At 39.0% G+C, this 231,091-nt stretch overlaps 10 protein-coding genes, 1 long non-coding RNA gene and 2 pseudogenes across 24 annotated transcripts; 6 read left to right on the top strand and 7 right to left on the bottom strand.

Moving 5' to 3' along the window:
• Positions 1–14,342: 14,342 nt before the first annotated feature.
• On the bottom strand, positions 14,343–18,577 carry LOC122659987 (probable E3 ubiquitin-protein ligase BAH1-like 1). Of its 2 annotated transcripts, none has more exons than XM_043855153.1 (6): positions 18,062–18,565; positions 16,478–16,710; positions 16,085–16,339; positions 15,411–15,548; positions 14,934–14,992; positions 14,343–14,709 (listed from the first exon to the last, which is right to left on the bottom strand). In XM_043855153.1, the coding sequence occupies exons 1-6, from the start codon at positions 18,231–18,233 to the stop codon at positions 14,604–14,606; spliced, it is 963 nt and encodes a 320-aa protein (XP_043711088.1). In that variant the 5' UTR covers positions 18,234–18,565; the 3' UTR covers positions 14,343–14,603. The 2 variants fall into 2 exon arrangements, with proteins under 2 accessions (XP_043711088.1, XP_043711087.1); XM_043855152.1 differs by lacking the exon at positions 14,343–14,709 and adding an exon at positions 15,071–15,172 and having other exon boundaries at positions 14,928–15,037; positions 15,371–15,548; positions 18,062–18,577.
• A 14,373-nt stretch (positions 18,578–32,950) lies between these two features.
• On the top strand, positions 32,951–36,926 carry LOC122659992 (universal stress protein PHOS34-like). The gene is made up of 4 exons (XM_043855166.1): positions 32,951–33,173; positions 33,347–33,441; positions 34,076–34,197; positions 36,675–36,926. The coding sequence occupies exons 1-4, from the start codon at positions 32,975–32,977 to the stop codon at positions 36,760–36,762; spliced, it is 504 nt and encodes a 167-aa protein (XP_043711101.1). The 5' UTR covers positions 32,951–32,974; the 3' UTR covers positions 36,763–36,926.
• Positions 36,927–42,186: 5,260 nt separating this feature from the next.
• LOC122659989 (translationally-controlled tumor protein homolog) lies at positions 42,187–81,059 on the bottom strand. Of its 9 annotated transcripts, XM_043855160.1 has the most exons (9): positions 80,924–80,992; positions 77,557–77,630; positions 76,957–77,085; positions 76,709–76,866; positions 76,199–76,315; positions 54,184–54,196; positions 49,087–49,096; positions 44,716–44,720; positions 42,187–42,198 (listed from the first exon to the last, which is right to left on the bottom strand). In XM_043855160.1, coding segments are annotated over exons 1-6 (507 nt in total). In that variant the 5' UTR covers positions 80,952–80,992; the 3' UTR covers positions 42,187–42,198; positions 44,716–44,720; positions 49,087–49,096; positions 54,184–54,195. The 9 variants fall into 9 exon arrangements, with proteins under 9 accessions (XP_043711095.1, XP_043711097.1, XP_043711092.1 ...); XM_043855162.1 differs by lacking the exons at positions 42,187–42,198; positions 44,716–44,720; positions 49,087–49,096 and adding exons at positions 49,286–49,300; positions 50,287–50,289; XM_043855161.1 differs by lacking the exons at positions 42,187–42,198; positions 44,716–44,720; positions 49,087–49,096; positions 54,184–54,196 and adding exons at positions 66,412–66,424; positions 73,264–73,268.
• Positions 46,690–57,776, top strand: LOC122659991 (universal stress protein PHOS32-like). Its single transcript, XM_043855165.1, has 5 exons — positions 46,690–46,909; positions 47,087–47,181; positions 47,828–47,949; positions 50,386–50,612; positions 57,735–57,776. The coding sequence occupies exons 1-4, from the start codon at positions 46,708–46,710 to the stop codon at positions 50,471–50,473; spliced, it is 507 nt and encodes a 168-aa protein (XP_043711100.1). The 5' UTR covers positions 46,690–46,707; the 3' UTR covers positions 50,474–50,612; positions 57,735–57,776.
• LOC122659994 (universal stress protein PHOS34-like) lies at positions 53,909–57,637 on the top strand. Its single transcript, XM_043855169.1, has 4 exons — positions 53,909–54,124; positions 54,317–54,411; positions 54,974–55,095; positions 57,507–57,637. Exons 1-4 carry the CDS (start codon positions 53,944–53,946, stop codon positions 57,592–57,594), a joined length of 486 nt encoding a protein of 161 aa, XP_043711104.1. The 5' UTR covers positions 53,909–53,943; the 3' UTR covers positions 57,595–57,637.
• LOC122659993 (universal stress protein Slr1101-like) lies at positions 65,815–69,168 on the top strand. Of its 2 annotated transcripts, none has more exons than XM_043855168.1 (4): positions 65,815–66,038; positions 66,212–66,306; positions 66,582–66,703; positions 69,043–69,168. In XM_043855168.1, exons 1-4 carry the CDS (start codon positions 65,852–65,854, stop codon positions 69,128–69,130), a joined length of 492 nt encoding a protein of 163 aa, XP_043711103.1. In that variant the 5' UTR covers positions 65,815–65,851; the 3' UTR covers positions 69,131–69,168. The 2 variants fall into 2 exon arrangements, with proteins under 2 accessions (XP_043711103.1, XP_043711102.1); XM_043855167.1 differs by having other exon boundaries at positions 65,815–66,041.
• Positions 81,060–88,535: 7,476 nt separating the features above from the next.
• LOC122659995 lies at positions 88,536–93,155 on the top strand. The gene is made up of 2 exons (XR_006332594.1): positions 88,536–88,570; positions 92,999–93,155. It is a non-coding gene; the product is annotated as an uncharacterized LOC122659995 (long non-coding RNA).
• A 73-nt stretch (positions 93,156–93,228) lies between these two features.
• On the bottom strand, positions 93,229–109,967 carry LOC122659988 (protein PALE CRESS, chloroplastic). The gene is made up of 7 exons (XM_043855154.1): positions 109,787–109,967; positions 109,614–109,681; positions 107,515–107,709; positions 96,454–96,540; positions 95,262–95,312; positions 94,661–94,840; positions 93,229–93,540 (listed from the first exon to the last, which is right to left on the bottom strand). The coding sequence occupies exons 1-7, from the start codon at positions 109,911–109,913 to the stop codon at positions 93,307–93,309; spliced, it is 942 nt and encodes a 313-aa protein (XP_043711089.1). The 5' UTR covers positions 109,914–109,967; the 3' UTR covers positions 93,229–93,306.
• Positions 109,968–114,090: 4,123 nt separating this feature from the next.
• Positions 114,091–162,563, top strand: LOC122657783 (E3 ubiquitin-protein ligase RFI2-like). Of its 2 annotated transcripts, XM_043852577.1 has the most exons (7): positions 114,091–114,563; positions 138,782–138,951; positions 153,159–153,217; positions 161,191–161,216; positions 161,309–161,699; positions 161,791–161,924; positions 162,048–162,563. In XM_043852577.1, the coding sequence occupies exons 1-7, from the start codon at positions 114,407–114,409 to the stop codon at positions 162,326–162,328; spliced, it is 1,218 nt and encodes a 405-aa protein (XP_043708512.1). In that variant the 5' UTR covers positions 114,091–114,406; the 3' UTR covers positions 162,329–162,563. The 2 variants fall into 2 exon arrangements, with proteins under 2 accessions (XP_043708512.1, XP_043708511.1); XM_043852576.1 differs by having other exon boundaries at positions 161,791–162,563.
• LOC122657784 lies at positions 148,391–167,429 on the bottom strand (annotated as a pseudogene).
• Positions 167,430–174,961: 7,532 nt separating this feature from the next.
• LOC122657785 (cyanidin 3-O-glucoside 7-O-glucosyltransferase (acyl-glucose)-like) lies at positions 174,962–179,908 on the bottom strand. Its single transcript, XM_043852578.1, has 12 exons — positions 179,753–179,908; positions 179,584–179,647; positions 179,232–179,290; positions 177,900–177,975; positions 177,586–177,657; positions 177,068–177,155; positions 176,724–176,982; positions 176,522–176,637; positions 176,183–176,403; positions 175,944–176,069; positions 175,374–175,464; positions 174,962–175,290 (listed from the first exon to the last, which is right to left on the bottom strand). Exons 3-12 carry the CDS (start codon positions 179,283–179,285, stop codon positions 175,068–175,070), a joined length of 1,326 nt encoding a protein of 441 aa, XP_043708513.1. The 5' UTR covers positions 179,286–179,290; positions 179,584–179,647; positions 179,753–179,908; the 3' UTR covers positions 174,962–175,067.
• A 5,673-nt stretch (positions 179,909–185,581) lies between these two features.
• Positions 185,582–203,662, bottom strand: LOC122657782 (beta-glucosidase 22-like). Of its 3 annotated transcripts, none has more exons than XM_043852573.1 (13): positions 193,014–193,173; positions 192,867–192,930; positions 190,961–191,019; positions 190,461–190,536; positions 190,062–190,133; positions 189,867–189,954; positions 189,076–189,334; positions 188,638–188,755; positions 188,074–188,292; positions 187,814–187,845; positions 186,282–186,369; positions 185,912–186,002; positions 185,582–185,796 (listed from the first exon to the last, which is right to left on the bottom strand). In XM_043852573.1, exons 1-13 carry the CDS (start codon positions 193,164–193,166, stop codon positions 185,604–185,606), a joined length of 1,512 nt encoding a protein of 503 aa, XP_043708508.1. In that variant the 5' UTR covers positions 193,167–193,173; the 3' UTR covers positions 185,582–185,603. The 3 variants fall into 3 exon arrangements, with proteins under 3 accessions (XP_043708508.1, XP_043708509.1, XP_043708510.1); XM_043852574.1 differs by having other exon boundaries at positions 185,912–185,988; positions 186,274–186,369; positions 188,074–188,294; positions 188,640–188,755; positions 193,014–193,165; XM_043852575.1 differs by lacking the exons at positions 190,062–190,133; positions 190,461–190,536; positions 190,961–191,019; positions 192,867–192,930; positions 193,014–193,173 and adding exons at positions 202,827–202,898; positions 203,193–203,268; positions 203,376–203,434; positions 203,603–203,662 and having other exon boundaries at positions 188,074–188,294; positions 188,640–188,755.
• A 6,843-nt stretch (positions 203,663–210,505) lies between these two features.
• On the bottom strand, positions 210,506–216,631 carry LOC122657786 (annotated as a pseudogene).
• Between the last annotated feature and the right edge of the window lie 14,460 nt (positions 216,632–231,091).

Genomic DNA, 231,091 nt, shown 5'->3' with positions numbered 1-231,091 from the left:
GGTTGGAGGATAATAATCCAAATCAAATTGGACCGCTTCTTCTTCAATTCCCAATATTCTCCAAGTCTCCAATACATTGGTGGCTCCAATTTCTCTCTACTTTTTCTTTTCCTTTTTCAATTATTTAATTGAAAATTTGTATATGAAATTTAAACCCTAAGTCAAAACATGAGATTAGTATAACCTCAACCCCAACATGAAACCCTAGAGAAAATGTGAAGAATTAGTGAAAGACTTTAGAGAGAACAAGATCCACCACCTCTATCTGCTTCACATTCAATTTACTTATAGCTCTCTGTTTATGAAAAGAAAAATAACTACCAGGAAAAGAAAGCAAGAACATTATCTTCTACATGCATCATAAGCTTTTTCATTCTAGTCCTTGTAGCTAGATGGTGAGCTACCAAAATATAATTATGTTCTTGTTTTAACAAAAGTTACAAACTCAAACTTGTTCATAATATACTTAGGGAGAGGGTTGGGTCTGCCTCCAGCTTTCAGTAAAATAGAGACATACACCAATCACAGGACTAGGGCTGTCAATGGGTCAGTTCGGTCTGATTTCGGTTCGGGTTTTTCGATTTCGGTGTGGTTTTTAGAGAAACCGAGACCAATCCAATAAGAACTTTTTGGTTTCGTGTCGGTTTCGGTTTTGCTGTGGTTTGGTTTCATGTCGGTTTCGGTTTATGATAACAGGTTGATATCGGTTTGGATTCGATTCGGTACCGGGTTATTTTAAACAAGTTGGGTTCAGTTTGTGCCTATTTTCTTCTCTTTCTCTTACATAAAATATTTCATTAGCTCCACACTTAAAAAGGAGATCAATGGAACAAACATTGTTACAAATCATTTTCCCTATTTTCATAACCTCATACTCATTGATTTGTAACAATTTATCTTACAACCATAAATTTGCTCAATAATATTGAAATCAATTCAATGATTCATAACCTTGTACTCATTATTTTCTTATCGGTTTTGTTGAAATAGGCTGCTTACCGCTTACCGAATGGGGTAAGCGTCCTAGTTCCACTAGGATTGGTCCTACTGTCCTAGCTTACTAGGATTAGTCCTAGTCGAGTTAGGGTGGTTAGTCCCACTTTATTTATGTTTCTTTTTCTTTATTTTTTATTTCCTTTTATTGTTTTTCCCAAATTGAGTCCTAGTTTGGGATTCCTAGTTGTATTAGGAATTCCTAGTAGGACTAGGACCGAGTTAAGTTTCTATTTTCGGTTGTAATTACATTTCTCTATATAAACAGGGCTCGAATGATCGAATTTATCATTCAAGCATTCTCTACATCTCTCTTTAACATGGTATCGAGCTAGTCTCTCAAATCTAGCCTGGTTCCTAGCCCACCACCCTCCTTCCATTATCACTCGATCTCCATCTTCCCCCCACTCAACTCTCTTCACTTTTTCTGGTTTTTCTCCACTTAGGCGGATCTAATGAGGTGATTTGTAGATGTTGCCCTAATTTTTCACCTCAACAATTGATTTAAGAAGTTCTTTGATCGATAGCTGCTGCCCACACTACGCAAATTTTTTTGGAGTTCTCCTTATTGAAGATCGATTCTCTTACAATTACGGGTTGGTTTTCTTGGGATCCAACAACTGCAGGTTTTTCCGGACAGCGCTATCTCTGTTTCTCTTCCTACCATTGAGGCATATATCCATATCACTCTCCAGGTTTTTTGAACAAATATTCAAGACTGCTTGCTTCTCAATATGGTTTATTTCTCCTCTCTGCGTGGGCGGTGTGTTGCAGATCTGCATCAACTTTGAAGACAGTTCGCAATTTTTTACAACTTGAAGACCCCGAATCTCAATCGACTTCTCTTCTAGGGTTTCCTCAAAACCCTAACTATCAATTTTTATTTAGGGCTGGTTCTTGTTGCTGAAGGGACTCATCTTTCGGTTTTATACTGTTTTGTCTGCAATATGGGGGACTCGGATGTAACCACGGCCAACTCGAGTTGATTCTCACCGCGGACAGAATTTCTCCCTTATCTGCAGCTATTAAACTTGAGGGATCAAATTACCTCATCGGGCCGATCTATCTCCTTGATGTGGTGGTAGGGGACTCATCCATCTTACGGCACCACCACACACCCTCTTTGAAGAAGGTGTTGCCGTACTAAATGGGTTGCCAATGATGCTATGGTGATGTCCTTTATTACGAATTCTATGACCACTGACCTCTCCATCAATATCTACTCCTTGACACTGCTACTCGATTTGGACTGCTATCAAGGGAACTTATGGTCTTCGGTAATGATGCTCGGTGTATGACATTAGGAAGACACTCCAACATACCACTCGGCAGAGCTATCTGTCACTAAATACTATGCTGCCCTCAAGTGTTTATGGCGGCAATTGGATCACTATGCTAGGTTTTCACCTACTACTACTACTGACACCACGCCTATCATTCCTATGTTGAAAAGTTTCGGTCTATGATTTCTTGGCTGGCCTCAATGATGATTATGATCCTATCCGGTACAAGTCCTTGGTGGATTCCTTTCCCTACTTTAGAGGAAACTTTTTTTATGTTCACGGTGAAGAGACAAGAAGGGCTGCCATGATGATTACTCCCAAAGTTGAGCGATCAGCATCGATCTGCCTCCACTCCCGTTACTTCTTTTGACAGTGTTGGTGCTACCACTACTAAAGAGCCTCGTGAAATGTGAGCATTGTCACAAACCATATCACACAAAGCTCGTGTTGGAAATTACATGGCAAGCTGCTGATTTTGAGGCCGACGAGGACGTGCTAAGTCTAAAAGCAAAGCCAATCACACTTGAAAGTGTAGCCCCAACTCCTACACGCCGACATCGGTTTCTCTGGGAAGAACTCCGGCTCTCGTCGTATATTGAACACATCCATTGCCTCTACTACGTCTGCACGCCAATTCAGGTTCCTTCTTTGCCCGTACAGTATTTCTTTTGCTAGTCATTGGGCATCGGTAGTATCCACTCCATGGATCATAGACGGTGCTACGATCACATGATAGGTTCTTCTAGCCTTTTTAATACATATTCTCCTGCTTCTGGTAAGGATAAAGTCAAAATTATTGATGGGTCCTTCTCCTCCATCTCAGGGAAAGGATCCATTGGTTATTCTCCTTCCCTTATCCTGCCATCGTGTTGCATATTCCCAAATTTACAACTAACCTTCTTTCCATTAGCAGTATCACTAAATCCCTAAATTATAAAGTGACTTTTTTCCAACTCACCGTGTTTTTCGAGGACTCGGGAAGACGATTGGATCGAGTAAAGTGCATGGCGGATTATACCGCTTGATGGAGATCCTACACCTACTCGCTTTACCTTCGGCATCTTTCTCTTAAATACATAAATGGCACTCTAGACTAGGCCATTCCCCTTAGGAACTTTATCAAATTTATTTCAGCATTAGTTAAGGATTGTAATAAGGAATATTTTTTTTGTGAATCTTGTATCTTGGCTAAACAAACATGTTCAACTTATCCTATTTCTAATAAGAGATCCTCTTCTTTGTTTCATACTGTTCATCGATGTATGGGGGCCTAGTAGGAAAGCTTCCTGATCGGCCATCGGTGGTATGTCACTTTTATTGATTGCTATTCTAGGTTCACTTGGGCATACCTTATGCACACAAAAATGAAGTTTTTCTTGCTTTCAAGACTTTCATCAATTAATTAAGACCCAATTTACTGCCACTCTTAAAATTTTGAGGAGTGACAATGGGAAAGAGTATACGAAGGTCGATTCAAAAATACCTTGCTGCCCATGGAATCCTCCATCGGACCATGTGTTGACACTCCACCCAAAATGGTGTGGCTGAGAGGAAAATCGCCATCTCTTGGAGGTGGCTAGAGCTCTTATGTTTGCTCGCAATGTCCCTTCCCTTTATTAGGGAGATGCGGTTCTTACTATAGCCTATTTAATTAATAGGCTGCCCGATCGGGTTCTTCTTTCCAAGACCCCTATTGAGCTATTACTTGGCTCTTCTTCCTTCATAGTCCCACCTAAGGTGTTTGGATGCGTTTGTTATGCCAGGGATACAAGGTCCCTGGTAAACTTGACCCACGTAGTCTCCGCGCATTTTCTTGGGTTACTCGCTACCCGGAAGGGGGTGCAGTGTTACCCTCCTTCCCGCCGACTTTTGTTAGCATGAATGTTGTTTTTCATGAACATCTTTCATATTATGTGTCCCCACCTCTTCGGGGGAGAGTGTTAGTGAAGATGTGCGACTATTGACTCTCCACCTCCATTTCGATCTGTTTACCACGAGTCCGAACCGATTCGGCTGTCCCTAGTACTTCCCCGACTCGGGGGAGAGTTCCTATACGGGGGAGACTATCTCTATTCAAGAGGAGCAACCTACCCGGTCCGACTCCTATCCAAAGGACTATTAGTGAATTTCGAGAGGAGGATTGATGACCGTCTGTGAAGACCTATGGAAGAAAACATAAGCGGGTTCAATCAACTGTTGCTCTAGTACCCATCCAATTGCCGAACCCGGATCTAGAACCCTCTCCACCTGGTAATATTCCTTCTCCCGAATTACCTATTGCTCTTCGCAAAGGTGTCGGGACTTACGCAAGATCCCATATCTCATGTTGTTTCTTATAACTCACTTTCCCCATCCTTTCATGCTTTTGTTTCCTCTCTTTCTTCGTTCGTATTCCTAGCCATTGGCGAGAAGCTCTATCAAACGGAAAGTGGAAGGCAGCTATGATGGAAGAAATGGAGGCCTTGAAGAAAAATAACACATAGGAGCTTGTGGTTCTTCCACCTGGGAAGAAAATCGTTGGATGCAAATGGGTGTTTGTGGTGAAATAGAAGGTTGATGGCACTGTGGATAGGTATAAGGCACGGCTCGTGGCCAAGGGGTTTACTCAGACATACGGCATTGATTACCGTGAAACTTTTGCACTGTTGCAAAGTTGAATCTGTTCGTGTGTTATTATCTTGTGCGATCAACCTTGGATGGGATTTGCGGCTAGATGTAAAAAATGTCTTTCTAAATGGAGCATGGATGAGGAGGTGTATATGGACGTCCCACCAGGGTTCTCTTGTGACGAAAAACCAAGGAAAAGTGTGTAAATCAAGCGTGCACTTTATGGGCTGAAGCAATCACCTCGAGCATGGTTTGGCCGGTTCCACAAAGCCATGATTTCGTGGGCTATAAGCGAGTAATGTTGATCACACACTCTTTATAAAGAGGACTGGTGAAAAACTTGCTTTCTTGTAGTCTACGTCGATGATATAGTAGTTCTGTAATGATGGTGATGAGATCAAACGATCAAGACCTTCCTTAGACAAGAATTTGAGATTAAAGATCTAGGAAAATTACGATACTTTCTTGGGATTGAAGTGGCCGATCTTCTAAAGGCATTTTTCTCTCCTAGAGGAAGTATGTCCTAGACTTATTAGTCGAAACGGGTTGCTAGGCTGCCATCCTTCTTATACTCCTATGGACCCTCTGCTCGACTCAAGGAGAAAGAAGGGGAGCCTGTTGATAAAGGCCGGTACCAAAGACTTGTAGGGAAGTTGATTTATCTCTCACACACTTGTCCCGACATTGCTTGTCGCGAGTATTGTAAGCCGCTTTATGCATGATCCCTATTCTTCTCATATGGAGGTTGTTCTTCGTATCTTACACTATTTGAAGTCGCTCTGGAAAAGGAATTCTTTTGTCTACGCATGGTCATCTACGGATAGAAGCATACACCGATTCTCGATTGGGCTGGTTCTGCAGATCGCAAGTCTATTTCAGGTATTGCTCCTTTGTAGGTGGAAATCTTGTCACGTGGCGTAGCAAGAAGCAAAATGTTGTTGCCGTTCTAGTGCCGGAGCCGAGTTTCGAGCTATGGCACATGGTATTTGTGAGTTACTCCGGCTTAAAGGGTTGTTACAAGATCTTGGTATTCCTATTCGTCTTCCTATGATGTTGTACTATGACAACAAGGCCGCAATCGATAGCACACAATCCTGTCTGGCATGATCGTACCAAGCATGTTGAGGTGGATAGGCATTTCATCAAAGAGAAGTTAGAAGATGGGTTGATTTGTATTCCTTTTGTGACATCTGCGGATCAACTTGCTGGTATCTTCACCAAAGGATTGTCTGAAAAATTGTTTCATCCCAATTTAGTCAAGTTGGGCATGATCGACATCTTTGCTCCAACTTGAGGGGAGTGTTGAAATAGGTCATGCTTGCTTACCCCAATCGGGTAAGCGGTCCTAGTTCCACTAGGATTGGTCCTACTGTCCTAGCTTACTAGGATTAGTCCTAGTCGAGTTAGGGTGGTTAGTCCCACTTTATTTATGTTTCTTTTTCTTTATTTTTTATTTCCTTTTATTGTTTTTCCCCAACCGAGTCCTAGTTTGGGATTCCTAGTTGTATTAGGAATTCCTAGTAGGACTAGGACTGAGTTAAGTTTCTATTTTCAGTTGTAATTCTGTTCTCTATATAAACAGGGCCTGAATGATCGAATTTATCATTCAAGCATTCTCTACATCTCTCTTTTAACAGGTTTCATTCGGTTCGGTTTTCAGTTTGTTATCGGTCGATCCGGTGCAATCCGATTTTCAACCGATCCCGTCATACCCCAGTCCGAAACCAATCCAATAAGGATCGATTCTGTTCGGTCTTGGGTTTTTTTGGTCGGTTTCCATCGATCTTAACAGTTTGGGCTAGGTTTTGACACCCTTACACAGGACTGGACACAGGAGGGCAAGGGGGTCTTTTCGAAAGGTGAGGAGAGAGGATGACACATGCTGGGCATGAGGACGACACATGCTGGGCATCCTGGTGATGTGCCCACCCTTCTCCCATATGCCAAATATCCAACAAAAAGTAAAGACCTCCAAGGTCATCGATCCATTTCCCCTTTCAGCAAATTTACCATACTGTAACAGTTAGTCGAAATGGTGGTGATAGTGGCTCCTAATTATCTTGTTTTTTGCAGTCCCTCAAGCACACCCCTTCCCTCCGAATCTTATGTAGTCCTTGCATATCCAAAGTTGAAAGTGACACTAACAATTTTTTTTATCAATCACAACCATTAAAGCCCATCTTGCTTCACTATTATTTGCCACAAAACTCTCATCACGTATTATGGTGTATGAAGAAAGAGAACCCTTATAGTATGATAATAGTGTTAAAAAACTTGGGCAATGAGATAAAGGATTAGCCGGTAATGTCGATCCACTGGTAGGACTCAAGGGTTAAAAATAATAAAAACCGAATTTTATTAAAACGTAGGGACAATTTTATCTGATCCAACTGATTCAATGTGATCTAGATCGGTATTGAATCGATATCAGTCGAGATCAATCTTGATCTGATTACCGATACCCAAAGCCATGCTTCCAAGTTCCAACTAAGGGCATATCGAGCCCGGACCAGGATCCTCTGAAGTACTGGCAAGGCAACAGTGCACATTCGATGGCACAGTAGAGGCCAGGTGGCACACATGGCACACATGGTCTCTGCTATGCCGTTGGATGTGCACTGTCGCCCCGTCGGTACTACAGAGGATTTTAATACCATCAAGCCCTCAAATTTTTATTTTTTTTGTTTAGGACGAGTTATAGTGATAAGATAGTAATAATGGACAAGTGGGAAGTTAAAAAAAGAAAAAAAGAAAAAAACATTTAATTGGTTGTTTAGCATGGCCATGGGTCTTCGGGTTGATCGTATCATCGGCCGATCATATCGCTGTCGGCTGGATCGATTTGCAAGGTAAAAATGGAAAAATACAACAAAATCTTAGGGGTAAAATCGTCCGATAAAGCCTGATACGGTCAAGAGCAGTCTATTTTGGGCCTTTTGTCACGGACATGTGTTTTAATTACCATATTACCCCTATGAAGTGTACTGTGTTCTGTGTATGTGCCTGCCCACAATCCAGTACGCCTTGTTTTCAAATCCCATCTCCCTCAAATTAAGGAAGTTAGCCAAGTACGTCTAGACGTCACAGTGGCTGGTGACAATATGCATGACACAGGGTGGCATCCCCTCGATTCTACCTTTTGAGTTAGGGGGCCAATTTGGGATTAAAATCAAGAACTAACTTGGAAGTTGGAACCCATATATCCAATTATTAAATGGGATAATGGGATAACTCTAGTAGGCTAGTAGCCGATTTTGGGACCGGTTATTAATTGGGATGAGTGGGATCATTCTGGGACGAGTTTTCAACCGTTTATGGGATCATTCTGTGGACCCAAACACTCAAATAGTTATAACTTATAAGGGTTATGTCATAATTATTACGAAAAAAAAAAAGGGGTTAATATTTGATTATTTGTATATTTAGGACTATATGAGAAAAGAAAATTGCCCGGTCGAGTGGCCCATGTGTTTAGACACAGTCTCTTGAAATGATTAATCCTACCTTATAAAAATAAAAATCCCCCTTATTTATTTTAGGAAGGAAAATGATGTCTGATTGCGTGGTCTCTATGCTAGCTCGGGGCCAAATGGGCATGAGAAGTTATATATAAATTTATAATTTTTTGACTTATTTGAATGTTTGAGTGCCCAAAACTGTATAAGGAATCAAAAAACCCCATTATTAAATGGACTGGATCCTGATTTTGAAACTCTTAAATAAAAAAGATGGTATGTGAATGGCTCAATTCGGATCCTTGGATTAGGGAGATGTGTTCGTCTTCCATCCAAGTGTAATTCACATTGATTATGAATAAGATTTTGTCTTCTATATATAAAAAAGGGAGAATGTTCTTTGTGCGCAACGCAGGCTACGCCCAGGCATATGGGCAACTTGTGCAGGGGGGCAGAGTGGTCATTATGTCCACCTCCATGTGCCTAGGCGCAGCCTGCATTGCTGCACAGAGAACAACACCCTATAAAAAAAAAATACAATTATGAGATTGGGTCACCTTTATGGAGTCATGCATCAATTTAAAATTGGGATTAGAATTTGTAGATACAAATATACCCTCACGGCAAGGTTGGCCGGGCAAAAGGCGACCGGTGAGAATTTAAATTGCCACGAGTGTTGTGATGGTTATAAAATGCTTTAGATTAAATAAACAAAATGTTCAACTGAAAAAGCAAAACCAATAGATTATTTTGAAAACCCCAAAACCTGTGTCTCTGTGACCCGTTTGGCCAAACCAACCAACCAACCATAACAGCATATGATCCAGGTTTTAGGGACCAGGCAGGCCCATTATGCAAGTGAAATGTACCCAGTTTTCGTGCAGTTCCCGTGTCAATGGGACCCAATTTGCATTCACCAGTAATGTATCACCAGTAATGTAGTTTATTTGAGGCTGTGTTTGGTATGCATTCTAGGTAAATGTTTTTATCATCAGAGAGTGCAAAATTGACCTAGAATGCATATCAAACACAGCCTTAGTCTCTATCTCAAACTTCAAGTGATTTCCTAACAAGAGAGGGGCCATGGCCACAACGAACACTGATCCCTTGTTGAGTTAATAATTGTAATTTCATGGAAGTCCAAGGTTGGAGTAATTTAGGTACAAGAATGATGATAACAACTAAGCTAATATGTAATTTTCAAGGTACCTTATGTGTATTATATTCATTTAGAACCATCCCATTTTCTTTTTCTCCCTAAACTTTATATATTTAAGATTTTGTCATCCCACTCATTGTTTAATTGTAAGTTGGAAAGTTTTGGACCTGATAAAGTCTTTCACTTTTTTTTTTTTTGGGGAGAGAGGGAGGGGGGTTGAAGGGGGAGGGGAATAGAACGTTACCCGGTCATGCGCTAGGCATGGTGACCACACCTAGACACATAATCGCCTTGGGGAGCTTGGAATTCTGCCTTTACACAGGGGCAAGGTGGTCATTTCCAGACTACCCAAGGCGGTTATGTGTCTAGGCGTGGTCGCCATGCCTAGCACATGACCGGGTTGCATTTTTTCTTCCTTTTTTTTTTTTTTTTTTTTGGTATGAAAAAGGATCTTTGAGCAGGCAGGGCACATTACTATATGTGTCTATCTCTCTTCTCCTCATATGATATATCCTCATTGCCCTCCTTCAAATGATATTGTTTTGTCATACCTCATTGATGTGCTCCATTATGCCATTTACTCAGAGACCCTTTTCCTTCTTTTTCTTTTAATAAATTAAGTTTTTCTTCACCTAAGGTGAGAGGAGAATCTCTTCACCAACTCTCACCTCTTAGTTGTTTATGGTCCAAACTATCCTATTCAAGGACAAGAGATATCGATCGATACGGCCATGGTGAGGGATAAAAATCTTCTGTTGTTCTTAATCTTATGGTAAAAATCTTCTGTTGTTCTTAATCTTATGGTAAAAATCCTCTGTTGTTCTTAATCTTATGGTGTATTTGCAGTTCAGGTCTACGGGCTCAACATGTGAAAGATACTTCATCCAACGGTTCGAGCTCGAGCAGACCTAGTTATTATTATTTATTTTTTTCTATTCAAGCTCGCACCGTTGGATGTATTTTTTTTCCTTCCCCCAAGATATGTTGTCATGTTGATTGTGGGGCCATGATTTGGACCATAATACCTTATTATATTACCTTCTACTACACTTCTTTTGAATAATGTTTGCTTTAACGGAAAGCATGTAGGTTGACACCCAACAGATTTGAGTGTAAATTTGAATAATGAATCATTACTTTGGTTGTTCTTAGATTTTCAAACAGTTTTTGTTTAGGTAAACAAACGTAAACACCTATTTATAGTTTTGCAATCTGCTAGCCAGAATAAGTCTAAGCTAATTATAAGCCAATTGATAAGACTTGATACTTACAAATAATGAAAGGGAGAGGATTCCCTACGATGTGAGTGTGGGAAGGAATCTGCATATGACACCAAACATGGTGCAGAGAATCGTATCATCCACATAGAGTTTACTTGGGTTAGAATGAGAGAGTTTTAACATGGGTCTTACGACTCATTACGTGAGAGGATGTATGATAGAATTTGCACTCTAGCGTTGTATGCTGCTTCTTCCCTTAATAGAAAGAGAGTATCATTTATTGTCTAGTGATGCAACAAAGTCTATCTGAAACGGTTCGAAATACTTGCTTGATCAGCAATGCATGATTTGTCTCAAGTGTCCCGTTAGAGAAGTTCCTAAGGACATCCCTAATACCTAATTGCTATACTCGTATAATGTAATTTCATGAAAATACAAATGAAAAAGGATAAGAATAAGAAAAGTTCAAAGGTTTCTCACGATGCTAGAGTGGGAGACCACACCAATGAGATAGCCGGAGATGCAATTGTTTAGTAGAAACCCACATTTTGTTTAAAGAAAGAAAGTGTTAGTGTAATCCCATGGCTATTTTTTTTTTTTTTTTTGGGTAAAATGTAATCCCATGGCTCATTATGTGAGAATTGTGTGAAGGAATCCCAGTATGACATCATAGGTATCTTTTTCCTATAAAGAAAATAGGAAAAAAAAAAAAAAAGAGCATTGATTGATTTAAATCATTAAGATCATTTGTTGGATACAGACCAAAAATCTCTCAGTAAGAGTCCTATTAATCTATTATTGAAAAAAAAAATCATGATAAAAGCCCTCATCACCTTTTTAATCATGGAGCACTATGAGGAATTTAAAATTTGCCCTTACAGATCACTTTAGAACCAGGGCGGCCAGACGGGGTGAGAACACTATGATTGGATTCTGGGGTCATCATTAATTCTTCACATGCAATGCTCTCGATCCAAAATACTTTCTCTAATCCAATTAGAAGGTTAAATGGGGTGGATGAAGAGATTCTCTCTCACCCTGAGTGGAGAAAATATGAGCCCTTTTTTGGGGGTAGATTTGGTGGATCAGGATCGTCTCCAAGGAGGCATGCGCCCAGGGTGTTGCCAGGGGGCATTCATGCATCCAGCGTCTGAGCTATACCGCACACATTTCAGCACACACCTAGGGATATGTGCGGCACAACTCAACGGCTGGCAGCACCCTGGGCGTGTTGGGCTCCCTAGAGACGAGCTAAATTCAGATTTGGTGGCCTTGAATGAAAAGATTCTCTCCACTTTGAATGTTCTTAAATAAAACAGCTTTTTTTTTCTTTCAATGTTTGAGAAATGAGATTTTTCTTTTGAAAAAACAAAAGTTATTTTGGATCCACCATTGGTATGAGATATGATAAAAAAGTAAACTCTTATATGGGGCCCATGAATTAAGTGGTAATACAAATGAAAAATAGGTGGGAGCCACCATACAAAAGGCATGAGATCCCTCTTTATTCAGAATGTCTACTGAAATTAAATCTTGGATGGAATTCATCATTCAAACAATCCACAAGTAAACTCATACATGTGAATGGGACCAACAGTTTTACATTTAGAAAGTACACTTCTGCACATACCTGATCAGCCATTAAAATTAGATAATCCAAATACTTAAGTTGTGTTTGGTATGCATTCTGAGATGATGATCCAAAAATGCATTATCGACTTAGAATGTATTTTAGGAATGCATTTCAAACGGAACATTAGACATTTATTAGCAAGGTTTAAAAACTCGGAATTGGGTATGGGATTAGTCTCCACTGAGTATTTTGATTTTCAGTAATCAAAGTCATGCTTTGAAGTCAATCAGCCTAATTACATATTAAAGAGATAAAAAGGGCATACCCAGTGCATGAGGCTCCCGTCACTGCAGGGTCTGGGGAGGGTCCTAATGTACGCATTGTTACCCCTGTTTTCATAGAGAAGTTGTTCCAGACTCGAACCCGTAACCACTTGATCACAATGGAGCAATGTGATTTGGCTATGGTATATTAAGGAGATAAGTTTGAAAATTTAAAATGACTTCAAAAAGCTGCATCCCTGGCACACTAGTCACCATTGCAATGTTCCAATCTACTGTATATGGCTTAGTTGTTGCAATTCACACTAAAGATGAAGAAGGAAGTACCATCCCATGAACTGTAGTAGTAGTAGTTTGCCAAATAATATGGCAAAAAAAAATAAAAATAGAGAACGATAGGAAAAAAGGCAGTGGGAGTGTAATCCGCTCTTCTTAAATAAATCTCTTTCCTACTAAAAAAAAAAAAAAAAGGAAAAGAGGCAGTATACTTATATTCATATAAATTGAGGAATTATTATCTGAAAACTTGCATCTAATGCTCAAAACAACTATAACATCCAACATTAATGCATATATATTCCACAACCCATTATAAGTTCCAAGACATATCATCCAACATCAATTCCAAATTCATACACCATGACAAAAAACATGTCCAAAGTCTTGTTGAGCAATGTGGTTTGGCTATGGTATTGTTCATTGTTGTCAATATAACTAACATTCTTGGAATGATGTACGTTCAATTTGAGTTAGGAGTCATCACTTTAGAAACCCTTTTCACCAGATGCATCAGTTTGTAGTTCAATTTCCTAGTTTGTGCATTGAACTTAAGTTGAAGGTGATATAATGAAAATTGTATCATTTCAAGTCAACTTTATGTCGGCAAAAGAATCAGGTCAATCGGAGTTTGGGAGACAAAGATATGGTCAATTAAATAAGCCATTGTGTTCAACAAGCAAAGATCTTAAAAAAAGGGCAAAAAAATGGAAATATGTTTTAAACACGTTTTAAAAGTGTTTAAAATAGATTGTTGACCGTTTGCCCTTTTTCCCCATATTATTGGGAAACAAACGGTAAAAAAAAAGAATGCCATTTTAAACAGATTTTTGTGAACAGTGCTCCTGATTAATTGCCTTACATGAGGAATGTAACTCATCTTGGGAAAATAGGAAATGTAGGTTTGTCATCTAGAGCTACAAGTTTTAATAACAAAAATGAAGTCCCAAGCAGAAGTGCAGAACACAACCCATATTTGAAAGTCTTAGACCCAAATCAGTTTCAAATTAAGAAGAGGTTGTGCCAGTCCAAAATAATAAAAAGTCCTTCATTCCAATTGCAGATGATTTCTCAACAGATCCAAATCAAGTTCATGACAACTGCAGTCCTCCTTGATCTAAATATTGTTATGGTATAAGATTACACAATCTGCCATATGCCCTACTAGAATTTGTTTTCCATGCTTGATCAATTGAAATGGCTGGTCCAGCTTTTAGTAAGGTACAGGGTAGTAGCATAAGCTCCTACTAGCCCATTTAAGGATGATATGAAGCAAATTCAAATTTCTAAAGTATCTCAGTTTCCTTACTGCTATAAGATCTATCATCTACTTAAACTTGGAAGATTAACAAGTGTACCTCAAATTTGTCTTGAACCTTTGGTTGCTGCCTTTAATTTGTTCAGTTTAATTTCACTCACTTGCCTGTCATAGTTTTACCATTACTCTGATTTGACCCAAAAAAACAAAAAAGAAGATGATCCAGAAACACAGACAGACCGAATCTCCAAGATTTCTTATTTCTTCATCAGAGTCGGAGCCAAACATGCATAATTATATGTACAAAGACAAAATCCAGAAAAAGATATGAACAAACTACATTTAGGGACAACAAATGCTGAAGAAGAAAGGAAGCAGAAAATTTCAAATAAATCCTAAGGACCTAACTCTGCTCACGACTCGTCACAAGACTGAGAGATGCTAGAAAAGACAGTGGCAATATGGAACTGAGGTTGTATTTGACATCTCAAATCTCAATCAGACTCCAATGAAAGCTCGACATTGGGATTCCCAGTGCTCCTTTGCCTGCTTCACCCGCTCTTTTCTTTCTGTTTGAAGCCGTTCTTCCCAATATTCATGGCAACTGTTGAAAGATGCAAAACAAGGAAAAAGGGTCAGATTATATTTCTTGTTGAAAGCAACAGGGATGAAACTTAACCACAATACACATTATTTCTTGTTTTGGTTTAGCAATGCTGCCTAAATATTTAATATTTTGTGTGTTTTTAACAGAGGCGTCTTGAGATGACAAAAGCAGATAAGTAACCACACATGCAGTGTAGAATTCAGTGTTTGACCGAAATATACCTTCGACTTAATAAAATGTTCAGCTCCTCCAAAAATACAAAACCTTCAAAAACTCCTGCCTGAAATCCATTTCAGAAGTTAATTCACAAAACACAAACATGCTACATTTTACCTTATGCAGCTTACAAATAAATTTAGGATTCGAAAGATATCTAAAATGAGGCACACCAACTGGTGATTCCTGACTTGCATATGCACAAGGACAAGGAAGACAGCTTCTATTGCTGTCACATAAGGATTTAATAAAGAAGGGTGTACCTAGTGCATGAGGCTCCAGCCACTGCGGGGTCTGGGGAGGGTCATAATGTATGCAGCCTTACCTATGCGAAACCCCTGCTTTCACAGAGAGGCTGTTTCCAGACTGGAACCCGTGACCACTTGGTCGCAATGGAGCAACCTTACAGTTGCACCAAGGCCCACCCTCTTCACACTACGATTTAATAAAGAAAATAAATAGAACATAGAACAGATACTTACCTCTCGACATAGAGGGCATTTTGCTTTATGGTCTGTCGACTTTAGGCCATCCACGATGCTCACTGATGCTGCAGAGCATGCACACTTATAGCAGAAGATATGACCACATGTGAGAGACACTGGATCAAACACTGTGTCCTGTCAATGTTAGGAACCACAGAAGAATCAGGAGATTTAATAAAAATGATAAACACCATTTATTCAGGTGCTCACAATTATCCAAGTTAGAACAAGGTAACCATTGTTAAACTACAACGATTGTCTATAAACTTATTGGCAGGTCTGGTCGGGGGACGTCAAGTTTACAGTTCTTATCTAGGAGATCCATTATGATACCAAATTTAATCAAAAGATAGTACATAGCTGTCCTTTTAACATTAGAAGTTTTCATAATCGTGACAGTATCCAAAAGAATCTGAGACAGTGGTACCACATTCCAGAAGGATGGAAATTGACAATAAAACATTTAGGAAATATTATGGCAATACAACACTAATCCTGATCAGAAGATTATGGCCATCATCCTTCAGAAATTCTTTAGGCTGATTGTCACGACGTGACACTTTCCAAGAAAATTTTGCTCAACAGATGTTTATGATCATTTATTAGGACTGAATTCAGGTGCAGTTGTTCAAACACCCCCTTCACTGACAAAACCAAATAGACAAACTCACCAAGCATATAGAACATGTAAGATCAATATCGAGCTTCACTGAATCAAAGATTGCACAAGAGAGTGATGGCTTGCCATCATTAAACACAAGCGAGCAGCCTTCAAAAAATCCTGAGACTGACTTTATCTTGACCTTGGTTTCCCTTAAGTTAATGTGGAAAGCCATTAACTCACAAAGCCATGGAGATTGAAGGATTTCAATATGCATACTTTGAGCTTGTGATCTGAAAGCCTGGCCTTGTTTAGAGTAATGGATCTGTGCCCATGAAAAAAGTTAGAAAAAAAAAGACCAAAGTATACTTTTCTATATTAATTTCTCTAGAAAAAGCAGCATTGTATTTTTAATTTAGGACTCACTTTGTGAGTACCACAAAAAAAAAGGGTAATTAAATACCTTGTCATACTTCTTTAAAATTTTTCGGATGGCAATGGCATTGATCATTGCATAGGTGACCAGGTCCTTGCCTTCCTGAATTAAAGTAACATGGTTCCTTCCTTTCCACATAAAGCACTTTCGGAAGCCTGACGCCAAGTGTAGCTCGAGCAACTTTTGTGCTCGCTCATTGAAGCAGCCCACAACTGTGGACATCTCCTTGAGGAGAGAGGGGAAAAAGGTTCCATCGCACACTACACATCAATTAGCATAAAAAAATCAAAACTTGAAATAAATGGAAATGGAGACAGTGAGACCATGAATAAACAGTATGCATAAGTATGATTTATGAGAATCTAATTGCCTTGAGAATGAATCAACAGATCCATAAATTGGCATGCCTTGAAACAAATGGGTTTTTGAAGAGTCTAAACAAGGGTAGTGCTACAACAGATTCCCAGTACTCCATGAATTCAACTTTGACAACTAATTTCTTCTTCATTTTATTTTACATACCGAATCTGATTATAACATGTAGGAACGCTTGGTATTCGAAAATTCTCCCCCATTTAACACAAAGCTTGAAACAAAACTCAACTCCACTAAGCATTTTCCCAACTAAAATGGGATCCGCTACATGAATCCCATTTCACCATTCAACCTTGTTCAAAGCCATATTTACTGTTAAACCAAAGGGATCCAGATCTTTTGTCACTGCTTCTTCCAGGTAATCTTCATCCTTATCCTTCTTTTAGCCCATCTAATCTGCAAACTATCACTTCTCCTTGAAAGGATAAGAGAAAAGAAGGGGGGCGCGGGGGGGGGGGGGGGAATAGGCCAAAGAAAAAGAAACTATATAAATGGGGAGAGAGATGACAGTATAGATGCTCTTCACATATAATTGTGAAACTTCATGACAATTCATTAAGAAACACACACAATTTGTCTTTCTGAGTATGTGCAAGCTGGGAAGCAAAGCTGATAGTGGATATTTGGAGATATTTTTTTTAGGTTTTATTATCTATAATTTTTGAAGGAGTTGAGAATACAAAGGAGAGAAAAAAGGAGGAAAAGAAAAGAAGATCAAACCAATTTCTGTAAGCACTAGAAGTAGCCAAATTTCTTTTCCCAGCAAGAACATGCAAAACTAAAAGGTTAAAATCACCACACAAAAATGGGCAGAAGTTAATCTACAAGGCTCATGCAGCTCACACAATCTGTGATAGTATTTTTCTAAAAAGTCCTGTCACTTCCATAAATTTAGTCTCCATGCAAGGAAACAAGAGAATGAATGCAGCTACAGAAGAGCAAATAATAAATTGAAACTCTGTAACTTGGTATCAGCCAATTTATGCTAATTTTCATCAGATAACTAACACTGTAACAGATTTATAAGACAAAATGAAAAGGGAAAACGAGATTTCTAAACATAAATCGGCCGCTTAAGAGATTTTACCTTCATTTGAAACAGGATTAAGATAATGGTGTCAGCATAGGAATTTGAAAATGGGGGTGAAGGAAGAGCTAGGAAGAAACAAACAGGAGTTTAATTGAGGTGAAAATTTTCGATATTAACAAATCAAAGAAATTCATTCTTCTAATCACCTGGGCATTGGTGGGGACATGTGGAGGGGTTAAGTACCCCATTGATGTCTCTCTGCAATTGAACCTCTTCCCTACAGTGTTTCAGGATCTTCTTCAGCTTCTTCAATCCAACCCCTGGTAATGGCTGCTTCTGTCCTTGCATGTATTCCTGATAAGTCTTGCAGAACTTCATCTCTACTCCACCAAAATGAAAACAGACAAATACCCTTTTCTAAACGAAATCGATTAAGATTTCTGGCAAATGGGTTAATGAAATTCGATGGTTTTGTATCTTTAAATGCTAATGTTCTTAAGCTGAGAACGAAGAGTTACGAGAGGGAAGATTTTTTTCAGAAATTTCTCTACGTTTTATAACGATACAGACTCTCCCTCCACACTAGGCTTTAAAAATAGGATCGAAATCCTCTCCCGTGTCCGTTTCTTTCTTTGACTCCCTCAAAATCTTACAACGAATTGGGCTCCTGACACGAATACAGAAATTTACACGTATCACGGATAAGTTTCCAATCTGGATGGCATCTTTATACTTTATAGGAGAAATTTCACGGGATGATCACGCAGAAACGCACTGAGAAAAAAAAAAAAAAAAGGGTCAATAAAAGATCAAAAAACAGAACTTTCTTTCTTTCTTTCTTTTTTTATTTTATGGATTTTAATGGATCACCCTCGATTCTAGTGAGCCGTTGAAGGTTGCTTCCCCATTCAATTATATTGGAGAATGAGTTCAACAAAAAAAATGGAAAAGAAAAAGGAGAAAACGATGGATATCATGACAAGGGTATACGTCTTTGACGAGTAACTCGTATCTCAGGCCATGTAGATTTACTCCATAACTCCGAAGGTTTAGCTGGAGGGGTTACACAGCAGTGTATGAAAACTTTCTTTTTAATTTTTGCGGGGTAAAATTTTCCCCTTCAATTTACAACCATTGAGTTCAATTACCCCCTCATCGGTCTGAATTGGGTATCGTGTTGGTTCAATTTAGAATTGATATTCAAACAGGATCTGCTTGCTCGGTCTTACAGTGTGGTTATGATTCCTACACTCAATTCATATATTATAAATATGGGCAAGAGATCTCCATTTGGTCGCATGGTCTCTACACAAGAGTTTGGGCCAATGGGGGAGCACGTTTGGGTATCTACCCAGGGGGCAGAGACGTCATTTCATGGTGCCTTGTGAGAGGGCATAGGGAAACACCACCAAATAGAGATCTTTTACCAATATAATATTTTTTTTTAGTAGAATTTTTCCCTTATAATTTAGTAGTATTATTAAATCTACTATTACTATTAGTGAGCAAGAAATCACAGCTTGGCTTTGTAGCGCTTGCACCAACATGGGGGACAAATGAAAACACATGTAGGGGCACCAACATGGATGAGACTTATGATTTCAAGAGGGGTAGGGTGATAATTTTTGCGCACTCTTGTGTTTGGACACACAAGAGCCATGCGACCAAGCAACGTTCTTTTTCCCTATATTGGTATTATAATGTATTAATATGAGTATATTAGTATCCAAATTTAGTTTGGTTTCGATTCCAACCGACGGTTCCTATGCTGGAATCGAAACCGAATCGAATTTGATTCCTACATTTTAGATCCGGATTGTAACCAAATTTTATTTGCTTCAGTTTGGTTTAGCTTATTCGGCCTAGTTTTGGTTTTCGGTTTTCGTTTCCTGTTCCAGTTTGACACCCTTAATTCACAATGGTTTGTAAAAGTATTAAGCTTTTGATATTTTTCATAAACTTCATTTCTCCATTTGGTTGTACATGTTTGGGTACAAAATAAATACATTTTTGGAGGTTAACATACACTTAAATAAATTTTATATTTTACTAAAAAAAAAAAATAATAAATTTATGTGACAAAATCTAAATGCATAGTTTGTGAAAGATGTCCTTGTATTGGGGTAAAGAGGAATACTTATAGCTAAATTTTGCTTGTGTTATGAGAGCAGGGTTTTAAAACGTGGAAGTCAATGCCAATTGGATGAATTGGTCCCGAAGAATCCTAGAGTCAATCATCAGATCCAAAACAAAGAATTTATAGGTTTTTTGGGTGTGAACAGGTCGTAACGAATCGATTGCAATTGAGATCATTCACAGTCAATGACGATCCAAAACGGCCAATTCCCAATTCTTGAAACAAAGCTTAGTTTAGTGAGCATTATGACCCTATGATCAACACGTCTTGGGCAATCACTTGGTCACAACTAATATTAATCATGGGGTTAGAGAAATACATGTTATATTTTAGACAGTTGCTTGATATTGTCATAATGCCCTTCAATCAAAATTCCTGCAATGCTAGGGTTTCTAATACAACTGCCTATCCCAAGTCAGAGCATAGAGGAGGATTGGTATTGAGAATTTTTATCGAATGACACATTTATAGGTGTGTTTAGAAGTTGTGACATCTGCTTTTAATTACCTATTGTCGTATTTTCAAAAGTTATTTAATACAGTATTTAATGCAAAGATTAAAAAAGTTGTCTAAAAATTGTAATCATTCTAATGCACGGTTTTATGTGAAATGATAGTTTTTACTCTTATTAAAAAAAATATATTATACTAAAAAGAAAAAAAAAATAAGATTACAATTTTTTTTACACCATAAAAATGGGGTTTCAATTAGAAAATTCCTTTACCTAATGATATCTCTAATGCCACATTCATTGAAAGGTGAAAACAAGTAGAAGTGTAGGATTGGTGTATTCCTATTATTTCATAAAAACTCTCACGATTATCTCATCTTCTGAGTCACTTTCAAATCGAATCGAAACTGATTGTTTAAAACTGAACCAAATTGAACCGTAAATAATCAGTTCGATAATAATGGTTTGGTTTTGGTTTTGGTTTTAACAAGAAATTGTTGCTTGTAAACTAAGAAACTAATTAAATATTACAATATTCCATTCCCAAAAAAAGCTTCAATACAAAGGGAAAGAGAGCGTTTACGAAAAGAAAATAAAAGGGAGAGAGAGGGAGAGTTTAGACTCTATTGCTTTCTATTGCTTGTTCCATTGCTTGTTCCCTCTTTCTTTCTCATCTCTTGTTGCCGTTTTGTTTCTGTCGAATTTGATGGACTTAAACTGTTCCACACTCTTTCAATGCCGGAATTTACGGGGTGTGAATGATTGAATGTCACCTATTTACATGTTTGGCACCAAATAATAATTGGTTCGGTTTGATCCGATTCTATTCGATTCATGTTCATTATATCTTGACCCGAACTGAAATCAAACCGATTTACGCCCTTACAAAATTACTTCCTCCAACCTAATCTGAAGGGCATAAAATCTTGTGGATTTTCTGTTAAAAATGGATTAAGAGAGTCTGGCTCTAAAGGTTTATTTCCAATCGACATCCTCTACTTCAGTCTGTCCCTATTTTCGTGTGTATCTTACATATATCGAGGCATGCAAAGACCGCCTTACCCTCACTCAGACAAGATACTCAGGTAGAGATAAGACGGTCTTTGTATGTCTTGATGTGTATAGCACGCACACAAAAATAGGGACAGGCAGAAGTAGAGGATGTGAACTCGTTTATTCCCATTACCATATATACATGAATATTGAAATTTTGAAGTGATTGCAAGCATGATCCAGCTTTAAAGTTTTTAAAACACTTGTTGTTTACGCAACTTGATTTATGGCCTCTCTTACCACCCAACCAAACAACACCATCCTACCCCACACCTCCACTCAACTAAATAATGACATCATTTCCTCGTACCTTAGAATTAATTAACAAGAATTTTTCTGGTGGAAAACATGCGAAAAAGGTGAGAATGAAATTGTTATGTAGTATTTGTTTACCATCCTTAATTGGATTTACGTGTTTTTTTTTTTTTTTTTTTTTTGATAAGAAGATTTATTAATGTTGGAACAAAGTTTCAAAAGAGTCAGTATACAATAACAGATTAATACAAAGGGGAGAGGACTGAAGCCAGATTAGAGAATCTTGAATAGAGGAGCCTAAAGAGGCCAAGCAATCAGCGGCAGCATTGCCTTCCCTTAAGGTTTGCTAGTATTGAACGTCTTCAAACAATAATGCTACTTGTGAACAATCGTTGAGAATAAGAGCAACCTTCCATGGGGAGGCGACATATACCTTGTTCAAGATGTTGACCATTAACAAATTATCACTTTCGATGATCACTTCAGAAAGATTTGGGATTAGTGTGAAGAGGTGGGGAAAGAGAGATAGATATATAGAGTCCAGCTTACGTTCATGTACGATAACAACTCCCAACTGTACAGATGGAATCCACTTTGTAGGACCCACATGGATGGACGTACGCTCACGTACATGAATGTGAGCCCAACTCTAGATGTAAAGGTGTCAATCGGACGGTTTATTGGTTCGGTTTTTTTTGGTTTCGGTGTGGGTTTTAGGGAAACCGAAACCTAATCAATAAGGACTTTTTGGTTCCATTTCGTTTCATGCTGGTTGTGGATAGGGATTAGGTAGAGTTTTTAAGGTTTCAGGGTTGGTTTTAGTGTTCGGTTCAGGTTCGATCTTGTCGGGTGGGCCAATCGGTTTAGCCCAAACCGAAACAAAATCGACTTGTGCTCTAACCCATAAACCAAACCCGAACCGATAAAGTTGCAGTTCATTTTGGATCAGGCTCAAATGGGTCAATCCAGACCGGTTTTATCAGTTCGTTTTAGGTTTTGACACCCTTAGATAGATACTATGTGAAGTGTAAACTCTATGGTAAAGATATTCCTAAGCTGTGCTAACACTAAAAAGAGATAAGGTCGACATTAATAAGGGAAAGGGTGGAGCCAATGAGAGATACACATAAAAGAACGTCTAGATCGGGAAGATTGACCCAAAAGGGTATTGACTAGGACAATAAGAGAGAGAGAGAGACTTCAAGTTCATTTCTTCTTCCTCAAGTATTGCAGTAACCTGCACGGACTAAACTTGCTGGTTTGGTTTCAAAAGAGTCATGTATACATAGTGCAGGGAATGTTCACGTACGTGAGTATACGTGAACAACTCATAATCATTCAGATGGAATTTATTATGTGAGAATGTTCCATCTGAACGACTATGAATCGTTCACGTACACTCACGTATGTGAACATTCAGGGAAGTCTCTTATGTCCTACGTCGAGATAGGAAAAGTAAGTGTTCTAGGCTTTCCCATTACAAAACCAGAAGCATGAGTGGGTTTGTGTTAAGATGCCTTGTTGTTTACGAAAACATATAGATGGGATCGATCCAAAGAATGATCCAAGAAGAAGAAGATGATGATGATGATGATAGACATAAATTAAGATAAGATTACGACGTTGACAGCCGATCTTCATTTATAAGTCAAGTTTTGTACTTTAGAAATAGTTTACGTCTTATACCTCTAGGCTTAATAGGAGTGAATGAGAAATACTGTTTCGTCTTGTCCGTAAGGTTTCCTTTTTTGGATGGGTTAGCATAGTTACCTTTTTTTTATTTTTTAAAATCGCATTAATAAGTATTGATTGTTGTACAGTTGGCTAGTTCAGTCTAATAATGGAAAGTGAGCATATATATAATATTAGACTAAGATTATATACACCTTAATTGGATTGCAGGTCGGATCTCGCCACAACAGTAACCAATATGAAATCAACCTGATAAGGTGATCAATTTTTATCCTCTCCTGTTACAGCACGGTGCTGTAATGCATCGTGCGACGGTTACAGATAGGGGTGTAAATAAATAGCCAAAATCTGTTTCCGTATCCGTTTAGCACTATCCGAATATGTCCGAAAGCTAAACGGATGCAGATACGGATAGGCTATAGCTATCCGAAAAGCTATATTTACATGTAAACGAATAAAATATCCGATCCATATCCGTGTCCGTATCCGTTTAGCACTATCTGAATCCATCTAATAGCTAATCGGATGCGGATGCGGATATAACACTATCCGAGCCGAATCCGATCCGTTTACAACCCTAGCTGCAAAGATCATGTGTACCATGTGAAGCCCACTATACCACATGGCTTCTGCAGCACAGTACGATGCGTTACAACATCGTTCTGTAACAGAAGAGGATAACGATTCTAAGATGATATGGGATTGTAACAAACCCATTCAGAGTTTCAAACCAAAACGCTCATCCATGTGGAAAAGACAGAGTGTCCCCATTAAGTAATAGTCCATCCTACTCACAAGGGTGGAAACTATTTCCCATGTAATTAATATGTCTTTAGAAATTGTTTAATTATTTCGATTATAAAAGGGTTTTTTTTCCACTGGATCAAGAATATTTATGATTGCGACTTAGAATTTTATGTAGAATACATAAAAAATGATTTGGAGATAGATAAATTGTTTTTCGTGGTCCCAGTTTACACTGACTTGGGCCGTTGAGAGTGGAACATCCACCACGCATTGTTACAAATCGTGACTACATTCAATGAATTAATAAATAAACCAGTGGTGGGAGAAGACGACGGACATGGAAAAGTGCTGGAGTGGATTAATCAAAGACGACGAAGCAGTACATTCAATATGGGAGGGTGGATGCATGGGTTGGTGATTTATGATTATATTATGCCATGCATGCATAGTGATACAATCCCATGGTCTTTAGATATATACAGGCAACCACGTTAATGTTTAATTTATGGGAAAGGTTGTCTAAGACGTACGTCAAAGGAGGGGTGAAATAAATCTTCTACAGTATCTTAATCTAGTGGTGCACTGTAGTGCAGGTCTGAGAGCTCCAACGATGCCGAGCTCAAGAAGAAGAAGAAAAAAAAAAGGTTTTGCATCGAGCTTGCACCATTGGATGAAGCTTCTTCCACATGTCAAGCTCCCAAGGCCGCACTGTAGACACCACCAGATACCCACACTGCAGAGAAAATTAATCCAAGAGAGGATAGGCTAGCACTTAGGGTGTAACTTGAAAGGTGTGGTTTTTTAAAACCCCAATCCAACCCTAGGTTCTTCTTAGTTCAATGCAGCCCAACCCAGCCCGAGATAAGGTTGGGATATCATAGTGTAGGCCCAACTTTATCGAGCTCAACCTCATTTTTGATTGACCTTGATTGGATTGGCTGAGCTGAGCCAGGTTGGTTTTGATTGATAAAAATATATAATATAAAAAGGGGAGAGATTCTCTGATCTGACGGACCATGTTGGTCTATGGACATGGGTAGTTTGGACACTTCCTCTAGTGGGGTTTTATTCCATATTCAGTGTCTGGAGCACCAGACCTGAGACCTTGTTTCCCATCTCTATTCCGCTGACTAGAGAACTATTCTCCATATGATACGGGTGAAAATCCCATTGGGGACATGTGATTAGACACTTGGATCATCATTACATTCTCACCCCTTATTGATAACGCAAAACTATCCTTCCCTATTGTAATCCCAATCACCAATACTCATGGTGGGTAAAGGAAAATTCGATCTATATAAAAATAATCGGAATAGGTTCTCAAAGCTGCCCGGGGAGGGTTCTCTCTCTCTCTCTCTCTCTCTCTCATGAAATAATCTCATTGCCCTCTTATGTACTAATTTGTTCCAGCACATTTCATTGGTGCGTTTCTCTATGCCACTTTTCAATTTATTTTCCTATACGATCAAATTTAAAAAAGAATCTTCTTAACTAAGGCATCTAGTTTTGTCACCGGAATAAATGATTTGGCAAATCTAACAACTGGATTTCTAGGCAAGGCCTAGAATAGGATGTATCAAATTTCAGCCACAAATTTAAATTGTTTACTCTCCCATCTAATGACATAACTTTTTGTGTAGGTCCATAAGCACGTATAAGTACTCTAACTATTACTGGATTTCTCCTAATTTTTTAATATTTTGCTCTATCATTTGGCAAATTTTTGTTTGGGCTGCAACTTGACATGTGAGAAGGAGACCTTGTGGTCTACTTGTCCACAATATTTCAGTTCGATCCAACTTATCATATGACTGATCTAGGAGCCCCTTAAGGAGATTCTTTCCTTAATCTTTGTGTTATAAGACTATGTCCATAAAAAGGGAAACATATCACTGCCTGAGCCTCTACAGCCTGCACGCACGTGCTGACCAATGGGCGTGCACACTCAAGCATCACTCTTGGCGGAATTTTTGGCTTTTTTCATGTGGGCACCGCAATTTTTTCGTGCACTTCTATGTCTAGGTGTAGCAACCACGTGGGCCACTCGACCAAGTAGCTTTCTTTTCCCCTCATAAAAAATAGCTAAAGTACTAAACTAGCTTTCAGCACTAAACACAAGCATTATAACCAGCACTTTTCTTATTGGATAGAACACGTCATCACATTATCTTTAAAGATATTCCAATTTATCAAGTGAAAGAGATACAATGTACAAGAAAAAAAAAGGATATACAAACACATGTACAAGCGCCTGTTAAGGAAATCCCTTAATGTCCATGTTATAAAAACAAGGTATATAAAAAATAGCTAACGTAATACACCTTAAGCATTAAACACAAGCATTATAACTAGCACTTTTCTTATTGGTAGATCTATGTGCCCATTAAGGAGATTCATTCATTCCTTAATGTCTGTGTTATAAAGATTATGTCCATAAAAAATAGCTAAAGTAGTAAGCTTTCTGCACTAAACACAAACATTATAACTAACACTTTTTTTTTTTTATGAATTGGAGGTATCCGGCCTTTGGCCAACTAATTCCCTTAGGGATCATACACGACCCCGCAACACACATGAACTCGGAGATACTAGGGCAATGGGGCCTTCATGTTCACTAGGGAGTTTTCTCTCAGGCGGGTGGCCCCAAAGGGAGAGGTGGAGTCGAACTCAGGACCTTCAACTTCCTTAGGCCTTGTCCCTTGCCAACTACGCTGCCCCTTGGGGTTAACTAACACTTTTCTTATTGGATAAACACATCATCACAATATATTTAAAGATATGTCAATTTAATAGTACAAGAAAAAGAAACTCTAGACTCCTCCACACGGTTTCCCCAAACTAAACTGTGATGCATCGTTATTGGCCAATAGAACTTCTGCAGGTATTGGTTTTGTCATCAGAAACTCTGCTGGCATTCCTTCTCAATCCGTTTCTGAGCCCATCCACTTCGCCAATATTCTGCAAGGGGAGGCTATCGCGGTTCGGTCAGGCATCCTTCAGGCAATCGCCGACTGTGTTGATGATCTTCTAGTTGAAACAAATTACCAAGACCTGATTAACTACATAACCAGCCCAAGCTCTCATGCACCAGTGGACGTTCGCCCTTTAGTCCAAGACATACAACAACTAACCACTCACTTTCATAGTTGCAGTCTGACTCAGATCCCAAGGTCCGCCAACAATGTAGTTGACGCCTTGGCCCAGAAAACCTTGTCATTAGTGTGTATGACAACATGACCTGTTTCCTCTCCATGAATTGTCCAATTTTGTAATTGTGATACCATGCGCCCCACGCACAATCACCAATAAATTTTCTTTTACCAAAAAAAATAATTTAATAGTACAAACAAAAGAAAGGATTTACAAACACATGTATAGGTGCCCGTTAAGGAGATTCTGCTTCCTTAATTTTATAAAAACTAGGTCTATAAAAAATAGCTAAAGTAGTAAACTATAAGCACTAAGCACAAGCATTATAACTAACACTTTTCTTATTGGATAAACACATCATCACAATATCTTTTGAAGATATTCCAATTTAGCAACCTAGTGATGGTGATATATAAATGGAACAAGAAAAGCAAAGAATGTACAAACACATGCATCACAAATTTTTTTTTTTGCCTTAGCTTCCTACATGTTTCATATTGGAAGGCCTTTCTATATATAGCCTTATATCAAAGAGCAGCAACTCGAACTCAAATTTTTGTAAATAGCAAGACAAGGGTCTCTACTAACATGTCAAATCTAAACCTTGATAAGTTTTTCACGGGTGAGATAAAAAAAAAAAAAGACAAATTTTTATGCATGGTCGTGTGCGTACATCAATTTGGATCCTCTATTGTCGAGTTGCCCGGCAGGGCCCTAATGCCAAGACACAACAAGGCGGGGAATGATTGCCTTACCCCTGTCCGAACGCCTTGCCCGAGTGGGGGTAAGGCGGTCATTTATCGCCTTGCTGTGTCTTAGCAATATAGTCCTACCGGGCAGCTCGGCAGTAGAGGATCAGGGTCCATGTGTACGTGGACGTGCCTTCAATCCTGGGATGATTACAGTTTGCAACAAAATTTCACAAATATATATATATATATATAGCAATAAAATCTGACAAGAGATCAATCTAGATTGGATCCTACCTGCCCAACCATTAGAACTGCCGCATCCCCTATTCATAGGGAAAAAACTAGGAGACCGTCTAGGAAGCTCTTCCGATACCTTGGTCTACTTGTACATGAACGCTTCACGTATGATTTCATGATGTTCATGAAAAGTTTGGTGATGACACTTGTCTTTTTACTTTCATAATTGCCCTTCCATATTGTCACTAAGAGTGCTTAGAAGGACATTTATGAAAGCAAAAAGACATGTGTCATCATAAAACAATACGTGAACGCTTCACATAGTGATAGGGGATCTAGGTTTGACATCACTTGGTTGATAACTATGGCTGCATGTACACCATGATAGCCTGATTTTGGGATCTTTATCACCTCCAGTTTGCTGACCGGCCCAGTTCCCCAGTTCCTCTAACAAAGGGGGGCTGAAATGACCTCTCTACCCATGCCCAAACACCCTACCCGGGTGGGGTCCATCATCCCCCTATTAGAGGAACTGAGGAACTGGGCCGGTCAGCAAACTGGAGGTGATAATTTTCCCTGATTTTGGGCTTATTTTTATTGACCCCAATGTTTTAGGAGGCTGGCCTCAACCCAAGTCTATTTTAAGGTCACATTTGGGTTTCGATTTGGATTGCCTCTGATGATATTTTATTTCATCATATGATGGAGAATCACTTTGCTTGTTCAACTCAATGGTCTGATTTTAATTCATATTAGGGCTGCAACAAGGTTGGGTTGGGTCGGGCTTTTTAAAACCTCAGTCCAACCCTAAGTCTCTTTAATTGGTTCAGGTCCGGTCCGGTCTGACTCGAGGCTTGAAAAATCCAACCTTGATCCTAAGTTAGAGTCAGGCTGGGCTGGGCTTAGCTTGCGGCCTCAACCCTAGCCCGATCTGACCTTGACTTAAGGCCAGAAAAATTTCCAACCTTGATCTGCCCATAGGGTCAAAATATATGTCTCAACCTAGTCATTGTTTAGGCTTTTATTTAATATGATAAGTGAATAAAAGATGAATTTGAAGTTCTATACAAAATGGAAAATGATCTATAAGCTACGGGTATCATGGATCTTCTCACACTCTCTCTCCTCCATGACATGAATCTCCTTCTGTGCTCCCAATTGATTTAACGTGAAAGATTCCATCTCATATTGAGAACATTTCAATTTACTATCTTTCATAAAATTACAAAACTATCATTTCATATTAATGGAATTTGATAGTGTTATTGTAAAATTTTCTCAATTTGGCCACCTTGTTTAAGGGATCTAAATCATGGTTTTAAATATCAGATATTGATATTTGACTGAAACCATATCGGTGAAACGGTTTGGTATAATGGGAAAGTTGTCTAAAAATCAAAATTTTCTGATATAAGTAAAGGCAAAATCATTCAATACGGCTCAATACGATCAATATGTATCAATATACCGATCCCAATATTTAAAACCATCATAAGAATCATGTTTTTTTTAATAAACAGTATCGAGATCAGTAGCAATCTCGATCAATACCAATACCCATATCAAGTCAAATCGGAACAAATTTTCCTTCAATTAGAATTATTCCTCCGACACATAATCAAACAGGTATTCAATATCGGGCAAGGCTGATACCGATACGGATAAGCCCCATAGATCCATTTTAATACCCATTTTTAAAACCATGGTGTGGACTCCATCACCAGCAATAACCACAAGATTAGACTATAGATCTTGATTGTCATGAATCAAAATGATACCAAGTCCCCGACACAGGTCTGACAACCTCCTTCTTGCTGCCTAGTTAATCATTGGTAACCACCCTCGATTTTTTTTTTTTTGCTAAAGGTCAGCAATTATATATTAAGAATAAAAGATATGAAGATATGTACAAAGCCAGCAAGCTGTTGAGCCACTAAAACTCAACAAGCCTGAATCAAGATTCAAAACAAAAGTTAGCAGAACCGATAGTGGGGTCCGCCCGATGCTTCCCAACTAATGGAATGTGCAATGAATCCTGGAGCTTCATTCCACTTCTCAGAGTTGCGACATCTTGCTGCCCTGTTGGCAAGGGCATCCGCCGGGGTATTGCCTTCTCTGTAACAATGGGTGATACGCCATTGAATAGAAGAGAGATAATCTCCTATATTCCACCAATTTTGCAGGAAAGACCAAGGAAACTTTGTAGATAGTACACATGTGACTACTGAAGCCGAATCGCATTCAATCCAAAGCTGCTCCACCTGAAGATCATTTGCTTCTTTAACGCCTATGAAGAAGGCTGCCATCTCAGCTTGGAAGTTGGTGCCAATACCTTAGAAAGAAGAGAAGCATCTTCGAGTAATCCCCAAATGGTTTCTAAGAACTTCCCCTGCCACTGTGAAACCAGGATTACCAAACGAGGAACCGTCGATGTTCAGCTTCAGCCATCCCATTGGTGGTGGGGTCCAAAGTACCTGAAAAATCCTTTTAGGAGTTGGAGCTGCAATGGCTACCTTGAAAAGCTTGGCTTTCATTAGATCATTGACTGAAGAAACTTGGATTTCTTTGATGGTTGAACAGTCCTTTATTTTCATGATGCATCTCTGCACAATGTGTTCAGGAGAGAGGCAGCGGTTATCAAACTTTCTTCTATTTCGTTCTCCCCAAATCTGTTCGCAGACGATAACCACTAGAGGTTTCCAAATGTCCACCACATTAACCGCTTTTGCCTTTCGTTCAAGAACACAACTAAACAAATAATAGAGAATCAGAGATAGAACCACTAATCTTGTTTCGAATCCATAGTGATGATAATTGCAGCGGAAAATAAAGATCAAAGACCAAGGTGCTTTCCTTTTATTCCCAAAGATAACTGGCTTGATGAGAATACCTTATGCACAGGGATGATGAACACTGAATATCTCCCTCTCTTTTCAGAATGCATTCTTCAACAGAGATTGAGAATATTTAATTGTACTGGGCTAGAGGGGGGACCTAGCTCTTTTTATATAGTAATTTCTATAGGATCTCACTCATCATAATCCCAATAAGAATCTAAATGCCCACACCAAAACCAGTACACATAAGACTCCTAAAACCACTCAATGACCATCTTTATTAGACCACAACTCTAATTAGCCTGACTTAGGGATTTAATTAGGTCCACATAGAATTATATTAGAAATAAAATTCCAACACAACTTTCTTTTCCTCGATCTTGGTTGGAGAAGCAATAGCAATCGGTACAGCTCTTCTTCACTCTATTGTTGATTGCATAGATAACATCCAAGTGGAATCAGACAACAGAGATCTCATCAAATATGCATTAACAATCCAAACAGGATGGTTCATATGGACATTTCGAGCCTCATACTTGATATCAGGCAGTTGATGTCGACCTTTGCCGCTGTCTCTTTTTCTCGTGTTAATAGGGAATGAAACATTGTAGCTAATTCCCTATCCCGGAAGGCCTTGTTGGTGTTGTACACGATAGTTTGGCCACTCCTTGGCTTCATGACATGTGTCACTTGGATGCTTTGGCTTTGACACACAATAATCTTCAATAAAACTTCCTTTTACCCAAAACAAAAACAAAAAAAGTTCCCTATCACAAGTTCTGCCTTCTTCCGAGTAGTTCTATCTCTATCTCTCACACTATGTCCATCACTGTACACGTCATCCATCCAAATCCAATCCAAATACATTACGGATCAGGATCGTCTCCAGGGAACCCAACACCCAAGGTGCTGCCAGGGGGCATCCAACGGCTGACCTATGCCGCACACATCTCGGCGTATGTCTAGGGATGTCTATGGCACAACCCAATGGCTGGCAACACCTTGGGCGTGGAATCCGGATCAGCTACCCACATGGGGACGAGTGGGGACAGATCTGACCCCTCCATGGGTAGTGGGTCCTGCACCCTAGAGGTGGGTCCCACACCCCCATGGAAGGTTCAGATCTGTTCCCACCCGTCCCCATGTGGGCAGTAGATCCAAACTCCTGGGCGTGTTGGGCTCCCTGGAGACTAACAAAATTCCATAAAATGACATAAAAGCTCCCAATTTTTTTTTTGTTTTTTGTGCAAACACCCCCAACTGGACCTTTATCCCCTGAGGTTTGCTGACCAGTATGGTTGTGCGATTCCTCTCATAGGGGGCTGAAATAACCATTCCACCCCCTGACCGAACACACTGCCTCGGTGGGATCCACCCCCCTTTTATTAGAGTCACTAGGAAACCGTACCGGGCAGGGGAACCGCAGGTGATAAAAATTCCCCCTCGGTGAAAAGAAATAAAAATTCATCGTTTATCCCCTGAGGTTCACTGACCAGTACGGTTGTGCAGTTTCTCTCATAGGGGGGGCTGAAATGGCCATTCCACCCCCTGACCGAACACACTGCCCGGGTGGGGTCCACCCCCCTTTTCTTGGAGGCAAAAATTCATCATAAGGGCATTTTGGTATCTTTAAACTTTTTTTTAAATTTTTTGTGCGCCTTTGACCAATACAACCCAACGGCGCGGTTTGTAACTGGCTCCCAGGATCGACGCCTGTCCACAGAAACGAACCACGTTAGCTTCAATAATGGTCGTATTCGAGTTTCTCGTCTCTCGGTCAGATTCTCTTCTCTTCACTTCGTTTCTGTAAATTCTTTCTTCTTTCTCTTCAAATTAGAGGAGACAGACGGTGATTCAATAATTCAATGGCGACGGCGGCGGCGGCGGCGGTGGCAGAGAAATCGGTAATTGTGGTGGGAATCGACGATAGCGAGCATAGCTTCTACGCTCTCCACTGGGCTCTCGATCACTTCTTCGCTCCCTCCGCTTTCAATTCTCCTTATAACCTAGTTGTTGTTCACGCCAAGCCCATTCCTAGTTCCGTTGTCGGATTCGCTGGACTTGGTAGCGTAACCATCTCTGAAACTCTCACATTTTTTTTAAAATTTTCCAACTTCTCTCGATTTGATGGCAAACTAGGACTTTTCTTCTTCCTTAATAACTGGAGAATTTTACCTTAAGTTCCTGTTTCCATGAGGAGTGAGGTTGCTCCCTAATTTGCCTTGGAATATTTGCAGGAGCTGCCGATGTTTTGCCCATCGTGGAGACGGATCTCAAGATGATAGCAGCTAGAGTTATTGAGAAGGTGAAGGAGATCTGCAGCAGTAAATCGGTGAGAATCACTTTGATAATGATATGGTCTTACTACTATGAAGGAAAAAGGAAGAATTAGGAGAAATTAGGTTTTGGTACTTGGGAATTACTCTCTCTCTCTCTGTGGAAGATTTCAGAATTAATCGTATAGTTTTTAAATTTCCAAAACAGTCATTTTAATTCCTATGTGATTTCACACGCTTGATCTGGGAATTGCAGAATAAACAAATAATTTGTAGTAATAAGAATCCTATGCTCTTGAAGATCTCTAGTGGATCACCTTTTTTGTTTATCCACATAAATCGATTCATGTTGTGGCTTTTCCATTGGATCAGTACAATCATTGCCTGTATGAATTTGACTTTAAACTCAACACTGCTACACCATTAACCAAAGTATCTTCCGGTGCCCTGATCTTTGGACATAAGAAGTAGTGGCCACCCACCAGTTTGTTGTTCCCAACTGAAATCTGCAAGGTTGATGTTTGACTTGATTTAGTTGGATTATTCTATCTATTTAAATCTGTTTTTACGGTGGAAAAATTTTATACCGAAAACAGGTCATCTGTCCCAGGAGACAATGATCTAAATTGACAGTGGAGTGGCCACTTTGCTCTTATGGTATCTTCGCTTAACATTTTGAGCAATGTGCAGGTTAATGATCTGCTAGTGGAAATGGTGGAAGGAGATGCTAGGAATGTTCTCTGTGAGGCCGTGCAGAAACACCACGCATCCATATTGGTGGTGGGCAGTCATGGTTATGGAGCTATAAAAAGGTGAAGATATGACCCTAATTGCATTAATTGATAGATGGTAATGGCATAGTTGCAGATTTAGGGAATAATTTGTGGGTTATTTATTCATTCAATTTCTGTTATTATTAGTTGACTATATCTTAGTATGTAATAGATTTATCCAACCAAAAGGTGAACTAACCTGATATATCTATACTGACTAACCAAAGAATGGGTCTTCATGGACTCAAGTTCCACCCACCAACTAACAAACAGATTGAACCCATCAAATATCATTTCTTCGCAGTTTACACTGGGAATGCAATCGTTTCTTGTGGTTCCTCAAGTGTTAGTTCCAGTGTTACTTTCTTCAAAGTATGTGAAGTTCCAAAAATTTTCAAAACTATATAGGGTTTAAGACCCCTAAACCCTATGAAGTGTTGTACTCTGTTTAGAGAAAAAGGTTGGGAAAAAGAAATAGCAAATCTACTTTTGGAGGCTTACGTTTTGAACAGTTACTTCTTTCATTTGTGGATGGTTTCATTCAAATGTATTTGTGACCTTTGTTAAGGATTTGTAGACACTCTAGAAGACTGTTTCTTGGAGAACTACTAAGATCACTCCCTTTAGCTTTGTCCCTAGCACTTCTATATGAGGATCACATTCAGGGGGCTTTCTAGCATTCATACCTTCGGCCTTTATCCACTCCATTTCTCTGCCATATTTTCTCTCCTTCGAGTATCTTTGGGGGTGTGTATGTGGTTTTAAGCTGGGTTGAAGCAGATTTTGCCTACCCCATTGGAGTTGTGATTACATACGTCAAAGGTGCTGGTTTTTGAATCTGGAAATCAGGTGCTCACCAACTTTTTTTGCTCTGGTGATAGACATCCTATAGGGAGTGAAACTGACTTGAAAACCACAATCATCTCTTACAGCCAATCAGTTTTCTCTCTCTGTATGACTTCATTTTATAAATAGCAATCTATTTCCCAAAGTCCGAATAAATATTCTTTTTGCTGATTAATTGATGGGTACTACAGAACCCATCAAAAAAGTATTTTTTTTCTTCATATTCTATTATATGTATCATATGGGTCAAATTTTGCTCGTTATAATATAACTTCGGACAAATCATAATGTATGCAATAGCAAATAACAACTTATATGGGCTGTTAGGACTGAATGAAACCTCTGAGCAGCAAAAAGTGTGTTCCATTCTAAAGGTAACCATACCAGATATAATGAGAATTATTAGAGTTTCCATCCAAAACGATACCTAGCAAACACTTGGGCAGAGGAAATGCGTGGCGGTTTTGCAGCCAAATGTAAACCATCTATGGTGCATATATAGAAATTCAAGGGGTATAAATGCTGCTAAAAATGCTAGAAATGACTTAACAAAGTCTAGAAATCGCAGCTCAAATCTGGCAACATTCCTGTCAACTCCTAGACCTGTTGGCAGGTGCAAAGGAGAAGATAATAAGACAATAATGCAGGATGTTTCTGTTGATTCTACTGGCACTGTTTCCTATCAGAGAACAGTGGCTCAGCCCCTTGTTGGATTTCTTATGGTGAGCATTGTCACTTGGAGAAATAACAGTAAGAGAGGCCTTTTCAAAAGAAAGGGGAGACTAAGACTTTGGACTTAAGCAGGTGGTTTTTTTGGGATACGTTATGGAAGGATTAGGGAAAATAAGTTTCATGGGTTCAGGTGATATTCTGTAAGGTTATGACAGTAGATTTTCTAACACAAGGGCAATCAAAAGAGGGGAAAGTGGAAGAAGGGTGTAGCATACAGAAGAGTAGAAGATGTCATTTGGGTATATATACTTCATCTCTGTCTAAGCAACATATTAGTTAGCTTTTTTCATTATCTGGTTAATGTGAAATTCTTCTTTTTCCCCATGAATTGATCTGAAGATCATATTGACTCAAGGGAATTACCCACTGGTTAATGTTTGCTGTTGATGAAAATTTGAAAATGTGATTTTGAATTTTGCTGGTTCGGATTTTGATGCTAGGGTCTTATATAAATCAAGTTGTCACAAACTACTGTTCCTCTTACCCAAAAAAAAAAAAAAAAAAAACTGCTGTTCCTCAATTAGAACCTTTTTGTGGCCTTATTGCCATGATTATTTTGCAACTCCTAATAAGAGTTGTACCTTGTGCACCCATGCGGTACATGTGCAGTTCTCTATCAGCTCCTCCACTTTAATCTACATCCCCAGATTATCACATAAATATTTTCTTTCCTCAACCACCACTTATGACTCTTTTCCATTTCCATAGAGATACAGTTGATGGTTTATCATCCCATGGATAGTACATTTTCCCTCCATTGTGATCTCGTAGGTCAAAGTTAGTGAGTTGTCTATCTCAATTACGCATGCCCAGCCACATACATCGCATACGTGGTGGACAACCTCACTAGTCTTCCCTTCCTCGAACAAGTAATCGTCCTTTAGTTTGTCTATATTACTGCATACACACTAACAGATAAATTGCTTGATGCCTTGCAGGGCTGTTTTGGGCAGTGTAAGTGACTACTGTGCTCACCATGCTCACTGTTCTGTGATGATTGTGAAAAAGCCCAAGATCAAGCATTAAGCTCTCCCGATGAGTGCGTGGACCGGTGCACATCCATTCAATTCTTGAAAGTAATCATCCTATGGCATTGACAATGTTGTATCCAAGTTTTTCCTCTGAAGTGAGTTTCAATTGTCATGACTTGTGAATATGCATAAAAGTAGCATGTTTGAGACTTAAATAAATATATCACTTCAGTTATTCATTCTTCCTTTAGACTCTATTTTTAGGTCGATGAGAATCAGAGAAAGGGCGGCAGGGCTATTCCTTTTGTGTTCTTCTAACTCTATGATTTTGGACATTATACATCTCCATTATATTGTTGTTGGAGGATTCTTTCTATTTCCTCCAATATAAAAAATGGAGGCCAGGTTAAGCTGCTGGCCTGAATTGATCCTCATAAGCATTTGCTCGAGCAACCCGCTGTTTCGAGGATTCATTATGGCTGTGAATACTGTCCGAGATAAAACTTATCACTCAAAAATCTATCAAGAGACAGGCCCTCGCCAATAATAATCATTTACCCTCCCATGTAATGACATATCCTTTCGTGTAGGTCCATAAACACTTATTGGTACTCTAACCATCACTGGATTTCTCCTAATTTTTCATTATTTTGATCTTCCACTTGGTAATTTTGTTTGGGCTGAAACTTGACATGTGAGTAGGAGACATTGCAGTCTTCTTGTCCACAATATTTCAGTCCGATCCAACCTGTCATATGTCAGATCTAGGAGCCCCTTAAGTGGATGCTTTCTTTAATCTTTGTGTTATAAGACTAGGTCCATGAAAGGGGAAAGATATCATTGTCTCGGCCTCTAGAATCTGCATGCATGTGCTGACCAATGGGAGTGCACACACAAGCATCGTTTAGGCAGAATTTTCAGCTTTTTTCATGTGGGCACCATGATATTTTCGTGCACTTCTATGTCTAAGAATAGGAACCACATAGGCCATTTGACCAGATTTTTCACCTCTTAGGTTCCCTCATCTGTAGGTTCCTGTAAGTACCTTTCTAGAATCGTGACATGTGGCATTAGTTGATCTAAAGGTCACAATTTTAAAATAAATTTTTTAAGTTGTTATCTAACCCTAGTTAACCAAACCCATACCCTGACCTTGGTTAACCTAATCACACCCCTAACCTAACCCTGGTTTACAAAATCATTTTACTAACGATGGTAAAAAAAGGATTTGAAACTTGAATCGTTTTTTGATTTTTACCCTTCCCTAATTGCTTCTTGCATGGCCGTTGTCGGAGAGGTGAAGCAGCGGTGTTGAAGCATGGGGTTGAAGCAAGGCGTCTCTCTGTGCCCTGCCCTAACCTTGGTTCTCTCTCTCAAAATCAAAATTGTTTTTTTATTTTTATCATGAATGATCGCCCTAACCCTGGTTCTCGCATGGCCGTTGCCGGAGAAGCGATTATTGCTTACATCCCCACTAATCGGTTGCATAAATAAGTTACTACGATTTAATGGTCTTTTCCTTCAACTATAGGACAATCTTGGTCACGGTGCAATGCCTTTACTTTGTGAGGAAGAATCCAGATACATCTAGCAAATCCTTGTGGGAATACATTTGGAAAGTTTTCTGGTTTGGCTATTTATATTATCTTAATGAATTCTCTCAAAAGAAGAATCTGATCAGGCCCAAGGAAAAAAAAATAGTTCCATTTTCTCCACTCTGATTGTGCAAACAAAAAAAATTACATTTATCAAATCCTTCTCATAGTACTCTTTTTTTTCTGAGAACTGCTTCGATGAGTTTTCACCAAAAGTGGGTTCCACAACTCTTGGTTGATATCCATCCAAACAGTAGTAACTTTGTGGATTGCAGTGACTCTGCTGCAATGAAAAACTAAATTCAGAGTTTCCCCCAAACTGTGACTCTGTGTGTACCTTCTCATGTCTCAAACGAGTTGTTCTTATTGTTATTCTGTTTCACGAAAACATTGGAAACTGGAGGGGACAAACCAATTTAAAATCTCAACTCTTGAGCTTTAATGGAAAATTCGCATCTCTGCTATGTTCACATCGGCATTGGTTGATGAATAAATGAATAAACCTCAGAATCTCAAACACATAAAAATCAAATATTTATTCAAGTTTCAGCTTCAATGGATAACCAATACATAATAATAATAATAAAATATTTTTAAAAAAAAAAAACCCTATCTTACCATGAACGAACAAACAGGGGAAGTTGCCATAAAAATCCGAGTTCACGAAAGCCCAGATCTCAAAACAGAGTGCACGCCAGAGTTGTGCTTCAACCTCTTTTTCCCGTGTTTCAACTTCGATGCTTCACCTTCCTTCTCTCTGACAACGGCAAGAAGCGCTACTTTGCCTTCCTCCTCTTCAGCAATGCTAAAGTGTTTCAGACCCCGCCTTCCTCCTCTCCAGCCAGGATCCAGACGTTCTACGGCTTAGGCATAGCGGCGATCTTTCCGGCGCTTGAATATATGGTTGACACCTGTAAAACCATAGATCTAACGGTAAGTTTTTAAAACTTTGAAAACTTTGAGTTTCAAAAAGGTTTCACGCATTCAACCAAGCTGGACCGGTCTGGGTTTGCCAAACCGGATCGGTTTACAACTAAAACAAAACAAACGAAACCAACCCCATCGTCCCATTTTCAAATCTGAAAAACCCTCGATTTCCTTTCTTCTTCCCAGCGAACTCCGAGCTTTCTCTTGACCCTCCTCTGAATCCCTTCGAACCCACCCTGATCTTCTTTCTCCTCTAGCTCATTTGTGAAGAACTCATTTCTCTTACCTCCGGTCTGGCGAAGCTCGAAGGTGGGAAAGAAAAATCCAGATCTGGATATGGGAAAGAGTCTGTAGCTCCAAACGTCCTTGTTCAAGCTTTTGGGTGGAAAAACGACAATGTAAGTCTCTCTCTGGCTGGCGAACCTCGAAGGTGGGAACTCAAACTAGTAAAAGATTTTTAGGGCTTGGAAGCTCCAAACCGCTGTGGGAAAACTCGGAAAGGCTCTTAAACGACCTTCTTCATCCTCTGGCTGGCGAACTTCGAAGGTGGGAACTCAAACTTTTCAACTGGATTTGGTATAGATTTGAAGGGCTTGGAAAGGACCTGAAACATGATTGTAAGGTCCCTCGTCCCTCTCTGTTATATCTCTCTATCTCTCTGCTGAATCTAATTGTTAGAATGTAATTGTCTAAACTGCTGAAGCTATATACTGTCTAAGCTATATACTTGTCTCTATTTCTGTCCTAAAGTTCCTGATCCACCTCTGATCCTGCCCAATAAACCCAGAACTCTGTTTCTGTGTAGTTGCAGAGTTGTTAATCTCTGTTATCCTTTTTTCTTTTTTGTTTGTTCTCCATATTTTGTAGCCTTCCCTTCTCACAAACAGAGATAGAGAGCGAATAGCAGGGGGTGGGTCGACATTGGAGGGAATAACAGAGGGAGGGATAGCGGCGGAGTTGCAGATGATGGGGTTGGGTCGGTGGTTTGGATGAAGAACAGGGGTGTGGGTAGGGTTGGGACTGGGTTGCAAGGTTGGGTCTGTTATCATTTTTTATTTTTTGTTCGTTCTCTCGGTTAGTTATACCTCACTGTATAGGTAAATGATAAAACCAGTTTGAAAAAAAATTGGTTTGGCATAGCTTGGAAGTTTTGCCAAGAGAGGGAAGGTGTAGGTGTACTTACTGGTTGATACTTGAAACAATGCTCAGAAGCTATACTTTGGGGTGTTAAGGGGTGGAGGGGACAAGAGAGGGGAGGATGAAATCGGAACTTGATCCCAGGTCTTGGCTACAACATGCCAAATGACATTACCAACTTGAGCTAGCTGACACCTTCATTAAATTGCTCTTATTTAGAATTTACTTGATATAATTCAGAGGGCATGCTGTACTTAGCAAAGAATGTTAGAGGTTTAGAGGTATAATTATGATTCCAAATGTAATAATTCTCTTTGCTGTTCTAGATCTAAAGACTATAACAGGGCCTTGGGAGCCTATCAGTACTCAGGGTGTTTGGTTCTTTCTATTGTTTTGTGGATCTCTTTGTTGTTCTAGATCTAAAGACTATAATAGGGCTTTGGGAACCTATGAGTACTCAGTTTTTTTGGATCTTTCTATTGTTTTGTGGATCCCTTTGTTGTTCTAGATCTAAAGACTATAATAGGGCCTTGGGAACCTATGAGTTCTCAGGTTTTTTGGATCTTTCTATTGTTTTGTGGAGCGTGAGCTAGGTTTTCAAGTACTCAAACTTATCCCACACATTTGTTTGGAATTTTTTTATTTCCCCTTTGTGTGTGTGTAAATATGAGGGTTTGTGTTTGTTTTTTGCATAGTTCTAGAGTTTTATTGTGATAAGTGAACCAACAGAAGCTAGCAGTTCTCAGTATTTTCTGGGTACTTTCCACTAGAAATTGGGCTGTTTTGGCTATGATTACCCCATTATATGGTAATGATTCATAATTCACTATTATGAAGATGAACCTGGCTCATTGGGTAGGTTTAGAAAATTCAGTTCTGTATGCACTTGGTGTTCCTAGATGAATTCAAGCTAACTATTAACTTCTCTTTTCCAAGGTGAGTATTTAGCTCAAAAAGGAAGAGCACCTGGGTTTGTTCCCAGGAGATGATGGTTCGAGTCCATCAAGACTCTCATGTATTCATCAGTAGGTTCTTTATTAATTTTTTATCTTGAAGTAATATAGCTTATATTAATTTTATGGTATCATTGGGTAGTGAAGATGATGGATGACATCTTTGTGAACCATGGTTTTTTTTTTGCCATAATTTAAGATCTTGGTTCCATTTGCCATGCTACTGTTTTGAAGACCTTGTTTTCACTTATTTTTCTGATTTTAAATTCAAATCTCCTTAGCCCATTGCTCTGATCTGATTCAAATCTGAATTCTGAGTTGGTGTTCTTATTTTCTATGGAATTCTGTGAACAGGCCTTTACAAAATTCTGCAGGATTGTTCCTCTTTTAGGAAAGACAGTCATTTTGTTGTAATACTCTGCTTTTTAGAAAATGCAGCATAGAAACCAAACATTAGATGAATTAACCAGCAAGGATATGTAGAGTATTTGACATGAAGAAAGGACAACAAAACAGACTATAAAGGCTAAAGAAAGAAACCTCCAGGCAAAGCGTACACACCAAGGGCATTATCTAGATATTTTCTTTATTTCCACCAGCATCACAAGGAATCCATCAAAGAAACAAAAACAGAAGAGTTGACCAAAGCAATTGCAATGGACTAAGTGGTATAACAGCCTACCTTACCAGTTGAAGCTCCGTAACCAGAATAGTTATATTTGCAGTAGAACATGACAAAGGTAAACAAAACAAAGAAAATTGCTGAGATACATCTATAGCTATAGAACCTCTATAGAAAAACAAATTCAAGGCATAGCAACTTTACGGATAACTTGCAACTGTTATACAGCTGAACATTTTAAACTTGCAACTACACTTCTAGTGTTCAGCCTTCAATGCATCCTCTATTGTAGGATCATATAAAGGTAAATATAAACATTATTGTATCCCCTCGTAAAGAAATTAGGAGCCCTGGTGGAGTCGAACCACCATCTACTGGGTGTAACCCCAGTTGCTCTTCCGTTTTGAGCTAAAGACTCACCTACCTCCATAAATCATGTTAGTTTAATCCAATATTCTGAAGAAAGGTTACCCATGTTCAATAAGATGGTAAAGAAGGGTTACCCATGTTCTGAACTCACATATGGAACAATAATCTCCCAAAAATGTAACACAAAATGTGGGAACAATAATGGAAGCGAAGGGCAAATGTAAGCCAAAACCTATTTCAGTAACAAGAGAAATCTCCCAGAAATGTAACACAAAATGGATGGTGACAATTAAATGAGTCTTTGTACATACAGAGAAATCTCTCCAGAAAACCTAATGCAGTAACAAGATAAATCTCCCAGAACTACAGAGGAAGCTCCAACAAAGAAGATATAAAGGCACCATCCTTTCAATATATATAATACAACCATGCCTAATTAGCTCCAACATACTACAGAGGAAGCTAGTTAGAAATTATCCATCAATTCAAATCGACTTAGAAATTGCTCTCACCAATCCTCTGCTAGGCTGATCGATGCCCAAATTGGATTTTTTTGTGACAAAAATCCAAGTAAGAAAGAACAGAAATCCCTCAAAGAGATGAAATCTTTAATATAATTCTAAGTGAGATTTAGTGCAGCTAGCAAACCTGTTATAATCTCCATTTTGAACGCATGAGGGAAGCTCATGGTTTTACCTTTGAAAATTCCCCTGCAGAACCAACTAATAGATGACTGTCTTTACTGAGATAGGTCACTTGTAGAATCTCTGTATTCTAGATGACATTTCCAAGGGTTGAACGGGGAACCAGAGAAGCTCAAAACTACCGTTAGGCAAGAAGTCGTAGTGGGATAAGACAAGGAGATTCTAGAATTGGATCTCTTATTTTAGGGTGCCAAGTCCCCACATTTCTCGAAACAAATTACCTAAGGAGAAAAAAATGGAAAACCGAGTTCTTACATTGCCTTGTTTATTGGGCGATAAACCCAAGGCAGATCGAGTTTGTGAGAGAGGGAGAGAGAGATAACAGAGAACCGACAAAGTTTGTGAGAGAGAGAGACTTAAATTGTCGTTTCTCCACCCAGAAGCTTGAGCAAGGTCGTTTAGAGCTCCCAAATCTTTAAAAGATCCAGATCTGGATTTTTGTAATTCTTGTTCCCACCTTCGAGCTTCGCCAGACTAGAGGAGGTAACAGAAATGAGTTCTTCACAAATGAGCGAGAGGAGGAAGAAGATCAGGGTGGGTTCGAAGGGATTCAGAGAAGGGTCAAGAGAAAGCTCGGAGTTCGCTGGGAAGAAGAAAGGAAATCGAGGGTTTTTCAGATTTGAAAATGGGACGATAAGGTTGGTTTCGTTTGTTTTGTTTTAGTTGTAAACCGATCCGGTTTGGCAAACCCAGACCGGTCCAGCTTTGTTGAATGCCTGAAACTTTTTTAAAACTCAAAGTTTTCAAAGTTTTAAAAACTTACCGTTACATCCATGGTATTACAGGTGTCAACCATATATTCAAGCGCCGGAAAGATCGCCGCTATGCCTAAGCCGTAGAAGATCTGGATCCCTCCAGCAACGGCATTAGCGAGAAACTTTACCAAATGAAAAACCCCTTTTTTGAATCGAAAAGTATGGGATTGGTAACATATACCGCTTCATGGTATCGCAGGTTAGAGTTATGCTTCAATTTCAGGCTTTCAACGTCGTGCTTCAACAACCTCTTCTCCGGCAACGGCCATGTGAAAACCAGGGTTAGGGCAGTCGTTCATGGTAAAAATCAAAAACGATTTTGATTTTGAGAGAGAGAGAGAGAACCAGGGTTAGGGAAACGGCACAGAGAGACGCCGTGCTTCAACCCCCGTGCCTCAAGGCCGCTGCTTCATTTCTCCGGCCACGGCCATGCAAGAACCAGGCTAGAGAAGGAGAACCCCTTCTTTACCTTCGTCAGGTAAAATGATTTGGTAAACCAGAGTTAGGTTAGGGTTGTGATTAGGTTAACCAGGGTCAAGGTATGGGTCTGGTTAACTAGGGTTAGATAATAACTTAAAAAATTTATTTTAAATTGTGATCGTTAGATCAACTAATGCCACGTGTCACGATTCTAGATGGATACTTACAGAACCTACAAATGAAGGAACCTGAGAGGAGAAAAATCCCACTTGACCTGGAAAATTATCACCTCCAGTTTGCTAACCAGCCCAGTTCCCCAGTTCTTCTAATAGGGGATGGTGGACCCCACTCGGATAGGGTGTTTGAGCATGGGTAGAGAGGTCATTTCAGTCCCTCTTTGTTAGAGGAACTGGGGAACTGAGACGGGCAGCCAAATTGGCCTGGTAGTGTTCTTTTCCCGGAAGATCCCCTCATAAAAAAATAGCTAAAGTAGTAAACTTTTAGCACTAAACACAAGCATTATAACCAATGCTTTTCTTATTGAATAAAACACGTCATCACAATATCTTTAATGATATTCCAATTTATCAAGTGAAAGGTGATAAAATGAACAAGAAAAGGAAAGGATATACAAACACATGTACAAGCGCCTGTTAAGGGAATCCCTTAATATTCATGTTATAATAACTAGGTCTATAAAAAAATAGTTAAAGCAATAAACTTTTAGCACTAAACACAAGCATTATAACTAGCACTTTTCTTATTGGTAGATCTATTTGCCCATTAAGGAGATTCATTCATTCATTCATTCATTCATTCCTTAATATCTGGGTTTCGATTGGGATCGTTTTGGCCCAACTATACTTGGGCTGCCCTGAAATTTGACAAAATCTAGATGCCACCAAGTGTTGTAAGATGTTTAGCAAAGATCCTACTGATATTTAGCCTCTGATGATGTTTTATTTAATCAGATGATGGAGTATCACTTTTCTTGTTCAACTCAATGTTCTGATTTTAATTCGGTGCAACAAGTTTGGGTTTGGCTGGGCTTTTTAAAACCCAACTCAACCCAGAGTCCCTTCTGACTCGAGACTTGAAAAATCCAACCTTGATCCTAAGTTAGAGTCAGATGCAGCCTCAACCCTAGTCCGATCTAACCTTGACTTAAGGCCAGAAATTTCCAACCTTGATTTGCCCTCAGGGTCAAGATGTCTCAACCTAGTCACTGGTTGGGCTTTATCTAATATCATAAGTGACTAAAAGATGAATTTGAAGTTCTATACAAAATGGAAAATGATCTCTAAGCTACGGGTATCATGCATGTTTTCACACTCTCTCTCCTCCATGACATGAATCTCCTTCTCTGCTCCCAATTGATTTAACGTGAAAGATTCCATCAATTATCAACAACCTGTCAATTCACTATCTTTCATAAAATTACAAAACTATCTTTTCATATTAATGGAATTTGATAGTGTTCTTGTAAAATTTTCTCACTTTGGCCACCTTGTTTAAGGGATCTGAATCATGGTTTTAAATATCGGATATCGATATTTGGCCGAAACCATATTGGTGCAATGGTTCGTTATAAGGGGAATGTTGTCTAAAAATCAAAATTTTCTGATATAAGTAAAGGCAAAATGATTCAATACGACTCAATACGATCGATATGTATCGGTATTCCGATCTCAATATTTAAAACCCATCATATGAACCATGGTTTTTTTTTATTTTTTTTATAAACAGTATCTTGATCAGTATCAATCTCGATCAGTGTCAATCTCGATCAATACCAATACCCATATCGGGTCAAACCGGAACAGATTTTCCTTTAATTAGAATTATTCCTCCGACACACAATCAAACAGGTATCAAAATCAGGCAAGGCTGATACCGATACGGATAAGCCCCATAGATCCAGTTTAATACCGGTTTTTAAAACCATGGTCCGGACTCCATCACCAGCATTAACCACAAGATTAGACTATAGATCTTGATTGTCATGAATCAAAAAATGGTACCAGGCATGGTTCCTAATCTTGGTATCGGACCGGATCGCCCAAACTCGGACCAAATATGACATTTTTTGTGCGCTCTGCCTGTGTGAGGCCGCCAAAATGGCCGCTCGACTGCCCGGCGGTGAGGGAATCAAATTGTCAGCAGTTCTGCCTTCCTCCGACAGCTCTATCTCACACTGTCTACATCACTGTACACGTCATCCATCCAAATCCAATCTAAATACATAGAATTACATATAAAAGCTCCACATGAAAAGACACAAAAGTAGGAACGAAAAGGAGCGAAAAGAAATGAAAATTCATCGATCATAAGGGCATTTTGGTATCTTTGAACTCTTTTTTTCTTAATTTTTTATGCGCCTTTGACCAATTCAAACCAGCGGCGCTGTCTGTAATTGCCCACAGAAACGGACCACGTCGACTTCGAGTTTCTGTCACCAGTCACCAGTGGAGTCCTCACTCGATCAGATTCTCTCTCTTCACAGTGATTCAATAATTCAATGGCGACGGCGACGGCGACGGCGACGGAGGCAGAGAAATCGGTAATTGTGGTGGGAGTCGACGATAGCGTGCATAGCTTCTACGCTCTCCACTGGGCTCTCGATCACTTCTTCGCCCCCTTCGCTTCCAATTCTCCTTATAACCTAGTTGTTGTTCACGCCAAGCCCAGTCCTACTTCCGTTGTCGGATTCGCTGGACCTGGTAGCGTAACCATCTCTGAAACTCTCACTTTTTTGTTTTTTTGACTTTTCCAACTTCTCTTGATTTGATGGCAAACTAGGGCTTTTCTTCTTCCTTAATAACTGGAGAATTTTACCGTAAGTTCCTGTTTCCATGAGGAGTGAGGTTTCTCCCTAATTTGTCTTAGAATATTTGCAGGAGCTGCCGATGTTTTGCCCTTCGTGGAGAAGGATCTCAAAACGATAGCAGCTAGAGTTATTGAGAAGGCGAAGGAGATCTGCATCAGTAAATCGGTGAGAATCACTTTGATAATAATAGGGTCTTACTACTATCCATGAAGGAAAAGGAAGAATTAGGAGAAATTAGGTTTTGGTACTTGGGAATTACTCTCTCCCTCTCTCTGGAAGATTTCAGAATTAATCGTATAGTTTTTAGATTTCCAAAACAGTCATTTGGCTTCCTATGTGATTTCACACGCTTGATCTGGAAATTGCAGAATAAACAAATAATTTGTAGTAATAAGAATCCTAAGCTCTTTATTTCGTGGCTATCTTTGAAGATCTCTAGTGGATCACCTTTTTTGTTTATCCGACATTAATCGATTCATGTAGTTGCTTTTCCATTGGATCAGCACAATCATTGCCTGTATGGGACTTTAAGTTCAACACTGCCACACCATTAACCAGAGTAACCGGTGCCCTGACCTTTGGACATAAGTAGTGGCCACCCACCAGTTTGTTGTTCCCAACTGAAATCTGCAAGGCTGATTTTTGACTTGATTCAGTTGGATTATTCTATCTATTTAAACATGTTTTTACCGTGGAAAAATTTTATACCGAAATCAGGTCATCTGTCCCAGAAGAAAATGATCTAAATTGACAGTGGAGTGGCCACTTTGCTCTTATGGTATCTTCGCTTAACATTTTGAACAATGTGCAGGTTAATGATCTGCTAGTGAAAATGGTGGAAGGAGATGCTAGGAATGTTCTCTGTGAGGCCGTGGAGAAACACCACGCATCCATATTGGTGGTGGGCAGTCATGGTTATGGAGCTATAAAAAGGTGAAGATATGACCCTAATTGCATTAATTGATAGATGGTAATGGCATAGTTGCAGATTTAGGGAATAATTTGTGGGTTATTTATTCATTCAATTTCTGTTATTATTAGTTGACTATATCTTAGTATGTAATAGATTTATCCAACCAAAAGGTGAACTAACCTGATATATCTACACTGACTAACCAAAGAATGGGTCTTCATGGACTCAAGTTCCACCCACCAACTAACAAACAGATTGAACCCATCAAATATCATTTCTTCGCAGTTTACACTGGGAATGCAATCGTTTCTTGTGGTTACTCAAGTCTTAGTTCCAGTGTTACTTTCTTCAAAGTATGTGAAGTTCCAAAAAATTTCAAAACTATATAGGGTTTAAGACCCCTAAACCCAATGAAGTGTTGTACTCTGTTTTGAGAAAAAGGTTGGGAAAAAGAAAAAGCAAATCTACTTTTGGAGGCTTACGTTTTGAACAGTTACTTCTTTCATTTGTGGATGGTTTCATTCAAATGTATTTGTGACCTTTGTTAAGGATTTGTAGACACTCTAGAAGACTGTTTGTTGGAGAACTACTAAGATCACTCCCTTTAGCTTTGTCCCTATCACTTCTATATGAGGATCACATTCAGGGGGCTTTCTAGCATTCATACCTTTGGCCTTTATCCACTCCATTTCTCTGCCATATTTTCTCTCCTTCGAGCATCTTTGGGGGTGTGTATGTGGTTTTAAGCTGGGTTGAAGCAGATTTTACCTACCCCATTGGAGTTGTGAGTACATACGTCAAAGGTGCTGGTTTTTTAATCTGGAAATCAGGTGCTCACCAACTTTTTTTGCTCTGGTGATAGACATCCTATAGGGAGTGAAACTGACTTGAAAACCACAATCATCTCTTACAGCCAATCAGTTTTCTCTCTCTGTATGACTTCATTTTATAAATAGCACTCTATTTCCCAGAGTCCGAAAAAATATTCTTTTTGCTGATTAATTGATGGGTACTACAGAACCCATCAAAAAAGTATTTTTTTTCTTCATATTCTATTATATGTGTCATATGGGTCAAATTTTGCTCGTTATAATATAACTTCAGACAAATCATAATGTATGCAATAGCAAATAACAACTTATATGGGCTGTTAGGACTGAATGAAACCTCTGAGCAGCAAAAAGTGTGTTCCATTCTAAAGGTAACCATACCAGATATAATGAGAATTATTAGAGTTTCCATCCAAAACGATGCCTAGCAAACACTTGGGCAGAGGAAATGCGTGGCGGTTTTGCATCCAAATGTAAACCATCTATGGTGCATATATAGAAATTCAAGGAGTATAAATGCTGCTAAAAATGCTAGAGATGACTAACAAAATCTAGAAATCGCAGCTCAAATCTGGCAACATTCCTGTCAACTCCTAGACCTGTTGGCAGGTGCAAAGGAGAAGATAATAAGAGAATAATGCAGGATGTTTCTGTTGATTCTACTGGCAGTGTTTCCAATCAGAGAACAGTGGCTCAGCCCCTTGTTGGATTTCTTATGGTGAGCATTGTCACTTGGAGAAATAACAGTAAGAGGCCTTTCAAAAGAAAGGGGAGACTAAGACTTTGGACTTAAGCAGCTGGTTGTTTTGGGATATGTTATGGAAGGATTAGGGAAAATAAGTTTCATGGATTCAGGTGATATTCTGTAAGGTTATGACAAGTAGATTTTCTAACACAATGGCAATCAAAAGAGGGGAAAGTGGAAGAAGAGTGTGGCATACAGAAGAGTAGGAGATGTCATCCGGGTGTATATACTTCATCTCTGTCTAAGCAAGATGTTAGTTAGCTTTTTTCATTATCTGGTTAATGTGAAATTCTTATTTTTCCCCATGATTTGATCTGAAGATCATATTGAGTCAAGGGAATTACCCACTGGTTAATGTTTGCTGTTGATGAAAATTTGAAAATGTGATCTTGAATTTTGCTGGTTGGGACTTTGATGCTAGGGTCTCATATAAATCAAGTTGTCACAAACTACTGTTCCTCAATTAGAACCTTTTTGTGGCCTTATTGCCATGCTTATTTTGCAACTCCTAATAAGAGTTGTACCTTGTGCACCCATGCGGTACATGTGCAGTTCTTTATCAGCTCCTCCACTTTAATCTACATCCACAGATTATCACATAAATATTTTCTTTCCTCAACCACCACTTATGACTGTTTTCCATTTCCATAGAGATACAGTTGATGGTTTATCATCCCATGGATAGTACATTTTCCCTCCAATGTGATCTCGTAGGTCAAAGCCAGTGAGTTGTCTATCTCAATTACACATGCCCAGCCACATACATCGCATACGTGGTGGACAACCTCACTAGTCATCCCTTCCTCGAACAAGTTATCCTCCTTTAGTTTGTCTATATTACTGCATACAAACTAACAGATAAATTGCTTGATGCCTTGCAGGGCTGTTTTGGGCAGTGTAAGTGACTACTGTGCTCACCATGCTCACTGTTCTGTGATGATTGTGAAAAAGCCCAAGATCAAGCATTAAGCTCTCCAGATGAGTGCGTGGACCGGTGCACATCCATTCAATTCTTGAAAGTAATCACCCAATGGCATTGACAACGTTGTATCCAAGTTTTTCCTCTGAAGTGAGTTTCAATTGTCCTGACTTGTGAATATGCATAAAAGTAGCATGTTTGAGACCTGAATAAATATATCACATCAGTTATTCATTCTTCCTTTAGACTCTATTTTTAGGTCGATGAGAATCAAAGAAAGGGCGGCAGGGCTATTCCTTTCGTGTTCTTGTAACTCTATGATTTTGGACATTATACATCTCCATTATATTGATCTTGGAGGATTCTTTCTATTTCCTCCAATATAAAAAATGGAGGCCAGGTTAAGCTGCTAGCCTGAATTGATCCTCTTAAGCATTTGTTTGAGCAACCCGCTGTTTCGAGGATTCATTATGGCTGTGAATACCGTCCAAGTTAAAACTTATCACTCACAAACCTATCAAGAGACAGGCCCTCGCCAATAATAATCATTTACCATCCCATGTAATGACATATCCTTCGGGTATGCCCATAAACAATTATTGGTAGTCTAACCATTATTGGATTTCTCCCAATTTTTCATTATTTTATTCTGCCATGTGACAACTTTGTTTGGGCTGAAACTTGATATGTCAGAAGGAGACATTGCAGTCTACTTGTCCATAATATTTCAGTCCGATCCAACTTGTCATATGTCAGATCTAGGAGCCCCTTAAGAGGATGCTTTCTTTAATCTTTGTGTTGTAAGATTAGGTCCATGAAAAGGGTAAGATATCACTATTGGGAGTGAACACACAAGCATCGTCTGGGTGGAATTTCCAGCTTTTTTTCATGTGGGGACCACAATATTTAAGTACGCTTTTATGTCTAAGTGTAGAAACCACATGGGCCACTTGACCAGGGGTGGTTCTTTTCCCCTCATAAAAAAAGAGCTAAAATACTAATCTTTCAGCACTAAACACAAGCATTATAACCAACACTTTTCTTATTGGATAAAACACGTCATAACAATATCTTTAAAGATATTCTAATTTATCAAGTGAAAGGTGATACAATGACCAAGAAAAAGAAAGGATATACAAACACATGTACAAGCGCCTGTTAAGGGAATCCCTTAATATTCTTGTTATAATAACTAGGTCTATAAAAAAATAGCAAAAGTAATAAACTTTTAGCACTAAACACAAGCATTATAACTAGTAGATCTATTTGCCCATTAAGGAGATTCATTCATTCCTCAATGTCTGGGTTTCGATTGGGATCGTTTTGGCCCAATTATACTTGGGCTGCCCTGGAATTGACAAAATCTAGATGCCACCAAGTGTTGTAAGATGTTTGGCAAAGATCCTGGTGACATTTAGCCTCTGATGATGTTTTATTTAATCAGATGATGGAATATCACTTTTCATGTTCAACTTAGTGGTCTGATTTTAATTCATATTAGGGGTGCAACAAGTTTGGGTTTGGCTGGGCTTTTTAAAATCCATTTCAACCCTGAGTCCCTTTAACTGGTTCAATCTCGGTCCAGTCTGACTCTAGGCTTGAAAAATCCAACCCTGATCCTAAGTTAGAGTCGGGCACGGTAGGGATGTAAACAGATCGGATTCGGCTCGGATAGTGCTATATCTGCATACCCATCCGATTAGCTCTCGGACGGATTCGGATAGTGCTAAATAGATATAGATCAGATATTTTATCCGTTTACATGTAAATATAGTTTTTTGGATAGCTATAGCCTATCTGTATCCGTATCCATTTAGCTTTCGGACAGATTCGAATAGTGCTATACGGAAACGGATTTCGCCTATTCATTTACACCCCTATCGGGCAGGCCTCAACCCTAGCCCGGTCTGACCTTGACTTAAGGCCAGAAATTTCCAACGTTGATCTGCTCTCAGGGTCAAGATGTCTCAACCTAGTCACTGTTTGGGCTTTATCTAATATGATAAGTGAATAAAAGATGAATTTGAAGTTCTATACAAAATGGAAAATGATCTCTAAGCTATGGGTATCAAGCATCTTTTCATACTCTCTCTCCTCCATGACATGAATCTCCTTCTATGCTCCCAATTGATTTAGCATGAAAGATTCCATCTCATATCGACAACATGTCAATTCAATATCTTTCGTAAAATTACAAAATTATAAAATTATATTTTCATATTAATGGAATTTGATAGTGTTCTTGTAAAATTCTCTCACTTTGGCCACCTTGTTTAAGGGATCTGAATCATGGTTTTAAATATCGGATATCGATATTTGGCCCCGAAACCATATTGGTGCAATGCTTCGTTATAAGGGGAATGTTATCTAAAAATCAAAATTTTCTGATATAAGTAAAGGCAAAATCATTCAATACAGCTCGATATGATCGATATGTATCGGTATTCCGATCCCAATATTTAAAACCCATCATTTGAACCATGGTTTTTGTTTTTTTTTATAAACAATATCGAGATCAGTATCAATCTTGATCAATACCAATACCCATATCGGGTCAAACCGGAACAAATTTTCCTTCAATTAGAATCATTCTTCCGACACACAGTCAAACACGTATCAATATCAGCCAAGTCTGACACCGATACGGATAAGCCCTACAGATCCATTTTAATACCAATTTTTAAAACCATGGTCCGGAGTCCATCACCAGCATTAACCACAAGATTAGACTATAGATCTTGATTGTCATTAATCAAAATGGTACCACGCATGGTTCCTAATCTTGGTATCGGACCGGATCGCCCAAATTCGGACCAAATATGACATTTGTTGCGCACTCTACCTGTGTGAAGCCGCAAAATGGCTGCTCAACTGTCCGGCGATAGGAACCAAATTGGGATTGAGCTCCTCTCCCTCGTGGGACGATGTCCAGTGCACATCGTCCGGCTGGGGATACCTCGATTCACACACCACTGCACCGGGATATGTGCGGTGGTGTGGATCGGAGCCCCCAGCCGCACGATGTGCGCTGGAGAGGAGCCAGATCCACCAAATTGTCACCAGTTCTGCCTTCCTCCGACAGCTCTATCTCACACTGTGTACATCCCTGTACACGTCATCCATCCAAATCCAATCTAAATACATAAAATTACATATAAAAGCTCTACATGAAAAGACCCAAAAGTAGGAACGAAAAGGAGCGAAAAGAAATGAAAATTCATCGATCATAAGGGCATTTTGGTATCTTTGAACTCTTTTTTTTTTAAATTTTTTGTGCGCCTTTGACCAATACAAACCAACGGCGCTGTCTGTAATTGTCCACAGCAACGAACCACGTCAGGTTCAATAATGGTCGTATTCGAGTTTCTGTCACCAGTCAACTGTGAGTCCTCTTTTAACGAAAAAAAAAGTCAACTGTGAATCCTCACTCGATCAGATTCTCTTCTCTTCACTTCGTTTCTTTAAATTCTTTCTTCTTTCTCTTCAAATTAGAAGAGACAGACAGTGATTCAATAATTCAATGGCGACGGCAGAGAAATCGGTAATTGTGGTGGGAATCGACGATAGCGAGCATAGCTTCTACGCACTCAACTGGGCTATCGATCACTTCTGCGCTCCCTTCGCTTCCAATCCTCCTTATAACCTAGTTGTTGTTCACGCCAAGCCCAGTCCCATTTCCGTTGTCGGATTGGCTGGACCTGGTAGCGTAACCAACTCTGAAACTCTCACTTTTTTTTTTCTTTTTTTTTTTTTTTGTGACTTTTCCAACTTCTCTTGATTTGATGGCAAACTAGGACTTTTCTTCTTCCTTAATAACTGGAGGATTTCACCTTTAAGTTCCTGTTTCCATGAGGAGTGAGGTTCCTCCCTAATTTGTCTTAGAATATTTGCAGGAGCTGCCGATGTTTTGCCCTTCGTGGAGACAGATCTCAAAACGATAGCAACTAGAGTTATTGAGAAGGCGAAGAAGATCTGCATCAGTAAATCAGTGAGAATCACTTTGATAATGATATGGTCTTATCAGAATTAATCGTATAGTTTTTAGATTTCCAAAACCGTCATTTTGCTTCCTATGTGATTTCATCTGGGAATTGCAGAATAAAGAAATAATTTGTAGTAATAAGAATCCTAAGCTCTTTATTTCGTGACTATCTTTGAAGATCTCTAGTGGATCACCTCTTTTGTTTATCCGACATAAATCGATTCATGTAGTTGCTTTTCCATTGGATCTGCACAATCATTGCCTGTATGAATTTGACTTTAAGTTCAACACTGCTACACCATTAACCAGAGTAACTTCCGGTGCCCTGACCTTTGGACATAAGAAGTAGTGGCCACCCACCAGTTTGTTGTTCCCAACTGAAATCTGCAAGGCTGATTTTTGACTTGATTCAGTTGGATTATTCTATCTATTTAAACATGTTTTTACCGTGGAAAAATTTTAAACCGAAATCAGGTCATCTGTCCCAGAAGAAAATTATCTAAATTGACAGTGCAGTGGCCACTTTGCTCTTATGGTATCTTCTCTTAACATTTTGAACAATGTGCAGGTTAATGATCTGCTAGTGGAAATGGTGGAAGGAGATGCTAGGAATGTTCTCTGTGAGGCCGTGGAGAAACACCACGCATCCATATTGGTGGTGGGCAGTCATGGTTATGGAGCCATAAAAAGGTGAAGATATGACCCTAATTGCATTAATTGATAGATAGTAATGGCATAGTTGCAGATTTAGGTAATAATTTGTGGGTTATTTATTCATTCAATTTCTGTTATTATTAGTTGACTATATCTTAGTATGTAATAGATGTATCCAACCAAAAGGTGAACTAACCTGATATATCTACACTGACTAACCACAGAATGGGTCTTCGTGAACTCAAGTTCCACCCACCAACTAACAAACGATTGAACCCATCAAATATCATTCCTTCGCAGTTTACACTGGGAATGCAATCGTTTTTTGTGGTTCCTCAAGTCTTAGTTCCAGTGTTACTTTCTTCGAAGTATGTGAAGTTCCAAAAATTTTCAAAACTATATAGGGTTTAAGACCCCTAAACCCAGTGAAGTGTTGTACTCTGTTTTGAGAAAAAGGTTGGGAAAAAGAAAAAGAAAATCTACTTTTGGAAGCTTACGTTTTGAACAGTTATTTCTTTCATTTGTGGATGATTTCATTCAAGTGTATTTGTGACCTTTGTTAAGGTTTTGTAGACACTCTAGAAGACTTTTTGTTGGAGAACTACTACGATCGCTCCCTTTAGCTTTGTCCCCATCACTTCTATATGAGGATCACATTCAGCGGGTTTTCTAGCATTCATACCTTTGGCCTTTATCCACTCCATTCCTCTGCCATATTTTCTCTCCTTCAGGTATCTTTGGGGGTGTGTATGTGGTTTTAAGCTGGGTTGAAGCAGATTTTGCCTATCCCATTGGAGTTGTGAGTACATACGTCAAAGGTGCTGGTTTTTGAATCTTGAAATCAGGTGCTCACCAACTTTTTTTTGCTCTGGTGATAGACATCCTATAGGGAGTGAAACAGACTTGAAAACCCCAATCATCTCCTACAGCCAATCAGTTTTCTCTCTGTGTATGTCTTCATTTTATAAATAGCACTCTATTTCCCAGAGTCTGAAAAAGTATTCTTTTTGCTAATTAATTGATGGGTACTACAGAACCCATCACAAAAGTATTTTTTTTTCTTCATATTCTCTTATATGTATCATATGGGTCAAATTTTGCTCGTTATAATATAACTTTGGATAAATCATAATGTATGCAATAGCAAATAACAACTTATATGGGATGTTAGGACTGAATGAAACCTCTGAGCAGCAAAGAGTGTGTTCCATTCTAAAGTTAACCATACCAGATATAATGAGAATTATTAGAGTTTCCATCCACAACGATGCCTAGCAAACACTTGGGCAGAGGAAATGCGTGGCGGTTTTGCAGCCAAATGTAAACCATCTATGGTGCATATATAGAAATTCAATGAGTATAAATGCTGCTAAAAGTGCTGGAGATGACTAACAAAATCTAGAAATTGCAGATCAAATCTGGCAACATTCCTGTCAACTCCTAGACCTGTTGGCAGGTGCAAAGGAGAAGATAATAAGAGAATAATGCAGGATGTTTCTGTTGATTCTATTGGCAGTGTTTCCTATCAGAGAACAGTGGCTCAGCCCCTTGTTGGATTTCTTATGGTGAGCATTGTCACTTGGAAAAATAACAGTAAGAGGCCTTTTGGACTTAAGCAGCTGGTTGTTTTGGGATACGTTATGGAAGGATTAGGGAAAATAAGTTTCATGGATTCAGGTGATATTCTGTAAGGTTATGACAGTAGATTTTCTAACACAAGGGCAATCAAAAGAGGGGAAAGTGGAAGAAGGGTGTAGCATACAGAAGAGTAGAAGATGTCATCTGGGTGTATATACTTCATCTCTGTCCAAGCAACATATTAGTTTGCATTTTTCATTATCTGGTTAATGTGAAATTCTTCTTTTTCCCCATGAATTGATCTGAAGATCATATTGACTCGAGGGAATCACCCACTGGTTAATGTTTGCTGTTGATGAAAATTTGAAAATGTGATCTTGAATTTTGCTAGTTGGGACTTTGATGCTAGGGTCTTGTATAAATCAAGTTGTCACAAACTACTGTTCCTCAATTAGAACTTTTTTGTGGTCTTATTGCCATGATTATTTTGCAACTCCTAATAAGAGTTGTACCTTGTGCACCCATGCGGTACATGTGCAGTTCTCTATCAGCTCCTCCACTTTAATCTACATCCACAGATTATCACATAAATATTTTCTTTCCTCAACCACCACTTATGACTGTTTTCCATTTCCATAGAGATACAGTTGATGGTTTATCATCCCATGGATAGTACATTTTCCCTCCATTGTGATCTCGTTGGTCAAAGACAGTGAGTTGTCTATCTCAATTACGCATGCCCAGCCACGTACATCGCATACGTGGTGAACAACCTCACTAGTCATCCCTTCCTCGAACAAGTTATCCTCCTTTAGTTTGTCTATATTACTGCATACAAACTAACAGATAAATTGCTTGATGCCTTGCAGGGCTGTTTTGGGCAGTGTAAGTGACTACTGTGCTCACCATGCTCACTGTTCTGTGATGATTGTGAAAAAGCCCAAGATCAAGCATTAAGCTCTCCAGATGAGTGCGTGGACCGGTGCACATCCATTCAATTCTTGAAAGTAATCACTAAATGGTATTGACAATGTTGTATTCAAGTTTTTACTCTGAAGTGAGTTTCGTTTGTCATGACTTATGAATATGCATAAAAGTAGCATGTTTGAGACTGAAATAAATATTTCACTTCAGCTTTCCATTAACTTGCATCACCCTTTTTCCCTGGGGGAAGGATAAGTGTGTGTCTGTGTGTGCACATGAGAGAGAGAGAGAGAGAGAGAGAGAGAGCTTACATGAACTTAATCTGTTGAATGCTTTTTAAAGTCTGAGCTTCCCTTTTAATAATTTAGTAGTATATCCCACTGTTAATGGTCTCATTTCTGCTAGATTAATCCTGTTCAACTGGTACACTTTATGGAGGGTCGTGCCTTAAATTAGATGCATGCCATTTTTCGTTAAAGATATTTTATTCATTCTTCCTTTAGATTCTATTTGATGAGAATCAAAGAAAGGGCGGCAGGGCTATTCCTTTTGTGTTCTTGTAATTCTAAGATTTAGGACATTATACATCTCCATTATACTGATCTTGGAGGATTCTTTCTGTTTCCTCCAACATAAAAAATTGGAGGCCAAGTTAAGCTGCTGGCCTGAATTGATCCTCTTAAGCATTTGTTCTAGCAACCGGCTGTTTTGAAGATTCATTATGGCTGTGAATACTGTCCGAGTTAAAACTTATCACTCAAAAATCTATCAAGAGGCAGGCCTTCGCTGATAATTGAGCCACAAACTATGTCCCAGTATTCGAACCATTGAAGACAAACTTCCCCGATGATGATCTCTTGTTTGTCATTGCCGAAGAGCCAAATAACAGTTATGAACACTCCCCTCCACCCCCCTCTTCCCCCTTTTTGAATGGATCCCTGAAGTCCATTGATAAGGATGAATAGAATAGACAACTGAAAAACCCAAGCTACAGTTAGTCTAGGGAAACTTGGATGATGATGAGTTTCAGTCTATAGTTTCCACAGTTTGTGGTTTAAAGTTTGATGGAGTTCTTGGTTTTTCATTAATGTCTTGTCATTTCATGTGATGCATGGTTATGTTTCACCCTGTGTGTACTAAAATGGATCATACCGGCAGCATTTCCACAGGCCATCAGATGGTGATTGTTTCAACCCACTGTTGAAACCATACTTTTTGGGCTTAAACGATAAAGTCATGTTGCTACTGTTCTTAACCAAATTGGTGGTCCGTGGATCGTCCGGCAAACACAAAGTGTTCACCAGATTGTTAGACTACCAGGTGTTTTCATCTTGTGTAAAATTCCATAGTGGTATTTTGGTTAGTTCATCACTAGTTCCGAATCTAGGCTGTGTTTGGTATGCATACGAAGAATCTGGATTGCTAACACATTTGGGAATGTTAAGAATGCTGTTTATAATACATTCAGACATTCTCGTTCCCAAATCCTAGATCACGTCCAAGAATGAGGCCCATCCTGGAATACACTTTAATTTTAATCTATGCCAACTCCATATTCTGTGGAACGGAATCCTCTATAATGAGGGCATCCAACGGGTGGGCTGCCATGCTGACTGGGCGTGCGTCGGGACTTGTGCCAGCCAGCCCAGCCATTGGATACCTCATTGGACAATCTCCTCATTGGAGAAGATCCAGATCAATATTCTGTAGGCAGATTATCAGTTCGCAAAACAGCAGCTACCATCGTGAGCAACCCCCCCTCTTTTTTTTTTCTCCCCACCAAGCTATGACAGCATATATGGATCTCTCTCTCTCTCTCTCTCTCTCTCTCTCTCTCTCTCTCTCTCTCTATCTCTCACATCCGACGTGTGCTGAACACCGTCGGGGTCCTCTACTACCGAGCTGCCCGTACTGCCGTGTGCGCCCCAGACACAGCAAGGCGGTCTTTTTGTCGCCTTGTTGTGTCTGGGGCACAGGGAAGTAGGGGCAGGTCAAAAGTAGAGAATCCAGATCCGTGCTGAACAACAATCCTCCTTTTTCTAGTCTTCCCAGTAGGAACTTACTATGTTTGGATGCCAAAATCCGTTGAAGCATCTCCGGAGAGATGCAAGAAGAGCGCCACCATGCTTACGCTACATGCATGTGGTCTATTATGAGAAAAATATAAGGGCACTGTGTGACATGGTTGGCAACTTATTTAAGAGTATCAAACATTCATCCACCATGACTGTCACATTGCTAGACTCTATCTAGAGACCAAATAGAACTGATAATAGAAAGAATAGGTCAAAGAACCACTCGAGGATGGGGCATTAGTTAGAGATCGGTTGGTCATTGTGAGAATAGTACATTCTGATCTCAAGATCATCCTCATCCATTTGGGAGGGAGAGAGAAAATAAGTAGGGATGTCAATGGGCCGGGCTTGCCCTAAACCTTAGCCCAACCCTAAGGTTGTTTAACTCAGCCTAGGCCCAGCCCGACCTTGTCAGTGCCTAACAAATCCTTGACCCGGTCCGGCTTTGATTGACCTTGATTGACCCTAAATATTGTATATAATATGGGAAAAGAAATGCTATCCGATCGTGTGATTACTGCACCTAGACACAAGAGCTAGCGCATGAAAAGACCGTTCAACCTCCAATGACATCGAAAATCTCATCCAAACCAATGCCTCCTTACGCACTCTATAAAGGGTCCCCTCCCCATTTTTTGGAAGAGCCCTTGAGCATCGGAAAGTGTGTTTTTGTCCCCATTTTTCCGCTTTTGAGAGTGTAAGAGCCTTGTTTCAACCCACCTTGGCATTCTATTGAACCCCTAGAGTGACCTGAATCCACCATTTACCCTTCAAAGCCTTGTTTTCCCACCAACCCCCTTTCAGGTAACCTCCATTAGTCCCTTGTGACGTTGCTACTCTATCCAAGGTGCAAGTATTAGACTCCTTTAGCCCCTTGTGATGCCATTACTTTACCTGAAGTCCGAGTAACAAAACCCCTTTTGGGATGTAAACTTAACATTGAATATTCCATTAATCAATGCTAGTGAACCCTCTCCCTAAAAAACCATATAACAATAACCAATTCAATCCAATATTAAGTTTACATCCTAAAAGTTGGTTAACCTTTGATTTGTCTGATGCTACTGTGTAATATTCCATTACACAATGCTAGTGTATAAATCCCCTCCCAAAAAAAAAAGAAAGAAAAAGAATGCTGCTCGACAATGCTCCCTACACCCTCACACATGGGGCAGTGAAATGGGCATCTCACCCCTCCTTTGAATGCCCTTTCGTGCAGTCCTATTGATCCCCGTATTGGCACAAGCACACGCAGCCTAGCAACAAACCTTTTCCTCGAAAAATGCTAGGTTCCACCCAAGTCTACTTTTTTTTATCATGCTTGGGTTTCGATTGGGATCATTTTGGCCCAGTTGTATTCGGTTTTCTTTAGAATTGACAAAATCGTCATCGAGTTTTGTAAGATTCTGAGTAAAGATCTTAGTGCATTCAACCTGTGATGATGGAATTTAGCTTGTCTTCAGGAGCCCAGCACACCCAAGGTGCTGCCAACCATTAGACTGTGCCGCACACATCCTTAGGTGTCACGCCCCCATCCCAACAAGGGATAAAATACATTATAAGGGGTGACTAGGACAACGCTTGTCATCCTACCAAGCCGCCAGATCATCGACACGGTGTCCCAACGCACGATCATAACTAATATTAAAACAATATAATATCAGAGTGCGGAAAGGGAAATATTACATTCCAAATGATCGTAGTTTTGCGGAAGCGTATAAAATCAATAGTTACAAGATGATCAAAGCCTAGATGATAAATACCGTAGTTAATCCATTTTTCATTACCATCTAATAATGATTAACAAGGGTATAACAAAATGTTTTTACATGGGCCTACGCTCTAAAATAAACAAAAGGGGAATAAGTCCCTAGAATTCCCACGGCCCGTAGGCGCAATCGTCACAAGGACACCCGTTGCCATGTTCCTCTAACACGACTTCCGCCCTCCGTACCGCATCATAATCTAAAAATTGTGTACACGAGGGGTTAGCTCCACCGAGCCAGCGAGGGGATGGGGATGCACAAACACACAATTCACATAGTCCAATGATGCATGCATATGTTAAGTAAATTTTCCACCTAACATCACAACTAAGTCGAGGTATATGCTATCGTGACAACTCTGAGACACTGTGGGTCACTTAACTTATCGCCACAATGAAACCTCAATTGTCACGTGGGACCTACGCCGATCGAAGCCTCCAAGACCACTCGGGCGACCGATAACCAATACTACCATGATCGGCCTCTCCCACCTCCACGTAATCCGTGTATGATTACCCAACACCTAAACCCCGTTGGTAAGGGTCGTAGCATAAGGGTGTAAAATCCTAGCCACGCTACATGCAAGTCCTATCGTCCGTAGAGAGGTAATCCGGGCGCATCAACTTTTCATCCGGTTTAGTGCCCGACACAAGACGGCGGCGCATACAATTCAACATGACATTCAACATAATTTCTTCATAAATGTATATAGTGTTCGGGTTCCAACCGGTACCCACCGCACCGAGACCCATCAAGGTACAACATTACCAATCAACATGATAACAATTATATATAAAAGTATGCAATATGCAAACATGCTTATTAATTATAATGATTACATAATATATAATGCAATAATAATAACAAGCCCAACCAACCAAACCCACTCATAACGTATACGCAAGCACCAAGATTATCGGTTGTGCCTCGATCAAGCAATAAGCCACAAGATGAATATATTAACCTAAACAAATAGTGAAATAAGGTTAAACGAGCGAAGGGAAAGGATCCCCAAAAGGTCTCCCATAATCACTTAAGTATAAGGTTTCGAAACAAAGTGGTTGCAGGAGTGGTTTCATGCCCAAATTCTGCAACCACATGTAAATCCTAGGAAACCAGGGGTTCGGACGCTTTAGTCAAGGTCGGTTGCAGATGTGGTCTCGTAAAACGAAACCGAGTGTAAATCCGAGCTTCACAGGGGCCTTCTCGGGAAGGTAATTTCGGGTGGTTTCCTGCAGTGCGAAACCACATATAAATCCTAGCTAACTAGGGGCTTAGGAAGGTCTCGCAAGGGTGGTTGCAGTGTGTGGTTTCTCGTGTCCGAAACCACATGTAAATCCTAGCTAACCAGGGGCTTAGGAAGGTCTCTGCCAAGGGTGGTTGCGGTGTAGTTTCTCGTGCGAAACCACATGTAAAACCACATACCGCGTAATCGAAAATTGAAGGGTTTCTTGCTAGGGATTCATTTTTCAAGGGGTTTAAAGGTAGGGAGGCTTCAAGAAAGCTTCCTCCTAGGTCCATTAGGGTTCTAAGACCTCATTAGGTCCATGTAATCCCATGGATTTAAGAGGAAAAACAAAGATAATCTAATTTATAACATAATAGGGTAGAAACTTTAAATTTCTCAAATGGAAAGAGATTGCCTAGGCTTAGAGGTTGTAATGGAGTGAAATAACTCCACTATAGTGTAGGTTTAGAGGTTCCATCGATTCCTTCGGTTCCAAGAGAACCCTAGGTCGAATTTCTCCCATTTCCCAAACCTCAAAACTCAAAATAGATGAAGAGATGTGGGTTTCAATGGCTTACCTCCCCAATGTAGAAAAGCTCCACGTAGAGGACTCCACAAGGTGAGGTTCCAAGCCTTCAACCAAGCTTTTCCATTCCTCCTTCTCCTTTTCTCCTTCCTTCTTTCTTCTTTTCCTTCTTTCTTCTTTCTTCTTTCTCCTTTCTCTCCTCTTTCTCTCCTCCACGATTTAGGTTAGATGGGAGAATAAAGAGAAAGAAAGCTTCTCCCCCCCCTTTGTCTTATTTAAAGAAAATGGACCTTGGGTCCTCTAAGTTAAATGGGTCAAATAGCTAAATGGGTACTTTAAGTTAAATGGGTCAAGAGTTAAATGGGTGGATCCAAGATAAATGGGTCATTAGGCCAAATGGATAGTTTAAGTTAAATGGGTCAAGAGGGCTTAATGGGTTGACCCATGGTCTTATTTAGGGTAAAGGAATGGGTTAACCCATCTTTGGGTCAAATAGAGTTAGATGGACCCTCAGGTTAAATTGTCACTTAAGCCCAATGGGCCTCTTAAGCTAATGGGCCTGCCCACTAGTTATAATTAGGAAAGAACCTAATTAAAAGATGAGCCCACATGATATGGGTATAATTGCTCTTCACGCGTTTCCCCAGGGCAAGTGGGACCCACAAATAGAATATTCCCAACTCAACTAAAATAGCCCGGGCGGTCCAAATCTTGACCCGCACTTCGAGGGCATCGAGGGAAAGGGTAAATAAATAAACTTAAGGGCTAGAACTTACTATTTCCTTGTCATGGTTTGTCCCCCATGACCCGAATAGTTTCCTCCACGGTAAACCCGCACTGTGGTCAATAATTTTGTAGCTGGGTTTGACCACCAAGTGAGAACAGCTCACCAAAGATATCGTGGCGTGATAACCACACGTCACGGGGAAAAACAAAAATTAATTATGATCCGGGGTGCGGGTATAACATTAGGTGTGCACCGAGATGTGTGCGACACAGTTCAACCGCTGGATGCCCCCTAGCAACACCTTGGGCGCACGCCTCGCTGGAGACAATCCTAATTCGTGATGATGTTATACTTTCATCACAGGCATAGGTGGATCCATATGATAGAGAATCGCTTTGCTTGCCCAATTCAATGATCTATTTTTTGCTCATATTGAACATGACAAGTGATTAAAAGATGAGTTTGAAGTTTCATTAAAGAAAAAAAAAAAAAAAAAAAAACACCTTCTTGCACTCTTTCTTCTCCATGACATTGAATCCCCTTTCGTGCATTCATTGGTTTGACATAGAAGATTTCATTCCACACGATAGCATATAAAATTACAAAATAACATTTCTTATTAATGGAATCTGATGGTTTTCTTGCAAATTTTGGAAAAATATCACCTCAATTTGCTTGTTTAATAGAGGGAGGTGGACTCCACCCGGGGCAGTGTATTCGGATAGGGGGTAAGGTGGTCATTTCCGCACCTATTAGATGAAATTGAGAAAATTGAAAAGCAGGCAAATTGAGGGGATAAAGATCTGCAAATTTTTGTCTATGTGGCCACCTTGGTAAAGAATGCCTTGAGGGATCTGAACCATAGTTTGTTTTTTTTTTTTAATGCCATTGATGCGTTATGGATTGGTCATATTGGGCTACATCGAATGTTTTTTTTTCTCAACTGTGATGAAGAAAATTAAGACAAATTTACCCACTAGAACTGTTCCACTGTTTGATACCTCCAATCAAATATCTATGGTAAATTTGACTTTGTTTTACATTTACTTTGTCTTGTAGGCTTACTTGCTTTATAATTATGTTTCTTTTTTCTCATAGATGTAAGAAATTGCCTCTTTTTAAAACCATGAATTGGTGACTCCATCACCAGTATTAACCACAAAATTAGACCCAAAAAAAAAACAAAGATTTAGATTTTAGATTTTTTTTTTGGGGTAAGATTTAGACTTTAGAATTGACAACAGGGTTTTAGTAATTGGTATTGATATTGGTCTCTATTGATTCTGATCTGATACTACTCCGGATCAGATTGTATCGGTCTGGATCAATCAGGTTTACCTATATTTTTTTTTTACACTTTTACCCTTGTCCATGTCCAATCCATCAACACATAATGGACCAGGTATCGATATCGATCTCCATCGATACCAATACGAATCGACCGATCCGATACCGATTCCTGAAACCATGGTTGACACGTAATCTCGTATGTCACTATGTCCCCTATTACCCGTTCAGCTTTCCTAATCTCGCATGGATCATGAGTTCAACTTCCGTGCAGCTTCTATCTCACACTATGTACATCATTATACACCTCATCCATCCAAATACAGAAGATGACGTATAATACCTCCAGAGTAAAAGACATAAAAGTAGTAAAGAACAGAGAGGAAGAAAAATGGAAACTGCTCGATTAGAAGGGTGTAAATTAGTAATCTCACATATTTGAATTTTGGAAGAAAAAAAAAACACACCAACGGTGTGTTTCATGTCTTCAACAATGGTCGTATTCGAGTTGCTCTCACCAGTTCGTCACACGATCGATCAGATTCTCTTCTCTTCGCTTCGTTCCTTAAATTCTTTCCTCTTTCTCTTTTCTGTTCTGTTTCAGTTTCGCAACAGAACAGAACTCTCAAAGTCTCTCAGAGGGAACGTAAGGATAGAGCAGAGACAAGTAGTGCTTCAATAATGGCGACGAAGGCGACAGAGAAATCTGTAATTGTGGTGGGAATCGACGATAGCGAGCATAGCTTCTACGCTCTCCACTGGGCTCTCGATCACTTCTTCGTCCCCTTTGCTTCCAATCCTCCTTTTAAGCTTGTTGTCGTTCGCGCAATTTTCTCTCCTCCTTCCGTTGTCGGATTTCCTGGACTTGGTGGTAACGTAATCATCTCTAAGATGCGATTAGAAGACGAACTAATCCTTTCTTCTTGGAAGTTGTAATTAGTTTCAGGAATTTTCTTCTTCCTTAACTGGAGAATTTACCTTAAGTTCCTGTTTTTTCGTGAGGAACGAGGTTTCCCCCTAATTGCTTTTGAATTTTCGCAGGAGCTGCCGAAGTTTTGCCCTTCGTGGAGACAAATTTCAAGACGATAGCAGCTGAAGTTGTAGAGAAGGCGAGGGAGACCTGCAGAAATAAATTGGTGAGAATCAATTTGATAATGATGGTCCTACTCCTGTCCATGAAAGAAAAGGAAGAAGAATTAGGAGAAATTATATTTCGATAATTGGGAATTACTCTTTCTCTCTCTCTCTTCCTTTCTATCCGGAAGATTTCAGAATTTATTGTGTAGTTTTTAGATTTCTAAATCAGTCAGATTGCTTCTTATGTGATTTCACACGCTTGATCTGGGAATTGCAGAAACAAACTAATAATTTGTTGCAGTCAGCTTAGGTTAACATTTTGAAAAATGTGCAGGTGCATGATGTGGTAGTGGAAGTGGTGGAAGGAGATGCTAGGAATGTCCTCTGTGAGGCCGTGGAGAAACACCACGCATCCATATTGGTGGTGGGCAGTCATGGTTATGGAGCTATAAAAAGGTGAAGATTTGACCCTTTATTGCATTAATTAATAGCTGGTAATGGTAAAAAGTTGTAGATTTACGGAATAATTTATTCATTCAAATTCTGTTATAATTATTTGATTATATCTAAGTATGTAATAGATTTGTCGGACAAAAGGTGAACTAACTGATATATCTACACTGACTAATCAAAGAATGGTTCATCATTCGACTCAAGTTCCACCCACCAACTGACAAACAAATTGAACCCATCAAATATCATTCTTTTGCAATATATAATTGTTTCTTGTGGTTCCTCAAGTCTCAGTTCCAGTTTACTTTCTTCAAAGTATGTGAAGTTCCAAAAGAAATTCAAAAATATACAGGGTTAAGACCCCCTAAACCCAATGAAGTGTTTTACTCTGTTTTGAGAAGAAAAAAAAAGGGGGGGAGGAGAGAAATCTACCTTTTTATATCTTTCATTTGTTCAAATCTAGTTGTGGGCTTTGTTAAGGTTTAGTTGACATTCTGGAAGACTGTTTCTTGGAGAACTACTCAGATCTCTCCCTTTATCTACTCCTTTCTCTGCCATGTTTTCTCTCCTTCTAGCATCTTTGGGTGGGTGGGTGTGTGGTTTTAAGCTGGATCAAAACAGATTTTACCTACCCAATTGGAGTTGTGAGTACATACATCAAAGGTGCTGGTATTTGAATCTGGAAATCAGGTGCTCAACAACTTTTTTTGCTCTGGAGATAGACATACTATAGGGAGTGAAACTGACTTGTAGCCCATTTACTTGTCATGCCTCAATCATCTCCTACAGCCAATCAGTTTTCTCTCTCTGTATTTTTCCTTCATTTTATATATAGTACTTTATTTCCAACTGTCAGAAAGTTTTTTTTTTCCTGCTTGGTTGATATTCATGGCTACTGCTGAATCCATCATTAACAACATATTGTTTAAACCTGAACTACGAGTGTTCTCTTTATGATTATTCCTGGTATATTTAGTATATGGGTCAAATTTTCCTCGTTCAAATATAAAATTTCACATACTTTGGACGAATCATAATGTATGCAATAGCAAATAACAACTTATATGCACTGGTAGGACTGAATGAAACCTCTGAGCAGCAAACATTGTGTTCCATTCTAAAGGTAACCATACCAGATCAAACAAGAATTATTAGAGTTTCCACCGACAAAGATGCCTAGCAAGCATTTGTGCAGAGGAAATGCATGGAGATTTTGGAGCCAAATGTAAACCATCTATGGTGCTTATATTGCAATTTGAGGAGTAAAAATCCTGATAAGAATGGTTGAAGTGACTAACAAAATCTAGAAATTAAAGCTCACATCTGGCAATGTGGCCGTCAACTCCTAGACCTGTTGGAATGGGGGAAGGAGAAGATAATAAGGGAATAGTACAGAATGTTTCTATTGATTGTAAGGCAGCGTTTCCTGTCAGCGAACAGTGGCTCAGCCTTGCTGGCTTTTTTGTGTTGAACATTTTCACATGGAGAAATAAACAGTAAAAGGCCTTTTCAAAATAAAGGGGAAGACTAAGACTTTGGACTTAAGCAGCTGGTTATTTTGGGATTCGTCGTAGAAGGATTAGGGTAAATATGTTTCATGGATTTTCTAACACAAGGGCAATTAAAAGAGGGGAGAAGGGTGTAGCATACAGAAGAGTAGAAGATGTCATCTGGGTATATAACTATATATACTTCATCTGCGTCTAAGCAATCATATTATTCAAATTTATTCATTATCTGGGTTAATGTGAAATTCTTCTTTTTCCCCATGAATTGATCTGTAGATCATGTTGACTCAAAGGAATTACCCACTGGTTAATGTTTGTTGTTGGTGAAAATCTTGAAAATGTGATCCTGAACTTTGCTGGTTGGGACTTTGATGCTAGGGTTTTATATAAAGCAAGTTGTCACAGAGTACTGTTCCTCAATTAGAACTCTTTTGATGCCTTCTTGCCATAATTCTTTTGCAACTCTTAAACAGAGTTGTACCTTGTGCACCCATATGGTACATATGCAGTGTTCTATCACTCCACTTTAATCTACATCCGCAGATTATCGCATAAATATTTTCTTTCACCAACCACCACTTGTGACTGTTTGCCATTTCCTTAGAGAAACAGTTGATGGTTAATCATCCCATGGGTAGTACATTTTCCCTCCATTGTGATCCCGTAGCTCAAAGCCAGTGAGTTGTCTATCTCAATTATGCATGTCCAGGCCACATACAACTCATACGTGGTGGACAACCTCACTAGCCATTCCTTCCTAGCACAAGTAACCCTCCTTTAGTTTATCTATATACTGCATACACATTAACAGATACATTGCTTGGTGCCTTGCAGGGCTGTTTTGGGCAGTGTAAGTGACTACTGTGCTCACCATGCTCACTGTTCTGTGATGATTGTGAAAAGGCCCAAGATCAAGCATTAAGCTCTCCAGATGAGTGAATAAATCTGTGCATATACATTCTATTCTTAAGAGTATTCACCAAATGGAATTAACAATGTAGTATACTTGTATCCAAGTTCTTACTCTGCATTAGTCTGAATTGTCTCAACTTGTGGGAGAAAAAATTGTGAGTCTAAATTGTCTAAACTTGTGAATATGCATTAAAACAGCTTGTCTGAGATTTATATGTAAATGTATCACTTCAGCTTTTCATTAACTTGCATCACACTTTTTTTTTGGGGTGGGGGGTGTTAATACTAAAACAGATCATAACGGCAGCGTTTCCACAGGCCATCAGATGGTGATTGTTTCAACTCACTGTTGAAATCATTCTTTTGAGCCTAAACAACCCAGCCATGGTTCTACTGTTCATTACCAAATTTGTCCATGGATTGTCCGGCATACACACAATTGTTCACCAGACTGTTAGATCATCAAATGTGTTTGCTGTTCAATAAGAATTACTCAAGAAGAAATATAGAAAGAGAGATGAAGAGTCATAGATATAACATGGTTCATGCTTCTGTAGAAGCACTACATCCACGGTGAAACAGTTCTCCTTATTTCTCTTATTACTTTTTGGAACAAAGATACAATATATATGAGAAGAAAAACAAAAGAGGGAAGAAGAGGAAACGGATACAAATATGACCGTTGGGACTTAACTCACACAAGCTGGACTGATGAACTTCCCAAGAAGCCAAGCTGGTGTATGCAGCTTCCCAATACACGCCAACACTCCCCCTCAAGTTGGGGCGAAGATATCAACGGAGCTCAACTTGGCCAGTAATTTCTAAAAGAAGCCTTTAGATAGAGCTTTAGTAAACATATCAGCAATTTGATCTTCACTGCGAATATATGGAGTTTCAATGGTCTTGTCATGCACTTTTTTTCTAACAAAATGGCAGTCAACCTCTATATGCTTTGTTCTCTCATGGAACACAGGGTTTGAGGCGATATGAGTTGCAGCCTGATTGTCACAAAATAATTTCATAGGAGTATTACATTGATTCATGCCCAATTCGCGAAGTAAAAACCGGAGCCAAACCAATTCACTGGTAGTTGATGCCATTCCTCTGTATTCAGCTTCAACACTAGAGCGAGCCACAACATTTTGTTTTTTACTTTTCCAAGTAACAACATTGCCACCCACAAAGGTAGAAAAACCAGTAGTAGATCGTCTATCTGTGGGGTTATCAGCCCAGTCTACATCAGTGTACCCCACAACTTTGGTGTGACCATTATTTTTCATCCAAATGCCCCTGCCTGGGCAAGATTTTAGATATCTCAAGATACGGTTAACGAGCTCCATATGACCCTCAGTGGGGGCATGCATGAAGTGACTAACATAGCTCACCGCATAGGAAATGTCAGGTCTAGTGATGGTTAAGTAAATTAGCCGCCCAACTAATCTCTGAAAGCGATTGCAATCTTGTAATGGGGAAGTATCATTGACAAATTTACTACTATAGTCCATGGGGGTATCTGCCGGTTTAGCACACATTTTTCCAGTTTCTTTTAGCAAGTCAAGGACATATTTCCTTTGCAAAAGGAACAAGCCTTTATTAGAGCTAGCTACCTCAATTCCGAGAAAGTAGTGAAGACGACCTAAATCTTTAATATCAAATTTTTCTTTCAATTGAGACTTGAGAGTTTCTATGCCATGGATGTCATTTCCAAGTGATAACAAGATCATCAACATAGATTAAGATCACCACAATTTTTTTGATTGTTTCTTGACAAACAAAGAAGAGTCGACTCACATCTCTTGAAACCAAAGGTGATGAGAGCCGAACTTAGCTTCCCATACCAAGCCCGTGGGGATTGTTTGAGCCCATATATGGCCTTTTTAAGTTGCAAGCAACTCCATTATGGTTCTCCATGGGGTGACCTGGAGGAAGGTCCATGTAGACTTCTTCTTCAAGGTCCCCATGCAAGAAAGCGTTTTTGACGTCCTAGGGACCAGCCACAATTGACTGCCACAGACATCAAAACCCTAACGGTGTTCATTTTTACAATTGGGGCAAAAGTTTCCTTATAATCTATACCATATGTTTGGGTATAACCCTTAGCAACAAGGCGAGCTTTGTGTCTTTCAATAGACCCATCGCTCTTGTATTTAATTTTGTAAATCCACCTACAACCTACAGGTCGTTTCCCATTGGGAATAGAGACTATATCCCAAGTCCGATTTTTACTAAGAGTCGTGAGCTCTTCCTTCATGGCAGCCGCCCATATAGGAGAGTTTTTTGTCTCAGCGAAGTTGGTAGGTTCATTTAAGGCATCAACGGTCGTAAGGAAAGCTTTGCAATTGGGTGATATCTTGTCATAGCACACATATGACTGAATCGATAAGCGTGGTAGTATGAAATGAAGTATAATCTTTGAACCTAGAGGAGGCTGACTTACACGGGTTGATCTTGAACAGGGGTTGGAATGATAGCTTCGGTTGGAGTGGGAGCAGCATCGTCATCGGGGGAACTCGCCTCTATATTACCGATATTATTATTACCTTGGTCGGGAATAATCGGAAGAGGAGCAAATTCCAAATGAAAACCACTATAGTCATACTCGATCGGACTAGTCTCCCCCTGAATTTGATCCCTGCTAGAAAGAACATGTGAGATTCATCAAAGCTAATATCAAGAGAGACATAAACCTTTCTAGTGGTAGGATCATAGCACTTGTATCCCTTTTTAACTGATGAATATCCTAAAAAAATACATTTTCGAGCTCTAGGGTCAAGTTTGTTGTTTGAGGGAGAATGGATATAACAGACACAACCAAAAACTCGAAGATGTGAGGACTTAATAGGACATCCCATAACAATCTCCATAGGAGAGTTAAAATGTAAGGCTTTGCTAGGTAACCGATTAATTAGGTAGCAGCTGGTGAGGACTGCATCAGACCAATAGGTTTTTGGTAAATGGGCATGAAATAGAAGAGATCGGGTTACTTCTAGGAGGTGTCAATTTTTGCGTTCAGCAACTCCATTTTGTTGAGGAGTACCGACACAGGAGGTTTGATGAATAATTCCTAGACTTCTAAGAAAAGTCTCAAAAGGGGTGTTGGTCTATTCAGTGCCATTGTCGGTACGAAGAACTTTAATCCAAGTATTAAATTGATTATGAATCATGTGACAAAAATCTTGAAAGACACTAAGAACTTCACTTTTAGAGGTTAGCAAATATAACCAAGTTGTGCGGGATTTTTCATCAATAAAAGTCACAAAGTATCTAAAACCATCTCTAGAGTCCACAGGGGCATTACCCCAGACATCAGAATGCACAAGTTCAAATAATTCAGTTGATGTACTAGTACTATTTAAAAAAGGAACCCTATGTTGTTTTATAAAATGACAAATATCACAATCCTTAGAATTAAGAGAAAAAGAAGGATTAAATGCATGGAGCACACGATTAGATAGGTGCCCCAATCTCCAATGCCAAATCTGAGATGTATCATCCTTAATTCTTTTTGCAGTAAAATGCTTCACCGGGGAGCTCAAGAGTATAAAGACAGTTTTGACATTTTCCTTCACCAATCGTCCTCCCATTGGTTCGGTTCCGAAATATTACCTTGTGCTGAGAAAAAATAACATCACAATCCAATTCTTTAATAATTTTGCGAACTGAAAGAAGGTTAGAAGACAAGGCAGGGACAAACAAAACACTTGCATTTTAGATAATAAATTAATTGTTCCCTGCCCTATAATCGGAATTTGAGATCCATTGGCAACAGTGATTTGAGAATTACCGATATTAGTATGAAAATTAGAGAGGTAATGTAATGCACTACTCATATGGTCAGTAGCTCAATCTACTATAAAATATTTTGAGGAGGAAGCATTAAAAGCATTACCAGAGATAGCACCAGAAGTTTGAACAAGGTTGGCTGAATTAGAAGTTGAAGATGATACTTCTTTGGCTTGCATCAGCTGCTGGAGTTGAAGAGAGATTTTATCGAGAGCATGCTGAAATTCTGGAGTTTTTTAATCAAGTCCAACAGCTACTTGAGCTTCAACGCCTTTGTCTTTGCTAGGTCGAAGGTGAAGATGCAATCCCCAACACCTATCCTTGGAGTGACCATCACGACTGCAGTGGTCACAATGATACTTACTCTTACCTTTTTGTTTTGTGAACAACCGAGCTCCACCACCACTGGATTGATTATTAGTGGAAGTTTTCACAATATGAACAGAATTTTCAACAGTAGAAATTCCTAAGAGTTTAGTGTTGGAATGCATCATCCGTCGACGGGTTTCTTCCCTTTGAATGGTGGCACAAACATTAGTAAAGGAAGGCAAAGAAGCGTTCATAAGGATTTGCCTTTTAATATCATCATACTCAGGCCGAATGCTGGCCAAAAGTTGGAAAATTCTATCTTGTTCTTCCCTTTGGGCATAGACATCAACCGTTTGTGCCAGCGGGCGGTATTGACGCAACTCCTCCCATTTTTTCTTTAAGTTTCCAAGGTGAACGGTAAAATTCTGATCAACAGTTTGTTCAGTGTGAACAATTTCTTGTTGCAACTCAAAAACACGAGATGCATTATCAGCATGGCCATACATATCTTTTAACGAAATCCAAAGAGATTTAGCAATCTCTGAGTAAGCAAAAATCTCATAAATTTGTGATTCCATGGAATTAAAAATCCAGGACATCACAAGATGGTCATTAGCTTGCCATTCAGCGAATTTTTTATCAGTAGGTTCCGGGGCCTTTGTCGTACCATTAACATGGCCAGATTTGGATCGGCCACCAAGAGCAATGGGAACAGCCCTGGACCAAGGTAAGTAGTTTCGTCCATTAAGAAAAATCGAGGTGAGACGACCACCCATCTCAGTAGAACCAACAAGTTTTCCTCCATTGGGGGTAGCAAAATCTTCCATTAAGTCCAATAAGAAAAGCAACAAGAAAGTAACGAAACAAGGTAAGACTTATCTGAGAAAGGCAGGATGATGTAAGTCCAAGACGAAGAATAACGATCCTAGGTTCATAGAGAGTGCTCTGATACCATGTTTGTAGTTCAATAAGAATTTCTCAAGAAGAAATATAGAAAGAGAGATGAAGAGTCACAGATATAACGTGGTTCATGCTTCTGTAGAAGCACTACATCCACGGTGAAACAGTTCTCCTTATTTTTCTTATTAATTTTTGGAACAAAGATACAATATATATGAGAAGAAAAACAAAAGAGGGAAGAAGAGGAAACGGATACAAATATGACCGTTGGCACTTAACTCACACAAGCTGGACTGATGAACTTCCCAAGAAGCCAAGCTGGTGTGTGCAGCTTTCCAATACACGCCAACAAAATGTTTTCATCTGGTGTAAAATTCCAAAGTGGCTACTATTTTGGTTAGCTCATCACTATTACCAAATCTCTGGTAAAACAAGCAATGAGCGACCACAATTTGATGATATTATCTGGTCTAGTTTGCTTGGATTCCTTGAAAAATTGGATAAGAAGCTTTTTCTTGTCAGGATAAGGTTATGTTTAAGCTATAAATGCACATACCCATTCTCAAAATGAAGAATGTATTTTTAATTGAAAATCAGAACATTGTTTGGATACATGTTCGCTAAAATGCTTTCTTGATTTTAACCCTGATATTAGATGAAAACCCTTTTCGTCATTTCATCAAACATCTCATTGATGTTATAACTGGCTCCCAAGCTGAGTTTTTATAACGTTGCGGGGGAGGGGTGAGGTTGGACAAAAGACAAAACATGATGAGTTGTTTTGATATATTATTAGCAAAATCTGAGGGTTCACAAATCCCTATCGGGTTCTAATATGTTCCCCAAAATACCCTTCGGCGCACATCTCAAGCCCCATGGTGAGTGGACTTAAGGAAAAATCGGTCCTTTTGTAAATGCACTAAGACAATGGAAACGAAATAGAAACTCGGTAACTCTTCTTTTCTGAAATCGTTCTGCAAACACACCTGATATCGCGTTGCAGAGTCAAAGAGTGTTAAAATCGAGTGCTGAGTCCCCAATATGAGAAAAAAAACACAAAATCTTCATTGTCCATGCAATCACAACACTTTGGTGATCTCTTATCTCTACAATTGTTTATGCAACATCAAGTGTACTGATATCAAAACTGCAAGCGCTGCACCTGACGGTCCTGACCTCCCCAACTGGTCCGCCACCATAATTGGCGGTGTTGACCATGGGAGAGGAAGGGTGCGGAGTAGGAAGAGGACGAAGCAAGAAGGGCAAAGGCCAGAAAAGTAGCACATCACATCGATATACAGAGCTGAAGGTGGTACCGCGGCAGAAGGGCAACGCTTAATGAGTTTTTATTCCATTCCAGAACAAGAGAAATTATCGATAACATATAAAGATTGGAACGAACTGTGTTCCCGATGTTCCAGAGAATTCTAATCCTAAAACACATGCTGATAACGCAAAGGAATGCAGAGTCTAAGAGAGTAAGAGGTTCATGGAAAACCGTAATCAAATTCAGCTATATTACAAGAATTTGACAACAGGCAGACCCAAACCAAAAGTAGATCAAGAAAACCCAAAAAAATTGGGAAACCAACAGCAGCAGAAACCTAATCGGCGCAAAGACAGATACCGGATACTGGTAGGCTCAGGTTGTTATCCTAAAAGATATTCTAGTTTGGCATCAGGTCCCCTTGATTCTACTACATCCTTTCCATCTCATCTAAGGATAGGGGGGCAACGAGTATTAACACGAGTCCACACATGCTATTTCAAGATCAGATCTACCAACAAAAAAATTAGGCAAGTTACGATGCACAATAGGTGAGAAAAACCTGGAGATGGTATTCCATATGATGGTGATGTTAGAATCAAACTCACAGGACACAAAAGAATCAGTTTATTTTCTGACTCAAACAACTGCGGGATGTAAAAATAAAATCAAACTTAAGATGTACTTATAGATAATAACCAAAAGTACTGTATGCTTTAAGAAAAAAGGCCTATTGTAGAAAATTAAAAACTAGAACTACAGCAAGCACCTCCCCCTACAATGTTATAGATGAGACGCATTTGACTTTGTCCTCTTGACTAACACTTGACCTCCTTCAACCCATGGGCAAAGTACAGAAATGTTGGGTCAGTTGCACCTTCCTTGTAGTATGCAAAGACCAGACTGCCATCGTCATGCATACTCTCACCTACAAAACTGCAAACAAATAGCATTGTTAAAACTTATCCAAAAAAATATAAAAAGCATTGTTAAACATCAAAAGAAACAAATATACTGGCAACATTATTATACCAACAAATACTTTACAAGAGAAATTTTTTTTTTTGGGGGGGGGGGAGGGGGACTTTCAATAACAACAGAAATAACACGAGATATGGAGAAATAGACTTTTGAATACTAAAACCAAGGCCAATTGTTGAGTAAAGGGGTGGGGAAGGTTTGAGTGAAGACTTTTAGAAGGATCACTGGACTTAGCAAGCCAGGCATGAGAATCGACATCTTTCCCTGCCGGCATGTGTTTTGAGTATTTCACAATCCAAAATAAAACAAAATTGTACGAAGTGGAGTTAGGGAAACTAAGAAACGTACAATTGAAGGTCTTTCAGCTTTGGAAGCAGGAACTTAGTCGCACCCTCAATGTTCTTCTTGAACTCCTCTTGCGCCTCACCTTCCAACTTTGGGGTTAGCAACTTGATGTACCTCTTTATGTATGAAAGAAATTGCTTCTTGTCAAACGCAGGTTGTTCCTATAAATTAAAAAAAAAAATTACATAAGCTCCAATTAATTCATACAGATAAATGTATATAAACACTAAAAGATAGAGGAGGTAATCAACCTGGAGACGGAATGTATCAACAATATCAACAACCTTGACAGCCTGGTCATCCAGGCCCTCATCATCCTCACCGCCTTCTGCAGAAGGGTTGGCACCGATGTTTACATCAACTGCTCCTTGAACAACCCACTGAAAAATTACCCATACGAAAAATGTTAGTTGCCTAGTTTACAAATTATATTGAGTAGTTCAAATTTTACATCATCCTAATGTCAGCATTCATGAATCAAGAATTTCAACAATTATGAAAGACCTATAGCTATGGATGGGATTAAGTTTAGCCCAATAATAACACGGTATAATAATGGGCAACAACTTGTGCAAACCCTCTTTCTTTTTTCTAAATCAAAGTTAATTGCGCTATTCCAGGTCATTAGGTTTGGCCATGTGATGGTCGAACAGAAAGTTAATTGCGCTATTCCAGGTCATTAGGTTTGGCCATGTGAAGGTCGAACAGAAAGTTAATTGCGCTAGTCCAGCTCATTAGGTTTGGCCATGATGGTCGAACAGAAAGTTAATTGCGTTATTCCAAATCATTAGGTTTGGCCATGTGATGGTTGGACAGAATAAATCCCAAAATGAATTTAAGAAAAAACGTACCTTTCCCTCAACTTCCCAAAGCAATCCATTTTGGATCTCTTTGTATGGAAATGAATCCGAGAGAAGCTCATCACCTGGAAATTCATAGAAAATTTGTAGCATCAATTCCATAACTGAATAACATCAACCTCAACAATAACAAAACCCAATAATGTTCAAATTACAAAACATACATTCTAAAAAATAAATAAAGCATAATAGAACAAAACTTTAAAAAAAAAAAAAAATGGACAATGGACAAGCCAAGAGAAGAAAGGCACAAGAGTTGGTTTTACATCAGATGTAGCACTTATATGGTAACATCACAAAACCTACAAAGAACCATAAACAGAGAAAATGAAATTGCAAAGCAATAAGCACAGACAACTTGCCTCTTAGCATTTCAAAGATTGTAATACAAGTTTTGTGACACAAGGGGGCAATTCAAACATTGTTCATTCAATAACTAGAAAGGAAAAATCATATACACAGTCAACTCAATAATAACAGAACATTCAAGAAGCTAATCGTCTCCAATAGTAGGGTTCCAAAATAAAAAATAAAAAATAATTTAGGAACCCCGTTTAGTATGCTTACTTGCAAATAATCTTAGCATATACACCTACTGTTTCATATAACTTAATTGGATGTACTTTAGGATACATCCGCAACACACAATCCCTCCCCCTCTCATAAAATTCTAAGCAAGCAGGGAGATTGATGCATGAGCACTGCGATGGACCGGCCCAAACCTGTTGGGGAACCTAGATGGAGATGAAACAGGTCTAATTGATTTTTGGGACTAGGATATAGGGACTTTTGAATTATTTTTGTAATTTTTGCAATTTATTTATTTCTTTCCTTACGAGAATTAAATAAGGTCAGTAGTGTTTGCCTATTTGGTTTTAAAATCTATTTAGAGTTTGGTTTAGAGTTTAATTTCAGTTTTAGAATAGGATTGGGATTATTTCAGTTTTACAGTAGGAATCTTTAATTATTTTCTTTAAATACTGAAGTAATCAAATGATACTCAGATTTTGAATGAAGTTTTATTTGAGTTGTGCCGAACTAGTACGAAACAGGTCGTGTGACCAGCTTCTTCATCTCTCCTCCTCAAGATTAAAATCTCCCTCAGTAAAATAAGATAAACAGGAAGCAAACAAACGGGCAACAGAATACATCAGAACATAGAAAAAAAATTTATAGCCGCAAAAACCCAGTAAAACCTAGGTAAGGCTTTAAAGAAACTATTCATCAAGCAATTAGCAATTAAGATGTCTCCCTGTCACTAAGACCCTGTTTGTTTAATAGGATGGAAATGAATAGTTAAACAAAGTCTGACAACTTTCCAAGTTTTAAAAAATGGAGCTGTTTGGTGGCAATGGGGAGGAATTTCTCACATTACGAGAAACTCCCTATCGGCTTCTGTCTTCTCCACCTAACCTCCTCTCAAAATCCCACCAGTTCTAATAGTATTGTTACGGGAAAGGGGGAAAGGGGGAAAGCAATGGTCACAAGGGTCATGGGAAGGATTTCTTATATTATAAGAAACTCCCTATCAGCTCCTATCTTCTCCACCCCAGCTCTCAAAATCTCACAGATTTTGGTAGGATTATTGTAGGGAATTAGGGAGAAAGCAATAATCATAAGATCTGGACCATGTCTTCCCCCCAAAGCCGTGGATTTTCTCTCCTCACTCCCTCTCTTTGCTCCACCCTCCCTCTCTCCTCACCCCCACTTTTGCAGCTCCCAAAAAAGGCCAACCAAACACGAAATGGAGTGAAAAGTGTATCTTTTATCCCACTTCACTATCCCTGCCATTCATCCCTCCAACAGGCGGGTCGCAGTCCGGCAACATGCTACCATCTTTGTTCCGCCCTCTCTCTTTTGTAGCACTCGAGCCCATGGAAAAGACCAACCAAACAAGAAATGGGGTGAAAAAGTTACATTTTCCCTCCAGTTTACTATCCTTGCCATTCACCCCTCCAACATGTGGTGCCCAATTTCCAAATTTCTCACCCCACACTACCCTTTTGCCAAGGAGTATGGTGTGAGAAAGTTGGGGATCAGACCCCACATGTTGGAGGGGTGAATGGCAGGGATAGTAAAAAGAGATAAAAGATACACTCTCCACCCAATTACTTGTTTGATTAACCTTTTTCATGGGAGAAAAATACAGAGAGGAGGTAGGGGAGAAAGAGAGGGGTGAGGGAAGAAAGAGGGGATGTGGAGGGAGAGGGGAATTTTATCCCCTTATAGTTTGCAAGCTTCATCTTTGCAACTACTTCACCATCTGCGAATATAAAAAACCACAAGCTTTATAAAAAAATAAGGGCATACCCAGTGCACGAGACTCCCGCCACTACGGGGTCTGGGGAGGGTCATAATGTCCGCAAATAGAAACAAAAATTAGTTTCAGGTCAAAAGTCAAGCTAGTCTTATCTTTGATGTTAAGCCCCCCCCCTTTATCTTTGATGTTAAGCCCCCCCCCCCTTTCCCAAAATGAGGACTAGTTTTTATGTGTGTGTGAACTCATTCAAACCAAAAGAACTAAAACACCCAGTGCCACCACAATCAACAACGACAATGTTGGAAGTGGAGGTGGTGCAGGTGTGATAACTGGCTTCATGTCCGACCCCAACCATGCATCATCTCTCTCTTTGTTTTCATGTCTCCCTTGTAACCTTTTATCATTTTCCCTAAAATTGTCAAACTTTATTAAACTATCATTCCCATTCCACTAACTCCCCACTAAACAAGCCTAAAAGATTTTAGTGACAACCTCCTCATAAACTTCAACAAAATTTTCCAAATTAGAGAGTTAGATTCCAACATCCAAACTCAATCCCATCGACCAAACATGTCATGCTCACAAGAGTTCATGAAAGAAATCATGACACAGATTAGCTGTTAGGTATGGTATTTATTACCGTTCCCAATAACCCCATACAAAGGGAAACAGTATGACTTGGTGACAAACACTGGAATGAAAATAATTTAGGTAACTACAACTCCCAATTCTAATGTAAAGCAGAAAACTTTGAAAAGAGTAAAAGGAAGAACAAAACAAATAATCGAGGGCAGAGCAGGGATATTCCAAAGAAAAGCAGCATGCATAACTGAATGTAGAAATAACAAAAAGACTACAAAATTTATACAACACTGACAACAAGATAATCAACAATACAAAATTGAGGATGTAGAAAACGATGGTAAGCCTGCTAGATCCAGTTGATGCATGGAATAATACTCCACTTCAGATCTAATAAAAAAAGTTCTGAAGCACCGGAAACAGTAAAACAAAGATCCAGAACCCTACAAACAGATCCACACTTAACAGAAGAAGACAATTCAGAATACGAACTGAACAAATCAAAGGAATAATTACCTGTAAGGAGATCCTGATACACAATCATCGTTGCAGAGTTCCTCGGCGGCTCCTTCTACAACGGAAATAAGATTGTGCGGAGAGGAATGCAATACCGCCGAAAGAACGAGAGGGTTTGCGAATATAGAGACACCAATATTTTATAGGCAAGGGTTAGCGAGGATAGAGACAATTACATATAAATACTAATATCTTAATGTTATACCCAACAAGTCCCCTTTTGCTTTCCGGTACCGTGTAAATTACAAACTGAAACTGTTTATCCAAATCCAATCGAACAGTTTTTTTTTTTTTGGTTGTTAGTGTTTGATGCTTACTGTGACTTATTTTAGAGTTTCATGGGTGTCAGGAACACAATCGAACACTTTAAGGGCAAGATCTGGGAAAAAATCTCTACTTGGTGGTGTTTCTTGCCCAAACTATTTATAAACTAAAACTATTTATGAAATAATTTGATTTTAAACCAATAAAAACATTGATTTTAATCAATTAAAAGTATTAAAACCAATTAAAATTGATTTGTAAATAAATCGATTTATACTTTCTAGTGTTTTGTGTTTTGCAGTGGATTTCACAATCTACAACTTTATTTCTTAAGTCACAATTTGAGTCTAAATGTATTAGTGGTTCAAGCCTAACAAAAATAGGTTCATTCTTATTTAGGCCCAAAAATTGCAAATCAACAACAAAACCAAAATTGATATCGATAAAAATGTTTAACTAGAACTATTGAACCATAATTGTTTATTAATTGGTTTCGGTTTGAGATATTGGAAATAAATGATTCGATATTGATTTCTATCTTTCATATTTTGAACTGAATTGGAATCGAACCGATTAATCAAAATCGATCAATTAACACCCTTAAATCTACATCGTATATCTAGAATTATCGACAGTTCATCAATGGGCTTCTGGAGTTTGGATTCTAGATTATCTCGTGTAAGGCTTATGATAAAATAGAAGGCCAACTTTTGAGTTGGACCTTGGTTTTAAAGCCAAGTTTGGTTTACTCAATCTTACTTCTTCTATATAGAGACATCAAGGTATGTATATCGGTTCACATTCAACTTTGAAAGTTTTACTATAGGCAAAAGTTTCTGCGACATAGGGTGAAGATAGAATCTTTTCATCTAAGGTGATTTGATGCAATGACCAATAACTCCTACCCGTAAGGTTTAAAATAACTTTCCTTTATCGGATCATATAGTCAAATCTCGCTTAAGAGATTCCCTCTTCAGATAGGTGAAGAAAAACTCATTCCTTTACGGTTACTCAATTTCAACCTTTTAAAATCTAAAGATAAAAGTCTTAACATGATGGGCTTCCCCTGGCCCAAACTAATACATGGCAAAGGGGCATGTGTGTGGTTTCCTTTTTGCTCTTTAATAAATATACTATTTCATTGTCTATTATTGGTTTAAAATCTAAAATGCCAATATCTCCCTTTCTATTTTTTATTTTTGTTTTTTACCTCTCAGTGGGAATCAGCCACAATTTTTGACAGAATCGATTCTTAATTATTTAAAGCTCAAACAATGTTTGACCAGCCCTGAACCACTCTTTTAAACATTCTCCTTTCTTTTCGAATTATTAAAAGTGATATAGAAGGAAATACATAGAAAGAGGAGGTTCATGAACCAAAGTAGCGATAGCTAATAGTTTGATTGGTTGACTGAAGCCAATATTAAGTAGGGGTGTAAATGAATAGTTAAAATCTATTTTCGTATCCGTGTTTGTATCTGTTTAGCATTAGCCGAATCCGCCCAAAAGCTAAACGGATGCGGATACAGATAGGTTATAACTATCCGAAAAGCCTTTACTGAAAAAAAAAAAAAAAATTATCCGAAAAACTATATTTATATGTAAACGGAGAAAATATCCGATCCGTATCCGTATCCGTACCCATTTAGCACTATCCGAATCCATCCAAAAGCTAATTGAATGCGGATGCAGATATAGCACTATCTGGGCCAAATCCAATCCGCTTACATCCCTAATATTAAGCATCTAATCATCCAAATGGATCCAGTTGCAGACCAAAAAAAGAAAGAACCCCTTTGATCAGATGGAGTTGTTGTTCCTTAATGGGTGGGAATGAGGTTGTCGTTTGCAATTTGAAATTTATAAATTTGAAATCTAGGTCAAATCGGCCTAGAATTAGGAGTGTGGTTCAGGTCCTCATGCGAAGACACTCCTTGGCATCTAAGCATCACCCATATGGAATCCAAAGGGGACAATAGATTCCATATGGATGGTGCTGAGGTCCCAAGGAGTGTCCTCGTACAAGGACCTGAACTAGACTCTAGAATTAACTCCTCATATCTAAAACCCAGTAATCTAATCCCTACAATCATAGAATTGGTCGTTTAACGGTCAATTCCAATTTGAATCGATTGATTCAACTGATTTGATTCAAATTTTTGAAACCATAGTTTGACCCCAACTTCAACTGATTTTATTCTAACTTGTAAGGTTTTCAAAAACAAATTTATGCAAGTGTGCCTTCGAAAACAAATAACACTACCAATTCTTGTATCGATCTTAGTTGATATCGATGTCAGCATCCATATCAGTTGAAATTGGTTTGTATTGGTGCAATACAGTTATACGAGCGATTTGTGAGATTAAAATCCTCTATAGTGCAAGCATCTTGCGGTGCACTGTAGTGCGGGCCTAAAAACTCGACATGTGGAAGAAGCTTTATTCAATGGTGCAAGCTCGATATAAGGCAGTTTTTTTTTTCTTCATGAACTTGGCACTGTTGAATGTCACAACTTCCACATGTCGAACTCTCAAGCCCACGAGACAATGCACCGCAAGATTAGGACGAAGATGTTTTTTCCCGTTGGTGCCACTTTTTTGGGATCTACCTATACGGTTTAGTTTAAAAAAAAAAAAAAAAAAAAAAAAAAAAAAAAAAAAAACTCTCATTGATTCAAGAGTCGTAGGGAGAATAACTAAAGGAAGAGCGCAAGTGGGCCATAGGGTGGGTGGTGCGTGCGAATATTCTTCTCTGCTCAAACGAAATATTCTCTTTTACTCTCAGAATTGAAGCTCAACGTAGTGGATTCTGGAATGGAATAAAGCTACCTAAACGAAATATTCTCTTTTCTCCATTAATTTAAATTTTGAGCAACGGAAAATGCTTTGAAGGATATTCTGGATAAGGGTTAAAAAAACAATCTGGAGTTGGATCGGTGAATCCCTCGATTTATAATGGAATCGGCCAATTCCTGATTCCTAGTCCAATCCTAGTTTCACTCCTATATTGATAAGAATTAAGAACTAGTTGGATCAGACTGATTCAGATTTGAATCGGCTCTGACCGATTCCGCCATCAATTACGAGTTTTAAACCTGATCTGGACATGTCTATCAGGAGTTCTCATGTGATTGAAGCAGACAGGGAGATAGGATTCGAATCAATAGAATGGTGGACTGATTCTGGTAAGTTATGTTCGTTGATTGCGAAGACTAGAGAGGTGGTGTGTCCGTGGGGATGTTTTGGGTTTTACTAATCTAAACAACTTTTCTCTTAAATATTGTAACAATTCTGTGGTAGAGCTGACTTGTTTTTTAATTGTTAAGGTGAGGGAAAACAAGTGGAATTTTGTGATGGGTGAGAATGTTTCGAGCTTTGTAGATTGTTATTTATTAGTTGTTTCTGTTTTTTCTTTCATAAAAAAATAATTATATTAATTAATACATAGAAATATTTTATTAATTTCCTTTACCAACAATTTTTATTTGTGTGAATGTGAAAAACCTGAATAGGCTTGCTTGTCTATGTTGTTGCAATCATTTTACTAAATAAAGATCCGCACAATGAGTTATATGCTAAGTTGCATCACAGTTTTAGATATCTATTAGCAGATATATATCAACATTGTTTCTTCTTTTTTTATGAAAAAGAAAATAGTATATTACTCGAGAGGAAAAATTACATTATGGTTAGGGTAGGGTTTGGTACATATGTTATTGAGGGTTAACCAAGCTTTGTTTAAAACATTATTACAACAGAGTTTGTTGCTACACTAGTTAAAACTAATACTAGTGAAGGTGGCAGTTTCATCAGCTAGATTAAAGTAAAGATTAATTAAGTTCCAAGGTAAGTGCATAGAGTCAGTAGGATGGAGGAGAGAGTAGAGTTCTTTGTTGTAGAACCACACTTCTTTGAGTTAAATGTTTGCCATCATAGCATATCTCCACCCTTGCAAGATTCCATGAAGTTTTGCTTCTTTCTCATATGTAGTTGTGAAGCTACCTACAGATGTTAGAGCATCCTAGCTAGCTATCAAAATGGAAAAAGCCCAACTGGTTAATCTTAGTTCAGGGTCATAAATGTTTGCGCAAATTAAACCAGGGAGTTGAAGATCAGGGTTAGAAACCTGTTGTGACTCATTGAAAGGTTATGTGCGTGGTGGAGATATAGGTGTATAATTGGATGGGGGGTGAATGCATAAATCATCAAACCACCAAGCCACCGAGATACATCCCTTAAACCAACATGGGATCAACCTTGGCCAATCCCTTAACAATTTTGTTTCTTATAGACCAAATGAAATAGCAAGTAATGATAAAAAATGCAAAAAAAAAATCAAAGTTAAGATTGTTTATCAAAGACATTAGAACAAAGGAGAGAAGCACACAAATGTGCCAATGTAAGGCTGTATAGATGCTTGGTTCTCAACTCAAGGGGGTCAGATGCCTAGATACGCTTAGTCCAATCACATGATAGAATACATGTTAGATTAATTTATCACTAGAACCACAGAAAATACATGTAGGTTCAACGGACATCCATTTCGAGATAGAAGCTTTAACAGGTAGTCCTGCATGTAAGACATGCCAAAAGTACATTTTAAATCTCGGATGAAAATTAAACTTCCAAAAAAAAACACCACTATTTGGTAATCATAGGGTGGGGATGAATAATTGTAGAAATGAACTTGACACCAAGTTGAGTGGAGAACGACCCAGAACTAGAAAGGGAACATCTCTAATGATCATCAGATTTTGAAATATTAATTCTCAAAATATTATTAACAAAAGTACTAGGAAAGCATGAAGATAGAGTGACAATATTCCAATTTCCATCTGAGATTAGATCCTTAATTTTATTGAAAGAAGTACTACTGTTTGGTGGTTTAGGGATACCAAGGCCTGATGGGATCTAAGAGTCAAACCAACAAGATGTGTTATTTCCATTGCCAATCTGACAAAACACCATTTTCTGTAAAACCAGTAGGACAGAGGCTATACTATTCCAGGTCCAAGTTCCTTGTTTAGACATTGTCTTTGGATAGAAAATTGATGTCTTAGGGAAATATTAGCCTTTAGAATTTTGGCCCAAATAGAGGCTCTTTCATTGAGAAGTCTCCACCTAAGTTTTAGGATAAGTGCTTTATTATGCGTGGATGACTTTCGAAGTCCAAGACCACCAGAAGGGATAGGTTGGCATATTTTGGACCACCCGATTAAGTGTATTTTTTTCCTAGCCCCATTATCATTGTTCAAAAAATTAAGCTAATTAGAATCTAAAGAACTAATAAAGGGGAAATTTTGTGGTCATCAGACTATGTAATCACCAACGAATTGTAACATTAAAAAAAAGAGAAGAGACTAGATTTCTAAAACAAAGCAAAATCCAAAAGTAAAATAGAACAATTTACTTGTCATGATTTTACAGGAATCGAGTATTCACCTCTTCCCACGAACAACTGAACAAGTGCTTGTAAAATATCCTTCTTTTGACAATGTATCCAATGGAGGGATTCTTCTAATTGAGATGTGTCGGTTACATTCTACGACCTCTTTCTTGATGTAGGCCCAAGCCCATCAAGTCCACAAGGCTCAGGGCCTAGTCAAGACCAAGAACCAACCCATACATGATCGGTCCCAATCAACTCAAAAAATCCAGCCCAAGATCAATTAAAGCCTTGTTAGTGGAGAATCTCTACAATGCCTTTAGAGATTCCTTAGTGCATGATGATTAGGCAGTTTTAATTTTTCTTCCCTCTTGATCTCCCTTTTATTTCTCATGCACTCCACCTTTTCTCATACACTTTATTGGGCAGCTACATCAAGACATTGAAGTTTGCATGGAGACATTGGAGCTTGCATCTTCTTTCTTGGAGATTAAGCTTATATTCTCAACCCTTGGATTGTTAAGGTAAGATTGTCTTTTTTCAACCAATGTAATGCCTATAAAAGACTATCAACTTATTGTATTTGAGTATTGAATTTTGATAATTTTGAATGAAAGTGTCTTTGGCATCTCTTTGAACCAAGTTGAGTTCATCTCTTAAAAACCTTGAAGAGTTGGTGTTTTCTATATCTACTTGAAACCTTGAAGAGTTTCACTCCTCCTTTGAAGAACATGAGCTTTTCCTATCCTCTTTGCATCCTAGAAGAGTTGCATGACCCTTGGAGCTGCAAACACATCCTAGAAGAGTTGAGTTTCAGCCCAAGACAATTCTATGTCTATCCTTCTTTTTTTGTTTTGATTTTATTTTCCAAAATTCGTGCACTAAGTTAATGAGATATTTCAAACATCTTACATTATTTTTCTGAATAAGACTTCTTCATAAAAGTTGTAGCCCTTTCTCTTATCTCAAATTTGCAATTTGAATCACCCCAAAACGATTTGTGAATTGAGAGTTATTATCATTGTACTGACAGGGTGCAAATCTGTCCTATTTAGCCTCTTTGTAGTTGAATTGTACTCACTCTCCCATTCCTTTGTTCAAGTATCCTAGTTGAGGCCTACATTATTTACCCTTTTATTTCTCTTCCAAGTAGTGACCAATAGAAACACACCTATTGGTTTTGAAACGTTGCGGAGAAGCAACTCTTCCCCATACCAGTTGGTATTTATCCACACACACTTTATAAGTCTGTGTGGGTTACACTCTTACAAGAAACCCACTGAACAATGCCATGTTTTTAAACAATGCAAATGAAGGTCTGTCTATGAAATTTTTCATCCCATCACACTGTAAATACTTAACTTTCAGATTAAAAATATTATCAGCCATAACAAGGACTCAAAACATTCAGTTGTGTTTGATTTCTTAAACAAGGGAAATTAAAAACCAAGAAATTCTCATAGCATCATCAACAATAAGAAAGAAATAAGCATGCCTCTGTGCTAGATGGAATAGGTGTTGGTCCTCAAAAATCAAGAGGAACAAACTCAAATGCTGCAGTTGAAATGGAATCAGATAAATTATTATCCACCAAACGAGTCTCATATGTATTAGAAAAACTTTAATGTCCAGAAACAAAGGAAGAAAATTCTGTGACTTCAAAAAATTCAGAATCTTATGATTCAGATGTCACAGCTTGTTATGCCAATATGAAATTGAAGTCCTCATCATATGCTTATGGCTGAATCGAAGAGGATATATTCCTTCACTGGTCAGTCCTCTTAGAAGAACTTTCTCATCTTCCCAGATATTCTCTGACACTCTCTTTCCTCCCTGATCATGTGAGTCCCCTATATACAAATCACGAGCCACTCCCTCCCTTGTACCCATTCGTTTGGAGTGGGAGATATCAATACATGTGGGCGGCGTATAGATCCCATATATAATATACAAAACAACATATATCTTGATACAAAAAATATTTCAGCTAGGAAATAGTAGCTCTTTTTTACATCACTTTCTACAAAATAAAATCCATCAAGTGTTAGTCAATGGATATCCAATCTGGGGACAATTTTTCCCAACAAAGCCTGAGTCACTCTCTTCTAGTCTTCCCTGCAAGCAAACCTTTTTATCAAAAAAGTAAAACCAAACTACAGAAGAAGAATTTGTCAAAGGCCTGTACTGTTACGAAAACAACGCTCAGAATGGCGATTTGCAGAAGAAAAACGAAAATAGAGAAAGAGCACACAACGCACAACACAGAGATTTACGTGGTTCACCTCCAATATAGAAGCTACGTCCACGGCCGAGCAGAAGAATAGGTTTCACTATTTTTTTGAAATGTTACAAAACCCTCATTACCCTATCTCAAAGAGATAAGAATGTACAATATATAAGAAAACCCTAACCCAGAAAGTACACAAATGCCCCCAGCCCAAAAAAGCCAAAAAACCTGGGCCGGACCAAAACATAACACATGGCTCAAAAGGTACTCATTTCGAAGAACTCGACAAGCCCAACAACACTCCAGCCTTTGGCATGAAGCCCCGCCAGTTATCGGCATTTCAAGATCGTTTCAAGGCCAAAACGGCCCTCTAAAGGTCTCAACCACACTTTCTGGACCAAATCAAGCTTCGCCAACAACATTTACATCTATATTGACAAGTTCTAGATTCAGTTGTAGCTAATCTACTTACCTCTGCATTATGAGTTATGAGGCAGAATTCAAATTAATTAAGATATACTACCACATCAAAGTCTCTGCAATGTACTCTAACATGACTGTCTACTTAGTATATGGCTCTCTGCTTCTCCTGTTCCTTCAACCTATCTGCAACAGAATCTGGATCAAGCCCTTGTGCAGATTCTGTTGTCCATGATGCTGAAAAAAAGATTAGAAGACATAAATAAAAGAAGGAAAAAAGAAAGAACACAAAATTCACTCTTCTCCTATCTCTCCCTTACAACCATCTTCTCCACAGCCAAATTGATAAAACATTTCCAATCTGAAAGAACACACAAATTACTCCCCAAAAATGTTTCCTAAATCAGGTTTCAAGGAACTTAAATGGAAATTAGAACTGGGTTTTCTTAATCAAGAACTTGGAACCCAACCCCACCCAACTTTTATATTGGTGACTCTGCAGACTTCCCATCCATAAACCATAATGATCAGCTAAAAACAGAAATAATGACGATAGCTGACATAGCAGATGGGGACTTCATATTAGGGACCAGTTTCATCCAAGAGGCTCATTAAAAAAAAATAAAAGCCAAAGTGGCATGAGTTCAGTCCCAAAGATACAAACAAAACTCATTTTATGTCTTAAGAAGTTGCAGAATCACCTAAAACCACAAGTTGATGAAAGGATAATAGGATATGCATGTACTTGAGTAAAACTAATTTGTAAGGTTGTTGAACAAGAACCTGACAATATGGACAATTTGAAGACTAACTAACTGATCAAGAATTTATAGGAAAGTGTTTGTCAAGAAAATTACAATTACATATCTATCCTTATATCTTAATTTCTACCCAACAAGTCCCTACTTTATTCCTTTGTATGTGAGAAGAAGTAGGTAAATGGGTTTCTGGACTCTGGAATCTAGACTCTCATGTAAGGATTGGGATAAAAAAGCAAGCCCATTTTTTTGAATCTGGGCCTTAATTTTAAGCCCAATTGGCTGAACAGGGAAAAATTCATTCTATTGGATCAAAGTTGAACCCCTGTTTTGCAGATAAACTGTTTCCTGACTTGAACCCGCAACCACTTGGTAGCAATGGAGCAACTGCACCTTTGAGCTGAGGTCCGACATGATGGTCTTCCTTGGGTCTAGATTAATACACACCAAATGGGCTTGCTTTGACAACCTTGGGCTTTGTTTTGGGATGTATTTTCAAGGAGACAGGGAATTTGACAAGATTCGATGCCCAGGCCCAACTGGATGGGTCCCTTTAGACATTGTTTAACCATCTCTTTATCAGATTCTTTTAGATATGTTTTCTTTTGAGAGATCTTATCATCCATAGGGATCCAGCTACAGAAAAAAAGCCCTTTGATGTGAAGAAGTTGATCCATTCTGTACAGTCTATATGATTTGACCCCAATTTTGATGAAACCACTTGTAAGGGTTTTAAATCTCTGCAAGTCTCTGTTCAGGGCCTTGAGGCTCAGTTGCAAAAGTTTTGCAAATTTGACCTTAAGCTATATACGGCTTAGTTGAGTAAATAAGCTCTAAGGGAGGATACAGTCAAGAGTTGGAAGTTAAAAGAGATGGTCCAAATCTGTAAATGGAAATGTGGATCATGGAGAGAATAAATTCAATAAAGTAGGAAAAAGGGAAGAGAGCGAAGGGTGGGTGGGTGCGTGCGATTGTTCTCCACAGCTTAAAAGAAAAATTCTCCCTCCTCGTGGATTGTGGAATGGAATAAAGCTAGCTAAGCTCAATAATAGACATTAATTTTTTTTATTTTTTAGTACCATAAAGCACAAAGAGCAATAATAGATACGCCAAATGTTTTCTGTGCCGGACATATTGGGGTGGGCAAAATGATCACCCTGCCCCTTTAATGGCAGGCCCATGTGTCTGGGCCAGGCTGCGCTGCGGCACAGAGTACATCAACCCTAATAAATATTAATCCATTTGACAAAAGTTGTTTCCCTCAATAATAGATAGTAGGGGGAAAACGACACCCGGTCATGCTAGACATGTCGCCCATGCGCCCTCACACAAGAGTGTGCGAAATGATCAGAGGTGGTGGTCATTTCGCGTACCCCTGTGTCCTGATGCAGGGGTGGTATGCGCTGCGCAACCAAGTGGCGTTCTCTTTCCCTAGATATTAATTCTAATGAAGAAGGAAGTATAGATCTCCGTCTCTCTTCGTTAAATATGTGGATCCCCTTCTCTCCTCATTAAATATATCATTTGGCTACGCATGTAAGATGTCAACATAAGCGGAAATATGTAAATCCTTAACCCTAACTTGACGTGTGCATTCATCAATCCCTTTAATTTCATTGCAAATGTTTTTTCCTCCACTAAAATAGCAGCATTTGGTATGGGGAAAAAGAATGCTACTTAGTCGCATGGCTCTTGCACCCCAACACAGGAGCACACAAAAGTACCATTGTGACCCCTCATGAAATCAAAAAATCACACCTATGTTATAGGGTTTTTGAGAGGACATGCTGCTGCTGACGATCACCATTTCTTTGTTAGATGAACAAAAATATAATAACTTTTTTTTCTTTGAGTTTTTATCAATGAAAATATAATTTGGGGAGAGATTTGGCTTTAACCCACTCTTCGTCTAGGATCAAGTTCCATCAAAATTGGAATAAAACCCTCTTAACTAATTAAAGTGGATTTCCACCATCATTCAAGCATTCAACCGGAGTTTATATTGCTTTCTTTTATAGTTGCAGTCCTCTTCTTTTCTTTTCTTTTTTTGTGGGGGGGAGGGGGGGGGGGCTGCTTTCCGTACTCCCCTTCAAAGTTCAAACATTTAAAAAATACAAAAAGAATTATCCATGGAGACCACAGTGCAGTTCAACCTAACAGTTGGTCATAAAGCAAATCCATGGTAATATAACTGGGAATTTTCTAAAATTCTAAATTAAGACCATGACTAGAAGTCTAGAATCACAAAATTGGGATTCATAGCAGATTGTTAAAGACATTACCATTTAGTTAGAAAGTAAAGTACTTTCCTAATTAAAAACCTGCTCCAACCCCTCCCCCCCTCCCAAACACATCAAGACTTCATAATGTTCAATGATAAATTAGGACTTGTTAAAATTACAATATAGAACAACGCCATTATTTTTCTGATAACAAATTGTTGTTCTAGGTTAAAGAGGATACAAGCAGGAAATTTATAATCAGTGCTAAGCATCATTATAGGTCAACAGCTGAAGCTAAGAGGAAACAAGCAAGTGAAGATAATAAATCACACCCTCCACTATCCCCGCACACCAAAAAAAAAAAAAAAAATGGTCGTATGCACAAGGCTCCCACGTTTAGCAAGGTTTGGGGAAGGTCAAATGTACGCAGCCTTACCCCTATTTTCAGGACTTGAACCCGTGACCAAACGTTCAGCAAGTGAGCACTTGACCAATGCACCAAGCACCCATCCCAAAAAAAAACGTATAATATGCAAAACAACATTTATCTATGGGGGCAGGGGATCTGCACACTGCTTGCGTGTAATGGCAACTACACACACACTCACCTCAAATTTTGTTTTTTTTTTGGGGGTGGGGGTGGGGGTGGGGAGAGTTCGTCAAGTAGCTAGGGGCTGGAAAATTGGGGAAAGAGAATGAGTGGGAAAGCAAGTTGGAGGAGAGAGAATGTGAGAGTGATGTACAGACTGCTCGCATGTATATCCTTTTCCCTCATCGGTGATACAAAAAATGTTCCAGCTAGGAAATAGCAGCTCTTGTTAATATGAATTTCTACAACAGAAAATCCCATCAAGTGTTAGCCAATGGATATCCAATCTTGGGACAATTTTTTCCAGCAAAGCCTAAGCCATACTCTTCGAGTCTTCCCTGCAAGCAGACTTTTTTCCTTAAGATCAGAAAATAGTAAAACCAAACAGAAGAATTTGTCAAAGATCTGCAGTTCTGCACACATATATTGACAAATTCTAGAAGAAGTTCCAGCAAATATACTCATCTTTGCTTTGTGAATTATGACAGGAAACAGGCAGAAGTCAAATTAAGCAGTACTACCACTTCAAAGTCACTGCAAGGTCTAATAAGGCTTCTACTTGGCGTATGGTTCTTTGCCTCTCCTGTTGCTTCAACCTACCTGCAACAGAATCTGGATCAAGCCCTTGTGTCATCTCTTCTAAACTTGGTTCAGATCGAACCTCCTGTAGCAGTGCATCAACCTCTCTGGCAAAGTCCACCCTCAATAACATGTCATCAGTCTCTGGTGGTAGTCGCAGTTGGCCATGATGCTGAAAAAAGGGTAGAAGGCATAACTATTTGGAATACAAGTAGGATGCATGATTTGAAGAATTAATTAATCCATGAACCAGTTAAAGATCTCCTGAAATTTTGGTTTAAGGGTCACCAAACATAAATTTTCTCTAGTGGAGATCATTTGATGATACATTTTATTCTGAATTTTGACCTACAAGTACTAGCCTACTAGGTACTTTTCTGAGGATGTATGCGTGTATAATTGAAAATACATTCTGTGTCTCTGCAGGCATCCATATGTGCGTTGTGACTTGTGAGTATCTGAGTGGATGGTGGGTGCATGGTGTGTATGGTGTGTTTTCACAGTTTCAATGGAGAAAAGAAAAATAATTACTAATGAGACAATTGAATAAAGTCCCCAAAAGATTGATCATTTTGACATCATAAATCAAACTAGGGAAATAGAAAGAACAGGAGTAAAACCTATTCAAGTTTTTTGGTGGAGTTTAGAAATCCGTGGTGGCACAAGAAAAGCTTTAACCTCCCAAACCTTCAACTCCAATCATGACAAGAATCCCAAATATATCTGAAATACAGCTAGATCCTAGCTTATGAGGTGCAACCAATGATTTTCCAACACAGCAAAACAAATTGTCAACCCAAAGTGTAACACGAAAATGAGTCATTCATGTTTAACTGGGTTTGGCACAATATTCCATGCCTGCTCTCAACCTGATAAAACCCCATCATCAATGATACAATGAAGAATGAGTAAACTACTTCTGGTAGCTCCACCATGGTTGATACACCAACTTTGTATAAGATTTAACCACCCTCCGACATTCACTTCTTACCAAGCAATTTGATAAATATAGATCACCAGGTCAAAATAATACATGCATGCACACAAAGACATACAATTAATCCTCCTCCATACACGGACACACACATACAGAGGCAATGGTACATTGAAAGAATTAACAAGTAAGCTTGTTTTAAATGAAGTGAGAGTACCCAATTCAATAACTTAAGTAGCGCAAAGTAAAACAAAATAAAATTACTAGAGACTGAGAGTATATAATAAAGCCCTGAGAGATCATAATCTGGACAAAGTTATTGGAGGAAGATTCCAAAGAGTGCACCAACATGACACACCTTATCAATATCAAAACCCATAGGAACAAGTATACTGAATGGATCCTCCTGTGGAAAGGTATCAAGCATGCGCTTCCTACACTGCTTTAACCATCCTTCATCATCAAATCCATCGTGCAGATTCAAAAGATCATTAAGCAGTTTCATTGCAGGAGTAGCCTCCCGTTTCAAAATCTCTGTCTGAATTGTTCAATAAGACACAAGATTAAGTGATATTCTGACATAAGAATCAAAAGAAGTATGCAAAGAAGGATTTTTTTTGTTTCTTTTCTGGGGGTTGGGGGGGGGGGGGATTACAAGCAAAATGAAGATGACCAAGTAATCACTAACAAAGAACCCTTTTCTTGACAGGCCTTCAAACTAAACAGTGCATGCCCAAAAAGGCTGTGGATGTTGATGGGAAAAGGGAAAGGGGATAAGAAATTCTCATTGCAGATGACATGAATTAAAATAATATATCACCCATTTAAAAATAGCCCTTGGTGGTGCAACAAAGTAACCCCTAATACTTGGAGGCAATGTCAGATCAATTACGATCAGCCTACTTATTTAAGTTGACATTTTTGAAATTTTCTAAAAGTAAAAGATCAATAGAATGTACCTCAATCCTTCTGTACAAAAGGTCTAGGCTTCTAATGGCATCCTTTTCATCCTGGAAAAAAGGAAATAATGACATGTCACTCAGCCATGATGAGAGACAGGGAGAGATAAAAATGTCCGGAAAAAAGTTAATAATGGAACACACTTTTCAGTAAAGAAAAAAACTGAAACTACTTAATACAAATCATGACTTATGATGGATGATGGCCAATCTTAGTCAAGGAAAATTAAGAGTTTTCCTGAGTCTAACAGGTTTACAAAATCCTTAATAAAAACTTGCTAGATTGAATGGCTAGCCCCATGCAATGGACTAATACATATGCCAATCAGTAACGCAAGGAAACTAGGCAAGTATAGGATGTCAAGATTATTTCCGTGTACATGGTTCCCCTTCAATGATCTCAGTGTTCACTTCCTTCGTTTCTTCACAATATTCGTAATTATTTCAGGAGAATTAGAGGGTTGGGAGAAAAAGGTTTTAAAGAATGCAAAAATGCTGAACTCCAAGCGCTTAAAATACAATCAAATGAGGTCCACCCTTGGCTTGGTTGTAAGGTCTCCAGCTGTTGCTTAGCAGAGACCAGGTATCCATAAGCACCTCATCTGGTGGGTTTTTTTTTTTTTTTAGGTTAGGGGTGGGGGTTAAGGATGTGGGGAAATTATTATTGTACCCAAAGAAAAAAAAATAATCAAGTAACAAAGATAATAACTAGTAGAAATAAATATACTGTAAAGGAAGTGGAAGAAGCACATGCTTTGCTTTCTTGCTTTCTTTATCACAAAGCTAATATCTTTGGGTCAAAACACTATGACACCTATGAGTAGTTTATGCAAACCAGAAAATGCAGCGGTCATAAAAGCCAGATCTACGAAATGCAGACAATGAATATTGCAGTGATCTTTTTATCAATACAAGAGATTGTAAATACGAAACAAAGAATTTACAAAGAAAGGTCGATAAGTGGTCCAGCTACCTAGAGAACCATATATGGCCAACAGCCTACAGAAACAATAGAAACCAATAAATGAAAAAAATAAAAGGGCAATCAAACATGCTAAATTGAGCAAGGCCCTATGCAAATGTTTTATCTAACAGGAACTGGGGGACACTAAAAGAAACTCCATGAAATTATGAGAAAATTAACTCAACAGTAGCCAATTCAATAAAAATGGAAAGCAATAAAGTGACTCACATCACGTCGCGCTAGATCGAGGCGGTTCCATATGACCCTTAACACAAGTTCTGTGAGTTCACCTTTTTCCGCAGCTTCCTCTATTTTCTGCATGATTAAAAAGTACAAACAACAGTTTAGAGTTCCCCCTACTGATTCCAATAGCTACGGATACCAATTATCAAAAATCAAAAGGTTAAGTAACTGCAATACTCATTCTCTGAAACATCCGATTTAGAATGCACTACAAAGAAGGGCAATAAAGTAGGATGTCATTAGAAAGAAGAATTCATCAAGAAATGGTGAGAGGATAAAAAAATTTCCTGCAAACATAAGCCAGTTATAGCTGACCTAGAACTAAAGTGACCAAATGCCTTTTGATAAAGCAAATAGTTGATGGTTAATGGATGAAGGCAGGTTTAAAATTTGGCATGTGTAATCAAACCCAAACAAGTGGATAAGGGTTCTTGCACCATGGATGAGTGCGGGTAAAGAAGCTAGTCTAAAAGCGTACGATTAGATTAGCATCTTGGAACATAGGAACTCTAACAGGAAAGAGTTTAGAATTGATAGATACAATGAAAGAAGAAGAATTAACATAACTTGTATACAAGAGACCAGATGGAAGGGTAAAAGCAAATCATTGAGTTAGTCGGGAATTATCACAAAGGGTATAAAGAAGTTAAATAGCATTAGAAATTGATTACTAACATTACCTATACTCAGCAACAGAATTGGTTTTGAAACTGGGAAGAAAAGGAGAAGAAAGGAAGTGAAGAGGATAAAAAGACAAGCTGGTGTATTATTGACTTCTGAATTGGTGAAATTAAATGGAAATTTGGGTCTCAGAGGCACTGAATTACTGAGATTTGAAAGAGGATTTGAAGAGCTGAATTAAGAAGGTGAATTGAAAGAGAGAAGAAACTGGAGAATTGTCAAAATATGGTTATGTAACAATGTTGAACCTGCTATTGCATCCAATGTGATGTTTCACACCTTTGCTAAGGATGTCTGGATTCTGGAATGATTTGCGTGAAAGTTTCTCTTGAGAAAGGAATATCTCCCGCATGTATGATCTCTATGAGAAACTTTTTACTTTCCAACAGGGAGATAAATCCTTGAACAAATATTTTGCCAGTTATAAAGGCATAGTTGAAGAACTCCAAATACATCAGCCCCTAACTACCAATTTGAATCAATTGAAACAACAACGAGCTGAGTTCCATGTTGCAAAATTTCTAGCTGGACTACATCCTGACTGTCAATCTTGGGTGTAGTATAAGTTTTGGATGGATTAGTTTTGTAGATGGTTATTCTCGTGTCACTTAGGTTTACCTGTTGAAAGACAGGACTCAATTTCTTACTGTATTCAAAAAATTTTATCAGGAAATAAAAACTCAGTTTGGCACATCCATTAAATTTTTCGTTCTAATAATGCCCTTGAGTATACTCAAACTGAGATTTCTGACTTTTGCCCCATTCATGGTATTATTCACCAAACTAGTTGCTCATACACTCCACAACAAAATGGGGTGGCCGAATGCAAAAATAGGTGTTTACTAGAGGTGGCTCGGTCTATTATGCTCCACATGAATGTCCCCAAACATTTTTTGTGCGATGTCGTCCTTACCACTTGTTACCTTATTAATCATATGCCGTCGTCTTTTTTAAATAATAAAATTCCTTTTTATATTCTTTATCCTGATAGTTCTTTGTTTACCTCCCTACCACGTGTTTTTGGCCGCGTGTGTATCACCTGTTTTAAATAACAAAATTCCTTTTTATATTTTTTATCCTGATAGTTCTTTGTTTACCTCCCCACCATGTGTTTTTGGTTGCGTGTATTTCGTTCACATTCTTCGACCTGCTATTAATAAATTATCTCCTCGGTTTATTAAATGTATTTTTCTTGGTTACTCTAGGACCCAGAAAGGGTATAAATGTTTTGATCCAGTTTCTAATAAGCAGTTTATTAGTGCTGACATCACATTTTTTGAAAAAACTCCTTTTTCTAGCTCTTCTCTACCATCTACTATGAACAATGAAGACTTTCTCGGTCCTCCCCTACCTATGACCATACCCATCCCATCACCTCAACCGGTTCAGGTCTATCATCGTTGCCGACGTTGACCATCTGCCCTACCATCCACCACTACTACTGTACTAGCCAGTAGCCACCACTGTACCCTCTGCTCACAGTGTTTCTGAGCTGCCATCCACTCCACTATAGTAGATGCCGCTCCTTTAGCCACTCAATCTGATTCTGATACTGAGGTTTCCATCGACTTACCAGTCGTTGTCCGTAAAGGTACTTGCTCCTGTACTCAAAAGTGCCACAAGTCCTTAACTGTTTATCCTATTGAGTAGTCTGTCTCCATTTCTCACCTTCCATCCCATTATCACCCAATTGTATTTGCTTGATCTACTAACTTTGTTCCTAAAACCCCCCATGAAGCTTTTCCTTGGACACCAAGATGGATGCTTTATTGTCCAGGAAACTTGGACCCTTGTTCCATTACCTACTAAGAAAGATCTTGTCAAATGTCGATGGGTTTATACTATCAAATACAATCTAGATGGTTCTATTGAGCATCTTAAGGCCAGATTGGTTGCTAAAAGCTATACTCAAACTTATGGCGATGATTACTTTGAAACTTTCCCACCGGTTGCCCGCTTAAATTCTGTTCATGTTTGTATTTCTCTGACTGTCAATATAGAGTGGTTCTTGTATCAAATGAATATCAAAAATGCTTTTCTCTATGGTGATCTTTAGGAGAAGGTTTATTGGAACAACCTCCAGGGTATGTTGCTCAGGGGGAGAGTTCCACCAAAGTATGCAAGCTTCGTAAGGCAATCTATGGGTTGAAACAATCACCAAGAGCATAGTTTGATAAGTTCAACTCCATTGTAACTCAGTTTGGGTTTTCACAGTGTTATTCTGATCATTCCATCTTTGTTCGTAGCTAGAGTTCAAAGGTGGTTGTGATGGTAGTTTATGTGGATGATATTATTATATCTGGTAATGATGCTTCTGGTATTGCTCAAGTTAAATCCTATCTTCATCAACATTTTCAAATGAAAGACTTGGGTGTTCTCAAGTATTTCCTTGGTATTAAAGTTTTACGAAGCAAGAAAGGTGTTAGCTTATCACAAAGGAAATATGTCCTTGATCTTTTGTCAAAAACTGGAATGCTTGCTTCCAAACCAGCGAATACTCCCATGGATCCCCATAAAAAACTAGGTTCCAATGAGAGTGAGGATTTTACAGATGTACATTGGTATAGAAGATTAGTTGGGAAACTCATCTATCTTATTGTTACTCGACCAAATATATCCTTTGTTGTTGGTGTCATCAGTCAGTTTATGCAAACACCAAAGAAAATTGATTGGGATGTTGCTTGTTATGTGTTGCGGTACCTAAAAGGTTAACGCAGTAGAAGAAGGGTGGGCTAGATATCGTTTTAGCACAGACAACCTCGAATCCACAAGGTAGGAGACAAAGGACGAAAAATGTCAAATTTTCAATAGATTTTAGAATGATCCTTACAAACCCTAAAACAACCTTTTATAAAGGCGAATACAATTCAAATTTCAAAAAGTGCGCCAATAATTCAAAATTCAAAAATTGTGCCAAAATTCAAATTTCAAAACTTCGGCAGGCCTTTTAGCCTTCAAAACGCACCCAAATGGTCAAAAAATGCATATTGTAGGCGCTGACCCCAATAGAGCTCCTCAAGATCTTCGATTTGCTATATGATTTGACCCATCTTGTTTAGTACCTCTGACCACTCCGGGTGGACTTTTTCTGGTCCAATCGGCTCAAGTATTCTTCTAATATTCCCTCTACATCAAATGTGCACCTGACAAGGGTCTCATTTATCGACCTAATCAAAATGTTAATCTAGTTGGGTTTTCTGATGTTGATTGGGCTAGCGATGATGATAGACGTTCTACTACTGGTCATTGTACCTTTGTGGGTGGTAACTAAGTTACCCAGAAAAGCAAGAAACAAACTACTGTCGCTAGATCTAGTGTTGAGGTTGAGTATCGGGCAATGGCACATACTACAACTGAATTAATGTTGACAAAGTCGTTGCTTCAAAAGTTGGAGTTTCCTATCACTCAACCGATGAAGATGAGTTGTGATAATTATGCTACTATTTACATTGCTATAAGTAGAAACCAACTTCTAGTGAAGAGAGGGGTGTCAAGTAAATATGTGGATGTAATTAAAGATATGTATAAGGGCGTGGTGACTAGTGTGAGATCTATGGGAAGTCAAGGCAAGGAATTCCCAATTACGATTGAGTTACATCAGGGATCAGCGTTAAGCCCTTATCTGTTTGCGCTTATCTTGGACGATCTAACCAAAAGCATTCAAGACAAAGTCCCATGGTGTATACTCTTTGCCGATAATATCGTTTTGGTGGATGAGACAAAAACAATGATTAACGCTAAGTTAGAGCTATAAAGATCAACCTTGAAAACAAAAGGCTTTAAGATTAGTAGAACGAAGACGGAGTATATGATGTTTAATTTTAGTCACGCTATGATGGATACCGAGACGATGCAAATTGAGGAAAGAGAGGTATCGCGAAGTGAATATTGTAGATCATAGTTGTCAAGGCGGCAAGGCGACCTAAGGCAATAGAGGGGTGCCTAAGCGGTTAGGCGACCAAGGCGCTCAAGTGTTATTTTTAACTTCCCCTCTTTTCTAACATTATTTAGTATGCTACAATATGTATCTTATATCATCAAAAATCAACATTAAGCCACATCAAGTCAAAAAAATCAATATTAAGCAACATCAAGTCATCAAAAATCAACATTAAGTCACATCAAGTAAACAAAAATCAATATTAAGCCACATAAAGTCATCAAAAATCAACATAGAACTAGAAGACAGTAGAGCTGAAGAAGCAAGCTATTGGAAGTTTGAAACAATCAAAACATACATTTGGTTTCTACTGTTCTTAGAAAATATGATCTTATCAAAACTTATGAGACTTTTTGTATAAGGCAGAACACAAAACCAGCTTTCCAACAAATCCAAGATTGCTTAACTCTGATTTATATTAAAGGAGTTAAGTTCCGATCAAACCTTATAAGACAATCAAAACATACATTTGGTTTCTACTGTTCTTAGAAAATATGATCTTATCAAAATTTATGAGACTTTTTGTATTAGGCAAAAGACAAAACCAGCTTTCCAACAAATCCAAGATTGCGTAAATCTGATTTATATTGAAGGAGTTGTGTTCCAATCAAACCTTATTTGGTGTACGCGAATGCTGTCAAAATTGCTCTGAATGAAAATATTTTTTTTAAATATCAAAACAAATGAATATTTTACCGCACTTTGGGTTTGTAGCAATGTTTTACCATATTAAGATTTATGGAACTTTTAGATTTGAGAAAAACCTCAGTATTAGAAAGTTGAAAATTTCACCTACCACCAAAAATCCAACTTTTGTTCTTGAACAGGGCAGTTGACTTTTTATCCTTTTGGAATTTTATTTTTTAACTATTTTTATTGGATTCAAATAGACGGTATTTGCTTATTTATGAATAATAACTTGAGTACATGTTTTTCAAATATAAAAACACTTGCTCACGTGATATTTGGCATAAATAAGTGACAGAACCTGGTCTGATACCAATTGAACCAGTGCAAGGCGCCCTGCACTATGGCGACAGTGGCCTAGGCACCTAGAGATCCTCCTAGACGCCTACACAATGGCACAATGCCTTGACGGCACCTTGACAACTATGTTTTAGATATCTGAGGTCAATCATAAATAAAAAAGGTGACATAGAGGATAATGTTTCATAAAGAATTAAAGTGGGATGGATGAAGTGCAGAGGTGAGTCTGGAGTGGTGTGTGATCAGCATATCCCTTTAAAGTTTAAAGGAAAATGCTATCGAACTATTGTACAACCGGCCATAATGATGGGGCAGAATGTTGGGTAGTTAAGAAGTGTCATATTGGAAAACTACGTGTAGTAGAGATGAGGATGTTAAAATGAAAGTGCAAAAAAACTAGGAAGGATAAAGTTAGGAATGAGCGTATTACAGCTGACTTGGGAGTTGCCCCAATCAACGACAAGTTGCGAGAGTGTCGTTTGAGGTGGTATAGTCATGTTCAACAAAGGCCTAGGGATGCCCCAGTATGGAGGAGCTATATGATTCTGATTGAAAGAGCTAAAGAACTAAGGGCAGGCCTAAAATGACCATAGGAGAAGTTGTGAGGAAGGATATGCATAGTCTAGGTCTTGTACCAAGTATGACCTCAGATAGAGCCTTTTGGAGGGCAAGGATCCATGTAGTAGACCCCATTTAGCTGAGATTCTCTTGATTTTTTGGGCTATGCCTATTTCCTCTTACATTCAACTTTCAGCTTTCAACTTTTACCTTTCATTTTCTTTTTATTTTTCCTTTTTCATTTTACATTTTTCATCTCTCATCTCTTCGTTTCCCTTTTTTTTTGTTTAGACCTTAGTTTCCTTATTTTGTTTTGTTGGATCCATGTAGCTGACCCCATTAAGTTAGGATAAGTATTTACACTGCTAGAAATCCAGTATTTCATGAAAGGACCAAGCACATTGAAGTTGATTGTCACTTTGTTCGAGATGTTGTTATGAAGAAGTTGGTTTCTACTCCATTTGTTTCCACTGCCAACCAACTCAGTGATATGTTTACCAAGCCGCTGTTTGGACCTGCTTTTCAACGAAATTGTACTAAGCTGAGCTTTGGTGATTTGTACGCTCCAGCTTAAGGGGGAGTGATGATGTATATCAACCTGTTGGCAGAATCGTGGGTTAGAAAGAGAGAATGAGAGAAAATAATATGTTGTATTCATTGATAGGTAAGCCCCTCTATTAATAATAAAGGGGTAATTACAAAGAGCCTAAACTAGGCGATGTGGGACTAAAACCCACATAGCCCACTTACACTTAATAACATAAGAAGAATAAAACTACCCCAAAAAGATCAAAATACCCCCACGGTATTCTGGATTACATATTCCAACACTCCCCCTCAAGCTGGATTATACAAATAAGCAAAGAAAGAAGATCCAGCTTGAACTAAAGAAAAAATAACTCCTATTAATGCTAACATTCCCCCTCAAGTTGGCGCATACAAGGTACTAATGCCCAACTTGAACAAAAAAAAGGGAAAAATGTAAATTGTAGCATAATCCAGCTTGACAGATGAATGCAGCTCCCAAATAAACCTTCAAGAACTTGAAAAAAAATAGGTCTTCAATACCTGGGCAGACTTGAGCAACAAACTTTCACCAATCTTTAACAGTTGTTCAGTGATGAATCTCTAACTGATAATCTTGAAGATAAGCAACTAGGGCAGCAAGCAGATGAATCAAGCAGCAAAAAAGATCAAGCAGAGGAAAAAATCAACCCCACTGTAGAACCTCTATAGGCAGGCAATAACCAAACATCTTCAATACTTTAATACTTCAATCTCCCCCTTACGGCAAACTCAACCCAATAACAAAGTAGATACCCATTGGCAATGGTGAAAACTCTGATCTTCTATGTTTTGCACCAAGTGTTCCTGCAAGTTCTGCTTCTACAATGTCTGCAAGTGTACTGTACATAATCCCCCCTCACGTGTAGTACACGTGGACATAATAGAGATGATGTAAGAGATAGGGCAAAAACATAATATTCCAGAATTTTTCAAGAGATGCTAAGGGTAATGGAAAAGGAAGAAATGACAAATTAGAGAATACCATTAACTTCCAAAGGGATCATGGGTAGATGCCAAAGGTATGTTTTAGGAGGTGGTGAAGTGAAAAGAGCAATAGGATAATGAACCATGGACAAAAACAATGCAACACAGTAATCTTCAACCCTTTTCAATCGATCAAACTAATTACAAAACACCAATCTCCAATGATCAGACTGAATTATAAAAAAACAGGTCTGATTTTTAGAAGGAGAAGGCACCATTCTTCAAAAACTTGATCGATCTTCACACAAGGAAGAACAAATGTGCAAAATTCCAAACTATAAACTCCCACATGCTAAATAGAATTGACAAAGATATCTGGACAGCAATGGATGTAAGAAGCTTCAACAAAAAACTTGGATCAGATCTGAATTAGTGAATAAGGCTAGGATCAAGCTCTCAAAGTAAGCCGGATATGAACCAAAAAAGCTTCACATAACTGAATAGGCTCGTAGTTGCAACCAATAACCTTGGAACACACTGTTATAATCCCAACTAAGTTGATCTCCAGGGTAGTAGATTCGAGTCTTCAATAATGAAAGAAATTTGATCTCCAATAGTAGGATACTCAGTCTCAATAATAGGGCAGCAGTAGTCCACATAAAGGTAGCAATAACATGTCAACCAGTCATGCTTACAGAAGCCAATCAATAGAACCAGCAAGGTAGGTAGTAAAGCTCAATAGAACCAGCAAATATAAGATAATCACTCAGTAAATCCAATAGGTAGTTGAAGCAGTCAGCTATAGGAACAAGGAAAATAGGTTGATAATTAGAAAAATCGAGCCATAAGAATGAACCTGAATTTTTTCCAAAAATAACTGATGAATGATGCTGAAATATGGGTTGAATACTCCTTTGATATGTATAAGACTCTCCTCAAAATATGCGCTTGATAGGAAAATCCTAACTCTAAAATCGATTATTGTCAGGGTTTTAGAAAACCTTGAAATTGAGATCGATTTAGGGAAAGAGGGTTGTAATTGCTGATGTAGACATGTAATAGATGTTGACCAAGGCTGTTAGAATGGAACCTCCAAGGTGAACAATCAATCTCCAGTAAGAGTGATACCTGATTTTCAAAAGGGAGAGACTCCAAAAAATAGCATAAGTAGAGCAAGGCAGCATTACAGCACTACACCAACATAAAGGACCTTCTTCAAGCCTTGAACTGATGAAGGAGAGTTCTCTTTTAATGTTAGAACCACCTCCAAAGCACTCGAACAACAGCAAACATCCCTAGCCCAAATCGATTTTTATCAGGGTTTTGGAAAACCCTGAAAAGAAGAGATTGATTGGGGTAGGGGTCTTCAAAAAACTTGGACAGGTGCAATATTGGGGTCGATTGGTCCTTGAAGTGGGAGTAACCAGCCCTCCAAAAATTAGCAAAAACTGAAACCTGAAAGTCAGGGTTTTTGGCAAGTAACCAAATTAGCAAGTTAAGGAATTTTTGCTGTAGAAACAAATCCAGCCATCAGAAAGGGTCCAAACTTAGGTCGAGTAGGGCTTGTAGTAATAGGGAATCACCCCCAAAAGATCAGCTGCATCTGAAAAAGGAAACACCAAAATCGATTGAGTTGAGATCAATTAGGGTATGGTGGCTGGAATTAATTAAAGCTTGGAGAAAAAGGAAATAGGGAACGAGGATAATGGAATAGGGTAGAAAGGGGCTGGAGAAGGGTGCATAGGGAGCTCCAATGGTGGAAGGTCAGCCTTCAATAGTAATAGGAAGTCGATCTCCAAAAAATTCTGGAAAACCCCAAATCACAAAGATGATTTCAGCAGTATTTTACTATAAAAAAGTAAATATAATGGAGGAGGGCAGCAACTAAACATTGGTCAGGGATTTTACCTCATTAGTGCTGCCCCCTTACAAGGAGAAGAAGAAGAAAACCAGAGAAAGAGAAGCAGAGAGAGAGAGAGAGAAGAAGGAGAGGTCGATTGGATCATTGGAGAGATGGAGTAGGGTTTTTTCTTTTTTTCTAACCGAGATCAGACCAGCTCTGATACCATGTTGGCAGAATCGTGGGTTAGAAAGAGAGAATGAGAGAAAATAATATGTTGTATTCATTGATAGGTAAACCCCTCTATTTATAAATTATAATAGAGGAAAAATTACAAAGAGACTAAACTAGGCGATGTGGGACTAAAACCCGCATAGCCCACTTACACTTAATAACATAAGAAGAATAAAACTACCCCAAAAAGACCAGAATACCCCCACGGTATTCTGGATTACATATTCCAACACAACCTCTAGGGTTAAAGGTACCTCGGTTTGAATATTCCTTATTCTAATCGAGATACCCAACTCCTAGGTGTCTCACGTTATGCTTGTAATTAGATACTAGTTATACTAGTTAGTCCTAGTCCTAGTTTGTTTCTTAATGTCCTCATGTTTCTATGATCCCTAGTAGGATTAGGAGTCTCTAGTTGTCCTCTGTTTTCATATATAAATAAAGGCTTGTGAGGGGGGACTGACTAGTTCGATCCAACATAACTAATCAGTCCCCTTCTCCATCTCTTCTCTTCTCTTCTATTCTCCATCCTCTCAGCCCTGGTTGTTTTTGGTTTATTTTGTTACACCGTATCACCCCAGACCATGTTTCATTGTTTGAAGCACAATGGCATAGAAATTGCAATACCAACATCTTAGTCATCACAATTGTCCATGCAAATACATGTAGAGTTGAAAGAAGACTCTCATCCCCACCCCCTTTGATGTAGTCATTGACATATCGGTATTGTTGTTGGATCTGGCTAGATTCGACAGCCAACTTTTATCTTAAACCATATTTACATATTTTCTTAGCTAAAGAATTGAAAAATAGTCATTAAAAAATACTAACCACCAATTTAACTGGATCTAACTTTTGTACCTGAGGCCCTATCTGCTTGGCTGTAAGATTTTCTCTGCAAATAATATTTTATTTTTCTTATTTTTCAATGTCCCTTTTTTGCATTTTGCATAAAAATAAACAGCAAACAATCCTATATACGGGAAATTTTTCCTTTTCCACCTTCTTACATGGAAACAAATGGAATATAAAATTTATAGTTTTATCCATAATTTTTTAATTGCATGTTTAATTCATGTAAGAAGAAGTTACCAGATAAATTAGAAGCAACTGGGTGATCCAGAGAATCATAATCTCTTGTTCTTTCAGCATTTAATGTTGTGTGATGTGTTTTTCTGTCTCACTTTACTCTTTTTCTTCACTACTATGTGTCAGATAAAAGTCAAAAGGGGGGAGACAAATCAGACAATATATTGGTAGTCAGACACCACAAACTCCACCACAACCACCACAAAACAACAATACTCTGGCTTACCTCTTCCACTTCCTCAGCAGCTTTAATGAAGCTTGAAACCAATAGCCTTGCTTTTCGGACTTCTTCCTCGGGATATTCCATTAATCTTGAACCAATTTCACGGTATTCTTCAACCTTTCTCTCCTCTTCTTCATCCTCTTCTTGACGTCTCCGATGCAATTCCTTAGTTTTTTCCCTTTGTTGGGCTTGCCATTCCTAAAATATACCAAATTAATTCCTGAACCTTGCTTACCATTAACAATATACAAGGTCAAAGCATTTTGGTGACTTGAGCATATTATAACGTTTTCAAGTGCTCCATATAACATGAGTTAAACATAATAAAGCACTATTTGCATTAAACCCGGAAAATTGATAAATGAACTTAAAAATATTGAAGAAATTTTATGCAACATCTAACTAATATATTTCTTTGGATTTTTTTAAAAACAACCTAGAACTCATTTTACAACCGATGCTTTGGTCATTCAGGCTTACAGCACCTTGCTGCCAGTCCGTGCTTGCTGTCATGCTGGCAAAAGCAGGGGTTCGGCCGGTTTTACCTACTATTGGATTTGAGCCAATGACTCTCACCGTATGAAAGCGATACTCTAACCGCTGAGTCAAGTAGGTCAAGCTGAGTCAAGTCAGAGAAAATAGACCTATAAGAGAAAGCCGTGCAACCAGAGTTCTCCGCGGGGCGGAGCGCTAAGAAAGAGAAAGCGTTATCACTATACGAAATGAAGCAGCGGCTAGCACGCTAAGATCAACCACTTGGAGAACGCAGAGCCTTTCTTTCTCGGTCGTCTGTCTTAATAAGTTAAGTTGATTCCGATTCATGCGGTCGTTCTCTACTGCATTGGTGTTTTCACTCCCCACTCTCCACCATAACAAAATGTTTCCACCATATCTCAGGAGTAGTCAAACAAAGGAAGTACGGCGGGTCCGAGTAGGAAAAAATGCACTAAGAAGTGGGACATACAACAATGGATCAATTCATTCAACAAGCTCCGTTCGGATCGGACCAGGATGAATGGGATTGGTCTGACCTCTCGCTCGGATGTAAGACTCCCGCCGCCGACAGATGTCCCATGCCATGTTTTGTGAACAGCTATGCCCGAGAATGAATGAATTGTGATATAGCGCAAACCAGGGCAGAATTTGATTCAAATAGTTGAAATCACCGGGAAGGACAATCAAATTCACTAACCTAACGCTTCACTTGTGCCGTAAGATTAAATCCTAGACTTCCTAAACTTTAAATATTAATGTTTTAGGTCCATGTTTCAAGTACATAAAGTTAAAGTCAATTCAAGTACATGTTATTCGCATTGTCACAATCCATATGGAGGACATTAAACCCCATCTCTTTTACGTAGGTCAATTAAACTAGAATCAGAGTCATTTTGTCTACATCAGGTTTTATAAACTGGATTTAGATGAGTTACAACCTAACTGAAACAAAATCCCAAACTATTGACAGTTCCTTGAAATTTCATCCAAAGGCTACTAGTTTTGCACATCCGTTTTAATATATAATTAAACAAGATACTTTCGAATATATGATTAAATTTAAAACCCTCTCCTTCAACTATGTAAACTGCCAAGATGAGGTACTGAAATAGTTCTATCACCTCCCCTCTAAGAACCCCCACCCCAAAAAAAAGGGAAAATAGTCACATAACTCAGCAAGTGCCTCCTTCTTATCTTGAATGAGTTGAGGAGTTCAATCAAAACACACTCCAAGTTAGATGAATTTACCAAACACAATGCCCAGTGAGCCTAAGAGTTGGCTTGGTGAATTTTCCTAGCTTGACTTTATTTGAACTGCACAAAAGAAGGGAAATATAAATGTGATTTGCGACATGTGGTTTTGCGTCTCAGTTGCCTCCATAGGTTACTAGCTTACCAGGGGAACAATCTTACATTGGAAAACTCTTGGACCTTGCATGCCTTTGTCTACTAGTTGAGCCTCTCCATCTAATAGCTTAAGCTTTTGGGTTTGACAGTTCAACACTCACACCTTATTAGACCTCCCACATACCTTATGAAGGATTATATGTTTAAACTACAAAAAAGTAAAACAAGCTTGTACTTCCAATTGTCATTCTTACACTTACATCGTCGTAATACTCTTTGGGAAGCCCATACAATTCTTGCTCCTCCGTGTTCTTGTTTTTCCGCAGCACTGTTTTAGAAGAATGAGAAAGTAAGTGAGAGAGAGAGAGAGAGAGAGAAGAAAGAGAGAGCAAGCAAGCGAGCGAGATAGAGAATTAGGTGTCGGATGATAAACCTGATCGATGTTGAAATTTCGTTCTGAATGCTGAAGGGCTTGGATTTGGAGCTAATTGTGTCCTTGTGAGAGCTGAAGCTAGAGATGTCATAAGTGGACATGTAATCATAAATACCTTTGCCTCCATCGCTGAAAAACCCTGGTTTAAAGTTTCATACAGAGAATACCACGGCCAGACCACGAAGCAATGAAAGAGCGACCAAGCTTCCGTTGGCGTCTGTCGACACTTCAATATCCTGCACCTATATATAGGGTAGAGTAGAGTACTACGAAATTTGGAAATGGCGAGCCCACACCGGAAGGAAGAGGAAAATGATCGCGAGGCGACGGCACAGTCCTGTCTCACTCTCTCCTGGTCTCCCAACACACACACACCCCCCAAAACCGTGACTTGACAGCTTACGGTTTTAGATAAGTCGTCATTTGAACTCGCGGAACAGCCAATCGTTTCAACCTGGTAAAAATATTTTCCAGGTCCCATTTTTCTGTCATTAGGGTGAGCACGTTGAGTATCTACCTAGGGTTTAGAGGCGTCATCTCAAGGTACTCTGTGAGAAGGCATAGGGAACACCATCAATTAGAGGTTTTTTTCCCTTATTAATTTTCAGATTTGAATACAATTAAATATCTTTCTCATGTATTGATATGCATCTTCTTTGATACCCCGACAACTACTATTGGATTTATTCTATGCTTCAATCTATTGTTTGAACACTTGACGGATTCCTTTTGGCTGAAATGCATGAACCTTGTTTACACCATAAAGGACGTATACAGTATTAAGGAGGGTGGCTGCTGGCACAATTTAGCGTCATCGATTCCTTAAATTTCTCCATGTGTTTTCAGATTTTTTATGGTGAAAATGCGGAGGGATGGAAGAAGAGAGTGTCGAATTCAATCAACTAAGGGATGAAGATAAAGGAAAGAAAGCATATTGTAGTTGATTTATGAGAGAAATAAAAAGTGTGGTTGATTGTATGGTGAGAGAAAGAAATAAAATGTTTACCAGAAAAAAAAAAAACAAAATATTTCGTTAGATTCTTAAAAATTTCTCTTTCCTCACCCTTGAAATTTACTCACAAATATCATGGTATTTACAGATATGAGAATTTGTCACTTTTTACCATTTTTTGTTTTATTTTCTATTGTTAGTTTGCATATGTGATAATTTTTTCTTTCTTTTCTTTTATTATTATTATTATTGTTATTTATTCTATTGCTGATCAAACATAACCTAGAAGAATAAAAGAAAAAAAATCTGATCAATGACAATGCATGACCACTTCAAGGCTTGTATGTTAATAGAAAATTGATTAACTTCTTTAATAAGTTCATGGAAAACGTTTTCACGTTCTTATTGGTTCTAATATATAAAAAAATTGTTGGCAAGAATTTTATTTAGATAAGCATGTTATGTTTTTATTTATTTATTATTATTTCTTTATGTAGCATTTCATTTTCATTGTATAAAGTGTTGGGGAGCAAGACCTTCCCATCTGTGTGTGGGTGAAAGATAAATTTTTGTTGGGTAGGAGAATCGAAGATAAATCAACTAACAATACAAGTATGCTCAAATACATAAAGTTAAGGATGAGGGTCCTGTTCACACTCACATGATAAGGCACGACCCATTGATAACTACGGCACCAAATCAGTGGCTATCACTTAATCTGTTACCACTAACAGATCTCTCCATTATCCCTATATGGTTTTATCACATCTTGACGCTTATTGTAAACAATTATAAATACAATACAAAACACCCAACGATAATTATCATGGAATTACAATATAACTCAAATTTTACATGTAGAATCATAAAGTAACAAAGAACAAATGTAAGCAACCACAAACTCAAATCACAATATATTGGAATACAAAAGATGAGTAGAAAATATAAGACTATAATATACAAATAATAAATATAAAACTTATCTAATTAGTATGGCAAATAGTATAACACCAAAATATTATTGTAGAAAGAAATACACTAATACACATCTTTTTGTGATACTCGAACAGTAAATGGTAGAATTGAGTCGCATCAAACAATGCTCTCCTTCAGGTTTTTAGATGTTCAAACACTACAATTCGGGTTGACCATGCACCTATACCTCCAAGATAAAATAAACTCTCAAATCACATAGACTGCAGTTTCAAATGTAATTACATAGAGAACCCAAAGGCTATACTCACTAGCTCATAGACACTGACATACTACTTTAGAAAATCTTTACCAATAATTTCAATCTTTAATTTTAAATACCGTTTAAAATACAACACATCACCACATTTAATGAGAAACCATTTCAATGTAAAAACAACACACACACATGGATAAATATGAGAGAGATCCATTAACTGAATGATATTACACCAGTTTTTCTTTTCAAGTTTTTAGTCTAGAATTTGAGATTTACAACAAAATATGCGAGATAAAAAGGTTATTTCTCAACTCATCAATAAACTGTGACTTTTCCCTCATCAAGAATCCTAAAATAACCCTTCCTCCAAGTTGGATATGATTCAGTAATCAAGTCACAACTGTTCTGCTTTCCAACACAAAATTTTGAGGTTGGAAATAGGAAAAACAAGTCAAAATATGGTTTTACTCTTTAAAAAATAGCCTTAAAAACTATATTTTCCCCATTTTCTTAAAGAGGTTTCAAATATGATCTAATTTATATTATATAAAATTTTAAAAACTCCTCTTTTAAAAAGTAGCCCTACCTTGAGTTCCCCATTGGTCTTCTCTCTCCTCATCGACTCTCATGCAACACACATTCACTTTGTTCACACCTTTTCTCAATTAAGTAGTTGAATAATTAACTATGGGCCCAAGTCATGGCTTGAACTCCACAACATAAAACATTATTTGGATTATTTACATGTTAAATTTGGTAGCCTATCTCTACTGTGTGGTTTCTTGAATTTTGTTCTTACACTTTTAACAACCAAGTTGTTGATGGATTGAAATGGAAATTATAACCATATGATGTATAAAATAAGGGAAACTAACGCTACCTGGTTGCGTGGTTTCTGCCCAAACATAGGAACATGTGAAAGTACCACCCTACCCCCATGAAATAAAAAATCGCATCTATGTTTGATGCTCCTACGTGTATTTTCATTGGCCCCGCACTAGTGCAGGTGCTACACAACTTGACAACGATCTCTTGCCCATAAAAGACAATGTGATTTGTCCATTGTCAAATAGTGAAGCTAAACTTAATCAAATGCCTTTCCATAAACAAAATCATATGGACCACCATTTTCTTTCCCCCCACCCTCTCCCCCTTTCTAAAGACTTAGGGCTTTTGACACGCAACTTGTTAAGTGTGATGGACTATTTTAACAATCCACGTTGAACTCATGCTTTGTTTAGTTTTTAGACTTTTTTCTTAATTCAAATCTCGATAATAACATATGGACGTTTCATATTAGTTAAAAAATTTGACTATGAATAGATAGTGGAGGGTGGAAAGCATGTCCATCAAATTTATGGTCATTTGCAATGCAAATACATGACAATCGTGATGGAAACGTAAACAAAAGTGAGCATGACAAACTCTATTCTCCTAATTTGAAATTGGGAAAGAATTCCCCACGATGGTAGTGTTCTATTGCTCACTCACATGGTTTTTTTCATGATCTTCTTTTTATCACCTTGACTATGTGGGCCTCATATGGTTATATCAGTCTTTGTGCTCCCATTGATGTGGCGTGAGAAATTTCCCACACCAGCATCATAGAGAACTCCTTCCCTTTATTATTATTATTATTTAGATTAAAAAACTAAAGTGTGAACTGGAGATAACCTTTTCCTTATATTTTATCACCTTGACTATGTGGGCCTCATATGGTTATATCATTCCTAGTGCTTCCATTGGTGTGGCTTGAGAACCCACATTGGCATCGTGGAGAACTCCTTCCCTTTATTATTATTATTATTTAGATTAAAACACCAAGGTGTGAACTGGAGATAACCTTTTCCTTATATTTTACACCATTTAAATATTTCTTAATGCTATTAACCAACCTGGTTGTTGTAGTAGTTGCTGTGCTGGCCGAGAAGAAAGAAAACGTTTATTATTATTTTTTTTGGAATTTTAATTTATATGCCACGTATACATCTCGCTAACGGAGTTAACATAAACTTCGAGTCAAACCGGAAGACGTATGGGGTCAAATTATTGACCATAATAATAAATACTTATCCAATCTCAACCGTATAAAAGTATAAGACTCCAATCGCGTGGTTAAGTGTCTAATCGCCACCGACTATTAAGAAAGAATGAAACCACGTAACCGAAGCGGTGAAGCCGTAATCTGACGGGTCGGAGAGCCAACGATAGAGGAGAGAGAGAAAGAGAGAGAGAGGGTTTCAGATTTGCCCCCTTTCCGAACAATTTGTGTCTTTCGTTTCTCTGCGATCCCGCGAACGTTTCGCTCGGTTTTCAGGGTATCTAGACTATAGAGTTTCCTGGTTTCGATTCTCCTGTAATTGTTGAAGCGGAGAGAGAAGCGAGATTACTGAGTTCTGAGGTTATCGGGGGAATTGGAATTTGGTAGAGTTCTTTTAATGGTTTTCTCCTTCAATTCGAGGTTTTGATTGAAGAAATGGGCACTGGAGATGCTGATCCTTTCGATGATGAAGGTGGCGGAGGACTTTTTCTCAGTTCCTCATCGGTTTCGTGCTCGATTTGCCTCGAGCTTGTGAAGGATAATGGGGACAGATCGAGAGCGAAGCTGCAATGCGGGCATGAATTTCATCTTGGTAAGTTGGGGATACAGGTTTATATTTCAACAAAATTCCAGATTTTGATTAAATTTTATGGTAATTTTATTTTGAAGTTATTCGATTTTGCATGCATCTGAACTCTGAAGGCTGAGTTTTTTTTTTTTGGTTTTTTTTATTTGGCTTGAATGTTAACCTAAATGTCGGTCTCATCAGATTCATGGAAAATTGGCAAGGACTGATCTGTGATTCGAGTTTTTATGGTCAAATTTATGCTGCCTGTTTGTTCATATATTTTGCATTGATGAAAATCTGAAATCTCTATCCTGTTTGCTGTTTGAGATTGATCACATGCTGGAATTAATCTTAGGAGATTCAGAGTAACATGTTGCATGCCAAAGGCTGGCTGTACATAATTTGAACCTATTAAGAATGCATGTTACGATCCTGAGGTAGTGACCCTTACATTGTTTTTTTGTGGGGGTGGGGGGGGGGGGTTGGGGAACTCGATGGAACACTGTCTTGGCCACTATGATATTCCTGAAGCTAAAATTTTAGCATTGCACTCTTTTTAAAACAACAATATAAGCTCATGTTAGAAACTTATGATTTTGCGTATTGGACTTCGAGGGACCATAAAGCATAGACATCATAGTGATTTTTAATGTTAAAACCAGCAAGTCCATTGAGAATCACTCACCGATTTGTCTTATGTTAAAACCAGCAAGTCCATTGAGAATCACTCACCGATTTGTCTTGCTCCTGTTGATTTGATTTGCCACCGTAGGTGTTGTGGCTTGAGTGTATGGCCTTTGTCTGCAGACGTCCAAATTTAGAAGTTGCATGATGTGAGCCTCATGCCTCATTGCCTATCCTTTCTGCCATGCTTGGTTTTCATTAATGGATTTTATGCCATTCTCTACGATTTAAAGTGTTCACATTGCACGTACTCTTCTTTATGAATATATATGAATAGTGATTGTCCATATCATAATCATCAAAGTCCCCTTGATTTATGTATCCAGTGAGATTCCTTTCCCAGCACCCTCCTTTCATGGCTCTTCTGTTCTTTCTATTCAATGAGGTTCACCAGCAAATTCACTTTTCAAAATCATAGCAGAGTCTAGCTGGGCTTCTAGGAATTTTGCAAGTGAGTTAGCTGGGACTGGTTGAGAATGAGATTATTTTTTTTTCTTTCAGAATGACAATAATTTTAGTTCAGGAACACTGTTGGAAAGCTAAATCAGAAATGTCTTTGTTAGCTTGTCTAGATGTCCATGGGCTTTGGTATTTTTCATGTTTGGTCAGAGCCCGTGGTGGCGTGGTGTTATCGAGGTAAATTTGATCTTCTTGTATGGAGAATAAAGATCATCTCCGTGCTGCCTGCATATGGAGTCTTCCAAGTATTCTTAAGAAACTGCTCCATTGGCATGGAGACCTTCACAATTTTATACCATAGTATTCCAACTTCTATTGGCTTAGTCATGAAATAAAAATTACAAACACAAATTTTACTCAGATTCTTCCATATATTTCTTTTGGTCCCAAGCCTTTCAAGTATTTATCAATGTAGTCCTCTCACAGGGATTTTCTGAGAGTGGTTAAAGAAACTTGGGACAAACCCCTGCCTAGGCACTCATCCATGTTGGGAACTTTTGCCATGAAATTGAGAGAGGTTAAGGCCATGTTGAAGGTGTAGCATATGTGTTTACCTTTGGAAATGTTATTTCCTTGGTTCAACAATGTAAATCTGAGCTTGAATCCGTCCAAGTGAGGCTTCATAATGATAGTTCTAATCTCCCACTAGCTGAGGAAAGAAGGCTGTTTAGTAATCTTAGACTTCTGCTCTCACAAGAAGAGTGCTTTCAACGCAAAAGTCCAGGATTACTTGGTTGCAGCTTTGGGATTCTAGCTCGGCTTATTTTCATAAGCCTTTAAAAGCTAGACAGAATGGCATCTCTATCAGAAACCTTATAGCTCGGGATGGTAGGGACCTTTTTATTCCTGAAGATATTAAGAAAGAGATGGTATAATCTTTCAAAGATTTATTCAATCCTATGTATCTTCTGGTTAGAGAGCATATTCCCAATGTTCTTCTCAACAAGTTCTTATCAGAGGAGCAAATTGTTGAAATCCAGTCTATGCCTTCAGAAGAGGAGATTTTGGCAGCAGTTAAGTCTATCAAGAGGAATAAATCCCCTGGCCCAGATGGGTTTAGTATGGATTTCTTTTTGGATGCCTAGGATATTGTTAAGGCAGATCTTATGCTTGCAATGTAGAGTTTCTTTTTGCAACCCCAACAAATTCTTTTATTCAATCATTCATTCATTGGCTTAATCCCTAAGGTGGATGATGTTTGCTTGGTTGCTGATTTCGGCCCTATTGCGTTCTGTAATACCCTCTACAAATTTATGGCCAAGATCTTAGCAATCCGTTTTAGGAGAGTTGTGGATGACTTGGTGAGTCATGAGTGTGAACCAATCTGCTTTCATAAATGGCAGAAGTATATTGGACAACATCCTCCTTTGTTTTGAGCTTGTTAGAGGTTTCGATAGGACGGTTTACCCACCTGTAGCAATATGGAAAGTAGATATCCGCAAAGGTTATGATTCAGTGCGTTGGGAATTCCTCAGGAAGTGATGGTTCATATGAGATTGCCATTGACCTTGACCTTGACCTTTATAGGTTGGGTGTTTCCTTGTGTCTCCTCCGCTCACTTCTCTGTCTTGGTTTAATGGGGGTCCTGTGGGATTCTTCATGTTAGAGATCAAGAATAAGAGTCCTGGTGCTAATACCAAGACAGGTTTAGTAGGGGCTGTTTGGGGATTTCTCTTGTGTGTTTGCTCTACCCTATTATTAATAATATTGGTGAAGAGGGGAGAACAATTCATTTGATTGTTCTCCCAAAGGATTACAGTCTCTCGGTTTCTTCTTCTTCCCACTCTTCTTCCTTCTTCTTTCTCTTCTCTTATTCTAATTCCTTACTATTTACATGGTATCAGAGCTAGGCTCTTAGGAATCGATTTAACTTCCTAGGACCTACTCTATCATTCTCAGTTTTCATTGAAGTGGTGATCTGAAGTTTTGTTTTCAGTTTTGAAGTTTTTCATGGATCTTGTTTGAAGGGGATGCAGCACCCTATGCTGCGATTTTTGGAGGGTGTTTGAGACTAGTTCATGAAGATATAAGAAGAATTAGGTCTCCTTTTTGGTGGTTGATATCGATTTAGGGCTAGCAATTGAAGTTGATTGAAAGAGAATTCAATTTCAGGTTTCGGTTTATGGCAGAATTGTTCAAACTTTTTTTTTCTTCCCCGGATCGATTGTTGTTGAGGCTTGGTTTTTGTCTTGTTGAAGATCTGATTTTTTGAAATCAGTATTTTTCTTATTGGAGGGACGCTGTTTGCAGCTGCATATTTCTTTTATTTGATTGAGATGGTTGATACAAGTGGTGATTCAAAGGAGGTTGTTTCTAAGGTTATCTTGGGCTCTTCCAAGTCTTTCACAGAGAAAAAATTGGAGGGTGATAGTAATTTCCAGCAATGGAAGAAAATTGTGTGGGTGGTTCTAACTGGTCATGGTCAACAAAAACATCTTACCAAGGCTAAACCAGAGGATGATGAAGCTTGGGAAATTGTCGATGCACGTGTTTTGGGCCAGATGCTGAACAGTATGGCTTCCCAGATCGTCGATTTAGTGACTCACATAGGCACCGTGAAGAAGTTGTGGGATTATTTGCATATTCTGTATTCTGGACCGAATAATTTGTCTCGTTTTTGTGAACTATCATTGGAGTTTTATCGTGCAGATAGGAAGGGTCGCTCATTGACCCAATATTTTGCTGATTATAAGAGGATGTTTGAAGAGTTAAATGCACTGCTATCCATCAGTTCTGATGTGAAACAAATGCAGGAACAATGGGAACAACTTGCAGTTATGGGGTTTTTAGGAGGTCTGGGTCAGGAATATGACTCCGTATGCTCTACCATTCTTGGAGGTGATAGAGTTCTCTCCCTTGCTGAAACTTTTTCTCGTGTTCTTCGTGATAGTTCTCATGAACTAGCACTTGAGAATGGTGAGAGTTCAACTCTTGTTGCATTTAGCCAGGGGAGAGGCAATGGTGGCCGTGGTGGGGGCTGTGGTGGTGGAAGAGGCAATAGTGGTGGTCAGAGTCGTGAAATTTCTGGTCCTGTAAAGACCTGTAATCATTGTGGTCACCCAAGACATAATCCAACATTTTTGTTGGAAGCTTCATGGTAAACCACCACAACAACAATATGCCAATTCAACAGCTACTATTGAGTCTTCTGTTCCATCTTCTAAGGGTAAGGTGGTGAGGTTGTCAGATGAGGATTACGCTCAGTTCACTCAGTTTCAGATATCTTAGCCTTCTACATCCTCCACTGCTGCTTTTGCCCAGACAGGTAATGCCACTGCGTGTTTCTCATCTTTTGGCCTCAGGATCATTAATTCGTGTGCATCTGATCATATGTTTGGTGTGTCAGGTAATTTCTCTTCCTTTCAGTCTACCGAATCTAGTGTTACCTTGGCTGATGGTTCCTTTGCTGAAGTCACTGGTACTGGCACTGGCACTGTTTGTCCTACTAATTTTTTGTCCCTGTCCTCTGTTCTTCATTTACCTGACTTCCCTTGTAACTTACTTTCTGTCAGTAAAATTACTGAAGTCTATAATTGTTCCGTGATATTCTTCCCTGATTCTTGTGTTTTTCAGGATCTTACGACGAAGAAGATGCTTTGTAGGGGACGTTAGAAAGGGGGGCTGTATTTGCTTGATGACTCTCCTCCCGTTGCTTGCTCTAGTGTTCTGTCTCTACACCGAGTTCATTGTCGGTTAGGTCATCCATCGTTGCAGAGCTTACAGAAGTTGGATCCTCGTTTTCATTCTCTTTTTAGTCTAGAGTGTGAGTCACGTTAGTTTGGAAAGCTCCACTGTGTGAGTTATTCCCCTAGAGTCAATGAACGGTCTGTGAATCCTTTTTCTTTAGTGCATTCTGTTGTATGGGGACCTTGTTCTGTAACCTCTAAGTTGGGATTTAAATATTTTGTTACCTTTGTTGATGACTATTCTAGAGTCACATGGATTTATTTAATGAAGCATTGTTCTGAGTTATTTGACATCTTTCATAGCTTTGTTAATGAAATTCAGACTCAATTCAATACCAATATTCGTGTTTTGCATAGTGATAATGTATTAGAGTACTTTTCAGCACCTTTTAATTCTTTTATGGCTGACTGTGGTATGTTGCATCAATCTTCTAGTCCAGCTACACCCCAACAAAATGGTGTGGCTGAACGGAAGAATCGACATTTTATGGAGGTGACTCGCTCCATCCTTTTTGAAATGAAAGTACCTAAAATATTTTGGGCTGATGCTGTTTTGACTGCCTGTTTTCTTATACATCATATGCCATCTTCTGTGTTACAAGGGGGGGATTCCTCACTCGCTTTTATTTCTGACTGAACCACTCTTTGTTTTACTACCTCGTGTTTTTGGCTGTGTTTGTTTTATTCATGATCATCATCCAGGGCTGTCCAAGTTAGATCCCAAAGCCATTGTGTATTTTCTTGGGACATTCACGGACTCAAAAAGGTTATCGGTGTTATTCTCCTGTTCTTCAAAAATATTTTGTCATTGCCGATGTTTCCTTTTTTAAGTCCACCTCCTATAGTGCTGATTCTTTTGTTCCTTCTGAGTTGGACGATGAGATACCTTTCTATGTGGTTTAGCGCTCTGTTTCACAAGTTCCACCGGCTGCGGTTTAATCATCACCTCCCCAACCTCCACCTCCACTTGTTCGGCCAGCATGTCCTTCGGTTTGGTTCACTTTTGTTCGTCGCCCTCATGTTGATGCAGCACCCTTGGCTTCTACTGCTCCTCCGGCACCTGCTTTGTGTATCGATCCAGCCCCTCATTTAAGTATTCCTATTTCAGATTTGGATATTCCTATTTCTCATTGTAAAGCTGTTTGTAGCTGTACTCTACATCTTTTATCTCTTTTTGTGTCTTATGCTGGTTTATCTGTTAACTTCTCTTCTTGTCTCTCTATAGTCTTATACTACTCCTAAGTTTGTTTCAGAGGCATTATCCCATTCTGGCTGGAGGACAGCTATTGAAGAGGAATTGTCGGCTTTGGCTGAAAATCACACTTGGGATTTGGTGCCTTTACCTACGGGTGCAAAGGCCGTTGGTTGTCGGTGGGTATATGTTGTGAAGGTGAATCGGGATGGCTCCTTAGCTTGTTTGAAGGCACAGTTGGTCGCATAGGGTTATACCCAAGTTTATGGGATTGAGTATCTTGATACTTTTTCACCGATTGCCAAGCTTGACTCCGTTCGTCTCTTGATTTCTCTTGCGGTTTCACATCACTGACCTCTTTTTCAGTTGGATGTGAAGAATGCATTTCTTTATGGTGATCTCCATGAGGAGGTTTATATGGAGCAACCTCTGGGGTTTCTTGCTCAGGGGGAGTCTAGTCTGGTTTGCAAACTCAAGAAATCGTTGTATAGTCTGAAGCAATCTCCTAGAGCTTGGTTTGGGAAGTTTTCTGATGTGGTTTTGGAGTTTGGGCTGACTCGGTGTGGTAGTGATCATTCGGTGTTCTACCGACATAGCAAGGCTGGCAGGATATTTTTGGTGGTATATGTTATGATATAGTCATCATTGGTGATGATGTTGAAGCTATTAAGCAGCTGAAAATACACTTGCACATAAGTTTTAGACCAAGGATCTTGGTGGGTTGAAGTATTTTCTTGGAGTTTGAGGTTGCTCAGTTTAGCAAAGGTATTTCTCTTTCCCAGAGAAAATATGTTCTTGACCTGCTTACAGAAATAGGTATGCTCGGGTCTAAACCTTTGGATACTCCAATGGATCCGAATTTGAAGTTAGCAGGTGACAGTGGTGATGCTTTTGATGATCCGGAAAAATATCGAAGACTTGTTGGTAAATTGAACTATCTCACTGTGACTCGATTGGATATTTCCTTTCTAGTCAACGTAGTGAGTCAATTTCTGTACTCTCCCAGGACGTCACATTGGGATGCTATGATTTGGATTTTGAGATACCTCAAGAAGGCCCCAGGCCGTGGTCTACTCTATACTAACCATGGTCATGGGCATGTTGAGGGATTTTGTGATGCTGATTGGGCTGGTCCCCTGTGGATAGGAGATCTACTACTGGGTATTGTGTCTTTGTGGGAGAAAATTTGGTGTCTTGGAAGAGTAAGAAACAGCCAGTGGTAGCTAGATCTAGTGCAAAATCGGAGTATCGGGCTATGACCCAGGTTACTTGTGAGTTGATGTGGATGAAGCAGTTGTTGGTTGAGTTGGAGTTTGTGGACAAGACACCTATACAGCTGTGGTGCGATAATCAAGCTGCTATCCACATTGCTTTCAATCCTGTGTTCCATGAAAGAACAAAACACATAGAGGTTGATTGTCATTTTGTTCGAGAAAAACTACAAGAAGGTCTTATTACCCCACAACATGTTTGTATAGGAGAGCAACTAGCTGATGTTTTTACTAAGTCTTGGGGGAGTGTGAGAATTGATTATATTTGTAACAAGCTGGGCATGATTAACATATATGCTCCAGCTTGAGGGGGAGTGTCAGAGATCGAGAATAAGAGTCTCGGTATTAGAGCCAGATAGGTTTAGTAGGGGCAGTTTGGGGATTTCTCGTGTGTTAGCTCTACCCTATTATTAATAATATTGGTGAAGAGGGGAGAACAATTCATTCGATTGTTCTCCTAAAGGATTACAGTCTCTCGGTTTCTTCTTCTTCCCTCTCTTCTTCCTTCTTTCTCTTCTCTTATTCTAATTCCTTATTATTTACGCTTCAGAAATGGGGTTGGGATTAGGCAAGGATGTTCTCTTTCCCCCTTCCTATTGGCGCTGGTTATTGAACACTTTTTCTAGGCTGGCTCAGCTTAAAGTGGACCAGAAAAGATTCATTTGTTTCCTAAGTGCAAAGATCTTTAGTTATCCCATCTTGCTTTTGCAGTTTTGCAATAACTTCTACTGTCGATCTTCTTTCCTCTTTTGCGGCTATGTCTGGATTGATTGTGAACAAATGGAGATCCCTTTTGTTCTTAATTGGCTACCTGAGGAGGCGAAAGTAAATCTTAGGGCTATTTCAGGGTTCTCTAAGGGCTCGTTCCTAGTTAAATATCTTAGCCTTCCTCTCATCATGGCTAGGCTCACTGCCCACCATTGTATTCATATTCTTGATAATCTAAGGAAGAAGCTTCAATTATGGAAAGCTAAATTCCTCTCGTAGGTTAGTGTTGGTTAAGTCAGTCTTGTAGAGTTCTTATATCTATTGGCTTGGTATTTTCGGGTTATCGCAATCCATCATCTAGAGAGCGAAATCCATGATGAGTGTTTTTTTATGGAAAGGCACTGACAATAACAAATTCCTTTATACCATTAGTTGGGCGTGAGTGTGCCTTCCCAAACGAGAGGGGGGGGTATTGGGTTGAGAAGAATCAAATATGTGAATATTGCAGGGATTTTGAAGCTCTTTTGGAAATTGGCGTCCAAGAGTAAGAGTCTGTGGGTTGATTGGATATACTCCTGATTCCTTAAAGAGGATTCTATTTGGATATTACCCTGCCCTTTAGATGCATCTTGGACAGAAGATCTTGAAATATTGACATTTGGTTGCTTTGGTTATTAAATCCAGATTGGATAATGGCTCTTCCACCCTTTTTTGGTTAGACAATTGGCAACTTCTGGGGGTTGTTCTCAATGTGTATGGTGAATCCGTTCGTTATCTTTCTAGGACTGATAAACTTGCCAAGGTATCTTCCATTCTCATTGATGGTAGATGGAGCCTTGGGTAGGGTGTTCCCTCCTAGTATGCTTGAGGCACGTATAGCTTGTGAAGGGATTAGAAGGAGGCCTACAGGTTCTCAGGATCTGGTGGAATGGAATGTTTTCCACTTTGGGAGATTTTCCTCAAGCTCAGCCTGGAAACTAGTGAGAACTTCGGTGGATCTGGTGCCCTAGTTTGATGTTGCTTGGTTCAAGAACGACATCTCTAGGCACAGTTTTATTGTGTGGAGAGTGATGACAAACTCTCCCAACTCAAGACTTCCTTCAATTCTGACAACTTCCCTCTCCACCACCTTCTTGTTTTTTTCTGAATGAAGTCGAGGATATCCAAAACTTATTCTTCCGATGTCCGTTCTCTTCATGTCTATGGGGAGGGATAATGTTTAAAGAGATCAAGGGAGAAGAAGAGAGAACAATGGGAGAAAAGGGCTGTGCGATAGAATCTGTGTTTTACCGTACCAGCCAAAGTATATTTATATTAAGCCAAAACAGAATTACAAAAGGAATATAACTCTTACCTAATTAGCATAAAGCCTAAACATGAAACTTACTTAGACTAGGAAACTAACAATTAAAGACAGAAATAAAGGAAACCACGATAGGGGACTCCCCCTATCGTGTTACATGTCTTAACACTCCCCCTCAAGCTGGAGTATACATATATCAAAGGAAAGCTCCAGCTTGGACCAACAAGAACAGATATGAAAGGCAACACCAGTCTTGAACACATGTAGTAGTCATAGACACAAGCGAGCTCAAAGCAGCACTCCAATCTATCATAAATCCATCAACAATAGCAGCTTAAACAAATCCAATCCACAACAGCAACACCCTGACACCAAAGCTCTTCCCAAGAAAGATAACAAAATGCAGCACCCAACGGCTACACCAAATGTCCTTTCCAATGAAGGCAACAAAATGCAAGTAGTAACCTGCTCAAACAAAGACAAATAAAAATGCAATTCCAATGGCTATACGAAATCCCATAAAGGTGTAGCTCCAGTGGCTACACAAAAGCATAAAATTGCAGCTCCAATCATAGTTCGAATCCTCGTCTCGACCAGGTCGAGCTTCATGGGATCTCAGCGAGACAATGCATTTTTTTTTGGTTTCGGAATCATGTTTCGGTGGGCAAATGGCCATAGTTGGCTTCGAAACTTTAAGGGAAGCTTGTTTGGACTTAATAAACATATTTAAATTAAAAAAAAAAAAAAAAACACCCAATTTGGTGTTTTGGATTTGCACCCTTGGTTGGCAGTAAGGGCCGAACCTTTAATGTGATATTGCCTATTCTACACATTGTTTGAATGATATGAGACGTAATTGGAAAGTAAAAAAAGTAAATTATGTAATAATGGATGAATACACATAATATTAAATAATTATTTAAGAAATAGTTAAAGACTTAAAGTTTCTACTACAAACTCCTCCACGTGAAGTGTTCACAATGCATATTACATAGACACCCAACAGTGAACAATACATTAGTCATAGACAATCCACTCCACTAGTCTTCCATGTCCCAACTCCCAACAATACAGTCGATCTCTTCATAGTGATGTAGCAATCCCCAGTAGTGTATCCCAGTTGTATTGAGTGATGATGTGGCCAAAAAGTCAATAAACAAGGTTTTCCCCACTTCTCTAGACCAAAAAACCCATTCTTTGTTGAGTTATTACGAAATTTCGAAGTGTGCTTTGAGTTGGTGTTTTTTTTATAATGTGGAATGTAGTAGTTTTCCAAAACTTCGGCGAGATGGTACAAAGTATCAAAATCTCACCGAAATTTCGGTCGAGATATTCGAGTTAGTGCATATTCTGTGTCTTGTATGTAAACTCATCTCGAGTAGCTCGAGATTCTTGAGTTTTCTGAGATCTCGGCGAGTTTTAGAACTATGGCTCCAATGGCTACACAAAAGCCCATAGAAGTGCAACTCCAGGGGCTACACAAAAGTCCATAAAAGGAAGGCAAAGGAAGGCACTCCAACAACAATCGCAACTTATTCCTTAGTCCCAAACACATAAAAAAGTCCCAAATAAAATTGCTTGCAGTAGACAACTTCACACTCCCCCTCACGTGTAGCATTACACGTGAACAAAAAAAGACCAATAATCAGCATCTCAAAGGATGGGCATCTCAACAAATCTTGTAAGCAAGAGCACCAACACATAAGATCCCAATAAATTAATCATCAATCACCCCCAAACGGTAATATGTTGGGCAAGCACAATCATCACTCCATGCAAAAACACAAGTCTAATGGCAATTCTGGAATTAATCCATTAAATCTCTGGTTGAGTCTAAAAAAATATACCAAATAGTAATCCTGGGTTCCATAGTTGCAATAGCATCTGGGAGACCCAAGGCGGTGGAGAGGGTCCAAATTCAAGGCGACATCAACAAGGCGCCCGCCTAGCGACCAAGGCACCGCCTTGACAACTATAGTGGGTTCCAAAACCCGGTTCGGATCATTTGTGAATCCATCCAATCAACAAAACGGTAGGTATTAAAAGGTAATGGGAGTTTCGTAAATAACCAGAACTTTTCAGGGGGGCAAGGGCCATTGGTAAATAAAAAAGTAATGGGTCATGAAGGGAATTAGATTTATAGATGGGGGACATACTTGGAAGGAGCAAACTCTTAATGGCAAGATGTAAATAACATGAGAGAGATTGGTAATAATTAAAGGGAGGTTAATAGCATTAAATACCAACAACAAAGAAGGCCATTCGTAAAAGGGATAGATGGGGAACATACTTGGAAGGAGCAAACTCTTAATGGCAAGATGTAAATAACATGAGACGGATTGGTAATAATTTTAGGTAGGGTAATAGCATTAAATACCAACAACGAAGAAGGCCATTCGTAAAAGGGATAGGTTGCTAAAAAAAAAATAGAGAGAGTGGGGGAAAACTTGGAAAATAGGCATTAAAACAAGTTGGAACCTGAAAAATAGGATTTGATTGAGAAGAGTGGGGAAGTGCTGGAGACCTTCACGTTGCCAACTAGGAGAACCTTCACCTTCGATTACGGAAAGACAACCTGGGGTGCAAAACAAGTAGAAAAAAAGAAGCCCAGCAGAAACCATAAACGGATAGATCATAATCAGTGGAAGTGGTGAAGAAATTCTGGGAACCCAAGTATTCAGCTCTCCAGGATTTGCAGCAGCAACAAGAAACACTAAAAACAATACATTAAATCGAGAAGATCAAACCAGTAGCAAATCCACAGTATATCAAGCTTCTTCTTCGATCGAACAAGCAGGGTATTGATTCAAATAGGCAGCAAACCAAATCACGATGTTGCTACATAAGAATCAGAAATTGACTAGGGTTTGACAACCAAGGAAACCAGCAGCAAACCAGAGTATGATTCCACAAGTAAATCTTCTATACCAAGTGAAGCAAACAGCAGCAGCGACAAGCCGACAATGGACTTCAATCAAAGAAACCAACAAATAGATTTATACGATTCATCAACAGCCAAGTACCCTCGTTGAACCAGAAAATTTTCAAACCTTAGAGCCTCAATATACGAAACTCTTTTTCAAACAGCAGAAATACTCGATCACTTTCAATCAAGGTTCGAGAACTCGCGAGATCTCGGCGAGTTTCTCGGATTTTCGAAATCTCGAGACGAGATTGCCTGCGAGTCTCAAAAGTGCAATATCTCGGCGAGATCTCGGATCTCGGGGTCGACCCATTATTTTAACCCACCTACCACTTAAATACCTTACCTAATTGGACAAAACTCGACATATCTCGGCGAGATCTCGGATCTTGGGTCCAGATCTCGGGTTGACCCAAAGTTGAGGCTTCGAGTTGAAAAAAAAAAAATGCACCAACTCGGCGAGATCTCGACTCGTCTCGGTTTTTCCAAGAGTCGAGTTGGCACCGAGACCCGAGTTTTAGTACCTTGCTTGCAATAGCGGCAGCAGCTGCAAATCAATAGACACATGCTTCATCATACACGAATCTTCATTGAAACCAAATGAAACCAGTAAACTAAAAAAGACTCTCAAACCGGGAACTGGTTATAGCTCTGATACCATGTAAAGAATCCCAGAATCTGTTACCAGTGCCTAGCAAAGAGAAGAGTGAAGATAGAAGAGATTAAGGGAGAAGAAGAGAGCACAATGGGAGAAAAGGGCTGTGGGATAGAATCTGTATTCTTCAGTACCAGCCAACATATATTTATATTAAGCCAAAACAGAATTACAAAAGGTATATAACTCTTACCTAGTTAAGCATAAAGCCTAAACAATAAACTTACTTAGACTAGGAAACTAATAATTAAAGACATAAAGAAATAAAGGAAACCACAATAGGGGGACTCCCCCTATCGTGTTACATATCTTAACAAACAGAAAAGGAGACATGGGGAACCCTTGCCAGATTCCGGTGGTGCTATGGAAGAACCCCATTGGACTTCCATTAACTAAGATCGAGAAGTATGCTGTGGAGATGCACTTATAAATCCAAGTCACGAAGATTGACGGAAAACCCATAAGCCGAAGACAATTTCTTATAAAATCCTACCTAACTGAACATTGAATCATAGGCCTTATGGATATCAAGCTTGAGCATAGCCGTTGGGGGGGGGTGGTATTTCCTGTCAAAACCTAACACAAGCTCAGCACATAGGAGAATGTTATCTGTGATAGATCTACCTTCAATGAATGCCGATGATTCAGACATATCAGCTTAGGCACCATTCTCTTAAGCCTTTTGGCAAGAATCTTGGCCACAAACTTCTATAAAAGATTACATTGGGCAATAGGCCTATTGTCTGATAAAGAACTCGAACCCTCCACCTTCGGATTGAGCCTTAAAAAGATTTGGTTAACCTTAGATATGCTCCGGATTCAAGAAAAAACTCCGCACTACATTTAAGAGATCCACCCTGATGACATCCCATGCTGCAATAATGAATCCCACACTAAATCCATCTGGGCCCGGGGATTTGGTGGCTTTATGGGCTCTGATAGCCATAGTGATCTCCTCATCTGATGGAATCGCCGAAGGCATATCATTGGACTCAGCCCCCAAGGGTCTCGTAGACTAACTCGACGGTAGGGGGAGTTCTGACTGGATGGAGGCAGACATAACAAGTCTTTGAAATACCTCTTACCACTTCAGCTTTAATAACTTCCTAGTCCTCGATCGTCTGGCCATCTTTGCTCTTTAGAGAACTTATAGAGTCTGAGTTATGGTTTGCTTTCATGGACCGGTGGAAATATGCTGTGTTAGAATCCCTAACTGAAGATGAATGATTCTAGAGTTTTGATGGTAGACACTTTCCTCTCTTCAGAGGGGTTCCCATAAATTAGAAGAGAATTGCATTTCCTCCTTATTGAGAGAGTTGGTTACCAGATTATTTTGAGGGCTGGCTTGTACCCACTCTGAATCCCTTCTGCACCTACCAAATAGAGTCCCCCACATTTCCGAAAGAAGAAAGGATCCAACTTTTAAGCATCACTTTAACCTCCCTCAACTTGTGGGCAAACAACATTAGGGGGGGATTTAAGATGGCAAGGGGCTGGCTTTACCCAAGCATCTCAAACGATTTGTAAGAAATCCGGATGAGATGTCCACATGTCGAAGAATTTAAACGGCTTTGGGCCCCGATACTCATAGGGCCACATCAGACTGGTGAAGGGACTGGTCAGAAATCCCTGGGGCCAAGAAAGGAAATTCGGAGGACGAGAACCTGGTTAACCACTCTTCGTTAACAAGACAACAATCTAGCTTACAAGCCACCTTGGCCGAACTGCCCTCTAGTTAGTCCAAGTATACTTGAAGCCACTCCATTTAAGATCTGAAACGCCTGCCTCATCTATGCAATTGTTAGAACTCACCCACCTCAACGTCGTTATGGGAGCTCCCCTTCCTTCTCGTGGCTGAAATAGACAATAATGAAGTCACATACTATTGCTTAAACGTTTCCCCTAATTTGGTGACCAATATCGCGAATCCCATCCCAAAGCAAGGAGCACTCGGCCAAATGGTTTAACGCGTATACTGCCGTGATGTAACACTCCAGCTGGTTGTGAATCCCTGTAGTCCAACAGTGAATCGTCTGGTCCGTAGAAGAGATCATGTTGAGACGAACCTTAGAAGGATCCCATATGAACCATATCTGACCACTAGGGTGCGCCACATAGTTACTGAAATAGGACCAACCCGGAGCTATGCGGGCCATAATACTTGCATCCGATTCCTCCTTGACTCTAGTCTCAACCAAAATGCTAATACATGCATGCGATTGGCGGATAAAACCTTTGACTTCGGACTGTTTGAATGGGGCATTTAGCCCTCTGATGTTCCAAACAAAGAACTTATTCATTTAACAAAATGAAGAAAGGTTCAAACAAGTATGCGCTTACCTGAGGCAACGCGTTTGCTGGGTTGTTAGGGAGGCTTCCCACCAGTGGCTTTATTGCTGATACTGTGAGGGCTCCTATCGATAGCCTTCGAAGAACTCGACTTATTTCCCTTCTTATGGCATGGGCACTGGAATACTCTTGGTCTGCAACAGCTTGAACTGAGGCATCTGGCAGGGAAGGGGGTCCTTGGCCATGAGGAAGATGCTAGCGTCAAAGGGGCTCAATCTGAAGTAACATGATCGACCTCCACACTGCCAGGGTTTTTGAAAATGTCCCTTACATGTGAATACCAAGGGTCGGATAAGGGGGAGGGGGGTCCCTAGTCGTCAACGATCTCACCTTCTTCAACCAATGGTTTAGCCTCAACTGTGGGCCCGACGTTTAAGTCCACAACCAGGTTATGTCTTCATCACGTGTTGGAGAGACCCCAAAACCCGGACCCACCAGAAGAAGAGAGGTCAAGCAAATTTGAATTTGATGGACAGTTGGGAATAACCTCGACGTCCACTTCTAAAATAGAGCCCAAGACCTTGAATTGATTCCTATTCGTGGCCAAGTTGCGGTGACAGACTTGCTGGAACACAACTACATAGAAGACGTGGGCTTAAAGAACTTAGAGTTCAGACCCGCAGAGCCTGCCACAGTGGGGGAAACACCATTTTGGAAAGTCTTGTGAGACAGGCCCTTTACAGGGAGTCAAAATTCTCGTGCGCATGGGAGTGGCGGTCCCTAGAAAGAATGCCTCCCAGAGCCTGATCTTGCATCTTCTCCAGCACCGGAAGAGGCAAAATCCCATCACCTTGGGATCTAATGCGAGTAGCAGGTGGGATGGAGGAGTCCGCTGCTTTCGTAATACCCAACCTGGGACCTTGACGGCAGACAAGAGATGCAGCAGAATTCATGGCACAATACTTAGATGCGTGACCAAAGGAGCAACAAGAGGCGCAACTTGGCGGCACCCACTCATAAGAGATTTCTTGTTCAAAACTAATACCTCCCTCAGGCAGACGGTGATAGACCTGGGCAGCTCCGTTGATGGTTTTTCCACACAAATGCGGGCATATGAAAGACATTCTTTGGAGTGGGTAATGCTGTCTGAGTACAGGGGAGCACCAAGAGTGCTTCCGATCGAACTCAGGCCAGCTGAAGTCCACAAATGAAAGGGAAACGTAGGGAGGCGCACCCACACTAGGATAGACTTCACGTCAATCTTCTTCGATAGCAGGTCAGGGTTCCACAGCATGACAATCAAAGGCCTTTTCGCCAGGCTCTATGGCCCCTCTTCTTGGACTTTTTACCTTGTCTTCTTCGTTACCAAATTGGAAGATGAGATGACCATTATCTAAAACTTAACATCTACCTGACTCGATAGCCTCCACAACTTTCAGAAGAGATGAACGGATATGCTCAAAAGAAGGTCTACAGTCAACAAACAAGCCCACCACAGACTTATTCCAAATGTGGAGCTCCTCATTGACCAAATTAGCTGGGCATTGCACAATGAGCTTGTCCTCCACCATAACCAGTGGTGAGAAGTGGAGCGGGAAGCCTTCTAGAGGTTGGGAGGCAGCACTAATAGCGATGACCATGACTGAAGGGCTGCCTTTGGAGTGGCCGAGCCACCACCACTGCAACTCCCTCTGCCTACTCAAACGTACACAAACAGACTGAACATCCTCAGAACAACCATCCACACCCTATACCCCAGCAATAAAGGACCTTCCATTCTCTTCCTCCCCACCATCTGGAGGTCTTAACCTCGCTTGAGCACCTCCCGTAGCCTCTCTGAAGAAGCTGGGTGATGCAGATTCATTACCAAATAGGGCTTGTTTCATTGGGAATAAGTCTAGGGTTGGGTTACATACATGTTGGGCCTTTGATCCCATGGGTTTCTAATGTAATAGGCCAGTTTTATGGGCCTAAAATATAGGTATATAGGTTGCATACGGGATTAGTCCAATACCTAGTTTATTTTTATGTTTTTTAATTGAACCGGTTCAATTGGTTGCATCCAATTGGTTCGATTTAAGTGATCATGTGACTTGGTTAAGTGGTCATGTGATGTAAGTTGGGCTGGATTAGGATTCTATAAATCTAGCCATGTTTTGAGTCTATTTCCTTTAGTATTCTAGTTTCCTAGTCAGTTTAAGTTACCTAATAGGTTAGGGATAGGGTTAGGCCATTCTTTTTTAGTGTCTAAGTCTATTTTTGAGTCTTCTATATTAGTTTGTAAGGGAGGTCAACATTACACACGAATTTGATTAATAAAAATTAGCTTTATGCTTGCTGCCATTGCTGCTGCTCTTTGTGAGTGTATATCCTTGTGGATCTCAATGTGGATAGGGTGGGTGGACTCCTGTGACTCCTTGCATCGTGAAGATCGGGAGGTTCCTTCAAGATATCAAGCTACTGCCATTGTTTCTGCATTACAGTAAATTTGAACCTGCACCTTGTTTTAAACCTTCTTCTTTTAATCTGCCTAGCCATTCCCCTTCCATTAGACCTAATTCACCCCCCCTCCATCCATCAAACCTTACTCTTCATTAAACCTGCAACTCCTATCTCAACTAGGACTCCCTCATAACTACAGATCTAGCCATCACTTTCAAACCCTACTTCCAGCCTATATCCCCCACACTACTCCCCACACTCGACCTTAACCCTAGCCCTTAGTCTCCACTATAACCCCTCCATTCCTCCACTCCATTAAACATAAAACCTGCAACTCAATTCTGCCCAAGCTGCAGAATTTTCGAACCTTCCTAAACCCTAATATTTATATACCATTAAAGCCTCCTAAACCTGCATATTAAAACCCTATAAACCCCATTACCTTTATTCAACCCTAACCCTAGTTTTTGCCCTAAATTAGCAAATCCTAACCCAATCGGCCAGCCCTTGTGTGTGACCCCATTACCTTGGCTTCTAGTGGGACTACTCCTACCTAGGACTACATAAATTGGTATCAAAGCTATGGCGAAGGGAAGCTCCAACCAAGTCTCGAAAGATCTACCTCCCTTCGTTTTCAAGATCCGAGTTCGTCTACCCAATGGGAGCACAACCATATTAGTTGTTTATGAGAGGCGACGTAACAACATTATTTCACAATCTGTGGTGGATATGTTGTCCCAATTAGGAGAGATTTGCATCATGCCTACAGATAAAGTCTTTGTTGAATTTGGGTGTTCTTCATACCATGATGGTGCTTGGTGTCAGCCGGTACCACATCCAAAGAGCTTTATTGCAGTAGGTGGTGATGGTTGGACACGCGACAAGGTTGGATTGAACCTGAAAACAACTCCTGTGTCCTACTTGATCGACACCGTCTATACCATTGTCTTGCTCTAGAAGGGTTACAACCAAAGGTGACCACATCGACTGTACAGCCACAGGGAATGCCAAACGTATCAACTCCAACGCAAGTGGCAACGATTGTGCTTGAAGCTTCACCAATGGCAGATGCACCAACAGAAGCTTCTACTAAGGCGGTTTGTGTTGAAGAGATTCAAGAACCTATAGCTAAAGAAATTCAAGTAGACCAAGCTGTACCAGTAATTGAGATTATGGTTGAGAATCTCAGCCATCAAATTGATGTGGAGGTCCAAAACACAATGGTAGAAGAAACTACTGAAGAAGTTTACACTGCAGAGAGCAAAGTAGAAAAAGCTGAAACAGCAGAAGATGAAGGGGTGGTTGAGAGCACTCCACAAGAAATTATTAGCATTCAAGATGCTGTTTTTGAAGAGGTGGAGCTTGTGTCTCAAGTATTAGATGCGAAGGTTGCTAACACTGAAGACTCTATAGACAGGACCTTCACAGTTGCTGCTGATTCAGAAAACGAACACATAGAGTTTGTTATGCCACCATGGTTCTTCGAAGAGAAAGCTCCACGCCTTGGAGATTTTATCCCCAATGTTCCTGCTTCACCAGAATTCTGTTTGGGGATGGTCAAAGCTGCTGATCACATGTTGATTCCCCCTCATCACTACAAAATTCGAGGACGAATTTTTTCAAGTTGGGGAAAGTTGATGCAGATTCATTACCAAATAGGTCTTGTTTCATTGGGAATAAGTCTAGGGTTGTGTTACATACATGTTGGGCCTTTGATCCCATGGGTTTCTAATGTAATAGGCCACTTTTATGGGCCTAAAATATGGGTATATAGGTTGCATACGGGATTAGCCCAATACTTAGTTTATTTTTATGTTTTTTAATTGAACCGGTTCAAATTAGTTGCATGCAATTGGTTCGATTTAAGTGATCATGTGACTTGGTTAAGTGGTCATGTGATGTAAGTTGGGCTGGATTAGGACTCTATAAATCTAGCCATGTTTTGAATCTATTTTCTTTAGTATTCTAGTTTCCTAGTCAGTTTAAGTTACCTAATAGGTTCGGGATAGGGTTAGGCCATTCCTTTTTAGTGTCTAAGTCTATTTTTGAGTCTTCTATATTAGTTTGTAAGGGAGGCCAACACTACACACGAATTTGATTAATAAAAATTAGCTTTATGCTTGCTGCCATTGCTGCTGCTCTTTGTGAGTGTATATCCTTGTGGATCTCAATGTGGATAGGGTGGGTGGACTCCTGCGACTCCTTGCATCGTGAAGATCGGGAGGTTCCTTCAAGATATCAAGCTACTGCCATTGTTTCTGCATTACAGTAAGTTTGAACCTGCACCTTGTTTTAAACCTTCTTCTTTTAATCTGCCTAGCCATTCCCCTTCCATTAGACCTAATTCACCCCCCTCCATCCATCAAACCTTACTCTTCATTAAACTTGCAACTCCTATCTCAACTAGGACTCCCTCATAACTACAGATCTGGCCATCACTTTCAAACCCTACTTCCAGCCTATATCCCCCACACCACTCCCCACACTCGACCTTAACCCTAGCCCTTAGTCTCCACTATAACCCCTCCATTCCCCACTCCATTAAACCTAAAACCTGCAACTCAATTCTGCCCAAGCTGCAGAATTTTCGAACCTTCCTAAACCCTAATATTTATATACCATTAAAGCCTCCTAAACCTGCATATTAAAACCTATAAACCCCATTACCTCTATTCAACCCCAACCCTAGTTTTTGCCCTAAATTAGCACTTTTAACCCAATCGGCCAGCCCTTGTGTGTGACCCCATTACCTTGGCTCCTAGTGGGACTACTCTTACCTAGGACTACATAACTGGGAGGATCTGCCATGGACCCTCACAGCCACAGGAAGCCGATGTTGAAGCTCTCTCGCGTGTTAGCTTCAGTTTTCACAGGTGTAACTAGCAGAGTCATGTCGAAAAATAGTGAACCTCAATTATCTGATTTCTTTAACCTTTTTCTCAAGTTAATGGGCGTGTTTTATATTGTTAGGGGAGAGAAGGAGGGGAGGGGGGGGGGGAGGGGTTGGTTGCAAACTTGAGCGAGTGGAGAAAGAACAATGGAACTATGACTGAGATAGGATCAAAAGTCCTATTGTTACTTATTTCGGATAGTCAGAGTTTTATTATTTTTGGTTGTTTATTTAGTGTAGTAAAGTTAGAAGTCTTAAGAGAAGTCTATTTTGGTTTTGGATCTCTGTATATATGTAACCACCCCCATGTTTTTGATTGGGATGAATTCATTTTTCTCTCTCCTCCCCATGCTAGTTCTCTCCCTCATTTTCCCTCTTTCCCCTTGGTTTGGTAAGGGATTTTCTCTCCCTCAACCTTATTTTTTTACCTCTCTCTCTTCCTCTCTCTCTTCCCCCCTTCCCCACCCCCATGGTTGCTCGTCTCTCTTCTCTTCTCTGTTCTTATCTCTCTGTTGCATTTACTCTCTCCTATTTTCTTTCTCCTTTTATTTCTTCCTCTCATATTCTGTCTTCCATTGATTTGTTTCAACTTCAAATCCTATTCTAGAAAGATTTTATCTCTTCCCTTTCATGATTTGGTGATTTCCTGTCTCTCTGCTTCTTACCAATCTCATTTAGTTACCTCTCTTCCTCCCATCTATTGCTATCTGATCCTAAGTATTAGGTTGCTTTCCTATTTTATGTTCTCCATAATTCCCATTCATTCCCTTTTCTCTCGATACCGATACTTAAAATCTTTGCATGTGGCTGAGATAGGCCACAGTTTGGTATGTAGACGACCCAATGGGTGCTCTATGCAACTGATGGTTTACTCATCAAGATCAGACATCAATGTGGCTTGGAATTGGTGGATGACAGACCATTTATGAAAGCCTATAAATAAAGCTACTACATTTGGACTCCTCAATCGTTATTGTTTTATTGCCAAAAAAAGGCTGTTTATGTAATTTATTCCATTTTAGTTATCAATTCCTGCTTGGGATCTCAATTCATGATATCAATACATGAATAGAAGTTCCATCTATCCTAGTGTCATCAGTGGAAAATTAAAAAAGAACTATTTATACTTGACTGCAGGGTCAAAATTGTCCTTTTACACTTGTTTTTCAAGTTGGGCCAGGTTTAGACTTTAGGTTTGAGTTGATTCGCATTTTTTGATCTCCCTTTCATATCAACCATATACCCTGGAGCTGTTCTTTTGTGATTTACTTCTGCTCTAGACCTTTCTTTTTATTTGTATTTACCTTTTGGGTTGGAATTCCACTTGAGAAGAGGGGCTTATTGTTAGTGAATGGTAAGTTGGTAACTATAGTGATTGGAGGGTATGAATTTACCTATAGGGTCGTTTTCCTAGATCAAAACCTGCAAGGTTCAGGGTTTTTATAATCTTCCTGCATCACTTTCGATAAGTTTTTCCTAAATGGAGCCTTGTTGATGTAGGACCAGGTTTGTAAAGACGACTGGACATGTACCAGGCGACCGGTTGCCTTTTGTGTCCAGCCGCCTAGATCAGTTTTACTTAAAATGGACAAAGCAATGGGAAAAGGTCAGGGGGTGGGGAGGGGGAAAAAGGGGGGGGGGGGAAGAAGAAGAAGAAAATGGGAAAGATTGTTAAGACTTGAGGGAAGGGTTGGTGCAAAAATAAGAAGGATCGATGAACTGATTGAGAACCAGCAAGTTATAAGCCACTGGATGAGGACCTTTTAGTTTGAACATGGAGATGGATGATGGTGGTTGATGATGATGATAATTGATGGAGGTAGATAGTTTTGGCTGCTAGAGTCCACTAGAGCCCCACCAAGGAGATCCACCTTGGATATGATTGCTGAATCCACAGCCCACTTGAGTCCACAAGCTAAATTTCACAAGAGAGTTCTTTGTCTTCAAAATCTGGTGTTCCATAGAACAGCCCATGGTTTCATTATATAGAGGGGAAGCATTAAAAGCCCTTGGGATACATAAACTTACATTAAACAGACTTTTGGATTTTCAACGCCTAGAAACTAAAACCAAGACATAGGGAACTACAATCAAGAAAGTGATTTAGAAAAACTAGAAGACTCTTAATGACTAATAACTAATACCCAGGAGCATGAACAACCTCATAACTTCACCTAGGAAACTGAAAAGCCATATAGTAAGACTAAATACTAGCCTAGGAAAATAAGAAGGCAGAACCACTGGGTTTAGTTCACCCAGGCCAGCATAGTTGTCGACCTATGGTCTGGGCTTTAGGCCTGGCCCTGCGGGCACAAATCTGGACTTGGGCTGGGCCTGGTAGGCTAGGCCTGGCGGGTTGGCTGAATGCCCTGCATCAAGGGTGGTTGGGTACTTCCACATCACTTGTCTTGTATTTTTGTTTCATTTCCACAATTCAATTTATGTTGTCATGACGTATAGGCAACCCAAGGCGTTAGAGGAGGCCTGGATGCAAGGCGACACCAACGATGCGACCAAGGGTGTCCAAGGTGCATGGACGCCTAGGTGACGCCTTGACAACTATGGGTAGCGATCGATAGGAGGAAGAGAGGAAACTGCATGAGAGAGGAAAAATAGGAAGTCTTGATAAGAAGAAGAGTAGAGAGAGGAAATAACCAATTCATGAGAGGGAAGAGATTATCTTTCTAGAAAAGGATTTGAAGTTAAGAAAATCAATGGAAGAGAGAGAAGAAGAGGAGAGAAAATAAAAGGAGAAAGAAAATAAGAGAGAGTAAATGTGATGGAGAGACAAGAAAAGAGAGGAGAGATGAGTAACCGTGGGGGTGGCCGGTGGGGAAGGAGAGAGAAGAAAAAAGGGGGAGCGAAAATCCCTTACCAAAGCAAGGGGAGAGAGAGGAGGAGGGAGAGAACTAGCATGGGGAGGAGAGAGAAAGCTTCATCCATCAATGGCAACTACCGAACCAATCATTTCATTCCATTCAAAAACATGGAGGTGGTAACACATATATATATATATATATATATATATAAAACCCAAAACCAGAAATAGACTCCAATAAAGACTCTTTAACTTTCCTACCCTAAATAAACAATCGAAAAATTAATAAAACTCTTACTATAAATAACTAAAAATAGGACTTTAGTACAGCTAAGATAAACTTGGACTCTAGACATGGGACCATCTAATAAAATAAAAATGTTCGTGCACCTCCTTGACCCCCCACTTTTTGGGTTTTATAATTCAGCCCATTACAATGATAAAACCTAAGAACTAAGGCCCAACCCAAACCTATACTAAAACTTGGCCCTAATTTAAACCAGGCCTGCATTAGTTGGTAATAATTCTTAATTTTAATATATACCAGGTAGTTTATTTTTCAAAATTCTTGATTTTATTTCTACTTTGGGACTTGACCATATGAGGGATAATTTTATTAAATCTCATATAATCTTTTCTATATTGTAGGAAGTTTTTTGTTTTCGCCTTTGATAGTGCTATAGTCTTGTGTGTTCGATCTTTGTAGGCATTGGCCTCAGTATTCATCTTAATTTCTTGATTGGTATTGATTGTTCTACAAAATTTAATTTGGCTTCCCCAGTGATGTGTAAAATTTTATTTTAATTTTAACTCTAGAAGGCTAAACCCCATTGAGCCATGTCTACCCCTTTGTAAGATTCTGTTCTGTTTGCTTGGATATGGTCCTAGGTTATGTTTCTAATTGTTTCATGATATTTTTCAGATTGCATTGGTTCGGCCTTCAATGCAAAGGGAGTGATGCAATGCCCTAATTGCCGAAAAATTGAGAAAGGTCAATGGCTTTATGCTAATGGTTGCCGTTCATTTCCTGATTTTGGCATGGAAGACTTTACCCATGATGAGGATCTATATGATCTAAGTTATTCTGAAATGGTAAAATTGGAAGTCTGCTATTTGATTCATCTTTACTAATTTCTCTTGGCCCTTCATGATCGTCTGATAATATATGCAGTCAGATGCTAGTTTCTGTAACTTTCATCTTTCAGTTCTTTGCTTAGTATTATATTCAATTTTCTTTTGTTGGATGCTTAAAGAGAACCGATAACACTTATTTGTTGCGAAATGGTTGCTGGTGCACCCATGCTTGAGACCTTTTCCACCACAACCTGTACTTTTTGTGTCACATGGATTGATGATTTGGCAGTCTTGATCACTGGAAAGATGGGGGACTCCACGAGTATGCCAACCTGTCAAAATTGGTGGCCTATCTTAATTGTATGGGCCGTCATATGAAGGCTTTCCCCCTTGGTTCTTCAGTGGTACTTGTTGAGAATGCTTCTTTGGTTTTTTGAACATGATGCAGTTGCTTGGTTTTAGGTTTAATTTGGGTTTACTTTTGTAATTTTATTTTATTCATTTTGATAGATGAGATTCTATTATGGAAGTAAATATTCTCGCATTTATTGCTACTGCACTCTTCGTTCTAGTTCCTACTGCCTTTTTACTTATCATCTACGTAAAAACAATTCGTCAAAATAATTAGTTTGAATTAAACTTGACCTCAGAGTCGTAGGATAGAGCTGTGGAGTTTGATTCAAACTCTACTTCAATCTTTGAGCTCAAATTAGTATGGTTTCTGTTTCGAGTCTCTAAATATGCATGTAATCCATCAAAATATTCAGATTGGAATGAATCAATTGAATTACTAAAGCCAAGGGCTGGCCGTACGATTTTGTTCTTCCCTTCCTCTCCATTGATTCTGCTCTCTTCCTGGTTCTCCCTCTCTTCTGTTTCTTCTTCTTCGCATCCCTCATTATTATTTGTAAATTTTATTGCCTTTTTCGTTGCTGCCAATGAACCCACCGGACAGAGAGATTTTGTTCAATCTCTCTCGTATCTTTCCCAGTCATTCTCAAACTTGTGGGTTGGAATCGCAACCCCTGAGCGATCCTACCTGCAAATCCCCAGCCCGATAACCAGTTGGAGTGGAGAGTTTCCAACCGAGTCTCAGGTCTGCTCTCTTCTGTCGCCTGGACATGGTTGCAGTAATTTTATATCTATCTACTAAGTACTAACCTTCTGCTTGAGTGCCACTCTGTCGGATTAAATAGGCCATTGAATTATCGAACTTCCCCTGAAATTTTGAATCAATCTGGACCTATTTAGTTGAGTTGGACTACCACAACCTATGCTGGTTGTACCGCCTCACTGTTTCAATTTAAGGTAGAAGAAGATCTTTTAATATTTACAATTAATCCCTATCTTGCTGACATAAATGCCCTTCTTTCATATATTGTTTCTGCTTTATCTCCCCTCATATAAACTTCCTGAATTGCTGTCTTTTTTGAGAATAATTCCTGATTGGTTCGAAGTTCTGTTATCTTACTCTTAAGGTTCTGATTTGTCTCTATAATTACGAAGGTGCCACTGACATTGTTAGTTGAGTTGTCTATAATCTGGGTGGGCCCATAGTGACCCGTAATTAGGATTATTGAACCCGCTGTCGGATAAATTGATATCAGAGCCGAAATGCTTGCAGATATTCCTCAAGAAGTCACTTGGCAGCTCATAGACAGGGATTATGGCTTCAAGGTTGAGGTTCTAGAGTTTAATGGTGAGAAGGGACTCAATGATTCTTGATTGGTTGACTAAAGTTGAGACAATTTTTGCATACTAGTCCTTTCTAGATGACAATGTGTGAGCTTATCCTCACTAAATTCACTGAGTGTGCATGCTTGTAGTGGGATGATTTGCTACAGTCAAGGCTTATCAAGTGACTTGGATCTGGCACTAATTGGGTGGATCTGAAGCAGATATTTAATGAGAATTTCGTTCCTTCTAATTTTGAGAAGATGCTTTTTTCAACAAAATGGTCAACTTTCATCAAGGTAGCAAAGATGTAGATACCTACAGCATGCAGTCCCACAAGTTGTCCTCCAGATGCATATGGGTGTTGAGGTACATCAATGGACTAAATACATATTAAGCTACATCAAGTCGTCAAAAATCAACATAGAACTAGAAGACAACAGAACTGAAGAAGAAAACTATTGGAAGTTTGAAACAATCAAAACATACATTTGGTTTATATTTCTCTTGGAATTGGTCATTGTCTTGGTATACCTACTCTCACATTTGGTTTATACTGTTCGTAGAAAATATGATTTTAGTTATAAGTATTTAAACTGCTCTTGATTTAGAGAAATGTTTTTGCTCTCTAGGAAGTTTGACTAGTCAAATGATTTTATTTTTACATGAGACTTTTTGTATTAGGTAGAGCACAAAACCAGCTTTCCAACAAATCCAAGATTGCTTAAATCTGATTTATATTGAAGGATTATGTTCCGGTCAAACCTTCTTTGATGTGCTCGAATGTTGTCAAAACCACTTTGAATGAAAATATATATATTTTTAGATATCAAAACAAATGAATATTTTTTCGCTATGTTGGTTGTTAGCAATGTTTTACCATATTAAGATTTATGAAATTTTTAGATTTGAGAAAAGCCCTCGCATTAGAAAGTAGAAAAATTTCACCTACCGTTGCAAATCCAATTTTGTTCTTGAACTGGGGGCTTGACTTTTTATCCTTTTGGGATTGGATTTTTTAACTATTTTTATTGGATTCAAAGGGGGGAGGGTTTATTTGCTTTTTATGAATAATATCTTAAGCAAATGAAATAACAAATATTTCATTTACCTAAATGATATTTGGCATAAATAAGGGCCAAACCTGGTTTGATACTACTAAGGCGACAGTCACCTAGACCCCAAAAAATCCACCTAAACGCCTAAGAGAAGCCTTGACAACTATTAAGGCCCCGTTTGTTTAAAGGGGAAGATGGGACCCACATGTTGGTGGGGGGTTTTGTTGGGGTGGAAATGTTGAGGTAAAGTTGAGGTAATGCTACTTTCCTCATGAACAGTAACTAAAGTCCCACCAAATTTGGTGGGACTTTGGATAGCAAAGGGGTGGGATTTTGAAGTGCCACATCAGCAGACAAAGCAATTAATGATGTCCCCTGAGCTTTTGTAATTTCACCTCCCCAAATTAACCAAACAAGTTTGGGGTGGGATTTTGAAGTGCCACATCAGTATTTTCCCATCCCAATTCTCCCACCCCACCTAAGTTCCCTCTAAACAAACAGGGCCCGACTCAAATGCTCTTTTTTTTGTTTTTATAATTAAAAATGATAGAAGATTTTGTTAAAAACTTTAAAATACAGAGTAGTACACTTTAAAATAATGTTCTTATAGGGAAGTGCAACAGCTATACAAAAGTCTACGCGGGCTAACAGGCTACTCATTAGGGAACTTAGCTAGGGGTTTGGGATCCAAATACAAAGATTTCCTTGTAACCCCACTGTTAGTTAACTAATCAGACAATTAATTGTCTAACCTCAATCATAAAGAAAATAAAGAAAAATCCTCAAGCCACAGAGTGGCCTTGCCTTTTCTAATAACTTGTAAATAATGTCAAGGACCACCCTGTTCGACCTCAACCATCCAATCACCAGCTTGGAATCACCTTCAACTTGAGTTTTCATCCATCCATCTGAAATAGAGAAATCCACACCCTTGACTGATGGAGAATCCAGGAGGGATTTTTACAGGATCGATTATGGAGGACAGCCAGATTAAGATCAGGTTTTGTAGGACCAAAGGGGAATAGAAGGGTTGCAAGGTAGGGAAGATGAAGAGTCACCTAGCCATGGTTTAAGGTGGTTTGATGGAAGGTTGAAGATGATGGAGATGATGGTGGTGGATGAAGTTGAAATTAAGAGAAAGAAGATAAACAGAAAATAAAAGATAGCTTTGGCTGCTAGAGATCCACTAGAGCCCACCTTAGGAGTCCACTAGGTCCCAAAAGAGATCCACTTTTGGATGTATTTGCTGAAATCTACAGCTACTTGAGATCCACAAGTAAAAATTCTCAAAGAGAGTTGTTTTTTTTTTTTTTTAAAAAAAAAAAAATTCTGGCTTTTGAAACAGCAACCCACCATTCATTTTTTTTTGATAGAAGCAACCCACCATTCCATTTTATAGTTTAGGAGGAGGCTTAATAGCCTCTTGGATTACATCAAAAAGACTATTGGAATTTCAAGATTAATTAGAATTCCCACACCTCATACATAGATGATATAAACCCAATACATTGAACCCCACCCTCAAGAAAACTAGAGACTTGTTCCAAGACTTTGGAACTACAAACAAGGAAAATAATAAATCTGCCTAGGAATATGAAATGACACTTAACTACCTAGATATATGAAAATAAGCTACTACTAAACCTAATCCCTTATGCCTTCCTTGTACCCACATTTTAGGTCCATTAAAGTGGTCCATTACAAAGAAAACATAGAGAATCAGAGGCCCAATGTATACATAACCCCAACCAAGGCTTATTTCCAATAAAATAAGCTCATTATGTGATTTCTCTGCATCAATGATAGCCTTTGGTTCCGCTGTAATGGGGTCACATATGCCAAGAGGACATAAGAAGACGAGCAGGATTTCCCCCGCATGATATCTAACACCCCCTAATGGCTATGTAATTACCCAAAGCCGGGAGATCTAGAGCAGCAAGTCTCTCAATAACCCTCCAAAAGAGCAATATCAGCAACCTAGTCAAAGGATGATCATATCTGGTTGCAACTCTGATCACAAGGCCTATTAGGTGTGAGGAATGGGTTGCCAAAATTAGAAGTGAATCAATGGCCAGTAGAAGATTTCAATGATTAGAAAGTGGCTGAAAATAGAATCTCAGAATTAGGCTTTGTATGGCAACGTTTCTGGGTCCGACACTATTATGTGTTTCTATGTTTTTTGAGCGTTTCTAGGTCCTGAAATGCTGTATGGTAATACTGAAAAAAAAAAGTTTTTGTAACTAAGAAGAAACAAAAACCCATATGGGTTGCACTTAATAGGATCGTTTCTGGTGTTTACAAAAAATTACATAACATGCCATTTACACTATAATTTTTATACTTAGGTTTTTTTAAGCCAAATATCACCGTTAAAAACTACTTAAATTGTTTAGATAGTACAGCCATGAGTTTGAACCAATTATTACAAATATATCTAGAGTTGAAATAAAACAAGAACAAGAACAATTGATATGATCAGGTTCCATATCAACAAAAAGATTGTAACATCAAATACAAAATACTTCAGCCGATGTCCTTGTGGTGGATTAGTATGAATGCCAAGAACAATATCGTGGATGCGCTCATCAATATCCTCATCGGGATTGTGGGTTTCTACCTACATGAAATGTCATACATGGTCTTCATTCTTGCGGCATTTGAAAAACCATCATCCTAGGTTTCGATGTGTACGAGACATATTCAACACCATCCGACCTTGCCCAAAAGGACACATGGGTCCTTCACCTTTCATCTCCCTACAAGATAATTAAAGTTAAAGATATGAAATTTGAGAATGCTGTCTAAAAGGATAAAAAATTGCACATAGTTGAAGGATGGAATTTTAATCAAAATGTGCTTAACGTATCAAACAACATATCATCAAATATAATAGCATAAAATAGGAGTAAATTAGTTTAATTAAAATGTAGTCAACAACGGACTTTATATACTCAAAAAATATTACAAGCTATGAATCAAGTAAGGGGGGGGGGGGGAGGAATCCGTGCTTTGTTGCTAACTCGTTCACAATCCTCTTCCTAATGACATCCATTTTTCTTGCCCTATTACATTGACTGCTAGTACTATTAGATGAGATGATAACATCATCTTTTGGTGGTTGTTCTGGTTCCTTATCTTCATCTCCATACTCTTCAAATATGTTGTCTTTCTCTTGTTCATCACGAATGAAGTTGTGAATGCCATAATAAGCAATGGCGATGGCACTTTGAGTTTTTAAAGAAAACCCACTTGGTATTTTGTTCAGTATAGGAAATCGTTTTTTCAAAGATCTAAAGCTCCGTTCTATCACATTCCTAACTGAAAAGTGCATATGGTTGAATAGTTCCACCGCTGTCCTTGCTTGTCTACCGCTGCCTCTAAAATCTTGTAGATGATATCTTTGACCCTTGAATGGTGTCAAGAACCCAGTTGTAGATGGATATCCAGGGTCAACCATATAATACTTGCCTAACATATATTGCACAAACAAATAATCAATACTAATGTTAACATCATTTATAATTGGATGAAACATTAAAGTGACCTTGTATTTACAAGGAGGAGGCCGAGGAAAGCCTAAGCTTGGATCTGCCAATGCCGTTACAAATACCCGACAATCATTTGCGGAACCCTTCCAACAATTATACACAAATGTGAATTTCATGTCATGTGCACATGTACACATGATATTTTGTGTGGTGTCTCCTTTTCTGCTTTTATAGAGTATTTGTTTCTTAACTGGTGCTGTGGCATGAATATGAGTGTCATCAATGGCACCAATACAATCCTAATAGAATCCATATTAACAATATCATCAAATCAAAATTTACAATGGATGGAATTGATTAACTAATAAATATATATATTTATAAGTTGTTGTTCATATCTTTAAAAAAGATAGTTATTTTGGAGTTTCATAGATCTCTTTGGCTACAGGAGCAAAGTTTAGAGGTCTTATATTCTCTTATGCTAGCTTTAAGAAATCCTCCAACACTCTTAACACTCTTGAGAATAACGTCACAAATAACATGCCATCCAAAGCATTTAAAAAAAAGAAAGAAAAAGAAACATCACAAATTAACCCGATTCAAAGTTCCACAATTGTTTCCCATAACCATGTACAAATAAAAAAATTTATCCTTAATAACAACTTTCAAACCGGGATAAATTTAACCATAGAAATAACCAATACCAGTATAGAGTACGAAGGAGTATGGACATCTTGTGTGAGGGGCATGAAATCAAGGCTTCCCTCCATTGTGGGTCAGACATCACCCTTTTAAGTGCCTTCTTATATGTAACCTCATCTAGCTCATACTCTGTCTCTAGCACTTCCTAATGTAGTCCTAGATAGGAGTAATCCCACTAGTAACCAGGGTAATGGGGTCACACACAAAGGCTGGCCGATTGGGTTAGGGTTTAGTAATTTAGGGCAAAACTAGGATTAGGGTTGGATATTGGGAAAGGGGTTTATAGGGTATTAATGGGCATGTCTAGAGGGCTATTATGGTATAAAAAGGTTAGGGTTTGGATGAGTTAAAATTCTGCAATTTTGGGCAGAATTGAATTTTAGGTCAAAATTAGGGTTAAGTTAGGTTTAGGTTAGGGTTGTCTTATATGGTAATGATAGGCAGGGATAGGGAAGTCTAATGGTATAGGTTTTATGATGTTTGAGTGAATGGAAGTAGGTTAGATGAGTTGGACAGCAAGATAAGGTTATTGGAGACAATTCCTAATGGAGGTAGGAGTAGGGGATTCTAGGGTTTAAGGTGGTGGGAGTTTGATGAAACTTGGATCGAGTGTCACTAATGAAGTAAGGGATGTATGTTGAAAGTTTGGTTTGAAACTAATGGACAGATTTGAAGTTATGGAGGAATCCTAGTTAGGGTAGGAGTGAGAAGAAGAAGGTTTAAACAAAGTTCAGATTCAAACTTACTGAATTTGAAGAGATCTTCAATGGCAGCAGCTTTGAAGATGAACAATGGGGTCTCCCGATCTACAAGATGCAAGGAGATAAGTAATAGCCCTCCCGATCTTCACGATGCAAGGAGTCGATTGGAGATCCACCAATCCCTTCACCTTGATATTACTCACAAGGCACACTAACGATGGAGCAAAGGCAGCAACAAAGGCAGCAAGCATAAAGCTGAGTTTTTATTAATCAAATTCGTATTCAATGCTGGTCTCCCTTACAAACTTATATAGAAGACTCAAAAATAGACTTAGACACTAAAAAGGAAAGGCCTAATCCTATCCCTAACCTATTAGCTAGCTTAAACTGACTAGAAAACTGAAATAGACTCAAAATAGAGTCCTAATCTAGCCCAACTAAACAACTAAAAGAAAAACTAATAAAATCACTTAAATTGAACCATTGGTTGAACCAGTTCAATTTAAAACACCAAATTAAAAGCCAAGTATGAGAGCTAATCCCGTATGCAACCTATTTACCCATATTTTAGGCCCATAAAAGTGGCCTATTAGATTAGAAACCCATGGGATCAAAGGCCCAACATGTATGTAACCTAACCCTAGACTTATTCCTAATAAAAGAAGCCCAGTTTGGTGATAAATCTGCATCACTTCCAAGGCCCTAGTAACACCATACAAGTTGCCACCAGTTGGGTTGATGCACTAGATAGAGATGCATCTCTCTATATCCTTGATTTACTCATGTTTTGATGGGTCTTGATGGCAATCACCGGATATGCTCCTCCTCTTCGTATTGGGAGTCCTATCTTGCCTATGGGTTGGAGCCTGGCTTGGAGCCGGTGTGTGAGTAGGTTCAAGTTGAGTGTTGGGTATCACATCTATCTCGTCAGCTGAGGGATACATCTTTATCTGGTGCTTTAACAGGACCAGGACGTGTCCGTGAAATCTTATAATTTTGATTTGATGATATTGTTAATATGGATTCTATTAGGATTGTTTCGGTACCATTGATGACACTCATAGTCATGCCATAATACCAATTAAGAAACAAATACCCTATAGAGGCAGAAAAGGAGACACCACACAAAATGTCATGTGTGCATGTGCACATGACATGAAACTCACGTTTGTGTATAGTGGTTGGGAGGTTTCCGCAAATGATTGCCGAGTATTTGGAACGACATTGGCAGATCCAAGCTTAGGCTTTCCTCGGCCTCCTCCTGGTAAATACAAGGTCACTTTAATGTTTCATCCAATTATAAATAATGTTAATACTTGTATTGATTATTTGTTTGTGCAATATATGTTAGGCAAGTATTATGTGGTTGATTCTGGATATCCATCTACAATTGGGTCCCTGACGCCATTCAAGGGTCAGAGATATCATCTACAAGATTTTAGAGGCAGGGGTAGGACAACGGTGGAACTATTCAACCATAGGCACTCTTTAGTTAGGAATGTAATAGTTAAGAGCTTTGGATCTTTGAAAAAAAAAAGATTTCTTATACTGAGCAAAATGCCATGTGGGTTTTCATTAAAAACTCAAAACACTATCGTCATTTCTTGTTAAGCCATTTACAACTTCATTCGTGATGAACGAGAGAAAGACGACATATTTAAAGAGTATGGAGATGAAGATAAGGAACTGGAACAACCACCGGAAGATGATGTTATTATCCCACTTGCGAGTAGTACTAGTAGTCAACATAATAGGGCAAGAGAGATGGATATCGCTAGGAAGATGATTGCAAACGAGTTGGCAACAAAGCATGGATTGCCCCCCATTACTTGATTCATAGTTTGTAATATTTTTGGAGTAGTTCAAGTCCATTGTAATGTACATTTTGATTAAACTAATTTACTCCTATTTTATGCTTTCATATTTGATGATATGTTGTTTGATATATTAAGCACAGTTTGTTTTAAATTCCATTCTTTAACTATGTGCAATTTTCTCTTTTTAGACAGCATTCCCAAATTCCATATCTTACAGAGAGATGAAAGGTGAAAAACCCATGTATCCTTATGGGCAGGGTCGGTAATGTAAGACTAAACTACTAGTCCCAAATAACCCACAAACCAAATTAGAAATTAGGACAGAAATTAGAAAGTTGGAGTTTGAAACCAAACCAGCCTTGGGAAGGTAATCAGACTTGGATCGAAGGTTGCTTGTGTGGTGGTGAAACTCTTCTGGAAGTTTCACTCAGTTTGGATGGCTGAATTAGGAGATATGGCAGCAACACCAAATTAAAAGGTTTGTATAAAACTTGCAAATCAGCACTGCATTTGGTCTCCAAGAAGGATCGAGTATGGGGCTGGGTATGAAGGAGCTTTGCTGCAATTTTGGTGAGATTCTAATGGACAGAAGTGAAGATATGAGTGTGGAATGAAAATAGGAGGTTTGTGAATATGGAGCAATCCAGCCAATTGGATGGGCCAAACTTGGGATTGAGTAGGGTGGTTGATGGTGTGGTTCTATGTTCCAAAGCCCAGCAGATTTCAATGGATGAATGTGGAGATATGCAGCCTTGAAGTTGCAGCAGGAACTTGGGGCAGAACTGATTCCGCGAGGTGTGAAAATCTCCTTATGTTGATCAGCAACAGCAACAACAGCCTTGGATGGATCTGGGGATTAATTGCAGCCTTCCAGTGAATCTTCACAGCACATGTATTGATCACAGGGTAGCATCAACACTAAAAGGGATTGATTGCAATGGAGGAGAAGATAGAGAAGAGAAGATAGAAGAGAAGGAGGGGTAGGGGAATGGTTCTCTCAGCTTGGGTCTCTCACCCACAGCTGTCCCAGCTATTAAAACATGGAATTTTTCCCATAACTGATGGCAAGCTTAGCCACAAATTCTATTCTCCAAATCTGTTTCTATTACAAGAGGGGCTGCCTAGCTAATGGAATAAGTTAGCTTACAAAATTAGAAACTTAGGAAATAGTAACTTCTAAAAAAATAGAAACCTAATGAAAATAGAAACTAGGCTTTATAGTTCAACCAACATGCAAGGAACAAAATTAGAAACTAATAAATATAGTAACTACTAAAGGCTGCAATGATAAAAATAGAAACTAAGGTGCACCAATGCTAGTTGACTGGTCAAAGGAGATGCTGTCGAAATCGTGGAGCATCTGTGGGCAACTTCTAGAAGCTTTGCTGGGCCGGCTCAAACTGGTCATGCTGGGCTGGCTCGAGTTGGTCCAGTTCTAGCCCAAAAAGGTCCTAGTTCGACGGTTCTTCTGCTTCTTCCTCTGGCCAAAATCTACATCAGTCGGATGGTGTTGAAGATGTCTAGTACACATTGAAACCTAGGACAATGGTTTCTCAATGCCCCGCAAATGAAGATTATGTAGGGCATTTATGTGGGTAGACTCACATAATCCCGATGAGGATATTGATGAGCGAATCCATGATAATGTTCTCAAGAATGGCATTCATACTCATCCACCACTAGGAAATCGGCCGAAGTATTTGTATTTGATGTTACAACCTTTTTGTTGATATGGAACCTGATTAAGGGTGTCAATCGGGCGGTTCGTTTTTTTTCCAGTTTCAATGTGAGTAGGGAAACCGAAACCAAACCTATAAGGACTTTTCGATTTCGGTTTCAATTTGGTTTGGACTCGGGTTCGGTTCGGTGTGTGCTATCAGTTTCAATTCATTTCGGTTCGGTTTGAAAACCGGGTATAGACTGGGTTTGGGTAATTAGGTAGAGTTTGGGGGTTGGAGCCTGAATCGAAGGATGCTCTAATCCGCGAATCGAAGCCGAACTGATAAGGCCTCAATTCGATTTGGATTGGACTCAATCGGGTTGGGCTGGGCCAGTTTGACAGGTTCGGGTTATGTTTTGACACCCTTAAACCTGATCACATCAATTGTTCTTGTTTATGTTTTATTTCAACTCTAGAGATATGTGTAATAATTAGTTCAAACTCATGGATGTACTATTTAAACAATTTAAGTAGTTTTTAATGGTGATATTTGGCTTAAAAAAACGTTAAGTTTAAAAATTATAGTGTAGGTGGCATTTTATGTAATTATTGGTATACACCAGAAACGATTCTGTTAAGTGCGACCCATACAGGTTTCTGTTTCTTCTTAGTTACAGATTTTTTTTTGTGTTACCATGCAGCATTTCAGGACCCCCTTCTTCTCTCTGTTCTCTACCTCCCCCCCCCCCCCCTTCCCAGAGTTTGTTTTGAAGAAGTCTGCATGGCTTTTGGCTGCTTGTGTGAACCCCCTTCTTCTCTCTGTTCTCTTCTTCTCCCCCCTCTTCCCGGTGAGACCCTTTCATCCTTCTCTTCCTTCATTCTCCTCCTTTTCTGGTTTTCTTTTTCCAATCCCCTGTTCTGGTGCACAAACAGTCGCCCTTGATTGTGGACTCTTCTCCCTCATCTTCTCTACCTTTCTTCTCAGGTTATGGATATAAGATCCCCCTCACTAGGGCTATTCGAACCCGATAACTTTAGTCCCAGACCATTGTTCTGCTGTGAGATTGAAACCATCAAGCAGGTTGGGTTCTTCTAGTTCCGCCCGATTTTGTTTCTGCAGATTTTCTTTGGTTTTGAAGTTGATAAATCACTCCTTTGTTACTTGGAGTTGATTGAGCCTTGAGTTAGGAACATTATCCCAAAATCCCAGATTCATTAGAGCTCCGTTGAAGGAGTTCTCCTTCTCAAAGAGTTGGTTGGACCAATACGATCAGCTTTGGAACCCAAACCCAAAGGGAACCGAGCCAACTTGGGTTTTTGGTCTAGTAAGGGCTGGTAGTGGTTTGGTTTGTATTGTTTATTTTTATTTTTATTTATTTATCATGTTTTGCTTTGAATTGGTTAAGTAAGAAATAGGAGATAGAGTTTGAGTTAGTTTGGGTTTTACATTCTAGTTGGGGCTCTTTGTTTGTTTCTTCTCTTTGTATACTTGTAACCAATAAACTGAGTTTTTAGAATGAAAAGAAATAGGTTTGAGTACGCTGTGGCGTGTCGCGTGTGTGTGTGTGACTGTGGTTGTATAGAGTGTTCCTTTCTCCCCTGCAACTCTGAGTTCCCCTCTCAGGTATCTTCCTGTTTTCTCATTGGGCCTCCACTAATAGAATTCGCTCATTACAATAGTAAACCCAAAAAATATTAATCCCATGGCTCATGTAATCCATTGGACACTCAAAATTAAACATATTGGTCCATTCTTGGTGCAGGTTAATGGCCTGGTTTGCCGTTGGCCATCTTTTCTTTTGAACTGCATCACCCCAGATCAACCACTTAAATGTTCCGGTCCTTGCATCTTTGTGGCATATTTAAAGGTATTTGTGTAAATGTTAAATTTTTTTTTTTGAATTATTTATGGTAAGGTGGTAGTGCAAATAGCCATTGCACCACATGGCTGTACACTTGGCAATCAGATTTGGCAACAGTGGGCCCCACCATACCATATCTACCTGTTATTTTGAACTCAATGTGAGTCTTACATGTGGCAGAGAAGAGGGTAAAAAATTGCTTAAAAAGTAAAAAAGAAATTAAATTGATTGACCATTGAAAATGCATGGGGAAAATCCAATACAAGGTGGGTGATATGGTTGAGTTGGACCTGAAATTTGGCATGTGGCTAATCTAGGGAGAACCATGCCTATCCATTGTTTTGATTTTTCCTCTTATAGAAGATAAGTTGAAGGAGATCCATTTGAGTTGGTACAAACATTTGTACTGGACGCCATCGAGTGTAACACTAAGGAGTGAGGTGGTGCAGACTAGAACAGTTAAAAAGATCAACTGGTAGGCTTGAAATGAATCAGTGGAAACGTATGCATGGTTTTGGCTTGACAAAAAACATCAACTTTTAATAGAGTTGAATGGTGAGACTGGACTTGAATAGATGGCCCCATTTAGTTGAGAGAAGGCTTAGACACTTGGTTGAGTTTATTAACCACGTGACTTAGAACCAGTGGTATGTTGCGCAAAGCCTGGCACATCTGTTCCATGTCTCTTTTTGCCATTATGTATTTTTCTGAATTCAATAACTTTATCCCTTGTTCATGCTATTCCTTTGAGTCTCTCCCTTTATCTTCTATGTAAAATATAGAATATCACTTCATGGTTTTGACTGTATATAATCAGTTCATGGTTTTGATTGCATTTATTTTATGTACTAGGAACTTGGAAGCAAATGGTAGCTAGTTGTTACATGTTTCAGGGAAACAACATCATCATCATTGTTGTTATGGTAGCTAGTTGTTACTATTATAAATTACTTCATTTAAATTGTTGATAATCTCTTTATTCCTTGGCTTTTTATTATCTTCTGTTTGCTAGAAAGTAGAATTCCTAAGAAGTAGAATTGCAGTTACTGTAATTGGTTCTGAAACTCTTAGAATTGTTTCTGCATTTTTCTAATTTAAAGTAGTTAAGAACATAATCATTGATTTTTTTTTTAATTTGATTATTTGGATATCATGATGAAGGACTGAAGTATCATATGCTTGGAAGGATGTCTATTGGGATTTGTAGTATTGATATTGACCCTCTTGATTTTTTTTCCGTTGGTTTTGATTGTCTTTTTCCAGCCATTTGGAGTGCATTGGTGTCCGTTTAGTGGATTCTCTCGAGTTCATTCATCATTTGAGTAAGCAAGATGTCCTTATAACCCTTTTTTGGTTATTTTCTGAGATGAAAATTTTCAATCTAATGCATTTTCACACATTTCTTAATTCCCTCTTCAAGCCCTTACAACACTGCACCACAGACTAGCACACAATGTAACATAGATGATACAAATTGATCCAATGGGTCCACGTTCCAAGTCCATCATTTTACTAGTGGTCTTGTGTGCTTTTCTGTGACTGGAAGTGTGGAAAAATATTACCATTGGGACTGTTCAAAATACCTGACTGCCCATCCAACGAGCTTGCAATTGAGAATGTGGTGGCCAAAATGAGGACCATGGGCAATCACTGTGCGTACTTATTTATATTCCTAATTGCGTCCTAATCTGCAAATGTCTTTCTGGAGAGGAAAATGACACCCTCTCTCTTGCTCGATTATTACCCCATTATTTTTTTTTGATGAGTAATGATAGTAGAATTTATTGATCCAAAGGAGAAGTAAAGGTACAAAGTCATAAGAGAGTGATGACCATGACTGCAACAACTAAAACATGTTCAAGGGAACCCCACAAACAGAAAAGTAATACAAAGTCACAAGAGAGTGACGACCATGATCAAAACAACTAAAACATGTTGAAGGGAACCTCATAAACAGAAAGTAAGCACCCATAACAGTGATGAAACAATGTTGTGCAATTTGAAAATCCAGATTATGGATATCAGATGCAAGCAGGCCCAATGATCAAATCTGTGATCAGAATATGATCTAATAGCAGCGATGGGGAAAATAGAGGAAGAAGAGTTTTGCAGGTCAGCAAGCCACGCTAGAAAACAGAGAGGAAAGATGGGACAGAGAAGGTAGGAAGAAATGATTCGTGGGGAGAGCAATAACCTCAATATTCAAAACAAACTAATTTTAATCCATGCAATAAATCGTTGGGAGGGCTTTGCCTAACACAACCTATTAAATAGAATTAAAAAGAAAACAAAGCAGAATCTAAAACTAAACCTAACTCCTTAGTTGCATGCTATTTTAAGTGTCCTGAAACAAGTAAAATAGTAAATAAAATAAGAAACAACCTGCTGCAAATATTACTCTCATAAAGAAACCCGAACAGGCTGGAAACTAAACAAGAATTATCGATAAAGCAGGAAACTAAGGGGCTGTATGGCAACGTTTCTATTCCAAATTAGTATTTCCGAGTCAGAAATACTTGTGTTTCTGTTCCTTTGGAATACTTTTGTACAATAAAATGCTGTATGGTAATACTGGGAAAAAGTATTTCTGTCACTAAAAAGAACAGAAACACGTATGGAATGCATTTTTTTATTATTCATATATTTGAGAACACTATTTTCGCCACTTATTTTATTGTTGGGGGTACAGTGTCTTGTATTCCATTGCAAGGGTTTGTGGGCTGATTACGAATTAAAACTTGAGGGCCCTAAGGGTTACTACTTGCTTTGGTAGTCTTGATTTAGATATGGAACAGCTTGATGTGAAGACGACATTTTTTCATGGTGACATGGAGGAACAGATTTACATGGAGCAGCCTGAACGTTTCAAGGTGCAGGGAAAAGATCATGTTTGCCTGCTTAAGAGGTTGCTTATGGTCTTAAGCATCCTTCTAGGCCTTGGTACAATCGTTTTGACTCCTATATGGTGTAGATTGGCTACTCAAGAATTGAATATGATTGTTGTGTCATGTGTGTATTATAAAGTGTCAGATGATAATTCTATTATTCTTTTGATGTTTTTTGTTGATTACATGCTTACTATTGCCAAGAATAAACATGATATCATTTCTCTAAAAGTCTTGTTTGAGTGCTGAATTTGAAATGAAGGATCTTGGTGTTGCGAAAAGATCCTTGGCACAGAAATCTCTGGAGATAGAAGTGTAGGTAAACTTTGGGTTACACAGAAGAGGTATGTTGAGAAGGTGCTAAAGCGTTTCAACATGGAAAAGGTTAGACTATTAAGCATTATCTAGCCATTTCAAGTTATTTTAGAAAAACGTCCTACAACAAATAAGTCTCATGTATGCTATGGTTTTTAGTAGGCTAGATTTGTCTCATGTTGTCAGTGTTGTCAGTCAATACATGAGTAATCTAAGGAAGGAGCATTGGAATGCAATTAAGTGGATCTTTAGATATCTGAGCAAGACTACAGATTTGGGTATTATATTCAGAGGTAAGGGAAGTTCCACAGACTTGGCAGGATATGTCGATTCCGACTATGCTTGTGACTTAGATAGGAGGAGATCTACTACAAGGTATGTGTTTATAGTAGTTGGTGGACCTATCTTGTGGAGGGCGATCTTCAGTCAACAGTTGCGTGACAACGGTTTAGGCTGCCAAGGAAGGGGTTTGGTCGGCAGTTGGTTGGGTTGGGTTGGTTTGTGAGTTGGGGGTTGGAGCAAGGTATAGTGTTACAATGTGACAGTCAGATTGCCATACATCTTGCAAAGAATAAAGTGTTTTATACAAGGACGAAGCATATTGATGTGAGGTTTCACAAGATCAAGGAGCCTGTGTCAGAAGGCAGCATTCACTAGAAGAAAATTCACGCAAATAGCAATCCTGTAGATGTTCTCACCAATCCGGTCACTACGGAGAAGTTCGAGTCCTGTTTGGACTTTATCAATATTACTTGCTGTTGAAAGTGTGTGACGCACCTAACGGGTGAGGGTTCGTACCTTTATATAGGTACAAGGATGAAGGCATCTACAAGTTATTTTCATAGGATGTTTTATAGAATTCAAGCCAAGGTAGAGATTGTTGGGGCTACAAGGGTATTTGTCGCACGGGTTTTGGGGCTGATTCCAAAGGGCCGTTAAAACCCCGTTCCTCATGCCTCTCTTATTGTGGACGTAAGTAATCTTGTTGAACTACATAATTCCTTGCTTTGTGTGATTGTTTGTTTGCAATTTCCATTCTTTTTTGCAGTGTTTTAGGTATTTGTTCCTACATTTATTACCTCCATGAAAAGTGTTTATATAGCGGCAGTTTTTAGACAAATAATTTGTGACGGGATGCTGGAAATTTGAAAAATCTTAGGTTTAAACCACCAAATTTTGATAGTGGGATATGATGACATTGAAATCAGGTCAATTGGAGGTCCACATGAAAAGATTCCTTTTTGAGGGCCAAAATTGGTGGACGAGAAATTGTGAGTGGGACCTATAAAATTTAAAAGGGAAAGAGACGCCACTTGGTTGCGTAGCACACACCGTCCCTCCACCCTGACACACAGGCGTGAAATGACTACCACACCCCTGGAACCTTGGAAATGACTAGGGGTGTGGCGATCATTTCGCGCGCCCCTGTGTTAAGGGCGCAGGGGCGACGTGTTTGGCATGACCGGGCTGCGTTTTTTCTCCCAATTTAAAATATTAGGTCTACACCACCTAATTTTGAAAGTGGGATCCAATGACATTGAAATCAGGTCAAATCAGATTTCTACGGGAAAAGATTCCGTTTCATTGGCATCATTATGCCACAAAAATTTGTGATGGGAGCCTGTAAAATTTAAAATCCTAGGGTAAAACCGCCTAATTTTGAAAGGGAGATCCAATGACATTGAAATGATGTCAATCAGAGTTCCATAAGAAAAGATTTTGTTTCGAGGGCCATCATTGGTCGCTGCAAATAATTTGTGGGGAACATGGAAAATTGAAAATCATAGTTCTTAACCTCCTAATTTTGAAAGGGGAATCCAATAGCGCAGAGAGTTCGAGGGGTCTTTCGAGATTGATGGTCGAGAGTCGGTGTTTATTGGGTCTTTTTTGTTCATCATTTGTGTTTCTGTTCTTTATGAACAACTTCAAATGTGTTTCTCCAATTACAAAAAAATGTGTGCGTGTGTTCATCCAGTTCATTCCAAAAAAACACAAACACAAATCGGACGTCACATACATGTTCTGTTCCAAATTTATCCCAAAAAAACACCAAAACACCAAAAGTGTTTCTTTTGAACATTGCCATACAGCCCCTAAGTGTCCGAATGATCCCATGATTTTCCTTGTAGATAATATTCTCAGAAAATCTTCCCAACTGGGCCCCACATCTCTGAGCTGATTAGGTTCTTGAAATTCTGGAAACCTATAACCGCGGGCCATAAAAAAGATTTTCCTAACAGCTTCACGAAATCTTGTTTCTAGAAGAACATCTGAACCAATTCTTGAAACACAAGAGTTGGTTTGAACCATATGAACCGAACCGAACCAACCCAAACAAAACCGAAGATAATGTGACTGGAGTAACTTTGTTTTCTTTCTCTTTTTTCTAAAAGAGAATACTGCATAACAATGAAACCCAGATCCCTGGAAGAGAATGCCCTGAACACCAGCCAAGCCTCTCCTTTCTAAACAAGCTTTATCTCAGCTTCTAACTGATAGAGCAGTTCAGATTTGAAGAGCCAAGGATTTTTTTAATGTCTGATAATGTGAGTAAACCTTCATGGCCCTTGATTGTGTGTGCTATTATGGTTGTGGAGTCTCCCTCAACTATAATGCCTATAAAACCTTCTCTCTTAGTTAGTTCCAAACCCATCTTTAAAAAGAGTTCTGCTCTAATAGAGTCCCCTCACCAATAGGCCTTGTTCTTCCCCCATGTTAGAGTACTGATTCATTTGTTTCCCGCATCTCTCTCTCTGGTGGCAGTTGTGGAGTGTGCGTTGCATTTGGTCTTATTAAGAAAGTGCAGTATAGCTAGCTTTCTTGACTAAAGATTGATACATCCGATGACAGTTTTGTCTCTTTTCCTTCTTATTTTGCACAATGTATATTTTGCACTTGATACATTCAAAGGAAGATTTTATTTTGAAGAGTTGTATATTTGATATAGGGGTTATAATAGGCATATTACTAAGCACAAGCTGGAAAAAAAGAACAAACATTTAGAGAGAAGAGTAGTAGTTATAAGATTTCTCGTCAAAGTGGAAAGTGAAAACAAACTTTAATCATTGGGGGGGGGGGGGGAGGGATAAGTAGCGAAAGACAAACTGAGGAATTTAACTTATGGGAATTATGGGAAGTGGCATCTAGTACAGTTTTCTGTTTTACAGGGTTCTACTATTCTAAATTTGTAAGTAAATTTATGACTTCGTACAGGTGTAATAACATTAAACTTAGTTATTAGATAGCAGGAACCTATATATAGCATTTTCCCCCGTTTTCATTTTTCCTAAGTATTGCTAGGAAGACTACTTGGTAGCAACCCCTAACACTAGGGGTTGTTATTGTAGGAGATATTGCTTGCTCTAGTATGTCTTTCATTATTTTTTTCTCTGAAATTGATTTTCTGTTTGGATTCACATTGATTAGTGTGGATTCTTTCAATCCCTAGGTGGTTGGGGAGGGTTCTGTATTTTTTCATCTTTCTTGTATTTCTATGCAGTTTGTAATCTGTTACTACCTACTAGTTGGAAAGCTGAAAGAGCCCAATTCCAATCCATTCAGACTATAAACTTCACTACTGTTAATGTAGCTCTAGATAGGAAGCAGTCCTACTAGAGACCAGGTGAACAATAATCCTGAAATTAATCAGCCGATTCGGGCAAAGCAGGCTGACTTGACTTAAAACTAGGGTTAGGTTTATGAATTTGGGGATGGGTCTTATATAGTTTTCATACGCAGACCTAGGGGGTTATTACAGTATAAAAATATCAAGATTTAGATAAGTTTGAAAATTCTGCAGAATTGGGGTTAGGGTTTCGGGTTTGGGAATTAGGAAAACTATGGAATTTAGGGTTTAAAGTGAGGTTTTGGGGCAGGGCTTTGGATCGAAGGTAGGGGACACTGGAAGGGTAACTCGACTGGAATTTGGTTGGTTTTTGATGGTGGGAAGTATAAGATCTAAAAATTGGAGTTTTAGGGCTTAATGGGGAATGAAGGGGATTAGGGTTTTAACTGTTGGAATGGGCTGTAACTGAGATCGAGTGGAGGGAGGTGTTTAATGGGGGGCTGTGACTATAATATGGGCTGAATCTAATGGAAGAATAAGGTTGTGAATGGATTCTAGGGTTTAATGGAGTTTGGGTTTTATGGGAATCGATTATGGGAGGTTGGAGGAAGAAGAAGAGGAAGGAAATCTGCTGAGAATTCAAATTAACTCACTGATAAAACTCCTTCAAAGACAGCAGCAGCTTGAAGATAATCTGAAGAAGAACCTCCCGATCTACAAGATGCAAGGAGTCACTGGAGTCCACCAGCTCTTCAACCTTGATATGACTCACAAGGCTTCCTGGATATGACCCACATGGATTACTCTCAAAGAGCAAGCAGCAGCAGTCATGGCAGCAGCAATAGCAAATGAAATTTTCACATCTAAATTGTGTGGGGGAGCCTCTCCCACGATCTCTTATTAATAAGGGCCTAAGGGCCTAATCAGGTTACAATTCAAACTCCTCCTTCAGAAATCGTGGAGGTTTAATTTCGAAGTTAAAACACTTAAAAGAAAAAAGACTTAACTACCCTTAATAATTTAATACAACTTAAAACAACTTAAATATTCCCTAACAACCAATAGGATCAAATCCCCTAACAACCAATAGGATTAGATCACTTAAAACAGCTGAAATAAAAGATACCCTAGGAACCAATATGAATAAAACAATCTCAGCCAATAGGATTAAGTCCTTAAGGCTGCTAAAAAAAACAAAGTATAGAACTGAAATAAACTATACCAAGGCTCCTACTAAAACCCTATGATCAAGGGGGGCTTCTTTAGGTCATGGAGACTTGGATCTACATCAACTGTTTTCAAGCATGCATCGTTACTCTTTCAATTCTCCATAGTAGTCAACCGAAAAGCTCAAGAGACCTAGCCAATTGAAGGAACACTGAAAAGTCTGTCAACAAGCAAGAATTGGACAAATTGCATACCATTGGCTACCTGCTTCAACCTCATTTAAATTTTAACCTCGGAGAGTATTTACCTACAACTGATTATGAATTTATGATATTTTGCCCCAAGAGTCCTTTCTGTTGGAGTTTGTTGTAAATGCCAAACCCTCTATATTGTTTATTTTCTTGCATCCTTGTTAAACACTGTTATTGAATCTCATCCAAGAACTGAGCTCTTAATAGAATGATTATTAGTTTGAGCCTTTGCAAACTAACTTGATGCCAGTGACAGTGATGTTAGAATTAAATTTGACCCTTTCAAGCCTGGATGAATTTGTTGGATTTGTGCCTACATCATCTAGTCATTGGTAGGTTTTTCTTGCCTTCTTTTGTTGCTGTGGACTGCTATAAACTCCTACATTGCAATAGCTGGAATTTTCGTCTCTTTTTCTTGTCGTCCTCAATGTTCCAGGCCATCCTTCTTCTTGTTTTTCTGTTGTGACTTGTGGTAACAAGGTTGCAAGTATTGGGATCGGATCGCATGGGTCAGCTGACATTGATTTTCTAGTACTGATCCGATTCTGTGAAATATCAGCCAAAAATTGTCCACGAATGATCCAGGGGCCAATCCGATCCGATCCTTAATCCTGAGTTTCAAATCCTTGTGTGATTCTTCTTATAGCTGGTTTCATTGAATTTATGTCAACCAACCAAGTATGAGGAATAAGCTAACTAGTGGAACTGTTAGCTATGTGTTCACCATAGTTGTCAAGGCGTCCAGGCGGCTATTTTGGGAGGGTGCCTTGGTCGCCTAGGCGGTGCACAAGGCATAGGTTTTTTGACCCCCTTGATCGCCTTTGGTCGCCTATATGCCGTGACAACTGTGGTATTCACGCTGCTTTTCTCTAGTTAATCTCTTAGGTATGTGCTTATTAATGACGGAAGCATGCCTTTTATCATAGACACTTGGGAAGTTGGTATTTCTACTTTATAGCAGGACTCACCCCATGTCCTGCTGTAAGTTGGGATACCTACTATGCATGATGCACGGGAACTTCCCATATTTCCATGTTTACTCCTTCTAAAAGTTGATTTTGTTCTTCAACTAATTTTTTTATTTTTTATTTTTAATGTTGCAACTCTTGCAGGGAAGGAGAATCTCCATCAACCACATGTAAGTGAATCTCTTTTCGTCAACTTAATTTTTCCATTTGAAACTTTGTTGGGAGCCTCCTTTATTTAGTGATTGAATTTCTTCTAATGCAGATCATGATCTGCTGGGACACCATGCCATCTTTGCTGAACATACAGCTGCGCCATCTGCAGCCCATTCTTGCCCTTACGTTGCCTACTTCCAACCACTTCAACCTTCATCCTCGACCTCAAATGAGAGCCTTGCAGATGGTCCTAATTTTAACCATCACTGGAATAGCCTGTCAGGACCAAGTGATATCTCATCTACTTCCCATGCTTTTCCTGCCGTGGATCTTCACTATCATAGTTGGGACCACCACTCTCCTCTTTCTCCTACCAATGGTCGTATTGGCGGTGCTGATCAAGCTCCGCTTCCATCTGCAACAATGAGATCAAATAGGGGTGATTCTGATGGTATACCAAGGCCGGGATCTTTTGTGCACCCTTTTCTTCTTGGTCATGGGTAAGCCTTAGTGATCAGAAGTTCTAGTTCTTTGCTAGACTCTTTCTCAAGAGCTGAAATATTAACTTTGCAGTTTGCATATCTTTTCCAGATCTGGTCCTCGAGCTGGGAGTTCAGTGGTTTCCTCAATGGTGCCACCTTATCCAGGCAGCAGTGCTCGGACCCATGATAGGATCCAGGGTCTCCATGCTTACCATCAACAGCAGCAGCCTAACAATTCACCAGGCATGCGTTCACCTATGTTTTCAGCCATGAGAAGAACTAGTGGTCCTAGGGGATTGGCTCCTGTAGGGCCTGTGGCCTCATCGTCTGATCATGCTGGTGCGTTCTATGTCTTTCCACCTTCAGGCTCGTCCGGTCGGAGCCTCCAAGAAGCAGAGAATCCAGTACGAGGTCGTTTCTATGCGTGGGAAAGGGATCGTTTTGCTCCGTTCCCATTGATCCCGGTTGATAGAGAGTCGAGTTGGTGGGGGCCATTCCCTCAGGCTGCCGGTGGGTCAGACTCCGGCAGCCGGGCTGGTGGGTTTTGGCAGAGGCATGGATCCGAGAGGACGTCATCACAAAGTCGATTGGAGAGTTCTTCCTATCAGCCAGTTCATCCATCTGGTAGGATGCTTCCTTTCCTATGAAGTACACAAGGACTCTAGACTGAAACAAATTATATATGAGAGATGATATATTGCTGCAAGTCTGTAAATCCCGACAGACTTATCGTTGCTGCGTGGCCCCGAAAACTGAAAAACTATCATTTGGCTGTCATGCGGCTGTGTGGTGACCTTGGCTTCCTCTTCATTTCGGCCCTGAGGAACATAAAATAATATAATCATGTGGAATGGCAAGAAAAGGAGGAATTATTCTTGTTTTTAGGCCTTGCACCTTTTCTACTTGTCCTGTTCTTTTCAGAGACCCAACCCACTAAGGCCACATTAATGAAAGCCAAAGACCTTGGAGATCAATCAGTTTCCCATCTTACCTTGTGGGAGCTGTATCTGCTGTACTCCTAAGGTTCCTTAGCGTTTACATGCTACTCGAGTAAACCTGGTGATGGCTTTCTGCTACTGGGCTGCCTTTGACAGTGTTCGAGGTGGCCATGGTGTGGTCTACAGGTCCAGTATTAAAAGATCTTTACTATTTTCTTCATATTTCTCCTGTGAAGCTAGCTTGTTTACCTTCGCTCATGAGTCTGTTAATATTTGGAACTCCCGTATTTTTTAGGGTGAGATCCAAATGGCTCGTCTGGTTGCAAGGGAAATAAAGGGTATGGAAGAAAAAGAAAAATTAAAGTAAAATCTTTAAAAGAGATTTTTGTATTCATGATTCCGTCACTAACTAGTTATTTCAAATGTGGCTATTAAAATTTCTCTTGGATTTGAAAGTAAAATTTATTTCTCGTCATTATGCTTAGTGAAGTTTAGTGCTTCACTATTTGTCATATGGTGTACTATTGTAGTACATGGTCTGGTTCATGTGATAAGAGGACTGGTCAAGCATCTCATTGGTATAATTTTTGCTTAAAATAAGTAGAGAGGAAGTAGTTAAAATTACAAAAGAATTTTTTTTTTGGTATTTTATATTCATCTCTATTTTATATTTTTATGTCATTTTGATAATTTTATTAAAACTTTGAATCCTGAGTAACTTTTCTTGCATACTTCCGAGTAAAATTTAGCCATTGAGATGTATGTGAGGTCTTTTATCACATGTTTTAACCTATGTAGTGTCAACTGGTAAATGTTGATACGTTTTACTTCATTAGGCATGGTGACGTCTAAAAGGATTCAATTATTTTATTATAAAATAATAATTATTTAAGGTGAAAAATCTTATGGTCTACTGATTAGAAAACTGGACCCATCCAGCGCCGATAAGGTATAAATATTTGCAGCTTTTCAAATCTCTCAAATCAAAATCTACTACTTTCCCTTATTTATTTTTTTGAGAAGGGGGTTTTATTCGCTAATGAAATTCACTCTTCATTAAGAATTAAGTAGGTTATATAATTATGTTTAGGTAATGTTTATGAAATCTTTGGCCTTGTTTTTTAAAAGTAATTTGCTTTTCTCTTCTTTTTTATTAATTTATTTTTTTATGGTAGTCCCATTCATTTATTTGCAACCAGATGGAGCTTATATAATTTCAGTACGATTTAAGATGAACCATGGTCTGGCTTATCACGGTGAAAGTATCACCTTGCCCCTTATGAAATCAAAAACCTCTTCTATATTGATGTCTCTGTGTGCGTTCTCATTGGTCTCTGTTGCTGTAGGAGCTACACGACCAGACATCGATCTCTTGCCCTGGAAATAGATCCGGATCTTGATTCCGAGTTTATTAATAACCTTTATTTAACATTGAAATGACCAAATGACTAGTACAGAGGTGGCCAACTAGAAATTCTGGGTCGAAAGCATTGTATAACACTATATCTAAGGACTTGGGAACCCAAGACCTTAGCACAAAATCTATATCATCTGTACATTTGGTTCTTTGAAATCATAAATGATAGTAAGTGAATTAAGACATAGAGATACTATGAAGATTGAGGAACTCAGAATCCAATGAAACATAAATCGAAGCTACTGTGAAGGATGAGATGTAGCCTTGATTTTGGACTCTATCCTCTTGCTTTTCTTCTTGAGGAAATTAGAGTACCATTGAGCAGATAACTTAGGCTGTCTCTTCAATTCCTTGTCATTGAAGTCCACATGAACCAGTCCATAGCGTGCCTCATACCCACTAAGAAACTCAAAGACATCTAGGAATGACCACACAAAGTATCCTCTCACGTTTGATCCATTCCTTCATAAATATAAAAAGAAAAATTTCAAGGGGACTCAAATACTATTAAATAGATGGTGAAGAAGTGATCTAAGCTTTTTTACCTTATTGGATCAAGCATGCTTCCAATGTATCCATCCATGTAATTAATCCGGTCTGTGTCATTTAATGTCTCGTTTTGTGATGCTCTATAACCTGATCAGAATCGAATTATTAGGTTAGGTGGAGAAAGCTTCTTAAGTATATGAAGACACCAAGGATCCAACATCTCAACATAAGTCTTTAAATATATGAAGGCATTAAGGACCTGAACTAATTGAAATGTTACTATACCTCTATAACTGCCAACATCTTAACATCTACCTCCCTCGTAGCTTTGGTATACACGTAGATATACAATTAGGGAGGACAACAAAGAAATCTGTACCCTTATGTTGGAGGGTCCAACTCATAACCTTAAGGCATTAGTTGGAGAGAGCTCCTCAAGTATATGAAGGCACCATAAACCTGAACTAACCGATGTGAGACTATCTCTAACTTAGGCCTTAGAAATGGTGAAAGATGGTCCTGACTTTCTTCCAATTCAGTGCTGAATAGGCAAGATTATTGATAGAAGCCATAATAAGAGGCATGAGTGGTATATTTGCATTAGAAACTAGAAACAGATGAGAGGATGCTGTACCATTTTCTTGAACATAAACAGGAGGGTTTCCATAGTAGTTCTTTAAGTATTCAAGCAAACTACGTAAGCCCGACGGAGTACTGGGTGTTGCAGAACCTGGTACGAACGTTTCGGAAGATGTCTCATCTCTGGAAACTGCAATGTGGGTTCAATCACTGATGAGAGTTTACAGGGATTGCTTCTGACTTTGGAGAGTTTTAAAGATGATCACTCTCAATTCAAAATTTATTTAAGTTTATATATATAACCTGAATATTGGACTGCCATGTCTCCACTGAAGTCGGGAAGGCCTACATAAGGATTGCTGGAGTTATCTTTAACATAAACTGTGAGGTAATGGTTCAGTCCAATAAAATCTGATGATCCTTTCACTAGTTCAGACTCGCGTTTGGTGAAAGATGGTAATCTTGACCCAACTATCTTCTTCATGATCTTTGGGTAGTCTCCAAAAATTAGGGGATCTATAACCCTGCAGATTTAGAGAATTTCATCAAATAAAAAAGCCGAATTCTGATTTAAGCAGTCTCTGTCTCTGTTTGTCTGGTTATTGTATGAAGCCTTATGGTAATGATCTTACATACCAGCCAATGAAGAAATCCATGGATCTTTGGGTTGCTTTAACATCAGCTGTTGAGTTTGTGAAAGGGTCACACCAGAAAGCATACACATTCAAGCCTACCCAACCTTTCTGCTTGGCCTGCAATAAGCTTCCATTAATGAACATAATAAGATGGGATCAAATCTTTTCTAAAGAGAATAAAGACTTGGGAGAACCCAACTATGTATTTTTCTTTGTACAGAGCAGCAACTGATGCATGTGCTAGCAAATATGATGCACTGCAGTGTAAGGGTCCACAGAAGAGTTTCTAAAGTCAAATGATGATATAGCCAAGACATTGGGTTCATTGATGGTAGTCCAGTAGGAAATCCTATCTCCAAACTCTCTGAAACATACATCTGCATAGGCTGTGAAATCCTCCCTGATTCAAAATAAAGTTTATGTTAGGATTTGGACACTTGAAACATATGAGGGAGAGATGTTACAAGGAGAGTTTGTGAAGTTACACAATCTTTGGGCTAAGCCATCCTCCATATTCATCTTGAAGTACTTGAGGAAAATCCAAATGGAAGAGTGTAACATGTGGTGCAACCCCTAATTAATTCAAAATAGAAGATGAATGAGAGATTTACAACTCTCAATACTTCATTACCATTATATATAATCACACAAAATTATTAAAAGGCCAAATGTTCTCTGTGCCGGGGGTGCAGCCTGCGACCAGACACATGGGGGGTGGGCAAATGACCACCCTGCCCCCTTGAATGGCAGGAATACCCAGCCCATGTGTCTGGGCACAGGCTGCACTGCAACACAGAGAACACTCCTGTTATTGGTGAAGCCTGATTTTTGATCTAGAATGTGCGATTGAGATCTTTGGAGGGCCATTTCTGCCTCGAAACGATCTCGGATTGCCAAAAAATGGCGTACGTCCCCGCCAAGGGCTGGATGTTGTGTTGGGCTCGTCGAGATCTTCGAAACGGTATATTATGGGATATACGTTATGTTTTGGTTCGACCCTGTCTGACTTGGCAATTTCTGGGTCCAGGGGTATTCTTGTACTTCTTCGGGTTAGGGCTTTTCTATATAATGTTCTTATATTTGAGAGGACTGTAAGAGAGGTTTTGTAACATTTCCAGAGAATAGTGAAATTTGTTCTGTTGCTCGGCCGTGGATGTAGCTTCCATTTTGGGGGTGAACCACGTAAATCCTGTGTGCTTGTGTGTGCTTGTTCTTCTCTATTTTTCGTATTTCTTCTACAAATCGCCATTCTGGGCATTGTTTTTCTTAACAACTCCATCACTTAAAGAACCAACCAAAGTTATGAATCCTTGATGATTGAAAAATGTGCTTACAGTGCTTAACACTTGTGAGAATGATATATCACAAGTACTTCATTTACAGTGTATATATGGTGAAGAACAAAAGGAAGCTAGATTACTATACTAAATTAGTCATACATGTCTAATCAGTTCGTTGATCAGATTATTGTAATACTCTAGGCCTTTTGGATTAATGGCCCCTCTCCCATCTGCAACAAACAAACATAGTGATTCACTTACTCTGTTGAACAAGATAATTTACACTATTATGCATAATCAAGCAATGTATCTTTGAGTAAACATACTTGGGAGAAGTCTTGACCAAGATATGGAGAACCTGCAGCCTTCTAGACCAATATCACTCATGAGCTTCACATCTTCCTGCAATATTTACAGGAGGATAAACTAGGTTAACTTGGCTTCCAAAGCTAGCCTAACTCATTAGGAGGAGGTTTCCTTCTTGTTCTGCTTATACCATTTAGGATCAAAACTTGGAAATATTGCAGACAAGTTTTTCATCCACAGAATCTTCATCCATGGTGATTTGATGGAGTCTTGGAAGAGTAGTTTCATCATTACCTCCCACCCCCAATCGGCGAAGGTATGAAAAACCTTTCCTCAATCGAATCGGAGGGTCAAATCCTATGGCTGAAGAGATTCTCTCTTCATGATGGATGAAGGAAAACTTGGTCCAATATTGTGTTTATAGGAAAAATTGTAAAGGTCAGCTCCTTCCCACCCTCCCCACTTTCTTTTGTTGAATGATTGAATCTTTATACTAATCTCCCTTACCATGTCAATTAAAGTGTTAGGTACTTGACCGATACGCCAAAATCTCCAGAGCTGATGGAACATGTTAAATTAAGCCCTTTAACCTATCCTATACTAGACTGGCCCAATCTAATGTCCATACACTAGATGGAGCCCCATTAAGCACATAACATAAAGATTATTTTGAATTTTTTTTTTTTGGATGAAAAACAAGAAAAATAGATATATTAAAGAGAAAGGAAAGTATTTACATCACACAGAAAATGATGCATAGTAGTTCTATTTGTGGCAGAAAAGAGGGCTAAGGATCGTAGGGTCTTAAGCCATTGGTTGTTTTGGTGCACAAAATTTACAGTTGAGAAGAGAAGCTTATTTTGAATTGACCAACACAGTATCACTAATTGGAAAAACCAATAGAATCAACATATTGGTAAGTCATCTATTTTTGAAACACTAATATGTTTTGAAGTTTATTTTTCAACTGAATAAAGAAGAAAATTAATAAACTGCAAGCAGCTAATGTTACAATACATAGGTTTTCTATTCTTTATATATATAGGAGAAAAGTTAATTTTTCTATTCTCTATTCATCATGGGTGTATGGAAACTCGATCCTTTAATAATTTTAGCTTCAAACAAGCATTATAAATTATTAAAGGATCAAGTTTCCTTACACCCACGATGAATAGAGAACCTTTTAGGCCACCACATCTAATCCATGGATCAGATTGGGGAAGGAAAATTTTGACTGCATATAGTAAGAGCGTGAGTTTAATTATGAAACTCATTGTCCATGAATTTAATTATAAAATCACATCACCTTGGATGAAGAGAGACCTGTTGAAAGGCCTTTTTTTTTTTTTTTCTTCTAAATTTAGTCAAAGAGAGGCTTTTCATCTCAGGCGGCAAAAAACTTTCTCTATTGTTAAAAACTAAATTCTAAGTTTTATTTGTGGTAGTGTCTGAATGACATTTCTATAGATGTACTTAGAATTTGACACCTTCTTTTAATTACTCATTATTTTATTCTTAATTTTTTTTTAATTTTTTTGATAAAACCAAAAGTTCTTTAACTTAACAGTATAAAAGAGTTTTCATAATAATTTGAAAATCACATATCATTATGTTAATATTAAAAGATGTCAATGTCATGCACATGTGAAAGTTATGGAAAAACTTGTATGTTATTCTAAAAGGATAAATATAAAAGTTATAAATTATTTAACACCTCAAGCGGGGTCAAGTCAATAAGAAAATTACTTTATAAAATTATAAAAAATAACATTCCATTATATCGGAAGCTAATGAGAATTTAAAAAAAAAAAAAATTTAACCTCATTTTTAGGCCACTGCCCCTTCCTATGTTGGGCTGGAATTTGAGAGTTTAGAGAAGCTGGTTCACATTCTTGTACGAGAATGGTTCTCGTACTCTGGATGCCAGTCAAATAGAATTCACACCCCCTACCCAAGGAGGGCGAGATTACATATGGCTAGGATTCACTGTATGAGAACGTTCTTCTACGAGAATGTGATTCGAGGTTGAGTTTAGACTTTAGAGGGTACAAGGATATTCTCTATCATATTGATTCATCAACAATAACATGGCAAATTGTGACCTACTCTGTCAGTCACTATTAAAGTTGGATTGCCATGAATGTCACGTCGCTTTTCTTAAATGGTTAGTTGATGGTAACTATCGGATCTTTATCTGCTCCATTAATTTCCTGCTCGGTCCATTTCCCCAAGTCCCTCTAATAGGGGGTAGAATGACCACCCTACCCCTGCCCGAACACACTGCTTGGGTGAAGTCCACCCCCCCCTCTATTAGAGGGACTTGGGGAACTGGATCGAGCAGGAAATGGAGCAGATAATTTTCACTATCCACATAGGTTGGGGGAGGGTTGACATTTTCCCATCTATATCTTTTTTGGGAAAAAGATGGCTGCTTGGTCCCATGGCTCCTCCACCAGTGCAAGATCAATGGGAACTTATGCACATGCATCCATCAAGGATAGGCTCCTAGGGTTGGATGGTCGTTTCACCCTCTCTGTGTCTGGGCACAAGAGCCATACGACCTAGCAGTGATCTCCCACTCATATTTTTTTCTTCTTCTTAATATAATTCAAGGGAAAAGGCTTGGCACATTGTCAGGCTGCCTAGCCACTGTTTGTCTCTCTCCCCAGCCCTTGTAAAATGATGTCCTTGTCCAGCCCATGCTATGCTCCATATTGGTGCATGCCACTAGCTTGCGAAAAGCGAGCGGCGTGCCTAATCATCATCCATAATTCAGTATAATTGTCATTAGCGTATGCTATGCTCCCAACATCTATCTCTCTCTTCCCACAAGGGAGGTGTAGATATGTTATATCATCCAAGTACGAGAGAGATGGACTTGGGGAGGCACTAACGTATGCTATGCTCCCAATCAAAGTTTATTTTCCCATTTTGTTCTGAAAGAAAAAAGGATATCAGGTTGTGTGGCGCTTGCGTCAGACACAGAAAAGATGAAATGACCACCTACCCCTGTTAGATGCCCTCATGCGTGCTCTCCTTAGTCCCTGTGCAACATGGCAGCAATTCCCCCCCCCTCCCCCCGGCTCTTTATTTTTTATTTTTTTATAAATACTTCTCCATTTTACGTTAGAAAAAGGGCCTTAATGAATGTAAAACCAACAAAAAATGAAAAGAATAAAAGGGCGTAGAGAAAGAAAATTGCCTTATATTTGTGATATTGGTCCACAGTTACATCTCCAGTGCTTTTATCAGACATCCTTCCTGGCAACCACAACCACTTTGACTTTTACCGTACAATCATAAACCAACAATTCAGAAATAATAATTACTATTCATGTGTAACCCAAAAACTATTTACTTATAAATCAAACTCAATTCCAGTGAAAACTTAATTAATTGAAGAACAAGAGAAAAACCTCCAAATTAAACCAGCATATAATTATTAAATATAAGTGAAAGAAAGGAAATCAAACAGATATTTCATAGCAAAAAAAAAAAAAAAAAAGAAACAGAGAATTAGGATATTCAAAACCCTGATTAAACCCTTAATTAATTACCTTGATGTGTAAAGATATCCCAGGAACTGGGTGATCTTCCATCTTCTCCTGCTGCTCCTTCCACCTTCAGCACAGAACAACCACCACCACATACTACTCAGTATTTTCTTATCTTTGATTAACTCAATTCCTAATCTAATCTTCTATAAAGAAACAATTGGTTACACCTGATAAGCTGAAGTTCCAGCACCAAAGACGAAATTGGAGGGGAAGTCATAGCGACTATACTTGGGTGATGAGTTTTGGCCTGAACCCACCACCTCTTCTGATAAAGCTAATAAACAGCTTAGCAGACGAAGAAGAAGAAGAAGAAATAGCCAACATCTACTACTCCACAACATCGTCTCTGCAGCTTTCCAATGTCCAAGCTTGGCTCTCTACACAGGAAGTAGTTCGTACAGTTAAAAAGGCCTCAGAACTGAGCTTCTACATCGCTTGTTTAATACCATTAATTTCTACAGATTAGAAAGCAGAGATGTTTAGATTCAGACATTCTTGGAATTTTCTCTGGTATAGATTGGGACATCTCCCAAATCAATTGGGAAACACTGAACCCAGACAAAGTGGTAAGTTCAAGAAAGCTCTCAAAAGTTAATCAAGAGCAAAACATCAAGAAAAACGAAAAAAAAACAACAAAACAGAGCAAAGATAACACAGAAATTCGAACACCAATGTGATGTATGTGTTACATCCACTACTTGCAGATTTAACATAGTTCATAGACCTCAGAAAAATTCCCTTTTGGGTCGCCACAAAAAAATATTGGAGTGGGATAAACTTCGAAACCGGTACAAGAATTCAAGACACACATAATAAGATCTGTTTAGATCGATTTTGATCTGGATTAGAATGGAATTGGCCTAGATTAGTTTGGACTGACATTGGAATCGGTATATTCTAGTGATCTAGGGTTTTTTTCATACATGATTGACCCGAGCTGGATTGCTGATCATTGAGATCGGCACTCGAAAGAAAATTACAACTAAGCAATTCACCATTTTGGTTATCATAATTTATATTTTAATATACCTTATGCATTCAATTTATTAAATACATACACATTTAAATTCAATATTATTTTTCTCTTTTATGTATAAAAATTACAATAAAATTGATAAAAATAAGGCCAAGATCTACCCATCTTTAGCACAGCACGACTAGGCTGGGCCTGGACTAAGATATCTCAGTCCTACCTCGGGTCAAGTTGGACTTGGTTGATGATTTTCAGAGACCCAACCCAATCCGAACATGTTGAACTCTTACCTGAGATAATATTTGATTGAATTAAATCTTGAAATTTGACATGTGACTAAAACAATCTAAGACATATTTGGGTAAAGTTTGTAAGGCCAAAAAGGTTTTTGAGAAAAATACTCACTCACACATTTCTTCAAACAGAACTTGGGTGGTAGAGCCATTCCCAACTCCTTATCATCTACAGGAGGTGTAATGCGTCCATTGACAGAAGACGTTTGGTTCTCCTCCGTCTTGCGTCAGTGCTGATGAAAAAAAAGATTGGAAAATCAAAGGCTGTGGATTTATTTAATATGGATGTTAATTAATAAATAAGATAGGAGTGAAATGATAAAGAGGATGAAGCCAAACACTAACATGGCTAACTAACTCGGAAAGAGAAGTCCACATTATTGTTACCGAATCTATGTTGTGGAGCTTCCTCCACTCGCCAATCACTCTCAGATCCAGTTAGTCCAAACGAATTATTAGAAAAGGATCCCAAAAATGCAAAATGGAAGTAGATTTTAAGGGTTTATGCAAGTCACGCCTCTTATGATTTTGGCTCAGAGTAGCCGCCCTTGAATTAGAATCTGAGTTAGCTGCCATCTGTCATCTTTCCCCCAAAGCTTGCTGGTAAGAGACCTCCATCTATTGATAGGAGATATTTTTGTTCGAGAGAAAGTACGCTATCTAGATGTGTGCGATGCTTTGCCCTTGTGCCCAAACACAGGCGCTTGTGATGGAATTTTCCGCCTTTTCATGGGGTGCGGCGGCCAGATGAAGGCCGGGGGTGAAGAAGTATATATATGTATATTTGTTAAAGGAGCTTTTATATATAATTTATTGAAGGAGGGGGAGGCTCCAAGGAGAATTGATCTTATGACCTTTTACTTTTGAGGTGTTGGTCTTTGGCAACTGAGCAACCCCCTTGGGGTGAAAAGTATATATTCAATTAGGGAGAATGTTCTCTGTGCCGCAGCGCAGCCTGTGCCCAGGCACATGGGCAGCCTGTGTAGGGGCAGGATGGTCATTACACCACTCCCATGTGCCTGGGCGTAGGCTGCGCTGCGGCACAGTGAACAACGCCCCATTCAATTAACCCTTAAAACATATGAGCCACAAAAGGGGAGAACATAACAACGAAGGAAGAGAGAGAGAGAGAGAGAGAGTGGCAGTTCCTCCTAGGGGTCAAAAGAGTGACTAATCTTGATTCTTTCTTTGAAGATGATAGCTACTCAAATTTGAGAAATTGTCCAAGATTTGAAAGTCCATCTTTTAAAATTGTGTTCTCTCCATATATGATAAATCACCACACAAAAAAGCTAGCTTACCTAATTTGTCGCACGCAGACTTCCCGTGAAAACTGCCTTTAATCCACTGCCATTCCCTTTTGAAGGGGAGAATCCTTCTTGGAGATAAAGAGCACTTTCTAATGATGTCTTCCCAAATTGAAGTTGATAGGATTTATTAGTTTCCATGGTTTGAAGAATCAGTATCAGATCAGACGTATCGGATAATGTGTATCAAAATTGGCTGACCCCATGTTGATACTAGGGTGATACTGGAGTTTTGGAGTGTATCAGGTTGGGAAATCTGATCCACTCATTCTCTTAGATGAACAATGTTGTTGGTGAAGCCTGATTTGGTCCAGAAAGTGCGGTTGAGATATTCGAAGGGCCGTTTCGGCCTCGAAACGACCTCGAAATATCGAAAAATGGCGGGGTTCCATGCCAATTGGCATGGAGTGGAGTTGTGTTGGGCTCGTCGAGATCTTCGAAATGAGTACTTTTGAGTCATATGTTGTGTTTTGGTCCGATCCTGTTTTTTGGCAATTTTGGGCCAGGGGCACTTTTGTACTTTCTGGGGTTAGGGCTTCCCTATATATAATGTTCTTATCTCTGTGAGATAGGGTTATGAGGGTTTGTAATATTTCCAGAGAAAATAGTGAAACTGTTCTACTGCTCGGCCGTGGATGTAGCTTCCATCTTGGGGTGAACCACATAAATTTCTGTGTTGTGCGTTGTGTATTCTCTCTCTCTCTCTCTCTATTTTCGTTTTTCTTCAGCAAATTGCCATTCTGGGCGTTGTTTTCTTAACAAACAGGTGTCATTTGCTACATGCATGACGAACATGTGTCATCATATGATAATTTAAAAAAGAAAAAAAATAAAGCAAGCTAGACCTTCTAGAATATTGAGGTAATATTTCCACATCGGTTGTAGGTGCTCAGACTATCAAATATAAGAGCCACAAGAGGCCACCCCATTTTGAACCAATTGGTTTTAAGATAGAAGCTTAATATAGTATCAAAATGGGTAAGTTGGGCTTCCGTCGATGATGGGCCTTGCTCCACCCACGAAAACAAAGTCCAAAAAGGCTTGCACGTAAGGGAGAGTATTGAGGTTATAATTCCACATTGGTTGTGGGTGCTCAGACTATCAAGTATAAGAGCCACAAGAGGCCACCCTACTTTGAACCAATTGGTTTTAAGATGGAAGCTTAACATAGAAAAACCAAGAGAGAGAGAGAGAGAGAGAGAGGGAGGGGTAGTGAGATGCCGAAGACACCTCAAGAGAGGGGATGCATGGGTCGTATGGAGGGGAGGGGAGTTGCAGGGATAGAGGAGGGAGAGGGAGAGAGAGTTGCTCTTATCATATACGTTTCCACCTCACATTCCTAATTTATTCTTTCCTATCCCTAGCCCAAGTAGAGGAGTCAATCTTGTTGATTGACAACCATTGTAAGAGCAATCTTAGGAGTTAATTCTGTCCAAATTCCTTGTATATCAACTGACATCTTGTATAACTTAGGGAACCCAAGACGTTGGGACAAAATCCATATCATCTGTAAATTTGGTTCTTTGAAATCATAAATAATAGCAAGTGAATTAAGACATAGAAATACTATGAAGATTGAGGAACTCATAATCCAATGAAACATAAATCAAAGCTACTGAGAAGGATGAGATGTAGCCTTGATTTTGGACTCTATCCTCTTGCTTTTCTTCTTGAGGAAATTAGAGTACCATTGAGCAGATAACTTAGGCTGTCTCTTCAATTCCTTGTCATTGAAGTCCACATGAACCAGTCCATAGCGCGCCTCGTACCCACTAAGAAACTCAAAGACATCTAGGAATGACCACACAAAGTATCCTCTCACGTTTGATCCATTCCTTCATAAAAATAAAGATTTTTTTTAAGTGAACTTCAATACCATTAAAGAGATGGTGAAAATGTGATCTAAGCTTTTTTTTACCTTATTGGATCAAGCATGCTTTCAATGTATCCATCTATGTAATTAATCCGGTCTGTGTCATTAAATTTCTCGCTTTGTGGTGCTCTATAACCTGATCAGAATCGAATTATTAGGTTAGATGTTAGACGGTCCAACCTGAAACTTTAAGGTATTAGGTGGAGAGAGTTCCTTAAGTATATAAAAGCACCAAGGATCTGAATTAACCTAAGCTAAATTATACCTCTATAACTCTCAACATAAGTCCTCAAATATATGAAGACACTAAGGATCTGAACTAACCGAAATGTTAGTTTTGGTATACACATGGATATACAATTAAGGAGGACAACAAAGAGACCTGTACTCTGATAGCATGTTGGAGAGAGCTCCTCAAGTATATGAAGGCATCAAGAACCTGAACTAACCGATGTGAGACTATCTTTAACTTAGGCCTTAGAAATGGTGAAAGAGGGTCCTGACTTTTTTCCAATTCAGTGCTGGATAGGCAAGATTACTAATAGAAGCCATAATAAGAGGCATGAGTGGTATATTTGCATTAGAAACTAGAAACAGATAGAGAGGATGATGTACCATTTTCTTGAACATAGACAGGAGGGTTTCCATAGTAGTTCTTTAAGTATTCGAGCAAACTACGTAAGCCAGATGGAGTACTGGGTGTTGCAGAGCCTGGTACAAACGGATCGACATCTCTGGAAACTGCAATGTGGGTTCAATCACTGAAGAGAGTTAACAGGGATTGCTTCTGATTTTGGAGAGTTTTAAAGAAGATCACTCTCAATTCAAAATTTATTTAAGTTTATAGATATAACCTGAATATTGGACTGCCATGTCGATATTGAAGTCTGGAAGGCCTACATAAGGATAGCTGGAGTTATCTTTAACATAAACTGTGAGGTAATGGTTCAGTCCAAAGAAATCTGATGACCCTTTCACTAGTTCAGACTCGCGTTTGGTGAAAGATGGTAATCTTGACCCAACTGCCTTCTTCATGATCTTTGGGTAGTCTCCAAATATTAGGGGATCGATAACCCTGCAGATTTAGAAGATTTCATCAAATAACCAAGCTGAATTCTGATTTAAGCAGTCTCTGTCTCTGTTTGTCTGGTTATTGTATGAAGCCTTATGGTAATAAAACAGGTCTTACATACCAGCCAACCATGAAATCCAAGGATCTTTGGGTTGCTTTAACATCAGCTGTTGAGTTTGTGAAAGGGTCAGACCAGAAAGCATACACATTCAAGCCTACCCAACCTTTCTGCTTGGCCTGCAATAAGCTTCCATTAATGAACATAATAAGATGGGATCAATCAAATCTTTTCTAATGGGAGTAAAGACTAGGGAGAACCCAACTATGTATTTTTCTTTGTACAGAGCAGCAACTGATGCATGTGCTAGCAACATATGATGCAGTGCAGTGTAAGGCTCCACAGAAGAGTTTCCACCAGAGCAATAGAAGATGCCAAATTGTGGTGAGCATCTTTGAGGTGGAAATAATCCAAAGTCATAGGATGATAAAGCCAAGACATTGGGTTCATTGATGGTAGTCCAGTAGGAGACCCTATCTCCAAACTCTCTAAAACATACATCTGCATAGGCTGTGAAATCCTCCCTGATTCAAAATAAAGTTCATGTTAGGATTTGGACACTTGAAACATATGAGGGAGAGATGTCACAAGGAGAGTCTATGAAGTTACACAATCTTTGGGCTAAGCCATCCTCCATATTCATCTTCAAGTACTTGAGGAAAATCCAAATGGTAGAGTGTAACATGTGGTGCAACCCCTAATTAATTCAAAATAGAAGATGAATGAGAGATTTAATTACCCCTCTCAATACTTCATAACCATTATATATAATCACACAATTATTAAAAGGCCAAATGTTCTCTGTGCCAGGGGCGCAGGCTGCGCACACAGACACATGGGGATGGGCAAAATGACCACCCTGCCCCCTGAATGGCAGGAATACTCATCCCATGTGTCTGGGCGCAGGCTGCACTGCCGCACAGAGAACATCAGCCCTAAAATTTGCCTTTTGAAGGCTCTTTCCCCTCCATCACTTAAAGAACCAACCAAAGTTGTGAATGCTTGATGATCGAAAAATGTGCTTACAGTGCTTAACACTTGTGAGAATGATATATCAAAAGTACATCATTTACAGTGTATATATGGTGAAGAACAAAAGGAAGATTACTATACTAAATTAGTCATACCATGTCTAATCAGTTCGTTGATCAGATTATTGTAATACTCTAGGCCTTTTGGATTAATGGCCCCTCTCCCATCTGCAACAAACAGACATAGTGATTCACTTACTCTGTTGGACAAGATAATTTATACTAGGGAGAATGTTCTCTGTGCCGCAGCGCAGCCTGCGCCCAGGCACATGGGCAGCCTGTATAGGGGGGCAGGGTGGTCATTGCACTCATCCCCATGTGCCTGGGCACAGGCTGCACTGCGGTACAGTGAACAGCACCCCTTTATACTATTATGCATAATCAAGCAATGTGTCTTTGAGTAAACATACTTGGGAGAAGTCTTGACCAAGATATGGAGAACCTGTAGCCTTCTAGACCAATATCACTCATGAGCTTCACATCTTCCTGCAATTTTTACAATAGAAATATATGAATTCCTCTCTCTCCCTCTATTGTGTGTCGATGTTGGGTGGATTTCTTTGGAGGATAAACCAGGTGAACTTGGCTTCTGAAGCTAGCCTAACTCATTAGGAGGAGATTTCTTTCTTGTTCTGCTTATACCATTTAGGCTCAAAACTTGGAAATATTGCAGACAAGTTTTTTGTCACCCTGGGAGAAGAGAGAATCTTCATCCATGGTGATTTCATAGAGTCTTGGAATAGTCAGTTTCATCATTACCTCCCACCCCCAATCGGCGAAGGTCCGAAATACCTATGGAATTGGAGAATCAAATCCCATGGCTGAAGAGATTCTCTCTTCACGATGGATGAAGGAAAACTCGGTCCAATATTGTGTTTATAGGAAAGATTGTACAAGTCAGCTCCTCCCCGCCCTCTCCCTTTTCTTTTGTTGAAATTTTATAGTAATCTCTCTAACCATGTCAATTAAAGTGTTGGGTACTTGTCCGATACGCCAAAAGCTCCAGAGCTGATAGAACATATTAAATCAAGCTCTTTAACTTATCCCATACTAGGCTGGCTCATCTAGCGCCCATACACTAGATCGAGCCCCATCAAGCACATAACAGACCACCACACTTATGTAGCCGTCGTCCTTGGTGCCTCTCACTCTAGGCAGTTCTCACTTTGACGGTAGATAGCCCTTTCCAAGTGGGAAACCCTGACAATAGGTAGCCCGTTCTTGATGGATTTCACTCTACTCCAGATAGCCATTTTTGGTCCCGTGGCTCCTCTGCCAGTGCGGGATTAATGGGAGTGCATCCAACATCTCATGTTCAGAGGATAGTTGGAAACCAGATTTTTCGACTTGACTCGTCCTTCTCAAAGCTTGTGTTACTCATCCTCGACGGCTCTCTAATTCTCTGTAGTGTATCCCATCATCCCTTTTTCCCGTATTCTATTTTTTATTTGGAATTGAGTTCTTTTTCTGAGAGCGCTAGCGAACATCTCTCTCTCTCTCTCTCTCTTCCCACAAGAGAGAGGTAGATATATTATTTCATATGAGGAGGAGAGATAAATCCCACCCTTGTTAGATGTCCTCATGCATGCTCTCATTGGTCCCTCCACAGCCTGGCAGCTATCCCTTTTTATTTTTTATTTTTTTTTTATTACTTCTCTATATTACATTAGAAAAAGAGCCTTAATGAATGTAAAACCAACAAAAAATGAAAAGAATAAAAGGGAGTAAAGAAAGAAAATTGCCTTATATTTGTGGTATTGGTCCACAGTTACATCTCCAGTGCTCTTATCAGGCATCTTTCCTGGCAACCACAATCACTTTTACTTTACCGTACAATCATAAACCAAAAATTCAAAAATAATAATTACTATTCATCTTAACCTAAAAACTATTTACATATAAATCAAACTCAATTCCAGTTCCCAAAACTTAATTAGTTGAAGAACAAGAGAAAAACCTCCAAATTAAACCAGCATAGAATTAGTAAATAGAAATGAAAGAAAGAAAGAAAGAAAGGAAATCAAACCGATATTTCTTAGCAAAAAAAAAGCAGAAAATTAAGATATTCAAAACCCTGATTAAACCCTTAATTACCTTGATGTGTATAGATATCCCAGGAACTGGGTGATCTTCCATCTTCTCCTGCTGCTCCTTCCACCTTCAACACAGAACAACCACCACCATATACTCAGTATTTTCTTATCTATGATTTGGTTAACTCAACTCCTAATCTAATCTTCTATAAAAAAACAATTGGTTACACCTGATAAGCTGAAGTTCCAGCACCAAAGACGAAGTTGGAGGGGAAGTCATGGCGGCTATATTTGGGTGATGAGTTTTGGCCTGAACCCACCACCTCTGCTAAAGCTAATAAACAGCTTAGCAGCAGCAGCAGAAGCAGAAGAAGAAATAGCCAACATTGACTACTCCTCCATAACATCATTGTCTCTGCAGCTTTCCACTGTCCAAGCTAGGCTCTCTACAGAGGAAGTAGTTCGTATAGTTAAAAAGGCCACTCAGAATTGAGCTTCTACATCGCTTGTTTAATACTGTTAATTTCTACAGAGTAGAAAACCTGTAGAGAGACAGTTTAGATTCAGACATTCTTGGAGGCATCTCTGGTATAGATTGGGACATCCCTAATACACAAGTGGTATGTCCAAGAAAGCTCTCAAAAGTTATTGGACCATTCAAAAAAGTCTCTTCCTAGTGCACGAGTCTCCTGTCATTGTGGGGTCTGAGGGAAGATCATAGGGAAGATCATAATGTACGCAGCCTTATCCTTGATTTTACAAAGAGGTTGTTTCGTCATTAGAAATTTTAGGATGTGCATTAAAATCATTAACAAATATTAGGGTCAAGTTAATCCAATTCAAAACACTAAGAAACAGAAGGAAAACAAAACAGAACAAAGATGACATAGAGATTTATCGTAATTCGTACACTAAGATGATATATGAGCTACATCATCTCAAAAAAATTCCCTTTTGGGTCGCCACAAAAAAAAATGTTGGAGTGGGGCAAACTTCAAAACGGGTACAAGTATTTAAGACATACATAATAGGATCGATCTATTTAGATCGATTTTGATCTAGATTAGATTGGAATTGCTTAGAATAGTTTGGACCCGACATATTCTAGGTGTCTAGGGTTTTTTCCATATAGGATTGACCCGAGCCGGATTGGGGATAATTAGGATCGGCAATCAAAAGAAAATTACAACTTAGCATTTATCATAATTTATTTGAACATATATCATGCATTCAATATATTAAATACACACATTTAAATTCAATATTATTTTTCTCTTTTATGTATAAAAACACAATAAAAATGACAAAAAGTACGGCCAAGACCTACCCACCTCAACCACAGCACGGCTAGGCTGGGTCTGGATTAAGATATTCCAGTCCAACCTCGGGTCACCTTGGATCTTGATTGATGATTTTTAAAGATTCAATCCAAACCGAATCTATTGGATTCAATAATATTTGATTGAATTAAATCATGAAATTTGACATGTGACTAATACAATCTAAGATATATTTATCAAAGAATCAAAATTATCACACCAGCCACTACATGGATAAAAGTTTATCAGATCATGAGGTTATTATTGGTTTGGGTGTAGTTTGTGGGACTCTCGTCCCAATTTCACTTTCTAAGGGTCAAAAAGGTAATTGAGATGGACAAATATGATAAAAGCGGGGTTTGGAAAAAGACTCACTTACACATTTCTTCAAACAGTACTTGGGTGGTAGAGCCGTTCCCAATTCCTTATCTTCTACAAGAGGTGTAATGCGTACATTGACAGAAGACGTTTGGTTGGTTCTCCTCTGTCTTGCGTCAGTGCTGATGGAAAAAAACATTGTAAAAATGAAAGGGTGTGGATTTATTTAATATGGATGGTAATTAATAAATAAGAAACGAGTGAAATGATAAAGAGCGTGAAGCCAAGCGCTAACATAGCACACTAACTCGGAAAGGCCATCACAGTCATACCAACTTGGTCCAAACGAATTATTAGAAAAGGCCAAAAAAAAAATTAGAAAAATGGAAGTAGATTTTAAGGGTTCAGACAAGCAATTTGGATCCTCTGCTGCTGCTGCCCGACTGCCTTATGCACTGCCCAAGTACCTTGCCTGGGTGGGGTCCACATGGTCATGATATTCACGTCTTACTAGTGTGAGGCTGCATACCGGCCGCACGGACAAACGGCAACGGAGGATCCGAATCAGAGTAGCCGCCCTTGAATTATAATCTGAGTTAGCTGTCACATGTCATCTTTTCCGCCCAAAGCTTGCTGGTAAGAGACTTCCATCCATTGATAGGAGAGAATTTTTTTGGGAAAAAGAACCCAATCTGTGTGTGTGCGATGCGTTGTCCTTGGGATTTTATCGTTTCCTTGCATTGTACTTAAGCCTAAAAACATATGAGCCTCAAAAGGAAAGAACATAACAATGAAAAGACAGACAAAAAAATCACGCTACCCTTAAGATAGGATAGGGAGGTTCCAGGAAGAAACAATGTGGCAGTTCCTTGGGGACTCCTCCGAGAGGTCAAAAGAGTGACTAATCTTGATTCTTACTTTGAAGATGATTGATAGCTTCTCAAATTTGAAAAATTGTCCTAGATTTGAAAGTCCATCTCCTAGAATTGCATTCTCTCCATATGTGATAGATCAGTACACAAAAAAGCTAGCTTACCTAATTTGTCGCACACAGACTTTCCATGAAAACTGCCTTTAATCCATCATGCCATTCCCTTTCGAAGGAGAGAATCCTTCTTGGAGATAAAGATCACTTTCTAATGATGCCTTCCCAGATTGAAGTTGATAGGATATATTATTAGTATCCATGGTTTGAAGAATCAGTATCAGGTCAGACGTATCAGTTAATTTGTATCGGAATTGGGTGACCCGTGTTAATACTTGGGTGATAATGTGATATGGGAGTGTTGGAGTGTATCGGGTAGGGAAACCTGATCCACTCATTCTTTTAGATGAAGAGGTGTCATTTGCTACATGCATGATGAACATGTGTCATCATATGATAATTTAAAATAAATAAATAAATAAAGGTAGCCAAACCTTCTAGAAGAACCAAGAGAGAGGGACGGGCAGTGAGATGCCAAAGACACGTCAGGAGAGGAGAGGAGAGCCATTTAGCTTGTCTCCAAGGAGGCGTTCGCCCAGGGTGCTGCCAGGGGGCATCTAGCGGTTGAACTGTGTCGCACACATCTTGGCGCATGCCTAGAGATATGTGCGGCACAGCCCAACGGCTGGCAGCACCCTGGGCGTTCCCTGCTCCCTGGAGACGATCCTGATCCAGAGGAGAGGGGAGGGGAGGGAAAGTAGGGTTGGGAATGAATCGTTATCCCCTCCAATTTGCTGCCTCCTCCAATTCCTTCAATTCCTCACATGGGAGCGGGAAAGACCACCCTTCTCGTTGTTGATACCAGCAAGACCCAGCCAGATGATGTCTGCTGGTTGGTAGGTAGTGAGAGGACTCTTAGTACCCGCATACCCAAAATGGGGCGCTGGTTAAAAAACGGTCAGTTGATTTTGTTTCTTGCTCTCCCTTAGCAATGGGAAAGGAGTCTATCTACCCCTTGCCCAAGGTAGGGTCCACTTCCCCCTATTAGAGGAATTGGAGGAATTGAAGATGCCCATGAATTGGAGGTGATAATTATTCGTTGGGGGTGTGGAACCAAGGAAGGATGGGGATGGATGGGTCGTATACAGGGGAGGGGAGTTGCAGAGAGAGAGAGAGAGAGAGAGAGAGAGAGAGAGAGAGAGAGAGAGAGAGAGAGAACCTTATTTAACCATTTTAAGCCCATTTGTGAAATTTCACCAAAATTCGACACCTATTGTGAAAATGACAATTTTACCCTTGATGCTTTTATTGATATCTGGACCATTCAATTTAGCCCGAAATCCTTCGGACTACCTTATTTGGTCATACTAATCTTGAACGTAAAATTTCATAACAAGCAGGATCAATTGGATAAAATAGGTGAGGATAGCATCGAACAGTTGATCAGCTAGGCCTCGTAAAGGAAGGATCGCAAGATCTTATCAGTGAACCAGAACATAGTTTTTAGATCCTCTTCGATGCAGCGGGGACGAGACGACGTGACTGGAAGTCGGCATTGCTTTTCTTTTCCTCCTCTTGTCGGTCTGTCAGTTCAGATGTGGAAGAGGTTTTGACGGAACCAGAAGCCGTTGTTCCTAGGAAAGCACCATCCAAGTCCACATCTCCACCTGCATTGTCCTCATAATCTGGTCTATCGGGGAATTAGGAGTAGCTAGCTAACTACGTTCATGCTTGTCTGCCCATTCTGTGTTTTGCGAGTATATGAAGGTAGAGTGGGCTTCTAGTTGCTCTGCTTGGATTGACATGGCTGTCCCCCTTTGCAGGTTGAGGCTCGGCCTTTGACTCTGCTTGCCTCTACGTTTCATGTCAATATTCAAATCCGATTTCATTCGATGTTTCATTAATTGCAAAATGACCATTTTATCCATGGCACGTTTCTTGAGATCCACCCCCATTTAGCCCAAAATTCTTTAAATGACCTTATTTTGTCATATTAAGCTTGCATTGTGTAGTTTCAATATCATTCGGATCTTGATCTGTACAAAACATATTTTTGACAGAATCCACCATACAGATGGAAATTATGTGTCAAGACCTTTGCGGTGATATGTTAAGCGCGTCAAAATCAACCGCACGGATCGAGAGAAATTAACATTTGAATTCTCGAATAGGTCTCGGCCTATAAACATGCGATCATTTGGTGGGTTATTGGCACCAAAACTCCGTGAAAAAAAAAAATACACCCTCACGCAGTGTTCCTTAAATTGTGCTTTGATTTCTAAGGCCAGTAGCTATTTTCATACATGCATGTGGAAAATTATCGCCCCCAGTACTGGGGGCGGTCAAGTGCACATCATGCAGCTGGGGCACCGCCATGTGTGCACAGTGGGCCCCGCCATGCACACATGGGTGGTGCCCCAGCTGCATGATGGCACTTGACCGCCCCCAGTACTGGGGGCGATAAAGATCCTTGCATGTATCATTTTTTTGTGCATGCTCCCCATCCCCTTTTAAGACATAGATGCCATTTTTGGATTTGTTGCCAAAATTGAGGAAATGCACAGATAAACATGAACATGTTGTTTCCATGACTTTTGATCATGTAATATGATTTGGTATACTATTTTACGAAAAATTATCTCCTACAATTTCTTGCTCGGTTTAGTTCCCTACTGCCTGTAATAAGAGGGGTGGATCCCACCCAGGCAGAGTGTTCGGGTAAGGATGGAATGGTCATTGCGCCCCCCCCCCTTTGTTAGGGGCACTAGGGAACTGAACCGGGCAGAGAATTGGAGAAGATAAAGATCCCTATTTTACATGGATTTTGTATATATGGACAATGTTTTATGATTTTTAATTTATTAATTTAGTATATTTCATGATTTTCCATAAATAGGATGAAAATGCATCCTAAAATTACCATGGCATGCACATAGTTTATTAGTATGTAGTAGCATCATGCATATTTTATTTAATCTTTAAAAATGTTTATGTTATTTTTAAAATTATATTTTCATCTTTTCCCTTAATGGGTGACATCAACTTGTATGTTATCCATTCTAGGGCCAGCCATAATGGTAATTTCGTTGATGAAAAAAAAATATATATATATTTTTCATGCATTATATGCTATATATTGGTCAAGAGAGATGAAAGCAAGAGCAATATATAAATATGAATCAAGAACTGCTGAGAGAAGGTAGAAAATCTAGAGAGAGAGAGAGAGAGAGAGTTTTCAAACTTCAATGGTCCCATACTCCCACCTGGTGAGAGTGAGAATTTATGTAACACAACAATAATAACAACAACAACAACAAAAAATTTTCACGTACATATATATATGGGTTGATGTTCTCTGTGCTGCAGCGCAGTCTGCGCCCAGACACCTGGGAAGGGTATTTAGGGGGGCAGGGTGGTCATTTTACCCACCCCATGTGTCTGGGTGCAGCCTACTCCCCCGGCACAGAGAACATTTGGCCTATACATATATTCAATAGTCAATGGTCACAAGGGAATTGATCATATATTGCTTCTTCTTCTTCTCCCCTTGAGAAAGTTGGAGTACCAATGTGCAGATAGCTTGGGGTATCTCTCCAAATCAGGGCTGTTGAAGTCTACGTAATAGAGGCCATAACTCGATTGATAGCCATAAAATAATTCATAGACATCTAAAAAGGACCAAGTGAAATACCCTTTAACATTTGATCCATTCCTGTCAATTTCCAAACACATAACACACTCAGACATGTAAAAGGGGAAATATTAGAGACAAAGAAAATAGACAAAGTAAACAAAATTTTCTCCTCCCTCCATATATAAGTCTATACCTCACAGCCAGAAGTAAACTTTCAATGTTGCCTTCTAAATATTTCACCCTTGACATGTCATTCAATGAATCATTATGCTTTGTCTCAAGACCTAGAAACATACGATGACACTAAGACATTTCATCAAACAAAATATGTGCAAAATTTATTAACTTCTTCAAAACCTTCTAAGTTCTGGCTGGTATAGTGGGTCAGGGACTCAGCTAGTGAGGTCATAGAATAAAATATCCCAGGGTGGGGGTTGGGGGTGGGTTTGAAGGAGTAATTAATGTAAAATATGTTAGGTAGAGGGTTCTTTGAGCAAGCGGCATACAGGAGTGTACAATGGTATAATACATTGGAGGGCATGAACAACAAAAACAAGACGTACCATTTTCATGAATGTAGATGGGTGGGTTGTCATAAGCTTGCTTGATATACTCGAGCACACCTTGCATACCAAAGGGAATGACGGGGAGCTGCATCACATCCATTTATTCCTTAGGTTAGCTTATTAGCTTAGTAGGACTCTTGGGTTACCATTAAAAAAAATCGCAATGAAAATGCTAACTTCACAGTTATTGCAACTTAATTTAATTGTTAAACAAAAGGAAAAATCTTATTGTAACCAAAGTTGTGAACAAAGAAGTTGTAACTTTACGTTTTTTGTCCATTTATTATTGGGTAAAAGGTCATTTCTATTAAAATAAAAATAAAAATAAAGTACAGATCCAACGAGATGAATATGAGAGAACAAGCTAGACACAGAGAAATAAAGACTAATTAATCTTGTCATTTCAGATAACAGTTTTTTCTCCCAATAAGGGCAAGTCTTGTCATTTCATCTAAATATTACAGTAAAGACTATATTAAATGACTTTGAACTTTTTGAAAACTCTTTTTCATCCCGGCATTAAATAATTTTTGGGAATAAGACAGTGAACAATCAAAAGAAGGTTACAACTTCTTAGTTCACCACTTTGGTGACAATTTGCACACTAAACAAAACTTGGGGTAGTTTCCCTTCACCCATGGCGAATGAAGTATTCTTGCAGTGTGGGCATTAATGGTGATCACATGAGGATCATAATGAGGGTAGGAATATTTTTGAACTTTCATCCTATAAGGAGTAATGTCGACTCTCAAATCATGGGTTTTCCTTCTCCCATGGTGGAGGATAACTTTCTCAAAAAAAGAACACAACGGAAAATGCTAACGTCACAGTGACTTTATTTGGCAGTGAAAGTTTTTATTTTCGTCATCACGCATAGCTAGTTTTTCTCCTCATCCAGGGTGATTTGATATTTTGATTGGATTCTTGGACCAATGATTGTCATCATTAACTCCTGCATATTCTATTGACGAAGGTCCGAAATAGCCTCCCTCAGTCGAATAATAGGGTCAGATCATGTGGTTGAAGAGATTCTCCTTTATCACAAGTGAAGGCAAACTCAATCCTTAATTGTTCAATCATTTGTTAGAGAAAAATTATTTGTATTTCACACTCCTATTTTACCAGGTTTGATGGGGGAGGGTATAGGGTAATCATGCCATTGTGGAATTCTCCCTTTCATTGACCCATGAATTCATCCACAGTTGCATATATAAGAGCCTGGGCATTGGTAAAACCATAAAAGGGTTGGTGAGGTCAAGGGAGGGTCATAATATATGAACGGCCTTATCCCCACTTTGTGGAGAGGCTGTTTCCCGACTTAAATTCAAGACCACTAGATCACAATGGAGCAATTGTATTGTCACACCGAGGCCTGCCCTTTATTGGTAAACCATAAAGAAAGTAGAAAATAGAAATTATTTTCAAGACGCGATTGGACTATGAGGCTCATAGATCTGTGAAGTTATAGCTAGTATTTGTGCTAAAATAAATGTTATCAATAGAACTTGCATACATTGTAAGATTATTACCTCACCCGGAATTGGTAGTCCTCTTGCTTTATCTGCAAAGATGGAAGGTAAGACAAATGAAAAGTTCTTAAAGGGATGCGATTTTACTAACTTAGGCAGCGTTTGGTATGCATTCTATGTAGATTTCGCATACTCAATATGATATTATCGTGCAAGAATGCGAAATCGACCTAGAATGCATACCAAACACCGCCTTAATATAAGCTGGAAAGTGTAAGTTGGTACTAACACACATAGATGGAAATGAAATCAAGACATACTTATCAACTTAATAGCTATGTCTCTCATATAGTCTCTCTGATCGTGGTTGAGACTGCTAGGATCATCCTTCACATACATTGTGAAGTAATAGTTCAGTGCAAAGAAGTCAGATGAGCCTTTCAACTGTCTTGATTGCCTTGGAGTGAAAGAAGGGATCCTTGAGCCAGCATTCTTCTTCACAGTTTCAGGGTAATCTCCAAACACCAAAGGGTCCAAAATCCTGCAACTAGTCAACAAGTATTAGCAAATAATTAAGGATTTGGATCCTCTACAGCCTGGGGTTGTGCGGCCATTGTGCTGCACGCAACTCCCATGTCACCACCTCAGCATAGATTTCCATCCAATGATTGGGCATCAAGTTCCTAAAAAATGCCGCTCAAAATTCAAATTTGAAAGGAACTCGATGCCCAACCATTGGATGGGCATATATGCTGAGGTGGCAATCTAGGAGTTGCACGATGTCCGCACAACCACAGGCCGCAGAGGAGCCCGATCCGATAATTAATGTTAAATTTCTATAGTATCTGCTAATGTTCTAAATTGGATGTTGGGGATAGAAACTTGCCAACCAATATAGAAGTCATTGGCCCTCTGAGTTGCTCTGATATCTTCTGTTGTGTTTGTTGAAGGAACTAAATAGTAGGCGAATATATTGATCCCTACAAATCCCTGTTGCTTGGCCTACATCACAATCCATCTCCCATGTTAGATGTTGACGGAAAATTATCTCCTCCAGTTCTTTGCCCAGCCCAGTTTCCCAGTTCCTTTAATAGGGGGTGGTGGACCTCACCTAGGCAGAGTGTTTGGACAAGGGTAGGGTGGTCATTCCAACCCCCTATGTTAGAGGAACTGGGGAACTGGGCCGGGCAGGGAACTGAAGGAGATAAAGATCCGACGTTGACCACCACTTCTTAGTTAGTTCTCTATCAACTGAGAGAGAGAGACAGAGAGACAGAGAGAGAGAGAGAGAGAGAGAGAGAGAGAGAGAGAGAGAGAGAGACCTGGTACTTCTTTTTGTACAATCTTGCAACTGATGCATGAGCAAGCAAGATATTATGTGTAACGATGTATGGTTCAACCGAAGAGTTGCCACTTTTGCAATTTTTGAAACCAAAGGGGGAAGAACAATGGGCAGGTGGGAAAATTCCTAAGTCATACCCTCCTATATTGCCCACATTGGGCTCGTTCAATGTAGTCCAATGGGAAACTCTATCACCAAACTCTCTGAAGCATACATTTGCAAATGCTGTGAAATCCTTCCTGCATTTCCAGTCCACAATTAGTATAAAGATTACATTATCATCAATCACAACTATCACTTGCTTAGAATAAATGTTTATGTATGGTAGGAGATCACAATGTAATATAGTGCACGAGGCTCCTGGCCACCATTGCAGGATCTGGGGAGGGTCATAATGTACGCAGCAATCTTACCCCTACTTTTGCAAAGAGGCTATTTTCAGACTCAAACACGTGACCACTTGGTCACAGTAGATCAACCTTTACCGTTGCACCAAGGCCCGCCCTCCATATACGATCAATACAAATAATTATATTATTGTGCTATAGCATGTGTTCCACCAACAACAAATGTTGGAGGGTCAAACTTAAAACCTTAAGGCATTGGGTGGAGAAAATTTCTACAAATATATGAAAGCATCAAGGACCCAAACTTATACCGATATGGGAGTACCATAAGTATATTAGTTTCAACGTCTCAACAATACATGTTGCATTGCAAAGCACAAATTGAGAAACAAATTAGATTAAGGGAGAGAGGTAGAATTCTAACACAATCTTTAGGCTTAACCATCCTTTGTACTCATCTTCGAGTGTTTGAGGAAGATCATAATGGAACAATGTAACATGTGGTTGAATTCCTGCTCCATCAAGAAAATGAAAAGAAAACACATTACAACTCCTGCTATTTAGGAAATTCAAATTTTATAAAGATAAATATATATTTTTTTCTCCTTTCCCTCCTTACCATGGCTGGTGAGTTCATTAATGAGATTATTGTAGTATTGCAGTCCCTTTGGATTCACAGGTCCTCTTCCATCTGACAATTAGATAAAATAAAAAAAAAACCTAACAGTAAGATTCACTAGAGGCTGACTTCTTTCCCCACTCCTCCTCTACGGACTCGGCTTCTGTCCAACACCCTGCCCAGGTTGCACGTGCAGCGCTGGACACAGTGAGACATGAAAAGACCGCCTCACCCTTGCCCGAGCTCCTTGACCGAGCATAGGTGAAACGGTCTTTTCACACCTCACCAAGTCCGGCGCTGCACATGCAGCCCGGGCAGGGTGCTTGACAGAATCCTTTTGGCTCCTCTACTCCTTTTTCTGATGATAATGAGAGAATGTAAGATTGGTAGTCATCATACTTGGAATAAGTCTAGACCATGAGATAGAGAACCGGTAAGCTTCCAATCCTGTATCCACCATGAGTTTGACATCTTCCTAGAAGACACAGAAGATTAATATATAAAATACTCAGTCATTGTATTGTAAAAACTCACTTGAGTTAGAATCAACTTTACAAGTTAGGTTTATGTTGGGCTATTCATAGAACTCGCCCTAAAAAATTATCCGTTGAAGAGATGCTGCCTAAGTCATTATAACCCTTCGCATTGGGCTACTCACAATCGATGTGGGATCATTGTTTTCCAGTGAAACTCCAATAGTCTCCTCCTCCACATCGGAGCACATATGGGATTGAGGGCTTCCCTGAGGGATTTTCTATCCTCGGAGACACATCATAGTTGCCATGCTTTGGCTTGATACCACTTGTTGGGACAAATAGAACTCACGGTAAAATCTAGCTATTAGGGAGAGGGTGCCTAAATCTTTATACATATTCACATTAGGCTAAATGTCAAGACACCTTATATTTGTGATATTCGTCGCAGGCCATGTCACCAGTGCTTTTGTCCATTGCTCCTCCTGAAGTTTTTGAAACCAACAAACATTATTAAATACAAATTTTTAAAAAAATATATACATATTAAAAAAATGCAATTTCATTACTATAAATGTTCTTTATTTTAAAAATCTTGAAATATGACATGAAAAAACCATAAAGATGATTTTCCCATTTGATATTTACCTATAAGAAAAATTCCCAATTTGAAACACTCAGGGAACATAAGTTAAATTTGAAAAGGCAAAAGCTTTTCTAGTCTTGTAGCTGGAGTTGGAGTTGGATCACCTACCTGGTACACTTCATTTGTGGTTGGGTGGTTATATTTGTCCTTTTGTTTCCATAAATGCCTTTCCATGCACTCTTAAGGGTTTGTTTTCATAGCAACTGGGACACATGTCACCACCAACTGTACGTGAAGCCTACCAATACATGACATGTGCTCCAGAAGTAGAGAGTATTTCTCGTCCGGCACTAAGTTTTACCTTATGGAAGCAATCTCTAAAATATGAATATTTAGAAAATGATCTTGCTCCACGTGTCAAATTTTAAACTCAAATTCATCCGCATATCTTTCCATATATGTATTAGTGTATTCCCTTGTACTTTTAGTCGGTTTTTTTTTTTATAGAAAATTTAATTCTCTCATCATATTTTCGTAACTTTATTTTTCCACTTGACCAATTCCATTTTATCTGAAACTTAGACATGAGAACAAAAGTGTCCTTGGGATCTTTTTTCCACAAAATTTCAGTTTTATCCAATTTAACCATGTGGCAGATATTTGTGCATACTAGAAGTCCTTTCTAGACTTGCTAGAATAGATAAACTACTCCAATTTGAAAGGTAGACCTGTTGTTAGCAAACAATTTGATTCATGTTCGGAGTCATTCTTCAATGGAAAAATTCTTGACGGAAGTATGTGATTCACTAAAATACTTTGGTCTAACATTTTACTACCTTCATTACCACACACAAAAAAAAAAAATCTTTTGTTTTAAAGTTAAATTGAGCCTTCAAAAGTATTAGTGTAGGGTTACTAGTCACTAAAATTTGAACCCCACCTGACCTACCACGTGGCAAATAATTTTGTGCAGAGATGATGTTTAAATATATATGCATCCACCCATAAAAAAATTGATTGTAGAAGAACAACATTTGAGCTAATAATTCTTGGAACAAAAGAATACAAAAGAGAATAAGAACTCAAGGGCACCAAAATTTATTACCAAAAAAAAAGAGCACCAAAATTAATTCCAAAAAATATTGACCAACCTTATTTTTTAAAATTGTACGTATTGAAAATTAAATTACTCCATTATGACCAAGTGATCAAAGGTTCGAGTCTCTGGTAACAACCTCTCTACAAAGCAGGGGTAAGACTATATACATTATGACCCTCCCCAGACCCCGCAATGGCATGAGCCTCATGCATTGGGTATATCCTTTTTTTGATTGAAAAATTACTTTAAAGAAAAAAAAAATAAGGGGAAGATTTTCATGAACAGCTGTATAAAGGCGGTGCAGGATAATTTGTAAAAATAATTAGGTTTTGTTCATTTCGACCCCACATTATTCCTGTCTAAAGAGATCTCATGCGTGATCGTACACCATGCATGATCACAATCGAGATCCTCTACTTCCGTCTGCCCCTACTGCCGTGTGTGCACCACACACACAAGCAAGGGGGAAAATACCGCCTTACCCCTGCCCGAGCGTCTTGCTCCAGCGGGCGGGGGTAAGGTGGTATTTTCCACCTTGCTTGTGTGTGGTTCCCACGACAATACCGAGCAGGCGAAAGTAGAGATCCCGAGTGAGCACATGACAGTTTGCCATAAAAAAAATTTATTGACAAAAGAAGGAGACTGACCAGAGTGAGCGAAAGTATCCCAGAAGCTTGGAGACCTTCCATCCTCGGAAGCTGCCCCTTCAACCTTCAATTCCTCCTTATCATCAATATTTCTTGTTTCAAAATCAAAAACAAAAGAAAGCTAAATCAAAGGAAGGGATAGCTAACCTGATAAGCTGAGGTCCCTGAACCAAAAACAAAGTGAGATGGGAAATCATCTCTGCTTATTGGCTCTCTAGCCCTGGTTTGGGCTAGACCCAGACCCACCATGGCTACAATTAGTAGAACGAAGAGAGTCCAACACAGTTTCCTCTTCCACATCTCTCTCTTTCTCTGTCTCTCTCTCTCTGGGTCTCTGAGTGAATATGTGAGAAAGAAGAAATTGTATTTGTAAGAAGATAGTGTGTCTTGATGATGATTCATTCCATCCTTGTTTTGTAATTCATAACTTCTTGGGTTTAATTATTGGTGACTGAGCAAACAAAAACTAAGTGGTCCTTCAATTTGTTCATAATATGTTTTGTTGGCTTTCTCTTCTGTTTTTTTCTTTTAAGTTGAGAGAATCTTATTTTGGTCTTTAGCACCGATGCCCCTATCAAGAGTTTGATTGCGGTTTTATCAGAATATTACAAAAAAAGAAAAAATACGAGAAGAAGTTTAGTAGTAAAACTGTAAGACCCTAAGAGCCCTTTTGGTAACGCTCTGAAGATCATCTTTCCTGTTCTTTATTCCATTTGGGATCAGAAATATGGAATAAAGTGTTTGATAACCATGGGTCGTTTTTCTCTGTCCAAGAAACGAATCGGGTCCAAAAGTCATCCCAAGATGATTTTAAGAAACCTAGAAATTATGACGATTGCTTCTATCGCTGCTTTAATCTAAGCTAAGAGGGAGGGATGCCTTTTTGGCACAATTTGCAAACCGAGAGACTCATCAGACAACTGATCAAACTATTGTTTGCAAATCCCTGAGGTTAAATTAGAAGGAAAAAGATTTCTGTCAGAGAATCTACCCTACAAGCCGGACCAGTCTATCTCTTGCCACTCCTTGTGTGATGACCTCCCTACCCCGTTTTATTTTCACCAAATGGGGCCTGTGAGTGGGTGTTTTTTTATCGGGGAAGCTTACACTCCAAATTAACAAGGAACATTCTCCCACACCATTTGTTATGTGTGTCTCAAATCTTTGTACCCGTTTTGAAGATTGAGCCGCTCTAAAACATTTTTTTGTGACAACTCAAATGATTTGGGGGTGTAGGGCTTTGTTCCCATGGTACGGTTGACCCTATGAAATTTAAATTGGGGTTTTTCACATAAACCGTAATGGTATCCCATATAAGAACTAGAACACAAATCAATATCAATAACGGTGAATGGATGCGTACCTACATCATAGTATGTTGGAGACGAATCAATGCAGTTCCTAATCAACTTCTCCTTCCTGGTTCTAGATCTTCCACAACACCTCAGACCTCCTTACTTGCTCTCTAATTTTTGTGGTAAAGTAGAGATTGAATGAACGAATGAATGCTGTGGGGACCCAAAATAGAGTATATATAGTACTGTCCTGACCCTAAACCCTAAACCACAATGGATTGGATCAACATATCCCTAAATTGAAGAGTGAGTCGAACCAGTTTGTGTAACTTGATTCCCACCAACTAATCAATTCAAATAATTAATTTAATCTAATATCTTACAAACCCAACCTGATGGATCGATTTGTTTAGAGTATTTATATGTTTTTGTGTCTTGTTGTGTAAGGAAGTGAAGGAGAGCTACGCATAAATATGCAAATTCACGGGTGAATCTATAATTACGTGTAAATTTCTCAAAAAAAATCAACTAAAACATGTTTAAATTACAAATTTTTTTTTTTTTTTACTAAATATAAACTTTATTGCAAAAAATCCAAAAAGCAAGGAGAAAGAATATAGAAAGAAGAGGAGAGACAACTACATAGCCTTCCCAAAGACAACCCCCAAGGGACAAGCTACAAACTCAGATAAAACAAAGCCTAACCAGGCCACAAAACAGGAGCAAGAATACAAGGCAGCCCAAAAGAACGGCTGAAAACACACAAGGGCAGCGTAGGGTGATTCCTTCCCTCTGAAGGTCACATCTTTGCAGCGATTAATCACATCGAATCAAATATCTTTAACAATAAGAGGGCGGGGCCTTACAATTTGATTTTTTTTTTGGATTTGCATAATTTAAGAACTATGTAGATGATTCTTTTAGGTGAAGGAATTTTCTCCCCTTGACATTTAGAAAGAAACAAAAATGGTGGTTTTTGACATAAATTGTTTTTAGCAAATGGGTCCCACCCTTTCGAAAAAATGAAAATGATAGCTAGGGACCAATTTCTCTTCACCTTGACCATGGGCATCGGTACTGTCAAATGGACCTATATAGGGAAGTAATGACCATTTGTTAAGGGCCTTAGGGAGAGAAGAGATGAGATTTTTAACGAGGAGGAGATAAGATATACATGGAAGGTACAGAGACCTAGCTGTAAAGATAATTACATCCATGGTTCTAAGTATCGGTATCGTATCATCCAATACGGGTGATACGTATCGGTTTTGCTAGTCACTGATATTAATACCATGAAAATACCATATAGGTAGCACGGTACGGACAAAGGGTAAAATGGTCAGAAAACTCATTTTTTAAGAAATTACAGGGATAATTTTATCCGATACAATCAATCCAGGTCGATACCGTATCGGTATCGAATTGGTTTTACGTGTTGTCGATACCCGTTCCGATACCGTGCACTAAAATCATGACTACACCTACTAGGATTTCAATTTACACGTGATATCTCCTTTCTAATTCTTTCCATTCTTGAGTTCCATAATTGGTTTGAACTCTCCCTGATTTGATTCTCTAGAGCCATCAGTGGCAGGTGAGATATTAAAAAAGGCATGCTCAGTGAGTAAGACTCTGCCAGTACAAGGTCTGAGGAGGGTCATATTGTACGCAGCCTTATCCTTGCTTTCTTAGAGAAACTGTTTCCAGACTTGAACCTTACTATTGCACAATGGCGGGCGAGATATTCTATCTTATAGATTTGATGTATGAGAATTGAGAAATCTGTCTTTTTTTTTTTTTTTTTTTTTTTTTTATGAGATAGGCTTATTAGTTAACATGTCCCTAGCATTATTATTCCTCAAGCAAGAATCCTTAACCACAAAACATAAACGCCTTTTCTGGTTAGGTCATTCTGGAATTCAAAAAAGGAGGTCTTCTCTTATTTCTTGGGATAAAATGTGCACCCTGAGAAGCTTTGGAGGGCTGGGTTTTCGTAAGACTGAGTATCACAACAAAGCCTTGCTTATGAAACTCGGTTGGAGACTAATTACCGAACCCTCCTCCCTTTGGGCTCGGATGCTTAAAGCTAAGTACTTCCCAAACCTATCCTTTCTCGATCCCAAAACCCATACAAAAAGAGGATCATGGTCCTGGAACAGCATTGTTCATATCATCCCTTTCCTTGAAAACATGCTAGTTAAAAAGGTTGGTAATGGAAAAGCTACCTGTTTTTTGGACCGACAGATGGGTTCCTTCAATCCCAGGTAATCTCACCACCTTCTCTTCTAACTCTTTATCGGTCACTAATAGAACTCGGCTTATTGATCACTTTAGATTTCCTTCAGGATGGAACTATGCTTTACTTAGTCAATGCTTGCCTCCTCATATCACATCCTCTATTCAATTGTTTTCTTTGTCAAATGATGATGATAAATGGTGGTGTTTTAAAGCCAAAAATGGTTGCTTAAGTACAAACTAGCAGCTTTTGAATTTTTGTCCACCTCTAGAAACACTAATTTCTTTATCACCTCTTGGTGGAAGTTCTTTTGGAAACTCAAAATTCATCCAAAATTTAAGATTTTTTTCTGGCGTGTTTTAAATGCAGGACTTCCTACCAAGGCTTCCCTTTCAAGATGGACTCAGATCGACTCTTCCTGTGCCTTTTGTGGAGTTTGTGCCGAATCTTACTAGCATCTATTTTTATCTTGTGATTGGGTTAAGCACATATGGGTGGCAGGGCCACTGGGGCTGAAGACCGAACACCTGGTCTTTTCCAATTTGTTTGATCTTCGTCTTTTCTTGGTTTTAAATCGCCTGCTTGATAAACAATCTCTTAATTGATTTTTTAGTGTTTTTATTATTACATGTTATTTCATATGGGTTATAAGGAACAAGGTCGTTTTTAGAGGCGAAAAACCCAACCCCATGTGGGTTTTAAACCAAATAAGTCATTGGTTAAATGATTTACATTTATCCCCCCCTCCCCCACATTTCCATCCTATGATGTACTGGCTATTCCAGAGGAGATTCTATCCGTCCCACCATGTATTATATTACCAACTTTGGATTTTCTTGTTTTGATCTGCAGGATACTGTATTCCTGGATTAACTGTGGCAGGATGGTCTTACATCTTTTTGATTAAGGGACGGCTTAAGTTTTTGGCTGTAGGATTTGTTCATACATCTCTTGCGATGGAACCTGAATTAGTGAGTATTCGCACAGGACTAGATCATGCGTCCTCGCTAGAGTTGAAGATAAAAGAAATAATGTGCTCAAATCCAATGATTACTGAAGTTCTTCCATCTCCAACCACATCCACCTGGCCCTGGGAACTTATTAAGGACTTATTTTATATATCTACCAAGTATCCTAATATATGTATTACAAACAATGGTAACCGTTTTTGTATAGGCCTAACTGTGAACTTAGTGAAATATGGTCAAACCAAAAGCTTGTATATCATTTGGTTTCTTAGCAATATATTTCTTTTTTATCATAAAAAAAAAAAAAAAAAAAAAAACCATAAAAGCCTTTTTGACAAAGAGAGAGGCCAAAAAAACAAGGTATGAGTCAAGAACTGAGAGAGGGTATAGAAAATCTAGAGAGATACAGTTCTCAAACTAGAGTGGTCACAAGGGTACTGATCCTTGCTTCTTCTTCTTCTTCTCCCTTTGAGAAAGTTGGAGTACCAATGAGCAGATAGCTTAGGGTATCTCTTCAAATCAGTGCTGTTGAAGTCTACATAATAGAGGCCAAAACTAGATTGGTAGCCATCTAATAATTCATATACATCTAAAAAGGACCAATTGAAATACCCTTTAACATTTGATCCATTCCTGTCAATATCCAAAAAAAAACCAAACACAAGAAAGAGGAGAGGAAAACTTTTGGTTAATCTAATGAAATATTAGAAAGAGAGAGAAAAATAGGGAAAGTAAACAAAATTTTCTCTTTCTCTTCCAGAAGTCTATACCTTACAGCCTGCAATAGACTTTCAATGTAGCCCTCTAAGTATTTTACCCTTGACATGTCATTCAAAGATGCATTATGCAATGTCATTTGACCTAGAAACACAAAATGATAAAAAGGTTAAAAGGGCTCAATGTAGACCTTAAGGCTCTGTTTGGTATTAGTTTGATGTTAAACAAAAAAGAAAAAGGCTTACCATTTTCATGGATGTAGATGGGTGGGTTGTCATAAGCTTGCTTGAGATACTCCAACACACCTTGCATACCAAAGGGGTTGACAGGGAACTGCATCACATCCACCTATTCCTTAGCTTAGCTTAGGAGGACCCATGAGCTCCCATGAAAAATAATAATAATAATAATAACACAAAGGAAATGCTAACTTCACAGTTATGTGGCTTTTATTGTTAATTTAATGAGTATTCCTTCACCCTCAGCATCAATAAGAATAGAATGAGGATCATAATGATAGTAGGGGAGTTTTTGAACTTTCGTCCTCTAGGAGGGAGTAATAATTACTCTCATATTGTGGGTATTCTTCGTTCTCTCATAGTGAAAGAAAATTTTCTTAAAAAAAAAAATTATAATAACAAAGCGAAAAAAAAAATTAAGAGCACTTTCCCTTCACCCATGACAAAGGGGTATTCCTTCACCCTAAGCATCAATAGGACTAGGGTGAGGATCATAATGAAAGTAAGGCCATTTTTTAACTTATGTCTTGTAGGGGGGAGTGCTAATTAGAAAAATTATCACCTCCAGTTTGCTGATCGGCTCAGTTCCCCAATTCCTCTAATAAGGGGATGGTGGATCCCACCCGAGCAGAGTGTTTGGGCATGGGTAGAGAGGTCATTTCAGCCCCTCTTTGTTAGAGAAACTGAGAAACTGAGCCGGACAGCCAACTGGAAGTGATAAAATCCGTACTAATTACGAGTTTTTCTTCTCTCATCGTAGAAGAAAACTTTCTATAAAAAAATAATAATAATAACAATAACACAGTGAAAATGATAACTTTACAGTGATTTTAACTTTAATTGTTAGCATGCATATTTTTTGTCACCAAAGCTAGTTTCTCTCTTCATCTACTGTGATTTGACATTATAACTGAACCTCAAGAACAATAAGTCTCATCATTAACTCCCGGATTCTATTGACGAAAGTCCAAAATATACCTTTCCATAAAATTAAGAAAAGTTCGAAAATATACTTTCTTGGTCAAATCAAAGGGTTTTTAAAAAAATAAAATTTTTTTTGAATTGAATGGTCAGATCTTGTGACCGAAGAGATTTCTTTTCACCAAGGATAAAGGAAATCTCAATCTTTAATTGTTTAATCATTTATTGGACAGGTTTGTTGGGGGTGGGTGGGGTGGCCCTTTCATAGACTCATGGGGATTGCCCTATAAAGGAGGTAGAAAATAGAAACTATTTTAAAGATGTGATTAGACTAGCAATGTTCTTACGAAAAAAAAAACAAGAGATTAGATTAGCAATGAGGCTCATAGATTTTTGAGCTAATATTTTCGCTAAAATAAATATTCTCAATAGAACTTGGGTATGTTGTACAATTATTACCTCACCCATGGGTAGTCCATCCGCTTTATCTGCAAAGATGGAAGTTTAAACAATAGAAAACTTCTTAATTAAAGTGGTGGCTTACGGCTAAGGCTTTGTTTGTTTCGGTGTACATTTTAACCTGGAAAATTTTAATTCGAAAATTTACATGTTGAAAAGTTTTTCAATGTATATTGTTTTTTTTTTTTTAATGTAGTAATAAAATAACATGGGCAGAAATTATAAGATTAGAAATAAGGACTTATCTGATTAGTATGGAAAGTAGTATGGCTTTGAAATATCCTTATAAAAGAAGTACACTAATACACTTCCTCTTTTGTAACTCGAACAGTAAATGGTAAAGTTGATTCGCATCAAACGATGCTCTCCTTAAGGTTTTTAGATGTCCCAATTCTACAATTCAGGTTGACCATGCATCTATACCTCCAAGATAAAAATAATCTCTAATCAAATAAGTTGCAGTTAGGGATGTAAATGGATAACCAAAATTCGAATCTGCATCCGTATCCGTTTAGGGACATCTGTATTCGTTTAGAGATATCCGAAAACCAATAAAAATCCGTTCGAAAAAAAATCCGGATACTAAGTAATAAACATTTAAGTAAATAATGATTTTGAGAGTTTTTGAAGATTCAACATGTTCTAGAATATGATGAAAAGAGAATCATGATTTAAGAGATATGGATTGAGAGTGAATTGTATCCGCTAGGGGGAGGAAGGTCCGAGTTACACAAGGCAGAGATGTAAACGGATGGTCGAAAATCCAAATCCGATCCGCATCCGAATCCGTTTAGAGGTATCCGTATTCGTCTAGGGAATATCCGGCTCCGATCACATCCGATCCGAATCCGATCCGTTTACATCCCTAGTTGCAGTTCCAAATGTGATTAAAAAGGGAGTCCAAAGGCTATAAATTCACTGACTCATTGACATTGACAGACTGCAGTGGAAAGAACATAAACTAAAATTGCTTATAAAGATGTTTTCAAAAACCAATTGTTAGATAATGAGTAAGACCTCCTCTCTTTATATATAGGAGAGGAAGAAACACCACTAAGGGATGTCTCCAAAGGATATGCCCCAAATCATGTATTTTCCCATAAGACTTGTTTGTTAACCACTCAAACAAGTTTTCCAATAGTCACCCATTGGCTATTTAGGTGTCTATTAGGAAAGGACTCAACCCTCTAACACACCCAACAAAATCGTATTTTGAATCTTTAATTAAAAAACATTAAAAACCCAACATTTAATGAAAACAAACATTGGAAAACTTTTTAACATGTAAAATTTTATTTTTGTAAACTTTTTCTAAGTAAAATTTTCACACCGAAACAAATGTAGGCTTAACGAAGTTGATCTAATTAGTTAAGTGGCTACTAACACGCATGGATAGATGGAAATAAAATCAAGACATACTTGTCAACTTGACGGCCATGTCTCTTAGATAGTCTCTCTGATCGTTTTTGAGACTGTCAGAATTATCCTGGATGTGCATTGTTTGGTAATGGTTCACTCCAAAGAAGTCATATGAGCCTTGCACTTGTCTTGATTGGCTTAGAGTGAAAGAAGGGATCCTTGAGCCAGCATTCTTCTTCACAGTTTTAGGGTAATCTCCAAACACCAAAGGATCCAAAAACCTGCAACTAGTCAACAATTATATATATTAGCAGATAATTAATGTTAATTAAATTTCTGTAGTGTCTGCTAATGTTTTACGTAGGAGGTTAGAGATAGAGACTTGCCAACCAATAAAGAAGTCATTGGCTCTCTGAGTTGCTCTGATATCTTCTGTTGTGTTTGTTAAAGGAACTAAATAGTAGGCAAATATATTGATCCCTATAAATCCCTGTTGTTTGGCCTGCATTGACCACCAGTTATTAGTTCTATATAAACCTTTGTGTGTGGAGAGAGAGAGAGAGAGAGAGAGATGTGCCTAATGGGGCCCACTCTAGTGTATGGGCGCTAGATTAGGCCAGCCTAGTATGAGATAGGTTAAAAGGCTTGATTTAACGTGTTCCCTCAGCTCTAGAGGTTTTGATCTATCGGTCAAGTACTTAACAGAGAGAAAAACATGATGAGATACATACCTGGTACTTCTTTTTGTACAATCTTGCAACTGATGCATGAGCAAGCAACATATTATGTGTAGCAATGTATGGCTCAACCGTAGAATTGCCACTTCTACAATTGAAACCAAATGGCGAAGAACAACGACCAGGTGGCAAAAATCCCACGTCATACCCTGCTAAACTGAACACATTGGGCTCATTCAAAGTAGTCCAATGGGAAACTCTATCACCGAACTCTCTGAAGCATACATTTGCATATGCTGTGAAATCCTTCCTACATATTCAGAACTCCACATTTAGTTCACATGAAGGCATCAAGTATTAGAAAAAAACAACGCAGTAGAATGACAATTTTGTAGAAGAAATGCAAAGGGAAAGAGAAATCACACACACAAGACAAGATTTATGTGGTTCACCCCCAAGAAGGAAGGCTACATCCACAGCTAAGTGATAGTATGAATCCACTATTTCTGTGAAGCATATAAAACCTCTCTCACATCTCTCAAAGAGATAGCTATAATATATATGAAAACCCTAACCCCATAAACCCACCCGATCCGGTCTAAACCAAAATAGGCGCTGACGTATGCACTTTTTGCCCCTTCTGGCGTGTTTCGAAGGCAAAGCAGCCTGCCAAAGAATCACTACAACACTTCCTAGATTAGAACTGAGATCAGGCTTCACCAACAACATCAAGGACTTGAACTTAAACCGATGTGGGAGTACTATAAATTTATAACTTTCAACATCTCAACCACACACATTGAGACTTGCAAATTAAGCAAAATTTGACAAACAAATTGGATTAAGGGAGAGGGGTAGAATTCTAACACAATAGTTAGGCTTTGCCATCCTTTGTATTCATCTTCAAGTGCCTGAGGAAGATCATAATGGAACAAAGTAACATGTGGTTGAATTCCTGATCCATCAAGAAAAGGAAAAGAAACCCATTAACACATTACAACTCCTTCTATGCAGGGGATTCACAGTTTATAAAGATAAAATCTAATTGGGTATTGATTTCTCCTTATTCTCCCCCCCCCCCCTTTTTACCATGGCTGGTGAGTTCATTGATGAGACTATTGTAGTAATGCAGTCCCTTTGGATTCACAACTCCTCTTCCATCTAACAATGATGAGATGAAAAAAATGGCATAGTAAGATTCACAAATGACTGACTTCCCCCCCCCCCCCCCGGAATTTAGCTCGTCTCCAGGGAGCCAACATGTCCAGGGTGCTGCCAGCCATTGGGCTGTGCCGCACACATCCCTAGGCATGCATCGAGATGTGTGTGGCACAGCTCAACCGCTGGATGCCCCCTTGCAGCACCCTGGGCGCTGGGCTCCCTGGAGACGATCCTGATCCCCCCCTTCCCTCTACTCTATTTTTTCAGTGTGAGAATGTGAAGATTGATAGTTACTTGGAATTAATCTAGACCATGAGATGGAGAAGCGATAAGCTTGCAATCCTGTATCTACCATGAGTTTGACATCTTCCTAAGAGACACAAAGAAGAATAAAATCTTAGAGACAATCTTTAGGCTCACCAAAACTCACTTAATCATGAAAATTAATACTGTATTGAGACCTAAATGTAAAGGCACCTTATATTTGTGATACTCATCGGAGGCTATGTCACCATTGCTTTTGTCCATCATTCTTCCTGAAGTTTTTTGAAACCAACAATTGCTATTAAAGAGAAATTTTTAGAGAAAAATTCTTGAGAAAAGACATGAAAAATACCAATTAAAAAGACAGAGTTCCCATTTGATGCGGCTCAAAGTGAAATTGCTCAAAAAGTAGAAAGAAAGAGAATAAGAAAGGGACTGACCAGAGTGAGCAAAAGTATCCCAGAAGCTAGGAGACCTTCCATCCTCAAAGGCTGCCCCTTCAACCTTTCAATCCCTCCTCTTCCTCAACATCATTTATTGTTTCAAAATTATAACAAAAAGAAATTTAAATCAAAAGAAAGGGAGAACTGACCTGATAAGCTGAACTCCCTGAACCAAAAACAAAGTTGGAGGGGAAATCATCACTGCTTATTGGCTCTGCGGCCCTGGTTTGGGCTAGACCCACCAGACCCAGACCCACCGTGGCTTCAATTAGCAGAACGAAGAAGGTCCAAGATAGTTGCCTCCTCCACATCTCTCTCTGGGTCTGGGTCTCTGCGCGAATATGTGATGTTTACACAGATTAGTCTTACGGAAAAGAAGAAAATTTATACGGAAAATTTACACAGATGGTATGTCTTGATGATTTCCACAGCTTCTGAGTAATGGCTATCCATTACCCAAAAGAATTCCTAAATGGAAAAGTAACATTTTTATTTCAAAACTGACCATTGGATCAATCAGATACACGTCTCAATCGTTTAAGAGTGTAATGGAGCAAACTGAAGCGTGTCAAAAATGGAACTGACAAAAATCCACAAATAAGTGGTTCATGCGTTCATAAATTTTTTTTTTTTTTTTTTTTTGAAAGTTAGAGATAATATCCTTGACTTTAACAATGATACCCTCACTTACCAAAAATAAAAGGGGTCACAAAAAATGAGAAAGATATTAATAAATAAAACTAATAACCATGAATAATGGTCATTGATACATTTTTGCAACATTTGATTTGACTTGATGAGCAAGAACGGATTTAAGTTTTAGTATTCTATAGGACGTATCAGTAATACTTGTTGGTAATGGCGACGATCGATACTAATATGGCATAGATACTTCTTTTTTTGGTAAACCTAATATGACATAGATATGATACAATAAAAAAGTGTCTTTTTTCTATCAAAAGAATGGCTTTTTTAATTAGAGTCAGCTTTTGTTTTTTTTTATTTTTTTAATGAAATAACTAGAGTCAGCTTGATACGGACCGATATAGGTGGACTAAGCTACTCTCCTGTGCGGGATGATGTTCAGCACATATTGTCTGGTTGGGAAGGCCTCGATCCACAAGTCACTACACCGAGATGCATGCGGTGATGTGGATCAAAACCCCTCAACCGCACGATTGTCCAGCGCATAAGTGCGCTGAAGAGAAGCTGGATCCGATATAGGTATCGATATCAATGGCCTGTGGGGTGGGTAAAAGATGGTTTGTAGTTTTATTCTTCTCGTTTTCTCTAACAGGTGTGATCTGTTTGTTAAAGACAAGATGTGTCTAATCACCATGTTTTGTTTTGTTCTAATTCTGCTCATGACAATTAGAACAAAACAAAAAGTGGTGACTATTAGGAGATAAAAGCACGTAACTCAGCTTGGTTTAGTAGCTATTAGGGGAAAAAAATTGTCTGTAGTGCACTACAGTGCAGGCTAAGGGTGTCAATTTGGGATTGGAATCGGGAATCATCTCAATACCATTCTGCTAAAGCACAGTACTGGACCGTCCTATTTACTAGTATCTGATTTTGGTACCGAATGATAAATGGGACGGGACAGTTCTGGGATGGAATTCCCAATGGTACCAGTACCAAAATACCAATTAGGTACCGGATGGTACCGAAACTACTAATATTGTTTAAAAAGAAAGAGTATATAAGATCTTTCTTTTTTTTTTTTTTATAAAAAAAAGATATAAGAATTACGACTCATTAAGGTTTCACTAATTGCCTTTTGAATACGAAGATGAACAACAGGTCAACAGCCGTAGCTTGAAGTCTCTCCTCACAGAACCTACTACAGTGCTACTCCCTCCTCCCTCGACCAACTACATCTACCAAGTTCTTCCTTTTTGCACTTCGTACTTCGTACTATATTACCGTGTGACATGTGTGATAAATAGAATTTTGTTTGAAAAAATCAAAGAGGAAACACAACGGGATTTTTCTATTTTGTAGGACTTCTCTAGATTTAAAAAAATGAGAAGCTTATTACATATGATCTTAGGGAGTTTGAAGAAGTAAAACTATGATTTCATAATTTAAGTTGCTTTATAAAAAGCAGTGGACAACTTAGATTTCATGATAGTGAAAAAATTCCATAACACTAATAAACCTGCCTTGTTAGAAACAATTAAACTTCTTCCCCCTTTTTCTACAGTGCCTAGAACCGTTTCAGAACCGGTACCGTCCCGTCCCGCTAGTAATCGGGACTGGGATCTAGGTTTGGTCCCGTTAACTAAATGAGACGGTACTGGGATTGGCACTTTTAGTACCGGTACCGGTACCGTCCCATTCTAAATACCGGGAACCATCCCAATTGACACCCTTAGTGCAGGCCTAAGAGCTCAACACGTGGAAAATGCGATATCCAATGGTGCCGAGCTTGAGAAGAAAGAAAAGAAAAAAAAATTCTTTCACATATCGAGCTCTCAGGCCCGCACTGTAGTGCACCACCAAATTAATGTACTACAAAGGATTTTAATCCATAGCTATTAGTCTTATTTGGTTCATTAGAACCTTGATTGTGTTGCAAATTAATACTCAACTAGAGATAAAATGTGAGTCAATGATTTACATTTCATTTTTAAGGCATTAGACTCTAAGATCTGGTGGGGCTCAGAAAAATCTCTATTCTAGTACCTGTTTTTTTTTGTTAAACAGACCGGGTTCAACACACTGAGAGAGGGTGAATTAGTGATTTTAAAAGTTTATGCCTAAATTTAATTCTTATGGAACACTATCACTATGCAACTGGTTCTCAAACTATATCACCCAGACTATGCCTAGAGCAAACTGTGAGGTCATTTGTGTTGATAATGAAGATAGCCAAACCCTTTAAAACAACCGATAAGTAATCTTTTGGCTGTATAAATTTAACATTCTGAGTAGGTGTGTTAAAAAAGCCCGGTCAATTCGAACCCACCCGAGCCCGCCCTAAGTCGAATTAGGGCCTGGGCTAAACTGTTCAACCAACAAGGTGGGCTTGAGCTGGGATTTTGAAGCTTGAAACCAGGCCCGGATTGAGGCATTGGGCTGAACCCAGTCTGACCTATCCCAACCCTATATACACTATGTGCATCTCAATCTATGTATACAAAAATATAATCTTCAGTATGAGCATGGCCCCCTGCACCCAGGGGGTGAAATAATCACCTTGCCTCTCCATGAAAGACGGAAATGACCACCTTATTGATGCGTCTACATGTGCTCTCAATGGCCCGGCCCCGTGTGTGCATGACCATGCTCCCCCCCCCCCCACCCAGAGAACTTTTCCTCTATTCTTTTGTGTAATATGGGGAAATGGTTTATGTGGGAAAGTATGGCCTCACGCTTAGACACTGAGATGGGTGAAATGATGATCGCCCCGTCCCACATGAACGGCCGAAATATCCGTCTTATTGATGTTTTCATGCGCATTCCCTTTGATCACCGTAGATGCAAAAGGTCCACACTCCCTCCATGTCAACTTTTTCCCTTGTAATATTATGAGAAAAGTGCCCTTAAGTTATTGATGGGGTTGTTAAAAACAAGATGGGTCTAATCACCATTTTTTGTTTTGTTCTAATTGTCATGAATTAGAACAAAACAAAAAGGGGTGATTAGACACATATTGTGTTTAACAAACCGGTCACACCTCTTAGAGAAAATGAGAAGATAGCAATAAAACTACAAACCATCTTTTAGTTACCCACCCCACAGTCCACCTCCACCCCCAAAGGCCATTGATATCAATATCGATATCAGTCCGTATCAAGCTGACTCTAATTAAAAAAGCCATTCTTTTGATAGGAAAAAGACATTTTTTTATCGTATTGTATCTGTTGCGTCAAGAACTCGGGGGAGCATGCCGTTCCTACAAAGAAGAAGACAACAAGAAAGGACCAGGCCGAATTGGTTTAATCGTTTCGATGCTTTAGTTAGAACTTTCTAACAACAAACAATAATAATTGAAATCAGATGATCATAGAAGGAAGTTATCCAGTTATTTATAGGTGATTGAGAGAATCTTGCTAGCAATGATGTGACTTAATAAGAAAGGGAATCTCCCTAACGTGAGTTTAGGTGATTGGGAGCTTTTTTAGGGTAAGGGATAAGCTCCCCAATCTATCACGTCTCTTCAGGCTAGATTAGTACGCTAATTTAGGGCCATTATGCCCATTCTACGTTATCTTTGGGGCGTGACTCCACTGCCTTATTCAAATTTGGCATCAGGGCATGGTCGGTCCATCTCGTAGGATCGGATCGCTATCTACTCTAGGTCGGTTCTTCCTCGCCTCGTCCTCCATGGGACGACCTGATCACGGGCACATACCGTCTTTGCCCACATGGGAATACACGTGTCTGAACCTATTAGGTACCGGTTTTATGATGTATCAGTATCTATGCCATATTAGTATCGCTCATCGCCGTTACCAACAAGCATTACTGATACGTCCTATAGAATACTAAAACTTAAATCCGTGCTTGCTCACCAGGTCAAATCAAATGTTGGAAAAAGTATCAATGACCATTTATGTTCAGACACTATTCGTGGAATTGGTTGATGATTAAATTTGACAATTGAGAATTGGGAATTGAGAATTCTTTCGTTTTAAATGTGGAAAGTTTTCATATGTAAAATTCAAATTATTTGGTGGGTATTTACATATTTCATCCTAACGATTAACGAAAGTATAATTTTACCTTCCAGTTTTGGATAATTCTGCGTATCCCCTAAGAATTACAAACGTTAACAAATACACTCATTCCGTCAGTTCATGACTAACAATGTTAAAAATATGCTGTAAACTGACTAAATTGCCTTTACAAAAAGAAAAAAAACAAAAAACAAACCTGCAACTCACCTTCCCCAAAATCGATTGGAGAAGATAAGTTGCAGGTATGGGAACACCATAGAAATCAAGACAGTGGCACGGCGAGCGAAGGATCCGGAGCGATTTGGAACAGAGTCTACCCAAGATAAAATATAAAAATAAAATAAAATAAGATTTTTTTTTTCTTCTACTAACTCTCATCCCTATTCATTAATAGCATATCTCACATGATCCTTTGCCCAAATCATACGGTGGATGACTCTAACCTTTGGCAAAGCTCATGACCTGATTAACAATTATCTATTACTAGAAAAAAAAAATTCCTGATTCCTGTGTATGCATGTCAGGCCTGTCACTTCCCATTGGTATTTTTCAAGTTTTGATTCTCTCTGTGTTTTTATTTTAGTTAAATCCCAATACAGGTATATGCAAAAGCAAAGGAATGTTGTTCCGGATCCTTCGCTAGCCGCGTCACTGTCTCGGTTTCCATGGTGTTCCCATACCTGCAACTCATCTTCTCCAATCGATTTTGGGGAAAATGCCTTGTAGGTTTGATTTTTATTTTTTTCTTCTTGTAATGGCAATTTTGTCAGATCACAGCATATTTTTAATATTGTTAGTCGTAAACCTAAGAGGGGTACGTAGAATTATCCAAAACTAAAGGGTAAAATTATATTTTCGTTAGACCTCAGGGGTGGTATGTGTAAATTACCCTTATTTGGTGGAGAAACTCCCAGGTGGATAAGGGGATTGATTGTAGGCTTGTTTGTAGCCAATGTGGGACTAATATCTCAACACTTCACTGCACATAGGGAAGTAAACAAATCAGATTCGGCTCAAATTTACTACTATCTGAATCTGAATCTATTTACTGAATGGCATATGCATAACTGATTCGATATCCGTAGATAGGTGAATGGATAAGATGGGAAAATTTTGTAGCTCTAAGTGAAGGTACAACTGTTTAATAAATTCGAACTCCACCCACAACTTCCTAAAGATAATAAATTTTACTTTTCGATTTTTTGTATAACCATTTTGATCTCAGGAAGTAATTAATCAAAAATGAAAGAAGTACTCACCTTCTTTCTTTTATCATTTAAGAGCAGTGCGAGATGAAAGTCTCATGCACAGTTTTGAATGAGAAAAATAAGTGAGGAATCATCTTTTTGACTCTGACTCTCCCACTCTAGTCATTGTTTTTTATCATGTTACTTCGAAAGTAACTACCTCAGCTTCAACCACTCGAATTTCGATATTCCTTTATATTTCTCATAAAATGAATGTCACTTTCTTCTGAAAATCTTAGCATGATATTGGAGAATCTCATTGCTATTATCCAAACAAGCATGAAATATATACTTGCTAATTCCTCGATGGTTTAAATCCAATAACCAATTTTAGTTTCCCACAAGACCACAACCATGGCCATCTTGATCAGTTCTTGAACTGTGTCTGATCAAGACTTCAGAAGGAGATGCCCTTCATAAATATTTTTTTTTTTTGGCCGGGGGATGGTTAAACACAGTGCTCCTATCTGAACTTGAGTTCTTTTATGTGAATATATATAACCAAAAAAAATACAAAAAGGAAAGAGATCGACACACAGTACGTGAACTGAGAGACATAATAATGGAATAGTGTAACATATGGTTGAATTCCTATTCCATCAAAAAATAGAAGAAAAATAAGCAATTTGCAAGTAAACAAAGTCAATCATGAGCATAATACTTTGTATTGCCTCTCATGAACACATTTTCTTATCATGCATGGCTAATATTAAAACAAATACCACGAAACACTAACAAATAAAACAGAGCAAACAAAGATGATAGAGAGATTTACTATGGTTCACACTAGTTACACCATCATGCGAGGTAGTTATACTCCCTAATCTTTATTTCTCTTGCAATCAAACGGAGCCTAAAAGCCGTTTTATGTCCAAGAGACGAAAACAAAACTAAAAAAAAGATATGTCTCAAACTAGAGATACTACTCTCAAACTCCAATGGTCCCATCCGGTTTGTCACGATGAGTATTTATGGAAAAAATCACTTAAATAGATTCAATATTTAATGGTCAAAAAGGTATTGATCCTTGCTACTTCTGCTTCTGCTTCTTCTCCCTTTGAGAAAGTTGGAGTACCAATGAGCAGATAGCTTAGGGTATCTCTTCAAATCAGGGGAGTTGAAGTCAACATAATAGAGGCCAAAACTCCATTTATAGCCAACTAGTAATTCATATAGATCTAGAAAGGACCAAGCGAAATACCCTCTAACATCCGATCCATTCCTATCAATTTCCAAGGAAACAAACACACAAAAGAGAGAGGACAATCTGGTTAATCTAATGAAATATTAGAAAGAGGAAAATAGGGAAAGTAAACAAAATTTTCTCTTTCTCCTCCATAATTAGTTTATACCTCATAACCTGTAGTAGACTTGTAATGTAACCCTCTAAATATTTCACCCTTGAAATGTCATTCAAAGATGCATTATGGAATGTCATTTGACCTACATGAGACATGTCATCAAGCATTAATATGTGTAAAATTTACCTTCTATAAATTATTATTATTATTTTTTGTCAAAAGAAAAAGTGTGCAACTTCTTGTCGCTGAAGTGGCAAATTAAGAAGTTGTAAGCTTCTTTTAATTGCCGCTTATTTTATTCTTAAAATTATTTAATGCAAGGGTAAAAAATAATTTTAAAAAAGTTAATTTAAAGGTGAAATGATAGGATTCATTTTCATTGGAAAAAAAAATGTGTTATATTAAAAAGGCAAAAGAAGTAATGTTACGATTTTTTTAAAATTTCCCAACCTTGATTACAACCAAGTTTTTCCAAAGGAAAACTCTTAAAGCTTCATGGTGGACCTTAATTAGGCTGTGTTTGGTATGCATTCTAGGTCGATTTCGCATTCTTGGATCATAAAAATAATTATTTTTATCATCCGAGAATGCGAAATTGACCCAGAATACATTCAAAAATGCATATCAAACACAACCTAAGTCTATTTCGTTTTAGATGATCTTTAAAAAAGGGGGAGGGGGAGCGTACCATTTTCATGGATGTAGATGGGTGGGTTGTCATAAGCTTGCCTCATATACTCCAGCGTAGCTTGCATTCCAGATGAAGTTATAGGGTACTGCAGCATATGCACCTATTCCTTAGATTAACTTAGCTTAATAGATCATGCTAATATATACGATGAAAGTTTGGTCACCTAGGGTGAAGAGAGAATCTCTTAATCCATCGTGATTTGACTTTATGATTGAAAACTTGACATTAACTCTCGACTTCTATTGATGATGGTTCAAAATACCTTTCCTTAATTGAATAGAAGGTCAGATCATGTATCTGAAGAGTTTCTCTTTTCACCATAGGTGAAGGAAAACTCCGTCAATAATTGTTAATAATTTAATAAAGAAAATTTATTTGTATGTCACACTCAGCATTTTACCAAGTTTGGTGGGGGATAGGGTTTTAAATTATGGTATCGTTAATGGTATCAGTCTTCGACGAGACCGACACTGTTATTGATACAGATCGATTGTATCAAGCCGATTGGATAGTCTTACCATCGATTATGAGTAAAAAAATATATTTAATTTTTTTACCATTTTGCCCGTGATACATTTTGAAGAGATCGATTTTCTTTTCACCACAGGTGAAGGAAAACTCGGTCCTTAATTGTGTAAAAAAATTATAGGTCATCTCTTCCTATCGAGGGCCCATAGGCCACTAGGGGTTGGCATCCCAACTCAAGGAAGGCGGCTAAAGGGTGGGGTGTGAGTGGGAGAGTAAGGAGGTAACAACAGGATGTACACATCCAATTGAGGGAGAGTCAAACATGCAACCTCTCCATGGACTTACGCCAGCACTCTATTGCATTGGCAGCCGCCAGGCCACCACCACGCCAAAAGGGGCTTCCTAATTGTTCAATCATAAGAGAAAATTTATTTATATTCCATACTCCTATTGTATGATTAATTACCTCACCCGGAATTGGTAGTCCTCCTATCGTATTATCTGCAAAAAATGGAAGTTTAATCAATAATGGAAAACTTCTTAAAGAGATGTGACTCTACAGACTTAATCTAAAGAGGTAAATATAAGGAGTCCGGGTAATTTTTAGCGTACGTGAATGACTCACAATCGTTCAGATGGAATATTTTCACAGATTGGATTCCATTTGAACGGTTGTGAGTTGTTCACCTATGCTCACGTACATGAAGACTCCCCGCTCACAAATTTAAGTAGCTACTAACATTCATGGATAGATGGAAATGAAATCAAGACATACTACTTATCAACTTGACGGCCATGTCAAGTTGGCAGTCTCTCTGATCTTGATTGAGACTATCAGGATCGTCCTTCACGTACGTTGTGTAGTAATGGTTCACTCCAAAGAAGTCATATGAGCCTTTAACTTGTCTTGATTGGCTTGGGGTGAAAGAAGGAATCCTTGAGCCTGCGATCTTTTTCATAATTTCAGGGTAATCTCCAAACACCAAGGGGTCCAAAAACCTGAAACATTTTTTTTCTCGCTAAAGATCAGATTGTATTTACGAAAGTGAGAAAGAATATACAAAAAAGACTCAAACTGGACAACCCCCAATAGAGGACCAAAAAAGAGAATAGAGACTTGCCAACCCATATAGAAGTCAATGGTCCTCTGAGTTGCCCTCATATCTTCTGTTGTGTTTGTTAGAGGAACAAACCAGTTAGAGAGTATATTGATCCCTATAAATCCCTGTTGCTTGGCCTGCATGAAAACAAGTACTATATAACATCTAGAGAAAAACACAATTGATATCAGAATAAATCCTGGCAAGGAGGTTAAGGAGCCATGAGAACTCTATGACGGGGTAGGGAAAGAGAAAAACGAAATTAATCAATGACTTGAATGTGTGTCAGTCCGATATGATATTAAGGGAGCGATGGATACACTTAACAGTAAAGCCCAATACCCATGGGTCATCTTGTCTCTGAGAAGTGTTATTTCATATTTGGGCGATGAATTTGATTATTTCACATGCATCATATCCAGAGTATTGTGTGACTGGCCATACATATTCCTTTAAAGCTTATAGCTAGGAATTTTTTTATAGGATAGTCATACGATCAGCTATGATGTATGGTGCGGAATATTGGGCAGATAAGAAGTATCATAAGATAAACTTAGTATAATTGAGATGAGGATTTTGAGATGGATGTGTGGCAAAACTAGGAATGATCAAATTAAAACTGATTTAGGAGTAGCTCTAATACATGACAAGTTACGAGAAAATCGTTTAAGGTGGCATGGTCATCATGTTCAATGGAAGCCTTCAGATGTTTAAGTTTGGACGAATAATTTGATTCAGATAAAATCAGCCAAAATAGCTATGGGAAATCCTAAAATGACTCTAGGAGAAGTGGTGATGAAAGACATGCATAACGTAGGCCTTATATCAAGTATGACCTCGAATAACGCTGATTGGAGGATAAGGATCATGTAGCTAACCCCATTTAGTTGGGATAAGGCTATGTTGTTGTTGTTGGAGAGGCAAAGAGAAGAATTAGAAAGAAAACTCGAACCTTTGAAGAGGGAAATACATTGGGATGAGTTTCACTACCAGTACCAAATCCAATACTCTCAAAATATTGCTAAAACTTGACTCACTCCACCTTGTATGAGAATCATACATGTACTTGCAAAGAAAAAATGAGAGATATATATGTACCTGGTACTTTTTCTTGTACAATCTTACAACTGATGCATGAGCAAGCAAGATATTATGTCCAACAATGTATGGCTCAACAGTAGAGTTACCATTTGTGCAATTGTTACCACATGGGAAAGAACAACGGCCAGGTGGTAAAAATCCTGAGCCATACCCTCCAAAAGTGATACCATTAGGCTCATTCACAGTGGTCCAATACAAAACTCTATTGCCAAACTCTCTGAAGCATACTTCTGCATATGCTGTAAAATCCTTCCTACATATCATCCAGTTCACAATTAGTATAAAGATTGCTAAAAATTATATTGTAAAATTTAATATATAGCATGCTATAGCATGTGTTGCAGTCATAGTTGGAAAACCAGGTTGTTTGACTCAATTTGTCTTTCAGAAAAACCTGATGACTCGGCCTTATCAAACCCTGTCAAAACGAGTCAGGTTTTTTATTTTTTAATACAATAATAATGCATACATTAGTAAAAAATTCATTAAAAAAAGCAGAATAAATATGAGAAAACCAGAAAAAATCAAGAATCACATATCAATGCATTTTGAGTTTTTACCATTGAACAAGAGAAGTGAGTCGAGGAATTGAGGTGTTTTAGAATACATATTTACTATTTCCTTAACTCAGTTTCTAAGTGAACCAACTATATGATTTTTTTTAAAACAACTAAACTCGCCAAGTTTGTCATGACTCAGGTAAAAATACCGAGTCTTATTTGACTCAGACAATTTATGACCCGGTCTCGTCATTTTTTACCCTGACCTAGTCTACTCAACTCTTGACTAGGTTTTCCAAAATTTTGACTCAAATTCGGACGACTCGCCCCAGTCAAAACCTAGTTTTCCAACTATTACTTGCACCAACACTACAAGTTCCCTTGCAAAGAACAATATATATTTGAGAAAACAAATTGGATTAAGGGAGAGGGGTAGAGTTCTAGCTAACACAATCTTTCGGCTCAGCCATCCTTTATACTCATCTTCGAGTTTCTGAGGAAGATCAAAATGGAACAATGTAACATGTGGTTGAATTCCTGATCCATGCATCAAACAAACGAAAAGAAACTCAGTAACACATTACAGCTCCTACTAAGTAGGGAACTCAACTCAATCCTACCATGGCTGATGAGTTCATTAATGAGGCTATTATAGTAGTGCAGTCCCTTTGGATTCACAAGCCCTCTTCCATCTGACAATAAGATTAAAAAGAAAATTTGTTAAGAGTAAGATGCACAAATGACCGATCACATACTTTTTTTTTTTTTTTTCTCTTCTCCTTTACGCACTGCTACAAAGAGGCTAATCACATTGCAGACTTCTTGGCAAAAGATGCTGCTACTTCGGGAAACTCTGGAACCATGATTACATTTCCAGATCGTATTGCAGAAGAGCTTGCCTTCGATGCTATGGCCCGTCCGAGATTCAGATTTTCTGCTTAGGAATGCCTAGGTTTTATTCTCTTGTAATTTTTCGTTTCTTTTCTTTTATTGAATGAATCCTTTTAGCTAAAATATATGGGAGAAAGTTCTTTGTCTGGGAGTGTAGCCTATGCCAGCACTCCCATGAATCTCTCTCTCTCTCCTCTCCATATGAAAAGACACCTCTGTGAGGATTTTAAAACCCCAATCAATCATTCATATGTCCATACGGATTTGGAATGCATCAGTAATAGAAGAGAAATAAAACATACATTTTGGGTTTTGAGAACTGAAGTCGATCCCCAAGCTTTTCCTTCCCTTTAGCCTTCCACAGCCCTTTCACTCTTTCTCTCGTGAGTAGGAATAAAAAATAACAAGTGACGGCTGTGGGGACCTTAGGGTTGAATATATATTATATTTTTCCTGACCCTAAACACACTCCCACAATGTGTAAGGTCAGTTATACCCCTGACTTAAACCTAGAGTGAATTATTAATATTTACGTTATGGGCCCAATAAGAATAAGATATATTAATGAAGCCCAAAACGCAATAACCTCTGCCCCCTTGTTTTGAAGAGGAGAGAGATAGACACATGGGAGTGATGGCGTAGGCCACACTCCCAGACAGAGAATTACTTCCCTAGATGTAATGTGAGAATGTGACAATTGGTACTCATCATACTTGGAATAAGCCTAGACCATGAGATGGAGAACCGATAAGCTTCCAATCCTGTATCCACCATGAGTTTGACATCTTCCTATGACACACAAAGATGAATAAAAGCTGAAATTAATGCATTGTCACTGTGTGGCAAAAACTCACTTAGATCAGTTAGATTCAACTTTGCAATATAACGAAGAAAAAAAATAAGGTTTGTTTAAGTAGAATATGATAAGATCATGAGAATATAATACAGGAATAAGAACTAAATGTAAAGACACCTTATATTTGTGATATTGGTTGCAGGCTATGTCACCGTTGCTGTTGTTTTTACCTGAAATTTTGAATTCAACAAATGCTATTAAAGACAATTTTTTAATAATATGTATATATTTACTAAAAAAAATTGGCATGCAATACTATAGAGCATAGTTGGAAAACCAGATTTTGATAAGGAAAGTCACCGGAGTCTAGTAAAAAAAAAAAATAAGGAAAACCTAGTCAAGAGTCATGGAGACTTGGGCAAATCACTGTTTTCTGGTTCAAAATTGGGGATTGCGCGTTTTGTGGATCAATCATCGCTGATTGCATTCCCTCATCTGTTTGGTTGTCTATCTTTCTCTCCTTGTATTGGTGTTGTTGGATGTAAGTTGTCTTTTGCTTTGAGGTCTTCCCCTCATGTGTTGTAGCCTCCTGAGCCTTGTACATTTTTTTTTTTTTTGCTAAAAGGATACCTTGATTAAAAGAGGATAAAAAATAAAGAGAAATACAAACACATGAACGAGATCTGGACAAACCCAGGCTAAATTATGGAGAGACTACCCCCACCTTCAGCAATGCCATTAGCAAGGGTAGTAAACCGAAAACTAGCAAAACTAGAATCTTGGTCTAGACATAGCGTCAGAGGCAATCTCCTTAGTAATATTATCTAGGAAATCAGTCATGGAGCCCGAAATCCCAGACTTACCCGCATCTTTTGTCGAATCTTGTACATTCTTCTCTCTTTATTTTCTATTTTTCTGGCCGGGCAATAAAGTTGATATTACCTATGATCAAATTCACTCAAACGAGTCACTAGAGACTCATTTGTTTTGAATAAATCACCACAAAAAAAAAAAAAAAAACCGTGAGTCCAATCCAAAAAACTCATAACTTGTCCAAAGTGGTCGAACCTTCATCCAATGGAACCACTATTCACTTCGTTTATAGTCTTTCTCATTCTTCCTTCCCTATTCAATAACTCTCACAATCGCAAAGACCTTGAAACCCTAATTGAAAAAAACCCAAACTCCCTAAGATTGGTTACCTCTCCCTGCTATAACTCCTCGCCTAGCGCGAGGTAGTGATGAGTGATGACTCTCTATCTCTATCTCTCAATGTTCGGTCAACGATATTATTGGTGAAGCCTGATTTCAGTCTAGGAAGTAGTTCAGTGGATGTTAGGAGGGCCGTTTCGGTCTCAAAACGATCTCGGATGGCCTAAAAAGAGTATACATCACCGCCATTGGCTATGAGTTGTGTAGAGCTCGTCGAGACCTTTGAAACGATATGTATTTTGACATATGTTTAGTTTTGGTCTGACCCTGACTACTTGGTCATTTTTAGGCTCTAGGGGTATTTCTATACTTTCTGGATTAGGGCTTCAATTCTCTATATATTGTTCTTTTGTCTAGGATGGCTGATGGGATCTCTACTCTTCTCTGGCTCAACCACTAGAGTCTCCATGGGGTGCTCCTTGACACTTATGGAGACCGTATCATATATGATGCATGTGTTGATCATATGGCCCTTGTCTCCTCAATCATGGTGGGTAGGTTCTGGAGCCCTGTTATTGGCCCCTCCCCTCTTCACCAGGTTGTTGAGGCTGCCCTCCCCTTCATCAAAAGGGGCCCGATAGTAGGGGTGACTAGGCTAGGTGTGGGCAGCCGCCTCTGGTGTCTTCTCCTCCACCTATGCATGGGAGTTGATCTGCTCTAACCATCGAGAGGTCCCTTGGGCTTTGATGATCTAGTTTTTGAGGCACATCCCGAGGCATAGTTTCATCACTGTTTTTTTGGCATGCTCTCTCCTAGGCTCAATCCATCGTTATCTCCACTTTGTGTGTCTTTTGTTGGAATGGTTTCGAGATGGTGGAGCACCTGTTCTTTGAGTGCCCCTATTCTCTCTCCTTACATATGGAAGGGAATTCTCCGTAAGTGTTGTCTCGCCCCAAGGTAGATTCCCCCTTGACCAAAAAGTGGCACTGGGTGAGGTCTTCGTTCAAGGGTAAGTCTTGTTGCGCTCGCGCTAGTAATTAAGTAGAAGTTTTGCGCCTCGGCATATCATGTGTGGTATGAGAAAAACCTCAGGAGACGGACTAATAAGTCCAGAACGAATCAAGCTAATCATCAAATATGGAGCTCCATTGTCTTTGAGGTTAGAGGTATGTCTGGATCATGTCTGTCTCTAGTCCCAAATGAATGTCAAAATCGTCATTTTGTATCTCCATGGAGTATTCTAGCCCTCTTTTCTGATATAACCCCCTTCTCTAGTGGCTTGCCCTCTTCTTGGCGGGATGTGCTTTCTACCCTCCCTTTCCCATCTTCTCCTTCCCCCCTCTTCGGTGGACAATATGTAGTCCTTGCATTTTGTTGAATAAATTTGCCATTCACCCAAAAAAAAATTATTAATGAAAGCATGTAACTCACTAAAATACTTTGGTTTCAAAATTTACTCCCTCAAATATGTTTCTATTGTTTTGTTTTTGGGTTAAATTGAGCCTTGAAGTAGCTAACTATAATACAGAGGCCTTTTAAGATGTTGGATTGGACCAATTTCCCATTGTGTTTTGGGATTTGACAAATCAATTTTTACTTTTACCTTTGGTAGTAACTTCAGTCTAGGCCCTCGTTGCTTCCTAGATACCACGTGGAGAAGACTAACACCACTGTATTGTTTAGGTGTTCCAATTGAAAAATTAAGCAATAAAATGATATATATATTAGAGGTGTTGTTCTCTGTGCTGCAGTGCAGCCTGCGCCTAGGGACATGGGGGTGGGCGTAATGACCACCCTGCCTTTTGCATACGTTGCTCACGTGCCTGAGCACAGGCTACGCTATGGCACATAGAACATTCTCCTTATATATAAATATACCCAACTTTCACAACATATCTCAAATCTGGGGTATTAATTCTTTCACATTGTTTAAACAAGCAAACCGTTTAAGAAACAAATATCTACAATCATAATCGAAATCATTTAGAATCGATAAATTGAAACCGTTTAAAAATCGAGAAATCGAAACCATTTATTAAATGAATTTAGTTTTAATAAATGAAATCGTTTTCGTTCTACTTTCACTTAAAAATTCTTGTACCGAACCAAACCGAAAGATTTAACACTTTATTTTTGGTGAATACCGAAAGATTTAACACCCTGAAAGGGTACGTATTCATTTTATATGTTGTCTTTTTCGAATCTGACAATGCTGCCCTTCGTCTGTCTATCCCATGCTGCTCGACACCTATCTCATTTAATACCATTATTAATGCATTTTGGTTTATTTCTAAAAGTAAATAGGGCAGCTGGCACAAGTAGATCTACTTATCATTCAAACATAGACCCCACCTGACCAACAAGTTATAAATAAAATATGGGAAATTGCATTACAGGTATTATGTTTAGCTAGATGTGCACCCGCTCATCATAATCTTGGATGTTCTGAATAAAATATCTGGAATTTTCATTGAGATGCAATTCCCTGTTCCCTGCTGCGCAGGTTTTTTTGAATCATTAATGGGATTAATAATTTATAATTTTTTGTTAGATGGTCAGAATGTTTTAACATCTGTAGGAATTTTGTATTCAATCGATACAAAAAAGGCTGAGCTAACAGGAATCTTACAAAATTAAAAACATGCTCTCAAAAAGGGAATCCATCTTAAGGAAATTTGGATTACAAATTATAGTTTTAGTAGAATTTTGAAATCACAAGGATACATGTGCATACCTTGGAACTTAGCTATTGGCTTTTTTGAACTAGCTGAACTAACTTAATGTATCTATCTTCCTTCAACATAACCAATGGATTAATGCCTTACGATTCCTAGCCCAACATGCTATTAGGACCAACACTCCTTTCCCCCCCCCCCTCCCCTTCCCTTCCTTTCCCTTTCATTTCCTTTCCTTTTTTTATATGATGTATAGACTTTTCTCTTACTTTAATATACCTGTGCGTGGCTAACGTGCTGCCTCATAGAGGTAGGGGTTAGAATTTAGAAGACTATCCCACACACTACACAAGCATCCTACCCAAGTGTGAGGCCGGCCCAGACACAGAATCCTCCCTATCCCTACATTTGGGGAAAATTATCCTCTCCAATTCCTTTATGCTCTGCAATACGATCGTGCTAGGTGAAGATGCCAAAGTGTGACAGCCCAGACACATGGCAGTGTTTGTATGTCTGAGCTACCATGTGTCGGCATCTCCAACTAGCACTACCACACTGCCAAGGTTTAAGAATTGGAGAAAATAATAATCCTACATTTGGAAGGATAAAAATCAAATGCACATGTGAGGTGCATCGGACAATGCACCGCAGTTAAGAGAATAAAAATTTAAAAACCTAAAAGTTAATAATTCTCTCAAAAACAAGAATATAAAAGAGAATAAGAACTCAAGAACATCAAAATGAATTGCGAAAAGGAAGAAAAAAAAAATCTTGAACTGATAATTCACTAGTGAATGGAAACTTATGAACATCTCATGTTTAAAATCCTATTTGAACAAAAAAGAGGACTAACCAGAGTGAACGAAAGTATCCCAGATGCTGGGGGCTTTTCCATCTTCGAATGCTGCGCCTTCAACCTTCATCATCGTAATCGTCACAAATAAAAGATGGTCATATCCCTAACGGCCCATCTATTTCTTGTTTCAAAATTCAAAAAGAAAAAGAGAGCTAATTAAATGAGAAGAAGAGATATATAACTGACCTGATAAGCGGAGGTCCCTGAACCAAAAACAAACTGAGACGGGAAATCATCTCTGCTTATTGCCTCCACTGCCGCCGTTGTTTGGGCTACAATTAGCAGAACCAAGAGCGACCAAGACTTCCACATCTATCTCTCTCTTCTGTGTGTGTCTAATATATGAGGGTTATACAGAGATCAGATCAGATCAGATCAGATCTCTCTCTCTCTCTCTCTCTCTCTCTCCGTTAATATGTGAGGGTTGACAGGTTTGACGAGTCAGGAAGGAGGCTCTAGTTTCGGTTAGTTTAAGTGAAGTGAGGGTTGACAGGTTTGACGAGTCAGGAAGGAGGCTAGAGAATTCGGTTAGTTTAAGTGAATCACACGAGAGTGATCCACATTGATCCACATCTTTAATAAGGGTGTCAATTGATCAATTCCACTCCTCCACTTCTGCCGGCCCCTCGCCCCCACACACAAGTAAGGTGGAATGTACCGCTTTACCCTTGTTTGAGTGCCTTGCCTGAGTGGGGGTAAGGTGGTATTTTCCACCGTGCTTGTGCGTGAGGGGGCGCACGACAATACCGAGTAGGGGGAACTTGAGGAGTCGGATCCGTCAATTGGTTTAGTTAGATTGGAAAGAGATCCTCTTCATCTCCAACTCCTCTCTAACCATTCATCTAACGGCAGGGAGGATTTAGACACGTATTCTCAAGTGTTCACAGGTGTTGGGATATATGTCCAAGTCCTCTCAGTTGTTGGATGCCCAAGTAGTTGGAGAGGATCCGGATCCAATCTGATTATTTGGTTTTGTGTAGACGTTGTTTTTTTGTCACCCCCTAATTGGCGATGATGACAACGGGACATGGACGATAAACGACACACTCTCCCTCTTTTTAGACCCAAAGATACCTGACCCATAAGACCAAGAACCATGCTGAGCACAAAATGACCCATTTTAGACCCAAAAATAAGGAAAAATGGCACTGCGTTCTCACGGCACCGTGGACTCTCCCCATGGCGCCGTGGACGCCTTCCCACGACACCATGGGGATGTGTACCAGATTTCCACGGCACCATGAGGGGTTGTGACATCAGCCTGCTGACATCACCCACGACGCCGTGGAAAAGTCCTGTGGAGGACTTATCCGGCCAGGAGGGAGAAGGGGTCCCTCCCTATAAATAGGAGGGTCCCCTCCCACATTTCCCAAGGAAGATTGGGTGGAGAGACCCTCCCCAAGTGATTCCTAGCCTCTTTTCTTCTCTTTTCACCCTCATTTCTCCTCCTTCTCTCATGAGAGTGTGAGTGCTTGAAGTTTTCTTGTGGCGGACAGATCCTTCGATTGTCCCTCTGAGTATAGAGCGTTTTTGCTCCTTGGCGTTGGTATCCCGTCGTGCACGGATAACCATCAAAACTCCTTTATTCTGAGGCGTTATTACATGCATTTACTCGTCTCCAAATCACTTGAAAGAACCGTTACTCTGCCGAGAAAGAAGCAGCGTCAGTCCATTCGTCTATCTCCCCTGAGCCAGGGGAATACAACCATACAGGTATAATTATTGTATTTTTGTTGATTCAATGTAGTCCTTTCATATTTCATCGTTTTAGTCCGTATTTTTCATATAAGTAATGTAGTTTATTATGCTTTAGTTCAATTCATAACATCTAAATGTAGTTCATAATGTCCCCCATCATCGTAATAAAAGAGAGAGAACATTCGTCCTTATGTAGCATCTAACACAAAGAGACCGGTCTCGGCCGGGCGAAGTGGGTGCCTAACACCTTCCCACACTCGTAACCTGACCCCTTACCCGAACCTTTGGTCAGACCATATGGAGTCACGTAGCCCGATTCCGCTAATAACGGTTCGGGCTACACTTAATGGGTCCTAGGCCCTAACCCTAGGTGGCAACTTCACATTATATTAGCATATTTTAATGCATGATCCCAATCCCCTATTTATCAATATTATACATTGACAATATTATCCATACCCATATACACACACACCATACATCTCCCAAAATCCTATGTCGCTATATACCATAAGGGCTGAGGAAACCCTCGTCCAGAGGGACCACGGTACTTACAGTGGCGACTTCACTAGGGATATGGTGGACAAATGTCAACCCGAGGTCAAACTCTCTAAATAGGTGCTATCAATAAATGACAGAATGTTCTCTCTAAACTTTTATAAAAAAAAAAAAAAGAATAAAAAAATAATAATAAAAAATATATATATATATATAATAAAAAAAAATGTACAAAAAAAAAAAAATTACCATAATATGTTTGTCTGGCTAACCCCTGTGTGTACTAACCGCATCATGCATAGTGCTCAAAGTGAAATCAAACGACGAAGGTACTCTCTGTTGTGCCTTTACCCCCGGGGAGGTGAGACACGTCATACTAAGTACTCTGAGATCGGATGATAGCCGCTTCCAGTACCACTTTCTTGCACACATACACTACATGGTGTAGACACCACATTTTGACACCTTGGAAGTGTGTCTAGGCAATGATGGTCAAGGACGTAACTCGTGTGGTGACTGAATGGCAAGAATTACCAAATTACCCCTACCTCACTTTTTGTAACCAAACTGTCCCAAATAGAGCCTAAACCCCTAACATAGCCGTATTTAACCATTTTAAGTCCACATTTGAAGTTTCACCCAAATCCAACACCTTTGTGAAAATGACCGTTTTGCCCCTGGCATGATTCTCGGTATCTGGACCACTCGATTTAGTCTGAGACACTTTGGATGACCTCATTTGGTCATATTAAGCTTTTACGTTTTGGCCAAATCGGATAACTTTTGTGAAAAATGACTGTTTTGCCCCTGGCATGGTTCTTGGTACCCGAGGCACCCGATGTGACCTGAAATCATTTGGATAACTTTATTTGGTCATATTGTGCTTACATGTAAAATTTCATGTAATTTTGGTATCATTTGGACCTTGATCGAAGTGAAACATCATTTATGTACTTTCCTAGATATCCGTGCCATTTTTAGGCAAAATCCAGCCATATCTGCCACACGGATGGAAAGTACGGGTTGAGACTTTCGCGGAAATATGTGGCGCGTCAAAATCGGCCACATGGATTGGGAGATATTAGCATTTGAACATGGACCTTTAAAATGGAATCTTTAAATGGTTTATTAAAAAATAAATAAAATAAAATAAAAAAAGGTGGGTCAAACTGAGTTGACCCGAACCGAGTCAACCCAGTCTGACTCGGCCCAGCTGGACTGTCGACAGGGGACAAACCCCCACCATTTAGGCTGAGCCACACATGGCCCCATGCCCCCTTGCCTGAGCCAGGGTAAGGCTGCACCGGCCTAGGCTGCCCAGCAGGCCTGAGCACACGCAAGCCCAGCCAGCCCATCACTCACCTTATCCCCAGCCATTAAGGCCCCAGGGGTCTTTGAGACCTTTCCTCGAACACTTTTTTTTCTATAAATAGGAGGTGTTTTAGAGAGGTTAGGGATGGAGGAAAATTAGTGAAAAATTAACTTCACGTAGTCCTTGATCCCTTCTTTCCATACATGGTTTTATTATCCATAGGTTATGCTCCATTACTGATATAAAATTCCGTAAATACCCCTTCTTCACCACTCATTCCATTCGGAGCAACCACACTTGGAGCGGCTTTTGGAGGTTTCCGGCTATACTTACGGTCAAAAAAAGGTTACTCAAGCTGAGCTCAGGCACTTCCACGCTTCAAGGGTATTTTTCCATATTTTTTACTTATTTCTAAGTATTTGTTTTGATTTTCTTTACAACAAGGTTGTTTTTCAGTTATAAAAATGTTAAAAATAATTCAATTGTGATAAAAATATGAAATTTTCAGGGATGATGCTTGTCACTATTTTTGACATTCATGAATTTTCTCAAGCTCCAAATCAATTTTTTTTGTGATATTTTTGCCCCTGTAAAGGATTTCGGATTATGTAAAATCTGAACATGTGGGTGGGTATTTGGACAAAAGTGTTATGACCATGTTAAATATCATGTTTTGATTAGTGGGAATGGGCTCTGGTTTGATCCAATTCGGATCTGTGATGGGGATTTTGTATTTTTTTTTGTTTTCCCTTCCTTTTTAACATTTCAGAAAATATTAAAAATAATTTAAATGCATAAAAATTCACAAAAAAAATTATGGAATGCATATTTCATCATGCTTGATTTTATGGAATCATTATCCACTGACATGCATGTTTGATAGTTTTTATACATTTCCCACCTCATTTAGGGGTATAAATGTCATTTTTCTAATTATAATGAAAAATTCTGGAAAAATAGGAAAAAATGTTTTTATGCATGACATGCTGTTTTAGAATGGTTTAGGATGTTTTCATATGCATACGTGACCATCATGCTTGATAGATATGCATACAAAGTCATTTGCGCCCTCTAGGGGCATTTTGGTAATTTATCAAATGTGGGCCTAGGCTATCATTCTGGAAATATCATTTGGTGTGTTCAGTCATTTTAGGATGTTTAACATCACTTTCGATGCCTACAATGATTCTTGCCATTTTGCCCTTAGGGGCATTTTGGTCATTTTGTGACCAAACCTTGCTTAGGACCCCGGAAAGGCTCCTGTTACTTTTGCCGCATGTTTTAACATTTAATAAACATGTTTTAAGCATAAGTCAGCATTTTCATGAATTATCATGCATTTTCTACATGTTTGCCATAACAGGGGCATTTTGGTAATTTTTACCACCCCACATTTCCTTGCCATTTCATGTGCTCTCGATGATCCAAATGCATGATGTTAATATTATTTAATCATGTTTTGCTTATTTACAGCATTTAAATATGATTTCATGCCTTTGTACATATTTTGGCCCTTTAGTGGCATTTTCGTAATTTTGGCTATTTTGGCCTATAAGCTGTTTTGCTTATCAATATAATTGTCCTTCTCCATGATATAATTAGACTTGGTTTTCTTTTTTACAGTCAACCATGTTTTTGACCATAGAGTTAGGCTTTCTAATTTAGGTAAAATCCATTAATTAGCTTAATTAGGATGCATAATGTACATAATCACCAAACTTAGGAGTAGTAATTAGGATTAAAACCATAATCTTAATTAGCCTAATTAGGTTCATAAATTTCAATCAAGTTAATAAAAGAATCTTCAAAAAAAAAAAAATAGTTTAATTAGGTGCATAATATGTATAACACAACAGTACACAACAGAGTTTGGTCTAGGAAGATCGGCCGTCGGCCGGGCGGTTGCTGGGTGCCTAACACCTTCCCAGCCCGTAATTTGACACTTACCCAGAGATCTGGGGCAGACCATCCATTGAGTCATTGGAGTTAAATTAGCGCCCCTTCTGCGAAGGAGGGGCACCATTCATGGGTCCTAGACCCTAAATCTAGGTGGCGACTCCCATTTTCCATTTTCTTTCTTTCCCCCCGGGTGCACGCCAGCGACCCTCCGTCCGCTGCACCTACAGTATGGGAACCCCTCTTACCCCCGTAGTTAGTCGTTAGACCCCATGAGTAGTCATGGGTAATTCGCGGTGAAGCTACAGCCCTTGATATTTACTGTACGAGTTTAGAATCACCAACGAGGGTATTCACTAGTGTGTTGTGGAGTGCTTTGCCACTCAAAAAAGGCACTAGCTCGATTACTCTGAGATTGTGTGACCTATTCTCCAGGTATATCAAAAGAACCACGTGCCTACAATTCGCGATCACGAGCGATAGGTATATAGGTTCTGTCAAGGGTGGCCTTATTCTGTCCAATGGAAGCCTACCCATTACATGCATCATGTGGGAAAATAGACCACATATGATTAGGGTATGACACAAACTAACCTTTGTTAGCTGTAAGAAAGAGCGAGTTTAGGGTCATTTGACGATTAACCCGGTTTTGATATGAGATGCCACTAAAGATAAGGAATTCCATAGTCCCACGATGGTCCCTCAAAGAAAAATAGAAGTCCACTTCCATATAATGGAACCTTACATGTCCCTCGAAAAAAAAAAAAGGAGGGCATCTCATTTCGATTCCAGATATAATCGTCAATAACCCGGTAACTAAGATCTTTCTTTTGTTTGTTTTTTTTTTTTTTGTGTTCGAAAATGCTTGGGAAATGACGGCATTCGAAGTCTGGTCTCAGAAGGAGTCTGCTGAAACTCTGATGACCACTCTGATTACTTGAGTCGAATAAAATAATAAAATAATATGAAACAAATGTTATAAAATAACAAGAAATCATAAAAAACTCAAAAGAAAAATAAAATAAAATTCCTTTTTAGCCTTCTTAGGGTCTAAACTAGGTATTCTTCTCTCTTTCGTAGAAGCACGATTCCATCCTTATCCATCTGGATCCGATGCGGCGGAAGGTTGACTCGAGCTAGCCCGCCATTCTCCTCAAGATCCCTGATTCCTTCTCAGTCTTCTAATTCATCTTCTGAGATATCACTTGTGAGTAACATGAATCCTTCAGAGGACCACTTGTCTGAAAGTCACATCGAAGATCGAGTGGATAGGCTGCAAGTAGACATGGCCGAAATGCGGCAACTCATGGCACAACTAGTTTAGTCGGTCAATGAACTATCTAAGGGTGGATCCATAGCTGGGCCAGCAGAGCAAGAAGTCCAAAAAACTAACCCCGCAACCCTCAAGACTCCAATCATCATACCAGTAGAAGAAGGGGAAGATAGCCACCCTATGGACCCTCCTGAGACTGAAAGGGAGAAGAAAATGAGAGAAAAAGTAGCCGAGTTGGAAGTGGTTGTCAAGGGCAAAGTCAAAGAAAAAGATGAAGAAAACCTGGTGTTCTTTCCCGAAGGGAAAATCCCTGAAGATTTCAAATGGAAATTGGATAAGTTCGACGGATCGGGAGATCCTAGGGCTCATCTCAAGATTTTTGCCACCATTGCCAGATCATGGGGACTTTCTGAAAACCAAATGGGACAGGCGTTCTTGTATTCTTTGGCCGAATCTGCTTTGAGGTGGTTAACCCAGCTTGATCACACTCAAACCCAGTCATGGGCCTCTGTGGTTAAAGCCTTCACTAAGCAATATTCATACAACACCGAGATGGATATTACTCGAAGAGAATTGGAAACCTTGAGGCAAGAACCAAGTGAAGAGTTCTCAAACTACATCATGCGGTTCAGGAAGAAGGCCACAAAAATGTGGAACCGCCCTACTGAGGAGGAGCAGGTCGAGATATTGTTAGAAAATCTGTACGGGGAGTACCGTGAGAAGATGTACTACCAACATATCAAGACATTTGATGCTCTTATGACAATTGGGAAGAAGATTGAAGACAAGATCTTTAAAGAAAGGCAGAATCAGGGTATGACTCGTGAAGCATCAGGAAGCTATTCGGCAAGGAAAAGCCCAAGAGCCAAAGGAGGAAATACTGTAGGGTCGAGCAGCCAGGCGGCAGAAGTCCAGGTGGTAGCCGCAGGATCTACCCCTCTTGTGATCCAAACTGAATCTGAAGCATCCAGGAGGAATTTCAACTTTGAAGGAATGACACCCTCGTTGTTATTCACCAAGCTCAAGAAGCAGGGAATGATCAATTCAGTTCCTCCTAGGCCTGTGGATTTGAACAATCCACCTACCTGGTATAAGCCCAATCTATACTGTCATTACCACGACCAACAAGGCCATTATACGGATAGATGCCTAGCTCTTAAGCATGCGATCCAGGACTTGATTGACGAGGGCAAAATTGAACTCCAGAAGAAGCAACCGCCAAATGTCACCCCAAATCCTCTACCTAACCATGGAGTAAACATGCTTTAAGAGGATGCCGAGCAATCAGATCCTACCACTTTGATTCATCCGGTCGGGAAGAGGAAGCTAATGAAGGCACACGTCTATATAGCAATGTTGACCAAGAAACTTAAGGAGGAAAAAGAACCACAGATTCGACAAGAGGTATCTCAGGAAGTGGATCGGCCCGATTCCCCTTTCTATCATCCAAAGTTAGAAGGTGCTACATGGGTAGAATACCAGATACCTGCATGGAAAATCTCACAACCACTGGTGAAGGGGACCTATTCCCCAGAGTCATCTACAGGGTCAGTAAACATGTTGCAGGAAGAGACACCATTCCAAGATCCTACTACATTGATCCAGCCCATCCCGTGGTATTTAGGAAGAGATGAGTAGTCACGGCAAGCACGGGCAGAAAGGATGCAGGTTTGCATTTACTGCACCCGAACCAACTGTGATAGGAATATCCGAACAGGCGGACAACCATGTGATCAAGGCAGAGGTATAACATCCGTCAATCGGCTTCGAAAGTTGGATTTCTTGGAGTATGGATTAGAGGGTCTCGAGACAATGACACCATTGTGCAAGTATGGTTTCTCATCATCCGAAATGTGTCACCTGATTCCTGAAGAAGAAGAAGGAACTAAAATCACCAGAGTCACACCTCAGCTCCTTAAAGCAGTCTCAACACTAGCTATTGGACAAGCTCTGACCAAAGAAGTCTCTCTTGTCCATATAGGGGGGGATACTGACAATAGCTCAGATGAGGAAGATGACCGAGAAATCCACGAGGGATGGATAGAGTATGTCGAGCAAAGCCCAACGATGGAGGACGAAGGAGTAGAAGCGATGGATTGGGTAAATAACATCAGAAGCGATGATAATAATGACCCTACCAGCCTTATTCAACCCATATCATCAGATGAGGATGAAAGCAGAGATGATGAGAAGATATCATCTCCAGAGGTTCCCAAAGGCGATTGGACGGTGTCCAGGGAAGATTTTGAGCGTTGGAACATGAGCGTCTTCTACCAGGTTGCAGATATACTCGATGTTTCCACCAATACTCAAGAGATCCTATATAAGGCTACTTCTCTATTTTCATATCTGATGTGTAGTAACTTCGCAGCACGTTGTGAGAGCTTGGTGATGCCAAATGAGAGCGATGTACTCACTCGAACCCTCTATGAGCTGAAAAACATGACTTGGTTAGTCAATGCTTTGACCTGTGATCTGTTCAGAACTCCTCCAGAAGACCTGGTCTTGTATTCAGATTCATTCTCCTATCTGGATCCACCCCTAAGAAGTGAAACATGGGACGCATGGATCAATGATATCAGCCTCGAGGAATTTCAAATTGACCCCACCCGAGGTATCTTTCCTATGGACATCGATGATGAAGGGGAAGAGCCATTGGAAGAAGAACAATCATCTGAAGAAGATGAAAGTGAGCAAAAATCTACATCAGAGGAATCCAATGATGAACTGTCCGAAGGGGAAGAAGAAACGGAGGATGAGGACCCTTGGCAACCAAGGACGTCTGGAGAAGTACGAGAACATTTGCGGACCCGTACCATGGGAATTATCATTCCAGGTGAACAAGATCCACTGAGATGTGGATAAAATCCAGGAAATGCTCATGAGAACGGTGGTCTTGGATGATAAGTACCAGGAGGAGCTTCAACAGCTAGAACCTGTTAGAGAACAGTGGGCGCTCCCTCAAGCAATTCGTCATTTGGAAAACTCTGTAAAGCTAACTTTGGCCTTGGCATAAGACCTATGTGGGACTCTACCTTTGTCCCCAAATCAGGGTAACAGAGAATACCGTGCGTGGGCAAGAGCACATGATGATTTCTATATGTGTCATGTCAATAAGGGAGGAACAATAAATGACCCAACAGGGAATATCCACCCAGTTATTTCAAGCCCGGAAGAGAGGTCCGAAAGTTCAGTTTCTCAAGGAGAAAAGAAGGATCGTAACTTCTATAAGTCATTGGCGGAAGCAAGAAAGATGTACCAAGCGGCTTCGGAAGCCTTTCATGCCATTGGCCATTTGATACCAGAAGAATCCCATACAGTCCAGCAGGTTGCTAAAAAGAAAGAA

The sequence above is a fragment of the Telopea speciosissima genome, chromosome 4 (assembly GCF_018873765.1).
Source record: "Telopea speciosissima isolate NSW1024214 ecotype Mountain lineage chromosome 4, Tspe_v1, whole genome shotgun sequence".
NCBI classification, from domain to species: Eukaryota; Viridiplantae; Streptophyta; class Magnoliopsida; order Proteales; family Proteaceae; genus Telopea; species Telopea speciosissima.
Note: the sequence above shows the minus strand (reverse complement) of the source record. Positions and strands in the feature narration are given on the sequence as shown.

Bases quoted from the DNA above. Each gene is read 5' to 3' on its own strand.
- LOC122659987 (XM_043855152.1), bottom strand. From the start codon at position 18,233: ATGAAGTTCTGCAAGACTTATCAGGAATACATGCAAGGACAGAAGCAG. The intron at 16,711-18,061 runs GTGATTAGAAGA...ATTGATGTGTAG, and splicing joins ATGTCCCCACCAATGCCCAG to TGTGCGATGGAACCTTTTTC. The intron at 16,340-16,477 runs GTATTTAATTAC...TCATGGGCACAG, and splicing joins TTTTAAAGAAGTATGACAAG to ATCCATTACTCTAAACAAGG.
- LOC122659992 (XM_043855166.1), top strand. From the start codon at position 32,975: ATGGCGACGGCGGCGGCGGCGGCGGTGGCAGAGAAATCGGTAATTGTG. The intron at 33,174-33,346 runs GTAGCGTAACCA...GAATATTTGCAG, and splicing joins TGTCGGATTCGCTGGACTTG to GAGCTGCCGATGTTTTGCCC. The intron at 33,442-34,075 runs GTGAGAATCACT...AGCAATGTGCAG, and splicing joins AGATCTGCAGCAGTAAATCG to GTTAATGATCTGCTAGTGGA.
- LOC122659991 (XM_043855165.1), top strand. From the start codon at position 46,708: ATGGCGACGGCGACGGCGACGGCGACGGAGGCAGAGAAATCGGTAATT. The intron at 46,910-47,086 runs GTAGCGTAACCA...GAATATTTGCAG, and splicing joins TGTCGGATTCGCTGGACCTG to GAGCTGCCGATGTTTTGCCC. The intron at 47,950-50,385 runs GTGAAGATATGA...GATGCCTTGCAG, and splicing joins GGTTATGGAGCTATAAAAAG to GGCTGTTTTGGGCAGTGTAA.
- LOC122659994 (XM_043855169.1), top strand. From the start codon at position 53,944: ATGGCGACGGCAGAGAAATCGGTAATTGTGGTGGGAATCGACGATAGC. The intron at 54,125-54,316 runs GTAGCGTAACCA...GAATATTTGCAG, and splicing joins TGTCGGATTGGCTGGACCTG to GAGCTGCCGATGTTTTGCCC. The intron at 54,412-54,973 runs GTGAGAATCACT...AACAATGTGCAG, and splicing joins AGATCTGCATCAGTAAATCA to GTTAATGATCTGCTAGTGGA.
- LOC122659993 (XM_043855167.1), top strand. From the start codon at position 65,852: ATGGCGACGAAGGCGACAGAGAAATCTGTAATTGTGGTGGGAATCGAC. The intron at 66,307-66,581 runs GTGAGAATCAAT...AAAAATGTGCAG, and splicing joins AGACCTGCAGAAATAAATTG to GTGCATGATGTGGTAGTGGA. The intron at 66,704-69,042 runs GTGAAGATTTGA...GGTGCCTTGCAG, and splicing joins GGTTATGGAGCTATAAAAAG to GGCTGTTTTGGGCAGTGTAA.
- LOC122659989 (XM_043855155.1), bottom strand. From the start codon at position 80,951: ATGATTGTGTATCAGGATCTCCTTACAG. The intron at 77,086-77,556 runs GTACGTTTTTTC...GTAATTTTTCAG, and splicing joins TTTGGGAAGTTGAGGGAAAG to TGGGTTGTTCAAGGAGCAGT. The intron at 76,867-76,956 runs GTTGATTACCTC...TTTAATTTATAG, and splicing joins TTGATACATTCCGTCTCCAG to GAACAACCTGCGTTTGACAA.
- LOC122659988 (XM_043855154.1), bottom strand. From the start codon at position 109,913: ATGGAGGCAAAGGTATTTATGATTACATGTCCACTTATGACATCTCTA. The intron at 96,541-107,514 runs GTAAGCCAGAGT...TTAATCATGCAG, and splicing joins CTGCTGAGGAAGTGGAAGAG to AAAATAGAGGAAGCTGCGGA. The intron at 94,841-95,261 runs GTACATTCTATT...TGAACAATTCAG, and splicing joins TTTTGTACAGAAGGATTGAG to ACAGAGATTTTGAAACGGGA.
- LOC122657783 (XM_043852576.1), top strand. From the start codon at position 114,407: ATGGGCACTGGAGATGCTGATCCTTTCGATGATGAAGGTGGCGGAGGA. The intron at 114,564-138,781 runs GTAAGTTGGGGA...GATATTTTTCAG, and splicing joins CGGGCATGAATTTCATCTTG to ATTGCATTGGTTCGGCCTTC. The intron at 153,218-161,190 runs GTAAGCAAGATG...CAACTCTTGCAG, and splicing joins CGAGTTCATTCATCATTTGA to GGAAGGAGAATCTCCATCAA.
- LOC122657785 (XM_043852578.1), bottom strand. From the start codon at position 179,285: ATGCCTGATAAGAGCACTGGAGATGTAACTGTGGACCAATACCACAAA. The intron at 176,404-176,521 runs GTATGTAAGACC...CTAAATCTGCAG, and splicing joins TTGGATTTCATGGTTGGCTG to GGTTATCGATCCCCTAATAT. The intron at 175,291-175,373 runs GTAAAAAAAAGC...ATTTTTATGAAG, and splicing joins AGCATGCTTGATCCAATAAG to GAATGGATCAAACGTGAGAG.
- LOC122657782 (XM_043852573.1), bottom strand. From the start codon at position 193,166: ATGTGGAAGAGGAAACTGTGTTGGACTCTCTTCGTTCTACTAATTGTA. The intron at 189,335-189,866 runs GTTAGAATTCTA...CTGGAAATGCAG, and splicing joins TGGTTAAGCCTAAAGATTGT to GAAGGATTTCACAGCATTTG. The intron at 185,797-185,911 runs GTATAGACTTAT...GGAAATTGACAG, and splicing joins AGTTTACTTCTGGCTGTGAG to GAATGGATCAAATGTTAAAG.